The sequence below is a fragment of the Salmo salar genome, chromosome ssa14, assembly GCF_905237065.1.
Source record: "Salmo salar chromosome ssa14, Ssal_v3.1, whole genome shotgun sequence".
Classification (NCBI taxonomy): domain Eukaryota; kingdom Metazoa; phylum Chordata; class Actinopteri; order Salmoniformes; family Salmonidae; genus Salmo; species Salmo salar.
The window spans coordinates 81,822,073-82,110,430 of record NC_059455.1 but is presented as its reverse complement, the minus strand read 5'-3'; the positions used below and the strand labels follow the sequence as shown (position 1 = coordinate 82,110,430).

Sequence of the window (288,358 nt, the reverse complement as noted above, 5' to 3'; positions counted from 1 at the left end):
AAGAGGTTGTGTTGACTGTCACTGCAAAGACTAAGCTTTGCACAGTGTCTACCATGTTAATCTGACAGTCAGTTGGTTAAACCTGGGTTAAGGGGGGCTCATTCTAACTGTACCCAACACCCAGTGGCAGTCGGTGCTGTTTAAGATCATGGAGGAGGAATTTTTTTGTTTATGAGCATGTCCTTATTTTTATTAGAGCATATTGGATGACTGTCATTCATATTCCATTCACCCAGTTCAATGTAACATCAATAGGTTTAGGTTACTACATAATACTTTAATGTTCCCTATACCCATCATGAGGTTGTTACAACCTAGTCTACGAATTAAAGTTTACAACGTAGGTGCACACAGGTCGAGAGACAAATTGGAATAATCAAGGTGACACATTCGATACCGCCTTGCACACTCTTGCCTGCATCTAGCTGAACTAGGCTGTAATCATTAGTCCAAACAGTTGCAAAATAGTTTCTATTGGAGAAATGCAGATAGGTTTATCCCTGTTTCGTTCTGTTTGCTTCCATTTAAGAAATGTTTTTCACTGGAATCGGCAGAATGAATACACCCCTGATCACCTGCACACAAGTTGACTTTCATAGCAGTCACATATGAACAGCATCACTTTGCTCGTTGTATAATTCCTTCTCGCATCTACACGCTCTCCTCCTCTCACCTTTTCCCTTCAGTTGTGCACAACACTACAGCTGTCTGTGACCAGGCGAAAAAACCTTTCCAAGCCTTCATACCATAACCGCTACACACACCCTACATCGTTGTCACCATATTAGCTAATGTCATAGCCAACATAGTTACTATATCTAACGCATTAGTAAACCCGCTACAATCACGCAGTACAGTGTACAGCAAGCAGTTACACCGGCGTGCCCCAGTGGCAATACATTGATAAAACCGAAAGCTTACCTTGACTTGGAGGAGTTCCAGTGTTGGATAACCTTAGCCATCTAGCTAAAATAAATAGCATTCCTCTCTGTTTGAGCTGTAGGTTGAGTATGCTAAATTAGCTACAATAGCTGCAAGTAAGTGAAAAAAATTGAACGAAATATAGCTAGTTAGCTTTCTCTCTGCTGCTTCTTAATTTTTGAATAAATTAATTTGTTCAAAACTGTTCAACTATCGTCTTTCTCTCTCTTTTATGCACTGCAGTGCTAGCTATCTGTAGCTTATGCTTTCAGTGCTAGATTCATTCTATGAGCCTTTGATTGGGTAGACGTGTCAGTTCATGCTGCAATTACATGAATTACTGTGTAAGTCTATAGAAAGGGAGCCTCCTACATATTATATTAAAGTAAATGTACCCAGAAAAGGACGGAAAATAGCTGTCCTTCGGCTTACACCAAGGTGCTACCCCAGAGAGTGCTGTTGAGGCTACTGTAGACCTTTGTTTCAAAGCAGTGTATTTTAATCAGTTATTTGGTGATGTGAATATATTTAGTATAGTCTTATCTAAAAAGTATGTTTCACAACAAACAAACAAAAATCACTGAGTTAGGAGGGTCCTCCCCTTCCTCATCTGAGGACCCTCTGCTGCTGACACCTCTACCGGTACAAGAATAGGATGGGCACCTCTTTGGATTCATCCCAAATGGCCCTCTATTCCCTGTACACTGTATATGGAATAGAGTGCCATTGGGGACACACCGTTTGTTCATCTCCAGGGAAAGGAGAGCGGCCTTCTGAGAAAGCCAGATAATGGAACCGAGTATCCTTCTAGCTCAGAGCTTCCCTCTACACAGCCACAGTGAGGTAGCCTGGTCCCAGATCTGTTTGTGCTGGCGTGACATGTCCAAAGGAGTGGACAAGAAATCACAAACAGATCTGGGACCAGGCTTACCGTGAGGTGTCCACCACATCAAACTGAACCCTCTCTCTAGACCCATGTCTGTAGACCCAGACCCCCCCTCTAGCCTAGCACTGGGCCAAAGTCAACACCAACCGTCCCCTTGGTGCCGCAGTAAGGCAGTAATCCCACAGTATTATTAGAGGCACCTGGGGAGTCTGAAGACGAAACAGGAAGGAAGCTTTCGGAGGCATTTGTTTTTGCGGTTCCCTCTATAACATGCAAACGCTGGGCTCTTTCCATTACCTTTTTACTGGGATCAGGCCCGGCCCCAGTCGGAGAGGAGCGGGGACTAATACCCTATAATTGAATCTGCTGTCCATGCTGTTCCTTTGAGTGTTTATCAGGCCCCAGCCCAGCTCTCAGCGAAGGATAACTAGAGATAACCCTGGATCCACCCCTCAGTGTCTGCAGCAGGGATAGGCTAACTTTCCCTCCATTCTCTCAGAAGCTGTGAAGGGAGAAAGTGACTTGTTGTCCCAAATGGGACAAGTTTTTGAACAATATGACAGTATTATACTGATCAGTCCTTCTATAAACACATACACACTGTGTGGCTGCTGCCATTCTTCTTCGAGTGTGTGGCACGCACGTACACACACACATACACACTCACAGTGTAGCTGCTTGAAGTGTATACTGTAGGAGACACACACACACCCAGAAACAAACGGCTCAACAGAATGTAGTGGGGGGTAAAGTCATAAAACACAGTGACGTGGTGGGGGGGGCACCGCCCCTGGCGGTCTGGTTTGGGGCCGGTGAAACCCCATCTCTGACGCACATCTCTTCCTCCCCAAGGAGCTAGCCTCAGCTTTTGAAAGGGTGCCAATGTTTTCTTGGACCAACTTTTTTTTCTTCATATGTTTCAGATGGGGAAACACTTTTTCAGCACTTGTACCCTTTTTCTATGAGGGGAGGCTCACTAAAAGGGGGTTGTAGGCTTCAGTTTAGGTAAAGTGTTTTGGATTTGTGTGTCTAACAGTAAAAACCTTGATGGCCGTAGATTGATCTGTTAGTCTGCCCCTGGTTATGCTGAGAACTGCCATGTTTTTGTGGCAACTTAGAAATCTTCCCTCGTCATTAAAGAGACCCCAAAATTCAGAGTTTATAGCGGACGAGCCCCCTTGCCTTCACCCTATTAGGAAGCAGTGTTGAGCTAAAGCTTTTGTGGATTAAACTGGTTACTGGAAGTGGAAGATTGTCTGGCTTAAAGCACATGGCTCTGTCTGTGCCTTGCAAGGAATGTGCTGTTTGAGAAGGTTGTGAATGGGACAGTGTACACACACACAGCCAACTACACCACATAAGTATTGTTTCAAACATGGAGTAGCCTTTCTATGTCCCACCCTCAGCAGACCCTACTTCCCAAGGCTATGCTTAGGGACCCTTTGCGTCCCGTCTGGAACGTAATCAAAGAAAGAGAGATCGTTTTATATCAGGTGGTGCAGGTAATGCAGCTAGTAGTAGTTTCTGACTGGGACTGCTGTGCTTGTTCCGTCTTGGCAGAGCCCCGGTGCTGGTGGCGTTGGCACTGATCGAGAGTGGGATGAAGTATGAGGATGCCATCCAGTTCATCAGACAGTGAGTATCCCCCCTCTCTTCTTCCTTCCCTCCAGTTGTACAACTGACTAGATATCCCTCCCTCCCTCCCTCCTTTCCTTCCCATCTCTCTCTCTCTCCCTCCTTCTCTGTTGTACAACTGACTATGTACCTTCCTTCCATCCCTCCAGTTGTACAACTGACTAGGTATCCCCCTTTCCCTCTCTCTCTCTCTCTCTCTCTCTCTCCCTCTTTCAATTCTTCTCTTTTCTTTTGTTCTATCAAGCCATTGCTTGATCATCATCTACTGCAGTAATGTTATGCAACTTCCCACTGGGCACACACTGGTTGAATCAAAGTTGTTTCCATGTCATTTCAATTCAATTATGTTGAACCAGAGGTGGGACTAAGTCACTATTATTCGAGTCACAAGCAAGTTACAAGGTCCTATTGTTCTGGCAAAGAGAAAATAAAACAATCGCTTTCTGGTCGCTAATCTAGATATATTAGCCCGCCTTTGCTCGCCAGTGTTGATGCTTGGTCATTGGTCAACAGTCAAGACGCGCAACTTTTTGGTTCTGAGGCACAGATTATGTTTTTGAAACAAGAATTTAGTGCAATGCCATAGGCCTATGTTAGTGACCAGATCGAAGAAGCAAAGGTAGAAAATACAAATGGTAGGCTATATGTATTTTTCACATTCAGTTTCACCCCCCCCCCCAAAACCTTCTCACTGTGCTAGCTCACCCGACCTGTGTTGATTGACAGTTTACTTGTCCAATCAGTGTCCCGAGTGTGCGTTTCACTAGCCAATTAGGTTTTTTGCAAGTGCGATACTGTTTCTGGCTGCATGGAGTAGCTTAATCCACAGAGACTGTGCCACAAAATGAGCGACAAAACGTTACAAAACCTGGCCATAGAATTTCAAATGATCAGTCTCAAGTCAAAGTCGAGTCCCGAGTCTTAAGGCTCCAAGTCAAGTCTCAAGTTATTTTATTTTCTACCAAGTCGAGTCTCAAGTCCATGTCATGGGACTCAAATCCACACCTCTGCGTTAAACCAATGTGGAATAGACATTGAATTGACGTCTGTGCCCAGTGGGTTGTTGCTCTTGAGTAATATTACATTCATTGACATGGCCGTCAGACAAACTATTCTTTGACTATGATTAAATGACTTGTGTATCGGTATTTGTTTGATTAAATGGGCCTATTATGAGAGGATATCAACCTCTTCAGAATCAGAGTAGGTATTTTGATCTAGGGCTGAGCAATATGGCCTAAAAATCACATCTTGATTTATTTTCTTCTAATTTATGGGAGATTCATGATATATATCAATTCAGGGGGCTTCACTGGCATAGAAAACATATGTTTACATTGCCAAAGCAAGTGAAATGGATCAACAAAAGTGAAATCTTTTTGGGGGAATTTATCTTGATTTTCTCAAATTAAGCTTTGTTGCACAAATAAAGGTGGATACACTACATTTCCAACAGTCAGGGATAATATAAAATTATACCTAGGCTAAATATACTGAACAAAAATATAAAATGCAACAATTTCGCTCTTGCTCTCTTTTTATATAGAGTTGAAGTCTGAAGTTTACATACACTTAGGTTGAAGTCATTAAAACTCGTTTTTCAACCACTCCACAAATGTCTTGTTAACAAACTATAGTTTTGGCAAGTTGGTTAGGACATCTTCTTTGTGCATGACACAAGTAATTTTTCCAGCAATTGTTTACATTTACATTTACATTTAAGTCATTTAGCAGACGCTCTTATCCAGAGCGACTTACAAATTACAGACAGATTTTTTCACATATAATCCACTGTATCACAATTCCAGTGGGTCAGAAGTTTACATACACTAAGTTGACTGTGCCTTTAAACAGCTTGGAAAATTCCAGAAAATGTTGTCATGGCTTTAGAAGCTTCTAATGGGCTAATTGACATCATTTGAGTCGGAGGTGTACCTGTGGATGTATTTCAAGGCCTACCTTCAAACTCAGTGCCTCTTTGCTTGACATCATGGGAAAATTGAAATAAATCAGCCAAGACCTCAGAAAAAAATATTGTAGACCTCCACAAGTCTGGTTCATCCTTGGGAGCAATTTCCAAATGCCTGAAGGTACCACGTTCATCTGTACAAACAATAATACACAAGTATAAACACCATGGGACCTGTGGTTCATTGTCTCCTAGAGATGAACGTACTTTGGTGCGAAAAGTGCAACTCAATCCCAGAACAACAGCAAAGGACCTTGTGAAGATGCTGGAGGAAACGGGTACAAAAGTATCTATATCCACAGTAAAACTAGTCCTATATCGACATAACCTGAACGGCCTCTCAGCAAGGAAGGAGCCACTGCTCCAAAACTGTCATAAAAAAAGCCAGACTACGCTTTGCAACTGCACATGGGGACAAAGATCGTACTTTTTGGAGAAATGTCCTCTGGTCTGATGAAACAAAAATGGAATTGTTTGGCCATAATGACCATTATTATGTTTGGAGGAAAAAGGGGGAGGCTTGCAAGCCAAAGAACACCATCCCAACCGTGAAGCATGGGGGTGGCAGCATCATGTTGTGGGGGTGCTTTGCTGCAGGAGGGACTAGTGCACTTCACAAAATAGATCATTTTCCTTTCACATGATGCTATGTGGTTATATTGAAGCAACATTTCAAGACATCAGTCAGGAAGTTAAAGCTTGGTCGCAAATGGGTCTTCCAAATGGACAATGACCCCAAGCATACTTCCAAAGTTGTGGCAAAATGGCTTAAGGACAACAAAGTCAAGGTATTGGAGTGGCCATCACAAAGCCCTGACCTCAACCCTATAGAAAATATGTGGGCAGAACTGGAAAAGCGTGTGTGAGCAAGGAGGCCTACAAACCTGACTCAGTTACACCAGCTCTGTCGGGAGGAATGGGCCAAAATTCACCCAACATATTGTGGGAAGCTTGTGGAAGGCTATCCGAAACGTTTGACCCAAGTTAAACAATTTAAAGGCAATTCTACCAAATACAAATTGAGTGTATGTAAACTTCTGACCCACTGGGAATGTGATGAAAGAAATAAAAGCTGAAATAAATCACTCTCTACCATTATTCTGACATTTCACATTCTTATGATGATCCTAACTGACCTAAGAGAGAATTTTTACTAGAATTAAATCTCAGGAATTGTGAAAACTGAGTTTAAATGTATTTGGCTAAGGTGTATGTAAACTTCTGACTTCAACTGTATACTCAACAAAAATATAAACGCAACATGCAGCATTTTCAAAGATGTTACAGTTCATATAAGGAAATCAGTCAATTGAAATAATTTCACATGACTGGGAATATAGATATGCATCTGTTGGTCACAGATACTTAAAAATGTAGGGCCGTGGATCAGAAAATCTGTCACTATCTGGTTTGACCACCATTTGCCTCATGCAGTGTGACATCTGCTTCGCATAGAGATGATCAGGCTGTTGATAGTGGCCTGTGGAATGTTGTCCCACTCCTCTTCAAAGTTGCTGAATATTGGCGGAAACTGGCTTACACGTCGATCCAGAGCATCCTAAACATGTCTGGTGAATATGCAGGCCATGGAAGAGCTAGGACATTTTCAACTTCCAGGAATTGTGAACAGATCCTTATGGCATGGAGCCGTGCATTATCATGTTAAAACATGAGGTGATGAACATTCAATTATCTGGCAACAGCTCTGGTGGACATTCCTGTAGTCAGCATGCCAATTGCACGCTCCCTCAAAACTTGAGACATCTGTGGCATTGTGTTGTGTGACAAAACTGCACATTTTAGAGTGGCCTTCTATTGTCCCCAGTACAAGGTGCACCTGTGTAATGATCATGCTGTTTAATCAACATCTTGATATGCCACAACTGTCAGGTGGATGGATTATCTTGGCAAAGGAGAAATGCTCGATAACAGGGATGTAATCAAATTTTCACAACATTTTAGAGAAGTAAGATTTTTGTGCATATGACACATTTCTGGGATCTTTTAATTCAGCTCATGAAACATGGGACCAACACTTTACATGTTGCGTTTATATTTTTGTTTAGTGTATAAGCCTTCCACAACTATAATTAAATTATTTTACCAAAATAGTTTAACCTGCTTTTTGTTTAATAATCACTGATCTGGCTTTCAAGTCTGTCTATGAAAATGCAATTTTTCTTACACATTTTACCAGAACCATGCACATCCACTAATAATGACAAACTTCTGGTAGCAGGCATTATAGAAAATGAACACAGGTCACATAAACAATCTATCAAGCACAAGCCCACGTGCTAGTGAGTAGCCAGATAATCTTTTTATTTAAAGTCTAGCCAACTTGGATGTAGGTAGTAGAACTGTATAGACGGGTTGGTTGTTAGGCAACAAAACCAACGCGTGCGCAACTGTGGGGCAAAACAGACGGGTTGGCTTAGAATGTTGACAACATATAAACTATATTTTGTCTCCAATATTTATTGAAAACATAAATACATTTGCACAATGAGCACTTGTCTCTCACATACATTGTTACAGTTGTTGGTTAGCTGGCGAATTTCTGCCATATTAGCATAGACATGACATCAGTCAAAACACCTCAAAACAAGACATGGTATCAAGAACAAGATGAAACTAACTGAAATTAGCCACTTATGATTCCCCACATGGAAGTTTCTTGCCATTTGTTGCCAGCCATCTGACCATCCAAATCACAATTCATGGATTTCTACCACATTGAAGTGTGCACATTGTTTTTGTGATGTTGCCAGCTAACCCATGTATGAACACACCCTCCTGTCCATCACCAACTGTTTGAACAACAGCCTGCTCACTATGTTTAGATGTTGAACTCAAGTGGCCTACCTGGATAAGAAGATTTCTCAGAATGAGAACAGGTTGCCAATTCCTTATATAAATGTGTATTTTTTTTACAGGAAGCGCAGAGGGGCGATCAACAGCAAGCAGCTGACCTACCTGGAGAAGTACCGCCCCAAACAGAGACTGCGCTACAAAGACCCACACATCTTCAAGAACAAGTGCTGCATCATGTGACCCCCATTTCCACCCTCAGCCAATCAACTGCCTGCCACCTGATCGATCTGACCCAAATGGATAACAATGATGGACGAGTCCACAGCCAATGCACTTTGTGACTGAACTATGAGAACTATGAATCATGAAATGAGCTAAGCAGCTCCACCAAGGGAAGGGTGTGATGAGTCTCCCTGGTGCCTAAAGATGGCTCTTACTGAGGGGGCCGATGGATCAAGCCCTCCTTGAATCTGACTTTTTATCCAAGAGCCAGCCGGAGGTAGCTTGGAATGGATGGTGGATGTGGCACAGAACGTTGACACTCGCCACATTGAACTCCGTCATCACCATGGGGTTGTGCCTCGCTGCAAATTATTTGACTTGCAGTTGACTTTGTCATTGTACCTCCAACGCCCCCTTGCTACCAAATGGTGGTAACGCCTCAAATCATCGTCTGAAAGAGAGACAGCTTTCGCTGTATGAATATGAAACCAATGTGAATCATGGGGGGGGGATGTTTGTGCCTGGTTGCCCTTTCTCTCCCTGCCTACAGTAGGGGGACTGAGCTGTTTTCTGTTCACTCCTTGTTCCAAGGTTAATGCTATCCGGAATCCTTGGGACATCCTTAACCCTTACCTAACCCCAACTCCAACCATAACCCTTACCTAACCCCAACTCCAACCATAACCCTTACCTAACCCCAACCATAACCCTTACCTAACCCCAACTCCAACCATAACCCTTACCTAACCCCAACTCCAACCATAACCCTTACCTAACCCCAACCATAACCCTTACCTAACCCCAACTCCAACCATAACCCTTACCTAACCCCAACTCCAACCATAACCCTTACCTAACCCCAACTCCAACCATAACCCTTACCTAACTCCAACCATAACCCTTACCTAACCCCAACCATAACCCTTACCTAACCCCAACCCAACCATAACCCTTACCTAACCCCAACTCCAACCATAACCCTTACCTAACCCAACTCCAACCATAACCCTTACCTAACCCCAACCATAACCCTTACCTAACCCCAACTCCAACCATAACCCTTACCTAACCCCAACTCCAACCATAACCCTTACCTAACCCCAACCCAACCATAACCCTTACCTAACCCCAACTCCAACCATAACCCTTACCTAACCCCAACTCCAACCATAACCCTTACCTAACTCCAACCATAACCCTTACCTAACCCCAACCATAACCCTTACCTAACCCCAACCATAACCCTTACCTAACCCCAACTCCAACCATAACCCTTACCTAACCCCAACCATAACCCTTACCTAACTCCAACCATAACCCTTACCTAACCCCAACTCCAACCATAACCCTTACCTAACCATAACCCTTACCTAACCCCAACTACAACCATAACCCTTACCTAACCCCAACCATATCCCTTACCTAACCAACTCCAACCATAACCCTTACCTAACCCCAACCATAACCCTTACCTTACCTAACCCCAACCATAACCCTTACCCAACCATAACCCTTACCTAACCCCAACTCCAACCATAACCCTTACCTAACCCCAACCATAACCCTTACCTAACCCCAACCATAACCCTTACCTAACCCCAACTCCAACCATAACCCTTACCTAACCCCAACCATAACCCTTACCTAACCCCAACCATAACCCTTACCTAACCCCAACTCCAACCATAACCCTTACCTAACCCCAACTCCAACCATAACCCTTACCAAACCCCAACCATAACCCTTACCTAACTCCAACCATAACCCTTACCTAACCCCAACCATAACCCTTACCTAACCCCAACTCCAACCATAACCCTTACCTAACCCCAACCATAACCCTTACCTAACCCCAACCATAACCCTTACCTAACCCCAACCATAACCCTTACCTAACCCCAACTCCAACCATAACCCTTACCTAACCCCAACTCCAACCATAACCCTTACCTAACCCCAACCATAACCCTTACCAAACTCCAACCATAACCCTTACCTAACCCCAACCATAACCCTTACCTAACCCCAACCATAACCCTTACCTAACCCCAACCATAACCCTTACCTAACCCCAACCATAACCCTTACCTAACCCCAACCATAACCCTTACCTAACCCCAACCATAACCCTTACCTAACCCCAACCATAACCCTTACCTAACCCCAACCATAACCCTTACCAAACTCCAACCATAACCCTTACCAAACTCCAACCATAACCCTTACCTAACCCCAACCATAACCCTTACCTAACCCCAACCATAACCCTTACCTAACCCCAACTCCAACCATAACCCTTACCTAACTCCAACCATAACCCTTACCTAACCCCAACCATAACCCTTACCTAACCCCAACCATAACCCTTACCTAACCCCAACCATAACCCTTACCTAACCCCAACCATAACCCTTACCTAACCCCAACTCCAACCATAACCCTTACCTAACCCCAACCATAACCCTTACCTAACCCCAACCATAACCCTTACCTAACCCCAACTCCAACCATAACCCTTACCTAACCCTAACCCCAACTCCAACCATAACCCTTACCTAACCCCAACCATAACCCTTACCTAACCCCAACCATAACCCTTACCTAACCCCAACTACAACCATAACCCTTACCTAACCCCAACTACAACCATAACCCTTACCTAACCCCAACCCCATACTTAACCCTTACCTAACTCCAACCATAACCCTTACCTAACCCCAACCCCATCCTTAACCCTTACCTAACTCCAACCATAACCCTTAACATTTTAAATTTAAACTTGAATAGAGAGAAATAGTAATGGCGTCTTTTTGTAGCCACTAACTCTGCCGTGGTTCGTTGGACAAAGCCTATGGGGAAATTAATGCAGTTTTGTTGGGTTTTTGGATAAACGCCGAAAATAAAGTCTGTGGTAAACACCGGCTTAGAACACAACGTACAAGATCTCCTATGAGATAATCTTCATCAGCTAATGTCACTTTTTGTGAATTTTGAAGCATTTATGTAATCAAAAAGCGCATAAAGGCTTCATCTATAAAGGTCATGTTAACTGACTGATATTATCTCATAGAACAAAACAAATAAAATCTCCTAAGCCTGTGTTAACCCTGACCTTATTTGTGGCTTCTATCCCAAAACCCTATTCTTTCCCCATTTCATTTTCCACATAGGCTATGGCTGAACGAACCTAAGGTAGCTCATTTCCGTTTTTTAGGACTACAATCTGGCAAGCTCTATGGGGTGACGTCGGAGTTGGACGTCCCAAGGATACCGGATAGCAAAGACCCTTGTTCCAATGCCCTGATAATGTGTTTACTGTAATATATTTTTGTCATGATGCTACTTTCTAGCTTTAATATTCAGTGGTCTTGCAGATGAGAACAGGTGGGAAGGTTCTAGGAATAAGGTGGGGTGCACTTGGATGATAACCAACAGGTTTATTTGTACTGTACCTACACTATGTAATTGATGTTAGGACAGGTAGGACTATTCACTTACACTGGCTCATGTGGCAAATTGGTGTATGGGACGAAGTAGGGTGAAGTTGCCCCTAGACGCTGATCGTGGGTCAGTTTAGCATTTTCCCCACTAATGGTTAAGATTGAGGGTAAGCTGATCCTAGATCTGTACCTAAGGGACACACCACCCCAGAGCGTATGGGACATACACTGTGAGTGGAGCACACTTGGGTGGCTCTATGTTCATAACCTGTACTGAAACGTGGCCCTCTTTCTCTCTGCACCATGCTTTTTGTTACATGGAAGCTGTATGCTGAATCTACCCACATGGAGTAAAATGCTGTTGCTGAAGTTTAGGGTCACAGTGGCCTGTCGAGGGCACTTTGATTTAACCCACCCGCCCCCATCTGCATAGCTGGTTAGGCCTACGCAAAATGAATGCACATCATGAATTGTTGTTTTCTAGTTACTAGCCCAGTTTCTCTGATATCAGGTCAACTCTTGTACAGGTGTAGTTAGTTTACACCTCACCAGACAGACACACAGCCTTGTCTCTGTTCTCCGCATTGAAGTCGCCTTCTGTCAGCCTTTGAAGAAACCACCTTCAGTTGTATAGAAATAATAAAACATTTCAGTCATCCACTGTCCATTCCTGGTACTGTCTGGTGTGATGAGTAAGCTGAGTGGGAGTGTTGTGTGATGTATTGTGTAAGAGTGTGAATGAGGCCCGCCAGTAAAGGTCATCCACTGTGTTTTAGTGAATCACTACTTTCATTACTCCCTCTTGAAGCAATGCTACCACCGGCTGGACGCAGTGTGTGCATTTCAAACTGTTCTTGATGGACTCAATCCAAAATACTTTTATATTATTAATAAATCAGGGTATGAAAGTCATATTTGGATCTCTGAGCAGTAAAAATACCTGTTTTGCCAAGTAGATGGAAGGATACATTTTAATCATTTAGCAGACGCTCTTATCCAGAGCGACTTACAGTAGTGAATGCATACATTTCATTAAACATTTTTTATCCGTACTGGTCCCCCATGGGAATCGAACCCACAGCCCTGGCGTTGCAAACACCATGCTCTACCAACTGAGCCAAACGGGATAGAAAGATAGAAATGTGATTAGTTAAATATGTTGGGTAAGATTGGAAAACGGCCACATTGAGATTCAAACTTGCAACCTTGTGTCATAGCCTACGTTTAACGCCCTCCCTCCATTCACCTCCCTTTTCCAAAGACAGTACAGTATGCCTTTATTTAGCCTGCAAAAACATTTAAAAAATTGAGGCGCATGCTTCGTAAACTGGTGTGGACTAACAGTGAAATGCTTACTTATGGGCCCTAACCAACAATACAGACGGAAAGAAACGTTAAATGCGTATTAAGATACACATTGAGTAACGATAAGTTGGCTATATACAAAGGGTACAAGTACAGAGTCTGTGCATAGGTATGAGGTAATTGACGTAGATATGTGTATATATAACTAGGAGTAAAGTGACACATGGTAAACAGTAGCAGCAGTGTATGTAACAAAGTTAGCCCCAAAAGGGTCAATGCAGACAGTTTGCATAGCTATTTGTTAACTATTTAACTAACTACAGTACCAGTTAAAAGTTTGGACACCTACTCATTCAAGACTTTTTCTTAATTTTTTACTATTTTCTACATTGTAGAATAAAAAATATGAAATAACACATATGGAATCATGCAGAAACCCAGAAAAGTGTCAAACAAATCAAAATATATTTGAGATTCTTCAAAGTAGCCCCCCTTTTCCTTGATGATGGCTTTGCGCACGCTTGGCATTCTCTCAACCAGCTTCATGAGGTAGTAACCTGGAATGCATGTCAATTAACAGGTGTGCCTTGTTAAAAGTTCATTTGTAGAATTTATTTCCTTCTTAATGCGTTTGAGCCAATCAATTGTGTTGTGACAAGGTAGAGGTGGTATACAGAAGATAGCCCTATTTGAAGAAAAAAACAAGTCCATATTATGGCAAGAACAGCTCAAATAATCAAAGTGAAACGACAGTCCATCATTACTTTAAGACATGTAGGTCAGTCAATATGGAACATTTTAAGAACTTTGAAAGTTACTTCAAGTGCAGTTGCAAAAACCAAGTGCTATGATGAAACTGACTCTCATGAGGACCGCCACAGGAAAAGAAGACCCAGAGTTACCTCTGCTGCACTGGATAAGTTAATTAGTTACCAGCCTCAGAAATTTCAGCCCAAATAAATGCTTCAGAGTTCAAGTAAAAGCCACATCTCAACATCAGCTGTTCAGAGGAGACTGTGTGAATCAGGCATTCATGGTCGAATTGCTGCAAAGCAACCACTAGTAAAGGACACCAATAAGAAGACTTGCTCGGGCCAAGAAACAGCAATGGACATTAGACCGGTAGAAATCTGTCCTTTGGTCTGATGAGTCCAATTTTGAGATTTTTCGCTCCAACCACTGTGTCTTTGTGAGACGCAGAGTACAGTCGTGGCCAAAAGTTTTGAGAATGACACAAATATTAATTTTCACAAAGTCTGCTCCCTCAGTTTGTATGATGGCAATTTGCATATACTCCAGAATGTTATGAAGAGTGATCAGATGAATTGCAATTAATTGCAATGTCCCTCTTTGCCATGCAAATGAACTGAATCCCCCAAAAACATTTCCACTGCATTTCAGCCCTGCCACAAAAGGACCAGCTGACATCATGTCAGTGATTCTCTCATTAACACAGATGTGAGTGTTGATGAGGACAAGGCTGGAGATCACTCTGTCATGCTGACTGAATTCGAATAACAGACTGGAAGCTTCAAAAGGAGGGTGGTGCTTGGAATCATTGTTCTTCTTCTGTCATCCATGGTTACCTGCAAGGAAACACGTGCCGTCATCATTGCTTTGCACAAAAAGGGCTTCACAGGCAAGGATATTGCTGCCAGTAAGATTGCACCTAAATCAACCATTTATCGGATCATCAAGAACTTCAAGAAGAGCGGTTCAATTGTTGTGAAGAAGGCTTCAGGGCGCCCAAGAAAGTCCAGCAAGCGCCAGGACCGTCTCCTTAAGTTGATTCAGCTGCGGGATCGGGGCACCACCAGTACAGAGCTTGCTCAGGAATGGCAGCAGGCAGGTGTGAGTGCATCTGCACACACAGTGAGGTGAAGACTTTTAGAGGATGGCCTGGTGTCAAGGGCAGCAAAGAAGCCACTTCTCTCCAGGAAAACATCAGGGACAGACTGATATTTTGCAAAAGGTACAGGGATTGGACTGCTGAGGACTGGGGTAAAGTCATTTTCTCTGATGAATCCCCTTTCCGATTGTTTGGGGCATCTGGAAAAAAGCTTGTCCGGAGAAGACAAGGTGAGCGCTACCATCAGTCCTGTGTCATGCCAACAGTAAAGCATCCTGAGACCATTCATGCGTGGGGTTGCTTCTCAGCCAAGGGAGTGGGCTCAGTTTTGCCTAAGAACACAGCCATGAATAAAGAATGGTACCAGCACATCCTCCGAGAGCCACTTCTCCCAACCATACAGGAACAGTTTGGTGACGAATAATGTCTTTTCCAGCATGATGGAGCACCTTGCCATAAGGCAAAAGTGATAACTAAGTGGCCCGGGGAACAAAACATCAATATTTTGGGTCCATGGCCAGGAAACTCCTTAATCCCATTGAGAACTTGTGGTCAATCCTCAAGAGGCGGGTGGACAAACAAAAACCCACAAATTCTGACAAACTCCAAGCATTAATTATGCAAGAATGGTCTGCCATCAGTCAGGATGTGGCCCAGAAGTTAATTGACAGCATGGCAGGGCGGATTGCAGAGGTCTTGAAAAAGAAGGGTCAACACTGCAAATATTTACTCTTTGCATCAACTTCATGGCTTTTATTGACAATTACTTTGACACTTATGAAATGCTTGTTATTATACTTCAGTATTCCATAGTAACATCTGACACAAATATCCAGACACTGAGGCAGCAGACTTTGTGAAAATGAATATTTGTGTCATTCTCAAAACTTTTGGCCACGACTAGGTGAACGGATGATCTCTGCATGTGTGGTTTCCACCGTTAAGCATAGAGGAGGTGGTGTGGGGTGCTTTGCTGGTGACAGATTTATTTTGAATTCAAGGCACACTTGACCAGCATTGCTACCACAGCATTCTGCAGCGATACGCCATCCCATCTGGTTTACGCTTAGTGGGACTATCATTTGTTTTTCAACAGGACAATGACCCAACACACCTCCAGGCTGTGTAAGGGCTATTTGACCAAGTAGAGTGATGGAGTGCTGCATCAGATGACCTGGCCTCCACAATCACCTGACATCAACCCAATTGATATTATTTGGGATGAGTTGGACCAGAAAGCTAAGGATAAGCCTCCAACAAGTCCTTAGCATATGTGGGAACTCCTTCAAGAATGTTGGAAAAGCATTCCAGGTGAAGCTGGTTGAGGGAATGCCAAGAGTGTGCAAAGCTGTCAAGACAAAGGGTGGCTACTTTGAAGAATCTCAAATATAAAATAGATTTTGATTTAACACTTTTTTGGTTACTACATGATTACACGTTATTTCATAGTTTGTCTTTACTATTATTCAATGTAGAAAATAGTACAAATAAAGAAAAACCCTTGAATGAGTGGGTGTGTCCAAACTTTTGACTGGTTCTGTATTTAGCAGTCTTATGGCTTCAGGGTAGAAGGTGGTCCTGTTGGTTCCAGACTTGCTGCATCAGTACTGCTTGCGTGCAGTAGCGGACAGAACAGTCTATGACTTGGGTGGCTGGAGTCTGACCATTTTTAGGGCCTTCCTTTGACACCGCCTGGTATAGAGTTCCTGTTTGGTAGGGAGTGCGATTTCTTATAAAAGTGTCCGGGTTGGTGTCCCGCTCCTTGAAAGCGGCAGCCCTAGCCTTTCGCTCAGTGCTGATGTTGCCTGTAATCCATGGCTTCTGGTAGGGATATGTACGCACCGTACTGTGCGGACGACATCGTCGATGCACTTATTAATGAAGCCGGTGACTGATGTGTTAAACTCTTCAATGCCATCGCATGAGTCCCAGAACATATTCAAGTCTGTGCTAGCAAAACGGTCCAGTATGTAGCATCCGAGTCATCAGACCACTTCCCTATTGAGTGTGTCACTGGTACTTCCTGTTTGATTGTAAGCAGGAATCAGGAGGATAGAGTTATGGTCAGATTTGCCAAAATGGAAGGCGAGCTTTATATGAGTGTGTAGAGTAAAGGTTATCTTGAGGTTTTTTTTTCACCTTTAGTTGCACACATGACATCCTGTAAACTGCTCCCACAGACCTTTCACCCAATCAATCAATTCATCGCCAACTTCCTCTGGCTGTGTCGTCACTAGTTACCACAGCCACAAAGTCAAATCCAGCCTATTTCTACAATTTCTTAATCAGATTTTTATCCACACTGGTAACCGTATGCCTAACCCTCTTAAATTAAGTTTGTATTTTTACAATGGCCAATTGATTTTGTAAGTATGCTATCTAGTGGAAATTCATCAGTTATTTTACTCAATGTGGGCAATCAGAACGTGGAAAGATGAGACTTTAGCAACAGATATAAACAGAGGTCTTGAAAGCCCGTTACCTCAGGTCAACCCCCATAAGTCTACTACGAGGTCAACACACAAGTCCCCCCCAAAAAACTGTCTCACTTGTCTGTGTAGGGGCCCACACATTTCAGCCCTCCACGTCACCCCAATTCTCTTACTCAGCTGGCAGGTCCAGGGCCCCATGGTTCCTGTGCCGTTTCCCTTCCTAACCTTCCCCAGATAGTAGGGAGACTCTGGGCTAGCATGGGAAGACTACGTTGGGTTTAGATTCCCAGGCTGTGTCCCAAATGCCAACTTGATCCCCCCTATAGGCCCTGGTCAAATGTAGAACACTATATAGGTAATTAGGCCACAGCTACCCGTGGACCCAGCACTGACCCAGGACTCAGTGAGATCTAGGTGGGTGCTCTGCTCCTCATCCAGTAAAGGTTGCCTGTATCAATTAACCAGAGGACTGACTTTGTAACACTATCCTCCTTGTGACTCACTCACAGCAGGGAAAACCCCCTCAGCAGTACTCAATCTAATAGATAACATGTACTGCTGTTGAATGTACCCACTGTTAGGGAGACTGCATTGCTTGAGGGCCGGGTCTTCTCCACTTGACATGACCAAATCTACAGGTTCTCGTAAGTGTCCGCCTCTAAGGCACATTCTTTTGCAACGGAAAACAAAAAAAGTTGTGTTCATACTGTACCAGTTCAGATAGTACCTTCCAGTTTCAAAATGTTTATTCCCTTCTGAACACAACCCTGGGGGTGTGTTCACTCCTAGTCCTTCCTGACAGATACTGAACACTGAGCTGCAGCCTTTCAGGCCATTATTTACAGTAAGGGCTTTATTCAACCTGGATCGCTGAAGTGTTAATATAAATGAAGGTCATTTCCGATTGAGACGATATATGCAATCTCAGCTAAAGCAGGACGATTGCCTTTTAAATGTCATAATCACACTAACAGATTTAATAGAGCCCTAACTCACCCAGTTCTGAATCTATTAAACCAAATTGAATCTCAGAATACACCTCTAGCTACAGAGTTAGAGTCCATTCCTGGTCTCATTGATGCATCTACTTACATGGTTGTTTAATTATTCAATTGTACAAAAAAAAGGAGATGAATTATTCATTCTGGGTGCTTTCCTTGCCTGAGTTCTCTGTAAGGTAAGCAACTCAGCAAGCAGATTTAGAGAAAAGTAAGCCTCTTATCAACCCAACTGGACTTTCTCCATGGTCTCCACTTTCCATCTCAGTTTCAAACACAAGTTAACAAAACAAATGGGTCAGTGAAGTCTCTTAAACTAGAGGGAACTACACACTGGATGTAGTAAAAACAACATGGGCTTATTGAATACATTTTATAAACACAGTCATATGTCACCGTAACCCTTGTACAAAAAGTTTGATCAATGAGCCTGAAATAGCCACAACCAAACAACAAGCATAATCATTGTGAAACTGCCTCGTGATAAAAACATTAGAGATGACACTGAAATAACTCAATCCGGGGTGCCATTCAATGATGAAAATATGACCAACAGAAAACGTATTTAACAAAGTGTTTACAAGCAGCCCATGAGTCATTTGATGTGACCACCATCGGTTGTTAAAAAACCAAAAACCTCCGACCCATAGAAAACAACCTCAAACAAACATGTACTTTAGGGACATATACAATTATTTTTATTATCCATTTTGCTTACTTTCTACATTGTTGCATTTCTAGACACCGTCATCATGAAAGAACGCAGCTACAGTTTTTATCCAGACAGACGCAAGTAATGTTTGTTCTCTTCTCTCTCCCCCGGATCTCAATATAGAATTATTGTATGAAATGGAAGAAAACAAAGAAGAAAAGGGGGGAACCTAATATCTTTTCCTTTGTTATACTCAACATAAAAATGGTTGTTGGTTGGGTAGGCCAGGCCAGACAGAGGGTCCATCCCAGGGCACCGTTCAGGGCTGGGCCCCGGCAGCGGCTGGGACCTGAGTGGCCAGAGCACTGGGGGAGGAGATCACAGGAGAGCCCGCCACATTAGCCAGGGGCTGCGACGAGGACATGGAGGTGATGCCTGGAGAAGAGAAATTAAAAGATGAAGAAAACCGCATCAGAGGAAGTGGCTGGGGACTTCCTCCATTACAAAATATCACACAAGAATTGATTCTGTTTTTACTCAATAACCATCCTCCTCTGCAGACATATCATCAGACCCTGTGTGTGTTACCTGTCATCATACTGGAGGAGCTGACTGGGGTTGAACCAGTCGACAGCCCTGATGTAGAGCCCATTCTCGCCTGGTCTTTCACAATGGGGTCTGACAGAGAGACAAACTCCATGACAATCACACAAGCAAACATAACACGTCATTGAATACACAAATGGCGTGCAGAGATTCATGACAGTCCAATATATTCCAGTGTAGACTGGAAAAACTGACACGGAAACTATGGATAACAGGGAGGTAACGTTAAAGCTCACAGAACTAGGGCTGGTCCACGGTGAGTGGGTGTGAGAGAGATGGATAATGAGGTGCAGCTCACAGAACTAGGGCTGGTCCACGGTGAGTGGGTGTGAGAGAGATGGATAATGAGGTGCAGCTCACAGAACTAGGGCTGGTCCACAGTGAGTGGGTGTGAGAGAGATGGATAATGAGGTGCAACTCACAAAAGTAGGGCTGGTCCATGGCCTCCCGGGCTGTGAGGCGAGCGTGGTGGTCGTAGCGCAGCAGCTTGTCCAGGAAGTCCAGAGCCTCGGTGCTCACCAGGTGCTGGTTCTCACTGTGCACAAACCTCTCCCACCGTTTACGGGAATGTCTGGGTAACAAAAAGAGACGAAACAATCAGCAACAATACAACATGGACACAGCCTCTCCTCAAACCTCTCCCACCACTTGACAGAGCATAAATGGTCACACGGTAAGTGTTAGTGTGTTGCAGTTGGGTATGTGCTGAATCGCTGATCCACAAATCACCTTGCATCCCACAAAACTACTCATGTGATTCTATGCCTCGTCTTGCTCAAACTGACACCTTCAAACACGCTGACAGATAGACGCAACACTAACATGGAGATTTGAGATCAACCTACCTGCCCAGAATGTCGTTGAACCGTGGGTCTAGCTCGATGTTGTATTTATCAATGTAGTCATAAAGGTCTTCTGTGCCCAGGACTTTTGCGATTCGTACAAGCTGCAAAACAAACGAGACTGACATGCATTAAACACTGGGGGGCAGCACCTGCTGTCTGAACATCACACACATACATACATACACATATATATACATACACACATACATATATATACACATACATACATACATATATATACACACATATATACACACACACACACACACACACACACATACATATATATATACACACATATACACACACGAGGGGTTAGGATAAAGCAGTACACACATTAACATTGGACATGTGTGCATAGGACAATAAAGTAATATTCTGTCTTCTCTTTGGGGGTTAAGGCCAGGTTACTATTAAAACTGACATTTTAGTTAAAGAACTATACAGATACAATGTAATTGATTGATATATTTATTTATTTATTTATTTTTAATTTTTTTTCTACTGCATCATTGATTGTATGTTGTTTTACTCCATGTGTAACTCTGTGTTTTTGTATGTTGTCGAACTGCTTTGCTTTATCTTGGCCAGGTCGCAATTGTAAATGAGAACTTGTTCTCAACTTGCCTACCTGGTTAAATAAAGGTGAAATAAAAAATAAAAAAAAAAAAATAAATACAAAATATAGTTTGGTTGATTTGAAATGGTGGCTGAGCTCTCACCTGGTCGTAGTTGTCGTGTCCGTGGAAGAAAGGCTCCTTCCTGAAAATCATACTTGCCAGCATGCAGCCCAAGCTCCACATGTCTAAACTGTAGTCGTACATCTATACAGGAACACAGTCAACAGCATCAGGGCACAGTCAACGGCACCGGGGCAAATGTTCTAAAAACCCAGAGAACTGCCTGACCTGGTAGTCGACTAGCAGCTCTGGACCCTTGAAGTATCGGGACGCCACTCGTACGTTGTACTCCTGAGCAGGGTGGTAGAACTCTGCCAAACCCCAGTCTATAAGGCGAAGCTAGAAAACAACCAATCAACAGCTACATCACTAGAACCAAACAGCCAGGACTTTATAGTCACAGATAGATCAAACAAACACTCAGGAGATTGTCTGAAACTTAGCAGATATGCATGTGGGTGGAATACATGAATGTTGTTATTTGTGTATACAGAATCAGATGATCAATTAATTAGATTTCTACACTTTCAAGTCACAATGCAGGACAAAACCTTAAATAAAAATTATATTAGAAAAATAAACCAAAGACTCTCTGAAATGTGTCTTACCTCAGGAGGCAACATGAAATATCCTACTAACTGAATGAAAAAGGTAAAAAAAGAAAAAGATGGTGTATTGTCACACACACCAGATAGGTGCAGTGACGGGTTGTTTTACAGGGTCAGGCATAGTAGTACGGCACCTCTGGAGCAAATTAGGGTTAAGTGCCTTGATCAACGATTGGCTAAATGCCTTGTATGTTACAATTGGACCAATCACAGATGAGACCGGGTGCTTCGTGAACCAACTAAACAAGTCGCACACTGTGGGGCAATACTCCCCCCATACGTTGGTCTTTGGTGGAGTAAGTCAGCCAATCAGGGAAAGAAGGGAGGAAAAAGGGAGAAACAGGCCAGTACCTTTCTGTGTTCGTGGTCAATCATGACGTTGTGTGGCTTGACGTCTCTGTGCATGATGCCCATACTGTGACAGTAGTCCAGGGCCTGTGGGTGGGAACAGAGAGGAGAGATGAGAGCAGAAACAGCTGGCAACTGGCTCAGGTAAACTAGGAAACAGGTAGAAAGTTGTGCAACGGAAAACAAAAATGCCAGTGTTCAGGCGAATAACAGGTCCCTCTCACGTATTCCAGGCAATTAAGCGGGGACAATAGCCCCGTCAGTCATCTTTACGGCTGCATTCAGTCCTACTGACGTAAACATCATGGAAAATACTTGGCCAACACCTATTGAGTATCATCAGTGGTGATGGTGTAATGATTCATTTGCTTTCCCACTGTCAGCATATAGCCCTACACAGCACTTAAATTGATTTAATAAATCCATTTTAAATACAATAATCCTACTGGAAAGCACAGATGACACTATAGGCCAGTAATCTTCATCAACCCTTCTCCCAGAGAGCTGCAGGTTTTTGTCCCATAATCTGAGATCACTACTATTCTATAGGCTAACAACCATGGATTGGGATTCCTATCCTTAATTCCAGATCTCTGACAGCTACATCAGTGAGGCCAGGGAGAGAGCATCAGATATGTGAGAAGGCCAAGTCTGTGGGATAAGGACAGGAGCAGATGCTTTTCCGTGCTTGTGGGCTGGGGAGAGCTTTCCATGATCCAGCTTAGCACACCTTAGCTTGGCAGCAGGTATCAACAAGACTGCTACCACTGAGAAAGAGCTGTCATAGAGCAGCAAACCATGGTGAACCCTGTGACAGACCATAATACTGTAATCCACCACCAGCCATTTATAGATAGAAAGATGACAAAAGTACAGTATCTTCCCATTGTCCTCAGAGTCAAATTTGGTATATGGTTAATTTTTATTAAAATAAATATAAAATCAGCAGGTTTTCATCCATCCATACAGGCTACATAATAAAGTGATGAAGTCTCAGGTGTGAGAAGCAGCTGTGATATAAATACTCCTAGCTGAGCAGGGGTTGGGCTGGGAGTACAGAGAGGCACAATGTGTCAGGCCTGTCCACTCATAAATCCTCATGCTTTTAGCACATCTCCTACATATGGGTTGCCTCTTCCTCGCCTGCCCAGCTCAGAGATCCTGCTCGCCACAGTGAAGAGATGCCCTCAGCAGCGGCTCAGTTAATTTCGTCAAGAACTACAACGAAAAATACTTGTCAACCATCTATTTTTCCTGACAAAAACGAATGACTATAAGACACCCTGGGGAAAAAACAATTACTAAATTAACATTTAAAATTACTTTTCATTTTTGTTCACGAAAACATTGAGTCTCCTTTACAACTGTTTTGTCCAATCATAAGCATGCATGGCTTCTCAGAATATTTAATGCTATCCTCTCAATGGCTGATAACTTCTTTCAGATGCGCGGGCTGCTTGAGCAAAGCCGGCTCTTCCACACACACAGTTCCAGGGAGGTCATTCAATCACTCGCCTCTTTCGAACTGCCGCAAAGCCAGGACACTTTAATTGCAACTTCCCTCAATTAGAAACAATGTCTTTGATAATCTTTGCTTTCGTATAGGCAATTTTTGCTCTGATCACATGAGAAGATCTATTTTGCCACATGCGCCGTTATTCATCTGTTTTGCCACTCTCGAGGTCTGCAAATGAGAGTTGTAGTTCCTTTTATCCGACTGGAAAAACAAAATGCTATTTGCTGAATTTTAAGAGTACAGTAATACTTCTAGCATTGTTGGAAAGCTCAGATTCTACACTTTTCAGTGAAATCACAGTTATTTACCCCCCTCCAATTGTTTAGCATGTAGCCAAGGCTTTATAGCCTGTATGGTTATTATGGCTGGCATTGGTTACAATCTGCCACAATATCAATGTTGCCAGTTAAGGTATAAGAGGGGACAGTAGGCCTAGTTGGACAAGGCTATCTGATTGTGCCAATTATGAACGTTAAGGGCAAATATTAATTATTTAAATGGGAAGAAAATGCACTGTGACTAAAACTAGACAAATTGTCCAGCGTTTTAGTCGATTGATAACTAAAAACTAACGAAGGATAAAATTGCTAAAACGTGACCAAGACTAAAACAATCTAACACAGCTGCCAAAATGAACACTGTAGCAGCTAGGCTAAATCCCCTCCCCAGCGGGAGAGAGACTGACTAGATGCTCCCCACCCTAGTCCTCCCTAAAGCTCTATAACATGTCCTAAATACAGTACAGGAACCGTGCATCAGAATGCAGGCTAATCTCAGAGGTGAATGCAAGTTACTGGCCTATAACCTACCGATGTCAGGCCATAATGTCATTGATGCAGCCTGACTCCACTCTAACATAACAGTCCAGTACCAGGTGGATAATATGCTTGTGACATTTAATGTAAGTGGCAGGTGTCGTTTACATCCCTGTTAGTGAGCATTTCTCCTTTGCCAAGATAATCCATCCACCTGACAGGAAGCTGATTAAACAGCATGATCATTACACAGGTGCACCTTGTGCTGGGGACAATATAAGGCCACTAAAATGTGCAGTTGTGTCACAACACAGTGCCACAGTTTTGCCACGCAAAACACCAGTCTTAACATCAACAATGAAGAGGCGACTCTGGAATGCTGGCTTTCTAGGCAGAGTTCCTCTGTCCAGTGTCTGTTCTTTAGCCCATCTTAATCTTCTCTTTTTATTGGCCAGTCTTAGATATGGTTTTCTCATTGCAACTCTGCCTAGAAGGCCAGCATTCCGGAGTCGCCTCTTCACTGTTGAAACTGGTGTTTTGCACGTACTATTTAATGAAGCTGCCAGTTGAGGACTTGTGAGGTGTCTGTTTCTTTCTCAAACTAGACATTCTAATGTGCTTCTCCTCTTGCTTAGTTGTGCACTGGGGCCTCCCACTCTTTCTATTCTGGTTAGAGACAGTTTGTTCTGTTCTGTGAGTAGTACACTGCATTGTACGAGATCTTCAGTTTCTTGGCAATTTCTCACATGGAATAGCCTTCATTTCTCAGAACAAGAACACACTGACGAGTTTCAGAAGAAAGGTCTTTGTCTCTGTCCATTTTGAGCCTGTAATCGATTCCACAAATGCTGATGCTCCAGATACTAAACTAGTCTAAAGGCCAGTTTTATTGCTTCCTTAATCAGAACAACAGTTTTCAGCTGTACTAACATAATTGCAAAAGGGTTTTCTAATGATCCATTAGCCTTTTAAAATGGTAAACTTGGATTAGCTAACACAACGTGCCATTGGAACACAGGAGTGATGGTTGCTGATAATGTGCCTCTGTTCGCCTATGTAGATATTCCATTAAAAGTCACCCATTTCCAGCTACAATAGTCATTTACAACATTAAAAATGTCTACACTGTATTTCTGATCAATTTGATGTTATTTTAAAATGGACCAAAAAAATGTGCTTCTCTTTCAAAAACAAGGACATTCCTAAGCGACCAAACTTTGAACGGTAGTGTATATATAGACGCACTTTTAAATGGACAGCCATTCGCTGTCTACCCCCCCATAATTAGGTCTTACCTTTAAGATCTCGTACATGTAGAACCGTATGTCGTAGTCTGATAGCGTTTGATATAATTGCTACAAGAAACGAAAAAGAAAGAAAAACGGTTCACTAGAATGACATGTGCGGTTAAAGCGAAGGCTTCCATTCTGAATGGAAACAAATGATGCTACTTACCTTGAAGTCTGTGTTGTTAACGTGTTCAAAAACCAGGGCTGGAGTCCGGGACTGCAATCATAAGACAAAATGCATTTTTGAAATGTTCATAAACACAGACCAAATATGTTTAGTAAAACCATTACATAGCGGATGCATACCAGAGTCGTCTGGATTTTCAGCGAGAGTGGTGACAAATGTCATATGATATGTACGGAGCAGCATGATGGCATGTATTATTAGTAGGTGGAGAAACTGACCACTGGATCCTTGACGATGTCTAGAAGTGTGATAATGTTGGGGCCGCCTCGCAGGTTTTCTAGAATCTTGATTTCTCGCTTGATTTTCTTCTTCTTTACTGGCTGTTAGGCACAAGAGAAGAACATGCAGGAGATTGGAAGGAAAATAAAGTTTGACAGTGCTTCTGTGAAATACCATGCTGTGAGCAGTATCTAGAAAGCCTTACCCAGAATATGTACTTTATTGTTTATTTAATTGGGCAAGTCAGTTAAGAACAAATTCTTATTTACAACGACGGCTACCCCGGCCAAAACCTAACAATGCTGGGCCGATTATGTGCCGCCCTATGGGACTCCCAATCACGGCCGGCTGTGATACAGCCTGGAATCGAACCAGGGTCTGTAATGACACCTCTAGCACTGAGATGCAGTGCAATAGGCTGCTGTGCCACTCAGGAACCCATTGTACAGTCTATAGGCCAAATTATAAACAAAAGGCTAGCTGCCAGGCCCTTACTGAAGCCCATCCACAGCGTGAGTAACTTTGGGTCTGAGGTGCAGAGCCCGTAGTTTAGTGGTAATATGTCTCGCTCAACTGGAGACCGGGGCTCAATCCCAGTCTCCACCGTTCCTACTGTTATTCCCGCTTGCCTGTCTCCTACTGTTTCCAACTGTCTAAATAACATGAAAAGAAACTCAGCAAAAGAAACGTCCTCTCACTGGCAACTGCATTTATTTTCAGCAAACTTAACATGTGTAAATATTTGTATGAACATAACAAGATTCAACAACTGAGACAAACTGAACAAGTTCCACAGACATGTGACTAACAGAAATGGAGTAATGTGTCCCTGAACAAAGGGGGGGGGGGGGGGTCAAAATCAAAAGTAACAGTCAGTATCTGGTGTGTCCATCTCCTCCTCATGGACTGCACCAGATTTGACAGTTCTTGCTGTGAGATGTTACCCCACTCTTCCACCAAGGCACCTGCAAGTTCCCAGACATTTCTGGGGGGGGGGGGCTAGCCCTCACCCTCCAATCCAACAGGTCCCAGACGTGAGATCCGGGCTCTTCGCTGGCCATAGTAGAACACTGACATTCCTGTCTTTCAGGAAATTACGCAACGAACGAGCAGTATGGCTGGTGGCATTGTCATGCTGGAGGGTCATGTCAGGATGAGTCTGCAGGAAGGGTACCACATGAGGGAGGAGGATGTCTTCCCTGTAATGCACAGTGTTGAGATTGCCTGCAATGATAACCAGCTCAGTCCGATGATGCTGTGACACACCGCCCCAGACCATGAGAGACCCTCCACATCCATCCCGCTCCAGAGTACAGGCCTCGGTGTAACGCTCATTCCTTCGACGATAAATGCTAATCTGACCTTCACCCCCGGTGAGACAAAACTGCGACTCTTCAGTGAAGAGCACTTTTTGCCAGTCTTGTCTGGTCCAGTGACGGTTGGTTTGTGCCCATACGCGACGTTGTTGAGGCCTATAAGCCATCAGTCCAGCCTCTCTCAGCCTATTGCGGACATTCTGAGCACTGATGGAGGGATTGTGCGTTCCTGGTGTAACTCGGGCAGTTGTTGTTGCCATCCTGTACCTGTCCCGCAGGTGTGATGTTCGGATGTACCGATCCTGTGGACGTGTTGTTATACGTGGTCTGCCACTGCGAGGACAATCAGCTGTCTGTCCTGTCTCCCTGTAGTGCTGTCTTAGGCGTCTCACAGTATGGACATTGCAATTTATTGCCCTGGCTACATCTGCAGTCCCCATGCCTCCTTGCAGCATGCCCAAGGCACGTTCACGCAGATGAGCAGGGACCCTTGGCATCCTTCTTTTGGTGTTTTTCAGAGTCAATAGAAAGGCCTCTTCAGTGTCCTAAGTTTTCATAATTGTGACCTTAATTGCCTAACGTCTGTAGGCTGTTAATGTCTTAACGACCGTTCCACAGGTGCATGTTAATTGTTTATGGTTCATTGAACAAGCATGGGGAAACAGTGTTTAAACCCTTTACATTGAAGATCTGTTATTTGGATTTTTACAAATTATCTTTGAAAGACAGGGTCCTGAAAAAAGGAACGTTTCTATTTTTGCTGAGATATATATATATAGAAAGAAACACTGGGTCTCAGTAACTGTTCAATGGAGTGAAATAGAAGTCCAGAGCCAGTACCTTAAGTATTTTGACGACTACTTTTTCGTTGTTTGTGATGTTGATGGCTTCAAACACTTCGCTGTATTTGCCCCGGCCTAGCTTTCGCACCAGCTGGTAGTCATCTTGATTCCTGAGGGTCAGACAGAGAATAAAACAATGAGTAATATTCACAACAATGTTAAGACGGATAAGCCCACGATTCCACCAACAGAGTTAACACTGATACGGGATGATAAAGCTGGCAGATTCCAAGTTCTCAATTAGAACTGCAACACACCAGGGCCATGTTGTAGGTGGAATATTGCAGATAGAAATGTGATGAATAGAGCTGATGCGAGTCCTTACTCTACATAAGGCATGTTTGTTCTACTTCATATATTTATATGTGAACACTCCATTTCCACACTCTTGTGCCGTGCTCTGCTGAACATGGCCCAGATGAGGGAGCATGCCATAGCTAAATCTCATAGGGAGAATCTAAATTGCATACTCCTCACGTCCTTTCTCCTATCCCCTTTCTCAAAACCCATTGGATGAGAAAGCCAGAGGTCCCTTCCCTCTGACCTCCTCCAATAGGTTTTGAGAAGGAAGAGGATGCGAGTAGTACGTCAGTATGTCTGACACTGAATTGGGTAAGGGTGTGGTGCTGCCATGGACCAATCACATGGCTTGATGGCTAGCTCAGCTCACCCCCACTCCACAACGTGTGACTCGTAGTCCCAGTACTCCCGGGGTCTCTGTGTGTTCACGTCGGGGTAAACCCGGGATCGACTGGTGACTGGGCCAGACATGTTCAGGTGGACGCAAAGGCTGTCTCCTCAGGACCTGCGGGTCAGGGCAGAGAAGAAGACCATAGAAATGCATCAAACAGAGAGAGAAACACACACACGGATGGACTAGAGCTGTGAAGCCGCTGCGCTCCCATGATGCATTTCACTGGCTGCATCGACATGGCTAAAGGCATTTTTTTACTTAATTTTACCTTTATTTAACTGGGCAAGTCAGTTAAGAACAAATTGTTTTCAATGACGGCCCAGGAACTTCCTTGTTCAGGGGCAGAACGACAGATTTGTACCTTGTCAGCTCGGGGATTCGATCTTGCAACCTTTCGGTTACTAGTCCAATGCTCTAACCACTAGGCTACCTGCCGCCCCATTTGAAAGAAACACTGGGTCTCAGTAACTGTTCAATGGAGTGAAATAGAAGTCCAGAGCCAGTACCTGAAGTATTTTGACGACTACTTTGTCGTTGTTTGTGATGTTGATGGCTTCAAACACGTCGCTGTATTTTGAATCCTATGGCCTACTTTGAGTCCAGACACCTATATCAGCTATAGGTTGAGCTATAGTGTGGAGCAATATGAAACGGGTGTTTGTCATCACGGCCAATCGTAGAATCTTAGCCTATCCATTCCAAACGGTCACCATGTGGGCGCTTATTCAGGATTTTTTATTTAGCAGGATAACTTCATTAATATTTGTGCAAATTGGTTTTCTGCTACTGAATCAATGAACAGGGAAAAGCATGGCCTCTAGCTACATGTAAATAGGCAAAATAAAAGACCACACTACAAGTTTGGTTAATTCAAGACGTTTTTCCGCCAACTTTAGCATTTCACCAACTTTTCTTTATATATGAAAGGTATTGCCAGCGACAAAGCCTCTACTTTTATTTCCGCCAACCAACCAATGCGGTAAAGTTTGCCTACGGCTTAGTATGAAATGTTGCCGTAATGCTGTGGTGGCATTAGCAGCACTACTTTCTTAAGCCCTTGATGGTTGCTAAGCAGCACCCGTTACTACTATCCTCCTGGCAGTTCTAAACTTTGCGAGCCATGTCACTTCACCCATCTCTTTGCATAGCCCACCACATGCACGATTTTCTTAACCACAACTGGACAAATGCATAACGAATTACTGTGGGAATAAATAATAACCAAATTACTAAAATATTGGAATAAAGTAGACCAATGCAATGAAGGCATCAACTTGTTGCTTACTGAAACTCCCAGTCATCCAATTGTTATAGAACATTTAAAAACACTAGCCTACCCATGTGTGGTCAACTATTTCAGCACCGTTTCGCGCTGCTTTGAGAGAAGTGTGGGATCTTGATAAAATCAATTAATGTCCGATTTTCCTTCTCACTGAATCTACATATTGGTTAGTTTACAACTAGGCTCTGGAAATGTTAGTTATATTGACCTGAGTGGCGTCACCAGAGTGGCGCAGTGGTCTAAGGCACTGCATTGCAGTGCTAGCTGTGCCACTAGAGAACCTAGTTCGAGCCCAGCCTCTGTCACAGCCGGCCGCGACCGGGAGACCCATGGGGCGGCGCACAATTGGCCCAGTGTCGTCCAGGTTGCGCGAGGGTTTGGCCGGCAGGGATGTTCCTGTACCATCACGCACTAGCGACTCCTGTGGCGGGCCGAGCGCAACGCCAGGAGTACGGTGTTTCCTCCTACACATTGGTGCGGCTGGCTTCCGGGTTAAGCGTGCGTTCATTATTTATTTTTAGAGCCGCATGGGGCTACTGTGGTGAGTAATGAATCATACTTTTTCCAGTATTTGGGAGCACAGACTATTGGTCTTATATTAGGCATTTTGACTGTTGTATTAGTGAATTCCATTCCGTATGTAGGCTTGTTATAACCATTTGCGTTGCACAACCCCATCCCGCAGAGGCTATAGCCAGTAATAAATGAGACAAAACATTGATTGTCTTGGCTAGAACCTGTCCTGATTGAAATAGCCAAGGGGTCCCAAATGGTCAAGACTATCTATAGCCTATTCTTATGGCCAGGTCTGTTTTCCCTATCAGTCACTGCACGTGCTTCAACAATTTTGTTGAAAATGTATTTAGAGGCGTGTGAGCTAAGGTTTCTTTTTAAACGCAAATAGAGTACTACAACTATTCCACAAGACACCAGTACCCAACATTTGCCTAAATTGCAATGCCTACAAGTTGAAATATATATTTTTTTGTAAGATATGCTAAAGAACTTGAGAATTTAGATAATTTTGAATACACACATGGATTTCAATAAACATATGGATAAGACAGTTCTATTCTCTGATTTAGTTCCTATTGCAACTCAGACAAATGACAATGGATGACATAATGACTGAACTGAATGAAGGATTAATTAAAATGTTCAAATATGTTGCACGCATCATGCATGCCCTCCACTTTATTTGGCTAGTAGGTAAATAGACCTACAGTCGGGTATAATGACTATGGTTTCATTCCTCCAGAAGGGCATCTTCTGAGGCGTGCTTTTCCCAAGGCACTGCATGGAGATCACAAGCTCTTCAACTAGGCAGCAGCGTCGCGATGGAGAGAATAGCCTATACGGAGACTACCTAAGACCACTGCAACAGAGATATTGTAAAGTGTGGGAATAAGCTTATAACAGACTTAAGACTTAACCTTAACCTCTACATTGTTCATTTCACAGTACATATGTTCATGACACAACTCATGTAAATCATATCAAATTAACCCCTCCTACAGAATATGCTTTGGCAAGAATGAGAGATGAAATAAATAATCAAAATATTGAGTGGCAAAGACTCCAGTGGTCATACATATTTCATAGATTCAACAAACATTTATTATTCTGTTTAATTATTCCTGGTAGATACTACTGGTTATGATTGCAAACAGAGCCCAGAGAACGGAATGGTGCAATATTGAATAACTTATATTTTGATAAGGTGCATGAATGGCGATGTCCACGTCACCCAGAGATATGCCCATACTGTAGAGGTACACCTAGTGGACTGAAACTTCACTGTTGTAGGCATAACACAGCTAATGCCATCTAGACTTGGGCTGGCAAACAAATCCATGACATTAGCTACCTAAACATGAAGTCAACTCAACTGAGATTTATCCTGCATGTTTTCAAGTTAACTCATTGCAGTTTCATTCATTCATTCATATATTATACATACATACATACATACATACATACATACATACATATACTGCTCAAAAAAATAAAGGGAACACTTAAACAACACAATGTAACTCCAAGTCAATCACACTTCTGTGAAATCAAACTGTCCACTTAGGAAGCAACACTGATTGACAATACATTTCACATGCTGTTGTGCAAATGGATTAGACAACAGGTGGAAATTATAGGCAATTAGCAAGACACCCCCAATAAAGGAGTGGTTCTGCAGGTGGGGACCACAGACCACTTCTCAGTTCCTATGCTTCCTGGCTGATGTTTTGGTCACTTTTGAATGCTGGCAGTGCTTTCACTCTAGTGGAAGCATGAGACGGAGTCTACAACCCACACAAGTGGCTCAGGTAGTGCAGCTCATCCAGGATGGCACATCAATGCGAGCTGTGGCAAGAAGGTTTGCTGTGTCTGTCAGCGTAGTGTCCAGAGCATGGAGGCGCTACCAGGAGACAGGCCAGTACATCAGGAGACGTGGAGGAGGCCGTAGGAGGGCAACAACCCAGCAACAGGACCGCTACCTCCGCCTTTGTGCAAGGAGGAGCAGGAGAAGCACTGCCAGAGCCCTGCAAGATGACCTCCAGCAGGCCACAAATGTGCATGTGTCTGCTCAAACGGTCAGAAACAGACTCCATGAGGGTGGTATGAGGGCCCGACGTCCACAGGTGGGGGTTGTGCTTACAGCCCAACACCGTGCAGGACGTTTGGCATTTGCCAGAGAACACCAAGATTGGCAAATTCGCCACTGGCGCCCTGTGCTCTTCACAGATGAAAGCAGGTTCACACTGAGCACGTGACAGAGTCTGGAGACGCCGTGGAGAACGTTCTGCTGCCTGCAACATCCTCCAGCATGACCGGTTTGGCGGTGGGTCAGTCATGGTGTGGGGTGGCATTTCTTTGGGGGGCCGCACAGCCCTCCATGTGCTCGCCAGAGGTAGCCTGACTGCCATTAGGTACCGAGATGAGATCCTCAGACCCCTTGTGAGACCATATGCTGGTGCGGTTGGCCCTGGGTTCCTCCTAATGCAAGACAATGCTAGACCTCATGTGGCTGGAGTGTGTCAGCAGTTCCTGCAAGAGGAAGGCATTGATGCTATGGACTGGCCCGCCCGTTCCCCAGACCTGAATCCAATTGAGCACATCTTGGACATCATGTCTCGCTCCATCCACCAACGCCACGTTGCACCACAGACTGTCCAGGAGTTGGCGGATGCTTTAGTCCAGGTCTGGGAGGAGATCTCTCAGGAGACCATCCGCCACCTCATCAGGAGCATGCCCAGGCGTTGTAGGGAGGTCATACAGGCACGTGGAGGCCACACACACTACTGAGCGTCATTTTGACTTGTTTTAAGGACATTACATCAAAGTTGGATCAGCCTGTAGTGTGGTTTTCCACTTTCATTTTGAGTGTGACTCCAAATCCAGACCTCCATGGGTTGATAAATTGGATTTCCATTGATTATTTTTGTGTGATTTTGTTGTCAGCACATTCAACTATGTAAAGAAAATAGTATTTAATAAGATTATTTCTTTCATTCAGATCTAGGATGTGTTGTTTAAGTGTTCCCTTTATTTTTTTGAGCAGTATATATATAAAATAACTCACCCTGTCTTTCAAAGATATTTTGATTTTTACGAATTAACTTCACAGATCGTCATTGTAAAGGGTTTAAACACTGTTTCCCATGCTTGTTCAATGAACCATAAACAATTAATGAACATGCACCTGTGGAACGGTCGTTAAGAGACTAACAGCTTACAGACGGTAGGCAATTAAGGTCACAGTTCTGAAAACTTAGGACACTGAAGAGGCCTTTCTATTGACTCTGAAAAACACCAAAAGAAGGATGCCAAGGGTCCCTGCTCATCTGCGTGAACATGCCTTGGGCATGAGGACTGCAGATGTGGCCAGGGCAATAAATTGCAATGTCCATACTGTGAGACGCCTAAGACAGCACTACAGGGAGACAGGACAGACAGCTGATTGTCCTCGCAGTGGCAGACCACGTATAACAACACGTCCACAGGATCGGTACATCCGAACATCACACCTGCGGGACAGGTACAGGATGGCAACAACAACTGCCCGAGTTACACCAGGAACGCACAATCCCTCCATCAGTGCTCAGACTGTCCGCAACAGGCTGAGAGAGGCTGGATTGAGGGCTTGTAGGCCTGTTGTAAGGAAGATCTACACCAGACATCACCGGCAACAACGTCGCGTATGGGCACAAACCCACCGTCGCTGGACCAGACAGGACTGGCAAAAAGTGCTCTTCACTAAAGAGTCACAGTTTTGTCTCACCAGGGGTGATGGTCAGATTCGCGTTTATCGTTGAAGGAATGAGCGTTACACCGAGGCCTGTACTCTGGAGCGGGATCAATTTGGAGGGTCCGTCATGGTCTGGGGCGGTGTGTCACAGCATCATCGGACTGAGCTGGTTATCATTGCAGGCAATCTCAAAGCTGTGCGTTAAAGGGGAGACATCCTCCTCCCTCATGTGGTACCCTTCCTGCAGGCTCATCCTGACATGACCCTCCTGCATGACAATGCCACCAGCCATACTGCTTGTTCTGTGCGTGATTTCCTGAAAGACAGTAATGTCAGTGTTCTGCCATGACCAGCGAAGAGCCCGGATCTCAATCCCATTGAGCACGTCTGGGACCTGTTGGATCGGAGGGTGAGGGCTAGGGCCATTCCCCCCAGAAATGTCCAGAAACTTGCAGGTGCCTTGGTGGAAGAGTGGGGTAACATCTAACAACAAGATCTGGTGCAGTCCATGAGGAGATGCACTGCAGTACTTAATGCAGCTGGTGGCCACACCAGATACTGACTGTTACTTTTGACCCCCCCCCCCCCGTTTGTTCAGGGACACATTCAATTTCTGTTAGTCACATGTCTGTGGAACTTGTTCACGTTATGTCTCAGTTGTTGAATCAAATGTTCATACAAATATTTACACATGTTAAGTTTGCTGAAAATAAACAGTTGACAGTGAGAGGACATTTCTTTTTTTGCTGACACACAGTGTTACACGTGTTCAGGGAGGTACTCCTCACATGCCATTTGGTGTATGTTTATTTTGTTGGGGAGATGACACTGCCAAAACTCTGAAAGGTACTATTGTATGTATTTCAGTCATGTTTCACACAAGGATTTCCTTAGGATCCTAACGATACGCATGTTCAACCTTTTGGCAGGTATCTGGCTCCATACAAAAGCATGCATAGGTTGTGAAATATAAACACATGCTTTAAATAATATCAATCTATATTTTCAATGTATCATGATGAAGTTACTCAACATAAACAAGTTGTGTGGGAAAAATGTCCTTTATATTTGATTCTGTTATATTCCATATTATTCTTAGCCTACTATAAAATATGTATTGACTATGATCAGGGTAGCCTAAGTGTGTCTTGTCTGTTTAATGAACAAAATAACTACTGAGTTCCTGTGCATGGCACAGCCACGTAGCATATAGACTGCACTGACCAGTAACATAATTCAACTGAAAATATGCCATTATATTATTTTGAAAATACATTTAGTTTTATGTTTCTTAGGACCTGCCCATAACCATTTAATAATTATTTATTTGTGATGATATATACATACAATGGACTTATTAAAATAAACATCCACCAACATGGACCCACGTCTACTCTCACTCCTAAAGTTGCCAGCATGTGCACAGAAGATAAAAGGCTTATCTAAGCAATAATGTGGTACAAACGAGACAGTATGAATTGAGCGCTAAAAAATGGTTTACATTTTTTCAGGCAACATACGGTAAAGTCTGTCTGTAAAAGGTATATGGTAACTGTGTGCCACTTCCATTTTAAAAACAGCAACAGCAAGGGAGGGGAGGGGAGTATCAAATCAAATGTATTTATATAGCCCTTCTTACATCAGCTGATATCTCAAAGTGCTGTACAGAAACCCAGCCTAAAACCCCAAACAGCAAGCAATGCAGGTGTAGAAGCACCTGCCTAAGTATCACTGCCTAAGTTCAGAAAAACACGAGACAGCCACTCTGTCCTGTGTGAAGAATGAATTCTGTGCAGCAGACCTAATGGTATAATACCTGCAGCACACTATAAGAACTGTAGGATTGGGAATTGTCAGGGACCTCACAATACAATATTATCAGGACACTTAGGTGCCGTTACGATATGCATTGTGATTCGGTGTCGCGATTCGATTTTCCAAAGCATACTGCTCACTATAGGCCTATGTCAGCTGCAGAGAAACAACATTTGTTTTGATCAGTCATGTAAATAAAATGTATGAAAACAAGTTAGTTCACTATTTACAGAGAAGTTGACGGAGGTACAGCAGACAAGTGCAACCCAGAAATAAATACATTTATAATACCTTCAAATAATATTGCAATATTCAACTTCACAGATTCCCCCACCACTAAAGAACAGACCCTTCTGTCCTTTCCTTCAGTGAAAGTTATTGACCCTTATTTCACCCTGTAGGCCTATACAAGCTAAAGATGAAGCATCACAAACATAATTGATTAACACGACGATAATAAAGTTCAGTAGTAGTATGCTACAGAAATCATTTAAGGAAACGTAGGTTAGATCTTCATAATAACAATATATTATTCCTAACTGTTCCATTGTCATTACTGCAACAAAGGGAAACACTCAACAACAACAAAAAAAAAAATCACACAAACCCATATTGCCTCAACATGACAATGGCACATAGTATCACAATGGCTTCACATACCAAAACTTGAAACTAGACACATTCCACTCAAATCAAAACACCAAAGCCACTGCGCATAATAAAAATTTAACAAAGACTTGTGCATTGTATGAGGTGAACCAGAAACAACAGCTATTGTGTTTTGCAGCATAACTTTTTGGTTAGAATACTGTTCCAGAGACTCCAAGGCCCCCGTTTCCAACACACTACCTTAAAGTGAGCTGTCTTGTTAAACAGTACCATAGCTAAACTAACTTCAGATCACATGCTCCTCTCAAAGTTAGAGCCAGTCACAAGGCCTGTGCCAGCACGTAAGGCAGATCTTTGTTCCCCTGATAGATAAAGGTGAACATATAACAATAGGGAGTCGAATCTAAAATACCAGAGACATTCTACACACACCAAAAAAAAATGTAACTATGCAAAGGGATCTTGATCTCAGTATTTGGGACTGTCCCATATGAGACCTAGACTAGAACAAACATAGGCTACATTTGATTTTCGTTGAAAGACTCAAATTATTGCATAGGCCTAGAAAAGATAGCAGCTGGCTTTCAACAATAACAAGGGCAGAGAGAGGGGCATTAGCCTAATGATCATGGGAGACATGATCCCTGAGAGTACACCTAGCCTATATTGCACCTGATAAATATAGATGCCCAGGTAACATAGTTTCACCTTGAATGGTGGGTGGAGGAGCTACCATTACAAACCAAGATGTGATACACGGCCCAAAAAATGTGATGGGGCCTGGGACACAGACCTTTTAAAATGTGGCTACATGAGTCATACCAACATATTAGCTATTATTATTGTGAACTCTGGTTACACTTCCTTAATTTCCATATCAGAAGTTACTGTTTGTAGAGTGCTGGACCTAATTGAACACAGAAAGCAAACAAGAGGCAAAAGATAGCTACCTTGCTAGAATTCCCCTGTAATTAGCTGACTAAACTCAACTCCATCAGAAACTTCTTTCACCATGGATTTGAGTTTAGTCAGCTACCCTGTAATAGGCTACACATAGCCAGAGCTTGAGTCAGGCTTGTGATCATTCAAGAAATTGATGAGCTGTTAATCATATGGATTTAATTGCTTCTAGACAGAAACAAGTTGTATTATTTTAATTGAATATTAGTCAGACAAGAGACATAGCGCAAATTAGCTAGGTAGCTGGCTAGCTAGATAACTTGCCTTCCAACAAAATGTCCTCTTTAGCTTCACACGCAACATCAGAATGTCAGCTGTCAAAATGTAAACCCAACTATCTAGACGAGTTGGTCAAACACCTGTACAAGATACAACAAAGGTAATTCAATAGACCCCTAAAGATAGCTTTCCAACTAATCTTGGCTTGAATTATAGCTAACGTTAGCTCGCTAGCTATTGATATATTCATCAACTAACCGGCTAGCTAACGTTAAATATCTAGCTAACTAACAGTTAGCTGGATATTCACTAACGCTTTGCTAGTTCCAGTAGTATCTATAGTTTTACATTTTAAAAAAAATCTGTAAAAGGTTCAAACCCATTTAAGGCTAGCACTAGCTCCATCAACATTGGTAGTTATACTTGTTACGAAAAAGCACATTTAATTGATTATCACACGGTAATCAGGCCACAAGCATGGTGTTTTCCTAGCTAAATAAAGTGTGGCTCTGGGACTTATCGACGAGGCTAGCTAAAACCGGTGGTTCAGAATAGTAAAAAAAATGTCCACATTGAGATTTTATTAATGTTAAAGCTAGTGTGTGTATTAGCTACTTCAATATTCTTACGGGAGTATAATGTCATATTTCTATCCCGGTGCCTTGGTTACGCCTTGCCACACAACCATAGAAGATAGTTAGCTATAGTAGCTTGCTAACGTTAGCCGCTCACCAGCAAGCCGTGGCCGGGGGAAAACTCCCAGTAGTTCACAAACTATAGTACCGCATTCATTCCACGAGATGATAACATGCGCGCGATACAACAAGTGTTGAAAGCTACACTACAATCTAAACATTCTGATTTTTTCTACGCAAAAAGGGGCAATTAAACGGGGGTAAACTAGATTCAAATATACAGTATATTACCTCTCAGAGCTTCGGATTGAAAATATGGCGACGCCGAACACCGGCAACCAGTTTGCGATAAAGGAAGGCAGTTCCTCGAGACTTCCACTCCTCGGGGGTGGCGCTTGTCTGCATTTCATTTGATGGTCACTATTCGGGGTTTCCCAAACACGATCCTGGGGCCCCCCATGGGTGAACGTTTTGTTTTTGGCCCTAGCACTACACAGCTGATTCAAATAATTCAAAGCTTGATAATGAGTTACTTGAATCAGCTGTGTAGTGCTAGGGCAAAAAACTTAACGTGCACCCAGGGGGTGCCCCAGAACCGAGTTTGGGAAACCCTTGTAGACAAGTAGGCTAGTAGTATCCAAGCAGGTCAGAATAGAGCCAGGGACTAAGCAACATCACAACAAGCCCCACACTGACATTTTTGGCAGTGAACAAAATGTTACCACAAGGCTGTTAGCTTGCCAAGCAAAGTACTCGCTCATAAAGCTAATGCATGTCTTCAGATATCAGGCAAGGACACATCATCCAAGCATTGTTCATTGAACATCACTCTCTTTCTTGGTCAAATGGCCCTTACACAGCTTGGAGGTGTGTTGGGTCATTGTCCTGTTGAAAAACAAATGATAGTCTCACTAAGCGCAAACAAGATGGGGTGGCGTATCGCTGCAGAATGCTGTGGTGGCCATGCTGGTTAAGTGTGCCTTGAATTCTAAATAGATCACAGACAGTGTCACCAGCAAAGCACCCCCACACCATCACACCTCCTCCTCGATGCTTCACGGTGGTAACCACACATGTGGCAATCATCCATTCGCCTACTCTGCATCTCATAAAGACACAACGGTTGTAACCAAAAATGTACAATTTGGACCATCAAGACCGAAAGACAGATTTCCACCGGTCTAATGTCCATTGCTCGTGTTTCTTGGCCGAAGCAAGTCTTTTCATCTTATTTGTGTCCTTTAGTAGTGGTTTCTTTGCAGCAATTCACGCAGTCTCCTCTGAACAGTTGTTGAGATGTGTCTGTTACTTGAACTCTGTATTTATTTATCAGCATTTATTTGGGTTGCAATTTCTGAGGTGCAGTTAACTCTAATGAACTTATCCTCTGCATCAGAGGTAACTCTGGGTCTTCCTTTCCTGTGGCGGTCCTCAAGAGAGTCAGTTTCATCATAGCGCTTGATGGTTTTAGCAACTGCACTTGAAGTAACTTTCAAAGTTCTTGACATTTTCTGGATTGACTGACCTACATGTCTTAAAGTAATGATGGACTGTCATTTGTCTTTGTTTATTTGAGCTGTTCTTGCCATAATATGGACTTGGTCTTTTACCAAATAGGGATATCTTCTGTATACCACCCCTACCTTGTCACAACACAACTGATTGGCTGAAAAACATTTAGAAGAAAATAAATTCCACAAATTAACTTTTAACAAGGCACACCTGTTAATTGAAACACATTCCAAGTGACTACCTCATGAAGCTGGTTGAGAGAATTCCAAGAGTGTGCAAAGCTGTCATCAAGGCAAAGGTTGGCTACTTTGAAGAATCTCAAATATAACATATATTTTGGTTTGTTTTACACTTTTTTGGTTACTATATGATTCCATATGTGTTATTTCATAGTTTTGATGTCTTCACTATTATTCTACAATGTAGAAAATAGTACAAGTACAGAAAAAGTCTTGAATGAGTAGGTGTGTACAAACTTTTGACTGGTACTGTAAATCCAGTGCTGTTGCGTAACACAATTTCCCAAAAACAAAGTGTTCTCTGTTTGTACCATAAAGGGAACATGAGTACTTTTTAGATAATCTAAATAGATAGAAATTCCTAACTAGTCTGGAGATATCATATGTTATAGGTGTTACCTTCATAAATGGGTGTTGAACATGTCACTCAGCACAACCCAAAAGACAGGTAAGTCTCTGTACTGCTCATTAGAGTTGGTGAGTCCACAGATTATAGAGTCCAAAGATTATTCCCCATCACAATAAAGACAATGCATCATGATTCCGGTTAATTCTAGGCCTATGTGTGACACTTTAGATATTCAATACCATCCCCAGTTGAATAAATCCTGTCTGGTATGTGCTGGTGGAAGGGTCTAATTTTTCATGGTGATGAGAGCTCTGAAAATTGCGGCTGAATTATTATAGGCAATTTCTAAAGTTGGCACCGAACGATTTTATTCAATAGTATTTGAGAGGACACTGGAGACCCAAGAGTGTTGTGCTCTTGTCTTCTGTCATCACATTGTCTTCAAAACAGATTTTTACAGTAAAAGTCGAGTAAATCAATATGTTGTCTTGAAAAATAATATTGTGGTTTGCAATTAATATCAAGAATAACGTAATCCCCCCCCCACACACTTTTTTTGTGAGGTGAGACCTTAGTAGAGGCCAGTGTATAAGGTTCATACTCAAGGATTTGTATGTTGTTTAATAAACAATACATAAAAAATAGTGAAGGTCAATGAGTTCCGTATAATGTGTTTACAATCTCATGAACTTTCCCTAAGAGGGGTCACTGCCACTGTCATTGATATACAGTACTGTAGTCTTCTTATTTTCTTACTGTATGACGATCCCTAATTAAAAGTGAAGTTGGGTCCCAGTCCTTTCAGTGCTCGGGATGGAACCCTAGTAGTCCATTGCACTCATGGGCTTCCTCCTCCCTATGCACATGTAAATCTGACCTTACCAGCTTTCAAAGGCTTTCCAGGCCAATGTTTGCCTTGAAAAGACAGCTCCCATCGGCCTGATCAGGGGATCCATAATGTGAGAGAGAGAAAACGGCTAATCATCCTTTTACACTTAAAGAGAGAAATCCTTTTAGTGAGAGCAGACAGAGGACTCCTTTGATACCTGGGCCAGAGCAGGCCTAAATACCAAAGCAAGGGGACGTGTGAGATGTAACTGTACTACAGGGGGACTACTTTCTCCCATTATCAGTGCTCTACCTCTGTTCTGCTCTGGAGAGGAGCCTTCCTTTTTGCGTCGGCTCCCCCATAGAAAGCCAGGAAAGGTAAAACCCAGATGGTTAGACTTCCTGTCTTGTCTGAGGACGGCCAATTCATTTCCATTGGCATTTGTTCCGTCTGATAAAAAGCAAATAACCCAGCCGATCGGATGACGGCGGTGGACGAGATGCGAATGGGGGGGGGCTTACAGGGGCATTAGTCTTAGCTGCATGAGCTTGTGAAATTGACCATGTCCGCGCAGGTAGTGCTGGATTTCTTTCTCATCTTTTTCAGGTTATTTTGGATGCACATGGGGCAAACCTTACCGCAGTCTGGGGCTCAAATTTGCCTTTCATTCTCCAGAGAGCAATGTCAGTGTTGCCATTGTATTCAGACTGGGGAAATGAGTTCACACACAGCTTCTGTACTCTAATTACTCTTATTCTCTACTTGTGAAATTGCTATCTGCTGGAGACGGTTTTCATTCATTAATAGCTGGTTTTGTTGAAATAAGTTCCATAATATTTTCACACAACATTGGATTTGGCATACGTGTATTAAAGGCCTGCATATACTACACTCTTAGAAAAAAGGGTTCCAAAAGGGTTCTTGAAGGAGGAATAGAGTTCTACCAATAGCTGTTTTGATCAAAAGATGGGTTCTTTGTAAGTCAAAGGTTTCTACCTTGAAACTTTAACATCCCAATAACTGTTTTTGGAATTAAGGGTTGTTTGATGATTCTTTGGAAGGCAAGAAGGGTTCTACATAGAACCATATACAATATTTCCCAGCATGCTCTATTGCAGGGGGATTTCAGAATTGTTTGTTTTACTGTAATATATGTGTTTTTGCATGCACATTGGTTGGTTGATTCATTTTATGCTACACAAAGATACATACCATCTAAACTCATCCAATCTGATAGTAATTGGATTTATTGCACCCATTACTGAGATGGTTGTTCCAGTTTAGATGATTGAGGTAGTCTCAGAATTCCAGCTTCCCAACCCTGGCAGTCATTCTGACTGAAGGCAGGATGCAGATGATTAACAATTCCACTTGGTGGATAGCTGGATTCCAAATGGAATCACGCATCACTTTGCAACCCAGCATAATGTGACTTGCAGGCCTGATTTTGTATTTGTATTTATTAGGGATCCCCATTAGATGTTGCCAAGGCAGCACCTGCTCTTCCTGGGGTCCAAACACATTAAAGCACTTACATTACATATAAAACAAAAGATAAAACAGTATCATATAACATTATTACACCACTACATATCTACAATACAACATGTATAATACCACCATACAACACTATTACAATTTATGTGTATGAGTATGTCTGTACCTTTGTGTGTGTCTCTTCACAGTCCCTGCTGTTCCATAACGTGTATTTCTACAAAACTACAAAACTGATGTGGCCTGTAAACCAGGAGATTCCTAACACCAATGTGTTAGGGTATAACTAGGCCTTATGATACATGCAATGTATTGTCAGAAATAATTACATTTTAAAGGATTCTAGGAAGGATTCTAGAGGATTCTAGGAAGAACCTTTAGATGATAAAATGGTTCTCAGGGGAACCCTTCATTGAAGATTCTAGACAGAACCCTTCGTAGAGGGTTCTAGGTAGAACCATATACAGTCGTTTTTTAAAGAACCCTCATAGTGGTTCTAGATCCCTCTGCAAAGGGTTCTACCCAGCACCAAAAAGGATTCCCCTATGAGGATAAACCGAAGAACCCTGTGTGGTTCTACTTAGCACCTTTTTTTCTAAGAGTATATCCTTAGGTCAGTCAGGGCCTGAGGCCTTCTCCATAACTCTACATACAATAGTAACTATATACTGTAGGCTACCCTGAGACCACGAAGTCTGCATTGTAAGGCGAGATTCTACTTCCACGTCCACTGCACTTAAAAAGTGCACTCAGAAAAAAGGGTTCCAAAAGGGTTCTTCGGCTGTCCCATAGGAGAACCCTTTTTGGTTCCAAGTAAAACCCTTTTTGGTTCCAGATAGAACCCTTTTGGGTTCCATGTAGACCTCTCTGTGGAAAGGGTTCAACATAGAAACCAAAACGGTTCTACTTGGAACCAAAAGGTTTCTACCTGGAACCAAAAAGGGTTCTCCTATGGGGGCAGCTGAAGAACCCTTTTCGGTTCTAGATAGCACCTTTTTTTCTAAGAGTGTTGTATAAGCTACTGTACATAGCGAGTTTGAAGAGGAATACCACAGGATAAGATCTGCCTGTGCCAAGCTAAGACTGTTGTTAAGTTTGATACAATCTTGGTTAAGTCTATCAAGCCCATCTATAGAAACTAGGTCCTTGGGATTATGTTTGAATGAAACAGACCCTTGTAACCTTATTTCACCAACTTTTTGGACCAAAATCAGACTGTTCCTCCTGACCTTCACCTAGTCTGGGTTTGCCTTACTTAATTACTTACTTACTTACTTAAATTTCAGTCTAGGATCCCTATTTGGGACCAGGGAATTCCCCTTATCGAGATGCTGCCGCCCACTAGCCTAAAATGCAGGAAGTACACACATTTCTCAGGAGAAGCAGTGTGTGTAATCCTGGCCAGGTAGTCTGGTCTGGACAGAGGCTGTTCAAAGCTTCCCATCATCAGGGCTATGTCCCAAATGGCACCCTATTACCTATTAGTGCAATACTTTTGACCAGAGCTCTATGGGCCCTAAGCCCATTCTGTTTTCCACCTTAACCTTGCTTCTTGGCACAGGTTCCCAACACCCCCTCAGACAACCACTGTAGCGTAGAGGCTGAACTTTATAGAGACTGTAGTGCAACGTCTCCTTCAGATAAAAAAACACACACAGAAAAGAGAGGGAAATATGATGTTAGAAACACCCTCACATAACAAAAGGTTTCTGGGATATTTAGATGTGCCTTTGAGAGAATACATGTAGGTAGGAGACATATGAATCTGTACATTAAGCCACACAACTAATGAAACCTAATAGGCATGACACTGTTTTTTTCTTCTTTCACAGGTTTTCCACAATAAGCAGGCCACTCCTCCTTCCATCTCCAATGGGCTTTGGGAAAGGTATAAAAGCGCCACAACCATCTTCTGCGTCAGGACCAGTTGAAGTGCAATATTGAAGCCTGTACTGTACGATTCAGGATCCAGACTCTAACCTCAAGGCATGTTGACCAGGTAAGTGTATTATCGTTAATATGATTTTGTTTAAGGTTAAGTGTATGATGCAGAATGTGACATGTCATCATGGACCCTAAGGCTGCATTTACACAGATGGCCCAATTATTATATTTTCTCCAATTATTGGCAAAAGATTTGTTCTGATTGGTCAAAAGATCAATAATTGGGCAAAATATCAGAATTGGGCAGACTAAGTGCTGTTTTTTTAGTTTACATCTTTCATTTGAATGATTTTTACATAACCGGGGCGGGAGGTAGCCTAGTGGTTAGATGGTTGGGCCAGTAACCGAAAGGTTGCTAGATCGAATCCCCGAGCTGACAAAGTAAAAATGTGTCGTTCTGCCCCTGAACAAGGCAGTTAACCCACTGTTCCTAGGCCGTCATTGTAAATAAGAATTTGTTCTTAACTGACTTGCCAAGTTAAATTAAAAATAAATGTAAAAAATATATATATATTTTTTACACACTTTACCTCTTTTTGATACCACTATACCTTCACAATTTAGACTCTTTTTTGGGGTTCCAGGGTTTTTCAATAGAAAGTGGATTTAAAACGCCACATTAGGATGGATTAGGTATTTTACAATGGCCATGCCATACACTGATTAAAGAATCAGGTCTACCCTCAGGTCAATGGGAATAAGTTGTGGATAATATCAGAGATCCTTCGGTTGGCACCTTAACTAAAATATTCCTAAAGCAGCCTGTTGATTACAAGGATTTGGTGTGTGATTGGAAATTAGAATTCAGAATAACAGATGGTCAAAAAATCACTGAGACAGTCATAAAGTCAAAGAGCCTGAAACAGAGAAGGCAGCTGTGTCGAGGCCATTGCTTCTTTAACTAGTCTGCAATTAGCATTGGTTTTTAAAATCCAATTTTGAATTTCTGTTTCCAGGAATTTTCTCATCCTCTGCTCTCTGGCAGTTCTGCTAGTACAAGCTGACTTCGATACTAATAACAGTAAGTGTTGGCAATGATGATTGAATACAGAAAAACAGATGCTGAATCAAACAGCATGTACAATAACATTAGCATAAAGTAGTTATTAACTGTTATTAATGAGTTACTAACAGTAACTGTGAATGGTGGTTACAATGTGTGCTTATGTGTGTCTCTGTGTGACACTTTCAGATCATGCTGCCCAAGCCATGTCCACAGGTATTCTGAGAAATGTTCTGATTTTGCCTAACTCCCATGTTGACCTTTATGTGACTTTGAAAATCATTTTTATTCAGTCATTTGTATATTGAAATTGCACTGCACTTACCCAGCCTACTTGCTTGTAAATATCCATTGCTATTTTGATCTTGTTATTTTTTAAATGTGACTTTGTCTGTATGTATCGTGATTGCTGCAAAATGAATTGCCTCTTTAAGGACATTAAAGTTGTGTGAATCTGAATTCTATGAATAGACTATGTAAAGAAAGGCCCATTGCTACCTGATTCTGAACCACACTCCCTTTTCTCACAAACAGATAAGGACTCAACCTCGGAGGAAGCTCCAACTGGTAAGAGCATCAGAACCTCATTGGCTAACTCTTTACAACCAGTGCTCAATATGCCTGTAGTCTAATCCATAATCTGTGGTCTATGTGTTCTATATACCCATTCATAACGGTAATCAGTCTGTGGTCTATATACCCGTTCATAATGGTAATCTCTGCTTGTTCCACAGAGAGCATAAATGCCATCTCCTCGGATCAGCCTAACGGTGAGCACAGCAGGGGGGGGGGGGGGGGTGTATGATGTCCTACCTATGGGAGAGGGAAAGGTCTAGGCATGGGGCAAACTCTGGAAGGGAGAGTGCGAGTGCACACTTCAGGAAGAGAGTGGATTACTGGGACGAAGCCTCTGATCCTCTCTAAATAAAGGTGGGTCTTGTAGTTTTTACTAACCCAGGTCAGATGGTTGTTTGTCTGCTGATGTGACATGAGACTGGTTATTTGAAAGTCAAATAAATCAATTTTCTCAAGAAAGCGGGAGGAAGCTACAATAGTGGTGTAACTATGTTGACTCTTGAGTGTGTCTAGCATAAACAGGTAAACCATGCCCACTGAAAGTTAAAATTAGCTGAAAAAACGAAAATGTTCATCTTCAAATCTATGACAAAGATGTGATGTTAAATGACTAGTTCTATAACATACTGCCTGTCAACTTTGTAACAGCCTGTTCTTGCGAGAAATTTAGGTTCTGTTCTGTGCATGGACATTCTGGAGTGTTCCTGAGTCACTGTCACAGGAACAAATATATATATATTTTTTCCCACTGGAAGTGAGCTATGGGAAGGGCTAAACAGACCAACTAGCCCAAATCAAAAACTGACCTTTAACCCTTAACTTAACCAAACCCTTAAACCTGTCCATAACCCTAACAATAACCTGAACCAAATTTGAACAAATTCTGAGATTATATATCAGTTTGCACGTCAGAAAAGTCTGCAGAGCCCTTTCCATGACTCATTAGAAAAACAGGAGAGATCCTGGAACCTTTTGTCCTGCATCGCCATCTAGTGGTACTTCTTGTATCCTGCAACATTTCCTCATTATAGTGAAGCTTGATGGCAGTCAGTAACGCAATCCATAAATGTTGAATCCATAAATGAGACAATATAGCTGGTGATACTGTTTTTTATGATGCATTTTTTCTGCAATTTCTTTATAGATAAACCACAGTATTACAATGAGGGATTGCTGGTAGGGGCTTTTTTAATGATCTGTTGCAGTATAATTACAGTTTGTCAAAAAGCACAAGATTAAACACAATAAAATATGATGTCTTTAAAAGAAACAAAACATTATTCAGACAGAAAATGTATGCCTTGCTCTGTAACATGTCAAAACGTCTCATCTTAGATGTAAGCAGCACAAGTGAAGAGGTTAGACAAGATGATGAGTTTATGTCATTCTGTATTCACAATAAAACCATTGAAAGAATACTGGTATAATAACAATTATCAATTAAGAAATAAACATCATTGTGAGGATATCTAAAGTATCTGTTCATAATTTGTCTCCCTACAGCTCCTAAACCTAATGGCGTCACTGGACCTGGTAGGTATCCTTTTGTTATGTGTAGGAATATAACCCGTAGACCTATGGGTTCCATTTAGTCTCAAATGTATGCCTGGGGAGAAGAAAATAACATTACTATGAATGTGCTTTCATTCCTTATTGTAGGTGTTGCAGCAAACAGTGTTGAGGACCAGGAGGGTAAGAGACCATATTCAAACAGGGACGCACCATGCACACACACACACACACACACACACACACACACACACACACACACACACACACACACACACACACACACACACACACACACACACACACACATTTTTTTAATTGTTTATTTTAAGTCATTTAGCAGACGCTCTTATCCAGAGTGACTTACAGTTAGTGCATTCATCTTAAGATAGCTAGGTGGTCACAACCACTTATCACAGGCATAGTAAGTACACTTTTCCTCAATAAAGTAGTTATTAGCAAAGTCAGAGCTAGTAACGGGGAAAAGTCAAGTGTGAGTCTTAGTGTGTTGGGCATGAGGAGGGGGTGCGAGGGGGGGTGCTGTGGGATTATTTAAAATACTCTTCGAAGAGGAGTGAGAGGGCCAAAAGACCAGAGGTGGCAGACACACACACACACACACACACACACACACACACACGTTTGTTTTGCTATCCTTGTGGGGCTCAAACAATTGATTCCCATTCAAAATCGTAATCTACCTAACCCCTAACCCTAAACCAAACCCCTAAGCCTAAAATAGCCCTTTTCCATGTTTTACTATCCTTGTGGGGACGAGAAACACACTCACACACACACTTTTTCAACACAAATCATAAATACCTCACATGAATCATTCCAGATATTTTAAGTGGACAAAAATGATGAATATTGAACCAATCAAATGTGTCTAATGTTCCACAATTAAGTTTAACATTTCCTTATCTTTCAGAGGATGAAAGCTCAGATGAAGGTCTGAAAAAAAATTATGTTCCTCCTCCTCCTCCTCCTACGCCTCCTCCTCCTCCTCCTCCTACTCCTGCTCCACAACAAAACTCAGGAAAGTTAGTTGGGCCAGCAGGTGGGAACCGGAGAAAGGCCCCAGCCCCACAACAAAAGAGGAGATCACGACCCTCCCGCCGTCAGCAGTGAAATGCCAAAAAGACACACAGAGGCAAACATTTACTTTTAGTTAATTGCATAGAAGAAGAAACATATTGTATCCAATTACTGTATATGCCATAACATGAACGTGTACAGAACCGTACTCGCATGATGAAGCTGCTTTGATGTATCTTGAGCAGCAGAACAGTCAGCAAGACATGACATATTGTTTACTGTTACGTCTGTGGAAAAACTCAGTGGTATGTTCAATACAAACTCATGGGCATTTCTCTGTGAATAAAATGTAGGATTAAATGAACAATGTATTGTGATGACATAAAACCAGGCCTAATATCATAACTGACCTTGACATTAAGAGCCGCTGAAACTGCTCTAAATTCACCAACCTGTTTCAAAATAGCAAGGACCTCACTCCCATGAAAATACCTCAATTTCTAAAAGAGCGCACACATCGCACCAAATGTCGATCGCCGTTCGTTCGGCGTGGTGTGTTTTATGGACCACTTGCCGGTGGGCGTCTGACTGCCAACATTTTCGCGTGGTTTGCACTCGGTTTGCAAATTACAGCTGGCACTCTGTTCAGAGGTGCTAAGTACTCTCGGCTGGCAAACGCTACCGGTGTGTCAGTGCCTTTAGAGAGACTCTTGCTATTTTGATCATGAGCCAGTTGGTGGAAATATGGAGTTACAAACTAGCAATACAAACTGTTGTTAGCTAAAGTGAAAAGACTAGATATTCTTTACAGAAAAAGGCTAAAGAAACCCCATAATTTCTCTCAGAGTTGAGGAGGATACCTTTGACTGATGCTGCCTACCCAAAGACTGTTATACTGTCCTCAGTCAGCATATCTTTTAGTGGATAGCCTTTCAAAACAACCCTGCTCTCGAACACAAAACCAGTGTTTCAATCAAAAGTGTTTCTTTCTTTTTTGTTATTGTCATTTTTATACACACAGTATTCAACACATTATGTATGAAACATGTTTGATGAATATCAATTTCAAAACATGTTTAAGTGTAAACCTCTGTATCTTACATCATATCTTTCTAAATAAACTTCTTTGAGCAAAGTGATATTTCTGCCTGACTGTTTTCCATCCTTGAACCATGCCGGATTGTTAAAAATGAATAATAATAATAATAATAATAATAATAATAATAATGAATTGACAATACATTCCTAAATAACAAAAATGATTATTTTTTTTAAATGGTGCTTTGTTTAGAGTGAATGGCCTTGATTTGCTGGAATTTCAAAATGTATTATTCTGGTTAACTTGTAAAACCTAGATACCTTTGTTCTACTTTAAATCATTTCTAACTGTTTCAAGAAAGGTTATCTGGAATTGTAAATTAGACATGCAAATAAGAGGATGAAAGAAGACCTAAGTAAAAAGAAAATAATAGGTTATTAGTGTTATTACCATTTTCCATGTAACATCTTAGTATATACAGTAAGTAGTACTTTTGGTGTTTACAATGGGGCTGTGCACACTGCTCTCTGTTTCTGACCTGAAGCTCCCTGTGTTCTGAATACCAATCCTGGAGTCTTGGTGCCAACATGAGCCTTGTGCTTCTCTCCAGCGTAGTATTTCTCTAGCATGCACTTTTTTCAAGGTAACCACTAATGAATACATTTTACAATTTCGTATTTTATTAGGATCCCCATCAGGTACTGCTAAAGCAGCAACTACTCTTCCTGGGGTCCACACAAAACATAAAACATGACATAATGCATAACATGAATATACAAGTACAGAATAAGGACAGAACTACATACATGTTTAATAAGAATACACACTTTCATACATTTATGCCTTAGCATTCCATGCATCATGTACTCATTATAATGGCAATACTGCAGCCATTCATTTTCCCATATATTGCAATTCCTTTGCTCTGCTGTTACAATTGCTTTGTCTAAGCAGGTCCTATCCTAATCTCAGAGCACCAGCTGTTCTGTAAACACCAGAAAGAATCTCACAACATCAGGAACCATCCGTGTCCTTGGTTCTTCCGTTTGACGTCAATACTATGCATAAACATGTGATTCATAGATGCTACTGAATGCAAGTGCAACACACCAATGAAAATGGAAATGCAATAATCATGTGTTGTTTCACTGAAGTCTTTAACTCCTGATCCGTTCTGCTGGCGTGAACATAACCACATAAGTAAAAGTATGTGGACACCTGCTCATCGAACATCTCATTCCAAAATCATGGGTATTAATAATGAGTTGGTCCCCCCGTTGATGTTACAACAGCCACCATTCTTCTGGGAAGGCTTTCCACTAGATGTTAAAACATTGCTGCAGGGACTTGCTTCCGTTCAGCCTCAAGAGCATTAGTGAGGTCGGGCACTGATGTTGGGCAATTAGGCCTGGCTCGCAGTCGGCATTCCAATTAATCCTAAAGGTGTTCGATGGGGTTGAGGTCAGGGCTCTGTGCAGGCCAGTCAAGTTCTTCCACACTGATCTTGACAAACAATTTATGTACGGACCTCGCTTTGTGCACGGGGGCACTGTCATGCTGAAACAGGAAAGGGCCTTCCCAAAACTGTTGCAACAAAGTTGGAAGCACAGAATCGTCTAGAATGTAATTTTACGCTGAAGCATTAAGATTTCCCTTCACTGGAACTAAGGGGCCATGAAAAACAGCCCCAGACCATTATTTCTCCTCCACCAAACTGTACAGTTGGTACTATGCATTTGGGCAGGTAGCATTATCCTGGCATCCGCCAAACCCAGATTTGTCCATCGGACTGCCAGATGGTAAAGCGTGATTCATGACTCCAGAGAACACTTTCCACTGCTCCAGTGGCAGCGAGCTTTACATCACTTCAGCCGACACTTAGTATTGCGCATGGTGATCTTAGGCTTGTGTGCGGCTGTTTGGCCATGGAACCCATTTCCTGAAGCTCCCGACGAACAGTTCTTGTGCTGACGTTGCTTCCAGAGGCAGTTTGGAACTCGGTAGTGAGTGTTGCAACCGAAGACATATTTTTACGCGCTACGCGTTTCAGTACTTGGCGGTCACGTTCTGTGAGCTTGTGTGGCCTACCACTTCGCGGCTGAGCCGTTGTTGCTCCTAGACGTTTCCACTTCACAATAACAGCACTTACAGTTAACCGGGACAGCTCTAGTAGGGCAGAAATTTGACAAACTGACTTGTTGGAAGGTGGCATCCTATGACAGTGCCACAATGAAAGTCAATGAGCTCTTCAGTATGCCCATTCTACTGCCAATGTTTGTCTATGGAGATTGCATGGCTGTGTGCTCGATTTTATACACCAGTCAGCAATGGGTGTGGCTGAAATAGCCGAATCTACTAATTTGAAGGGGTGTCCACATACTTTTGTATACAGTTCATGTCGGAAGTTAACATACACTTAGGTTGGAGTCATTAAAATTAGTTTTTCAACCACTCCACAAATTTCTTGTTAAGAAACTATAGTTTTGACAAGTCGGTTAGGACATCTACTTTGTGCATGACACAAGTAATTTTTCCAACAATTGTTTACAGACAGATTATTTCACTTATAATTCACTGTATCACAATTCCAGTGGGTCAGAAGTTGACTGTGCCTTTAAACAGCTTGGAAAATTCCAGAAAATGATGTCATGGCTTTAGAAGCTTCTGATGGTCTAATTTACATCATTTCAGTCAATTGGAGGTGTACCTGTGGATGTATTTCAAGGCCTACCTTCAAATGCAGTGCCTCTTTGCTTGACATCATGGAAAAATCTAAACAAATCAGCCAAGACCTTAGAAAAAAAATTGTAGACCTCCACAAGTCTGGTTCATCCTTGGGAGCAATTTCCAAACACCTGAAGGTACCACGTTCATCTGTACAAACAATAGTACGCAAGTATAAACACCATGGGACCACGCAGCTGTCATAGCGCTCAGGAAGGAGACGCATTCTGTCTCCTAGAGATGAACATACTTTGGTGTGAAAAGTGCAAATCAATCCCAGAACAACAGCAAAGGACCTTGTGGAGATGCTGGAGGAAACAGGTACAAAAGTATCTATATCCACAGTAAAACGATTCCTATATTGACATAACCTGAAAGTCTGCTCCGCAAGGAAGAAGCAACTGCACATAGGGACAAAGATCGTACTTTTTGGAGAAATGTCCTCTGGTCTGATGAAACAAAAATATAACTGTTTGGCCATAATGACCATCGTTATGTTTGGAGGAAAAAGGGGGAGGCTTGCAAGCAGAAGAACACCATCCCAACCGTGAAGCACAGGGGTGGATGCATCATGTTGTGGGGGGGCTTTGCTGCAGGGGGGACTGGTGTACTTCACAAAATAAATGACATCATGAGGCAGGAAAATTATGTGGATATATTGAAGCAACATCTCAAGACATCAGTCAGGAAGTTAAAGCTTGGTCACAAATGGATCTTCCAAATGGACATTGACCCCAAGCATACTTCCAAAGTTGTGGCAAAATGGCTTAAGGACAACAAAGTCAAGGCATTGGAATGGCCATCACAAAGCACTGACCTCAAGCTTATAGAAAATGTGTGGGCAGAACTGAAAAAGTGGGTGCGAGCAAGGAGGCCTTCTAACCTGACTCAGTTACACCAGCTCTGTCAGGAGGAATGGGACAAAATTCACCCAACATATTGTGGGAAACTTATGGAAGGCTACCCGAAACTAATGACCCAAGTTAAACAATTTAAAGGCAATGCTACCAAATACTAATTGAGTGTATGTAAACTTCTGACCCACTGGGAATTTGATTAAATAAAAGCTGAAATAAATCATTCTCTCGACTATTCTTCTGACATTTCACATTCTTAAAATAAAGTGGTGATCCTAACTGACCTAAGACAGGGAATGTTTACTCGGATTAAATGTCAGGAATTGTGAAAAACGGAGTTTAAATGTATTTGGCTAAGGTGTATGTAGATTTCCATAAATCAAAGAGATTATTACACATATCAATTAACCATCACATTCAGGAGGATAAGGACAGAACATACGGTATGTCCGAATATACACTGAGTGTACAAAACATTAGGAACACCTTTCTTATATTGAGTTGCACCCCCTTTTGCCCTCAGAACAGCCTCAATACTTGGGGCATGGACTCTACAAGGTGTCAAAAGCGTTCCACAGGAATGCTGGCCCATGTTGACTCCAATGCTTCCCACAGTTGTGTCAAGTTGGCTGGATGTCCATTGCGTGGTGGACCATTCTTGATACACACGGGAAACTGTTGAGCATGGAAAACCCATCAGCGTTGCAGTTCTTGACACACTAAAACCAGTGCGCCTGGCACCTACTACCGTATCCCGTTCAAAGGCACTTACATAGTTTGTCTTGCCCATTCACCCTCTGAATGGCACACATACACAATCCATGTCTCATCTGTCTCAAGGCATACAACCTGACTCCTCCCCTTCATCTACACTGATTGAAGTGGATTTAACAAGTGACATCAATAAGGGATCATAGCTTTTACCTGGATTCACCTGGTCAGTCTGTCATGGAAAGAGCAGGTGTTCCTAATGTTTGTACACTCAGTGTACATCAGAATAACATTTCCCAAACTACCCTCTTAGTGTATACTTGACTTTAGTAACCCCATTACCTGTGTGAATGCACAGACAGAGGGTAACCCTGCTCAAGGTCCCTTTTAGTGTAAAGGGGTATTTCAGCAACATGAAATATTGTCCCACTTCCAATCCCCACACTAAACCATCAGAGTTATGAACCACCAATACAACAACAGCATTACCTGTTCCATTCCCCCATAATGGTAAGACCACTCAGTCTTACACTGAAGTGGATACCCACCAGGTTACTGGACACCCCTGCAGCCCGATACATTAAACTTCTGGGGCCTGCAAGAGCCCTTATCGGATGGATAAGCCCCTGGATCTGGCCCGGCCCCAGGCAGCAGTCCTCAGAGAGAGGCAACCAGGGTCTACTTTCTCTCTCAGCTGAATCCCACACCACCATGCAAGAAGGTTATAGAGCTCAACCCTCCAAGCCTATCCTATGAGGCATTAAGGCTACCTCCCCTCCCCATAATCCTCCACTCCATCGTCCCTCTTATATTTTCTGTGAGGGGTTTGACTTCTAGAGTGACACCCACACACCGGCAAGACAAAACAACACTCAGCCCAGTTCCTCTAGATTCTATCGACCTTTTATGGTTCACTGGTCTCCGGTGTCACCTTCCTTTGCTGGGTTCCCCCCCACTTCCCTGCGACCACAAAACGCCCTCTGTTGCAGGTATAACTCAGTGAAGCGAAAGCTCTATGTTAATCATGCTGTACTACCTCAGTTTGTTTCTTAGTTGTGTTTTAATGTTTCATGAACTGTTGTAAAGGTTTGCAATATTTGAAAGATGTTAATGACAAACCTAGCAGATACTGCCTAATGTCAATATAGGGAACAATTCAACGTACTTTTCATCTTTGAACGCATCTTTGCTATGACTTGGATAGACTGCATCCTGAAACGGATTTAAAGGTGAACTGACTAGCTAGCTAAAGTTACAGCAGCATCACTTAAACTCAGTACAGACTCTGAACACAAGCACTTTAAAGCAGTTTAAGGTCTGTCTCTCGTCTCTGATGTGCTGCGTCATTCAAAGGCCTCCCTCACAGACACTAGGTGCCAGAAAGACAAAGACGCTCGGTTGCTCACAGCAACAGTCTTTCACATCACTTACATGAAAAAGGATCAAGTGAACATGAACATGTTCTCTAAAATATCAGTCGCATGTCAAACTGACAACAGGACCATAGAATGATCTCCTGCATGTTGTATTGTCCAGGTTTTTGTAGGGACCCAATTCTGGACTGAATACAGAAAAGGATGTGGCTACTGTAAAGTTCTGCTAGGGCTACGTCCTGTCTATGAGCTTGTGCACAGTTCATCGGGTGGTGGCATCAGTGCTGCTCCCTGCTGCTCCTGAGAAGGATTGCAGACCAGTGAGATATTACCAGAGTGATTTTTTTCCACTCATGTTCGTAAAACGGCGTTTGTTGTGCTTACGTTTCACAAGACTAAACACAGTGAATCCAAATGAAACAAGGATGAAGAACTAAAATCATAATCACACACATAATAAATCAGATGTTCTATTTGTATTAGGCCTGTTTAAAAAAAAAGGCAAGTCAGTTAGGCAAGTCAGTTAAGAACTAATTCTTATTTACAATGACGGCCTACCAAAAGGCAAAAGGCCTCCTGCGGGGACGGGGGCCTGGGATTAAAAATAAAACATAAGATAAAAATATAGGACAAAACACACATCACAACAAGAGAGACAACACAACACTACATAAAGAGAGACCTAAGACAACAACATAGCAAGGCAGCAACCCATGACAACAAGGCATGGTAGCAACTCAACATAACATCAACAACAACTGTTTGATAGCCTTTAGAGACCAGGCCAAACACAAACTTCAGAAAAGTCTATCACTCACTGAGGACTTTAAAATAGAAATAGGCTAACCAGTTGCTCTCTGTGTGACTTCACTGTCAGTAAACACAGACACTGAGGTAAGTACAATTAGGCCTAGTGCTTGGGAGGAGAGGAGGGCATTAGTCAGAAAACCAGCACCTTATTTTCTCTCAGGCTGGAGGCATGCTTCAACCACCCAACACGGTTGCTATTGACACTCAACAACACAGATAGTGGTAAGATGTTGTAGTAGAGTAGTGGGCTCTCCACCATCACCTAGTCAGCTAAGTGTATTAGTTAGGCCTATAGAGAAAGATGTGGGATTCTTGTTAACCAATACTATATACAGTATATTAGGGGAACTGTAGCCTGTATATTCTGTCAATTATATACAGGGTTTGGGGGTTACCAAGTTCTGAGTAATCTCTCTCTCTCTCATTCTCTCTCTCTCTCTCTCTCTCTCTCTCTCTCTCTCTCTCTCTCTCTCTCTCTCTCTCTCTCTCTCATTAAGAGCAGTTTGCATGCATACCACCAGCTTCCAACAGTGATTAAAACAGTTGAAGAACCACAGAGCAATGGAAAGAGTTTGGCTGGTTACCTTGCTTGCACTTTCACTGAATGGCCTCCATCTTTTAACAGAGGTGTCTGTCTTCTAGATTTACAGTTCTCTTTTTTTGGATCCATCATTTAACCCCAGTTTCCTGAGACCTCACTTTGTCCTCTGTTTTCCGGGTTTTCTGTCCAGGCCTGTTGTGACTCCAGCTGTATAGAGCATGGCTCCTGAAGGGCATGGCAAGCAAGCAGTCAGCTAAAGGACCAAGCCGTTCCTTACGAAGCTGCACATTCACAGGTAAGTGGTCTGTTTCCAAAAAGGGATTAGCTATACATGACTTGAATTGAAAAGAGGGATTTGTACTTCCCACATATACGCACATGTATCATTTGTTCCTGATATCAGTCATGACCAAATGAAGAGCCATGAGGAATACATCATGATTTTCTATAAAAACAACTCCATCCTCCATAGGCCACAATGTTCTTTTTAAATGTGATGAAGAATACATATGGCCTTTCCCACTAGGCACAAACTGGCTGATTCAACGTTGTTCCATGTTTGACAAGTGAATAAAATGTAAATCAAAACTAGACGTGGAACTGACGTCTAAGTCTCCCAATATGGTATCATTGCTAATACAAACAAAGACCATGACGCATAAGTCAATACATTACGGTGAAGAAGGCGCAACCACACCTCTTCAACCTCAGGCGGCTGAAGAAATTCGGCATGGCCCCTAAGACCCTTACAAACTTCTACAGATGTACCATTGAGAGCATTCTGTCGTGCTGCATCACCGCCTGGTACGGAAACTTGTTTATAGACTCATTGAATGCTGGTCACCTCATATTCTGTTTCTGTTGTTTACTCACTGTGTATGTATGTACTGTATTCTTGACATATCTCATCCTAATGTACATACCATTTTCCTTCCATATCCTATCCTATCTATACACACCACATATTTATATTCTGTTTCTGTTGTTTACTCACTGTGTATGTATGTACTGTATTCTTGACATATCTCATCCTAATGTACATACCATTTTCCTTCCATATCCTATCCTATCTATACACACCACATATTTATATTCTGTTTCTGTTGTTTACTCACTGTGTATGTATGTACTGTATTCTTGACATATCTCATCCTAATGTACATACCATTTTCCTTCCATATCCTATCCTATCTATACACACCACATATTTATATTCTGGATTCTGAGACATGCTCACTCTAATACATCTACTTTTGTTAATTGGACTCTTGTTTTGATTTCTGTATTTGTATTGTATTGGCGAGACACACTGTTGCCGCTAGTAACATAAGCATTTCACTGCACCTGCTATAATACCTTCAAATCTGTGTACCCAACCAATAAACTTTGATTTGATTTGAAAAGATATGCATCAACAGTATTGACACATAAGTCAATACGATGCATTCAATGCAAAGAGATAAGCGTCAAGAGTGTTGACGCATAAATCAATACATTGCATTCATTGCAAAAAACTTGGCGATAAAGCTGCGATGGGTAAATTGATTTCCTTCTCTCCTTTGGCTGTGATGACATTACAATGTCATATTTGAAAATGTCATAAAACCTCCCTTTGGAAAAAAGGAGACAAAATCTGGACCGTTCCCCTGTATTTTTAATCAACCTTTACCTAACCATGAAGTTCCTTGACATAAGGAATTTATTTTCTGACAAAGACGTGGCCAACAGCAGCTTACAATAAATGTATTTCCTTAGCGTGGTCTTTTTTAAAGACGGTTGAGGAATTAAGTCTATTGCTTTTCACAATGTACACTACAGTATAGGGTAATTAATGCAGAAGGGATGGGTTGGGATTCAGCTAGAAAACAGGTGCTTGCTTCTGAATAAGTGTTAGGCCAAAAATAACAGGCCTCTCATTTTGTGTTACAGATCTAACATCCAGGTAAAATGAGAATATAACAGCCACCCTACCAAAAGCTCTCGTCAGAGCAATGAGGAGGTGTTCCCTGTTAATACTGAGTGGGTGTACAGGCAGGCATAGGTGTGCCAGCTCAAACACCACTGACTGAAGCCTTCACTTTCAAAGCATTGATATGGCTGGTCAGATGTACTGCTACTGTACATCCGTTATGATACAATATACTACCCAACTCTGAATAAAGGTAGAAGGAGAGAGATAATACCATTTTAATTTCAGTCAATTCAGTAATAACACTGGACAGATAGATTTGGAATCTTCTCAATTGGCTGCACACCCAGGACCAGAAACAGTGTTCTAGAACGTGCCATGAGAGTGATACGGTTGGAGCAAGATACATCAGTATACTAGAAATGACGACAGCAGGCAGGGGGAAAGACCAAGCACTGATCTCTAACTCTCTAACTCTCTATCCCTAAAACCTTGGACTTGACTCTGTATTAACTAATGGGTCGGTAGGTTTCAGTTAGCAGGTTGTTAAAAACTTGCACGGTCATGCCTCACACTTGATAGTCCACAGCCATGTTGGGAAGGAAGTGAACTATTTTTTAATACTGTAGTGTTGAGGCCAACTAGTGAACCACTGAAAATGGCAAATATGGCAAAAGATGTGATTTGAGACCATTGACACTGAAACCCAATTTAATCCATTATACCACACTATCTTCATTGTTCAATCACAAGACTCATCATTACACAACAGTATACCTCCTCAACAGATCAGCTTTCAGGAATTATTTTCTATCAAAAACTGCACAGTAAACAGAGACGTTTCATTAGGGGTCAGCATTTGGCACTGAAATCTCCCATATTTACATTAAAGCCTTTTTCCGAGAGATTTCAATAGATTGAAATCTGATACGATGCAGTTAGTTTTGATAATGCCAAGCAAGCAACCAGGTCAGCAAAAACCTGAGTTCACTCAGGTTCATCCACTGAAATGTTGTGTACCTAAAAAGAACAAGGAAAGACTATCAAGGTGTTCTGGAAATCTACCGGGGGTTAGACATCAGAGTCAGGAAGAAGCTAAAACGAAAGAGAAAGATATCAAATGCTTATCTGTTGCACAGGCTGACTGATTGTTGCTCTTTTTAATGGTCTAAAGCTTAGTCCTACTGCTATTATAGGGTGGGAAGCCCCTTCTGAAGTTAGCATCTGTACCAAACTTATGAATGGTACCGAGTCATTTCAATTAGCCCTTACCATCTGACTAAATCAAATGAAAGGTTGGGTACACAGTTTAGCTGATGTTATAGCGGGTGCAGCGAAATGCTTATGTTACTAGCTCCTAACATGGTCTGCAGTTTAGTCCCGCTAGTCGAGGGTGGAAAGCCCCTTAGTTCTATGTAAACTATGGGGGGCTGATGGTGGCCCTCTACCACCACAATACTAAAATGACGACCCAATGAAGTTAGCAACAGGGAGTTAATAGGAGTAGAAGCTAGCTAATGATCTTCTATTCTGTTATACTAACCAGCTATTGGCTTTCGTCAGTGATCACCTATTCACCTTCTTACCATACAAGTGGTTAGTATTAGCATCAGATTAACATCTGAAACAGTCAATCCCCAATCCTCAAAACAGTTTAATCTGACCTATAAGAAACAGAGCAGACAAAGACCCACTATAATCCTGCCAGTGGGGTATCTTGCATGTGAAAATGTCTTAATGAATGTTTTCATCAGGTTAGTAGAAGAGTTATTTGACAAGCATGCAAGAAGAGTTTGGGTTGGAACTACAAAACAAAAATTCTCCTTTCTCTTCAACACTGGTTTTAAAAGTTTCCTCAGAGTGGGAGTGTAAGTCTGTGATTCAACTCGTGAGGAGTGAAATGATAAGGGTGGTAATGTAGCAGCTGTTTTTCCGTAGAGATGATAATAAAGTTATTATTTTTATTTTTTGTAAAATGTAATTTAATCTTTAATAGACAATACAAAACATACACATACAAACAACAACATCGAACAAACATCAGTTACATCACACCTGCCCAGACCAACCAGCATGCCCACCCCAATCTATATATAGCCTAGTGGTTAGAGCGGTGGGCCAGTAACCGAAAGGTTGCTGGCTCAAATCCCTGAGCTAACAAGGTAAAAATCTGTCATTCTGCCCCTGAGCACGGCAGTTAACCCACTGTTCCCCCGGGCGGCAAAGACATGGATATCGATTAAGGCAGCCCCCCACACCTCTCTGATTCAGAGGGGTTGGGTTAAATGTGGAAGACATATTTCAGTTGGACAACTGACTAGGTATACCCCTTTCCCTTATCTCCAGCTCCCACGTCCCTTTCTGCCACATGGCCTGAAATGGAACCATTTTGTTTCTCTCCATAGCCCACGTACTTTCAATATTTCAATAATAAATCAGTTGAATATCCCATGTGTTAATGATGGCGGATTGATTTCCAAGTTTTTAGTATACGTTGTTTCAAGATGAGTGATGAGAAGAGCATCATCCAACCCATTGGGTATCTCACTACACTTCCATATGTCATGTCTTGAAATATGCAGACAAACTGATTAAAAGTAAGTTAACATTGTAAAACCAACTTTCTAGCTCCGCCCACAACTTCCGGACATTATAGCGTTCCCAGAGAGTATGGATTATTGAGTCATCAATAGTTTTACACTTAAGACATGACTCTGACGATGTGCTGTAGAATTTGTGCATTTTGTCTCTTGTATAATAAACATTAGTTTATACTGGATTAAGCGTACATTGTCGTTAAATGTAATTTTGTTAGTTATGCTCCAGCTTTCCCTCCATCTTTGCCAACATCAGTTCTCCCGAAGTCTTGGTTCCAGTAGTTTATATTTTTTTCTAAGAGATTGTCAATTGGATATGCTCTCTGCAAGGTTTTGTACACTGCTCAAAAAAATAAAGGGAACACTTAAACAACACAATGTAACTCCAAGTCAATCACACTTCTGTGAAATCAAACTGTCCACTTAGGAAGCAACACTGATTGACAATACATTTCACATGCTGTTGTGCAAATGGAATAGACAACAGGTGTAAATTATAGGCAATTAGCAAGACACCCCCAATAAAGGAGTGGTTCTGCAGGTGGGGACCACAGACCACTTCTCAGTTCCTATGCTTCCTGGCTGATGTTTTGGTCACATTTGAATGCTGGCGGTGCTTTCACTCTAGTGGTAGCATGAGACGGAGTCTACAACCCACACAAGTGGCTCAGGTAGTGCAGCTCATCCAGGATGGCACATCAATGCGAGCTGTGGCAAGAAGGTTTGCTGTGTCTGTCAGCGTACTGTCCAGAGCATGGAGGCGCTACCAGGAGACAGGCCAGTACATCAGGAGACGTGGAGGAGGCCGTAGGAGGGCAACAACCCAGCAGCAGGACCGCTACCACCGCCTTTGTGCAAGGAGGAGCAGGAGAAGCACTGCCAGAGCCCTGCAAAATGACCTCCAGCAGGCCACAAATGTGCATGTGTCTGCTCAAACGGTCAGAAACAGACTCCATGAGGGTGGTATGAGGGCCCGACGCCCACAGGTGGGGGTTGTGCTTACAGCCCAACACCATGCAGGACGTTTGGCATTTGCCAGAGAACACCAAGATTGGCAAATTCGCCACTGGCGCCCTGTGCTCTTCACAGATGAAAGCAGGTTCACACTGAGCACGTGACAGACGTGACAGAGTCTGGAGACGCCGTGGAGAACGTTCTACTGCCTGCAACATCTTCCAGCATGACCGGTTTGGCGGTGGGTCACTCATGGTGTGGGGTGGCATTTCTTAGTGGGGCCGCACAGCCCTCCATGTGCTCGCCAGAGGTAGCCTGACTGCCATTAGGTACCGAGATGAGATCCTCAGACCCCTTGTGAGACCATATGCTGGTGGGGTTGGCCCTGGGTTCCTCCTAATGCAAGACAATGCTAGACCTCATGTGGCTGGAGTGTGTCAGCAGTTCTTGCAAGAGGAAGGCATTGATGCTATGGACTGGCCCGCCCGTTCCCCAGACCTGAATCCAATTGAGCACATCTGGGACATCATGTCTCGCTCCATCCACCAATGCCACGTTGCACCACAGACTGTCCAGGAGTTGGCAGATGCTTTAGTCCAGGTCTAGGAGGAGATCCCTCAGGAGACCATCCGCCACCTCATCAGGAGCATGCCCAGGCGTTGTAGGGAGGTCATACAGGCACGTGGAGGCCACACACACAACTGAGCCTCATTTTGACTTGTTTTAAGGACATTACATCAAAGTTGGATCAGCCTGTAGTGTGGTTTTCCACTTTAATTTTGAGTGTGACTCCAAATCCAGACCTCCATGGGTTGATAAATTGGATTACCATTGATTATTTTTGTGTGATTTTGTTGTCAGCACATTCAACTATGTAAAGAAAAAAGTATTTAATAAGATTATTTCTTTCATTCAGATCTAGGATGTGTTGTTTAAGTGTTCCCTTTATTTTTTTGAGCAGTATATATCTTCCCTATCAAATTAACATCCTTTTCTGACTCAAATAAGATTCCCTCAAGGTTGCTCTGATGTCGAAAACATTTCTAATCCAAATTTTGTGATATGGAACTTTTATGTTGCATGTATTTGATACTATCTACATTGGTCAGTCCAAAATTACCTTTTTAATTCTGTCATGGAAATGAATGTATTTCCTGTTACCATGTCATTTACAATTGCAATGCCTTTAGTTTTCCATGTGGTCCAATTTATCAGTGAATTGTGAAAAGCTATCCAAGGAATGTTCCATAGGGTTGTGTTTTTAGGAAGTCACATTGGTTCTTGTAGAATGCGTTTCATTTTCTTCCAAGTTGTTACTGTGTTTTTAACTATGAAGTTGTTAATGTTCTTAGCTTTATCCTTTGAAAATAGACATGTAAAAAATATTCTGAGGATGAGCATCCACATCTTCAATATGTTCTTATTGTTCTTCTTTAATGCATTTAAAGATGCACTATGCAGAAATCGCTCCACCATTTCCTGGTTGCTATAATTCTAATAGTTTTCCTAATTTCAGTTTATGTGACTAACAAGCAAGTGTAATGTAGAAAATCACTGGACCATCTAAACCGCTGTGAAATATCTTTTCCATATCCAAAAATTTTGAATTTTCATCTGTTTGAAGCTGGTGTACAAAACTGAAAGGTAAAAGAGCAAAAACTAATGGGAAGCAGAGAAATAGCGCACATAAAACAGATATACCCCTTCATAGTCTTGCTTCCAATGAGAATGACAGCTCTATAACACACATTTCTATGTGAATTTGATCAGGTCGCCCAAAAAGTTACATATTGCAGCTTTAACTATATGTCGCAAGTAAAAGCCTTGGGTAGCGAGTTGATACAATTCCAAGTCTGGAAGGTTAAAACCACCCTTAGGAAGATGTAAAACTTTCCTTTTTATTCTATGAATTTTATTTGGCCATATAAAGTATTTTATGACAGAGTATACTATGTGTCTTCAGTGGGGTAATTGGTATTACCAAAAATAAATACAAAAACTTCTAAAGAGGTTTATAAAGTTTACAACAGGGAGTTTATATGATTGGAAGCTAGCTAATGATCTTCTATTCTGTTACAGTAACTATCTATTGGCTTTTCGTCAGTGATCACCTATTCGCCTAATTACCATACAAACGTTAACATTAGCATCAGATTAGCATCTGAAACAGTCAATCCCCAATCCTCAAGAGAGTTAAATCTGACCTATAAGAAAAAGTCCAGACCCACTATAATCCTGCCAGTGGGGTATCTTGCATCTGAAAATGTCTTAATGAATGTTTTCATCAGGTTAGTAGAAGAGTTATTTGACAAGCATGCAAGAAGAGTTTGGGTTGGAACTACAAAACAAAAATTCTCCTTTCTCTTCAACACTGGTTTAAAAAGTTTCCTCAGAGTGGGAGTGTAAGTCTGTGATGCAACTTGTGAGGAGTGAAATGATAAGGGTGGTAATGTAGCAACTTTCTTTTCCATAGAGATGATACTAAAGTTATCCATTGTGGTCCAGGTTTATCTTAATGTCAAAGTCTCAAAACGTAACATGCTAAATCCTAATCATCACTAATGAAGTCACTGAAAGTTGAGTGGGTGGGACAAAGTCCTAGACTATCACAGAGGGGCCAAAACACTGCTAGAAAACTTAATTCAAAAGGTACAAAGCTTTAAACATGTTACAACATTCTTAAAAATGGTAACATCAAGGCACACTATATGCCTTGATGTTTGCTTCACTGTTTCAACCATTATGAACCTTGTGAGCAGGTTCTCTACTGCCTAATGTAAAACAAAGAAAGACTGAAGGTCTCTCAACAATCTCCTCCTCTCCGGCTGGCATTCAGCTCTGACAAGGATGTAAAGATTTTAGGGACAGATTTGATGAAGCTTACATTTTTTTGACATGTTCAACATCCTGTGTCGGTGATCATTCCATAACCTTCATAAATAGCATTGTAGAACCCATTCTTCTACTGCCATTGGCTCTCAGTTCACACCATAAAAACATCACAACATACCTACTTTATATCTGGCTACATCATACCCTTACCACTAGATAACTTCTAGGCAGGTAGTCTACGAGTAGCCTGCTACGCCAAGACAAAAGCGCAGAGTAATCACGTGGTTAAATTCCAAGAACATTTCCTGCCTAACCACATATCTGTGTTTTGTTCCCCAGAAGAACACACCTACCACAGCTCACTTGAAAAACACACTTAAAAGCTCATGGGCAAACAAAAGAAATAAAACAACAAAACGATCTACACACCTAAGTGATATGTGTGGGTACTTTGAGAGGGGGGCGGGGTGAGTGTATGCTATGAGTATGTGTGAGGGGCTGAATGTTTAGGGGAGATATATGGGGGATTGAGTGTATGCTATGAGTATGTGTGAGGGGCTGAATGTTTAGGGGAGATATATGGGGGATTGAGTGTATGCTATGAGTATGTGTGAGGGGCTGAATGTTTAGGGGAGATATATGGGGGATTGAGTGTATGCTATGAGTATGTGTGAGGGGCTGAATGTTTAGGGGAGATATATGGGGGATTGAGTGTATGCTATGAGTATGTGTGAGGGGCTGAATGTTTAGGGGAGATATATGGGGGATTGAGTGTATGCTATGAGTATGTGTGAGGGGCTGAATGTTTAGGGGAGATATATGGGGGATTGAGTGTATGCTATGAGTATGTGTGAGGGGCTGAATGTTTAGGGGAGATATATGGGGGATTGAGTGTATGCTATGAGTATGTGTGAGGGGCTGAATGTTTAGGGGAGATATATGGGGGATTGAGTGTATGCTATGAGTATGTGTGAGGGGCTGAATGTTTAGGGGAGAGATATGGGGGATTGATTCAGATCAGAGGGGACTTAATACATAACACTGTTTGGAAACACAAACAAAGTTGTCAGAGCCTCACTCTCAACCTTATTTTAAAGGAGTGCAATGATGTTCCTCTGCAACCCCCCTGTCTCTCTCTGTGTCTCTCTGTGTGTCTCACAGGCTCTGCCCCCTAGGAGCGGAGGGAGTGGTGAAAGTATAAAACCCCTTGTGTTCCCTCCAGTCAGACTCTAGACCTACTGGAAACTATAGAGACACCTGAGTGTTGCCCCACTGGCTAAACTATCCCATCACAATGTTGTCACGGTAAGTGAATACTAACACAAGGATGGGTAGCTTTGGGTATTTATTTGGAACTTACATGTGTGTACGGGTACTTATACAATTACTCAATCTATTTGGACATATATCTGTATTCTTGGGAGAAGTTTTATTTGTCACTACATGTAGAATGAAACCTGAGAAGTTTACATCTGCTGGGGGTATTTCAATGATGGCAAGAGGGGATAGTTGAATGAATTGTTTTTGTGTGGATCACAATGTGTTGGAAATATATGTGTAGTTCTTTTTCTTATTTAAGATTTCCTTGTTCATTTCTAAACACCAATAACAATAGCATCAAAACCCAATAATGATTGTGGTACGAGATAAAATGATGGGACTCTAGACAGTCTTTAAAAAGCTTTTGAGAAGTCAGAATTTGAGAAAGTCTAAATGTTTAATAAACACCCTGTGTTTGACTTTTCATTATATTACAAAGATAAAGTACATAATATAACAACTTTTCATTGATTAACTTTTAATTGGTTTTAGTGATCATTAATTATCCATAAGATATGTTGAACATAAGAATGGCCATAAGATACCTTTCCCTCCTGCAAGGTACATATATTCACATTTATTATAATGCTATGAGCAGGGGAAACACATTTCCTGCAACCTTCCATTCTCAAATAGTCCTTTTAAAATGTTCCACTGCCACTAAAAACCCTAAGATGGCTTCTAGGAGAACACAGACTATCTGTTTGACTAAATTATTGTTTAAAAAGTGAAGTGATCAGTTATATCTCTGTGTTCTTATTCTTACAGACTGTTGATTGTTCCTTTGATCTTTGCTTTGGCTGGTCTTGCTATCTCAGCCCCCGTTAATGGTAAGAAAACATTCAAGTAAACATTCTTATAAATCGTATAAATGTGGGTGAATTTAGAATTCTTCCAACAGTAACTACAGTTTAATAATAATGACAATTTTATAGTTAGGTAGTTGTGTTTTTATTTAAGTTCAATTTCATTCATCATTGTGACAAAACAATGGGTTACGCATTTCATGCTTCACCTTTCCAGTTATCCGGTTTAAGCTACTCTAAGCTACACTGCAAACATAAAGTGAGCAAATATACAAACCCAAATGACCATTACATAATGTTTAAGTGAGGAGGCATTTCCAATGTATACAGCGACCTCCATCCATCTGATTGAATCACAATGGGAGTCCTCTGCATGTCCACAATGGCAGTGTAATCAGAACCCTGGTCTCTCTGTGGAGACACAAAAGAGGTCTGTTCTCCTTTGCCTGATGTGGGGTAGAGAGAGGAGTAGGGTGGGCCTCATATGACCCATTCACATGGAGCTAGTTCCCCAAACCACTAATCATGCTCCCCTAACGCTATCTAATGCACATTTATTTGACAGATGGAACCGAGGCAGACAATGATGGTAATGTGTAATTTGTGTTTTATCATGGCATTCATAATTACCACAACAGTTAGAAAAGTACATGCTAATCAGCTTTGCTAATTAGAAGTGTTTTTGTATTCAGTCTGAACTAGTGTTTTTGTTGGTGTAATGACACCATTCCTTGTGCTGTGTGTTTCAGAGAGAGCTGCCCTCTTGCTAGTGCACCTTAAAGGTAAGCACACTGACAACCCCTCCAGTCAAAGCCTACACATATAGGTTATATATGGATCGCTTCCGATATGTGCTTTGTCGTTTTATTTCATTTTCATTTGAAAACACTGGACTGAAACCTCAACAGTGCTAAAAATCAAACCATTTGACTGTTGCATAATTGGATACATTAAGATACTGAGTTTTCCAGTTTGTTATTGGCTTAGCTGGGTGATCATTGGCAAGGGGTGCTATGATACTTTTTTTGTCTCAGGTGACAAAGATGGCGGAGGCCTCACAGGCAGCCCGGATGGAGTCTCCGCAGGTTTGTACTGACGCCAATGTATCTCCTACCTAATACCTTCTTAACCACGCAAGGTATGTACCATTTTATACCGACGGAAACTAATAAGAAATCCTCTGTTGTTCACAGGGACCACAGATGGGACTGATTCCAGTAAAGAGCTAGCAGGAGGTACGAGGGTCTGGGGATCTTTCCATCAAGGAAGAAGTTAATGTCATCTTGAGTGAATGATGTAGAACCAACTCAACTAGACTTTCAAGGAAACCAACTCTGTAGATTAGAGAACAAGAATGAATATGCTGATTCCCTAAGAAAGAAAAACATTTCCCCTCACAGTACCAGTGAACAAACATGAGAGAAGGAACACTGAGCTGTTGATTATGGTTTGTTTTTAGGTGCAGTGGATTCCTCACCTGATACAACAGACACCCCAGGTCAGTGTGTGTGTGTGTGTGTGTGTGTGTGTGTGTGTGTGTGTGTGTGTGTGTGTGTGTGTGTGTGTGTGTGTGTGTGTGTGTGTGTGTGTGTGTGTGTGTGTGTGCGTGTGCGTGTGCGTGTGCGTGTGTGTGCGTGTGTGTGTGTCTGTTGACAACACATGTTGAGCCGCTCAGACTATAATGTAAGAAACACACACCTAATCATTCATTAGCCACAATTATCAAAATTATAGCAAATAATTAGTGAGCAGACAAAATGGGCCTGCTATAAGATTATAAAAAAAACACTTAACTATCCCCTATAGAGGATCTGCAATGGTGGATACTCAAATATACTGTATAAATACAGTATAACAACAGCAGCACCCCCCGGAACGTAGCTAAACAAATGCTTTCTAGACCAGACAGTAAATGTCTCAGAGTCTGACTATGTGCTGTGGGGCCATGCTGAAGGTTTGCACAATTGACAGAATAAACCAAAGGGGTCTCAAATCCAAGCCAAACGTATATCAAGGCTCGCCAAAAACCACGTTTCCCAGTTCCCCAAACCTCCACATGCCATAACACATTGTTTACTTACTGTCATTCTATAACACCCACTATAAACTACATCAGATGTCTTAGAGGAATACATTATCTGAAAGACAGTAAGCCCAATCAAAACCAGTTACCAAGGAAACATGTAATGGTAATATTAATCTTACCCAGACATATTTTAGTACTGAAGAGTCCATGGCTAAAACGTCTAATGCCAAACGTCTAATTCCAACTCACCTGATGTTTGTTCTTCATTTATCAGATGCAAGTAGCAGTGATACATTCCCAGACACAAACAGTGAGAAACCAATTCATTTTAAATTCAATGAAAAACACTCTATACTAGGGATTTCACAGGGAGCATCATACTCACCCTTCCTTGTCCTACAGACAGAGATACCAGCGTGGAAACTACAGGCAATCCTGATGACTCTGATGCCCCAGGTGAGACCTAGGAGCAAAATACACAAAGATCAATGATAAGGGTTAAGGGCAAAGGTCGAAATCATTCGATAACAATGCAGGATGTACAGATGCAGTCTTCTACTGTGTGTCACAGCACTGCGTGCCACACATTCGCCTGGGTCAAAATCTGTGAGAGAAAGTCAGACACACCCTAAAATTATTTCCATGGTGATGATGAGAATGCACGGCATTTGTTATTTCCCCAGGCGGCACTGGCCTGTGCTGTGCTGTCATGTGCAATGTCTTTTTACAATAACTACTGCATCTGTCTGTCTACTTTCAAGTGCGAATTCGACAAACCTGGGGGAAGACATACTGCAGCCATACATCTATTGTCAAGCATAAATCAAATAAATCATTTTAGTGGCAGTTAACATCAGCAGCAAATAGATGGCCAAACTATTGTATGGTTATGTAATCATGTTCAATACAAGGTAAGAAATGAGACAGTATTTTCATACCTTCCAATAACATTGTCATTATGTTAAGATGCAGCTGAAGCAGCAGGCAGCCAAGATACAACGGACGCAGCCGGTGAGTGAAACAATACGTCTTGAGAGATGTTCTTGCTACCCAATGTCAAAGTTGTCTCATTCTTTTGGACACAACAGTTACTTTAGTCAAAACAAAGATACAAAGTGAAAGGCAAGTTCTTCTAGACTAGAGTTATCATACCTAGTAATATAATAAAGTACAAAATGATAGTTCATCTGATACATAGTAATATAATGATACAGAAATCATTGGCGAAAATCTGATATCAACTTTGGAGGGGACAATTACATGAAATTTTCTCAAGAGCAATTCCTGAGGGGGACACCAAAAGTAGTGCTGTAACACATAGCCTACGTTTAATATGGTAAATGTATATTGAGGAACCAAAGAAATAAGGTGTTTGCCGTACTCCTAACTACCGGTACCCAAAACTACACAACTAATCACAACAGCAATACCATTGCCTTTAACAAATCTTAGTTCAGTTACCAGTTTAAGTTGAGAGTGGGGGTATCCATGGCATTTTCCAATTATGTTCCTATTTTACAAGTAAAAAAAAATTGAGAACCTTTCATAATGTTGCCAAACACTCAACAAATTTACCTGAGACTCCCTGTCTCTGTCAGTCTGTCCCTGCATATCTGTCCCCAACTCTGCTGTCTGTGTGCCATCTGTTGCCTGCTCTGCCTAATGACATCATTGTGAAACATTTCCATTAGAATTTCATTTCTTTCTTATGAACATTTTATCAACTAGTCTTTGAGATATTAGGCTACTAGGGTTCTTACTATGCATTTTGGTGTACTGAAAAATACTCTGATGTCCGTCTTTTATTTTTCTGCCATTTTTCTACCTGGCTGGCTGGCTGGCTACACACACAGTGTGTAGGTTATTTACAGTAGGAGATGGGCTTCTATCATCTTCTATCATTCTATTTGGGCTTCGATCTAAAAGGTAGCTAGCAAATGTGAAACGGATTAAAATGACAAGAGTTGAAAGCTGTATGAGTTCACCATTTACACAACATATGCTGCAACCTTTTGTAATTTTAATAGTTTGTTTCATATTGGCTGGCTTCCAACAATAGCTGAATTTGCAAAGCTAGCGAGCACCAATTCCGTTTCAGTGGTGTTTGCTATAATCTTTGCTACCCGGGTTAAATAAAGGTGAAATAAAATAAATAAAAGTTCACTTGCGACAATTTAGCTTTTGCAACGAGACCATTAAATATATTTAAGACAATGGTAGAAGAGAGTGTAGTTCTGTTCAGTTTGGATTTCAGTTTATCGCTAACCTTATCACAGGGACTTTGAAGCACTAACTTACATCATCTGGATGCTGATTCCATCTTTGACGACGCCACATAAATGGAATAGGTACGAGCTAGCTTAATAGTTAATATTTGCGCGCTAGCTCTGCATATTCAGCTAGTGTGTGTGCGCGATTGACTGGATTAACCTCACGTCAGTTACGTGCATTGAGTGCCTTTCAGACAGTAGATACGACCTCTACGTTACCTAGCAAACTAAGGAACTGGCAGTGGATCAAACCATTGTGAGGCAAAGGGTGGGGGGTTGCAATCTTTTGAAACTTAAAAACGAGCTTTTAAGTGTCTATAATCAGCACAATTGCTTTCATTGCGTATTATTAATATTATTTCAATTACATAGTTATGTTTCAGTGATATATTGGGGCGGACAAATCATATTTTCCCCGGGATTTCCGCCCCTGACAGAAATACTGTTACATTACCAACAGCTTGAGCGGAGTTGCCAACAACCGGAAGCATCCGGTTTCCAGGGATACAGCTGTCTTCAACCTAGCTTCCTTTTCCGCAGAAAAGTGGATGTGGGATCTCCACTCAGGCGTTTCTTTACTCCTTCTACATTAGCTTACATTATTAGCCGAGCCCACATGGCTACGTTAATGGAGGGATGTAGGGTAGAGCTGATGATGACTGGCAGTACATGATCAAATATGATCTGTTTTTCAGATGCCTCTGAGGCAGTAGCAGAGACCGTAGACAATTATGATATACCAGGTGAGGGCACATCTTGCAGCACATAAAGCAATGGCAGTCTTCACAACCACTGAGCCTAAATCTTCAAGTCCTTCATCACTTTTAATGATCATTTTGACTTGACATACATCAATCAATAGATAGACAGATCAACAATAAGTATTGGAATTGAGATACACCCAGTTATTGGAATCGGGATACTGACCCAGTTATTGGAATCGGGATACTGACCCAGTACTCTTTAGTACAGGTCAAAAATAGTGCACTGTATAAGGAATAGGGTGCCATTTGGGACGTACCCTAAAACATTTAACTAATTCTAGACTAGGGCCACAATAACACTCACCCATTACAAAACGTCCATAAATTGTTTGAATTTTGACTCATTTAGTCTGTCTTCACAGATGGTGCTGATGACAGGGAGAAGGTGTCAACAGAGGTGTCATCAGAGGATTTGGGTAAGACCCATTCTCTCTGACTTACTTGCACAATAACCAAACTCTAACTTCACAGATCATCGGAACATACTAACATTATCATTGTAATAAACATTATCATTGTATCAAGCATTATCATTATAATAAACATAATCAGTGTAACAAACATTGCTGTAAACATCAACAGGCCGACTTATAATAGATCTATGTTGTTAATTAATAAATATAGTACATTTATGTTGCTAATTCAATTATGATTTCAGACTCAGCAGGTGTGGATAAGTCTCCAGAAAGTGACTCCACAGAATCTCCAGGAAGTGACTCCACAGAGTCTCCAGGAAGTGACTCCACAGAGTCTCCAGGGAGTGACTCCACAGAGTCTCCAGGAAGTGACTCCACAGGTAAAATGTGTTTAAAGCAGACATTGTGACAGTCCTGACACACACAATACACTGATCCCCCATTCAAAGCATTGATAAGTAGACAATACAGTATCCTGTCTAATGAAAATATGATTAGGTACTCATAATAAAACACACAACCAACTTTTTGTTTCTTTTCAAGATGAAGTGCTAACAGACGTGCAAGCTGACTCTGCTGGTAAGTATGAAGAACAACATCAAGGTTTTTATTGTAATGTTGTACTAGACAGGTTCATTGGCAATTCAAAGACATCAAATAATAGGTTACGGCAGTTTGATGACATAAATCATGTGTTATTGTAGATGTGACCAGTGATGACATGGATGAGGCCACAGAGACGGGCAAAGATGATGACAAGAGTGACGACAAGAGTGATACAGGTGTGTTTAGTTGACATTTCTGAACTTGACATTGATTGTCTGGGAAACTGTAATTTTGAGCTGTTCTAACCTTCAGTTGGTCATTAATCTGTTTTTGTCTTCATTCTCATCTGCATCCTCTTGATGTAGATGAGAAGGATGCCGCAGGTGAAGAAAAAACGTTAGATAATGACTCTGCAGGGGAGTCTGCTCATTGAAGGTTACGAACCCTATTCATTACCAGGATGTCTAAACATTCTGTTACTTGTCTGCAGATGCTGCCACAGACAAAGATGACAGTGATGAGGATAAGGACACTGAACTAGATGGTAAGGCCCGTGCAGAAGACACACAGACAGAGGAAGCGGCAGACAGCGACAGCAAACAAGGCGCTGCAGACTCAGACTCTGACACAGACGATGACAGGCCGGAGAAAGACGTCAAGAACGACTCAGATGACAGCAAGGACACCACCGAAGAAGACGACAAACCAGACAAAGATGATAAGAAAAACAGAGACAGCGCAGACAACAGCAATGATGACAGTGATGAGGTGATCCAGGTCCCCAGGGAGGAACCAGAGCAGCAGGAAATGAACCTGGAGGAGGGAGGAGTGATTGGCAGCCAGGAGGAGACTGTAGCCGCAGACATGGAGGAGGGGAGTGATGTGGGGGACCAGAAGCCCGGCCCTGAAGACAGCATCGAGGAGGGAAGCCCTGTAGGGAGGCAAGATTTTGAGCCTCCACAGGATTCGGAGGAGGAGGAGGCGGAGCTGGAGGCAAAGGAGGAGGAGGAGCTGGAGAAGGAGGCAAAGAAGGAGGAGGAGTTGGAGGAGGCGGAGGCAAAGAAAGAGGAGGAGGAGCTGGAGGAGGCGGAGGAGGAGAGGAAACTAAAAACAACAGAGTCCAAAAGTCAGGAGGACAGTAAGGAGGACAGTAAGGATGAAAGTGAGGAGGACAGTAAGGAGGACAGTAAGGATGAAAGTCAGGAGGACAGTAAGGAGGACAGTAAGGATGAAAGTGAGGCTGAACGAGACTCCAACAGTAAAAAGGACATTGGGACCATCGATGCCCCTGAACCACAAGAGGATGACAGTGAAGAGGACACTGATGATAGCATGATGAAAGAGCCCAAAGGTGAGGTTACCACTACAAAACCATAGAAATGAAGCTAATAATTAGGCCAGGTCATGCGGTCAGGAAAAACAGCTAATAATGAAAAGGTACATATGTGATTCCATGTAAAAGATGGTGTAGTATTGTTAGTGACAATGGTATTATATTGTGGTAACTGAAACACTTCTTTCTGATATAGATTCTGACGATGGTGAGTCTGAGAAAGATGATAAGGACAAGAATGATATGGACAAAGAAGATATGGACAAGGATGATATGGACAAGGATGATATGGACAAGGATGCCTCTGGTAAGTCTCTCTATCTTGTGTGTCACTTGATCACCTTGCCTGTTTTTCAGCTGACCCATGCAGTAGTGAATGAAAGCGATGTCAAGTAATTTATGTCAAACGGTCCATCATTTTCTTTTCATAGACTCAGAGGATGACCAATCTGAATCGGATGCAGAGCCAGGCGCAGATTCACACACAGGTTTATTTCCTCTGATCCTGAATAATATCACCAGGGCTTTCAAATGGCTTGTTCTTTAGCTGTTGTAACTAACATTCAAATGAATTATTGTGGTTCAACATAATATATATTCAACGGTTCTTTAGATGAGGATGAGACCAACGAGGATTAACATTTTGGAAAAAATGCATGTGAAATAAAAAACATTGGCCATACGTATGTATTCTAAATAATGTATGTATTCCATACATATGTACGTATTCCAAATAATGTACATATTCCATACAAATGTATGTATTCCAAATACATTTACAAATGTATATCACGCATTAAAATACATTACAAAATGCATAAAAAATACATTATTTGGCCATTTATTTTATTTCACACATATATCCTAAAATGCATCAAATTTTTGGGGGGAAATCATTAGTTTTTCTCATATGTATGTAATAATAATTGAAATAGTAAAAACAAAGCTGATTCGTGTTTTTTTTCTCAGATGTCGATGAGATAGATAGGGAAGAAACAATGACTCCAGATTCAGAAGGTAAGGCCCAAAACTGACTTACTTCTTGGGGTAGTTACCAATGAAAGGACCAAGCATTCTAAGGCTTCCTCACCAGGGGAAGAAACAGTGCATTTATGTTCACCAGTCAACTCAGTCAACGAGCCACAAAGTAAACACATCTTTTGTCCTTGTGACATTTCTGATCAGATGTCTGTTTGTTTGAACAGAGATAATGAAGTCTGGTGAGATGGACTCGGTTGTCGAGGCAACTGAAGGTAAGAGAGGAGACAGGACTGCCCTGCCTGATGCCTCCCACAGCTCACATCAATAGACACTATGCAGACACAAACATGAACACGCCCGTACGCACACACAAACACGCACACACACAGGAATCCAGGGCACTTTGTTGTAGCTAGACCAGTTAATTAAACAACTCTAATGAAGTCACCAGAGGTTTGGTGTGGAGGACTGGCTGTGTTTGTGCTAGATTGCTTTAAATGGCCCCTTTCTTCTTCTTCCATAAGCCTATTCCCCCCCCCCACACACACACACACACACACGCACACGCACACACACACACTTATCCAAAGCACATGATGAGGTGGGAATGACAAGTATGAAGAAGTGACAGAGCAACACATAGACAAAAGAAAGTTATTGGAATAAATGTGTTTCTTTCTTTTCTCTCTCAGCCGTTCCAGCTGACATTCTGGACCAACCAGACCAACAGGATGACATGACACAGGGCGCCTCGCAGGGTAATGTCAGCAGAACACTGCAACACACCAAACCACATCAGCACTTTAATATATAATAATATATGCAGTTTAACAGACGCTTGTATCCATTTTATGGGCGTCCCTTTTACATTTCCATTACAGACTTATTTGACCCGTCTGTCACTCTGACATACGTTTATTGTACGGTAAGATGCAGTCAGATGCTGTTATATTCACTTCTATGTACTGTATATTCAATTTGATTTACAGCCGCTGATGCTGCTGCCACCGCCCCGGCAGCCCAGTCTTAGCCCTGTGGGTTGAGCACACAGCACGCTGTGGATGGAATCAGACATTTTGATAGGTACCTAAAGCCATACCCATTGATTTGTACTTACTAATGAGAGGAGAGGTATCCTGTACATTGAAAAAATATATATAATCATTTCACATTCCGTCTTCTTTCATTGCAGACCCATCATGGTGAATCTCACAGAAAACTGACAACAAGCAATATCAACAAAAACTTTAGTCAAATGTTGCTCTTAAGTTCCTTAACCCTCTTTTGCCACTCAAAATGGTGAAGGTGTGTGCAGTGTCTATGAGGATAAAATTAAATTATTCTACTTTTTTTGGTGTACATTACATTTTTACCCACTTTTTGACTGTATTGTTGTTTGGGTAGTTGGATATTGGATAAAATGGTCACTGTCATATTAACTAGAATATTGATCAAATGGTCACTATGTTCTCTTACAATGCCCTTGAGAAAACCAGAAGTCTGTTTTTTAATTCAGTCATTGTAGGTTTGGTATGTTTCTGCAGGGTTCCTACTGTTATCCTCCTGCTTTCATATGATGCATTGCTGTCTCAGTCCTTGACAGAAAGCTCAATTGGCACTTTGTCCTTCTAACTGATAACAGCTGCTACATTTGAAAAATAACTCAGACTCACTCACAGCTCAACATTCGTTTTTTAAATTATGAAAAACATTAGGTCATTTATACAAAATGAAGTGTACATAAGTTTTATGGCGCAACAATGTCTTTGATAAGGTATACAAAACAAATCTAGAGAAAGTACTAAAAAAGTGTGATCTACATTGGTCGGAAAGATTGTAAAATAACAATTGTATAGACATAATGAAAATGTCATTTGAATATGTACACGGGGGGGAAATCTAATAAAGACTGATTTGTCAGCAAGTTTTTGGGGATAATAGCTGTATGTGTGTGTTTTTGTGAATCAGTTGATGAAACGAGAAGCCGGTAAGAAGCCTACTCATGGACTCCCAGGACTTTCAAATCAAATTGCATTTGTCACATGCTTCGTAAAGAACAGATGAAATGCTTACTTTACAATAATATCAACTATAAATAATATGATAACATATCAAATGTACAAAATACAATATAATAATAATCAATAGAGTTATGAGAATTTGACACACATGTCAAGGTCAATAGCCATGTTTTGAAGTTGCAAAGTCCTACATCTGGGGTCTGTGATAACATAGCACACTTGTAACCAACACAGTAATAAAAGGGACCACGCCAATGAGGACATGAAGAAGAAGCGTGAAGTAGCCTGGTAGCGATCCCTGTTTAGCTACAGGTAAGGCAGGGCCAGCGGACACACATTTCTGCTAAACTGTATCTTGAGACATTCGATCAACTGTTTATTATGCCTTCGAGTAGTGTTCAACACTCCTATTCCTGACAAAGCTTTCATTCTGGATGGATAGTGCCACGCCCTACTTTCCTTTCAAACAAGTCAGTGTCACTGTGGCGTTTGTCTTCTAAGAAAGCAGCATGTCATTGGCATTGCTTATTTACGCATTCCTTGACCTTGTCCTAAGAAATCTTTCTACGAGCAAGAGCAGGCAATCCAGCGCACAAAAAAATCTATGCATTCTGTTTTAAAATGCCATACACACTGAGTATACCAAACATTAGGAACACCTTCCTCATTTTGAGTCCCCCCCCCAATGTTGACTCCAATGTTCCCACAGTTGTGTCAAGTTGGCTGGATGTCCTTTGGGTGGTGGACCATTCTTGATACACACAGGAAACTGTTGAGTGTGAAAAACCCAGCAGCGTTGCAGTTCTTGACACAAACTGTTGCGACTGGCACCTACTACCATACCCCGTTGGAAGGCACTTAAATCTTTTGTCATGCCCATTCACCCTCTGAATAGCACACATACACAATCCATGTCTCAATTGTCTCAAGGCTTAAAAATCCTTCTTTAACCTGTCACCTCCCCTTCATCTACACTGATTGAAGTGACATCAATAAGGGATCATAGCTTTCATCTGGATTCTGGTCAGCTTATGTCATGGAAAGAGCAGGTGTCCTTAATGTTTTGTATACTCAGTGTAAATGACCAATAACATTGAACTGGTAAGGCTTTTGTACAGTTAACAGGTGTCCAACATTAAAAGGAAATAAATAAAACAATTCTCCAGCACCACCCCAAGATCAACATCTGTGATGCGTTTCTATGTTTTGTAGTAAAAAAGATTGAGGAAGATAAGTGTTTCCAATTCCACTTATCTTCCTCCATCTTTTTTACTACAAAACATAGAAACGCGCCATTTTCACATACAGTATGTTGTGGTGGTGTTGGAGATGATGAATATGAAGTAGAAAAATGTAGAAATGTCCCTTTAAGATAAAACTACACAGAAAGCCATCTGAGACATTACTATTTGCTGTTGAATACATATTTCTTTTTACACATGAACACATTGTGACAAGGTATGACAACACGATGGTGGTAGGCCTGATCACTGACAACGATGAGACAGCCTACAGGGAGGAGGTCAGAAACCTGGCAGTGTGGTGCAAGGACAACAACCTCTCCGTTAACGTTAGCAGGAGGAGCTGATCATGGACTACAGGAAATGGAGGACTGAGCACACCTCCATCCACATCGACGGGGCTGTAGTGGAGCAGGTCGAGAGCTTCATGTCCCTCAGTTTCCACATCACTAAGGAACTATCATGGTCCACACACATCAACACTTTCGTGAAGAGGGCAAGACAACGCCTCTTCCCCCTCAGGAGGCTGAAAATATTTGGCAGGAGCCCTCAAATCCTAAAAATGTTCTACAGCTGCACCATTGAGAGCATCTTGACTGGCTGCATCACCGCTTGGTATGGAAACTGCTCTGCATCCGACCGCAAGGTGCTACACAGGGTAGTGCGTACGGCCCAGTACATCACTGGAGCCACACTCCCTGCCATCCAGGACATCTATACCAGGAGGTGTCAAAGACTCCATCCACCCAAGTCATAGACCTTTCTCTCTGATACCCCACGGCAAGCGGTACCGATACACCAAGTCTGGAACCCTCAGGACCTGAACAGCTTCTACACCAAGCCATAAGACTGCTAAATTAGTTAAATAGTTCACCAATAGCTACCTGGACTATCTGCATTGACCCTTTTTGCTCTAACTCCTTTGACTCATCACATACACTGCTGCTACTGTTTATTATATTTCCTGTTGCCTAGTCACTTTATTCCTAGTTATATGTACATATCTATCTGTAACGATGTGCACTGAGAGCTGGGAAGCAAGTTCAGGGAAGCAAGTGTTTTAATAAATAAACACAACGCAATACAAAAACAAGAAACACTAACAGCACACAGACATGACACAGAAACAGAAACAATGACGCCTGGGGAAGGAACCAAAGGGAGTGACATATAAAGGACAGGTAATCAGGGACGTGATGGAGTCCAGGTGAGTCTGATGATGCACAGGTGCGCGTAACGATGGTGACAGGGGTTAAGGTTACGTGACACTATCTCAATTACCTCATACCCCTGCACATCGATTCAGTACTGGTAACATGTGTATATAGCCAAGTTATTACCTCGTACCACTGCACATCGATTCAGTACTGGTAACATGTGTATATAGCCAAGTTATTACCTCGTACACCTGCACATCGATTCAGTACTGGTAACATGTGTATGTAGCCAAGTTATTACCTCGTACCACTGCACATCGATTCGGTACTGGTAACATGTGTATATAGCCAAGTTATTACCTCGTACCCCTGCACATCGATTCGGTACTGGTAACATGTGTATATAGCCAAGTTATTACCTCGTACCCCTGCACATCGATTCAGTACTGGTAACATGTGTATATAGCCAAGTTATGACCTCGTACCCCTGCACATCGATTCAGTACTGGTAACATGTGTATATAGCCAAGTTATCACCTCGTACCCCTGCACATCGATTCAGTACTGGTAACATGTGTATATAGCCAAGTTATTACCTCGTACCCCTGCACATCGATTCAGTACTGGTAACATGTGTATGTAGCCAAGTTATTACCTCGTACCCCTGCACATCGATTCAGTACTGGTAACATGTGTATGTAGCCAAGTTATTACCTCGTACCCCTGCACATCGATTCAGTACTGGTACCCCGTGTATATATCCAAGTTATTACCTCGTACCCCTGCACATCGATTCAGTACTGGTACCCCGTGTATATAGCCAAGTTATTACCTCGTACCCCTGCACATCGACTCAGTACTGGTACCCCGTGTATATAGCCAATATATTACCTCGTACCCCTGTACATCGACTCAATACTGGTACCCCGTGTATATAGCCAAGTTATTACCTCGTACCCCTGCACATCGATTCAGTAATGGTAACATGTGTATATAGCCAAGTTATTACCTCGTACCCCTGCACATCGATTCAGTACTGGTAACATGTGTATGTAGCCAAGTTATTACCTCGTACCCCTGCACATCGACTCAGTACTGGTACCCCGTGTATATAGCCAAGTCATTACCTCGTACCCCTGCACATCGACTCAGTACTGGTACCCCGTATATATAGCCAAGTTATTACCTCGTACCCTGCACATAGACTCAGTACTGGTACCCTGTGTATATAGCCAAGTTATTACCTCGTACCCCTGCACATCGATTCAGTACTGGTAACATGTGTATATAGCCAAGTTATCACCTCGTACCCCTGCACATCGATTCAGTACTGGTAACATGTGTATATAGCCAAGTTATTACCTCGTACCCCTGCACATCGATTCAGTACTGGTAACATGTGTATGTAGCCAAGTTATTACCTCGTACCCCTGCACATCGATTCAGTACTGGTAACATGTGTATGTAGCCAAGTTATTACCTCGTACCCCTGCACATCGATTCAGTACTGGTACCCCGTGTATATATCCAAGTTATTACCTCGTACCCCTGCACATCGATTCAGTACTGGTACCCCGTGTATATAGCCAAGTTATTACCTCGTACCCCTGCACATTGACTCAGTACTGGTACCCCGTGTATATAGCCAAGTTATTACCTCGTACCCCTGCACATCGACTCAGTACTGGTACCCCGTGTATATAGCCAATATATTACCTCGTACCCCTGTACATCGACTCAGTACTGGTACCCCGTGTATATAGCCAAGTTATTACCTCGTACCCCTGCACATCGATTCAGTAATGGTAACATGTGTATATAGCCAAGTTATTACCTCGTACCCCTGCACATCGATTCAGTACTGGTAACATGTGTATGTAGCCAAGTTATTACCTCGTACCCCTGCACATCGATTCAGTACTGGTAACATGTGTATGTAGCCAAGTTATTACCTCGTACCCCTGCACATCGATTCAGTACTGGTAACATGTGTATGTAGCCAAGTTATTACCTCGTACCCCTGCACATCGATTCGGTACTGGTAACATGTGTATATAGCCAAGTTATTACCTCGTACCCCTGCACATCGACTCAGTACTGGTACCCCGTGTATATAGCCAAGTTATTACCTCGTACCCCTGCACATCGACTCAGTACTGGTACCCCGTATATATAGCCAAGTTATTACCTCGTACCCCTGCACATAGACTCAGTACTGGTACCCCGTGTATATAGCCAAGTTATTACCTCGTACCCCTGCACATCGATTCAGTACTGGTAACATGTGTATATAGCCAAGTTATTACCTCGTACCCCTGCACATCGATTCAGTACTGGTAACATGTGTATGTAGCCAAGTTATTACCTCGTACCCCTGCACATCGATTCGGTACTGGTAACATGTGTATGTAGCCAAGTTATTACCTCGTACCCCTGCACATCGATTCGGTACTGGTAACATGTGTATGTAGCCAAGTTATTACCTCGTACCCCTGCACATCGATTCGGTACTGGTAACATGTGTATGTAGCCAAGTTATTACCTCGTACCCCTGCACATCGATTCGGTACTGGTAACATGTGTATGTAGCCAAGTTATTACCTCGTACCCCTGCACATCGATTCAGTACTGGTAACATGTGTATGTAGCCAAGTTATTACCTCGTACCCCTGCACATCGATTCAGTACTGGTACCCCGTGTATATAGCCAAGTTATTACCTCGTACCCCTGCACATCGATTCGGTACTGGTACCCCGTGTATATAGCCAAGTTATTACCTCGTACCCCTGCACATCGACTCGGTACTGGTACCCCGTGTATATAGCCAAGTTATTACCTCGTACCCCTGCACATCGACTCTGTACTGGTACCCCGTGTATATAGCCAAGATATTACCTCGTACCCCTGCACATCGACTCAGTACTGGTACCCCGTGTATATAGCCAAGTTATTACCTCGTACCCCTGCACATCGACTCAGTACTGGTACCCCGTGTATATAGCCAAGATATTACCTCGTACCCCTGCACATCGACTCAGTACTGGTACCCCGTGTATATAGCCAAGTTATTACCTCGTACCCCTGCACATCGACTCAGTACTGGTACCCCGTGTATATAGCTAAGTTATTACCTCGTACCCCTGCACATCGATTCAGTACTGGTAACATGTGTATATTGCCAAGTTATTACCTCGTACCCCTGCACATCGACTCGGTACTGGTACCCCGTGTATACAGCCAAGTTATTACCTCGTACCCCTGCACATCGACTCAGTACTGGTACCCCGTGTATATAGCCAAGATATTACCTCGTACCCCTGCACATCGACTCAGTACTGGTACCCCGTGTATATAGCCAAGATATTTCCTCGTACCCCTGCACATCGATTCAGTACTGGTAACATGTGTATATAGCCAAGTTATTACCTCGTACACCTGCACATCGATTCAGTACTGGTAACATGTGTATGTAGCCAAGTTATTACCTCGTACCAGTGCACATCGATTCGGTACTGGTAACATGTGTATATAGCCAAGTTATTACCTCGTACCCCTGCACATCGATTCGGTACTGGTAACATGTGTATATAGCCAAGTTATTACCTCGTACCCCTGCACATCGATTCAGTACTGGTAACATGTGTATATAGCCAAGTTATGACCTCGTACCCCTGCACATCGACTCAGTACTGGTACCCCGTGTATATAGCCAATATATTACCTCGTACCCCTGTACATCGACTCAATACTGGTACCCCGTGTATATAGCCAAGTTATTACCTCGCACCCCTGCACATCGATTCAGTAATGGTAACATGTGTATATAGCCAAGTTATTACCTCGTACCCCTGCACATCGATTCAGTACTGGTAACATGTGTATGTAGCCAAGTTATTACCTCGTACCCCTGCACATCGACTCGGTACTGGTACCCCGTGTATATAGCCAAGTCATTACCTCGTACCCCTGCACATCGACTCAGTACTGGTACCCCGTGTATATAGCCAAGTTATTACCTCGTACCCCTGCACATCGACTCAGTACTGGTACCCTGTGTATATAGCCAAGTTATTACCTCGTACCCCTGCACATCGATTCAGTACTGGTAACATGTGTATATAGCCAAGTTATCACCTCGTACCCCTGCACATCGATTCAGTACTGGTAACATGTGTATGTAGCCAAGTTATTACCTCGTACCCCTGCACATCGATTCAGTACTGGTAACACGTGTATGTAGCCAAGTTATTACCTCGTACCCCTGCACATCGATTCAGTACTGGTAACATGTGTATGTAGCCAAGTTATTACCTCGTACCCCTGCACATCGATTCGGTACTGGTACCCCGTGTATATAGCCAAGTTATTACCTCGTACCCCTGCACATCGATTCAGTACTGGTACCCCGTGTATATAGCCAAGTTATTACCTCGTACCCCTGCACATCGACTCGGTACTGGTACCCCGTGTATATAGCCAAGTTATTACCTCGTACCCCTGCACATCGACTCAGTACTGGTACCCCGTGTATATAGCCAATATATTACCTCGTACCCCTGTACATCGACTCAATACTGGTACCCCGTGTATATAGCCAAGTTATTACCTCGTACCCCTGCACATCGATTCAGTAATGGTAACATGTGTATATAGCCAAGTTATTACCTCGTACCCCTGCACATCGACTCAGTACTGGTAACATGTGTATGTAGCCAAGTTATTACCTCGTACCCCTGCACATCGATTCAGTACTGGTAACATGTGTATGTAGCCAAGTTATTACCTCGTACCCCTGCACATCGATTCAGTACTGGTAACATGTGTATGTAGCCAAGTTATTACCTCGTACCCCTGCACATCGATTCGGTACTGGTAACATGTGTATATAGCCAAGTTATTACCTCGTACCCCTGCACATCGATTCGGTACTGGTACCCCGTGTATATAGCCAAGTTATTACCTCGTACCCCTGCACATCGACTCGGTACTGGTACCCCGTGTATATAGCCAAGTTATTACCTCGTACCCCTGCACATCGATTCAGTACTGGTAACATGTGTATATAGCCAAGTTATTACCTCGTACCCCTGCACATCGACTCGGTACTGGTACCCCGTGTATATAGCCAAGTTATTACCTCGTACCCCTGCACATCGATTCAGTGCTGGTACCATGTGTATATAGCCAAGTTATTACCTCGTACCCCTGCACATCGATTCAGTGCTGGTAACATGTGTATGTAGCCAAGTTATTACCTCGTACCCCTGCACATCGATTCGGTACTGGTACCCTGTGTATATAGCCAAGTTATTACCTCGTACCCCTGCACATCGATTCAGTGCTGGTAACCTGTGTATATAGCCAAGTTATTACCTCGTACACCTGCACATGGATTCGGTACTGGTACCCTGTGTATATAGCCAAGATATTACCTCGTACCCCTGCACATCGACTCGGTACTGGTACCCCGTGTATATAGCCAAGATATTACCTCGTACCCCTGCACATCGATTCGGTACTGGTAACATGTGTATATAGCCAAGTTATTACCTCGTACCCCTGCACATCGATTCGGTACTGGTACCCTGTGTATATAGCCAAGTTATTACCTCGTACCCCTGCACATCGATTCAGTGCTGGTAACATGTGTATATAGCCAAGTTATTACCTCGTACCCCTGCACATCGATTCGGTACTGGTACCCTGTGTATATAGCCAAGTTATTACCTCGTACCCCTGCACATCGATTCAGTGCTGGTAACATGTGTATATAGCCAAGTTATTACCTCGTACCCCTGCACATCGATTCAGTGCTGGTAACATGTGTATGTAGCCAAGTTATTACCTCGTACCCCTGCACATCGATTCGGTACTGGTACCCTGTGTATATAGCCAAGTTATTACCTCGTACCCCTGCACATCGATTCAGTGCTGGTAACATGTGTATATAGCCAAGTTATTACCTCGTACACCTGCACATCGATTCGGTACTGGTACCCTGTGTATATAGCCAAGATATTACCTCGTACCCCTGCACATCGATTCGGTACTGGTACCCTGTGTATATAGCCAAGATATTACCTCGTACCCCTGCACATCGATTCGGTACTGGTAACATGTGTATATAGCCAAGTTATTACCTCGTACCCCTGCACATCGATTCGGTACTGGTACCCTGTGTATATAGCCAAGTTATTACCTCGTACCCCTGCACATCGATTCAGTACTGGTACCCCGTGTATATAGCCAAGTTATTACCTCGTACCCCTGCACATCGATTCGGTACTGGTACCCTGTGTATATAGCCAAGTTATTACCTCGTACCCCTGCACATCGATTCGGTACTGGTACCCTGTGTATATAGCCAAGTTATTACCTCGTACCCCTGCACATCGATTCGGTACTGGTACCCTGTGTATATAGCCAAGTTATTACCTCGTACCCCTGCACATCGATTCGGTACTGGTACCCTGTGTATATAGCCAAGTTATTACCTCGTACCCCTGCACATCGACTCAGTACTGGTACCCCGTGTATATAGCCAAGTTATTACCTCGTACCCATGCACATCGATTCGGTACTGGTACCCCGTGTATATAGCCAAGTTATTACCTCGTACCCCTGCACATCGATTCGGTACTGGTACCCTGTGTATATAGCCAAGTTATTACCTCGTACCCCTGCACATCGATTCGGTACTGGTACCGTGTGTATATAGCCAAGTTATTACCTCGTAGCCCTGCACATCGATTCGGTACTGGTACCCTGTGTATATAGCCAAGTTATTACCTCGTACCCCTGCACATCGATTCGGTACTGGTACCCTGTGTATATAGCCAAGTTATTACCTCGTACCCCTGCACATCGATTCGGTACTGGTACCCTGTGTATATAGCCAAGTTATTACCTCGTACCCCTGCACATCGATTCGGTACTGGTACCCTGTGTATATAGCCAAGTTATTACCTCGTACCCCTGCACATCGACTCATTACTGGTACCCCGTGTATATAGCCAAGATATTACCTCGTACCCCTGCACATCGACTCAGTACTGGTACCCCGTGTATATAGCCAAGTTATTACCTCGTACCCCTGCACATCGACTCAGTACTGGTACCCCGTGTATATAGCTAAGTTATTACCTCGTACCCCTGCACATCGATTCAGTACTGGTAACATGTGTATATAGCCAAGTTATTACCTCGTACCCCTGCACATCGACTCGGTACTGGTACCCCGTGTATATAGCCAAGTTATTACCTCGTACCCCTGCACATCGACTCAGTACTGGTACCCCGTGTATATAGCCAAGATATTACCTCGTACCCCTGCACATCGACTCAGTACTGGTACCCCGTGTATATAGCCAAGTTATTACCTCGTACCCCTGCACATCGACTCAGTACTGGTACCCCGTGTATATAGCCAAGTTATTACCTCGTACCCCTGCACATCGACTCAGTACTGGTACCCCGTGTATATAGCTAAGTTATTACCTCGTACCCCTGCACATCGACTCAGTACTGGTACCCCGTGTATATAGCCAAGTTATTACCTCGTACCCCTGCACATCGATTCAGTGCTGGTAACATGTGTATGTAGCCAAGTTATTACCTCGTACCCCTGCACATCGATTCGGTACTGGTACCCCGTGTATATAGCCAAGTTATTACCTCGTACCCCTGCACATCGACTCAGTACTGGTACCCCGTGTATATAGCCAAGTTATTACCTCGTACCCCTGCACATCGATTCAGTGCTGGTAACATGTGTATGTAGCCAAGTTATTACCTCGTACCCCTGCACATCGATTCGGTACTGGTACCCTGTGTATATAGCCAAGTTATTACCTCGTACCCCTGCACATCGATTCAGTGCTGGTAACATGTGTATATAGCCAAGTTATTACCTCGTACCCCTGTACATCGATTCAGTGCTGGTAACATGTGTATGTAGCCAAGTTATTACCTCGTACCCCTGCACATCGATTCGGTACTGGTACCCTGTGTATATAGCCAAGTTATTACCTCGTACCCCTGCACATCGATTCAGTGCTGGTAACATGTGTATATAGCCAAGTTATTACCTCGTACACCTGCACATCGATTCGGTACTGGTACCCTGTGTATATAGCCAAGATATTACCTCGTACCCCTGCACATCGATTCGGTACTGGTACCCTGTGTATATAGCCAAGATATTACCTCGTACCCCTGCACATCGATTCGGTACTGGTAACATGTGTATATAGCCAAGTTATTACCTCGTACCCCTGCACATCGATTCGGTACTGGTACCCTGTGTATATAGCCAAGTTATTACCTCGTACCCCCTGCACATCGATTCAGTACTGGTACCCCGTGTATATAGCCAAGTTATTACCTCGTACCCCTGCACATCGATTCGGTACTGGTACCCTGTGTATATAGCCAAGTTATTACCTCGTACCCCTGCACATCGATTCGGTACTGGTACCCTGTGTATATAGCCAAGTTATTACCTCGTACCCCTGCACATCGATTCGGTACTGGTACCCTGTGTATATAGCCAAGTTATTACCTCGTACCCCTGCACATCGATTCGGTACTGGTACCCTGTGTATATAGCCAAGTTATTACCTCGTACCCCTGCACGTCGATTCGGTACTGGTACCCTGTGTATATAGCCAAGTTATTACCTCGTACCCCTGCACATCGATTCGGTACTGGTACCCTGTGTATATAGCCAAGTTATTACCTCGTACCCCTGCACATCGATTCGGTACTGGTACCCTGTGTATATAGCCAAGTTATTATCTCGTACCCCTGCACATCAATTCGGTACTTGTACCCTGTGTATATAGCCAAGTTATTACCTCGTACCCCTGCACATCGATTCGGTACTGGTACCCTGTGTATATAGCCAAGTTATTACCTCGTACCCCTGCACATCGATTCGGTACTGGTACCCTGTGTATATAGCCAAGTTATTACCTCGTACCCCTGCACATCGATTCGGTACTGGTACCCTGTGTATATAGCCAAGTTATTACCTCGTACCCCTGCACATCGATTCGGTACTGGTACCCTGTGTATATAGCCAAGTTATTACCTCGTACCCCTGCACATCGATTCGGTACTGGTACCCTGTGTATATAGCCAAGTTATTACCTCGTACCCCTGCACATCGATTCAGTGCTGGTAACATGTGTATGTAGCCAAGTTATTACCTCGTACCCCTGCACATCGATTCGGTACTGGTACCCTGTGTATATAGCCAAGTTATTACCTCGTACCCCTGCACATCGATTCGGTACTGGTACCCTGTGTATATAGCCAAGTTATTACCTCGTACCCCTGCACATCGATTCAGTACTGGTACCCTGTGTATATAGCCTTGATATTACCTCGTACCCCTGCACATCGATTCAGTACTGGTACCCTGTGTATATAGCCAAGTTATTACCTCGTACCCCTGCACATCGATTCGGTACTGGTACCCTGTGTATATAGCCAAGTTATTACCTCGTACCCCTGCACATCGATTCGGTACTGGTACCCTGTGTATATAGCCAAGTTATTACCTCGTACCCCTGCACATCGATTCGGTACTGGTACCCTGTGTATATAGCCATGTTATTACCTCGTACCCCTGCACATCGATTCGGTACTGGTACCCTGTGTATATAGCCAAGTTATTACCTCGTACCCCTGCACATCGATTCGGTACTGGTACCCTGTGTATATAGCCAAGTTATTACCTCGTACCCCTGCACATCGATTCAGTGCTGGTAACATGTGTATGTAGCCAAGTTATTACCTCGTACCCCTGCACATCGATTCGGTACTGGTACCCTGTGTATATAGCCAAGTTATTACCTCGTACCCCTGCACATCGATTCAGTACTGGTACCCTGTGTATATAGCCAAGTTATTACCTCGTACCCCTGCACATCGATTCAGTACTGGTACCCTGTGTATATAGCCAAGATATTACCTCGTACCCCTGCACATCGATTCAGTACTGGTACCCTGTGTATATAGCCAAGTTATTGTTACTCATTGTGTATTTATACGTTGTGTTATTATTTTTCTACGATTGATCTTTATTTCTCTACATTGTTGGGAAGGGCCCAACAGTAAGCATTTCACTGCTAGTCTACACCTGTTGTTTACGAAGCGTGTGACAAATAAAATGATTTGATATCTATACACTGATTGTGTGCTCTCTCTGACCCCCCTGTGAAGGATGGTTGAATGGGCTCAACCCTGACCCTTCATTCATCATACTCTCCCTAAAGTAGGTTTCTATATGTCTCCTCTGAACATTTAATGACAAATTCCCAAACTTAAGGCCATAACAATTTATGATTATGAGTCTCTCTTTAGCACAGTGCAACCAGGAAGAGCTTGACATCAAATTACACTTTCCAACAGCAGTTTGCAGCAGTTTGTGTCCCATTGGACCCCAGCATATTTCAAACAGATTTCATACAGAAATGGAATATCCCTTAACTGGGGTCAACCAGACATAGAGCGACATAGAGACATAGAGACATACCTGTAGAGACATAGAGACAGTGAGACAGAGAGAGACAGAGAGAGACAGAGAGACAGAGAGAGAGACAGAGAGAGAGACAGAGAGACATAGAGACAGAGAGACATAGAGACAGAGAGACAAATAGAGAGAGAGAGAGAGAGAGAGACAGAGAGACATAGAGAGAGAGACAGAGAGACAGAGAGACATAGAGACAGAGAGGAGGAGGATATTATGTTCTCAAGATTTGGGTTTTGAAGTCATCCAGTGGACTAGATCGCTTGACCCAACCCCAAAAGAGCTGTTTAGAAGGGCTCAAGTTCCCACGTGGCTCCTCCAAAGGGCCCCTGAAGCCTGGAGGCCTTCTCACGTTACAAATAAACCAAACCGGTGGTCCAGACCGGACGCAGCCTGCATGGAGACGGAGGAAGAGGAGGAGAAAGAGGAGGAGATGGGAGGTGAACCAAAGACAAAAGTCTCCAAACAGCTCAGAACAAAGAGTCTGTGCCCTGCCAGAAGACGAAATGGGGGAGGCCACTGAAGCTTGACCCCCCCCCCCACAACCCCCTTCAACCTACATTAGTAGCTAACCTCCCCCCATGCTACTTTCCCAAAGAGTCGAGCGGGCGGAAGAGCCCCAGAAACCTGCAGTAATGTTATACCGGTACTTTAATTTGAGGTGTAAGAGGTTTTAAACACCTGCTACCTGATGGAAGGTATGATATCGGTGAGAAAAGTGCTACATTTTACCTGTAAAGTAGGTATGATATCGGTGAGAAAAGTGCTACCTTTTACCTGTAAAGTGGTATCTCCAGTAAATGGCTTACTTGCCTTACAAATCTGTCCGTGGGTAGGGTGCATTCAGAAGTAAAGGTGATCGCATTTTAGGCACTGGAAGTCCCTCTCAACAGAGAATGTCTTCAACAGTGTCTACTTCAGGAAACAATAGAAGCAGTATACAGTAATGTTATTTAGATAGTTGGGGCCTGTATTCAACCCTGAGGGCCTATCCTGAATTACTTTGACAAACCTTTTTCTCTGTCATTTAATAGGTGATAAAACAAAGGTGATTAAAGGGGGAGGGGGGATTGAGACCATATATTATGATCCAATGTTCACTCTATCCATAAGAACAATGTTAGAGAGCCTGCAGCCTAGAGAGGTTACAGTCAGATTGAGATGTTTGTGGTTTGTTCCATTTGTCCATAGTCGTTCTTTGTTTTCATTTAGACATATTTTTTGTTTGAGGTTCTTTTATTAATCTCTTTTATTACCTTCTGATGTTTTTTTAATCTCCTTTATGTTAATGCTTTACTGCACTTTAAATAAAGTTTGATTTGATTAGAATTTGATTGCTCCCATAGAGATTAATTACAAGCTGATATATGACCACTCCCCTGCCAGTCATTTGAGAAATATCTCATAATACCACAAAGAATGACTCCTTCAGGAGGATCAGAGATGGCTCGTGACCACCAGGACAAAAAGCACTAACAGGATTTGAGATCAACTTGAGATGGCATGGTAACATGAGAAGGATGAAGTGTGTGTGTGAGTGTGTGTGAGTGTGTGTGCGCGTGCGTGTGTGTGTGTCTGTAAGCAATAATGTGTGTCTGTGTATGGGTAGTTAACTGAAAATTAGCTATAAACAAGTGTTTAACTTTATTCACTATTAAGTAAAATGACCCAAATGCCTTCTAGGTTAAAATGTTAAATGCACTGTAGGACTACTACAAATGTACTGTTGTAGAATGCAAACTTAGGCTAGATGTTTCAAGGATGCTTTGCCAAATGAATAATCTGTCTCTGATATTTCACAGCCTACAATAAATTGTTTTTTCTTTTCTTCTCCATTGCTCATACTTCACTACAAAGTCATTACACTGAAGATGAATATTCACTGTTGGTACAATCCAGTTTGTGCATGTGTATCACTCACTTGCTCTACCAACGAGCTTCAGTTAACCCAACCTCAATCCAGTCTAGAACCCATAGCTTCTGTCTGCCATATCCACTGGACCTGAGTCTGAGTGGTCTGAGTGGTAAGACATCAGTTACCCCCAGTAAAGACAGACTACATCTGCACTGGTTCCCCTTTGAGGATGACGCTGGATCGATCCATCAGCCAGTCAGGCCTCTAATCTCGTCCGTCACCCAAGCTTGGCTCCAAGGCCACTATGGTTTCAACCCACAACAGCAACCCATTGTCCCAGCTCAAGGAGTCTAGCAGTCACATGAGCTGGTGAGGGGGGGACATGGATCTAGCTAAGAGGAATCTTGGCAAAAGGCTGACAGGGTCTATCACACTATAATAAGGCAGCCTTTCTATATGTCCTCCTCATCAACCCTGTTATTTTGATATCCAAAAGGCGGACACACTGTGAGTACCAGTCCCAAACCTTGTAAAGGAAATTAGGCCATGGTGCTGGTTCTGTTCAGTTGTTGTTGCTTGGCTACTGAACAACTAGAACATAAGGACTGGCTACTAGAACACAAGCACAATAACCTTTCTGGATTTTACACGTGCACTACATTGAAAATGTCTCAAATTAACTTCAAATAGCCAAAGTAGCGGTTGATGCTAAATAATCAAATCAAGTAACAGGGCAATTTACTTAAAAACATAGGTCCAACATAAAAAAGAGATAAATCAATGCAAAAATGTATATATATATATATATATATACAGTGTGTGTGTGTGTGTGTGTGTGTGTGTGTGTGTGTGTGTGTGTGTGTGTGTACGGTTTAAGTTTCTCTGTGCGACTAAAGTCTATAGAGTTAACAAAGTTATTGGGTTGATCATGGGAACAGGCAGTCTTATATTTCAGTGGACAACAATGAGAGTCTGTTTTAATGGCAGAGGTAATTACTTTTGTTATGAAAGATATCCTTTTCCAGTTCATCAGGGAGAATTTATTAAACCAATAAGTCTCTGAGCTTCCAGATATTAATGACAGTGTAAAACAGTCCGTCGGCTTGCCCTGACCTGGGATGGGACTGATGCGAATTGGCAAGCTCAGCAGGAATGCAATCACCCGGCACTGGAGAAGGGGGCTCAACTAACATTGTCTCTCCGGACAGCATGGGGTTTAATGTAGTATTCTAGTTGGCAAACATAGGAGGGACTAAACAGCGGTTTAATAGCTAATATACAGGTAACTACCAAAATAACGGAAACGCTTGTAAATGAGGGATACAAAGTATATTGAAAGCAGGAGCTTCCTCACAGGTGTGGTTCCTAAGTTAATTAAGCAATTAACATCCCATCATGCTTAGGGTCATGTATAAAAATGTTGGGCAGGCCATTACTTTGGCAATTTTTGGGGGCTACCATGGCTATGCCCCCATAGAATGACAATGCCCCCATCCACCGGGCACGAGTGGTCACTGAATGGTTTGATGAGCATGAAAATGATGTAAACCATAAGCCATGGCCATCTCAGTCACCAGATCTCAACCCAATTGAACAATTATGGAAGATTCTGGAGCGGTGCCTGAGACAGCGTTTTCCACCACCATCAACAAAACACCAAATGATGGAATTTATTGTGGAAGAATGGTGTTGCATCCCTCCAATAGAGTTCCAGACATAGAATCTATGCCAAGGTGCATTGAAGCTGTTCTGGCACGTGGTGGCCCAACGCCCTATATAGACACTTTATGTTGGTGTTTCCTTTATTTTGGCAGTTACCTATAGAAAAAAAAGATGAGTAAGAAAAGGTAAGTTGTTTTTCATGACAGTATCCAGTAACACCATGGAAAACTTGGCTCAAAGGGCTTCAAGTTGTCTTTATGTGGGCTGGAAGTACACTATTTCCTGGAAAAAAAGTCTCATAGCAAGTTGGACTCCTCTGTTCATATCTAAGGCCTTCTTAGGCCTTAAAACATAACTAATGGGAAGGGAGCATAAAGCCTTACTCAACATCGACTAGTCTAACCCATTATCCCAGAGGTGTGGTTCGGGAAGGGGAGAGGTGCGCCACAGAAAAACCCTTTGGAGTCTCTTTGTGTCTGTCTGCCTCTCCCTCGGTGGCTCTGGAGAACCAGTCTCTACAGATCAGTATCACAATCTCCCTGTCAGGCCCATCTTCAACAGGGGGGCCACTAGAACCAAAACACTATTCACAATCCACAACCCATAACCCCATCCTCAGAAACGCTGCTGCTGTGCTTTTCATGTCTCCTGTCTGTCAGCGAACAGGAAATGAGGGCAGAATGCAGAAGGCCACTCTGTTTCATTTCATAAGAAGGGTGGCTGTGCCCTCCACTGGCAGAGCAGCTCAACTGTTGATCTCAGAGCTGAGAGGTTAGACTAGAGGTGACAGCTCATGTCAGGGGGATTCAGGGAAGGCAAGGAGGTAGAGCAATCCGACCTGTTTTCTCTCCCCACTAGGCTTACTCTTCACCACTGTCCACATCTATCTATTTGTCTCACTCTCAGCAAGAGCCATCAGTAAGAGACTGCCTGACTCAGGACTTGTTTGAAATGATTGAATATTCATACTGGAATTACCCATTTTAGAAATTCCTTTTTTGTTGTTGTATCTTTATAATGTTAATGTGTTTTGTAGTATTTTCACCTGTAGAGAAATAAACCTAGCTAGGGAGTAGCTGAGCTCAATTGGTAGGGGCTGGGGTTATAACACAAGTCCTGCCCCTTCCTAAGATGGGGGGATGAGAGGGTATAAAACATATAGCGGTGCCCAGTCATGCAGAAGGAAGTCTAAAGCCCTGGGTGCTACATGCTGTATATGTCTACTCCTGAGTTCCCCACATAGACCTTTAGAAAAAAACATGTGGTCACGGTGAGTAAACAATGAAGAGCTGCAAATGTTGTGTGTAATGAATGCTGAAGCAGGGAATTTTAGTCATGAAATGTTGCATCTTGGTCCAGGCGTATTGTTTTGTTTTGATCAAAGCGAGAGATTTTCGTCAGGCCTCGATTCTGATTATTGTTATGTAATTGGTGATGTAATTGATCCATGTATGATGATTCTCAGGGTTAGTATCCACACAATGAAAAATGTGCCAGTAATGCACTGACATTTCATATGACTAAGAAAATTGTTTTTCAAGAGCTTGAGAATGATTTTTTGTCATCTAAATAAATGTTTGCTGTTGATATTGATGTTGAAGAATAGATACTATCTGATAAAATAGTTGACAGTTTTAGTCTTGGCATACGTTGAATGATTCCCATTGGCTTTATTTGGCACTCTTTCTTGATTCTTCCTCTTGATGTAACACAATTGATATGATGGTGACATTATATTATATATTTATGCACTGAGGACATAAAATATGATATGGATGAGAAGAATATGGACTTAATGTATGTTTATGACAGACATCAATCCACAATGAAATTTCACTTTCATCTGCAAAACTGTATCTCAACTTGAATCATACACTTGAGATTGGACTAGGGATATAATTTAACCTTGTTATAAAACATTCGATATTAACCTATGTTTCCATCCATCTTTTGATACACATCTTCTTTATCTGCAGAAATCTTTTAATTGCTTCTGTAGTTGTCTTTTTGGCAACAACAATTTCAACTGCTCCTGTGGAAGGTATGGAAGTAGCTCATTGAATCAAAGTTCTATTCATTGGGATATTTGAACAGGTAAACAACTCAATGCCTTCTTTCTTTAGAGAAAGAGCCGGAGGAGATAGAGGTAGAGGACGGTGAAGAGGAACTCTCAGAAGAGGAGGAGGGTATGAGATGGGAGGGAGGGAGGTTTGGGGAAGGATGAGGGAGTTGGGATGGGGGTGGTTAGAGTCATGTGTCAGGATACCATAGGACTAGCTAGTGCTGGTACGACGAAGAGAATGGGCCTAGCCTAAATGTGACATAGTAAGCTATTAACAAACAAAAAATAATGCCCCCCCAAGGTTAACAGAGGTCAAAACAAAAATCAATGCAGTCTTTTCTGATTATAAAATTAGGTAAAGAATACATTGAGTGAGAGCGTAGAAATGTCTAATATAACAAAATAAATTCTATGTAACTAATAAAAAAGGACTAACTCTCTTTAAAGAAATGATAAAGTAATTTTTGAAGTGCACTCAGACCTATAAAGTTAATACCAATTTCCTCCACTCAAGCAGAAGGATATACACTCTTAGAAAAAAAGCTGCTATCTAGAACCTAAAAGGGTTCTTTGGCTGTCCCCATAAAATAACCCTTTGAATAACCCTTTTTGGTTCCAGGTAGAACCCTTTTGGAACCCTTTTTTCTATAAGTGTAACATTTCAGGACCAATTTTTGTATAATTTTTCGGGCACCTTTCCATTTGTTTCAATAGAGGGAACAACGACTTCTAAATATGTGTGGAGCACAGACTTCTGGGAAGTATAGAATATGAGCATATATTTATGAAATGTCTCAACTTACTTTTCTTTTCAGATGATGATGACTCCAAGAGTCAGGAAAAGAATATGGGTGAGAAGTTAACAACTTGCCACCAATGAATAGAACATCTCTAACCTTTGTGCATAAACCAACGCCTACTTGTGTGACTAAAGTCCCATTTTGAGAGTAAACTTATGTAAATGGTTCAACTAAGAGCATAAATTTGTTTTTCCTGTTTGAATGTTTTGCATAATATTACCATAACACGTTTCAAAGACAAATGGGCCTCATTAATTCCAAATACAAACAAAATATAAAATAGTGAAATAGTGGAAATGTGAATATGATAAAGCTACAAAACAGGACATAAGAGTACATTTAAAGTAAAATCTCACATATTGTTGGTAATAAACTATCATTAATCACAAGTACGTGCATGTGCGCATGCCTGTAAACCTAAAATCCTCTCTAATAGGGTGTAATACCAGAATAAAGGGTTTTTAATGATAAAGACAATCATACAGAATCTCAAATAGAAGTATGTTCCTTTTCCCTTCTCTTCCCTGAAGGAATTGGAGCACAGCAAGCTACCACAGTATCTAAAGGCCTGGGTAAGACACATCTAATCCTCTCTTAGCTCAGGGGATAGGGCTTGTGTTAAAAACAGAATAGCTCTTAGTTCAGTGAGTTCAACTCTGAGAAGTTCTTAGTGCAAAGTGGGGAAGTTGTCTTGAGTATAGACTTTAATCTGGTAAATGCTGCAGATATTTGGCAGATTTGTCTATTAGATAGCCTACCAGGAAAGATAATGACATGATATTCACCATTCTTGAAATCAGACCATTTGAGACATTTCTGTTGAGGCTTTCTTCCATAAAAGTGAGTTAAACTCACTGCAGAAGTCTGCAATATGTTTGATTCTTACAATACAGGATACATATTTGTAAAGGACTGTATTGAAAGGTTTTCAATGGACTGTTAAATAAGCTTGTCTTGACTTAAAGGCTGGTTTCCTTCTAGGTTTAAGCGCTCAGCCTGGCACCTCGTTCCAGGGTGAAGCTCCGAATGGTAAGGGAGGACTTTCTTTATAACAGTCAATCCAAATACAATTTGTACATTTGAAAAATATTTTATAGGAACCCATTCATTTCCTTTACTGGTTTGGTAAGCGTATGGGCTGTAAATTGGTTGTGTAATTGGTTATAAATGGGTATTGTGTCTAGGCTGATCTTGTAAATGTATTAAGGACATTTCACATCAGAATTAAGTCAAATCAGAATGACTCTCAACATAAAATCCCTCACGAATTTGTGTACCCCTTCTTCCTGCAGGACATAAACTCAATGGGGATAGTGCCATGCAAGCTGGGCCTGGCCGTGAGTCAGGCTCCATAATATGTGGCACTTTTTTATTATTTATTTCAACAAAAACTGTCTTACAATTTTACATATATATTTTCCTACGTGATAACGAGAAAATGTTGTTTGCTTTGTTACAGCATCAAGCAGTACCTCAATATCAGAAGGAAGTAATGGTTAAACATGAATTATAAATCAGATTTGTGTTAGAAGAATTAGGCCATAACGTTGCATTTCCATATTAATTATGCATAATATAGATCTGGCACATGGACTGAGTTAAAGGGCAGTTCCGCCACTTTTACATTTTCATTATCTCCACCACAAAACTAGTGTCTACCTAAGTGAAAACAACGCCTTTCTATGATCTGTGGTTAAAAAGATAAGAAGAAAGATTCTAAAAAATGCTTCTCTGTGACATCAAAGGGTAGGATTAAAAGTTTGAAAAACTGCAATGAGTTTCTAGCCAGAGGGAGGGTATTTTCTTGCTCCTCACGTCACCGTCAATCTCATAGTGTTTGAAAATCACTGATTTTGATGATATCAAAGGCTAGAACTTTTTAATTATATATTTTTTTACAAAGTGCAGAAATGCACCGTTTTCACATATGTAGACACTGGTATTGTGCTGGAGAAAATGAAATGAGGTTGAAAAGTGGGGGAATTGCCTTTTAACACAGGAAGACCAATTCTGATATTTGTGTAACATTTGAATTGAATTTGATTTATTTGGGTAAGACACAGAGAACAAAATGTACAATGTGGACCTAAAGGATAACACTTAAAAGGGGCGGCAGGTAGCCTAGTGGTTAGAGTGTTGGACCAGTAACCAAAAGGTTGCTGGATCAAATCCCCGGGGTGACAAGGTAAAGTCTTTTGCAAGTCAGGGAACACTGACACGGTAAAATATGCCCCTCAACATTCCTTCCAGATTTTACTTGCCTAATTAAATTAAGGTTAAAAATATATATATATATTAATTAAAACACTTGTTTCCAAAGTGGTCCTTGATGGTGATAACACATATAATGAAGGCAAAACAACTATATAACATTCATTTATATTGACATCCTAAAAAGAGGCACTATACGTTTTGACCAATCACATCAACTCTTTTGACCATATTTGGGCAAAATATTAGAATTGGGGTGCCTGTGTAAACGCAGCCATGGTGGAATACATTTGTGGAATGAATGGCCTGATGTGTTCCTATCTGCTTCAGGTAATGGTGGTGGTGGAGGAGGAGGGGGAGGAGGAGGTGGTGCTGGTGGAGGAGGTGGAGGAGATTCACATACTTCACCCTCTGACCCCAGCTCCCATGGTAAAGTCTTGTTCTGTCATCTACTCCATGTTGTTACCACTTTATTCTGCACTGTCATGTTAAGTGATACAAGTTTTGTTTAAACAATCAGTTTTTACTTATTTCTTAACATTCCCTGTCTTTCAGATGCTTCTTTGTCAGGACATGCAGGTTCCTCTTCAGATACCAGTATTGCAGGTCAAATGACTTATTATAAATGTTTAAATATTAATCAAGTCATATAATATTTGAAGTGATATCTCTATTGAATCTATCTAATAAACAGTGGTAAGTCTTTATCTACTGTAATTTGATGAAAAGTGTTTTGCTTTCAATGCAGGTCCCAGTTTGGATCCGAGTCAAGCAGGTAACGCTACACCCGCTCTCTCCACAAGCATTGAAGTAGACAAAAAAAACACCTGGATGTTTTACAAGCTCTGTCTGGATGGCGGTGGCTTGTCTCTATTGGGGAGGTTGAACTATTGATCTCTTGGCAGGTGCAGGGGTTCATGGCAGTTCAGTGTCACACGTGCAAGCCCCAGGTAATCGCTCTGCCTTGCCTTGGTTCAATTCCATAACAATAGTCCAATAATGCATGACATAAAACCTGGATGAATTGTATTAACAGTAAATCAACATGAATATCTTTGCTGAAGCTGAATTTCAACATAATTATTTTAGGAAAAGTGGTTGTCCACCCAGGAACAGGGGTTGTCCACCCAGGAACAGGGGTTGTCCACCCAGGAACAGGGGTTGTCCACTCAGATACAATCTCTCACGGTAAGTCATCTTGGTCTACATTTGAAGAGTTTATTTCCAAAATGCTATATGCACACATTTTTCACATTTGTGTTTTTTCATCAGAAATGATTGCTTATGGGTATATACAAGTGTGTGTAAAATATGTCTGTTCTCATATTTTACATTTAGAGATTTTAGATGTGTATCAAAATGTGTTTTTTTGCAAAATGATTATATCCGTTGTTTAGCTGGAATGGAATGTTTGTATGCTGTTTACTGTGGTTGTCTCACCTAGCTATCTTTAGATCAATGCTCTGGATAAGACCATCTGCTAAATGACTCAAATGTAAAATGCTAATGCTTTACATACATATCTCATATTACTGTACATTTCTTTATAAAAAATGTCTTTATTTGTTACATTTGACTGTGCAAAACCTAGCAGTACTACTTACTTCTCTGAGAGAATTTTGAATAAAAGCATCATTTGTTGTTGATGTTGTTGAACAACCCCACACCCTGATTAGACAAAAAACACACCCATGTCTTTCATCATTTCTTTAAACAATAAAAGCTAATTTCTCAACATTTAAAAAAATGAAAATGGATAAATAGCATTTTGGAATGAAACTCTTAATTTGTTTGTATAAGCATATCTCAATGTCCCTTGCAGTGATTAACTTGGTCTTATGTTCAATGTGTTTACCTTATAGGCTCAATGGGACAAGCAGGAGGGAGCTCCACTCTCATCATTATCCACGAGACTCATCCACAGCCTGCAGGTATCATTCACTACATAAAGCCACAGAAAGTTCTGGTGACAGACCTGTGACAAACAATCATATGCAGTTATGAGTTATAACGACCAATTATATAATATCACTCAGTCATGTGTAGCAAACCGATAACTAACAATCAAGTGAATGTGTGGGTTTGGATAAGGACCATTGATGACACATAGTCAGGTAAACTTAGTCTTTAATATTTGATTTTAGTGTCAGCCCATCAACAAATGGCTGCAGTCAAATGGCCAAAACGCCCTCTATTGGTCTCATGGGTGTGTCATTAATATTTTTCATAATTTCATAAATAATAAATATAATTTTGGAAAACCCGCCCGAAAATCCAGTGTTTCTATGTCAAACAGTTGTGTTATATTTCAGTCATCTGTGATGTATATAAAGTCTAATATTGGGATGCAAACTCAAAATGTAATACATTTCACCTCTATATCTGACATGGTAGAGGAGTCTTCTTTTTTTAAGACCATAACCATGTGTGTGAGGTGTATACTTCTCAGGAGGCTGCTGAGGGGAGGACGGCTCATAATAATGTCTGGGATAGAGTGAATGGAATGGTATGAAACACATAGAAACCATGTGTTTGATGTGTTCAATATAATTCCATTGATTCCATCCCAGCCATTACTATTAGCCCGTCCTCCACAATTAAGTTGCCACCGGCCGCCTGTGGTATACCTTGTTTCAAAGTAGATTTGTTTAAGACTACCAAGAAACGCTGTTTGACCCTGATTTACCCCACTGCAGTAAATGGTTATTAATAATTTACATTTCCAAGACACTCTGTATATTATGTACAGTATGTAAAGTACATCACAAATATGATCCACAGCTAGCATGCTTACAATGTTTAAATCAAGGCAGCATTGTATTGTTATTACAGGTGGCAGCATTGTATTGTTACTACAGGTGGCCGCATTGTATTGTTACTACAGGTGGAAGCATTGTATTGTTATTACAGGTGGCAGCATTGTATTGTTACTACAGGTGGCAGCATTGTATTGTTACTACAGGTGGCAGCATTGTATTGTTACTACAGGTGGCAGCATTGTATTGTTATTACAGGTGGCAGCATTGTATTGTTATTACAGGTGGCAGCATTGTATTGTTATTACAGGTGGCAGCATTGTATTGTTATTAAAGGTGGCAGCATTGTATTGTTATTACAGGTGGCAGCATTGTATTGTTATTACAGGTGGCAGCATTGTATTGTTACTACAGGTGGCAGCATTGTATTGTTACTACAGGTGGCAGCATTGTATTGTTATTACAGGTGGCAGCATTGTATTGTTATTACAGGTGGCAGCATTGTATTGTTATTACAGGTGGCAGCATTGTATTGTTATTACAGGTGGCAGCATTGTATTGTTATTACAGGTGGCAGCATTGTATTGTTATTACAGGTGGCAGCATTGTATTGTTATTAAAGGTGGCAGCATTGTATTGTTATTACAGGTGGCAGCATTGTATTGTTATTACAGGTGGCAGCATTGTATTGTTATTACAGGTGGCAACATTGTATTGTTATGTATTTTTATTACAGGTGGCAACATTGTATTGTTATGTATTGTTATTACAGGTGGCAACATTGTATTGTTATGTATTTTTATTACAGGTGGCAACATTGTATTGTTATGTATTTTTATTACAGGTGGCAACATTGTATTGTTATGTATTGTTATTACAGGTGGCAACATTGTATTGTTATGTATTTTTATTACAGGTGGCAGCATTGTATTTTTATTACAGGTGGCAACAATGTATTGTTATGTATTTTTATTACAGGTGGCAACAATGTATTGTTATGTATTTTTATTACAGGTGGCAACATTGTATTGTTATGTATTTTTATTACAGGTGGCAACATTGTATTGTTATTACAGGTGGCAGCATTATATTGTTATTAAAGGTGGCAGCATTGTATTGTTACTACAGGTGGCAGCATTGTATTGTTACTACAGGTGGCAGCATTGTATTGTTACTACAGGTGGCAGCATTGTATTGTTATTAAAGGTGGCAGCATTGTATTGTTATTAAAGGTGGCAGCATTGTATTGTTATTAAAGGTGGCAACATTGTATTGTTATTACAGGTGGCAGCATTGTATTGTTATTACAGTTGGCAACATTGTATTGTTATTACAGGTGGCCGCATTGTATTGTTATTACAGGTGGCAGCATTGTATTGTTATTACAGGTGGCAGCATTGTATTGTTATTACAGGTGGCAGCATTGTATTGTTATGTATTTTTATTACAGGTGGCAACATTGTATTGTTATGTATTTTTATTACAGGTGGCAACATTGTATTGTTATGTATTTTTATTACAGGTGGCAGCATTGTATTTTTATTACAGGTGGCAACAATGTATTGTTATGTATTTTTATTACAGGTGGCAACAATGTATTGTTATGTATTTTTATTACAGGTGGCAACAATGTATTGTTATGTATTGTTATTACAGGTGGCAACATTGTATTGTTATGTATTGTTATTACAGGTGGCAACATTGTATTGTTATGTATTGTTATTACAGGTGGCAACATTGTATTGTTATGTATTTTTATTACAGGTGGCAACATTGTATTGTTATTACAGGTGGCAGCATTGTATTGTTATTACAGGTGGCAGCATTGTATTGTTATTACAGGTGGCAGCATTGTATTGTTATTACAGGTGGCAGCATTGTATTGTTATGTATTTTTATTACAGGTGGCAACATTGTATTGTTATGTATTTTTATTACAGGTGGCAACATTGTATTGTTATGTATTGTTATTACAGGTGGCAACATTGTATTTTTATTACAGGTGGCAGCATTGTATTGTTATTACAGGTGGCAGCATTGTATTGTTATGTATTTTTATTACAGGTGGCAACATTGTATTGTTATGTATTTTTATTACAGGTGGCAACATTGTATTGTTATGTATTTTTATTACAGGTGGCAACATTGTATTGTTATGTATTTTTATTACAGGTGGCAACATTGTATTTTTATTAGAGCATTGTATTTTTATTACAGGTGGCAACATTGTATTGTTATGTATTGTTATTACAGGTGGCAGCATTGTATTGTTATAGGAGCATGTATTGTTATTACAGGTGGCAACATTGTATTGTTATGTATTTTTATTACAGGTGGCAACATTGTATTGTTATGTATTTTTATTACAGGTGGCAACATTGTATTGTTATGTATTGTTATTACAGGTGGCAACATTGTATTGTTATGTATTTTTATTACAGGTGGCAACATTGTATTGTTATGTATTTTTATTACAGGTGGCAACATTGTATTGTTATGTATTTTTATTACAGGTGGCAACATTGTATTTTTATTACAGGTGGCAACATATTAAAATGATAAACTTGGATTAGCTAACACAACGTGCCTTTGGAACACAGGAGTGATGGTTGCTGATAATGGGCTTCTGTACGCCTATGTAGATATTCCATTCAAATCAGCCATTTCCAGCTACAATAGTCATTTACAACATTAACAATGTCTGCACTGTACTTCTGATAACGGTAGTGTAGGTCAAATTAAGATCCTACATATGTATGTATTACTTTTACAGGTACAGGTATACTGGTAGTTTTCTTGCATTAATACTTGCACTTGTTTTTCTTTCTAGCACTGACTTTCCTAGCACTGACTTTCTTAGCACTGACTTTCTTAGCACTGACTTTCATAGAACTGACTTTCCTAGCACTGACTTTCCTAGCACTGACTTTACTAGCACTGACTTTCTAGCACTGACTTTCTTAGCACTGACTTTCATAGAACTGACTTTCTAGCACTGACTTTCCTAGCACTGACTTTCTTAGCACTGACTTTCATAGAACTGACTTTCATAGAACTGACTTTCCTAGCACTGACTTTACCAGCACTGACTTTACTAGAACTGACTTTCCTAGCACTGACTTTCTAGCACACTTTACTAGCACTGACTTTCTAGCACTGACTTTTCTAGCATTAACTTAACAAGCACTGACTTTCTAGCACTGACATTACAAGCACTGACATTACCATCACCGACTTTCCTAGCACTGACTTTCCTAGAACTGACTTTACCAGCACTGACTTTACCAGCACTGACATTACCAGCACTGACCTTTTTAGCACTGACTTTACTAGTACTGACATTACCAGCACCGACTTTCCTAGCACTGACTTTTTTAGCACTGACTTTACTAGCACTGACATTACCAGCACTGACCTTTTTAGCACTGACTTTACTAGCACTGACATTACCAGCACTGACTTTCCTAGCACTGACTTTCCTAGCACTAACTTTACCAGCACTGGCTTTCTAGCACTGACTTTCTAGCACTGACTTTCTAACACTGACTTTCTAGCACTGACTTTTTCAGCACTGACTTTACTAGCACTGACATTACCAGCACTGACTTTCCTAGCACTGACTTTCCTAGCACTGACTTTACCAGCACTGGCTTTCTAGCACTGACTTTCTAACACTGACTTTCTAGCACTGACTTTACTAGCACTGACTTTCTAGGACTGACTTTCTAGCACTGACTTTACCAGCACTGACTTTCCTAGCACTGACTTTACCAGCACTGACTTTCCTAGCACTGACTTTCCTAGCACTGACTTTCTAACACTGACTTTACCAGCACTGACTTTCCTAGCACTGACTTTCTAGCACTGACTTTCTAGCACTGACTTTCCTAGCACTGATTTTACTAGCACTGACATTACCAGCACTGACTTTCCTAGCACTGACTTTCTAGCACTGACTTTCTAGCACTGACTTTCCTAGCACTGACTTTACTAGCACTGACATTACCAGCACTGACTTTCCTAGCACTGACTTTCTAGCACTGACTTTCTAGCACTGACTTTACCAGCACTGACTTTACTAGCACTGACATTCTACCACTGACTTTCTAGCACTGACTTTACCAGCACTGACTTTACTAGCACTGACATTCTACCACTGACTTTACTACCGCTGACTTTATTAGCACTGACATTCTACCACTGACTTTCTAGCGCTGACTTTCCTAACGCTGACTTTCTAGCACTGACTTTCTAGCGCTAACTTTACTAGCGCTGACTTTACTAGCACTGACTTTACGAGCACTGACTTTACTAACGCTGGATTTCCTAGCGCTGACTATCTAGCGCTAACTTTACTAGCGCTGACTTTCCTAGAGCTGACTAACCTAGTGCTGACTTTCTAGTGCTGGCTTTCTAGCATTGACATTCTAGCACTGACTTTACTAGCACTGACTTTCTAGCACTGACTTTCTAGCACTGACTTTCCTAGAACTGACTTCCTAGCACTGACTTTCTAGCACTGACTTTACTAGCACTGACTTTACTAGCACTGACTTTACTAGCACTGACTTTCTAGCACTGACTTTCTAGCACTGACTTTACTAGCACTGACTTTCCTAGAACTGACTTTACTAGCACTGACTTTACAAGCACTGACTTTCCTAGAACTGACTTTACTAGCACTGACTTTACTAGCACTGACTTTCTAGCACTGACTTTACTAGCACTGACTTTACTAGCACTGACTTTCTAGCACTGACTTTCTAGCACTGACTTTACTAGCACTGACTTTCCTAGAACTGACTTTACTAGCGCTGACTTTCCTAGAGCTGACTATCCTAGTGCTGACTTTCTAGTGCTGACTTTCTAGCATTGACATTCTAGCACTGACTTTACTAGCACTGACTTTCTAGTACTGACTTTCTAGCACTGACTTTCCTAGAACTGACTTCCTAGCACTGACTTTCTAGCACTGACTTTACTAGCACTGACTTTCCTAGAACTGACTTTACTAGCACTGACTTTCTAGCACTGACTTTCTAGCACTGACTTTACTAGCACTGACTTTACTAGCACTGACTTCCTAGCACTGACTTTCTAGCACTGACTTTACTAGCACTGACTTTACTAGCACTGACTTTTCTAGCACTGCCTTTCTAGCACTGACTTTACTAGCACTGACTTTCTAGCACTGACTTTCTAGCACTGACTTTACTAGCGCTGACTTCCTAGCACTGACTTCACTAGCACTGACTTTACTAGCACTGACTTTACTAGCACTGACTTTCTAGTACTGACTTTCTAGCACTGACTTTACCAGCACTGACTTTCTAGCACTGACTTTACTAGCACCGACTTTACTAGCACTGACTTTCTAGCACTGACTTTCCTAGAACTGACTTTACTAGCACTGACTTTCTAGTACTGACTTTTCTAGCACTGACTTTCTTAGCACTGACTTTCTAGCACTGACTTTCTAGCACTGACTTTCCTAGAACTGACTTTACTAGCACTGACTTTCTTAGCACTGACTTTCTAGCACTGACTTTCTAGCACTGACTTTTCTAGCACTGACTTTCTAGCACTGACTTTTCTAGCACTGACTTTCTTAACACTGACTTTCTAGCACTGACTTTCTAGCACTGACTTTCTAGCACTGACTTTCTTAGCACTGACTTTCTAGCACTGACTTTCTAGCACTGACTTTTCTAGCACTGACTTTCTTAGCACTGACTTTCTAGCACTGACTTTCTAGCACTGACTTTCCTAGAACTGACTTTACTAGCACTGACTTTCTTAGCACTGACTTTCTAGCACTGACTTTCTAGCACTGACTTTTCTAGCACTGACTTTTCTAGCACTGACTTTCTAGCACTGACTTTCTTAGCACTAACTTTCTAGCACTGACTTTCTAGCACTGACTTTCCTAGCACTGCCTTTACGAGCACTGACTTTTTAGCACTGACATTCTAGCACTGACTTTACTATCACTGACTTTCTAGCACTGACTTTACTAGCACTGACTTTGTTGATAGCTGCTGTACTGAGGAAAAGTTGTGCTTACTATGACTGTGTTATCATATGTGGTTGTCTTACCTAGCTACCTTAAGATGAATGCACTAATTGTAAATCGCTCTGGATAAGAGGGTCTGCTAAATGACTAAAATGTAAATGTAAATATGATTGTAAAATACATGTATTGTATGTGTTTCAGCAAGTGAGACTGAAATAGAGTCGCCTGAGTATGACACACCTGAGTCACCTGAGTTTAATGGTAAATATTTCAGATAAGCAATTTTTCTATTTATTTTAGCCACATCATGTACCTGTGAACTGTGAAGAACACCATTATCTTACACTCCTTGGTATAACCCTACAAAGAACAGAAGTGTCATGGTATTTATTGGATCTCAATGTTGTTTCCAAGGTAATGGTCACAAGCTGCTGATTGGAGGAGCAGTAGCTATACCTGTAGTCACTGACCTCTTCATCGAGGACACAACTCACATGGATCCCACAGGTAACATCTTGCTGAAAATCCAATAAAGTTGAAGTCATGGGCTTGTTTGTTTAATGATAGGGCAAATGAGTAGACGATAGAATGCCTTGATATTTTTTAATAGGTTCAACATTTCAGGTGCTATGGATCCACTTGGTGCAAGTTCTCACCTGGACAATACAGGTGAGTGTCCAGGTGAGGGTGCTATGATTCATGCTTGGCTCCTGTCTGGTATATTTACTTGCTTCTCCATCATTTCTTCACTTAATTCCGTATTGACATTCAGGTATTATCGACCAATCCAGCCATGACTTCCTCATTGGTTTAATGGGTGAGTGTTTGTAAGAACTTATCTTTGATGTTTCTTTTTAGGTAAATCAAGTTTGTTCTTGATTAACTGTATGTCTTTCCAGGTGGTGTGGGAGATCCGTATGCTTCTGACATCCATATCGACATCTCAGGTGGGTTTGTCATCATAACCCTTCTGTGTCTGCTTTCTGTTGGGTCTTTTCTGACTATAAAGAATCTCTGTTTTTCTTTGTTGAATCAAAAATATCTAACCAACACTGTTCTGTTGATAGATCACACTGGAATGACTTCTCAATTAGACTCAATAGGTATGTTTCTTCATCCAAGCCTCCCTTAGTCACTTCACTTGTTCCCTTGAAAGAAATGTTACAAAGCAACACCTTCGGGAGAGTTACTCTGTGGGAGAGTCCCTCTAATTTATATCAGATTTAAGCTATATTTAAACTGGCACAGATAATGTTATACTACACCTCTAAAGCATAATTTTATTTAAGTACCTCTCTGTCCGAGGGGTTAAAACAGCAAGCCACAAACTCCACTCTGAGGAGTTTATATTCCATATTGTGCTAGTTATCTGTGCTGCTGCAGAGTAAATCACTGTTACAGTTATTCCTGCTTTTGTAATAATTTACTCAAGGAAAACGGGTTTTTAAATCAGGTTTGATATATATATATATCACTGGCTGTCTGGCGCTCTCTGCTCTCTCTCTCTCTCTCTCTCTCTCTCTCTCTCTCTCTCTCTCTCTCTCTCTCTCTCTCTCTCTCTCTCTCGCTCTCTCTCTTTCTACTCTCTTTGCTCTCTCTCTCCTCTCATCCAGCTGTGGGTTCGGGTCCAGAACCGGCGTTGTCGTCCAGTAGCAGCCCGGGTCCAGACGTTCCACCAGGTACCTACTAGCACGCCTTCCACCTTCTGCCAGGTCCTGTAAATCACCTCACCCCTCCCTCTTGTGTCGTCCCTCATCCTCGCAGGCTCAGTTCACTACCTGACCGCGGGGAGAGCTCCTCTCAGGCTCAGTTCTCTACCTTACCTCGGAGAGAGCTCCTCTCAGGCTCAGTTCTCTACCTTACCTCGGAGAGAGCTCCTCTCAGGCTCAGTTCTCTACCTCACCTCGGAGAGAGCTCCTCTCAGGCTCAGTTCTCTACCTCACCTCGGAGAGAGCTCCTCTCAGGCTCAGTTCTCTAACTCGGAGAGAGCTCCTCTCAGGCTCAGTAACTCGGAGAGAGCTCCTCTCAGGCTCAGTTCTCTAACTCGGAGAGAGCTCCTCTCAGGCTCAGTTTTCTACCTCACCTCGGAGAGAGCTCCTCTCAGGCTTAGTTCTCTAACTCGGAGAGAGCTCCTCGCAGGCTTGTAATAATGACAGAGATTTCAGTGTCCCGGAGAATTTACGCCCCAATATTTTTTTTTACTCCAAGATTATCATTGGGTCCATGTGTTCCTGTCTGTGCAGACAGCGTGTTATTTGTGTAGCTGTGCTTGTGAACTTTGTAGATCTTGACATTGTTTTTTCGCGGCTTCACTGCAGACTTTATGTCTTGGTGGAGTAGCACTGCCATCACTGATGAATGGGGTCAGGCATTGCCTTTTAAAGACTCTATTAGGAGGGATGCAGTGCAACAAGAGATGAGGGTTCTCATGATTCACATAATCCAATAATTTATCTTCTTTCTTTCTCTGTGTGTCTGACGTTCTTCCTCCACGTCTTGGAGATCACATAGGGCTAATAAGTGATTTTACAGGTAGGCATTGTGAGCCACAACTACTCATTATCTAATAAATAGATTATGATTCCCAGTTGAACATGTAAACAGTAGTTATGGGTGAAAGCAAATAGGTTCTATCAACTAGTTTGTATCTCTGTCCTACTTGTGCTCTCTTTTTATTTGCAGGCCTTACTGACTACTCAGGACATGACCATCCATATCTGAGCTCAGGTTTCCATGGATCATACCACTCAGCAGGTGATCATGCTGGTCTATCCGATACCACAGGTAAATACACTGAAATAAATCATTATCTCTGTAAGAGGATAGGGACCAAGATGGCATGGAAAGCTTCATCTCAGTTTTTCTCTCCAGACCACCCAGTAGCAGTGATGTCACATACGGATTATTCATCATCGCACGTTGACCACCCAGGTAGGATCACACTCAGGACTAAACATAACAGACCCCTGTTAAAGGTAATCTTCTGTAGCTCAGTTTATAGAGCATGGTGCTTGCAATGCCAGGATAGTGGGTTTGATTCCCGGGACTGCCCATATGTGAAATGTATGCACGCATGACTGTAAGTCGCTTTGGATAAAAGTGTCTGTTAAATGGCATATATATATTTTGAATGAAATACATTATACTATGAAGGTATTTCAGAGAGTGGTATTGATGTGTCCAGCTCAGACAGAGGAATATAAAGGATGATTAAGATAATGTCAGCATAAATGAACATGTATGTTGCAGGGAATGGTCGTCAAAGCCAGGTTACAGACACACATGGAGGTGATCATGCGGTCAATGATGTGCATCATGATGTAACAGGTATGTCTACCCTAAAGGTACATGTAGGCCAAGGCCAGCCTGGGTGCCAGTCTGTTTCTGCTCTCCTGCCAACTCCTAATGGAATTGTCATGCCAAACAATTAAACGTTTCGCTTCCAACGACAATAGAGTAGGCAAAGGCAGCAGATCTGGGACCAGGCTAGGACTAGGCTATAACCAGGGGTAGAGTATTTGCACTTGATGGAGCAAAACAAATGCCACATGCATTATTTGAGAAGCATTGAGGATATATGCTTGATATACTGAATTCATGTGGTCATTTATCCCAATACGCCTAATGCAAAAGCCTGCCAATACAATGGTGTATATGACAGTGTTTTTCTTTTCAGATCCATCTGGGCAGCAGATTGTGTCTACAGACGTAGGCCTACTAGATGCTGGTAACTCAATGTTTGAATTCTCCATTATTTACAAACCTATTTCAGTGCATTTGTTATTCATAAACACATTTTTCTGTCTGCTTAATTGCCTGCTATATGTGCAAAATAATAGATTGGAGCTCAGTTGTGTAAAGTACTTAAGTAAAAATACTTTAAAGTACTACTTAAGTAGTTTTTGGGGGGTATCTGTACTTAACTTTACTATTTACATTTCTGACAACTTTTACTTTTACTCCATTACATTCCTAATGAAAATATTGTACATTTTACTCCATACATTTTTCTTGACACCCAAAAGTACTTGCTATATTTCGAATGCTTAGCATGACAGGAAAATTCATGCCCTTATCAAGAGAACATCCCTGGCCATCCCTGCTGCCTCTGATCTGGCAGACTCGCTAAGCACAAATGCTTTTGTAAATTAAGTTGGAGTGTATCCCTGCCTATCCGTAAATTTGTGCCATCTGGTTTGCTTAATATGTGAAATGATTTATACTTTTACTTTTGATACATAAGTATATTTTAGCAATTACATTCACTTTTGATACTTAAGCATATTTAAAACCAAATAATTTTAGACTTCTACTCAAGTAGTATTTTGCTGGATGACTTTCACTTTTACTTGAGTCAATTTCTATATATCTTTACTTTTACTCAAGTATGACAATTGGGTACTTTTTCCACCACTGTTGGACCTGTTCTGGTCTTATGTTATGTCTTGAGCAACAATTGTCTCATAGAACTATAACTTTTGTGGAAAATAAGTGTCATGATGGAAAATAGGCTTCACCAAGGCCAGTGCTGGCTAAATAAATACCTCCATTAAAAACGGTCCAGGGATGAAAATTCCCAGGACGTCTATCTGTCAGAGTAAAGTGTTCTATGCTTATTTTCACACAGGAAAAATATACTTTTTAAAAAAGTATTTCCAAAATGTTATCCATCACCACTCACCAGTCAACTTTTCTTCGTCCCTTATTTCCTGCAGGTGAGCACAGCGTCGTCTCTCATCACGACGACATGGGAGGTGAGTCCTACAAAAATACAATCAATGATAGGCCTACATTTAATTTGCCGAGTTAAACATTTCTGAAGGCATCACTTTTTACAATGTTGTTGTAATAGTGTTGCAACAATGTTTCATCATGAGAGCTCACGCTGTAATTTCGCGGGTTGAGTTCTAATTTCGTGGTTCTTCAGCTATAACAGACGGGGTCGCTGTTCAGCATCATGATGATGTTCACACCGTCAGCCCTCAAGCAGATACCACAGGTAAGCCACCACCTTGAAATCCTACAGTGAGCTTTCAGGAAATTGGTTGAATTTGGAATGGTTGTATGAGCAGGGCTGTCTGACATGGCCACACAACTTCCCTCTACAGGTAGAACACCCTGTTGACTTTGACTTTGTTTGCTTATTCTTTGTATACTATACATGTTAAAAGATGCACTATGCAGGTCCCTGGATAAATAAAGGTTATTTACTTTTTTTTTTTATGCATAAATCGCTCCGCCATTTCGTGTCGCCCAAAAAGTTACATATTGCAGCTTTAAGTTACTGATAATGGAGAAAATAAATGAATAGTTTACCTTCACAAGTAGAGTCTGAAATATTCTGTGCACAGGTACAATGATACAGGTGTCAATGTGTGAACAGGTGCGGCAGAAGAACTTGTAACCAGCTCACATACACAGATAGATATCACTGGTAAGGATTTGAAGTGTACATTTCTGTTTACTATATATTGTAAGCATTTACAAGATCAAACAAGAACATCCCATTACTACACTGGGTGACATCTAATAAAACATATTTAGTAGGCTAGTCAAACAAATGGATACTCAATCAAGTTAATCTAACAGCCATATAGTAACTCACGTGTTTCTCCCTCTCCCTAGCCCTTGGGGCGAACGTGTACAGCTCCAGCGCACCAGGGACGCCCGGTAGGCTACGCACTTGTCTGATGATCAAGCATTCATTCTCTCACCTGCATATTTTTAGAGCTGACACACTGCTTGCCGCTGCTTCGCTAGTTACGCCAACATAAATGTAACACTCAGTGCAGAGCCGGCTGAGCTGGGGCCAGCCTGAGGAGGGGAAGGCAGTAAGGAGAAATAAAGCTGTCACTAACACAGAGAATATTGTGGGAAACAGCATTCAACCACACATTTTCTTCGATTTTCTCTGGAACAGTGTTCTGGAGTAGCTTAGAAAAGTCTAGAATAGGTACACAATCCAAGTATTATATATATACAGTACCAGTCAAAAGTTTGGACACACCTACTCATTCAAGGGTTTTTCTTTATTTTTACTATTTTCTACATTGTAGAATAATAGTGAAGACATCAAAACTATGAAATAACACATATGGAATCATGTAGTAACCAAAAAAGTAGATTTGAGATTCTTTAAAGTAGCCACCCTTTGCCTTGATGACAGCTTTGCACACTCTTGGCATTCTCTCAACCAGCGTCATGGGGTAGTCACCTGGAATGCATTTAAATTAACAGATGTGCCTTGTTAAAAGTACATTTGTGGAATTTCTTTCCTTCTTAATGCATTTGAGCTAATCAGTTGTGAAGGTCAGTCAATCCAGAACATTTCAAGAGCTTTGAAAGTTTCTTCAAGTGCAGTCATCAATCACTATGATGAAACTGGCTCTCATGAGGACCTCCACAGGAAAGGAAGACCCAGAGTTACCTCTGCTGCAGAGGACAAGTTCATTAGAGTTACCAGTCTCAGAAATTGCAGCCCAAATAAATGCTTCATAGAGTTCAAATAACAGACACATCTCAACATCAACTGTTCAGAGACTGCGTGAATCAGGCATTCATGGTCGAATTGCTGCAAAGAAACCACTACTAAAGAACACCAATAAGAAGAAGAGACTTGCTTGGGCCAAGAAACATGAGCAATGGACATTAGACCGGTGGAAATCTGTCCTTTGGTCTGATGAATCCAAATTTGACATTTTTGGTTCCAACCGCCGTGTCTTTGTGAGACGCAGAGTAGGTGAACGGATGATCTCCGCATGTGTGGTTCCCACTGTGAAGCATGGTGGAGGAGGTGTGATGGTGTGGGGGTGCTTTGCTGGTGACACCATCTGTGATTTATTTAGAATTCAAGGCACACTTAACCAGCATGGCTACCACAGCATTCTGCAGCGATATGCCATCCCATCTGGTTTGCGCTTAGTGGGACAATCATTTGTTTTTTAACAGGACAATGACCCAACACACCTCCAGGCTGTGTAAGGGCTATTTGACCAAGAAGGAGAGTGATGAAGTGCTGCATCAGATGACCTGGCCTCCACAATCACCTGACCTCAACACAATTGAGATGGTTTGGGATGAATTGGACTGCAGAGTGAAGGAAAATCAGCCAACAAGTTCTCGGCATATGTGGGAACTTCTACAAGACTGTTGGAAATGCATTCCAGATGAAGCTGGTTGAGAGAATGCCAAGAGTGTGCAAAGCTTCCATCAAGGTGTGGCTACTTTGTAGAATCTCAAATAAAAAATATATTTTGATTTGTTTAATTCCTGTTGGGGCTAGGCGGCAGTATTTGCACTGCCGGATAAAAAACGTATCCGATTTAATCTGGTTACTACTCCTGCCCAGTAACTAGAATATGCATATAATTAGTCGATTTGGATAGAAAACACTCTAAAGTTTCTAAAACTGTTTGAATGGTGTCTGTGAGTATAACAGAACTCATATGGCAGGCCAAAACCTGAGAAGATTCCATGCAGGAAGTGGAAATCTGATTTGCGGAATCACCTTCAACACTTTGCCTATGAAACACACCGTGAGTTAGGATTCATTTAGCACTTCCTAAGGCTTCCACTAGATGTCAACAGTCTTTACAAAGTGGTTTGAGTCTTCTCCGGTAAAAACTGACCGAACGAGAGGCCTGGAAAGTTGGTCATAGGGGGAGGGCCATTACTACTATGACGCGGGCGCCCGTGGGTACCCTCTCGTTCCGAAACGTTTAGTAAGACAATGCAATCGTCCGCCTTGAATATTATTGAAGCTCTGATTGAAAAAAGGCCCTAAAGATTTATGTTATACAACGTTTGACATGTTTGAACGAACGTAAATATATATTTTTTGCACATTTGTGATGACAAGTCCTGCGCGCCTCGTACATTATGAGTAGCCTTGGGAACGCGCTAACAAGAAGGAGCTATTGGGACATAAATTATTAACTTTTTCGAACAAAACTACATTTGTTGTGGACCTGGGATTCCTGGAAGTGCCTTCTGATGAAGATAATCAAAGGTAAGGGAATATTTACAATAGTATATTTGATTTTAGATGACTCCAAGATGGCGCTAACCTGTATCGCCTAGCCTATTTTTCTGAGCATAGCACCTCGTTTATTGCAAAGTGTGATTTCCCAGTAAAGTTATTTTTAAATCTGGCAATGCGATTGCATTCACGAAATGTTAATCTATAATTCTTTGAATGACAATATTATAATTTACCAATGTTTTCGAATAGTAATTTTGTAAATTGTAGCGCTGATTCACCTGAAGCATTTGAGGGAAAATATTTTCTGAACGTCACGCGCCGATGTAAAATGCTGTTTTTATATATAAATATGAACTTTATCGAACACAAAATGCATGTATTGTGTAACATGATGTCCTAGGAGTGTCATCTGATGAAGATTGTCAAAGGTTAGTGCTGCATTTAGCTGTGTTTTGGGTATTTGTGATGCATGCTAGTTGCTTTGAAAATGGCAGTGTGATTATTTTTGGCAGGGTACTCTCCTGACATAATCTAATGTTTTGCTTTTGCTGTAAAGCCTTTTTGAAATCGGACAACGTGGTTCGATTCAGGAGAGGTGTATCTATAAAATGGTGTAAAATAGTCATATGTTTGAGAAATTGAAGTTATAGCATTTATGAGGTATTTGTATTTCGCGCGACGCGATTCCACTGGCTGTTGACTAGGGTGGGACGCAAATGTCCCAGGTTCCCAGACAGTTTAACACTTTTTTGGTTACTACATGATTCCATATGTGTTATTTGATAGTTGTGATGTCTTCACTATACTACAGCCTAATTCTAAATGGATTAAATTGTTATTTTTTCCTCATCAATCTACACATAATACCCCATAATGACAAAGAAAAAAAAGAAGAAAAAAATTGAAAATGTATAAAAAATACTAAACTGAAATATCACATTTACATAAGTATTCAGACCCTTTACTCAGTACTATGTTGAAGCACTTTTGGCAGCGTTTACAGCCTCGATTCTTCTTGGGTATGACGCTACAAGCTTGACACACCTGTATTTGGGGAGTTTCTCCCATTCTTCTCTGCAGATCCTGTCAAGCTCTGTCAGGTTGGATGGGGAGTGTTGCTGCACAGCTTTTTTCAGGTCTCTCCAGAGATGTTTGATCGGGTTCATGTCCGGGCTCTGGCTGGGCCACCCAAGGACATTCAAAGAAGCCACTCCTACCTTGTTTTGGCTGTGTACTTAGGGTCGTTGTCCTGTTGGAAGGTGAACCTTCGCCCCAGTCTGAGGTCCTGAGCGCTCTAAAGCAGGTTTTCATCAAGGATCTCCTTGTACTTTGCTCCGATCATCTTTCCCTGGATCCTGACTAGTCTCCCAGTCCCTGCCACTGAAATGGTGCCAGGTTTCCTCCAGATGTGACACTTGGCATTAAGGCCAAAGAGTTCAATCTTGGTTTCATCAGACCAGAGAATCTTGTTTTTCATGGTCTGAGTTCTTTAGGTGCCTTTTGGCAAACTCCAAGTGGGCTGTCATGTGCCTTTTACTGAGAAGTGGCTTCCGTCTGGCCACTCTACCAAAAAAGCCTGATTGGTGGAGTGCTGCAGATATGGTTGTCCTACTGGAAGGTTCTCCCATCTCCACAGAGGAACTCTGGAGCTCTGTCAGAGTGACCATCGAGTTTTTGGTCACCTCCCTGACCAAGGCCCTTCTCCCCCGATTGTTCAGTTTGGCCGGGCGGCCAGCTCTAGGAAGAGTCATGGTGGTTCCACACTTCTTCCATTTAACAATGATGGAGGCTACTGTGTTCTTGGGGACCTTCAATGCTGCCGAAATGTTTTGGTACCCTTCCCCAGATCTGTGCCTCGTCACAATCCTGTCTCTGAGCTCTACGGACAATTCCTTTGACGTCATGGCTTGGTTTTTGCTCTGACATGAACTGACAACTGTGGGACCTTATATAGACAAGTGTGTGCCTTTCCAAAGCATGTCCAACCAATTTAATTTATGACAGGTGGACTACAATCAAGTTGTAGAAACATCTCAACGATGATCAATGGAAACAGGATGCACCTGAGCTCCATTTTTGAGTCTCATAGCAAAGGTTCTGAATACTTATGTAATAAGAAATTTCTGTTTTTTATTTTTTTATACATTTGCAAAAAAATCTAAACCTGTTTCCACTTCGTCATTATGGGGTATTGTGTGTAGACTGATGAGGATTTTTATTTAATTTTAATCCATTTTAGAATAAGGCTTTAACGTAACAAAATAAATATATATAGTATAACAGTGTAATATCCCCTCTTATTTGAAACAAGGTTAGATGAGGTGGCTGTGACCAGTGGACTCATAGACTCTACAGTTTCATTTTAACCAATGACATAATACTCACATGATTCACTCACACACATACGTCCAGGCGAGGAAGGTGACAAGTATACATTTTTCAATTTCAGATTCTGTGCTTGGATTTGGACATGACACTACAGGTAAAATTCCATTTACAACAACAAATCAGAAGTGCTAGATTTCTAAACCAAACAAGGCCCTTCACGCAACACACTTGTAACATCATATACTCTGTCTCTCAGTTGTTGCAGATGCACACAGTGTCTTCATTCAGACCAATTCCCCAGGTAAGTCTGCACACACACACACACACACACACACACCAATCTTATGACCTTAACATTTCAGAAAAAATAGATACACTTCCTCACAACACACACACAACACACACTAGCCTCCAAAAATATAATGTGAATGTATGCAATACCATATGTATGTAATACCATGTAATACCAATGTCTGTAATACAGACGCCAAAGTTGGCAGGGGTGAGTGAGGTTCCCTTACCACTCATTACTCATCAGAGATAGAGTACTATATAGAGAATAGTGTCCCATAGTTCCTGGTAAAAAGCATTGCACAATATAGGGAATAGGGTACCATTTGGGACACATCCTTACTATACACTGCCAGTCACTAAATAACAAAACGAAACGCCTTAAGTCGTCACCATGTTGAATCTATCTTTTGTATCGTAGTCACAGCTGATGCACAAGGATCCACTCTACAGGCTTCCAGTAAGTCGGTACAGTATATTCATTTACACAACCCCTTGACCTTGCACAAGAATCTGTTGCTCCTAAAGGCTTGATGAAATGAAAAGTAGTGGTAATAATCCTTTGATCTTGGAGAGATAGCCTGGAGCAGGGGTGTCAAACTCACTTCCTGGAGGGCTATGTGTCTCCTATTTTTTGTCATTTTCTTTCAATTTGTATCCAATTAGACCTAGAGAGGGGAGTTCCTAACCAATAAATGACCTTAATCAATTAATGATGTACAAGAGAGGATTGGAAACTTGCAGAAACTCAGCCCATCAAAAATTGAGTTTGACACCCCTGCCATAGATTAATCAACCAATCAATAAAATGTATTTACAGCCCAACAGTTGCCATAAAGTGCTTTACAGATCTTTACAGTTAACCAGTCTAAGTAGTGATAGACATGTAATGGTGTGAAATGCATTGACATTGATGTCAGACAGCCCTGGTTGTCCCGTTCACGGTGGTCTCCCCCTGCTCTGTTCGTAGGGTCTGTGTTCATGCAATGTCTTTGTCCAAACAGGTCATCCTGGTGTAACAGAACAGACACAGCATGCTGGTAAGCTTCATAAGAGTTCAGGTTTAAACTCTGTTACATGGCTGGTTTATACAGGCAGCCCAATTCTGATATTTTTCTGATATTCTTTTTAACCAATCAAATCAGCTCTTTTGCCCATAATTAGGCTAAAGATCAGAAAAGGGTCTGCCTTTGTAAACACAGCCTTATACAGATGTCTCAGTAATGTTGATATCTAGCTATCTATCAATTTGACTACAAATTCTGCGTTTACACAGGCATCCCAATTCCAATCTTTTGCCCTATTATTGGCAAAAGAGCTGATCTGATTGGTCAAAAGACCAATTAGTGAAAATAAAGATCAGAATTGGGCTGATTGTGTAAATGCAGCAAAAGTAATTGAAATAGCGAAATGGATCCATGTGACAAATTTAGCAGTTTTAGTAAAGGTGATATTTCGTTGTGTAGGCTAAATGGGTAGTACGGCCTATCAGGCTCTGTTTACAGAGTCACCCTAAGAACCCAAAGCAGATTTTCTTTCTATATCCAATCTTTTTTTCTGACTGTCCACACTCAGTTTTATATGTGACCCATATCAGATTTGCACATTCACACTGATGTAGCCTCTGAAGTAGCACACAGATGCCATGTTCATTTCCTGTCACTGTTCCTTAAAATTTGGGAGGGGTCGTCATGGTAACGTATGGAGGTCACGTATGGAGGATAGGTTTTTGGATCAGGATTCAGATCCATATATGGAGGTAGTATAAATCAGAATTCAAAAGATCAGATTCCATGTGTTGTTTTGCTGTTTACACATTAGAGAAAAGATCAGATACGTATCAGATATGCAAATAATTGGCAAAAGATCTGAATTGGGCTGCCTGTGTAAACGCAGCCTAACTTGTTATTTAGCACAGGATTGCACAGCTTTCAGATATTACAATGCTGTGTCATTATGACAGCATATATTGAACCACTCAGTGAACAGATGCTCAAGGGCTCTTTTCTTTCCTCGGTTTTGCTTGCTCTTTCCAGTTTCCGCAGCTGAACAGTACAACCCATCTGGTCAGGGTCCTGAAGGTAGGTTTCTCAGCTCCCTATAACTTCTCTCCCGTGTATCTCTCTTCTTTTAAAAACATTATTAAATGACAAAAGCCTTGTTTTATTTACATGATGTACTCCCCTGTCGAAACACATACAATATCTTATAACTAATCATTTTTATTACACTGTATTAACTACAGTATAAGATGGCAAGGTTTCTGACTGCAAGGTTTCAGGTGATAATACAGTGCTGTTAAACTGTACCTTTGAAAGAGAGACAAAGGTAAGCTCTTGATTGGTACTACAAGTATAAAAATTGTGAGCAAGTAAAAATGAAGGACACTAAAGTAGTATTACTGCCTCTGAGGTAGGACTCAATGCTACAGTATACTGCTAATATACTCAATATGTTGTAATTCTACAATATATTGCATGACTTTTTTAACATTAAAGGGATAGTTCACACAAGTTATGGATTTCTGTCTCGTCCATAGACTGCTCACAGGGTAAGGAAACCAAAATGTAATTTAGTAATTTGGATGAACTATCGCTTCCGTCAGCTCTTAGATAGATGAATTACAGATATGTGTGTCAGAGACTAAAATACATCTTCACTTCTGAAGGTGCAGAAAATGTGGAACTGGAGGATACCTGCTGACTTCCATATGAAGCCTCGTGTCAAGTTTCTACGCTACAGATTTCAGTGTACGGACCAGTCTGCATGGCAGAGAAACAGTGATCCAGCCCACTAGCAAATCTAGTTGTTTGTGTCTATGTTTGTTTGTTTGAACTTTGTCTATTTAAACTTAAAGATGACACTGTAAGTAAACTTTTTGCGCACTTGTTAATAGTCGTTTTGTTTAATTCGTTGCATATATGACAAAAAGACGAGGGTATTAAGGAAAACCCTCTGAATATGGCTCATACAAAAGTGTCATCCGTATGAATATCATTGTACAAAAGCTCAAACAATATACTGAATCTTTATGAAGCTTTGTTATTTTGTAATTTCCACAAGTACTGTATTTCCCAGTTTAGAAAATGTGAGAAATATTCATTTTGTGTCAGAAATTGTACATTGCGAAATGTATATCAAAGTAATCTCTACATTAAAAGGAACATCTATTTTGAACATCAAACTCATTTTTCTCCAGATTTTTCACATACGGAAGTGGGGAGCAATGTTTATGCAATCCATGTGCCTGTTCAACTGATTAATCAGCCATTATTTACAACTAAAATATAACCTTAAATGCAGTAACGTATTATGGATATACAAATAATTTATTTCAAAACATCCATGTTTATTTAAAACATACCATACACAAAATATTGTTCTCATGCGTAATTTGGGTTTCTCAGGCTGTGCCATTGTGTTATGGTGGAACTGGTAAAAGTGCTTAACAATGTACAATTCAGCACATCAATATAGTCCAATACTTCCCCTTTCTTAAAAGGACTTAATTCCAAAAAAAACTGTTTGAACAAACTCAAAACAACCTCTGGGGGAAGTATGCGTAAATTCACAAAGTTCCTCACACTTGAACCAAGATTCAATGATTCATTTGTTTTCCTAAACAAGGATTTGACTATAAAATATGAACGCTCGAGGGAAACAGGCTTCCAGAAAAGAAATGAATACATTTGATTGATTCGACATTGGAGGATATACAGTGCATTCGGAAAGTATTCAGACCCCTTTACTTTATGTTAAAGGGTTCCCGAGTGACGCAGCGGTCTAAGGCACTGCATCGATTCCAGGCTGTATCACAACCGGCCATGATTGAGAGTCCCATAGGGCGGCACACGATTGGCGCAGCATCATTCGGTTTTGGCCAGGGTGTAGGCCGTCATTGTAAAAAAAATAAAAAACTTTAAAAGCCTTAACCTAAAATGGATGAAATAAAAACATTTCCTCATCAATCTACAAACAATACCCCATAATGACAAAGTGAAAACAGGTTTTTGGATATTTTATTTATAAAAAACAATATATATAATAACTTTATTTACATAAGTATTCAGACCCTTTGCTATGAGACTCAAAATTTAGCGCTCGGTGCATCTTGTTTCCCTTGATGATCCTTGAGATGTTTCTACAACTTGATTGGAGTCCACCTGTGGTAAATTAATTTGATATTGAAAGGCACACACCTGTCTATATAAGGTCCCACAGTTGACAGTGCATGTCAGGGCAAAAACCAAGCCATGAGGTTGAAGGAATTGTCCGTAGACCTCCGAGACAGGATTGTGTCGTGGGACGGTACCAAAAAAATGTCTGCAGCATTGAAGGTCCCCAAGAACAAAGTGACCTCCATCATTCTTAAATGGAAGCGGTTTGGAATCACCAAGACTCTTCCTACAGCTGGCCGCCCGGCCAAACTGAGCAATTGGGGGTGAAGGGCCTTGGTAAGGGAAGTGACCAAGAACCCGATGGTCACTCTGACAGAGCTCCAGAGTTCCTCTGTGGCAATGGGAGAACCTTCCAGAAGGACAACCATCTCTGCAGCACTCCACCAAATCAGGTCTTTATGGTAGAGTGGCCAGACGGAAGCCACTCCTCAGTAAAAGGCACATGACTTTGGTTTGGCAAAAGGCACCTAAAGACTCTCAGACCATGAGAAACAAGATTCTCTGGTCAGATGAAACCAAGATTGAACTCTTTGGCCTGAATGCCAAGCGTCACATCTGGAGGAAACCTGGCACCATCCCTACGGTGAAGCATGGTGGTGGCAGCATCATGCTGTGGGGCTGTTTTTTAGCAGTAGGGACTGGGAGACTAGTCAGGATTGAGGGAAGGATGAACAGGGCAAAGTATAGAGAGATCCTTGATGAAAACCTGCTCCAGAGCGCTCAGGACCTCAGACTGGGGTGAAGGTTCACCTTCCAACAGGACACAACTCTAAGCACACAGCCAAGACAGTGCAGGAGTTGCTTCAGAACAAGTCTCAATGTCCTTGAGTGGCCCAGCCAGAGCCCGGACTTGAACCCGATCAAAGATCTCTGGAGACCTGAACATAGCTGTGCAGCGACGCTCCCCATCCAACCTGACAGAGCTTGGGAGGATCTGCAGAGAAGAATAGGAGAAACTCCCCAAATACAGGTGTGCCAAACTTGTTGAATCATACCCAAGAAGACTTGAGGCTGTAATCACTGCCAAAGGTGCTTCAACAAAGTACTGAGTTAAGGGTCTGAATACTTATGTAAATGTGATATTTCAGTTTTGTATTTTAATACATTTACAAACATTTCTAAAATATTGTTTTTGCTTTGTCATTATGGGGTATTGTCTGTAGATTGATGAGGAAAAAAACAAATGTTATCCATTTTAGAACATGGCAGCAACATAACAAAATGTGGAAAACGTCAAGGGATCTGAATACTTGCCGAATGCACTGTACATGGAATCCTGCTTTAAATTCAAATAATTTCTATCCCAAAAAGCAATCCACATAATGGGATGTGCTGGCTGGTATAGAAGGATTAACCCAGGATATTATGTCAATCTGTTGTCATATACAGAAAGCATCTTAAAAGCAGTCTATTGTACAATTGTACAAAGGCCAGTCTTAAGTCAGTGGATTCGGTTTCAAGAAATCTAAACCAAATCAGTTCGATTTCAAGACATGAATGCTTACTGTGAACAAAGGCAGATGGGTTATCTAGTAGAAAACTCTATGCCATTCAGATGTCTGACGTGTAATATTTTATTGACAGTTGGTCATCTAGTCTTTAAGAAAAAATGCTTAAAGAAAAAAATATGAATTGCAATTCAATACTCAATGTTTCATTATATTACTTAAAAAATCAATATGATTTTGTCATCCAGACTATGTGAACATTGACACTTCTGAGGGCTAGAGTAAGTAGTATTTGGTGTTTTGGAGAACTCTGTCTAAAATAAATTAATGTATGGTTCTTTAAACAACAAGTAATAAAATGGAACAATCTTAGATACGAGAGTATAACTATAAGGTGCTGAAATACCAACAGCATTCCATTATGAATTATGCAAGGGAAAATGTCAAAGAAAACACTTCCTGCATCTAATGTGAATAAAACAACATATTGGTGCAGCACAAAGATTCAAACACTTAAAAAATTATGATTAAGGTACTATCCTTATATCAACAGGTGAAAGCGCAAGAACCTAAACATTAAAAAAAGAAACAGAAAAACCGTTTTTTTTCTTCTAGAAACAGTCAAGCCACATCCCTTGGATAGTGAGTCTAAAAGAACCGAGTTGACAAGAAAGAAATGATTCAGGTGGAGTCGTGGACCACACACGCACACACCGTTGAAATGTATTAGATCTTTACCCTTGGTATAACAAAATTATTTTGCATACTTCCACTTTTAATAATTAAAGGAGCTTGGTGATCAATGCTTAAAACTTGACCTAGTAATGATTATGATTGAGCTTTATTTATGTCCGCCAGTAAGATCACAGATAATTCAACCCAGGAAGTCCTTTCCATGGGCTGAATAAACCATGCCAGTAGCGTAAGTCGAACATTTGGTTTGATTCATCTAAGCAAAATTCTTTCAATAAGTAGTTTAAGCCTTAAAATGAATGAAAATCAATAGCTCAGAGAATAATGAACACCATAATAATACATCTTTTAACAGGTTGATTTTTCATCATCTGCACATTAACATAATGACAAAAAAACAAAAACACACTGCAATACATCACTTGATAAAAAAAAACGCTTTAGGATAGTTCGGGCTTGTCTGGTGCTGCTGTGTGGTAGTCGGTAGTGAGGAGCGAGATGGTAGGGTCCTCTTCAGGGTCCTGGTCCTGGGTGAAATACGAGTCCCCCTCCAGCTCCAGCAGAATGGGGAGGTCCGCTCCGCCATTCTCATTGGTCAGTGGGTCAGTCAGTAGCATTGGCTGGGAGGTGTACTGGACCAGCTGCTTCCCTGCTTTAATCAACATAGAAAAACATGAAACTATGATCTATGAAGACAGCGAGATCTTTTTATTTTCTTTAACTTTAACTAGATATCTATGGAGTTTCCATAGCCCCTTTACACTTCTTTAGCGTACACTGCATGAAGTATTACATTGAAAGTGTTAATGTTTTTTCAATATGACATTTTAAAGGTTGATTCAAGTGTGTTCATTTCCGCAGTATGTAGTATGTATTATGTAGTATGATGACTAGTATGTATTATGGAGTATGTATTATGTAGTATGATGAGTAGTATGTATTATGGAGTATGATGAGTAGTATGTATTATGTAGTATGATGAGTAGTATGTATTATGTAGTATGATGAGTAGTATGTATTATGTAGTATGATGAGTAGTATGCGTGGAGTATGATGGTTTTTAGGCGATCCGACTAAATTCACATAGAAATTTGTTATACATCTGTCATTCTCATTGAAAGCAAGTCAGAAAAGCAGTAGATCCATTTGCATGCTTCCCGTTATTAAGTTTAGTTTTTCACATGCTAAGCTGTAAAACAGAAGAAAATACAATGTTTTGGTTTATTGAAAAAATACAGTATTTGAACAGTGGTTAATTGGTCCAAAGTTGTGTCACAAACTTAAATTAGGCAAACGGTTTAGAATTTGGTCACACTTTATTTGGATAACATACTATCAACAAACTATCTGTTGATAAGCAACTGCTTGCTAAGGTTACGGTTAGGGTTAGAATAAGAGTTAGGGTAACAGTTAAGGTTAGGAGAGTTGAAATGTTATAGATAGTCTGGAGAGCATCTATGGATGGACTATACAAATAAAGTATTACCTACAATTTTAAACAACTAGGAAATGTTGGAGTGTTTTCTACATATTGCAAGAAGTGACAGAGGCCTCATTATCATATTTCGCAGCATACTTTGTTGCAGGTAGATCATTTTGAATTGTTTGTTTCAATATCTTTGTTTTGTACATTGGTTGTTATTGATCTTATGGTATGCAAAGATAAATAACATACAGATTGGGTTAGTGGTTGGATTTATTGCAAGCGTTACTGAGATTGTGTAAACGGGAACAACTATCTAAGTAGTCCTTTCAAATTACACCTTCCAGCCTAGCAATAACTTTGACAGCCGGTTGGGGTTCATGTAAAAGTTCAGATTGTTGGTGTCCTCCTTCAGGCTGGATTCCATAAGGAATTAGATGTCATGGTAATCGGTGGTAACCTTATCATTCATTCAAATAGCACAGTGGGAAATATGCAAATTAGGCTTTAGTCTCTACAGTGTTAAAAAGGTAGTAAAGTACTAAAGGGAAAATGTAGTCAGATGATTGAAATTCAAAACATAGAAAAGTGTAAAATAGCATGGGAGCCAATTAAAAACACAGAAAGGTGTAAAATGGCATGGGAGCCAATTAAAAACACAGAAAGGTGTAAAATGGCATGGGTGCCAATTAAAACACAGAAAAGTGTAAAATGGCATGGGAGCCAATTAAAAACACAGAAAAGTGTGAAACCACAGTAGTTTTGACTAAATGGGGTGGGACTATATAAACCCCAAAATGGTGTTGAATTTGACTCCATGGGAGTTGAATTAACTCTTGCAATTTTACTGTGTAGTAGCAGTAGTAGTAGTAGTAGTATCAGTACACGGTCACATAAAAGCACAATTCATATTTACAAAATAATGCATAGTCAGCATGATATACAGTATATTAGGAGTTTTTACCTGTGTAGTTGTCACTTCTCTCAGCCCCTTTGGGTGGATCTGATGAAAGCAAGTCCTGGATCTATAAAAACAGAGGAGCCTACAGTGTGAGACACTGACTTATTTTATGAACAATACAAAAGGAAGTAAATAGCTAAAGTCACAATCCCCTTTCCCTGCTACGGCAGCAGGTCTATATCCATACCCCTTCAACCCCGTCTCCCAAAGACTACCCTCTGGCAAATGGTCCAGGTCAATCACGACCAAAACCTCCTGCCACTTGAACAGGTTCTTCCCCCGTGCCGTGGCCCTCACCAACCAGCCACCTTGTCCACGATGATCTTTTCCTTCATGTTTACTATTCATCCATGGACTATGCACCCTGCACTTTCATAGAACTGCACATTGCTCTTTGCACAGAGAATTTACACAATCCAGATTGTATGTACACAATGAACATCAAGCTATCACGCACCTGCCCTTTGTACCAAGCACATCCCGCATCGGCCTTTTGATATATATTGAGATATATATATATATATACACACATACACACACACACACATTTCCCCTACGCTGTACATTTTTTTTATCTATACATGCACAACTCATAATGTAGTCTGTAGTTTTTAGCTTGGTGTTCATTGTGTACATAGAATGTGGATTGTGTAAATTCTGTCTCTAGAATCTGTCTAACTTACACAGTCAAGGCTCTCCAGGTCGAATTCAGAACCAGGCAGGGAAGAACTGAAGAACTGAAAGACAAGTAGTTGAAGAAAATGTTATTGTCCCCTGGGGTTTTTCAGCAGAATCATATCAATAATAACATTCACAAGGAATAAGACAATATACATTGAGTGTACAAAACATTAAGAACACCTTCCTAATATTGAGTTACACCCCCCCTCCTCCTTTTGCCCTCAGAACATCCTTCATTCGTCGGGACATGGACTCTACAAAGTGTCGAAAGCGTTCCGCAGGGATGCTGGCCCATGTTGACGCCAATGCTTCCCATATTTGTGTAAAGTTGGCTGGATGTCCTTTGGGTGGTGCACCATTCTTCATACACCTATACTATTATACCCCGTTCATAGGCACTTAAATCTTTTGTCTTGCCCTTTCACCCTCTGAATGGCACACATGTACAATCCATGTCTCAAGGCTTAAAAATCCTTCTTTAACCAGTCTCTTACTGCATCTAATTGCTGTAAATGAGAATGTGTTCTCAGTCAACTTACGTGGTAAAATAAGGGTAAAATATATATATATAGTTTTTATAAAATCTACAACGATTGTGTATTTAACAAGTGACATCAATAAGGGATCATAGCTTTCACCTGGTCAGTCTGTGTCACAGAAACATCCTGATGTTATGTAAAACCAGTGTGCACAAACATAACATGAACCATAAACTCTGTAGTCACGGTCACCTCACACCAAGTTGACCAAAAAAGCCACAGTCCCTTTAAAACACACCCTGTCACCTAGAAATGCAGTGACAAACCTCACTGCACATTCTTATTTGACCAGTCACAGTGTCCCACACAGTAAATGCCTCAGCATACGGTTGTTGGGACAGAAAAACTTAGCCTGAACTTACTTCAAAGAGGGGTGAGGACTCGAAATTGATGGACTGCGCGTTTAGGATAGTCTGGAGGTTTTCCAGGCCATTGTCGATGCTGTCCAAATGGTCACTCAGCTCACTCCTACACCAAAAAACAAAACATGGTTCATACTTATACGTTTCTGAAAATCTCCCTGACTAAACACGCATTAAAGCAAATTAGCGGTTTAAAAGAAATGGTAGTAAAATCACCCAACACAACTCATTTGATATGAGCAACAGAAGCCATTGGAACAGCGCTGAGCGGGCCACACAATCACCGAGTTGTGAGCCTGATCCCCAGAACATGGAATAGTCTGCCTTTCCCCTACAGTTCACTGGGCCTGCCACATTAAAACCCACTTACCTAAATGGAGGGTAGCATTTGGGGTTGTGCAGATAGATTAACATTTGGACAAAACATGCTGAATCAGATGTTTTTTCAAGCCTGTGTGTTCAAAACACTATCAATGATCAATAATGATGTTCTCAGTTGGTGCCAAATACTGAGAACTATCAAATATTGAGACACACTATCAGTTTGTAGACCAAGAGTACAGGTCGTCACATCCAGGGATAGGGTAAATGATACGCAATAATGACTGATCTAATATATTTGCTCAGTATAGACATCACTTCGTTCATTTTTCTAATTACACACAGGCTTGACAGATTGCCAGCAGCAACAAGCCCAGAAAACAATGTCAGGTACAGGCAGCAGCATCAATCAAGAGTTCTGGGGGGAGGACAACATAACAGGGTTTGTGGGCCAACTGAAATGCTAACCCTGGGTGAGGTCTGAGGTGTAGAGTCGAGGAGGGGCTGGGGAAGAGGCGAGAGACCTCTGACATCTGTGTTGAACTGAAAAGATAGAAGCACAACAGCTGGAGAGAGAGGAGATCATAGCACTACTACACACTGCACCCCATAGGTTGACTACAGCCCAGGAAGGGGGATCACATTGGCTACTCGGCTTCTCATTGGCTGAAAATAAGAATAAGGGCAGAGAGGAAGAGGCAAAGCAAGCGGTTCCCACTCTCGCCAAAATCTGTCCAAAATAAGCCCGATGTGTTTCCATGGGCTTATTTTGGACCTAAGTTTGTCGACGACTCCCATTGTTAGGGCGGAGACATGAGCATCTCATCATTATATACTGATCTCTGATAAGGGGCATTGGGACCACAGGAAAAGGGACGTTGAATGGCTGCTGGTTTAAAATGATATCCTGCTGAAAAAAATATTAAGCCACAACATACAGTGCCTTCAGAAAGTATTTACACCCCTTTACTTTTTCTAAATGTTGTTGTTACAGCCTGAATTTAAAATGAATTAAAATGTAGATTTTGTGTCACTGATCTACACACAATACCCCATCATGTCAAAGTGGAATTTTGTTTTCAGAATATTTTCAAAATGTATACAAAATAAAAAGCTGAAATGTTTTAAGTCAATAAGTATTTGTTATGGCAAGCCTAAATAAGTTCAGGAGTAAAAATGTGCTTAAGAAATCACACAATAAGTTGCATGGACTCATTATGTGCTCAATAATAGAGGTTAAAATGATTTTTTAATGACTACCTCATCTCTCTACCCCACACACAATTATCTGTAAGGTCCCTCATTTGAGCAGTGCATTTCAAACACAGACTCAACCACAAAGACCAGATATTTTTTCTCAAATCCTCATAAAGAGTGATAGATGTGTAAAAACACTGAATATCCCTTTAAGCATGGTGAAGTTATTAATTAGGCTTTGGATAGTGTATCAACACACCCAGTCACTACAAAGATACAGGTGTCCTTCCTAATTCACTTGATGGCGAGGAAGGAAACTGCTCAGGGATTCCATGAGGCCAGTGGTGATTTTAAAACAGTTACAGAGTTTGTTGGTTGTGATAAGAAAACTGAGGATGGATCAACAACATTGTAGTTACTAACCTAAATGAAAATAAGAAAACCTGTACAGAAAACAAATATTCCAAAACATGCATCCTGTTTGCCAACAAGGCACTTTAATAATGCAAAAATGTGTGGTAAAGAAATTAACTTTATGTACTGAATGCAAAGCGTTATGTTTGGGAAAAACCCAACATAACATCACTGATTACCACTCCTCATATTTTCAAGCATTGTGGTGCCTGCATCATGGTATGGGTATGCTTGTCATTGGCAAGGATTAGGGAGGTTTTTTGGGGATAAAAAGAAACGGAATACAACTAAGCACAGGCAAATCCTAGATGAAAACCTGGTTCAGTCTGCCTTCCAACAGACACTGGGAGACAAATTCACTTTCAGCAGGACAATAACCTTAAACACAAGACCAAATATACACTGGAGTTTCAAAACAACATTGAATGTTCCAGAGTGGCCGAGTTACAGTTTTGACAAAAATTGGCTTGAAAATCTATTATTTTATATATTTTTTTACCTTTATTTAACTAGTCAAGTCAGTTAAGAACAAATTCTTATTTTCAATGACGGGCTAGGAACAGTGGCAAGACTTAGAAATATATTTCTAGCAATGATCAACAATCAACTTGACAGTGCTTGAAGAATTAAAACAAATTATAACAGGAAAAATATTGTATAATCCAGGTATGGAAAGCTCTTAGACACTTGCCTAAACATACTTACAGCTTTCAATCGCTGCCAAAGGTGATTCTAACATGTTTTTTCACAGGGGGGGGGGATATCTATGTAATCAAGCTATATTAGTGTTTTATTTTTCATTAATCTTGAATAAATGTTTGAATTTTTCTTCCACTTTGACAAGAGTATTTTGAGTAGATCGTTGACCAAAATTGACAATGAAATCTATTTTAATCCCCCTTTGTAACACAACAAAATGTGGAAAAAGTAAATGGGTGTGAATACTTTCTGAAGGCACTGTATGTAATGTACAGTCTAGGTTCCATTAGAGAGTACGATTTCTAGAAAATAAATAACAATTTTAACTCTTCTCAACAGTGACACAGAAGTCAATGACTGAGACAACATCAAGAAAGGAAAAAGCTACAAAAAATTGAAAACTGCATTTCTCGGTCTGATGTATTGTATGCCCATAAATCTATACATCTGAAGTACAGTAGATTAAGATTTACAGTATGCATTAGTTTGATTAAATGGCAAGTAACTTATTATGTACAGTTAGTAGCAACAGCCAGGATCCTAAAACTAAAAAGCCAAGATGAAATGCAACAAATCAACAGAACTATGTCTAAAATGCCATCCAATCCATGTTTTGTTTAAAATAATTTGCCTAGTCTTTGAAGTGTATACTTAGCAAAACCAGACGAAGGCAATAGGGTTGTGTATGTAGAGCTTGTTGAATGATGGTGCGTATTAAACTAGCATAAAGCGCTAACAGCTGCCTAAACTGTTCATCAGGGGAGGAGCTGCTTTGAATCCCTAGCACATCCTCTTGATGCAATGTGACGTGATAGACACAGAGATGGTTGAGCATGGGGAGAAGCATAGGACAGTAGCCTGGCTGCAGACGTCCACTGGCATGCGACGTCTGATTATCAAGGCAACGAAATGCTAGCGTGATGCAAGTGGATCTTAAGCTATGGAAAAACAGCAATGACGAATAGTGAAAAGCAGCGGGTGGCCTTCCTATCGTTCCTATCGGCCTTGGTGTGTTTTAGCCAATTAGATTGACAAGGAATCCTTTAAGGGGAAGTGAACAAATGAACACAAGTGTAGAAGGGGAGAATTAGGCTCATATCTGTTGGCCTGTGCTAGGTGGGAAGGGCTGAGGGACAGACTGGCAGTGGGACCTGATCACGGTGACATTATCTAGGAATCACTCACTTGTCTAGACAGGCGAGGCTGAGACACTTCTGCTCCGTAGGGGTCGTTGGGGCGGGGGACGCGTTAGGCTCGTTGCTCTCCTGCAGGATGGAGTTGATGAAGGTGATGGGGGACAGGGGCGTGTCTACCTGGACTCCTGCCCCACCGATCACAGCCTCGGCCGGACAGACCTCCTCCAACACGGGACTGGACGGCTCCTCCTTTATGTGGACCAATGGGCTCGTGCTGAAGACAGGAAGAGAAATGGGGCAATTTTGTTTATTCTTGGATAGTTGGTATGGGGTCAGGAGTTGTTGCTGAATCCTGACTTGACCAGGAAAAACTTTAGGCCTTAGTTCAGGGTTTCCCAACTGGCAGGCCGTGGGTGATTTTATTTGCCCATCAAATCAGCTCCAAGTGATTTTAATTTTGGAAATTGGTTCCAAAGTGCATAATAGAGAGGTATGAAAAAAGTATACAAATGTAAGCAAGGTTTGAAATGATTATGTTTTAGTCAAATGATATACTGCTCAAAAAAATAAAGGGAACACTTAAACAACACATCCTAGATCTGAATGAAAGAAATAATCTTATTAAATACTTTTTTCTTTACATAGTTGAATGTGCTGACAACAAAATCACACAAAAATAATCAATGGAAATCCAATTTATCAACCCATGGAGGTCTGGATTTGGAGTCACACTCAAAATGAAAGTGGAAAACCACACTACAGGCTGATCCAACTTTGATGTAATGTCCTTAAAACAAGTCAAAATGAGGCTCAGTAGTGTGTGTGGCCTCCACGTGCCTGTGTGACCTCCCTACAATGCCTGGGCATGTTCCTGATGAGGTGGCGGATGGTCTCCTGAGGGATCTCCTCCCAGACCTGGACTAAAGCATCCGCCAACTCCTGGACAGTCTGTGGTGCAACGTGGCGTTGGTGGATGGAGCGAGACATGATGTCCGATGTGCTCAATTGGATTCAGGTCTGGGGAACGGGCAGGCCAGTCCATAGCATCAATGCCTTCCTCTTGCAGGAACTGCTGACACACTCCAGCCACATGAGGTCTAGCATTGTCTTGCATTAGGAGGAACCCAGGGCCAACCGCACCAGCATATGGTCTCACAAGGGGTCTGAGGATCTCATCTCGGTACCTAATGGCAGTCAGGCTACCTCTGGCGAGCACATGGAGGGCTGTGCGGCCCCCCCAAAGAAATGCCACCCCACACCATGACTGACCCACCGCCAAACCGGTCATGCTGGAGGATGTTGCAGGCAGCAGAACGTTCTCCACGGCGTCTCCAGACTCGGTCACGTGCTCAGTGTGAACCTGCTTTCATCTGTGAAGAGCACAGGGCGCCAGTGGCGAATTTGCCAATTTTGGTGTTCTCTGGCAAATGCCAAACGTCCTGCACGGTGTTGGGCTGTAAGCACAACCCACACCTGTGGACGTCGGGCCCTCATACCACCCTCATGGAGTCTGTTTCTGACCGTTTGAGCAGACACATGCACATTTGTGGCCTGCTGGAGGTCATTTTGCAGGGCTCTGGCAGTGCTTCTCCTGCTCCTCCTTGCACAAAGGCGGAGGTAGCGGTCGTGCTGCTGGGTTGTTGCCCTCCTACGGCCTCCTCCACGTCTCTTGATGTACTGGCCTGTCTCCTGGTAGCGCCTCCATGCTCTGGACACTATGCTGACAGACACAGCAAACCTTCTTGCCACAGCTCGCATTGATGTGCCATCCTGGATGAGCTGCACTACCTGAGCCACTTGTGTGGGTTGTAGACTCCGTCTCATGCTACCACTAGAGTGAAAGCACCGCCAGCATTCAAAAGTGACCAAAACATCAGCCAGGAAGCATAGGAACTGAGAAGTGGTCTGTGGCCCCACCTGCAGAACCACTCCATTATTGGGGGTGTCTTGCTAATTGCCTATAATTTCCACCTGTTGTCTATTCCATTTCCACAACAGCATGTGAAATGTATTGTCAATCAGTGTTGCTTCCTAAGTGGACAGTTTGATTTCACAGAAGTGTGATTGACTTGGAGTTACATTGTGTTGTTTAAGTGTTCCCTTTATTTTTTTGAGCAGTGTATATCCGTTTGGGCTTCTTGCGGTCAATTTGAAGTCTGTTTCTGCTCCCTGACCATCCCCCCAAGAAAACAATCTAGTTGATGATCCCTGCCTTAGTTGTTAGAGGATTTCTTGGTCAGGTCATGTGATCAGGAAAGAAAAGTAGATTTAAAAAAACCAACAAAAAAAACACATTTAACAGATGGTTGATGAAATGAGGCAAGCTCACTAACCTTTCCTCTATCCACTCATTAGTGACCTCCACAGGGCTGGCCTGTGCCAGGTCGGTGACGTCAGAGATTATGGGGCCATTGTTAAGAGACGGCTCTGCCGTGAAGAGACCGGTACTGGTGAATGGTGCACCCGAGGCCTGGGAAGATGACACACATTCACATACATAGTACAGCTGTACTGACATCCTAACAAGATCAGTTGAATTTTTTTTAAATACTTTTTTGTACCCCTTTTTCTCCCCAATTGTGTGATATCGAAATTGGTCATTAGTCTTGTCCCATCGCTGCAACTCCCCTACGGACTCGTGAGAGACGAAGGTCGAGAGCCAATCGTCCTCCAAAACACGATCCTGCCAAGCCGCACTGCTTCTTGACACACTGCAGTATCTGGAAGCCAGCAGCACCAATGTGTCAGAGGAAACACCGTACAGCTGGCGACCGAAGTCAGTGTGCATACGCCCGGCCCACCACAAGGAGTCGCTAGATCGCGATGGGTCAAGGACATCCCGGCCGGACAAAACTTCCCCTAACCCGGACGATGGGCCAATTGTGAGCCGCCTCATGAGTCTCCCGGTCTCGGCCGGCTGCGTCACAGCCTGGGATCGAACCCGGGTCTGTAGTGACGCCATAGACCACTGTGCCACTCGGGAGGCCCACTAACAAGATCAGATGCGTAACACAAGCTCAATAACAATACACCTTTCTTAGCCGCGCTCCAGCGACCACACCTCTGAATGCACTAGCTTAAAAGACCAATAAACTTAAAGTGACTTACAGTAAGTCCTCATGTCTGAGATATGAATTAGCCATCTGTGATTGATGAAGTCTTTTCTGGAGATTGTCACAATTTTGTGTACTTACGTCACTAGCCTACATCAAAACATGCCTTACAAATCAAGTTGTCCATATCATAACTCAATTGTAAAGTACAGCTGTAAGCAATAGCATCAACTGTGAATTCACTCAGCCCGAGTTCCACTTCTACCACAGGGAGGTGCCAAGCTCGGCTAGGTTCCCGGTGATGCTGAACTCACGGAGATAGCAGGCGAGCCCTGCAGCGAGGCCTGAAGATGTTCCAGAGAGTACTGCCTGCTGAACTTGGGCAAGGAGTGGGCGGAGCTGCTGTCATTCAGCATCAGGGGACTTTAGTAGTTCCATAGAGAGGAGACACAAAACAAGAGTCAAACACTCACAACCCTTTACTGGTTCACTATTTGACTGAATGTGCGGTAGCTAAGTTAAATGACTTGCATCTTTCTCTTCATCCCCAGGACTCTGTTGGACTGCACTAGGGTCACTAGGAACTGGATCAGCTGTGGGAGACAGACACAGTTAGCAGTAGAGCTGGGTGATATTGGCAAATTTCACGATAAATTGACTGAATTATCACGATAACAATAAATAGAACTATAGATTTCTAACATGCCACTTTTGTATATTGCCATACCCTTAGAACGTCTACTAATACTTTGAATGCTTTAACTAGCAATTGAACCGTTAGCAATTGCCTATATTATCAGACTTATTTCATTTAAAAATTCAAATTTCTCTCGTATACATTTCTCTAGCTACTTATCATGATTATGGATATCAGTTAAACGTCCTCGATAAATGGTTGGTTCAGTCTGTGGCAACGTTCGGTTTATCGTCCCAGCTCTAGTTAGGAGATGATTGGTTGATTTATTAGACAATTTAAATTCTACATATACACCCAGACACCAATGCAATGACAGTACAGGGTTTATTCTGGATCAAAAAGGGGCTTAGGTGGTGGGTGCGGCGATGGGCGCGGCGATGGGCAGTTTGCCGGCGGAATGTTTTGGGCTCCCCCATCCTGGCAGTGTAGAGAATTTTTGGGCATTTCTTAAGCCAACTTTCTGCAATTCTACACATTTCTCCATGGGGCTGAGAGACATTTTTGGAGTTTTAAAGCTAATTTTCTGCAACTCCATGCATTTTGGCATGGCTAATGCTGTGAATTTTTTGTTGCTCAAACACAATATCAAATTCATTGTTTAAAAAAATTCAAAATTCTCCTTGACTGTCTAGATTATATTATCAAAGAATACAGTACAAGTCAAAAGTTTGGACATACCTACTCATTCAAGGGTTTTTCTTTATTTAGACTATTTTCCACATTGTAGAATAATAGTGAAGACAACAAACCTATGAAATAACACATATGGAATCATGTAGTAAGCAAAAAAAAGTGTTAAACAAATCAAAATATATTTTATATAATTTGAGATTCTTCAAAGTAGCCACCCTTTGCCTTGATGACATTTTTGCACACTCTTGGCATTCTCTCAACCAGCTTCATGAGGTAGTCACCTGGAATGCATTTCAATTAACAGGTGTGCCTTGTTAAAAGTTCATTTGTGGAATTTCTTTCCTTCTTAATGCATTTCAGCCAATCAGTTGTGATGTGACAAGGTAGGGTTGGTATACAGAAGACAGCCCTATTTGGTAAAAGACCAAGAAATTGGTTATATTTTAACATCTGCGTAGCCAGGAGCTAAAATAAAACTTGGTTCTATTTGTGACGCTTGACGCGCTGCATGTCCTGCCTCTCCCATCTCCTCATTGGTTTTTAGGAGCATATACCCACGTGGGTGAATGAAAGATGAACTGAGGTCCACACCCCAGTTGGTGGTGGTAACGCACCTTAAAGTTGGTTGCAAACCACCATATAAAGTCAAAAGAAGAAGAAGCCTGAAGGAGGAGAGATAATTAGAAATGAACTCGGTTTACCGTTTTATCTGTGGATTAATTGTCAGATTAGAGGACCTTGTGAATCAGGTCAAACAACAACCCAATGATTATATCCCAGGACAAATTAGCTACAGTAGCAACAGCAAGCTAGCTGGCTAAATTGCAATACATGTTTAATGCTTTTCGACCTGTCCCCAAATGAATACAGTTGGTTCAGAGTTCGTTTTGATATTTCAATCTGTGTGCCCTGATTGCATCTGGTGTGGGTGGACAATACCAACATGCACGTGCAAGCGGTGTGGTCAGCATGTTAGAGTTACCAGCCTCAGAAATTGCAGCCCAAATAAAAGCAGACACATCTCAACATCAATTGTTCAGAAGAGACTGCGTGAATCAGGCCTTCATGGTCAAATTGCTGCAAAGAAACCACTACTAAAGAACACCAATATGAAGAAGAGACTTGCTTGGGCCAAGAAACACGAGCAATGAACATTAGACCGGTGGAAATCTGTCCTTTGGTCTGATGAGTCCAAATTTGAGATTTTGGGTCCTAACCACCTATCTTTGTGAGACGCAGAGTAGGTGAACAGATGATCTCCGCATGTATGGTTCCCACCCTGAAGCATGGAGGAGGAGGTGGTGTGATGGTGCTTTGATGGTGACACGGTCTGTGATTTATTTAGAATTCAAGGCACACTTAACTAGCACGGCTACCACTGCATTCTGCAGCGATACGCCATCCCATCTTGTTTGTGCTTAGTGAGACGATCATTTGTTTTTCAACATGACAATGACCCAACACACCTCCAGGCTGTGTAAGGACTATTGACCAAGGAGAGTGATGGAGTGCTGCATCAGATGATCTGGCCTCCACAATCACCCGACCTCAAACCAACTGAGATGGTTTGGACCGCAGATTAAAAGGAAAAGCAGCCAACAACTGCTCAGTATAAAAAAATGTATAGAATAAAAAGGAAAGTTTTACATCTTCCTAAGTCTGAGGGTGGTTTTAACCTTCCAGATTTGGAATTGTATAAACTCGATACCCAAGGCTTTTACTTGTGACATATAGTTAAACGCACTAAAAAGGAACAATGGGTACCTATAGAGGATGTGGATGCTCATCCTCAAAATATTTTTACATGTCTATTTTCAAAGGATAAAGCTAAGAACATTAACAACTTCATAGTTACGAACACAGTAACATCTTGGAAGAAAATGAAACGTATTCTACAAGAACCAATGTAACTTCCTAAAAACACAACCCTATGGAACATTCCTTGGATAGCTTTTCACAATTCACTGATAAATTGGACCACATGGAAAACTAAAGGCATTGCAATTGTAAATTACATGGTAACAGGAAATACATTCATTTCCATGACAGAATTAAAAGGTCATTTTGGACTGACCAATGTAGATAGTAACAAATATATGCAACATAAAAGTTCCATATCACAAAATTTGGATTAGAAATGTTTTCGACATCAGAGCAACCTTGAGGGAATCTTATTTGAGTCAGAAAAGGATGTTAATTTGATAGGGAAGACATACAAAACCTTGCAGAGAACATATCCAACTGACAATCTCTTAGAAAAAAATATAAACTACTGGAACCAAGACTTCGGGAGAACTGATGTTGGCAAAGATGGAGGGAAAGTTGGAGCATAACTAACAAAATTACATTTAACGACAATGTACGCTTAATCCAGTATAAACTAATGTTTATTATACAAGAGACAAAATGCACAAATTCTACAGCACAACGTCAGAGTCATGTCTTAAGTGTAAAACTATGAATGACTCAATAATCCATACTCTCTGGGAACGCTATAATGTCCGGAAGTTGTGGGCGGAGCTAGAAAGTTGACTGTCAGAAGTATTACAATGTAAACTTCCTTTCAATCTGTCTGTCTGCATATTTCAAGACATGACATATAGGGATGTCGTGAGATACTCGATTCTCTTGTCGTCACTCATCCTGAAAAAACGTACACTAAAAACTTGGAAATCAATCCGGCATCATTGACACAATGGAAAAATCGAATGATTTATTATTTAAAATATTGAAAGTGCGTGGGCTACGGAGAGAAACAAAATGGTGCAGTTTCAGTCCATGTTGCGGAGAGTGATGCTGGCGCTGGAGACGGGGTGCTAGTGGGTCTGTGAGGTGCGATGTAGTTGATGTTTCTACAATGTTTTCATTGGTATATGTATGTTTATAAAATATAAAAATAAATAAAAAAGGAAATAAACATTTAGGCGGCCCGAGGATTTCAATGGCAGAAAAATCCCTGCAGTACACACATTCAGAATCATTGACGATGACAAACAAATCTAGGACACAATCCAAGTGTTATAATATATATATTATACAGTGCATCCGGGAAAGTATTCAGACCCTTGACTTTTTCCACATTTTGTTACATTACAGCCTTATTGTAAAATTGATTTAAAAAAATTATAATCAAGCCATAAACAAATCCCCATAAGGACAAAGTGAAAACAGGTTTAGAAATTTCTGCTAATTGATTCAATATAAAAAAACTGAAATACCTTATTTACATAAATATTCAGACCCTTTGCTATGAGCCTCGAAATTGAGCTCAGGTGCATCCTGTTTCCATTGATCATCCTTGAGATGTTTCTACAACTTGATTGGAGTCCACCTGTGGTAAATTCTATTGATTGGACATGATTTAGAAAGGTGCACACCTGCCTATATAAGGTCCCACAGTTGACAGTGCATGTCAGAGCAAAAACCAAGCCATGAGGTCGAAGAGATTGTAGGTAGAGCTCCGAGACAGGATTGTGTCAAGGCACGGATCTGGGGAAGGGTACCAAAAAATATCTGCAGCATTGAAGGTCCCCATCATTGTCAAATGGAAGACGTTTGTAACCACCAAGACTCTCCCTAGAGCTGGCTACCTGGCCAAACTGAGCAATCGGGGGAGAAGGGCCTTGATCAGGGAGGTAACCAAGAACCGATGGTCACTCTGACAGAGCACCAGAGTTCCTCTGTGGAGATGGGAGAACCTTCCAGAAGAACAACCATCTCTGCAGCACTCCACCAATCAGGCCTTTATGGTACCATGGCCAGACGGAAGCCACTCCTCAGTAAAAGGCACATGACAGCCCACTTGGAGTTTGCCGAAAGGCACCTAAAGACTGAGACCATGGTCTGATGAATCTGGTCTGATGAAACCAAGATTGAACTCCTTGGTCTGAATGCCCAGAGTCTGGAGGAAACCTGGCACCATCCCTACAGTGAAGCATGCTGGTGGCAGCATCATGCTGTGGGGATGTTTTTCAGCTGCAGGACTGGGAGACTTGTCAGGATCTAGGTAAAGATGAACGGAGCAAAGTACAAAGAGATCCTTGATGAAAACCTGCTCCAGAGCGCTCAGGACCTCAGACTGAGGCGAAGGTTCACCTTCCAACAGGACAATGACCTGCACACAGCCAAGACAATGCAGGAGTGGCTTCGGCACAAGTCTATGAATGTCCTTGAGTGGCCCAGCCAGAGTCCGGATTTGAACATCTCTGGAGAGACCTGAAAATAGCTGTGCAGCGACACTCCCCATCCAACCTGACAGAGCTTGTGAGGATCTGCAGAGAAGAGGAGAAATTCCACAAATACAGGTGTGCCAAGCTTGTAGCATAATACCCAAGACGACTCGCATACATGTTACGTATGGGTGGAATCAAACCCACTACCCTAGCGTTACAAGCACCATGCTTTACCAACTGAGCTACAAAGGACCACGTGTTATCACATGAATTACTATGTTACCATAGCATAGAAGAGCCAAGCCCATGTTCTGCGTGGTCAGAGCAGTGGCAGGTACCGTGACTGTCTTTTACCTTGTTGACGACTTTCTGTTGCTGGGCGTGTTTCTGTCTGAGGCTGGCCACCTCCCTCCACAGAGCTTCATTCTCACTGGAAAGACAAAGGGGATACTCGTTTACATATCAGTTAATCATTATTTTAAATTGAATGCCACAAATGGCAAATGTATTTCACATTTTAGTCATTTAGCAGACACTCTTATCCAGAGCGACTTGCAGTAGTGAGTGCATACACTTTCATACTTTTTTCGTTCTAGTCCAGCATGGGAATCGAACCCACAAGCGCCATGCTCTACCAACTGAGCCACAAAGGACCGCATATACAACTGATGCCCAATTAGGCCAACTAATCATTTGCCTTCCATTCCCAAACCCATGGCATCCTCTCTGGGTAATGTCATGGACGCTTGCTACAATGACATCAGTCCTTGACATTGTGATGTTTCTTCATACATCATTTGAATAGCCTAATAACCAGCTGCAACGCATGTTTTCAAATAAATCAAAGAATGACTAACCAATCTCAGAACAGCACGTCATCCCTAACTGACCTAAAACTCCACAGTACATGTAGCCAAGATGGGGGAAGGGCAAAGGGCAGGAGGGCAAGGGCTTAGACCCTAATCTTTAAGAGCCCCCCATACTGTGGCATGCCTAACGAGGCACAGCAGATTTTTTACTGTACTGGTAAAGATTTGAGGAATAGTTGAGGCAGTTTATTTTGTTAAGTTAATGGCTATTGAAAGATCTTAGCGCGCTGTGTTTATTCAGCTTTTTTAGTGCAGTCTATAAAGACCATGCCCCTCCACCTGGCTCTTAAAGCCTGGCTCCCCAGACTATGGTTAAGCTGCTTTGTGGGTGTGCTCATGGGCCTGATTCATCCATTGTCCATACACATGGCTCACATTAAATGACTTGCCCTGGACTCAGACAAAACCTAGCCTGGACCCAGATATGTTTGTGCTGTCCTGTAATCTCTTATGGTCTCTGTCCCACGTGAGTTGGCAAGACAGAGCAAACAATTATGGAACCAGGCTAGACAACACCTTGATGAATTATGTCAGATTGATTCTTCTGGCTCCATGACAAGATGAAGATTTCAGAATTACCTTCAGTTTCCAAGTACATAGAAATGTACCTGGAATGACCTGGTGCTGCCACAATAATCAGAATAGAAATGTATATATTTCAGTGTTTGATTAGCATTTTAGTCTTATGTCTTGACTGAGTTGGCTCTAAAAAAGTGCAAATTAAACTATAGATATAGTATCTTAATTTGATTACTCAGCCGCAGGAAATTCAAATGAGCCTTGTGATTTACATAACTTCACTGAAAACCCGCAGTTCTCCCTCGATCAAATGTTAAAGCACCGGACAAAATACATGTCCTACAACTGTAGATCCTACTACACTCAAAAATGTATCTACACTGCTGCCATACATGAACAACTGTCGTTTTATATAGATTAAAGGGTAGGTAGCATAAACGTAAACACATTCAACATGTGGATTTGCATTAGAATAAGCATCAAAAGTACTGGTTTAAATAACTTACAAGCAAATGCATTGAATTTATTGTTAAAATTCAGCTTGCAAGGTTGCTAGCCAACTTGCCTGCTAATGTTAGCCCTACTAGCCTGCTAACGTTACGTTAGTACTGCTTGAGTCCACCAGTTGCTATCAACACCTAGGTTATATCTACATTAAAGTAAACCAAAGTTTAGGAAATACATAACACCAGCTAATCAGTTATCAAATAATGTTACTGGCATAAGCAGTTCTCTAAGCCAATCCGCTCGCTTCAATCAACAAGTTTTTTGCATTAATTTGCATGGTTTCTTCTTAGTGAATGTACACTACCGTTCAAAAGTTTGGGGTCACTTAGAAATGTCCTTGTTTTTGAAAGAAAAGCTATTTTTTTGTCCATTAAAATAACATCAAATTTATCAGAAATACAGTGCAGACATTGTTAATGTTGTAAATGACTATTGTAGCTGGAAATGGCAGATTTTTGATGGAGTATCTACATAGGCGTGCAGAGGCACATTATCAGCAACCATCACTCCTGTGTTCCAATGGCACGTTGTGTTAGCTAATCCAAGTTTACCATTTTAAGGCCAGCATCCTGGAGTCGCCTCTTAACTGTTGATGTTGAGACTGGTGTTTTGAGGGTACTATTTAATGAAGTTGCCAGTTGCGGACTTGTGAGGCGTCCGTTTCTCAAACTAGACACTAATGTACTTGCCCTCTTGCTCAGTTGTGCACCAGGGCCTCCCACTCTTTCTATTCTGGTTAGAGGCAGTTTGCGCTGTTCTGTGAAGGGAGTAGTACACAGCGTTGTACGAGATCTTCAGTTTCTTGGCAATTTCTTGCCTTCATTTCTCAGAACAAGAATAGACTGACAAGTTTCAGAAGAAAGGTCTTTGTTTCTGTCCATTTTAAGCCTGTAATCGAACCAACAAATGCTGATGCTGCAGATACTCAACTAGTCTAAAGAAAGCCAGTTTTATTACTTCTTTAATCAGGACAACAGTTTTCAGCTGTGCTAACATAATTGCAATACGGTTTTCTAATGATCAATTAGCCTTTTAAAATGGTAAACTTGGATTAGCTAACACAACGTGCCATTGGAACACAGGAGTGATGGTTGCTGATAATGTGCCTCTGTATGCCTATGTAGATATTCCATAAAAAATCTGCCGTTTCCAACTAAAATAGTCATTTACAACATTAACAATGTCTACACTGTATTTCTGATCAATTTGATGTTATTTTAATGGACAAAAAAATTGCTTTCCTTTCAAAAACATGGACATTTCTAAGTGACCCCAAACTTTTGAACGGTAGAGCTGGTGAGCTACTATGTACACTAATACTTGGTTTGGAATGCAATTACACGCTAACATGGCTAGTAGCTAATGTTAGCCAGCTGGAACTAGCTAGGTAGCACCGGTTCGCCATATGACGTTGAGAAATAGTGCATTGTGGGTAGTTCCGAAGATATCCGGTAATAAGTTAATAAATATGTAAAAACACTAAAACTTAACTATGTTTGTAGTTATAGGTAACCAGATCGTGACGACAACTAAGTTGCTAAGTCTTTGACCACACTGTTACTTTGGTGAGTGAAAGCATGCTTCCTACCCTTTAATAAACACAAGATAGATATATTGGTCTCCACTACGACACACAAGTGTATCCCGTAGGCATCACCTAAACCATAGCCTAATGTAACCTATCAAAATATTTTCCTTTTAGAAATGTATTATTTTTGTATTCATTCATAATCAAATCCTTCTGCTGCATGATTTGCGACGAAACTGGTCAAATTAAGAAAAGAACTGGTCAAATTAAGATCTCACACCTGTATTCTAGACCTGAAAAATCTAAATCAATCAACATGTAGGCCTGGCTTTCGAGGACAAAATGAAACATTCATTTGCTGATTATCATAGCTTCAGCCTTACAACCTGGCATTGTTATGGAGTAATGCATGTTAACCTTAAGAACTTCCAGTACACAGATGTGGTTTTAAAACAGAGACTGAACGAGGTTTGAAGGAGGTGTGTACTGGGGGTGTCATCTGAGTGCTACAGGGCCTTCAAACTTCCGACATGGAAAAGAGAGGTGCTCCATCTGTGTTTATAGACTATCAGTGGTCCTTGCTGCCTTGTAAACTCACCCTGCCCTGTATCAGGTTGTGCCAGAAAAGCCCACTGTCTGTGCTGACCTCCCTGTGGGGCAGATGAACAGGGTTTATAGAGGCAGGTGTGGATGCCTCCAAGTGGGGATCACTCCCCCCCCGGAAACACCACTCTGACCAAGAGTTAGAGGGATTATTTAACATGTGAAAGTCATCCGATAATCAGAAACATAACTATAACTTTTCAGACTGTCAGATTTGTCTGAGTGTCAGAGGGGAGGTGCGCAGGTGTGAAAATAACAAGGAATATGGTAAGAGAGAAGAATCCATTTCTATAAGTAAGAGAGATTCTTGTCTCGTTTTATTGAGAGCCACCCACCTCGGGTGATGGACATTCATCGTTTGAGTGATACATCTTTATCTGAAGGTATGAATTGAACAGGCAAGTTGGATAAAATAGATTGGATAAATAATCCCATCTTCTTGCACTCTCCTATTCTAAGAGGACATGGTGAGAGACATGGAGAGAGACTGTCATGCTGTGCCGATGGACAAGATGAATAAGGTCATAATGAAAACTGCCCTGCGTATTGCATCATGGTACCATGAAGAAAAAGTCTGGTTTGTAAACATATGTTTGGGACAGGAGAGAAAGCCCTCAGTGGCAATGAAGAGTCCAAGGGTCCAGCTGGAGAATCCAAGTGTGTCTGTGTGTGTGTGGAGGAAGGATTGTATCAATTATGTGGGGCCTGACATGCACCCTGACGACCTAAAGGCAGCTGGTGAGCAGCCTAGCCACATCATCCCAGCTGCATGACAGGAGCCACTCGGTTTTAGAATGGTGACTAAGCATCCTGAAACATGAAACACCATTATATTGTCCCAGAGTGAGGCGCACTGACACAACCCAATGGGTTATTCTATAACTGTTACAAACTGGGAACTTAACTTTGCACCACATTTCATCAACACATCTATAATGAGTAGACACACTAACTAACCAGACTGGGGAACAATGACAACTCAATGAGTTATCCCCACATCATTACTGCTACAAACATGGAACTCAGTCTGAACCACAATTGATCTAGTCTGGTCCCAGATTGGTTTGTGCATTTGCCTACTCCATTGTCAAGTCAAACATGGCAATTCCATAATGAGTTAGCAAGAGGCTAGAGCAGAAACAGACTGACACCCAGGCTACAACTTATCAAGTCATCCAGAAAAGGTAGACATAGAAGTAACCCTGAACCTATCCTAACCACAGCCAGATAAAAACTAGAAACAGAAGGTCCAACTCTCCACAGCTGCAGTTCTACCACCATTAAAAACTCGACTTTATATCACTAGATGTGCGCCCTTAATCTGGGTTTTACTAAATAGCGTGAAAGTGTTCATTTAGGACAGCTCTGTGGATTCAAACAGCACACTGACTCCTGCATGTATATTTCAGCCTCTGACAGGCCTCTAGGAATTCTGTTTCTAGCAGCCTAATCACTAGCTTAAAATAAACTGGTTGACACCGCCTTAATGCAGCATGCTAGGCTACGGCAGCCCTATGGGGACACAATATACATGCTCGCTAATTTAGCAAAACAGCAGCAAAGCGTGAGCGAATCTTATTGTGTGGAACAGAGGCTAAGCTGGGGTAGGAACGTTTTTGGCTTGTTCAAGGGGCAGTCAATTCTGAAAATGTTCTACAATTTTGCATCTACAGTGCCTTCGAAAAGTATTCAGACCCCTTGACTTTTTCCACATTGTTACGTCACAGCCTTATTCTAAAATTGATAAAATGAAAATCCTCATGAATCTACACACAATACCCCATAATGACAAAGTGAAAAAGAGGTTCAGAATTTTTTTCAAACGTATAAAAAATAAAAAACAAATACCTTATTTACTTAAGTATTCAGAAACTTTGTTAACAGTTAACTTACAGTGCAATCGGAAAGTATTCTGAATACCTTTTCCACATTTAGTTATGTTACAGGCTTGTTCTAAAATGTATTAAATAAATAAAAACGTCATCAATCTACACACAATACCCCATAATGACAAAGTGAAAAGTTTTTTTTAAATGTTTGCAAATGTATTAAAAAACAGAAATACCTTGACATAAGTATTCAGACCCTTTGCTGTGAGACTCTAAATTAAGCTCAGGTGCATCCTGCTTCCATTGATCATCCTTGAAATGTTTCTACAACTTGATAGGAGTCCACCTGTGGTAAATTCAATTGATTGGACATGATTTGGAAAGCCACACACCTGTCTATGTAAGGTCCCACAGTTGACAGTGCATGTCAGAGCAAAAACCAAGCCATGTGTCCGTAGAGCTCAGAGACTAGATTGTGTCGAGGCACAGATCTGGGGAAGGGTACTAAAAACGTTCTGCAGCATTGAAGGTCCCCAAGAACGCAGTGGCCTCCATCATTGTTGAATGGAAGAAGTTTGGAACCACCAAGACTCTTCCTAGAGCTGGCCGCCCGGCCAAACTGAGCAACCGGGGGAGAAGGGCGTTGGTCAGGGAGGTGACCAAGAACCCAAAGTTCCCTCTGACAGCGCTCCAGAGTTCCTCTGTGGAGATGGGAGAACCTTCCAGAAGGACAACCATCTCTGCAGCACTCCACCAATCAGGCCTTTATGGTACAGTGGCCAGACGGAAGCCACTCCTCAGTAAAAGGCACATGACAGCCCGCTTGGAGTTTGCCGAAAGGCACCTAAAGACTGAGACCACGAGAAACAAGATTCCCTGGTCTGATGAAACCAAGATTGAACTCTTTGATCTGAATGCCCAGAGTCTGGAGGAAACCTGGCACCATCCCTACGGTGAAGCATGCTGGTGGCAGCATCATGCTGTGGGGATGTTTTCAGCTGCAGGGACTAGTCAGGATCGAGGGAAAGATGACCGGAGAAAGGGACAGAGAGATCCTTGATGAAAACCTGCTCCAGAGCGCTCAGGACCTCAATCTGGCTCGAGGATTCACCTTCTAACAAGACAATGACACTAAGAACACACCCAACACAACGCAGGAGTGGCTTCAGGACAAGTGTCAATGTCCTTGATTGGCCCAGCCAGAGCCGGCCTTGAACCCGATCTCTGGAGGGACCTGAAAATAGCTGTGCAGCAACGCTCCCCATCCATCCTGACAGAGCTTGAGAGGATCTGCAGAGAAGAATGGGAGAAACTCCCCAAATAAAGGTGTGGCAAGCTTGTAGTGTCATACCCAAGATGACTCAAGGCTGTAATCGCTGCCAAAAGGTGCTTCAACAAAGTACTGAGTAAAGGGTCTGAGTACTTAAGTAAATGTGTTTTGTTTTTTTGAATAAATTGGCAAACAAAAAATCTAAAAACCTGTTTTGTTTTGTCATTATGGGGTATTGTTACAACCTTACTCAAATGTAACAAAATGTGGAAAAAGTCAAGGGGTCTGAATACTTTCCGAATGCACTGTATGTGGATTTGGGGGTTATACTTTGAACTATACTTGTCAGACCTTTTGTTGATTTTGTTCATTTCAATTTATTAGTTAAGCCGAGTCAACCGTCCAATACGCATGAGAATGAGTCACAATATGAATCAGAATGCGCCTCAACGTTTCACTTACTGCTTCATGGCGATGATTTGGGAGTCTATGGTCTCCTGCTTGCCCTTTATGTGCTGCACGTTGGTCAGGATTTTCGAGACATCGTCTGAGCTCATCTTAAGCTCATCATGTTTAACATTGGACACCTGAGGGGGAGGGAGAACATGACGAAATGGTTAACGCAAACTGTTAAAGCAAAGAAAACTGTTAAAGGGAGGCGGGAAAGAGATGAAAACAAGCCTTCAGTGTAGGCCTTGGCCCCGACTTGAACCCTGAGGGATAGATAATGGAAACACAATGAAAGTGTATGATTCTGTATTCAGTTTTTAGCCTGAACTGGTCAGTTGGCCCGAGGCAGACTATATCAAGGTGCAGATGGAAACAGCAGTAAATCATTGGACTGAGCAGAGCAGAAAGTGACTGCATTAAAGGGTCCGGCAATGTCAGATTACGAGCTCCCTGGCCTGCTTTCTCTAATCCACCCATCCCCAGATGGCAGGCTCCACAGAGACCACTAGATTAGCTCAATCTGTCCCAGGAGTGGAGGGGAGCAGAGAGAAAAATCAGGCCAAGCAGGCCATGCACTGGGAGCATATGCTGTCGGTCTGACATGCTGTCTGTCTGAGGAGCATCCCTATAGGTTTCTCTATGAGGAGTTTTACTGAGGCTTTCCATGTGTGTTTTCTAAAGGGAGTTGGCTACATAGTTCTGACTATAAATGTAACATCTTTGTAATTCTTTCTTAACTAATATTGTTTGGGCTATGTAAAGCCTATTTAAAAAGACTGTTCGGAGTCAAGTATGAAGAAGGGCATGATACATGAATCAGAAATATCATGATGATCATCTTTATCATTTTGCACTTACATTGGTAACTTTCCGTTTGATATTTTCCAGCAGATGCTCTTGTTGGCGGAGAAAGTAGGGATGCTGGAATTCAGTGTCGTCCTTCTCAGGCTTCACCAGGCCGCCCTGCTCAATGTGAACTACTTTGCGGAAGCCGTCTGTAGAAAGAAAAAAACATCACAGTTTTGACTAAGACGTACTATTCCATTTCTAGAGATACGTGGAATTTACATAGGCAATCATATCCTCCTAGCCTTTTCAGTCTTAATAAATAACAGGCAAATGGATTACATAACCAAAAGATACAAAAAAAGCTAAAGGATTTCAGTCAAAAAAGAAATATGTGGTTACATCTACCACAACTACTGAGAAATAGCCTCTAATAAAAATAATTCCTTGGTTGAGTCTATTTAAAGGCTCATTACAATATAAGCAAATAATTTGCAGAATGTACCGCACACCCAAAACCGATAAGTGAAGGTTCTGGGGATAAAATGCTAAACTGAAGAAACATAAAAAGTCAAAGCAAATCAAACGAAGCTACTATAAAGATTTCATTGCTATGCCTAACGTATTGAATACATGGATGACAACTCACACATATTGAGCTGGCGCACAAAGCTGGCCATGTTATTGTGTTTAAAATACTTGGGAAGCACCTCCTTGGAGAATCGGCACTGATCAAACACATGGAAGCTGTTGCCATTCTGTAAAGGAAGAACAATAACAGTTAAAGAAATAGTGGCACAACCCCAGTTTACCTTAGCTAGGCCCTATGTACGGAGAATGTACTACAAATCAGGTTAAGCTGCCTTGGGTGGCTTACAACAAAGCTAAACAACATTGGGTCTGATAAAGTCTAACTAAACTCTGTGACTATGGCGAGTCTCTGGCAATGTTTACAGGTTGAATCATTATGAAATACCACATTGGCAATGTAGACAAAAAGAACCCTCTGTAACCTATAAAGGCAGAGAATTCCAATACCTGTATTGACATCCTAATTAGTAGGTCAACATGTAGTTGATTTATTTGAACATAACCTGAATATTCTGGGGACATTCACACAATCTGGGAGGGCATCATGATGCAATGAGGGCTGAACTAGTGGAAAAGTGAAATGGTCCAGTGTAGAAGAATAGAAGAGTTCTGCCTGAATGTAAGTTTGTTATTTAGTTATCTATTCATTTTTGGGAAATGGATGCTGAGAGAAGTCAGCTGCTTGGATCAGAGGCCATGAACATATAGGAGGAGGCCTTTGGATAGACATGAGAGGCTGCGTCAACACACAGGGTTTTCTCCTACCCAGTAGGCTAGTTAGAGATAACATCCCTAAAAAGGGTTGCAAAGGGAGGTTATATTACTGGAAACATTCTAAGTTTACCGGTAAACTACCAGCATTGGGGTAGCTTTCAAGTTTTGGGGGGGAATTTTATTAAAATGGCCTTTTTGGATACTTCAGATTATCACAGGCGTCTAATTGTCCCTGGCCCTGTGTGGCCTTATCAAATGTAAAATATGCAATAACCAAATAACATGATTTTAAAACTGAATGACAAAGCTGTAAAATATGATCCTAAATATAAACAACCAACTTAGTGAATACCATTAGTGTTTAATATGAGGCTTTTAGCATGAAATATCCTTGTTTATATACATTTATTTTTTTACACACTTATTTGACTATGTCAAGATGTCTTTGTTGTTCATGTTTTGGCGCCAAAGTCAATAGTTGGAAGAGCGGTAGAGTTAATTGAAAATAATGTCATTGTTGATTAGATGCTTTTTCATTCATTATTATATTTTCTGTTGAACCGTATGGTCTATCCCAGCGTTTCCCAAACTAGGGTGAAGTGGGGTCGTCTGATTTGAAAATGGGATCGCGAGAGAAACTACGGGAAAAATATATAATAATTGAACCAGGGTGACATCAGTAACCTCCGGAAGCCGCTAGATGCAGTTATAATAAACAAAGCAGTTTCTGTTTTCCTCCTACAGACGTGGTTATGTCTTTTGAACGGTTTAAGCTACTAAATAATATGACCCCATCACAGAGGGTTGGAACCATGCAGTTTATTACCTAAATGAAATAATTTATGATGAACTTCACAGGGTGGTGAAAGTGCACTGTGTTCTTGACGCTCATTTCCAATGAATATGGAAGGTCTGATTCTGGTGGCATGATGATCTATGCTTTACTGCTGTTTGACAAATACAAATATTTGCATTAATAATCTCATAATGTAGACTAGACTACCCACAGAGTATGTGCAAACTGTTGGTTAGAGTGCATGTGCCAAGACCAGAGCAGGCACATTTTGCTACTTAACGCAACAGTTTGTGACAAAACTATAGGTGGAGTTGAAAATGTGATGGAAACACATTGAACTTTCCATTTTATTCCATACATGAAAATGTATGTAAAAAGGTACATTTTGTGTGCACTGTCATCACACACTGATTTTTATCTGCAACAAGTCAGTTTGGTGGAAACGCACCACTGGTGGGAAACTAAGCCTATTTTCTATTTGTTTTATTAATATGTTAGTATGACAGTGGAAATATGCATTCTCCCACCAGACATGCGTTTCCATCAAATTGAGTTGTTGCGGATAAAAGGCGGTGCGTGATGACCTAGTGCACATAAAAATACCTTACAGCGCATTCAGAAAATATTCCCAATATCTTTTCCACATTTAGTTACGTTACAGGCTTGTTCTAAAATGTATTTATTTAATAAAAAACGTCCTCAATCTACACACACACACACACACACACAATACCCCATAATGACAAAGCGAAAACAGGATTTCTGAAATGTTTGCGAATGTATTAAAAAACAGAAATACCTTGACATAAGTATTCAGACCCTTTGCTATGAGACTCTAAATTAAGCACAGGTGCATCCTGCTTCCATTGATCATCCTTGAGATGTTTCTATAACTTGATTGGAGTCCACCTGTGGTAAATTAAATTGATTGGAGATTAATTGGAAAGCCACACACCTGTCTATATAAGGTCCCACAGTTGACAGTGCATGACCGAGCAAAAACCAAGCAATGAGGTCGAAGGAATTGTCCATAGAGCGCCGAGACAGAATTGTGTCGAGGCACAGGTCAGGGGAAGGGTGCCAAAATATGTCTGCAGCATTGAAGGTCCACAAGAACAGTGGCCTCCATCATTCTTAAATGGAAGAAGATTGGAACCACCAAGACTCTTCCTAGAACTGTCCGACCGGCCAAACTGAGCAATCGGAGGAGAAGGGCCTCGGTCAAGGTGACCAAGAACCCAATGGTCACTCTGACAGAGCTCCAGAGTTCCTCTGTGGAGATGGGAGAACCTTCCAGAAGGACAACCATCTCTGTAGCACTCTATTAATCAGGATTTTATGTTAGTGGCCAGAGGGAAGGCACTCCTCAGTAAAAGGCACATGACAGCCCACTTGGAGTTTGCCAAAAGGCACGTAAAGACTCTCAGACCATGAGAAACAAGATTCTCTGGTCTGATGAAACCAAGATTGAATTATTTGGCCTGAATGCCAAGCGTCACATCTGGAAGAAACCTGGCACCATCCCTACGGTGAAGCATGATGGTGGCAGCATCATCATGCTATGGGGATGTTTTTCAGCGGCAGGACTCGGAGACTAGCCAGGATCGAGGGAAAGATTAACGGAGCAAAGTACAGAGATATCCTTGATGAATACCAGCTTCAGAGCACTCAGCAGGACCTCAGACTGGGACGAAGGTTCACCTTCCAACAGGACAATAACCCTAAGCACACATCCAAGACAACGCAGGAGTGACTTCGGGACATGTCTCTGAATGTCCTTGAGTGGCCCAGCAAGAGCTCGGACTTGAACCCAATTGAACATCTCCGGAGAGACCTGAAAATAGATGTGAAGCGACGCTCCCAAATCCAACCTGACAGAGCTTGAGAGGATCTGCAGAGAAGAATAGGAGAAACTCCCCAAATACAGGTGTGCCAAACTTGTTGAATCATACCCAAGAAGACTCCAGGCTGTAATCACTGCCAAAGGTGATTCAACAAAGTAGTGGGTAAAAGGGTCTGAATAGTTATGTAAATGTAATATCAGTTTATTTTGACTAAATTTGCCAACATTTCTAAACATATTTTTGCTTTGTCATTATGGGTTATTGTGTGTAGATTTAAATAAGGAAGAAGTGGAAGAAGTCAAGGTGTCTGAATACTTTTCCAATGCACTGTGTGTACAGAATAAAAATATAAACTTTAATGCGTTTCCAACACCTTTTAAAAATGGATGGTTTGCCCACAAAGAATGGTTACATTATATTGCAAATATGCCCACTTTAGTATTAGCACATGCACTCTAGCCAACAGCTGGCAGACACAGTGCATGTATAGTCTACATGATGAGATTATGTCAAACGGCAGCCAAGCCTAGATGATCATGTCACCAGAATACAACCCTCAATGTTTATTGGAAAGGGGCATCAAGCTCATCACCTTGCACTTTCACCATCCTGTGAAGTTCATCATTTAATCTGTAGCCTAATAAACTGCATGCTTTCCCGACGAGTCATAGTGGGAGGACCACACATGTCATTGCGTGACTCCAAGTTTACGTCGATATGATGGATATTATCAGCCCATAAGAGTTTTCACTGACATTTCTCACATAATACATTTTTCCGACAAAAAGATTCCACCTTCTCTAGCGTATTTTGTTTTGTCGCCAGTGGCAAAGTTTCCAACAGGCCTTCGTCCAAAAATAATATCTGACATGTACTTTACTAGCATAAAGGTTGGATGGAAACCTAGTTAATTATGCTATTTTTCTACACAGAAGATCATGCAAAATTATTGCCTGATAACGTCCTAATACATTTGATGCATTTCCGTCACTTCAAACCATAGCTACTTCCTTCAGATTGAAATACTGTCAAAAGTACTGTCAGACTGATTTGCAATTATGTCCAAGTCCCAATTAAAAAAGTAAATTGATTACATCGCTTTTATTTTACATTGTGGGGTAGCGAATAATAAAAACAATATATTATATATATATATTGTTTTTATTATTCGCTATATATATATATATATATATATATATATATATATATATATATATATATATATATATATATATATATATATATATATATATAGTTGCTAGCAATGTCTGGAAAAAGGCTGTCAAATTGCCACAGACAATACAACGGCGGCATGATACACATATTCACATCCATTTCTCAAATTGGTTATAGAGCCACACCCCCCTTTCTCACAACCATGCCAGCTAGTTTCAATGGACGTGTGGGTTTTGCATGGCTGTTTCACACACACATAGACTGCTAGTTACTGTGTCCAGAGTTCCCCAAATTAGCTGGCTGGAGACAGGGCTTGCTAACATAGCTAGCCAGCTAACGATAATTGACACCCAGCAACAGCTGAAGCTTGGAATGATCAAAGCACCCGCCACGAAGCTCCCCCGGCAATTGCTGCCCAGACAAAAACGTGTCACCTTCACATTTTACCAAATTAATTTGGCAAGTTACCTAGCTAGCTGGTTAATAACATCTTTCTGACTCAGTCCAACCAACTCGTATAATCTGTTTAGCAAGCTGGCTAACTAGCTAGTTGGCTAACTGATGTGGTTTATCATATAGTTAGCTAGTTATAGTTAACGGTGTCTGTGTTAAATTATGTCACGCTAGTTAGCTAACATATTGAATGACATTTAGCTAGCAAATATCTAGAAAGTGAACCAAGTCGATATACAAAGTAAGATGTCCAGCAGCTAGGTAGTAGGTTAGTTAGCATTAGTAACGTTCGCTAACTCACTGGGCTCCAGCAGATTAGAGGATCGGTGTCAGGATCCTCAACAAGAGTCCAAAGTTTTGTGAGAAATGCAGGTACGTTATTCCCACTGACCACGACCCCAACAGACCCACCAACGTGAAACTCCATTATCAACGAAAATGACAAGAATTGCTTGAAAAGTTGATAAACTCCCAAAATAGCCAACAACAAGGGATGAGAACTCCAGAGAAAAGCTAATCCAAAACACAGCGCAATCTTTGCTGTAACAACTATGCAATTTATTTTGGAAATTATCCTTATCTTAACACAAACAAAAATATTTCGAAGACTTTTAGCTAATTGAGAAACTATTACAAGTGGAAGTATCCATCAAATCGACAAATCTAAACAACTGCGTAGAGAAAGGCCATTGCACAGGCGCATGGTGGTCGCCATTTTGTGACCTCATCAAGGAGGAAAACAATTATCCGCCAAAGACAACCAAAGTGTCATGAATTAAATGACAAAATAGTACTAATGTTGATTATATAATAATATAACACAAGATGAAATTAAATATATGAAATACACAAAAATGTACCTTTAAACTTTGACCTCCAATTTTTTCAGACCCTATACATTTGCAGCATATTTACGGTAATTCATTTGAGCTATAACATTATGTAATTATCTACTATGAAATAATTACAGACGCATGTTTTTAATCGCTTTCGAAAATTGCTGTTTTAAAACGCTCTCAACTTTCAACTTTGACCTCTTGCGGAATCCCACATGGTCGGCTGTTGATGTACAAGAAGCATGCCTACTGTAACTCTAGAATCACAGAAAAACACCACCATGAGTAAAGCTAAAGTAAAGAGTGCGAAGAAAAGAGTTGCTGAAGAGGACAATGACCAGGTAAGAAAAGTATTTCTGAAATGTATATTCGGTATTAAAAGGGTAACGTTAAAGGGTAATGCATTGCTAACCAGCTAGCTAACGTTAGTTATGTAGGGAAATGTGGATGGGCATTCTCAAACCCCACAGGTTTTCTAACTACTTTTTTTTTGTCAATCACCCCCAGATGTATTAGATAATAAAATAAGTACAATGTTTTTGTATAAACAGTAACTAATGGTTTGTCTCACCTAGCAAACATGCTTGCTGCACAGTCAGTATAGTCCATGATGAGCTGACTGTCTTAATGCTATTTCCCTAGAGTTGGAAATTGTGTGTTAGCAGTGTAGTAATTGGAGCGTTTGTGTGTTAACTCTTTCTTCCATCACATTCATTTTTCCAATAGGGATTTTATGCCTGATATGTTAGGATATCAAATAAAATGTTTTGTCCGTGCAGACTAACAGTGAAATTCTTACTTAAGGGCTGTTCCCAACAATGCAGAGGGGGGGAGAAACACAAGGAATAACGATAACTTGGTTATATACACGGGGTACCAATACCCCGTCGATGTGCAGCGGTACGAGGTAGTTGAGGTAGATATGTACATATAGGAAGGGATAAATTGACTAGGCGACAGGATAGATAATAAACAGTAACAGCAGCATATGTGATGAGTTAGTTAATGAATCGGTACCCGGACAATTTTACTATCTATTTATCAGTCTTATGGCTTGGGTAGAAGCTGTTCAGAGTCCAGTTTTTCCCAGACTTGTTGCATCAGTACCGCTTTCCATGCGTTAGCAGAGAGAACAGTCTGTGACTTGGGTGGCTGGAGTCTGAACATTTTTAGGGACTTCCTCTGACACTGCCTGGTATAGAGATCCTGGATGGCAGGGAGCTTGGCCCCAGTGATGTACTGGGCTGTACACACTACCCTTTGTAGCACCTTACGGTCGGATGCCAAGCCGTTGCCATACCAAGTCGTTGCCATGCCAAGTCAAGATGCTCTCAATGATGCAACTGTATAACTTTTTTGAGGATCTGAGGGCCCACGCTAAAACTTTTCGGCCACCTGAGGGGGAAGAGGCGTTGTCGTACCTTCTTCTTGACTGTTGGTGTGTATGTGGACACAGAGAAACTTTAAGCTCTCAACCTGCTCCACTACAGCCCCGTGGATGGGGGTGTGCCCGGCCCTCCATTTCCTGTAGTCCATGATCAGTTCCTTTTGTCTTGTTGAGGGAGAGGTTGTTGTCCTTGTACCACACTGCCAGGTCACTGACCACCTCCCTGTAGGCTGTCTCGTCGTCGGTGATCAAGCCTACCACCGCTGTGTAGTCGGAAAACTTAATTATGGTGTTTGAATCCTGTGTGACCATGCAGTCGTGGGTAAACCGAGAGTACAGGAAGGGACTAGGCACGCACTACTGAGATGTTGTTGCTTACCCTCACCTCCCGGGGGTGGCCTATCAGGACGTCCAGGATCCATTTGCAGAGGGAGGTGTTTAATCCCAGGGTCCTTAGCTTAGTAATGAGCTTGGGTGGCACTATGGTGTTGAACGCTTAACTGTAGTCAATGAACAGCTTTCTCACATAGGTGTTTGTTTTGTCCAGATAGTAAAGGGCAGTGTGGATTGCAATAGAGATTGCGTCACCTGTCGCTCTGTTGCGGTAGTACGCGAATTGGAGTGGTTCCACAGGGACTATGGTGGTCTGCTTGAAACATGTAGTTATTACAGACTGGGCCAGGAAAAGGATGAAAATGTCTGTGAAGAAGGTTGCCAGTTGGTCAGCGCATGCTCTTGAGTAGGCAACCTGGTAATCTGTCTGGCCCTGCGGTCTTTTGAATGTTCACCTGTTTAAAAGGTCTTACTCACATCGGTTACGGAGAGTGTGATTACACAGTCATCCGGAACAGCTCTCATGCATGGTTCAGTGTTGCTAGTCTCAACGTGAGCATAAAAGGTATTTAGCTCGTCTGGTAGGCTCACGTCACTGGACAACTAGCGGCTGGGTTTCCCTTCGTAATCTGTGTTAATAGCCACATCCGACGAGCGTTAGACCCGGTGTAGTAGGATTTGATCTTGGTACTTTACTGATGGGTTGCTTGTTTGACGGTTCATTGGAGGGTGTGGCGCAAGGCCAAAAATTTACTTTTGGGTCCACTAGCCACTGGCAGGTAGATTAAAAAATATACCAGCCACACAGATTTCTTACCAGCCAAAATATTTGCTTCTTTAAAAAAAAATGTGATGAGTTGGCTTTGTAATGTTTCTTGAACAATAAATGTATTACTAGTAAAATGTAATGTGGTATATTGTTTTAGTCTTTTAACCAAAATATCACAGATGAGGCATGTTCACCACAGGAGGCTGCTTAGGGGAGAATGGCTCATAATATGGTCTGGAATGGAGCAAATGGACTTGCATCAAACAGCTGAACCATGTATTAGATACAATTCCACTTATTCCTGCACCAGTCAATACCACAAGCCCGTTCTCCCCAATTAAGGTGCCACCAACCTCCTGTGCTGTTCACCTACCACTTTTAATAGCACTACGACTGTGTAGCTTCTTCTCTTGGTGTAGCCAGCCTATTTTTCTCTTGTAAAATGTACTTTAAGACATTAGGAAATGTAGTTGGCTACATTATTTCTATAATAGACTTAAACATTAGAAATGATAGCGTTGCACTTATGTTGTCATCTGATGAAAATGAAGCTATTTTCTTCCGAATGTGTTGCGCTAATGTATCTTCTGTGAAGGAAAACTATAGTTGCACGTCCCTGATCACTATATTGAAGCAAAAAAAGACTGTTGTACTTTCAATATAAAACGCCACCCCTGTCAATACACAGCTGGACACATCTGCTCCCGCTTTCTCCAGTTGTGCTTTTTAAAAACAAACACTTGACTAGCTCAACTGTGCTGGTGTACTAAGTAGGTATATTCTTCATAACCCTTTAATGCGTACAATCACATATTTGTCATCATTGTTGAGTGGTCCATGCAGCATACGATCTCATGTGATTGGAACAGTACCAACACAACGTACAAAGCAACAAATGTGTTTAAACACCATTGTTGTCTGAACAGCATCTAAATGTTTTTTTGCACTGATGGAAAACAAAGGTCTTAAACTTTATTCCTCAATTTTACCTTTTATTGTAAAAGATACATGCGAACTTCAACATCCACAGCCAAACTCATTCCATAAACCAGTCTAAATAACAGGTTGCGTTGACAAAAAACAAACTTAAGTTAGCAACTTAACAGCTAGACTAGTTTACAATATACCATATCTCTGGTGAGCACAAGAGACTAATATAATGTTGTTTAGAGAATAAATGCGTGTCAGATAAGCTAACAGCAGATAAATTCTTTATGATGGCTGCCATGCTTGTTTACGTTTGACAAGCGAAAACTCCCTAATCCCAGAATGCCATTCACTATAATGCCGCATTCAAAACAACTGGGAACTCAGAAATTTCATTGATTTCAAAACCACTGGGAACTCCGGCTAGGGGAAAATAGATTTGAACGGTCGTCCAACTCAGAATTCCAACTCTGGGCCTCTTTCTAGAGCTCTGACTTTCCGATCACTGATGTCATGATTTTTACCTTGTATTTTTCAGTGTTCCCAGTTATTTTGAACGCGGCATAAGACGCAAATAAACAAAGTCAGATGGCTGCGCCTATTGCCCGGAAAATATAAACTTAATTTGGCCACTTTTCAGCATATTACAAATCTCCATGAGCTTGTTAGTGTCAACAACAACTGGAGCACATGACTTGACAAGTTGTTAACAGTTTTTGACCAATCACAAAGCAAATAAAATGTTATCACCTCAAAGATCATCACTCAAATACAAGCCTTGCCAGGTTGCCAGATTTTGTTGAAACCATATTTTTTTGGTGTGTGTGTGGGAGGGTCATTTCCTTTTGGGGGTGTTTTCAGGTGCATGGGGGGGTTTATGATGGTTGAAATATTACTATGATGGGGGATTTATCAAATGGGGGTGGCAAACACAGGAGAAGTTTATAATCTAAATAAAACCTCTGGAAAGGAGGTCTGAGCTAGCAACCCAGAGTAACCATAGTTACGTTTCTGTCAGGACTGACAGAAACGTAACTCTTGACACACAGATAGCCATTGAGTATAGAGATAATGTCCGATTTCCAAAGTAAACGAGGAGATAAATATTTAGTCATTCTGATGAAGAATCTGTGTATGAGAGTGAGTCTGATCAATCAGATAGTGATGAGGAATATCTGTCCCCAAACCTTCTGGACTGTGAGGAAAATGTTGCCCACCCCAACCTTGAAGTCAATGAACATCCCTCACCTCCCCAAGATGCTGGTGCTTCTGTCAATCTTGTGGGCTGTGAGGAAGAAGAGGTTAAAGTTGAGGAGGATGGTCCCCGCTGCTGGACATCCTGTCACTTCACACCATCAGAGATAGACTTCAATGACACCATGTCTGGCATACAAAGCACCCTGCCAAGAGTCAGAATGTTTTAAACTGTTCATTGATGAGGAATTGGTGGAGAGTGTGGTGCACGAAACCAACAGGTACGCCCATTTTTATATTACAGAAAGACCCAAGGCTCTCTTTAAATTTATCAACATTCTGAATGCTTTTAGCCCACTAAATATTCATATTTGTTTGCAGGTATTCTCATGAACTGAAAGAGAAGACTGCCCCTGGCGTAAAAGGGAAGCTCTCAAAATGGGTGAACACTACCATCAGTGAAATGTATACCTTCCTGGTCACGGTGCTGCTGATGGGGCTAGCGAAGAAGGGCTCTGTGAGGGACTACTGACCCCATGCTGCAGACCCCCTTTTTTCCCCCAACCCTTTACTCCCAGGACCACTTCCTTGTCTTGCTGAGAGCGCTCCACTTTGAACAATGCCACTGCCAACAAAATTAGGAATGTCCTGGGCAGCTTCACTGGGGCATTTGGAAGAGTGTTCCTCACAAGGACTTGTGCATTGATGAGTCTCTCATGGTTTGGAAAGGAAGGCTTGCATTCTGCCAATACATCCCATCAAAGTGCCACAGATTTGGAGGCAAGTTGTTTGTTTTGTGACTGTCTGACAGGATATGTATTGGACCTGATCATCTACACCGGCGCCACCACAGATGAGGCATTTTGGTATATCTGGATCAGTGTTGATCACCATGCTGCAGCCCCTCAAAGGGGCACACTGTATTTGTGGACAACTGGTACAGTAGCCCTACCCTTTTGAGTGAGAACACAGGGGCCTGTGGCACAGTGACATCCAACAGGAAGGGGATGCCAATATTCAAAAATAAAATGAGTGAGGGGAGTTTCAAACAAACAGGGAGATAATGGCACGACAAACACGATGTCTGTGTTCTGTCCACTGTGCACACCTCTAATACGTTGGACACAAGAAAATGACTGTCACCTGAGAGGAAAATGAAGCCAGACTGTCTTGGAGTACAACAAGAACTTGGGAACAGTTGACAAAGTGGACATGCAAAACTGTGTGCCAGAAAAGCCCCTTATTAAATGGTACAAGAAGCAATTAAAAAATGTTAATAGCTCTCCTCCACGGCCACGTTGTCCCCCGGCAGGTCACAGGACAGGTGATTTCCTACCTGCAGTACAGGATAAACCTGATGCAGCAGCTCCTTGAGGACCACCACACTCCTCGTCCTTCTGCTGGGGGCTGGCCTGCCTCTGACAATCCTCTACTCCTCACTGGACGCTACTTTCCAAGTGATGTCCCTCAGACCGCCCTGCAAGGAAAAAGCATGAGGCATTGCAAGATCTGTCTACACTCTACCTGACAACAGAAAAGGATGTTGACCAAGAACATCTGTGAGCTGTGTGATACAGCCTGGTGTGCAGGTCCTTGCTTTGGCAAGGACCATTTGATTGATTTGACCACACCCTTAAGCACTACTAAGTGGAAAGTAGGCTGATTAGTGGCTGATACAATTGTTGCTTTATGTTGATATTTAATAAAAAAAAATATAGATATAAAATCTCCTATTACTCAAAAAAATAAAGGGAACACTTAAACAACACATCCTAGATCTGAATGAAAGAAATAATCTTATTAAATACTTTTTTCTTTACATAGTTGAATGTGCTGACAACAAAATCACACAAAAATAATCTATGGAAATCCAATTTATCAACCCATGGAGGTCTGGATTTGGAGTCACACTCAAAATTAAAGTGGAAAACCACACTACAGGCTGATCCAACTTTGATGTAATGTCCTTAAAACAAGTCAAAATGAGGCTCAGTAGTGTGTGTGGCCTCCACGTGCCTGTATGACCTCCCTACAACGCCTGGGCATGCTCCTGATGAGGTGACGGATGGTCTCCTGAGGGATCTCCTCCCAGACCTGGACTAAAGCATCCGCCAACTCCTGGACAGTCTGTGGTGCAACGTGGTGTTGGTGGATGGAGCGAGATATGATGTGCTCAATTGGATTCAGGTCTGGGGAACGGGCAGGCCAGTCCATAGCATCAATGCCTTCCTCTTGCAAGAACTGCTGACACACTCCAGCCACATGAGGTCTAGCATTGTCTTGCATTAGGAGGAACCCAGGGCCAACCGCACCAGCATATGGTCTCACAAGGGGTCTGAGGATCTCATCTCGGTACCTAATGGCAGTCAGGCTACCTCTGGCGAGCACATGGAGGGCTGTGCGGCCCCCCCAAAGAAATGCCACCCCACACCATGACTGACCCACCGCCAAACCGGTCATGCTGGAGGATGTTGCAGGCAGCAGAACGTTTTCCACGGCGTCTCCAGACTCTGTCACGTCTGTCACATGTGCTCAGTGTGAACCTGCTTTCATCTGTGAAGAGCACAGGGCGCCAGTGGCGAATTTGCCAATCTTGGTGTTCTCTGGCAAATGCCAAACGTCCTGCACGGTGTTGGGCTGTAAGCACAACCCCCACCTGTGGACGTCGGGCCCTCATGGAGTCTGTTTTGGACCGTTTGAGCAGACACATGCACATTTGTGGCCTGCTGGAGGTCATTTTGCAGGGCTCTGGCAGTGCTCCTCCTGCTCCTCCTTGCACAAAGGCGGAGGTAGCGGTCCTGCTGCTGGGTTGTTGCCCTCCTACGGCCTCCTCCACGTCTCCTGATGTACTGGCCTGTCTCCTGGTAGCGCCTCCATGCTCTGGACACTACGCTGACAGAAACAGCAAACCTTCTTGCAACAGCTCGCATTGATGTGCCATCCTGGATGAGCTGCACTACCTGAGCCACTTGTGTGGGTTGTAGACTCCGTCTCATGCTACCACTAGAGTGAAAGCACCGCCAGCATTCAAAAGTGACCAAAACATCAGCCAGGAAGCATAGGAACTGAGAAGTGGTCTGTGGTCTCCACCTGCAGAACCACACCTTTATTGGGGGTGTCTTGCTTATTGCCTATAATTTCCATCTGTTGTCTATTCCATTTGCACAACAGCATGTGACATTTATTGTCAATCACTGTTGCTTCCTAAGTGGACAGTTTGATTTCACAGAAGTGTGATTGACTTGGCGTTACATTGTGTTGTTTAAGTGTTCCCTTTATTTTTTGGAGCAGTGTGTGTGAGATATATATATATATATATATATTAGTCAAATGTATTGCAATTTATGACTTGATGTGTTTGGGGGGGGGGGGATGTTCCAAAAATATGTAACATGTTTGTTTACCTGAAATGAAATGCTTTGTTTGACTCCTGGGTTCTATTTTTTTTTTTAAGTAAAACAGAACAAGAAAAGTATGTAATCAACTTTTGTTATTCCTTGATTCATAACGCTTTCTCGCAATTTAAAAAAAATCATTTGGCCAAATGGTTGTTGGCTAGGAAAATTATGATTTGATTATTTACATTGAGTCATTTTCACTAGCCAACAACCTTTAGGCTAGTCTAGACAACTTTAGACTTGAGCACAATTTGAGTTGTTACATTACATTGACTTTCCTAGGAATATACTGTATAGTTAGTAATACTTGAAGTTTATACAAATGTAACCACGTTTTGGAAGGAGAGCGATAACTGATCCACCCAAATAACTCAGCCCGTAGATGGCGCCAAAGCATAAACCCAGATAATCCTGTCTTACATTTACATTACATTTAAGTCATTTAGCAGACGCTCTTATCCAGAGCGACTTACAAATTGCTGCATAGTTTACGAAAAACCTTTCTATCTACAACCTCGCTTCACTCATGCCACGGTCTCTGCACACAATATAGCTGATTACACGCACGCACCATTCAATCTGATCGCCCGTACAAACTAACTCACTTTGTTACTTACATGACTGTCCACCACCCTGTTCTCATTATCCTCCGCCTCGACCAGGCTAAAACCTATCCAAGTCATAACACTCACCGTATTTGATGAGAAATATCTTCCTCGCTTGGTGACGAGGCAGGCATCTGTAGGCTACATGTCCAGTGGTGATAATACGTTTACATGGTGATGTAGCATCGTTTTTCCAGGGTAGAATAAATAAATAAAATCAATAAAAAAATGTAAAGGCAAAAACGATTTTGTATGCCAGCCTTTCCCGGCCTTAGCCATGGTCGTCATGTAATACATGCTCATACCCCGCTATCACTTTGTATGCCACTATTGTATCAAATACACCGAATTTAGCGGCTCAGGTTTCCCGCCCTCAAACATGCTAATACCAAAGCCTCTTTCAGATAATACATGTAATATAGATTATTATAATAATAATTATTCAATTATCAAGGGGTGTAGGGAATAGCGGCAAAATGCAACAATCAAATTCAGATCAACAGCATAGAATTCTGGTACTGCGTGCCAAAACTCACGCTGCAAGGGTCGTTATTAATATTTATAAACTGGGTGGTTCGAGCCTGGATGCTGATTTGGCTGATAGCCGTGCTATATCAGACCGTCTACCATGGGTGTGACAACTTATTTTTACTACTCTAATTATGTTGGTAAACCATTTTATAATAGCAATAAGGCACATCTGGGGTTTGTGACATATGGCCAGGTAAGATGCAATCCAAGAGTGTGCATAGCCTGAGACGCCCAGCCCTGAGAGGGTGGAGAGGAGGATCTGATGGTTCACGGTGTTGAAGGCAGCGGATAGATCTAGGAGGATGAGAACAGAGGAGAGCGTCAGCTTTGGCTGTGCTGCGAGCCTCTGACACAGGAGCAGTCTCTGTTGAGTGACCCGTCTTGAAGCCTGACTGGTTAGAGTCAAGAAGATTGTTCTGAGAGAGATAACAAGGAAGTTGATCAGAGACAGCACGCTGAAGTGTTTTGGAAAGCACAAGGGATAGGAGTCTATAGTTGTTGACATCCGATGAGTCGAGTGTTGGTTTCTTGAGGAGGGGAGCAACTCTGGCCATTTTGAAGTCAGAGGGGACGCAGCCAGTGGTTGGGGATGAGGGAAGTGAGGAATGGGAGAAGCTCTCCAGAGATGGTCTGGAGGTGGGGATGGGGTCGAGCGGGCAGGTTGTCAGTCGGCCAGACCTCACTAGTCGCAGGATGTCATCTGGAGAGAAAGGTGAGGAGGTCAAGGCATAGGGTAGTTGTGTGAGTAAGACCAGTGGACTCAATAGGCTGAGTGAATGAGTAGCGGATGTCATCATCCCGGCCGGCTAGGGAATGCCTAGCCGGCCGGGAGGTTAGGGAATCCGTAGGCCTAATGGACAAAAATGAATGACCACTTTATTTCCATTGGACAAACTATATACACAAAAGCAAATACCACCGAATTGGGCAACACTGCAAGTCGTAGGATACAGAAAGGGAGGAGAGTCGAGTCAACGAGGCAGAATCAGGAGACAGGACGAAGAAGGATTTAGCAGAAGGGAGAGATGGTAGAAGAGGAGAGAGTAATGGGAGAGAGAACATTGCGATGGTGTTTGATGAGAAGGCGGTCTGGGTTGGTGCTGAGTGGTTGGGGTTGGAGGGAAAGGGAGACAGAAAAGGTAACAAAGTAGTAATCAGAGACCTGAATTTGGGTTGCAGTGAGATTAGTAGCTGAGCAGCCGCTAGTAAAGATTAGGTCAAGCGTGTTGCCTGCCTTGTGAGTTGGAAGGGATTGGGGAAAGTGTGAGGTCAAGAGGCAAGGAGGGGAAAGGGAGTTGGAAAGACTTCGGGAGGTTGAAGTCGCCAAGTACAAAAAGAGGTGAACCATCGTCAGGAAATGAGCTTGTCAAGCTTATTGAGGAACTCTCCAAGGGCACCTGGTAGTCGATAGATGACGACAATGTTAAGCTTGAGTGGAAAGTGACAGTGACAGCATGGAATTCAAATGAAGAGATGGACAGGTGAGAGAGGAAAAAAAATCTCAATTTAGGAGAAATTAGTAGACCTGTGCCACCACCGTGACGACCAGATGCTCTCGGACAGAGAGAACCTAGTCAAATGAAGAAAGAGCAGCTGGAGTAGCAGTGTTCTCCGGTGTGATCCATATCTCCATCAGAGCCAAAAAGGGAAGGGACGGAAGGGCTGAGATGAACTCAGCGTTCTTGACCGCAGATCCAAACGCTGCCGGAGACCCGGAATTCCATATGGGTTGTTGAACAGTGTCAGAAGTCAATCTCTCTTGTTTTCACACAGCAAAGACCTTGAAGTCGTCAGCCACTAAGTCTTGGTAAAATACTCCAAACCAGAAGGTGGCAGTAGCGTTGTTTGGCAATGAATGTCCGTGTGTGTTGCTTCATGGTCTAGTCAATGTTAGCTGTGCTATTGTTGTAGAAATCCATTGTTGATACCAGCTAGATGGCCACAGCTTTATAACTAGGTAGCAAGATTAAAATGTAAATCACTTTCCATTATCGCGTACAGCCCCTCTACCTTTTGAGCTAGCTGGCTAACGTTAGCTAAATGGTTAGCATGATTCGTTAGCTAGATAGCTGTTGTGCTAGCTAGGTAAAGTAAAGACACTGCATTGATTCTCGGCAGGCAGCTGCTTCATGAAAACGAATCCATTGTGATGTAATTATGTTACTAGCTACACTGGCCAGATGGCTAGCGTGGCAAAGGATTTAGTGTGACTGCCTTGTTCAGTTGGCAGGCTAGCTAACAAATAAGCTAGTGCACCTTATCAAACCTAACAAAAAATATCCTTCAAGCACACAATTCCTTAGCTAGATGTAAAACATATAAAGACTTGCTCTAGAAAAAAGGGTATTATGCAGCTTTATTGTTTGTTAGAACAATTCTGATAAAAAGGGGGTGAATTAGAACAGGAAAAGTGACTTTTAATAAATTATTTTTTACAATTGTCACTCCTGTCAGCTCCCCCACGTGGAGGTTCATGCTCTCTGATTGGCTCAAAGTCAATTTGTCGGCCACTGCCGAGCATTGTGATACTTCAAGTAGAAACGGCAGGTTTGTCAGTACACAGCAGGTACGTCTTTTGTTCTAACAAGAGAAGGAACGGCTCCTACTTATCGGCAGTAAGATTCTCGGTGTGTTTCATGCTTTCCTAGAATGTGCTATTTTAAAGGGTATATGTGAGCAATAACTTGTATACTGACATTGTTGGTCATAGGGTAAAATCCCTATGGGGAAAATGTATGAGATGGAGAGAAGAACGAAAGTGACACACAAACGCTCCATTTTCTGCACTGCTATTACACATTTTCCAACTCTAGGGACATTGACCTTCCAAAAAAATCACTGAGACATCTTCATCCCAAGTGAGCCTGATTTAATGAACTCAAATGGCACAGAGAATTTGGGGCGGTCTCTCTATAAAAGTTGCTGGCCTCACACCAATACACTCAGATAACAGCCAGCCAACCCTTGTCAGTGTTGATATCCTATGTCGGGTCGTGTTAAATAACAAAGAAACTGATTTTGTTTCTGCAACCTCCCAGAATCTCTATCTGACATTCCAAAATGGAGACCGCTGTCTTTGCAAATGATTTTCTAACCAGTAGTATAGCAATTATTCTCAGATTCGGGGTGGCCTTTGAATAGTGTTAGCTCAAACAGTGCATATTACCTAAACTTTTGCCCTTGCTCTTTTGATTTCAATGTGATATCGATATGATTAACAAAATAGTGTTGCGTTTAACTTTCAGTGTTGGCAACTGACTTGAAACAAAATGCAACATTCCAAAATGTAGCTGCTGCGGTCTTCTACAAGTCCTCTAACCAGTGATATACATATTATTCCCAGATTCTGTGTGGTTTTTCAGTAGTGTTAGTTTGAACTGGACGTGCAACATGACTATTGATTGCAACGTGTTATCGGTATGAGTGATGGATAAATAAATATTGCCACTTGTCAAACCAACAGGGTTTTTGGTGCATATGTAGTTTATAAGGTGAAAATAATAATACAAGTAATATGATTAGCATTGTGGCACATGAATGTGTTGGTATTACATTTTATGTTTGTTTTCAATTTATCACAAACTGTTTCTGCATATTGATTTGGACACTTCAAAACAATATTTGGACATTGGACTATTTATCAAAAGTTGTCAACTGGAAGCAGCGATGGCATTATCAGCTTACGTTTATCGAATAAATAATGACATTTCAACATTCATTTCTAATATTATTCTAATTAATCAGGGAAAAACTGCTGATTGAGTCCAAAAATGTGCTGTGATTGATTTTAATTGGATGATATACCAGAAATTGTGAACTGGTTTGTCCTGTCCACCATTGTCAATGACAATGTTTTATTTTAGGTTAGGTAGCTAGCTATCTAGATTCTTTATGCATTCAGTCTCATTTTAAGTGCTTACTCATTCATGTTTGTCCATCTATGCAAATCTACATGTCTCTGGTCTTTCTTTCTCTCCGCTATTTCAGCTTCCCATATTTGACAAAGATGTCATTGAGAAGGCTGGGGAAGGAGGAGATGCGGACCTCTCAGATAGCGAGGAGAGTGTGTTCTCAGGACTGGAGGACTCTGGGAGTGACATCGATGATGAAGAAGAGGATGATGGGGATGATGAAGAGGAGGAGGAGGAGGAGGATGATGATGTTGGTGTCATACTAGATGAAAATCTGAAGAATAGCAGTGGTGCTGAAACATCTGCTGAACCAGCTGAGCCTAAGGTGAATATGGGAGTATTTATTTTACGGAAATTATATAGTAGGGTCCTGAGTGTTTCCTGACCACGTGACCTTGCCAGGAGAAACTCTAAGCTCTAGTTAAAGGCAGTTTATTTAGTGCAAACGTTTTGACCCAAAGGTCTTGACTTTGTCAGACCTTGAGTAGTCAGCAGTGTGGGAATCTATTTTATTTTGTGACTACTTTTTGTACCTTGGCAGCACCTGACTTAACAAGATCACACATTTATTTGTGTTCTTGCAAAATGCATCTATAAATTCTTCATCATAGCAGTAAATAGCTATGAAGTCATTGCAGTGTTGGTGGATAGGTGAAGTGTGTTGTGTGATTACTAGATGGGTAGAATCAGAAAGCTGGCTTGCAAATTGAGTGCTCAGAGCACACTGGACATTTTGGCTGAAGTTGGGGATTTCTGAGTGTTCTGATTTCTCAAAGGTAAGGAAGAAGCACAACTTTTACGAGCTAAAGTATGCTACTTTCCTAAATAAATGGTAACTTTCCGTTACTTTAGTTTTCATATTATCAAGGAATGATAAAGCGACTGACAAACATTTCCCAACAGGTATACATAAATTTCTTTGTCAAACAGCGTGTTTCTGATAAATCCATGTGGACATCAAATGCTACAAATACATTCAGGTAATTTTGACCCACAGTCAAAAGCAACCTTGGATTACTACGGAAACAAACAGTTGAAGTCAGAAGTTTACACCTTAGCCAAATACATTTAAACTCAGTGTTTCACAATTCCTGACATTTATTTAATCCTTGTAAAAATTCCCTGTCTTAGGTCAGTTAGGATCACCACTTTATTTTAAGAATGTGAAATGTCGGAATGATAGTCGACAGAATGATTTAGTTAAGCTTTTATTTCTTTCATCACATTCCCACTGGGTCAGAAGTTTACATACACTCAATTAGTACTTGGTAGCATTGCCTTTAAATTGTTTAACTTGGGTCAAACGTTTGCGGTAGCCTTCCACAAGCTTCCCACAATAATTTGGGTGAATTTTGGCCCATTCCTCCTGACAGAGCTGGTGTAACTGAGTCAGGTTTGTAGGCCTCCTTGCTCGCACATGCTTTTTCAGATCTGCCCAATAATACTCTATAGGATTGAAGTCAGGGTTTTGTGACGGCCACTCCGATACCTTGACTTTGTTGTCCTTAAGCCATTTTGCCACAACTTTTGAAGTATGCATGGGGTCGTTGTCCTTTTGGAAGACCGATTTGCGACCAAGCTTTAACTTCCTGACTGATGTCTTGAGATGTTGCTTCAATATATCCACATAATTTTCCCGCCTCATGATGACATCTATTTGTGAAGTGCACCAGTCCCTCCTGCAGCAAAGCACCCCCACAACATGATGCTGCCACCCCCGTGCTTCAAGGTTGGGATGGTGTTCTTCGGCTTGCAAGCTTCCCCCTTTTCCTCCAAACATAACGATGGTCATTATGGCCAAATAGTTATATTTTTGTTTCATCAGACCAGAGCACATTTCTCCAAAAAGTACGATCTTTGTCCCCATGTGCAGTTGCAAACCGTAGTCTGGCTTTTTTTTATGGCGGTTTTGGAGCAGTGGCTTCTTCCTTGCTGAGCTGCCTTTCAGGTTATGTCGATATAGGACTTATTTTACTGTGGATATAGATACTTTTGTACGTGTTTCCTCCAGCATCTTCACAAGGTCCTTTGCCGTTGTTCTGGGATTGATTTGCACTTTTCGCACCAAAGTACGTTCATCTCTAGAAGACAGAACGCTTCTCCTTCCTGAGCGGTATGATGGTTGCGTGGTCCCGTGGTGTTTATACTTGCGTACTATTGTTGTACAGATGAACGTGGTACCTTCAGGCGTTTGGAAATTGCTCCCAAGGATGAACCAGACTTGTGGAGGTCTACATTTTTTTTCTGAGTTCTTGGCTGATTTCTTTAGATTTTCCCATGATGTCAAGCAAAGATGCACTGAGTTTGAAGGTAGGCCTTGAAATACATCCACAGGTACACCTCCAATTGACTCAAATGATGTCAATTAGCCTAACAGAAGCTTATAAAACCATGACATAATTTTCTGGAATTTTCCCAAGCTGTTTAAACGCACAGTCAACTTAGTGTATGTGAACTTCTGACCAAGTGAAATAATTTGTCGGTGAACAATTGTTGGAAAAATTACTTGTCATGCACAAAGTATATATCCTAACCAACTTGCCAAAACTATAGTTTGTTAACAAGAAATGTGTGGAGTGGTTGAAAAACACTTAGGTTGGAGTTATTAAAACTCGTATGTAAACTTCCGACTTCAACTGTAGTATCCAGTGAAAGGCACCCGCTTGCGGAGGTTGTGAGACTTCTGGCTGACCGGGAGCAGGATCACGCTTACGACAATGAAGACAGTTCAGAGAGTGACTTGATGATCATATTTCAGACTTCTGAGCAAAGGGACACTGAAGTTGCACCCTTTCAGGCTCTCTCTGTTACCTCATCACCTCACAAAAATGCCGCTGGTGGTTAAAGGGCTGGGGTCAAAGGCCATGGTAGCATTAAAGGCTTACAGAGTAAGCAAGGTGATGCAACACCATATGTTGGCAAAAAGGGCACAGTGTGGGGGAAACGTCCTCCATCAGCTGAGCAAATGTGTGCAGCAGCAGAGAAATGTCTGTCAAGTCTTAATCAACTAGGCATTACAAAGGCAGCAGAGTGCAAAGCAGTTGAATAATTGTTTAATTTATTTCTGTCCTCAGAGACGATTTACACGATTGTGCTTGAAACTAACAGAGAAGCTAAGCGACTAATTGGTGGATGGAATAAGAGCCATCCCAAAATCTATATGATTAATTGGAGGAGGTGGATTCCATAGCACTAGCACAAGCAACCACAAGCAGTCATTGGTCTTTTGATCACGTCATGATTGAAACAAAATGAGTCTCAAACTGCAATCTGGTCAGAAGCTGATGGCAGACCTGTGTTCACTGCAACTATGTCCAGAAAAAGATTCCAACACATTATGAAATGCATGAGGTTTGATGACATAGCAATGAGTCTTGAACGAATAACAGCAGACAAGCTTGCCCTGTTCAGAGATATCTGGAGCATGTTTGTAGCCCAGCTACAGATCTCTGTGGATAAGCAGCTCGCTGGTTTCCGAGGTAGATGCCTTTTCCGACAAAGCATCCCATCAAAGCCTGACAAATACGGGACTAAGATAGATCTGGTGGAACTGCGACACAGCGACCAGCTACCCTCTGAGAGGAGAGGTGCACCTTGGCAAACCACCTGGAGTGACACGAAGTGGTTCTAAGATCTCAAGTTGTCATAGGGCTTGTGGCTCCTTGGCACAAAAGTGGGAGAAATATCACCACAGATAACTTCTTTACATCTGTACCATTAGCTGAAAAGCTTCTCAAAGATGGACTAACATATGTCGGCACTGTTAGATCCATTATACCACACATTCCAGAGGTGATGAAGGCTTACCATGGCAGACAGATCTACAGTTCACTGTTTGGCTTCCGTGGGCTGCTTACCCTGGTGTCATGCAAAACATCATCAAGAGGAGAGCTCAAACGCCAACACTCAACACCAATCACAGCGTCCTATCAGGTAGCCAATGTGCCCCAAGCACGGTGTTACTCAGATTGTGTGCCATCCTTGCCTGTCCTGCATGCCTGTAGAGCAAGGTTATTCTGTGATACACATGTTAGGATTAGGGTTAATAAATGTATTAGCAATCTGCATTAAGTCATTCGAAGGATAGTTACATCTACAGTGGCAAGAAAAAGTATGTGAATCCTTTGGAATTACCTGGACTTCTGCATAAATTAGTCATAACATTTCACAACAATAGACAAACACAGTCTGCTTCAACTAATAAAACACAAACAATTATACGTTTTCATGTTTTTATTGAACACACTGTGTAAACATTCACAGTGCAGGGTGGGAAAAGTATGTGAACCCTTGGTTTTAATAACTGGTTGAGCCTACTTTGGCAGCAATAACCTCAACCAAATGTTTTCTGTAGTTGCAGATCAGACCTGCACAACGGTCAGGAGGAATTTTGGACCATTCCTCTTTACAAAACTGTTTCAATTTGGGATGTCTTGTGTGAACTGCTCTCTCAAGGTCATGCCACAGCATCTCAATCGGGTTGAGGTCAGGACACTGACTGGGCCACTCCAGAAGGCATATTTTCTTCTGTTGAAGCCATTCTGTTGATTTAGTTCAAAAACTAGCCTTCCCTGTAGCTCAGTTGGTAGAGCATGGTGTTTGCAACACCAGGGTTGTGGGTTCGATTCCCACGGGGGGCCAGCACAGGGAAAAAAAAAAATGTATGTACTGTAAGTACTGTAAGTGTACTGTAAGTCGCTCTGGATAAGAGCGTTTGCTAAATGACTAAAAATGTAAAAAATGTGCATGACACAAGTAATTTTTGTAACAATTGTTTACAGACAGGTTATTTCACATATAATTCACATAATATTCACTGTATCACAATTCCAGTGGGTCAGAAGTGTCATGACGTTGGCCTCTTTGAGTACAGGGAGGACAGTTGACCCCCTCCCCCTTGCACCATCCCCCAACCTACCCCCCCCCCCCCCCCACCCAGGCCCTGTGTGAAGGGGTGGTAAAATTCCAGAGGAGAATCTCTTGCCACATGGCCCATAGAGAGACACAGGAAATTCTTCCAACTCACAGAATTGGGGAACCGAACGACATTTATGTTCTGGAGAAGGTATGGAAGACTGGTGAATAATCCAGCTACGAACTGGTCCGCTTGGTACAATTTTGTGATACTCAGAAGAGACAATATAGCCATATTACCATAAAACTGTTTATATAATAGCCTCAGCTTTGGGACTTGCATCCAAATGGTTGTATAAAATGTATTAATAAGGATAAAGCTATTTGTGATACATTGAGATGCTGTGTACTGATGTTAATGTGATAGAATGTATTTATGTTCAAAGATTAAATCAGTCATCGGCACGCCCCCAGGGACACAGACAGGACAAGGCGTCATGTGACAAGCCTGTTCTACGTTCACATATAAAACCCCACCTAGAAGTTATTTCTTTAGACCAGGCCTCCACTCCATTGCGAGTTGGCCAATAGGTTTGACCATCCAATTCCTCTACTGAAAGTGAACTATACCACGTGGTTAACTTTTAGACTATCGATACCGACAGAATAAGAACAAGTCTTTGATATTAATTATTAGTCTGCAGCTAAGTAAATTATATCATTGAACGCGAAGACCAACGAAACATCCATTCTATGACGACATTAATGAATGTCAGAGAGAGAGAGAGAGAGAGAGAGAGAGAGAGAGGGAGAGAGACTGACTCTGACTCTGTGCCTCCTCAGCTGACCTTTTATGACCCATTGTTTAACAAGACACCAGCCATGCCTGTTTAGGGCACATTACTCTACCAATTCTTTGTGACGATAATTACTGTTTGTATGCTTTCTGTGAATTACTTAGTTTAGTAAATAAATGATTTTAAGACAATTGATGTATGGATGACTCTTAGTAAAGGCTGGGTTCGTGCAGATACAACAATTTACGACGTTTGGAATGAGACTGGACGCGAGGTAAAATACACCATTTAAACCAGAAGATAATCGGCCTATAATATAGGAAAGTTTATATTAGGAAAATTATAACTTTGTAATCTGAATATTTTCCTTGGTGCCCCGATCTCCTAGTTAATTACAATTAAAAGATCAATCCGTTTAATCGCGTGATAATAATTACAGGGAATTAATTGATAAACATGTCTTCAGTTTAATGGTGACCCAAAGACACGACAGAAGTTTACATACACTAAGTTGACTGTGGCTTCAAACACCTTGGAAAATTCCAGAAAATGATGTCATGGCTTTAGAAGCTTCTGATAGGCTAATTGACATCATTTGAGTCAATTGGAGGTGTACCTGTGGATGTATTTCAAGGCCTACCTTCAAACTCAGTGCCTCTTTGCTTGACATCATGGGAAAATCAAAAGAAATCAGCCAAGACCTCAGGAAAATAATTGTAGACCACCACAAGTCTGGTTCATCCTTGGGAGCAATTCCCAAATGCCTGAAGGTACTACGTTCATCTGTACAAACAATAGTACGCAAGTATTAACACCATGGGACTACTCAGCTGTCGTACCGCTCAGGAAGGAGACGCGTTCTGTCTCCTAGAGATGAACGTACTTTGGTGTGAAAAGTGCAAATCAATCCCAGAACAACAGCTAAGGACCTTGTGAAGATGCTGGAGGAAACGGGTACAAAAGTATCTATATCCACAGTAAAACGAGTCCTATATCGACATAACCTGAAAGACCGCTCGGCAAGGAAGAAGCCACTGCTCCATAACTGCCATTAAAAAAAAAGCCAGACTACGGTTTGCAACTGCACATGGGGACAAAGCTTGTACTTTTTGGAGAAATGTCCTCTGGTCTGGTGATACAAAAATAGAACTGTTTGGCCATAATGATCATCGTTATGTTTGGAGAAAAAAGGGGGAGGCTTGCAAGCCGAAGAACACCATCCCAACTGTGAAGTGTGGGGGTTGTCGGGGTGCTTTGCTGCCGGAGGGACTTGTGCACGTCACAAAATAGATGGCATCATGAGGTAGGAAAATTATGTGGATATATTGAAGCAACATCTCATGACATCAGTCAGGAAGTTAAAGCATGGTCGCAAATGGGTCTTCCAAATGGACAAGGACCCCAAGCATACTTCCAAACTTTTGGCCAAATGGCTTAAGGACAACAAAGTCAAGGTATTGGAGTGGCCATCACAAAGCCCTGACCTCAATCCCATAAAGTTTGTGGGCAGAAATGAAAAAGCATGTGCGAGCAAGGAGGCCTACAAACCGGACTCAGTTACACCAACTCTGTCAGGAGGAATGGGCCAAAATTCACCCAATTTATTGTGGGAAGCTTGTGGAACGCTACCCAAAACGTTTGACCCAAGTTAAACAATTTAAAGCCAATGCTACCAAATACTAATTCAGTGCATGTAAACTTCTGACCCATTGGGAATGTAATGAAAAATAATTAAAGCTGAAATAAATCATTCTCTCTACTATTAGTCTGACATTTCACATTCTTAAAATAAAGTGGTGATCCTAACTGACCTAAAACAGGGAATTTTTACTAGGATTAAATGTCAGGAATTGTGAAAAACTAGAGTTTAGACATTTAAGGTGTATGTAAACTTCTGACTTCAACTGTGACTTTATTCATTCACATGGTGGGGTAGCAAAAAATGTTTGATTAAAAAAAAATGGGGTCGCTGGGCAAAAACGTTTGGGAACCCCTGTTGTAGGCAAAATGTCATCTTAATAAAGATAACTTTTGTTCTTGCAGTAAGATAATTTTTTTCAAAGGCATTTTCACCGCTTGTCATTATAACCAACTCGCATGTGTTTGTCTACAACTCCAGATGAGTTATACACTGGATGACATAACAATCAGCTTGTGTGGATTTCATACTGGTTTACTCTTTACTACCCCCTAGTGCAAGTTGTATATACTACGTGCTTTTGAAACAAACAGGCAAATGTATTTTCTATCGGTCCCACTGTCTTCTCTTGCCAGTCTACTGTAAAGCCTACATCTGCCTTTAAAACAAAACATTTATGTAACCTTTATTTAACCAGGCAAGTCAATTTAAGAGCAAATTCTTAGTTACAATGACAACCTGTCAAAAGTCCTCTTGTGGGGATGGGCTGGGATTATCTACCCATACACCAGGAGGGTTCCTTCTCACTCCATCTTCAGAAAGTCCAGACTCCTCTGTCAGAAGTGGTTTGTAATAAGGATGGAGCCACTGTGACTATGGGAGGAGAACAGGATGGGGTTAATAGGTAGGTCCAGGTGTCTGGGACTGGTGGAATAGTTGCTATATCAGTTAATTCTTCTTTCTGGTGTACTCAAAATTCCCTAGCTGTCATGCAAGGTGGGTGGGAATGACTTAATTTTATTACGTCAGTTTATCCTCCGGTCAGCTTCATTGTCTCTCAATGTAGAATTGAGACTGGTCGCACATGTAAGATTCTTTATTTGTATCGCTGCCATGCAGATTCCTGCATCACTCAACCCAAAGACTGATCTTGGTTTTATTTTGTCAAGTGTGCAGTCCTTCAAGTAAATGTGACCATGCCAAAATACGGAGACACAAACTTCTTGGGAGAGGAGGACAAGAAAAGGTTCAACTTTTTTTTTCTTTTTCTAAATTGTGTGTTTATATTATTGCAAAGGCACACTGGAACAAATGTGAAACCTTGAAACCATTGTCTGGAACTGCTGTGGTCTGGTAATGGAGGGGGGGGCATTGTTCCCCACTCCAGCTTTTTAATCCATCCAGGCCCTGACTGAGAACCTGTGGTTTTCTTTTCTTTTTTTCCACTCTTCCCCCTGTTCCTGGACTCTTGTGATTTAAGGATCTGGGCCTTCAGCACACCAGGCAGAAGTTAATGTGGCTGCTGGAGGCTTTATGGTCCCTGGGAGAGTCCCCTGGTGCAGCGGTCGGACGCAGCCAGCTCACTCTGATCCGGCCAGCTCTGCTGTCGGCCGGCCGCTTGGTCCGCGCTCTCGGCGTGTGAGTGGGTGTGAGATGGAGATGAAATGGGGTTAGGGTGGAGGAAGGGGGAGATTAAGACTAGGGGGGGCTCATCTTACAGTAACCAGGAAGGATTTGCTCCTCATGCACCCACGCAGGAGCTCTGGTCTGCAGATGCGTCTGGTCCACTTCCACCAAGGGTGACACACACGTCTCCTCCAGCCGTTAAATGTTTGGAGAGGCGGAGGGTTGTGAGGGCAGGGATCAAATTGAGGGTACACTGGGCGGAATGGTATCCCCTTGTTAACAAAAAGGACACGCACATCCCCATCACTTGATTTTGTCCATGAATACACTTACCACTCCTCTCTGCTAACACAACTCCCACCCCTGTTATCTTTTGACAATTTGCCCTGGGCTCTGTGTGAGGGTTGTGTACCAGAGAAGTTCACTCCAGGATGACCCCTCTCTCTGGTTGGAGGTGCTGCAGCAGGCAAAGCCAGGTACTGGGAGCCTAGGTGGGCTTATCGTTTGGGTTTTGCTCCCAATTAAGTGGAAGTGTGAACGGCCCAGCGAATGGCTTCTGACGGATTCATTCAGGCTTCACCCTATAACTCAGATTTTAGTTTCACAGTGATTTCAGAGGAAACAGTGCGGTAATGGGGAACCTGGGGCCCGCCTGCGTCCGCCTCGGAGCGGAACCCATTGCTGGGAGCCAACAGACGTTAAAAACAAGTTGTTGGCCAATGTGTGGAGGCTGACAGAGTGTGTCTGAACGCCTGTGTGTTGGCGTAGATGTGGGTGTGTGAATGTGCTCAGAACAGAAGGCCCTCAGGAGATTTGAGCCGGAGATTATGAATTTGACCGATTTTTATCAATAACGCTATGGTAAACTGACACATTGTGGGTGTCAAGATGTCACTACTTGGAGAATTTGTGGCATTATTTATGGGGCAACGGAATGGTCCTTGCCTTTTGGCTTCTTCTCCTGACTGACCCCGTGCAGTGCCTTCCTGTCCTCAGCCTCTCTCCTGACTGACCCCGTGCAGTGCCTTCCCGTCCTCAGCTGCTCTCTCCCACACTTCATCCTCGTCAGCGGTTGTGGTCAAATGGGCTCCGGACCAGGCTCAGCTGGAAGTCCAGTCCACTGCTGGTTTTCAAGCTGCGTGATCCACTCTGCGAGCCTTTCTCTTTTGGCTGTTCCGTCGTACATCATCTGGACATGTAATCTGTCGTGGGCTCTTGCTCTCTCTCCCTTCTGTCGCTCTCTTTTTCTCTCCATCTCTCACTGTCTCTCCCTCCACTCCTGCCCCACAACACTCCCCATCCCTGTTATAGTAAACAGATTGGCCAGGTCATCCCTCCCCCACAGACCTTTAGTGTAGTGAGGAAGCTTTACTCTTCCGTCTAGTCTTTTTTAAATGATTTTTACGTTTTGACTTGTGTTGTGGAGTAAACAAGCTTCCATTTTGGCTTTCCTAAACTGCCACCTCTGCAAACCTCACTTTACCTTGTTTGTTCAGTTCAGGGGGAGGCTACAGCAGAGAACTCTGGTCTGACTGGAGTCTCCTGGGCGGCGAAAGTCATTCAGTATTAAAACTGGGCCCAGGCAGCTCTGTCTTGATGGGGATTTAACTAGGCATCAGGGAGGAAGTGTTTCACTTAGAGCTGCATGCCAAAAGATACCGGGACACACAGGAGGCATAAATCATAGCAGGTTACTCACCTGCCCGTCTCTGCCTCTAGGGGGATGAGCATGCAGCCTCAAAGAACTTCTCTTCCTCCCTCTATCCATCCCTGCCTCCCTTGTTTCCCTCTATCCCCTGGTTCCCGTAAAGAGAGCTTTTGACGGCTCTGCCTCTGTGACTGATGGCTCACAGTAAAGCACGTCCAGTGGTGGGTCCTTGCAGCCTTTTATCCTAACCGTCCTTCCACTCACACAGGATGTGCCGTTCTGGTGCCTGCTCCTCTGTGGAGTGTGTGTGTGTGTGTTATGCAGAGGAAGCTGTGTACTGAATGCAATAAATAAATGGGAATCCTAAAAGAAACTGTCACTGTGCCATATAGGACATAAAACGATCAATCGTCCCTTCAAGTCGGCGACGAGTTTTATTTCCTAAACAGCTTTTATTTTACTTAAAGGTCAAAGTTGATTGGCTGTCACACATCAGTTTTATAACCCCTTAGATAATTAGAAAGATGTTATTTTAGCATCCGCAAGGTTCTTTACCTTTTTTTGTCGACCATTAAAAATTGACCAGAACTTGAACACATGCAGATCAACATGTTGTGAACAGTGTTCTCTAATATACATTCCTTGGTGTCTTGTTTTCATATTAGCAGCAAGGCGAAAAAACTGCATCAAAGGAGAAGAGGAAGTTGAAGAAAGGGAAGGGAGGTGCCATCGATGGCAGAGGAGAGAAGGGACTGACCACCACCTTCCAGAAATTGGCCACTGCCCAGCAGGGGGACGAGTATGAACATGACACCTCCGATGAAGAGGTAAGGTTTAACGTCAGTTGACTCGATACCCAATCATAGAAATGCTGCTGAGACAAACCTAAATTTGTTTTGTTCCAGTGGGCATCCTTTTTATTTGACTAGTCATTTGACTAGCACTTCTTGTAGATTTATTTGGATGCCTAACAAATTGTGGATTTAGCATGGAAATAAGATTTGCACTCATCAAGGACATGATGTGCTGTTCCTTACCTACCCAGTCCAGAGTTAGTTAGGAGGTTGGAGTAATGTGCTGTATCAGAACCCTCATATGTATTAATTGTTTGTATGACTATTTGGTCCATGAAATGTGAACAGCTACATATCCACCAGTCAGAATACACACACATTTTCTATTGGACTATTCATGGGTTGCACGTTGCATCACAATATTGTTTTGAACTTTTGTTTTAGGACTGATGTCCAACTGAACATTCTACTAAATGCATCCTCATTGGGGGCTGATGAATTGGTCTAAAGTTTTATTACTGTGGCTTCTAAAGAAGGCAAATAATTAGTAGGAAAACCTTTTGTCATAATTTTGATGTTGCTAGATTGACTTTAGATGCAGTATAACGTTAGCTAGCTAAGATTGAGGGGTGACTTCCAGATTTTAGCTGGCTAATGTTAGCATTGCTAGCTATTTTTGAGTAACTTTTCTTACCATTGCCATTTATCTAAGGTACATTTCACAACGTGATGATGGAAAAGTTGTTTCCTACTAAATATGTGCCAACTTTAGCAATGACATCGTATTCCCAAGCCCCTATAGTGTAATTTAGATGAGTCAATCGCCCCCATTCTACTTTTGAGCATTGATATGGCTGTGGCGCTTTGATAACAATGGCAAAGACGCGACCAAGTGACGGATTTGCAACCCATGAATACTCCAGAAATAAGCAGCCCTCTGTTTGAGGCTCTAACAGAATGCAAAAGAACTAGGGGTAAATGTATTGAATGAATGGGTTTAGCACATTGTAGTGAAACATGCACACTAACCACCATACATTGTTGTAGCTACAGTACAAGGGTACACTCCTGCTATAGTGTTTCCCTATTATACTGCTGTTCTGTTCCCTGCAGTCTGGTGAACATGTTCTCCAGTCTGTAGACAGTCAGAGACACTAAACAGATTGGCTTTCACTCGCTCCTCATAAATGGGTTGAAATAGCAGACAGACACGGTGCTTTTATGGTGTTGCTTTTCAAGTCCGCTCAGAAGCAGCGAATGATGTAGTCGTGTGCTTCATGCCACCGTAACTGAGCAGGAGATCTGCAGGACGGAGAGGTCGTTTTTGGGGGGGTTATTGGCATGTTGGACTATTAAAGCATTGTTTTTGTACTCTGCTATTTAATTTACAGGGTCCATTGAGATGTGTTGAACCCTGCTGCCGTGTGGTTTAGATATTTTGCCAGGCCATACAACTTAGAAACCATCAGCCATCCAAAACTGATTTTGGCAATTGGCTCTGGGATGAGAAATATGTTGTAGCTAGTGAAGGGCCGTATTGTTCTTGGGAAGGGATTTGCTTTTAAAAGAGAGGGAGGTGGGTTAAATGCCCTGTGAAATAATATAGTACACAACTGGAATCATAACTGCTTACTTTATTTAGTTTCTAAAGAGACTTCAGCAGAACTTTGAAGAGCTAAGGGAGTTTAAGAGACCAGTGGCTTGTTTAAACGGAAGAGTTTTAGATTCAAGTCACTTCCTCCATAGTGTTGGGCATCCATGTGTGAGAGCAGGGGCCCACTGGTGTCTATGGTGGTTCTATGACTCGGGTCAGAGAGAGGTAGAACTAGATATTATCACGGTACTTAGGTGCCGATACGATATATTCCAAACATATTTCTCACCATACGTCTGCTGCAAAGGGACAAGAAAGACTCATGTGAAAACAAGTTTTGATCAGTCGTTGAAATAAGTGCTGAAAACTAACTAGCTCACTATTTAAACAGAAGATTGAGAATAAACTATAAAGGAAAAATACTGGAGTTTTGGTGCAGGTACAGCCGACTACTATTACTAAAGTAATATTGCGATATATCGTCAAAAATAATATCCTGATATGTATCTGTATCAATTTTATAAACTCAGCCAAAAAAGAAATGTCCACTCACTGTCAACTGCGTTTATTTTCAGCAAACTTAACATGTGTAAATATTTGTATGAACATAACAAGATTCAACAACTGAGACAAAGTGAACAAGTTCCACAGACATGTGACTAACAGAAATTGAATAATGTGTCCCTGAACAAAGGGGGGGGGGGGGGTGTCAAAGGTAACAGTCAGTATCTGGTGTGGCCACCAGCTGCATTAAGTACTGCAGTGCATCTCCTCCTCATGGACTGTACCAGATTTGCCAGTTCTTGCTGTGAGATGTTACCCCACTCTTGCACCAAGGCACCTGCAAGTTCCCGGACATTTCTGGGGGGAGTGGCCCTAGCCCTCACCCTACGATCCAACAGGTCCTAGACGTGCTCAATGGGATTGAGATCCGGGCTCTTTGCTGGCCATGACAGAACACTGACATTCCTGTCTTGCAGGAAATCACGCACAGAACAAGCAGTATGGCTGGTGGCATTGTCATGCAGGAGGGTCATGTCAGGATGAGCCTGCAGGAAGGGTACCACATGAGGGAGGAGGATGTCTCCCCTGTAACGCACAGCTTTGAGATTGCCTGCAATGATAACCAGCTCAGTCCGATGATGCTGTGACACACCGCCCCAGACCATGACGGACCCTCCACCTCCAAATTGATCCCGCTCCAGAGTACAGGCCTCGGTGTAACGCTCATTCCTTTGACGATAAACGTGAATCTGACCATCACCCCCGGTGAGACAAAACTGCGACTCGTCAGTGAAGAGCACTTTTTTTCCAGTCCTGTCTGGTCCAGCGACGGTGGGTTTGTGCCCATAGGCGACGTTGTTGCCTGTGATGTCTGGTGTAGATCTGCCTTACAACAGGCCTACAAGCCCTCAGTCCAGCCTCTCTCAGCCTATTGCGGACAGTCTGAGCACTGATGGAGGGATTGTGCGTTCCTGGTGTAACTCAGGCAGTTGTTGTTGCCATCCTGTACCTGACACAAACAACAACACAGAGTTACACATGGAATAAACAAACATACAGTCAATAATACAATAGAGAAAGTCTATACAGTGTGTGCAAATTAGGTAGGATAAGCGGGGTGAGGCAATAAATAGGCCATAGTGGCGAAATTATGACAGTATGGCAAATTAAACACTGGGGTGATAGATGTGCAGAAAATGAGTGTGCAAGTAGCGGTACTGGGGTGCAAAGGAGCAAAATAAATCAAATAAATAACAATATGGTGATGAGGTAGTTGGATGGGCTATTTACAGATTGGCTATGTACAGGTGCAGTGATCTGTGAGCTGCTCTGACAGCTGGTGCTTAAAGCTAGTGAGGGAGATATGAGTCAACAGCTTCAGTGATTTTTGCAGTTCGTTCCTGTCATTGGCAGCAGAGAACTGGAAGGAAAGGCGGCCGAAGGAGGAATTGGCTTTGGGGGTGACCAGTGAAATGTACCTGCTGGAGCGCGTGCTGCGGTTGGGTGCTGCTATGGTGACCAATGAGATGAGATAAGGCTGGGCTTTACCTAGCAATGACCTATAGATGACCAGTGAGTTTGGCGATGGATATGAAGCGAGGGCCAGCCAGCGAGAGCATACAGGTCGCAGTGGTGGGTAGTATATGGGGCTTTGGTGACAAAAGGATAGCACTGTGATAGACTGCATCCAATTTTCCGAGTAGAGTGTTGGAGGCTATTTTGTAAATGAACTCACCGAAGTCAAGGATTGGTAGGATAGTCAGTTTTACTAGGGTATGTATTGCAGCATGAGTGAAGGATGCTGTGAAATAGTAAGCCGATTCTAGATTTAATTTTGGATTGGAGATGCTTAAAACTTCTTATGGACCAAATCCCGTTAACGGGATCGATTTGACAACATCCGGTGACATGGCAGAGCGCCAAATTCAAATTAAATTATTCAAAATATTTAACTTTCATACAATCACAAGTGCAATACACCAAATTAAAGCTTTACTTCTTGTTAATCCAGCCACCATATCAGATTCCAAAAAGGCTTTACGGCGAAAGCAAACCATGCTATTATCTGAGGACAGCACCCTATCAAACAAACACAGACAATCGTATTTCAACCCGCTAGGCGCGACACAAAACTCAGAAATAACGATATAATTCATGCCTTACCTTTGACGAGCTTCTTCTGTTGGCACTCCAATATGTCCCATAAACATCACAAATGGTCCTTTTGTTCGATTAATTCCGTCGTTATATATCAAAAATGTCAATTTATTTGGCACGTTTGATCCAGAAAACACCGGTTGCAACTCGCGCAACATGACTACAAAATATCTCATAAGTTACTTGTAATCTTTGTCCAAACATTTCGAACATCTTTCCTAATACAACTTTAGGTATTTTTTAACGTAAATAATCGCAAAAATTTAAGACGGGATAAACTGCGTTCAATACAGGACGAAAGCAAAGTGGAGCGTGCCTTCAGGTTGTGCGCCTCTAACAAACAGTACACTTTACTCAACCCTCGTTCTGAACGGCAATACTTCTTCATTACACAAAGGAAAAACCTCAACCAATTTCTAAAGACTGTTGACATCCAGTGGAAGCGATAGGAACTACAAGCAAGTGCCTTTAGAAATCTAGATCTCCATAGAAAACCATTGAAAAGAGTGTGACCCCAAATTATTTTTTCCCTGGTTGGTTTGTCCTCGGGGTTTCGCCTGCCAAATAAGTTCTGTTATTCTCAGACATCATTCAAACTGTTTTAGAAACTTCAGAGTGCTTTCTATCCAAATCTACTAATATGCATATCCTAGCTTCTGGGCCTGAGTAGCAGGCAGTTTACTTTGGGCACGCTTTTCATCTGGACGTGAAAATACCGCCCCCTAGCCTAGTACTGGGCGGAGCGCGGATAGTGGTGACTATTTAAGTCTGAAGGCCTGGAGATAAAAGCTGTTTCTCAGTCTTTCGGAAGGAGTGTTTACAGTCTAACCAGACACCTAGGTATTTGAAGTTGTCCACATATTCTAAGTCAGAACCGTCCAGAGTAGTGATGGTGGGTAAGTGTGGTCAGTGATCGGTTGAAGAGCATGCATTTAGTTTTGCTTGCATTTAAGAGCAGTTGGAGGCCACGGAAGGAGAGTTGTATGGCATTAAAGCTCGTCTGGAGGTTAGTTAACACAGTGTCCAAAGAATGGCCAGAAGTATACAGAATTGTGTCGTCTGCGTAGAGGTGGATCAGAGACTCACCAGCAGCAAGAGCGGCATCATTGATGTATACAGAGAAAAGAGGTGGCCCGAGGATTGAACCCTGTGGCACCCCCATAGAGACAGCTAGAGGTCCGGACAACAGGCCCTCCGATTTGACACAGTGAACTGTATCAGAGAAGTAGTTGGTGAACCAGGTTAGGCAATCGTTTGAGAAACCAAGGTTGTTGAGTCTGCCGATAAGGCTATGGTGATTGACAGAGTCAATCCTTGGCCAGGTCGATGAATACAGCTGCAGAGTATTGTTTGTTATTGATGGCAGTTATGATATCGTTTAGTACCTTGAGCGTGGCTGAGGTGCGCACCCATGACCAGCTCGGAAACCAGATTGCATAGCGGAGAAGGTACGTTGGGATTCGATATGGTCGGTGATCTGTTTAACTTGGCTTTCGAAGACCTTAGAAAGGCAGGGTAGGATAGATATAGGTCTGTAGCAGTTTGGGTCTAGAGTGTCTCCCCCTTTGAAGAGGGAGATGACCGCGGCAGCTTTCCAATCTTTGGGGATCTCAGACGATACGGAAGAGATTGAACAAGCTAGTAATAAGGGTTGCAACAATTTCGGTGGATAATGTTAGGAAGAGAGGGTCCAGATTGTCTAGCCCTGCTGATTTGTAGGATTCCAGATTTTGCAACTCTTTCAGAACATCAGCTATCTGGATTTGGGTGAAGGATAAATGGGGAGGCTTGGGCAAGTTGCAGTGAGGGCTGCAGGCCTGTTGACCGGGGTCGGGGTAGGCAGGTGGAAAGCATGGCCAGCCGTAGAAAAATGCTTATTGAAATTCTCAATTATTGCAGATTGATCGGTGGTGAGTGTTTCCTAGCCTCAGTGCAATGGGCAGCTGGGAGGATGTGCTCTTATTCTCCATGGACTTTACAGTGTCCCAGAACTTTTTGGAGTTAGTGCTACAGGATTGCCATTTCTGTTAGAAAAAGCTAGCCTTAGCTAGCTACAGAAGTCAACAAATGAGAGCGCCTGGAGAATGGCAGTGGAGCTAGGCACTGCAGGACCTGGATTAACCTCCACATCACCAGAGGAACAGAGGAGGAGTAGGCTAAGGGTATGGCTAAAGGCTAAAAGATCTGGTCGTCTAGTACGTTCAGAACAGAGAGTAAAAGGAGCAGATTTCTGGGCATGGTAGAATAGATTCAAGGCATAATATACAGACAAGGGTATGGTAGGATGTGAATACAGTGGGGGTAAACCTGTGCATAGAGTGACAATGAAAGAGATAGTCTCTAGAAATATCATTTAAACCAGGTGATGTCACCGCATGTGTGGGAGGTGGAACTAAGTTGTTAACTAAGGCGTATTGAGCAGGGCTGGAGGCTCTACAGTGAAATAAGGCAATAATTACTAACCAAAATAGCAATAGACAAGGCATATTGACGTTAGGGAGAGGCATGTGTAGCCAAGTGATCATAGGAGTCCAGTGAGTGGCTTCAGGCAGCTAGCGGGCCGGGGCTAGCAAGCTAGCAGAAGGGCCTTTGAGGGACGTCGCGACGGAAGAAAGTCTGTTGTGGCCCCCTCGTGCTGTTACGTCGGCAGACGGATCAGCAGGGCTCCGTGTGGTAAACCAGGCCAATTGGTAAAATAGGTATAGTGGCCAAAGAATTTGTCCGATGGGCCTCTTAAGCTAACAGTCCGATGTGCTCCAGACAGCTAGCGGGCCGCGGCTAGCGGATGGGCATTCAGGGGACGTCGCGACGGAGGAGCCAGTTGAGAGACGAATCACATCGGGTGTCCCGTTGTGATGGGTTGATGGGGGTCCAGGCCAGTCGGCAAAATAGGTATTGAAGCCCAAGGAGTGGCTGATGGACCTCTATGGCTAGCCGGGAGATTGGCCTTGCAGATGGGTCTAGCAAAGCTAGCTCCTGGCTAATTGGTTCTTGCTTCGGGACAGAGACGCTAGCCAGGAGTGGCCACTCGGCTATCAGCTAGTGAACTGCGATGATCCAGGTGGGGGGGAAGGAAAAAGGTTGAGTGTCCTAGTGTTTAGTGTCCTAAGTTTTCATAACTGTGACCTTAATTGCCTACCATCTGTAAGCTGTTAGTGTCTTAACGACCGTTCCACAGGTGCATGTTCATGAATTGTTTATGGTTCATTGAACAAGCATGGGAAACAGTGTTTAAACACTTTACAATGAAGATCTGTGAAGTTATTTGGATTTTTATGAATTATCTTTGAAAGACAGGGTCCTGAAAAAGAGATGTTTCTTTTTTTTGCTGAGTTTATATACACTGCTCAAAAAAATAAAGGGAACACTTAAACAACACAATGTAACTCCAAGTCAATCACACTTCTGTGAAATCAAACTGTCCACTTAGGAAGCAACACTGATTGACAATACATTTCACATGCTGTTGTGCAAATGGAATAGACAACAGGTGGAAATTATAGGCAATTAGCGAGACACCCCCAATAAAGGAGTGTTTCGGCAGGTGGTGACCACAGACCACTTCTCAGTTCTTATGCTTCCTGGCTGATGTTTTGGTCACTTTTGAATGCTGGCGGTGCTTTCACTCTAGTGGTAGCATGAGACGGAGTCTACAACCCACACAAGTGGCTCAGGTAGTACAGCTCATCCAGGATGGCACACCAATGCGAGCTGTGGCAAGAAGGTTTGCTGTGTCTGTCAGCGTAGTGTCCAGAGCATGGAGGTGCTACCAGGAGACAGGCCAGTACATCAGGAGACGTGGAGGAGGCCGTAGGAGGGCAACAACCCAGCAGCAGGACCGCTACCTCCGCCTTTGTGCAAGGAGGAGCACTGCCAGAGCCCTGCAAAATGACCTCCAGTAGGCCACAAATGTGCATGTGTCTGCTCAAACGGTCAGAAACAGACTCCTTGAGGGTGGTATGAGGGCCCGACGTCCACAGGTTGGTTTTGCTTACAGCCCAACACCGTGTAGGACGTTTGGCATTTGCCAGAAAACACCAAGATTGGCAAATTCGCCACTGGCGCCCTGTGCTCTTCACAGATGAAGCAGGTTCACACTGAGCATGTGACAGACGTGACAGAGTCTGGAGACGCCGTGGAGAACGTTCTGCTGCCTGCAACATCCTCCAGCATGACCGGTTTGGCGGTGGGTCAGTCATGGTGTGGGGTGGCATTTCTTTGGGGGGCCGCACAGCCCTCCATGTGCTCGCCAGAGGTAGCCTGACTGCCATTAGGTACCGAGATGAGATCCTCAGACCCCTTGTGAGACCATATGCTGGTGCGATTGGCCCTGGGTTCCTCCTAATGCAAGACAATGTTAAACCTCATGTGGCTGGAGTGTGTCAGCAATTCCTGCAAGAGGAAGGCATTGATGCTACGGACTGGCCCGCCCGTTCCCCAGACCTGAATCCAATTGAGCACATCTGGGACATCATGTCTCGCTCCATCCACCAACGCCACGTTGCACCACAGACTGTCCAGGAGTTGGCGGATGCTTTAGTCCAGGTCTGGGAGGAGATCCCTCAGGAGACCATCCGCCACCTCATCAGGAACATGCCCAGGCATTGTAGGGAGGTCATACAGGCACGTGGAGGCCACACACACTACTGAGCCTCATTTTGACTTGTTTTAAGGACATTACATCAAAGTTGGATCAGCCTGTAGTGTGGTTTTCCACTTTCATTTTGAGTGTGACTCCAAATCCAGACCTCCATGGGTTGATAAATTGGATTTCCATTGATTATTTTTGTGTGATTTTGTTGTCAGCACATTCAACTATGTAAAGAAAAAAGTATTTAATAAGATTATTTCATTCATTCAGATCTAGGATGTGTTATTTTAGTGTTCCCTTTATTTTTTTGAGCAGTATATTTTGTCCCATCACTACAGCAGTAGTTCTCAACATATTTTTGAACTGTGGCACTCCTTGATTGGGAAAAAAAAAACTCTGCGGCACACCAGCAATGTCCCTATTAATTTTTGTGTTAATGACCTCTGATACATACTGCAAATCTATCTGTGACCAACATTTTTTAAATAGTTCAAATAAACCCTAATGAATCTATTTTCATAGTTCCTTACTCATGATGATTTATTTGTGTTCCCCTTTTAAGAGTGTCCTGTGAATCTGCACTAGACAGAAAAATAAATGTAGCTCTGGTGAAATAGGTCTTGATGTTTGAATGATTTGGGCTGTAGACGGTGAAAAAGGTATTTTATGTTTGAACGATTTGGGCTATAGTCAAGCGGTTTTCTGCATTCTAAAGGTGCAACCACAGACACAAAGACATGCTCCATTTGTTTCTAATAAGGCAGAGGCTGTGGTACAGCTAAGCCTAACAAGACTTGCCTGTGCTAATGGTTCTCACAGCAAGGTAAAATTGGACAAATGATTTTGCTTGTGATGTCCCAACTCCAATGATGCAAATGTAACGACAGCCTGAGCGCATTAGACTTGAAACAACGATACATGTTACGTGGGCCTCAGGAGGCGGCAGAGCGAGCACGCCCCCATCCATATCGCCGGGGCCGCAGTGGAGAGGGCAAAAAGCTTCAACTTCTTTGACGAGTACGTCACTGACAACCTGAAATGTTCCATTATTCCATCCAGGAGACAGAAGAAATTTGGCTTGGCCGCTAAGACCCTCGCAAACTACAGATGCACCATTCAGAGTATCCTGTCGGGCTGTATCACCGCCTGGGATGGCAATTGCACCGTCCACAACCACAGGGCCCTCCAGGACATCTACAGCACCCGGTGTCACAGGAAGGCCAAGAAGATCATCAAGGACCTCAGCCACCCGAGCCACAGCCTGTTCACCCTGCTACCATCTAGAAGGTGGAGACAGTACAGGTGCATCAAAGCTGGGACTGAAAGACTGAGAAACAGCTTCTATCTCCAGGCCTTCAGACTGTTTAATAGTCACCATTAGCCAGGCTCCGCCCAGTACCCTGCCCTGACCTTAGTCACTGTTACCATTCTGTACTCTACCCTGCACCTTAGAGACTGCTGCCCTATGTACATAGTCATTGAACACTGGTCACTTTAATAATGTTTACATACTTCATATGTGTATATACTGTATTCTAGTCAAGGCTCACATTATAACTACTGTTATATGCACAATTTTTGTTAATATATTGTCTATACACGCCATCATATACATATACACTGAGTGTACAAAACATTATGAACACCTTCCTAATATTGAGTTGCACCCCCTTTTGCCCTCAGTCTCAATTCATTGAGCATTAACTCCACAACGTGTCAAAAGCGTTCCACAGGGATGCTGGCCCATGTTGACTCCAATGCTTCCCACAGTTGTGTCAAGTTGGCTGGATGTCCTTTGAGTGCTGGAACATTCTTGATATACACATGAAACTGATGAGCATGAAAAACCCAGCAGCGTTGCACTTCTTGACACAAACCGGTGTGCCTGGCTCCTACTAATACCCTGTTCAAAGGGACTTCAAATATTTTGTCTTGCCCATTCACCCTCTGAATGGCACAAATACACAATCTGTCTCAAGGCTTAAAAATCATTATTTAATTATTTAATCCCGTCTCCTTCCCTTCATCTACAATGATTGAAGTGGATTTAACAAGTGACATCAATAAGCGATCATAGCGTTCACCTGGTCATTCTGTCATGGAAAGAGCAGGTGTTCTAAATGTTTTGTACGCTCCGTGCATATTTATGTTCTGGACTCTGACATTGCTCGTTCTTAACTCCTTTTATACATTTTTTTTTCTAGGTTTGCACTGTTGGTGCAAGAACCATAGGCATTTCAACATAGGCTATTATCAGAGGGGCACTGGTGCTTCAAGTTCATATTCCATTCGCATTCCACAGGTCACATTTAAAACTGAGTGGTCAAAAGACTTACCATGATTAGGAACATTTCCTCTGCACAACTGTGTTCCTCAAGGCACTCTGGGTGAAAACCAGTGCACTAAAGAATAGGATAGGTAAGAGGAAAGGGAGGTGTGGGGAGGAGGGTGAAACGAGGGATGTCTAGTAGAGAGACTGATGGGGAGAGGGATGGAACGAACGGAAGAGGAAGGTAAGAAGAGGTGTTCCAGAGAGCATCTCACACTGAGGGAGAGGCAGAAACCCATCCCACCCTCTTCCAAGGGGCTTCTTCCTGATCCTCACCTACTCAGTCTAACAGTCAGAACACACCTCTATGGAGAGATGGAGTTAGTATTTTCTCTCTTTGTCCTCTTATTTCATTGCAACAGATGTTGTGTATATTTTTTTCAAGTATTAACTTGCCCCTTATTTAAGGATTTACTGTCTTTAACCCTTGTTAGATTTTAGGGTTTACGGACCGTCCGATGAGAGAACCAAGGATGTGGAAAATCTCATCAGTGGTTCCTTGTCATTGCAATCCTTCCCACAGCAGCGTCCTATGACTAGCTTGCCCTAGCCTATCTAACCCTTGAGCCTTTGTCTGGTCTGCGCTAGCCTGTGTGGTCACGGTGTTGCTGCTGTCCCGCATGAGTGGAACCACGGTGGTCCTGGCCCATTTGGCCTGTGTTAAATTAGCCCCCTGCCTGGGGACAGCAGATAGGGTTCCCTCTTAGGCCTCCCAAAGCCTCCTCGCCGTCCCTTCGCAGGCAGCCCTCTGACGGAGCACAAGTTGTCTACAAATAAAACGGCAGACGGCCAAAAATCTCACTCGTTTATTTATTTTTCAACCCCCTCTCCTCTTCTTACCTTCCTCCTTTGTAATAAAGGGCTATTTCCTGTTTTGCGGAGTGAAGGGGGAATACGTGAGACTGCTGCAGTGCCTGTCCGAGGCCTCCTCACCGGCAGGAAGGGGCTTTTTCCCCCGCAATGGCTTTTCCATGTGCTCTGTGAGATGAATGAAGACACATTGTGGAATAGAGGGAGGGGAGAGAGCGAGAACCCTGGCTCCCAACTGCGCCTGCTGCTTCCTGCCTCTGCGCAGCTACTGCTCAACGGGACCTGTGCGCAGCTACTGCTCAACGGGACCTGTGCGCAGAATTCAATTCAGTAGCACACTAGACTGGGAAGTCGTACCGATGTGAGTAAGACCTTTTAAACAGGTTAACATTCACAAGGCCACAGGGCCAGACTAATTACCAGGATGCTTACTCGGAGCATGCGCTGACCAGCAGGAGAGTGTCTTCACTAACATTTTCAAACTTTCCCTGACCCAGTCTGTAATACCTACATATTTCATGCAGACCACCCTAGTCACTGTCCCCAAGAACGCAAAGGTAACCTGTCTAAATGACTATCGCCCTGTAACACTCACATCTGTAGCCATGAAATGCTTTGAAAGGCTGATCATGGCTCACATCAACTCCATCCCAGACACCCACTCCAATTTGCATACCGCCCCAACAGATCCACAGATGACGCAATCTCTATTGCACTCCACACTGCCCTTTCCCACCTGGCCAAGAAGAACACCTACATGAGAATGCTGTTCATTGACTGTAGCTCAGTGTTCAACACCATAGTGCCCTCAAAGCTCATCATTAAGCTAAGGACTGTAGATTTGAACACCTCCCTCTGCAACTGGATCCTGGACTTCCTGACTGGCCGCCCCCAGGTGGTGAGGTTAGGCAACAACCCATCTGCCAAACTGACCCTCAACAAGGGGGTCCCTCAGGGGTGCATGCTTAGTCCACTCCTGTACTCCCTGTTCACTCAGGACTGTGTGGCCGTGCACAACTCCAACACCATAATTTAGTTTGCTGACAACACAACAGTGGTTGGCCTGATCACTGTCGATGATGAGACAACCTATAGGGAGGTCAGTGAACTGGCAGTGTGGTGCCAAGAAAATAACCTCTCCCTCAACGTCAGCAAGACAAAGGAGCGAATCGTGGACTACAGGAAATGGAGGGACTAGCACGCCCCCATCCACATCGACGTGGCTGTAGTGGAGTGGGTCGAGAGCTTCAAGTTCCTCAATCCATATCACTAAGGAATTACAGTGCGTTCGGAAAGTATTCAGACCCCTTGACTTTTTTGTTTTATTTATTTTTACCTTTTTTTTCCCCCCTCCCCAATTTCAATCTTGTCTCATCGCTGCAACTCCCCGGTAGCCTAGTGGTTAGAGCATTGGGCCAGTAATCAAAAGGTTGCTGGATCAAATCCCCGATCTGACAAGGTTAAAAATCTTTCGTTCTGACCCTGAGAAAGGCAGTTAACCCACTTCCCCGGGCGCCAAAGACGTGGATGTCGATTATGGCAGCCCCCCTCACCTCTCTGATTCAGAGGGGTTGGGTTAAATACGGAAGACGCATTTCAGTTGAATGCTTTCAGTTGTACAACTGATTAGGTATCCCCCTTTCCCAACTGGCTCGGGAGGCAGAGGTTGAGTCATGCGTCCTTCAAAACATGACCAGCCATGACACCAACCCACTTAACCCGGAAGCCAGCCACACCAATGTGTTGGAGGAAACACCGTTCAACTGACGACCGAGGTCAACCTGCAGGCGCTAGAGCGCAATGAGCGAAGTAAAGCCCCCCCCGGCCAAACCCTCCCCTAACCTGGACGACCCTGGGCCAATTGTGCGCCACCCTATGGGACTCCCGATCACAGCTGGTTGTGATACAGCACGGGACCGTTCCCGGGTCTGTAGTGACACCTCTAGCACTGCGTTGCAGTGCCTAAGACTGCTGCGCCACTCGGGAGGCCCAGCCTTATTCTAAAATTAATTGAAATTAAATAATTTCCTCATCAATCTACGCACAATACCCCATAATGACAAAGCGAATGTATTAAAAATAAACAACTAACTTATTTACATAAGTATTCAGACTCCTTGCTATGAGACTCGAAATTGAGCTCGGGTGCATCCTGTTGCCATTGATCATCCTTGAGATGTTTCTACAACTTGAGTTGGAGTCCACCTGGGGTAAATTCAATTGATTGGACATGATTTGGAAAGGCACACACCTGTTTACATATTGTCCCACAGTTGACAGTGCATGTCAGAAAAAACCGAGCCACGAGGTCGAAGGAATTGTCCGTAGAGCTCCGAGTCATGATTGTCAATGCATAGATCTGGGGAAGGATACCAAGAAATGTCTGCAGCATTGAAGGTCCCCAGGAACACAGTGCCCTCCATCATTCTTAAATGTAAGTTTGGAACCACCAACACTCTTCCTAGAGCTGGCCGCCCAGCCAAACTGAGCAATCGAGGGAGAATGGCCTTGGTCAGGGAGGTGACCAAGAACCCGATGATCAAGCTGACAGAGCTCCAGAGTTCATCTGTGGAGATGGAAGAACCTTCCAAAAGGAAAACCATCTCGGCAGCATCCCACCAATCAGGCCCAGTACATCACTGGGGCCGAGCTCCCTGCCATCCAGGACCTCTATACCAGGCGGTGTCAGAAGAAGGCCCTAAAAGCTTTCAGACTCCAGCCACCCAAGTCACAGACTGTTGTCTCTGCTACCACACGGCAAGCGGTAGCGATGCAGCAAGTCTGGAACCAACAGGACCCTGAACAGCTTCTACACCAAACCATAGGACTGCTAAATATACACTGCTCAAAAAAATAAAGGGAACACTTAAACAACACATCCTAGATCTGAATGAAATAAATAATCTTATTAAATACTTTTTTCTTTACATAGTTGAATATGCTGACAACAAAATCACACAAAAATAATCAATGGAAATCCAATTTATCAACCCATGGAGGTCTGGATTTGGAGTCACACTCAAATTAAAGTGGAAAACCACACTACAGGCTGATCCAACTTTGATGTAATGTCCTTAAAACAAGTCAAAATGAGGCTCAGTTGTGTGTGTGTGTGTGTGTGTGTGTGTGTGTGTGGCCTCCACGTGCCCGTATGACCTCCCTACAACGCCTGGGCATGCTCCTGATGAGGTGGCGGATGGTCTCCTGAGGGATCTCCTCCCAGACCTGGACTAAAGCATCCGCCAACTCCTGGACAGTCTGTGGTGCAACGTGGCGTTGGTGGATGGAGCGAGACATGATGTCCCAGATGTGCTCAATTGGATTCAGGTCTGGGGAACGGGCGGGCCAGTCCATAGCATCAATGCCTTCCTCTTGCAGGAACTGCTGACACACTCCAGCCACATGAGGTCTAGCATTGTCTTGCATTAGGAGGAACCCAGGGCCAACCGCACCAGCATATGGTCTCACAAGGGGTCTGAGGATCTCATCTCGGTACCTAATGGCAGTCAAGCTACCTCTGGCGAGCACATGGAGGGCTGTGCGGCCCCCCAAAGAAATGCCACCCCACACCATGACTGACCCACCGCCAAACCGGTCATGCTGGAGGATGTTGCAGGCAGCAGAACGTTCTCCACGGCGTCTCCAGACTCTGTCACGTGCTCAGTGTGAACCTGCTTTCATCTGTGAAGAGCACAGGGCGCCAGTGGCGAATTTGCCAATCTTGGTGTTCTCTGGCAAATGCCAAACGTCCTGCACGGTGTTGGGCTGTAAGCACAACCCCCACCTGTGGATGTCGGGCCCTCATACCACCCTCATGGAGTCTGTTTCTGACCGTTTGAGCAGACACATGCACATTTGTGGCCTGCTGGAGGTCATTTTGCAGGGCTCTGGCAGTGCTTCTTCTGCTCCTCCTTGCACAAAGGCGGAGGTAGCGGTCCTGCTGCTGGATTGTTGCCCTCCTACGGCCTCCTCCACGTCTCCTGATGTACTGGCCTGTCTCCTGGTAGCGCCTCCATGCTCTGGACAGTACGCTGACAGACACAGCAAACCTTCTTGCCACAGCTCGCATTGATGTGCCATCCTGGATGAGCTGCACTACCTGAGTCACTTGTGTGGGTTGTAGACTCCGTCTCATGCTACCACTAGAGTGAAAGCACCGCCAGCATTCAAAAGTGACCAAAACATCAGCCAGGAAGCATAGGAACTGAGAAGTGGTCTGTGGTCACCACCTGCAGAACCACTCCATTATTGGGGGTGTCTTGCTAATTGCCTATAATTTCCACCTGTTGTCTATTCCATTTGCACAACAGCATGTGACATTTATTGTCAATCAGTGTTGTTTCCTAAGTGGACAGTTTGATTTCACAAAAGTGTGATTGACTTGGAGTTACATTGTTGTTTAAGTGTTCCCTTTATTTTTTTGAGCAGTGTAGTTAGTCCAGGTAGTTAAATAGTTAACCAATAGCTATCTGAGTTGACCCTCTTTGCACAAACTCTTTTGACTCATCACATATGCTGCTGCTACTGTTTATCTATCATGTTGCCTAGTCACTTTATCCCTACCTACAGTTGAAGTCAGAAGTTTACATACGCCTTAGCCAAATGCATTTAAACTCAGTTTTTCACGATTCCTGACATTTAAACCCAGTAAAAATTCCCCGTCTTAGGTCCATTTGGATCATGACTTTATTTTAAGAATGTGAAATATCATAATATTAGTTGAGAGTTTGATTTATTTCAGATTTTATTTTTTATCACATTCCCAGTGGGTCAGAAGTTTACATGCACTCAATTAGTATTTGGTAGCATTGCCTTTAAATTGTTTAACTTGGGTCAAATGTTTCGGGTAGCCTTCCACAAGCTTCCCACAATAAGTTGGGTGAATTTTGGCCCTTTGCTCCTGACAGAGCTGGTGTAACTGAGTCAGGTTTGTAGGCCTCCTTGCTCGCACACGCTTTTTCACTTCTGCCCACAAATACTCTATAGGATTGAGGTCAGGGCTTTGTGACGGCCACTCCAATACCTTGACTTTGTTGTCCTTAAGCCATTTGGCCAAAAGTTTGGAAGTATGCTTGGGGTCATTGTCCATTTGGAAGACCCATTTGCGACCAAGCTTTAACTTCCTGACTGATGTCTTGAGATGTTGCTTCAATATATCCACATAATTTTCCCGCCTCATGATGCCATCTATTTTCTGAAGTGCACCAGTCCCTCCTGCAGCAAAGCACCCCCACAACATGATGCTGCCACCCCCGTGCATCATGGTTGGGATGGTGTTCTTCGTCTTGCAAGCATCCCCCCTTTTCCTCCAAACATAATTATGGTCATTATGGCCAAACAGTTCTATTTGTGTTTCGTCAGACCAGAGGACATTTCTCCAAAAAGTACAATCTTTGTTCCCATGTGCAGTTGCAAACCGTAGTCTGGCTTTTTTATGGCGGTTTTGGAGCAGTGGCTTCTTCCTTGCTGAGCGGCCTTTCAGGTTATGTCGATATAGGACTCGTTTTACTGTGGGTATAGATACATGTGTACCTGTTTCCTCCAGCATCTTCACAAGGTCCTTTGCTGTTGTTCTGTGATTGATTTGCACTTTTCGCACTAAGGTACGTTCATCTCTAGGAAACAGAACGCGTCTCCTTCCTGAGCGGTATGACGGCTGCATGGTCCCATGGTGTTTACACTTGTGTACTATTGTTTGTCCAGATGAACGTGGCACCTTCAGGCGTTTTGGAAATTGCTCCCAAGGATGAACCAGACTTGTTGAGGTCTACAATTATTTTTCTGAGGTCTTGGCTGATTTCTTTTGATTTTTCCCATGATGTCAAGCAAAGAGGCACTGAGTTTGAAGGTAGGCTTTGAAATACATCCACATGTACACCTCCAATTGACTCAAATGATGTCAATTAGCCAATCAGAAGCTTCTAAAGCCATGACATCATTTTCTGGAATTTTCCAAGCTGTTTGAAGCACAGTCAATTTAGTTTATGTAAACTTCTGACCCACTGGAATTGTCATACAGTGAGTTATAATTGAAATAATCTGTCTGTAAACAATTGTTGGAAAAATTACTTGTCATGCACAAAGTAGATGTCCTAACCGACTTGCCAAAACTATAGTTTGTTAACAAGAAATTTGTGGATTGGTTGAAAAAGGAGTTTTAATGACTCCAACCTAAGTGTATGTAAACTTCAACTGTATATGTACATACAGTATCTACCTCAATTACCTCATACCCCTGCACATCGACTCGGTACTGGTACCCCGTGTATGTAGCCAAGTTATTGTTACTCATTGTATTTAGTCCTTGTGTTATACTTTTTAAAAATGATTTCTCTAGTTTTCTCTCTGCGTTGTTGGGAAGTAAGTAACTATTTCACTGTTACTTTACACCTGTTTACAAACCATGTGACAAATAAAATTAGATTTGAGATATGGTTTGTGTGTTTGTGTGCTAGGGATCAAGAGCTTGGGGGGGGGAATGCTCAGTTGGGAGATTGGCAATCAGAACAGTGTTGTCAGGGCTGCCAAAGCTCTTAACAGGCTGTGAGAGCGAGCATGTGTGCCCCCAGGGCTGTGGCTTTGCTCACAGCATAGCCTCCTGGTTGGCTGTTCTTGTGACGCTCGTCCCAGGAGGAGAAGCTGGAATGCTTTTGGAGGACGATGCGTTCACCCATGATTTTGACGGGCCACAGACAACCCTAATATGTCTGGATGCTGCTCTAGCAGAGACTTGGACAGCTGTCTTGAAGCAGGCATACATGATGTAGCCCCCACCCCTGAACTCTTCATCCCAGATCCTGTCTACTTAGTCTGGGTAGTCCTGCCAAGCCCCTACGATGCAAACACAACTTTAGGTCCTGATCCAGCGTGGTGGGGCCTCTCTTGTGGTGCTAGCAGTAGACCGATGAAATCACTATTTTTTTTGTGTCTCTGAGTAAAGCTGTATTTTTTTGTGAGACTACAGCACAAGGGTAGATTACATCAAAGTTAATTTAGGAGTCAGTGAAAAGTGTCAGCCCTAGAGTAAAACATCCTTGTTCTTTTGTTGTCCACTGTAGGCACATGAAACTTGGTAGGCTTACTCGTTTGGTGCACTTTGACATGGCATAATATCCATTTTAGTGTGCATTACTGACCAAAAGGTTTGTTGGACATCGTTGACTTGATGGAGATTTTGTCTTTAAGTCGACGTGTACGGGTCATGTTGAGGACCATATCTGGCAATCACATTGAGCAGTTCAGTGGTTGGCGAACTCCAGAGCAGATAGCAATGGCCCATTGAAGTGAGGGGTGGGCTTAGGACAGGGGAGAGGGAGATGCATACTTGGCAGCCATTTTAAACTCTCCACCTGACAACCTTGGATGACCCTGGAATGCTGTGCTGCTTGACTTACCAGCAGGTCCAGAGGAACAGAACACAGTTCAGCCCGTCTTTTGAGTGCACCCTTGGGTGTAGAACCAACATTCATGCCAAGACGAGAGTTTCCAGAGAGTGAATTCATATCAACACGCACACCACACCACCACATTGCCTCTCTTGAGCTGTGCTGGGAATCTAATAAAACACACTACTCCATCATCATCATTGATGAAAATGACTTCCTCACTCGTACACACCATTTCCTCTCCATTTTCGGTCAAATCAAGCCTTTTTTCACGACCTCAAGATCCAAGTTCCTTCAATAGCTTGCCTATATCTAACATCTAGGAAAGGTTAGGGTTACGTTCCTCTGACTTCCCCGGCATGTGCTGTGAGACGGCCTGCCTTTTTATTCTCCTACCATCCTAAATCCCTCCAGTTATTCCAGCCTAATCAATGACGGGCGTTTCAGACGTGGACTGGCTTTAATTGTGTGATCCTATCTGCTTCATGAAGGCTGTTCCTCTGTCAGAACTCTCAGTTGCTCGGGAGCAAGCAACTTATAGGAGGTGGCTTATTTTCATTTCATTACCAACCATAACACATCAGGCTCGCGACGATGTGACCTGTTGGGTGTCCCGTCTTAACCATGCGCTAAGAGACCAGACTCATATCCCCCCTCCTCCTCATCTTCCTCCCACCTCATTCTTCCTCATCCAACCTCCCATCCTCCTCCTTCCTCCTGCTCTCGGAAATCTGATGAAACCAGATTTTGAAAAGGGGGATTGAAATAGAGGCACTCATGTCTGGAAGTTGTTTTTTCCCGTAAAATGTTGGTAATCCCATAGTTTAATTTTGTGATTGGGATGTTTCCAGGTGGTGGTTTCTAATGCCTTCCAGATGGTATCCATGCCGATTCCAGTCGAAGTTGTGATGGCAGTAAAAATATTTTTTAAAGCTGGGATTTTCACAGTTGGGCAGGACTGGGATTGGCGGCTCTCTGACTGAATGAGGGAGACCAGACCACAGCGTCCTCCTCTGTTTCTGTTAGCACCTCTGATTGACAGCAGACAGAGAGAGGATGGTTCTATTTCCAGTGTTGAAATCCTGGCCCAGCTAGAGAGGACAGGACACGGTGTGATCTGGACCCAGTGTCCCTTTTGGCAGAGGAGGTCAAACTTTCCTTTGTCTCCCTCCACTCTTCTCCCTCTCTGTCACTCTTGTCTGTCTCCATCTCTCCTCCCTCTCTCTTTATCAGTCCCTTGCTGTTTTTCTTTCCTCCCTCCCCTGTCTTCAGTGTTCAGCCACGATGCACTGATTGAGCCAGAGTCTCGTCAGGAACAGCGTGTTACCCGAAGCAGTCAAAAGTAATGTTTTCAGGTTCCTCCTGAGTGTAGTAGCTTTGGTAAAATGTAACAAAAACCTGCCTGTGTGGATTAGGGAAAAGAGAGCTGGATATCAACTCTGATTTCAGGAGAGGCCCAGAGGCATGTTTAGCTATCGGTGCGTTTGCTGGCTGTTCCCTAGCTAAACTGAGGCCATGGGCAATGGCCTCCAGCCTCCCAGGTCCCTCTTCTCTATGATTGAGTTTAAAGCCATCACCAAGGGAGTTCCATTGTTTCCTCTGGTCATGTAGCTGCTTTCCAGCCATGAAATCGAATCAATTAGGGGAACGTGGACCAGGGGGTCTATTTCAACACAACCCTAAACCAGGAAGCAACCATAGGAGTAGGCCTGAACTCACCCCCTCTCGCTGCCAAAGGTGCTTCAACAAAGTACTGGGTAAGGGTCTGAATTCTTATGTAAATGTGATATTTCTATTTTTATAAATTTATTAAAATTTCTGGTTTTGCTTTGTCGTTGTGTGTAGATTGATGGAAAAAAAACGATTTAATACATTTTAGAAAAAGGCTAATTTAACAAAATTTGAAAAAGTCAAGGGGTCTGAATACTTATGAATGCACTGTATACACACGTGCACACCCACACTCTATTTATTAGGTACACCCATCCAGTACTAGATCGGACTCTCTTTGGCCTCCAGAACAGCCTGAATTCTTTGGGGAATGGATTCTATTAGTTTAACATTCCACAAGGATGTTGGTTCGTGCTGACGCTATGGCACCACACAGTTGTTGCAGAATGGACGATGGTACACCAACGCCGCTAGCCTTTACCATTGACATCAGGCAGGATGAATCCATGGACTCATTATGCTTATGCCAAATCCTGACTGCCATCAGCATGTTGCAACAGAAACCGGGATTCATCAGACCAGGCAATGTTTTTCCGCTCAATTGTCCAGTGTTGGTGATCTCGTGCCCACTGGATTCGCTTCTTCTTGTTTTTAGCTGATAGGAGTGGAACCTGGTGTGGTCACCTGCTGCAGTAGCCCATCCGTGATAGACGAGTTGAGTGTTCCGAGATGCCATTCTGCACATCACTGTTGTACTGCACCGTTATTTGTTGGTTTGTAGCCCACCTGTTAGCTCACACCATTCTCTGTCAACCTCTCTCATCAACGAGCCGTTCTGGCTCAAAGGACTGCCGCTGACTGGATGTTTTTTAGTTTGTTGCACCATTCTTGGTAAATCTGTGCGCCTGGCACCGACGATCATACCACACTCAGTCACATGTTTTGCCCATTCTAACATTCAATTGAACAATAACCGAAAGCCTCAATGCCTGTTTGTCTGCTTTATGTAGCAAGCCACGGCCACATGACTCACTGTCTGTAGGAGCAACCCCTCATAATGAACGGGGTCTAAATTAGATATAGACCTTCCATGCACTGGGAGAGGGGGTGAGTTCAGGCCTACTCCTATGGTTGCTTCCTGGTTTAGGGTTGTGTTGAAATAGACCCCCTGGTCCACGTTCCCCTAATTGATTCGATTTCATGGCTGGAAAGCAGCTACATGACCAGAGGAAACAATGGAACTCCCTTGGTGATGGCTTTAAACTCAATCATAGAGAAGAGGGACCTGGGAGGCTGGAGGCCATTGCCCATGGCCTCAGTTTAGCTAGGGAACAGCCAGACTCCAATCAAGTTGTAGAAACATCTCAAGGATGGTCAATGGAAACAGGATGCACCGGAGTTCAATTTCGTGTCTCATAGCAAAGGGTCTGACTAATTATGTAAATAAGGTATTTCTGGTTTTGCAAAAATACTAAACTGTTCGCTTTGTCAGCATGGAGTATTGTGTGTCGATTGATGAGTAAAAAATGAATTAAATATTGAATCCATTTTAGAATAAGGCTGTAACAAAATGTGGAAAAAGTCAAGAGGTCTGAATATTTCCTGAAGCACTGTATATGTGTATATTGATGATATAAAGGCAACAATTTGCTAAGATTTCAGAGTTACAGTTCATACAAGGAAATCAGTCAATTGAAATAAATTAATTTGGCCCTAATCTATTGATTTCACATGACTGGGATTACAGATGGGCATCTGTTGGTCACAGTTACTTAAAAAGAGAAGGGGTGTTGATCAGATCCAGTCAGTATCTGGTGTGACCACCATTTGCCTCATGCAGCACAACACATCTCCTTCATACATGTCAATCCAGAGCATCTCAGACATGCTCAATGGGAAAGGGGTATATCTAGTCAGTTGTCCAACTGAATGTATTCAACTTAAATGTGTCTTCCACATTTAACCCAACCCCAATGGGTGACATGTCTGAGTATGCAGGCCATGAAAGAACTGGGACATTTTTAGCTGCCAGGAATTCAGCACAGGTCCTTGAGACATGGGGTTGTGCATTATCATGCTGAAACATGAGATGATGGCAGCGGATGAATGGCACAACAATGGGTCTCCAGGATCTCGTCACGGTATCTCTGCATTCAAATTGCCATCGATAAAATGCAATTGTGTTATTTTCCATAGCTTAGGCCTGCCCATACCATAACCCTGCCCATACCATAATCCCACCGCCACCATGGGGCACTCTGTTCACAACGTTGACAACCACTCACCCACACAACGTCATACATGCTGGTCTGCCCGTTACAGTTGAAACCGGGATCCATCACTTCTCCAGCGTGCCAGTAGCCATCGAAGGTGAGTGTTTGCCCACCGAAGTCTATTACGACGCCGAACTGCAGTCAGGTCAAGACCCTGGTGAGGACGACGAGCACATAGATGAGCTTCCCTGAGATGGTTTCTGACAGTTTGTGCAGAAATTCTTTGGTTGTGCAAACCCACAGTTTCATCAGCTGTCTGGGTGGCTGGTCTCAGACGATCCCGCAGGTGAAGAAGCCGGATGTGGAGGTTCTGGGCTGACATGGTTCCAAGTGGTCCGCGGTTTTGAGTTCGGTTGGACGGACTGCCAACTTCTCAAAAAAAAACTATGTTGAAGGTGGCTTATGATGGAGAAATTAACATTAAATTATCTGGCAACAACTCTGGTGGACATTCCTGCATCCAGCATGCCAACTGCACGTTCCCTCAACTTAAGGCATCTGTGGCATTGTGTTGTGTGATACGACTGCACATTTTAGAGTGGCCTTTTATTGTGCCCAGCACAAGGTGCACCTGTGTAATGATCCAGCTGTTTAATCAGCTTGTTGATATGCCATACTTGTCAGGTGGATGGATTATCTTGGCAAAGGAGAAATGCTCAGTAACAGGGATGTAAACAAGTGTGTGCACAACGTTTTAGAGAAATAAGCTTCTTTGTGCGTATGGAACATTTCTGGAATAATATTTTATTTCAGCTCATGAAGCAGGGGACCAACACTACATGGTGTGTGTGTGTGTGTGTGTGTGTGTGTGTGTGTGTGTTCAGGAGACCAGTGCCAATAACTTGGGTGTGAGTGCTGCCTTTTTAGATGGGGATAGCAGAGATCCCATACATGTGAGACTGGAGAACATGTTTCATGTATGGAGAGGATGTTTCAATGCTGTGGTCTCGTCATGTTGTGGTTAAACAGGTGGCCCCATGCCCTGTACGGTCTTCCTCTAGTCTACAGTATTTAACTCTGTTTCTCTCCCCCACCCCTGTTCATTCAATTCATTTGACTCCAACCTCCCTTCCCAAATATTAAGTATTTTTATATTTTTACAAGCAGTAAATCCATGTTGCTTCAAGAGTTATGATCATACACCGCAAGCCAGGTACATCAGCATCAGTTGGAGAATGGGGCCTTGCTTTCGACGGCTGGAATGAAATAACCATTGCCAGCCCTCAGCGGCCACTAAAACTTCCTTTATGGAAATCAATGTAGCCATCAAGAATAGCGGCGATGGTGGAAGTGCCATTGGTTGGTTGCGCCTTAACCCAAAGACATCATCAACCCTACTTTTCCAATATATGCGTCTGATTTTAACTCAAAACGACTGCTTATTCGCTCACAATAGATGATTGTGTTTTTCCTCTCTTTATTAGAGGAACAGCCAGACCTGACGTTTGAATAGGGTATAGGGTCTTTTGTTTCGCTTTTTTCCCCTTAGCCATTTGGATTCCATTTTCGTTGAAGAGGGATGATTAATATATTTTGTGCTTCGATAGACATGGGCTTGGTTTTTATGAAATATATCTGCTGCTCCACTATTAAAAACAATGGTTTTGTTCTAGAACCCTTTCTTAAAGATTTATTCAATTAAATCTAATTGAACGTGGGTGGTGTTCTGTTACCAGCATTAGACGTTAGGCGATTCCATAAGGAGCCATAAGGCCCCTCTCCCACCCACTTATTCTCCCACTCCCGTACACTGTTGCCTTCCAGATGAATGTCATGATGCTAAACGTATTTCTCAAGATATGAAACCTACTGTTCCCAAGTAGTCATTTTTCAATCTAACCATTTTAGAATTTCTACCTGGGGAAAGAGACCTACAGTATGAGAGATTTCCACTTGTGACCACAATTTTTTTTTACAATAACATTGTCATCCTCTCTGTAGCGTTCTTGGAAACAGTTCAGAGTCTAGACCTTCCCCCGGCCACCTGGTCTCATTTTACCCTCCCACAATAGTTCAGTTCCATACTGGCTGGGTATGTGTTAAGTCCATCCACTTATTCAGTGTGGTCATCTGTATGCAGCCCGGACTTACGGTCGGTGGTGACATGTATGACACGGACCCTGAAACACTGTCTTGATTGATGGAGTCACCGTAGCAGGTTACCTAGAAGATGCATTCTGTCTCCTCCAACAGTCTGATATTGATCAGTGTGCTGTGCTGCTCTGGGCCCCGGGCCAATAAAAGGGCCGTGAGAGGCCTCAGAGGACCAGGTATACCATTTTGCGTTGGCCCAGGATAAACTACTTACCAAACGGTTCCTGTCCTAGGGACACAAAGGTTTGCATTCAGGCTCTGCAGCACTGCTGAAATCAATATGGTGATAAATTTACTAGGTATCTGTAAATTTTATGTGGAATCTTGGCCTGTCACTGCGCTGTCAGCAGGAAATCTCTTTTTAATAGTCTATTTAAGGAGAAGCAGGGTTGTGTTTTTCTAAGTCGGTGGGGGAATGTTGATACAGAGCTGCTTGTATGGGTGGGGGGTGATCTTAAGAAGTGGCTGGGCGAATCGCGTGCTGCTCTGACAGAGCAAACAGGACCCCCAGCCGCAGCATGCCGGACCCTTGCAGGTGCATGGAGGTGGGGGGTGTTTTTAAGAGGGGAGGGAGGATGGTTGCGGGGGGGGAGTGTGGGGCTGCCAAAGCAGCCACCTGTCGTTCCGTAGTTTTTAGGACTTCCTTCTCATCCGGTATTCAGCACGGCTCCCAGTTGGCCCAGTGTGTGTCCTGTTGCCAGAAGGCCTGATTGAAACCAACTGCCAACGGGGGCTGCCATGTGTTTTGATTGGAAGGAGGGGTTCGGAGATGGGGGTGGGATTGCGAGGCGAAACCCTGGGGAGGGAAGCGGGGGACGAGGGTTTTAGTGAAGAGGGGTGGTGGTGAGTGTTGGCGGGGATGGGGGGCAACCAGAATGCTTGAAGCTCCCACCTTCGGCACAGCTAAGAGATGAGATGTCTAGACTGCTTCATTTCTCCTTCACACCAGGTCGGGCCCGGTTCCCCCACTCTCTTTCCCATGTCAGAGCTGCAGAGTTTCTACGGAGACTGGCGTTGTAAAAATCCTTTTACGGCTCTGGGTCTACTAGGAAGAAAATGAGGAAGAGAGGAGTGTGGCAGAAAATCTGTCCTCACCTAGACTCCCTTCTGTCTTTATACTCTCTACCTCTTTCCTCTCGTTAAAAGTCCTCAATCTATGTACTCTGGCAATTGCCCGAAAATATGCGTTTTCCCATTAAAACCTATGAATTTTTCTGTGGCTTGTAGAAGGTTTTTGTGGTGCCGTGGGGAAAGAAATTAACGGAATTGACATCACTGGGATGTTGGGAGTTTACAGTTAGTTGCGAAATCTGCTGCGTTCTCTAAGGCACAAGCAAGGGATTTCCTCGTTCTCTTTACCCGATGGCTTTCTCTTTTGTCATAATACCTGTGGGCTGTAGTGGTGGGGAGGGGAAGGAAAGCTTCAGGGCATCATTGGATATTTAATTTTCAATAAATAAAGATTTTCTCTGAATGATGTACCGGATGCTTTTGCCCAGGTGGAAAACCCATTTTGGAAAAACCTGGACGTGCTCAGTCGGAATGCAAAGTTTCCACAGGCTGTACTCACTCCCAAGGTTAAGCCGCATGTACGAGGATCCTTCAGAAATATTTATTTATTTATTTATTTATCAGGTTAGCGTGGCGTGTGGACCTCGCTGCACCGTGGCTCGACAGCTGTGGCGAGCAGACGTTACACTCCGCCTCACTGAATGAGGGCCTGACTTCGTCGCGACCTCTCAGAAATTGTGGATTTGCTATTTTGCGAAATAACAAACTATTTATTTATGTATTTATTATGGGCCCTGGTTCCTACAGTACAGCCATACAACATAAGACGTTAGGAATTCAAAAGTGTGAAGAGGCAGTTCGTGGGGGAGGAACCCCTGGTTTCCTGGTCTCCAGATGCATTGTCAGCTCCGTCAGACGAGGCCCTCTTCTAAGGGTCTTCTGCGTCGCAACGTTATGGTTTCTGCATCCCACATCCACCATCCATCCCCCTGTGTTTAGCCCCAGCCCTGTGTAGGGTGATCCACCCTCCCCTGGCCCCCCTCACGGTCATCCTCTCATTGGGCTTGACTGGAGAGGAGCACTTCTACAGACCAGACATGAGTTTCCATTGGCTGGCTGGCGTCTGCTAACCGCTAACCATTCCATATGCCTGAATGGGACCCATAGGGACTGAAGAGACAGACCGACCTGATTCACTGTCCCCACAGCCATACTGAGATGGTACTCTCTGGTGTTAATCTGTATGGTGGGTTTCACGTCACTTGTTGTGTGATGGTCGAGACAGCAAAGCAAGACATTACCTCTGTACTCTCGCTCTTTGCAAGACACCGAGGAACAGACAGTATTTTTACATGGAAGTGTAATAGGTAAAAACCATGTTCGTTTAACCTTGAAATAGTCAAATACTGCTGCCCAGCCATTTGCATTCATGTCCCAGTGTTGATCTCACAATCTGGGTTGGAGTGAATTCCAGATTTCCCCATACTAAGGAACATTGGCATCCTCTTAATTCAAATTTCAGCTTTTTAACGCAAATCCCGTATTCTTCTTGAAAGATGAGTTTTTCTATGACCAAGTCACTGATCTGACAAAGTAATTTGTTCCTTATCAACAGAACACTTGAGTCCATGGTTATAGTGTACTGTTTAAACATTACATTGCAAATATTTTAGTTTCCATTAGAACTAGAGGTTAGTGGGTTTGTCCAGGTTGTCGTGAATGAAAGGAACAAGAGCAGCTAACCTCGCTCCCAGCGGTTGTGAACATTTCCACATTTGGTTTCCACCGCTGCCTGTGACAGGGCTGATGGGTGAGTGTGATAGCAAGGGCCAACCATGAGACCGGGCCCCAGCGGGAGGCAGCCCTGGTGGGGGGAAAGAGAGGAGGGAGCGGGGGTGGCCTGGAGGTCAGGGAGTAATGGACACAGTTCTCTCTGGCCGAGAGAAAGGAACGGTGTTTGGGGGACAGGGTGAGGAATTCCAGAGGTGTGCAGGCTTCCTTTGCCTGCCAGACAGGTTGGTCGGGTCTGGGCTGGGGGACAGTGTTGGGGCTGCGGGGACAGTGTGGTGGCTGGGAAGAGAATAGTCTGGGCCGGGGGACAGCGTGGGGGCTTGGGGGAGAATGGTCTGGGCCGGGGGACAGCGTGGAGGTTGGGGGTAGAAGGGTCTGGGCCGGGGGACAGCGTGGAGGCTGGGGGTAGAATGGTCTGGGCCGGGGGACAGCGTGGAGGCTGGGGGGTGAATGGTCTGGGCCGGGGGACAGCATGGAGGTTGGGGGTAGAATGGTCTGGGCTGAGGGACAGACTGCGGCAGGCAGCCAGGAGCCCTGTACCTGCAGATCCAATCATCCCCCGCTGAGCCTTGCAGCTGCCCCTTAAAAGGTCCCAACCGACGAGGGCCTGCCACACACCCAAACTCAGCCGCGACCAACGCTGCCCAAACTCATCCCTGGAACCCTCCCCCTCAGTGTGTTTAGTAGTAAGCGACGCCCTCTACAGACGGCCCTCTACAGACGGCCCTCTACAGACGGCCCTCTACAGACGGCCCTCTACAGACGGCCCTCTACAGACGGCCCTCTACAGACGGCCCTCTACAGACGGCCCTCTACAGACGGCCTCAGCTGTACTCTTCAAAGCACTGAAGAGAATACTGCATATATCATCTGGCTGATTCTGGGAAAAAAACAAGTTTTGTAATTTGAGTTGTTGAGGCCTTTACTGGCCAGCTTTTTTTTGTCACAGTTGACTGAGTTCAATAGTTGCAATATGAGATTTCTTGTGAATATGGAAGAAACTAGATGCGTTCTCAAATCGACAGTCCCTTTTTTAGTTACATCTCTAGTAAATGAAGGGTTTGAGTGAACAGCTGTGTGCGTGAGTAATGAGGTGTGGTAAAGATGGTAATCTAGCTGGACAGCGCAAGATGATCAACTTGTGGTTTGTTCCTTATCACACCTCACTGTGTTTTTATAGCTGTTTGTACACCTGATTTGGTCTTTCATACTGTACAAGTCTGTATCATCATCAAAAATCTCGGAAATAAAACGAAGAAATATATTTATCAGCAGACTGAAAAACACATTGAAATTTAAGTACTTTCTTTTTCACTGGGAATTGCAAAATAACAATAAAATAAAGGAATCTTACCTGTTTGAAATAAACGCAATTAATTCATAAGCATATTTATTTAGACATGAATTTGAACAGATTCTTACAAATATTGTACAGAACATCAAATTACATAAGACCGAATGCTGAGGATTTATCTTCAGGAGAAAGGCAGTTGTCCGTCGGGGTAGAAACTCACTGACCACAAAAAAACAGTTACATTTGAAGTGAAAGCTGTGTTATATATTTGGTTTGTGGAACAGTTCGCTCACTTTCCAGCAAGTAGCCTGATCCAGTCAACTATGAGTTCCAGTTTTGCCTGCCCTTGTCCATTACAACCCTCCTTACCACACCCCTTTTAGTTCCACCGTGGCTCATCTGAGTCCTTACCGACTGTCTAGGAGTCTGTCATGCAGAGAGGGTTGTGGTTCTAAAGTTTCAGGTTTATCAGTCTGCATATGCAGACGTGCTCAGGTAAAGAAAAGATGAGAGCAATGTTATTTTTTTCTTCTCTTCAAGTCTTTTGAGAGATCATGGAATGGAGAAGTGTTGAATGTTTTTTAGAGGGATGATTATTCTCGATCTCCTCTTTGAGTCCGGGCATGCTTCCATTGTCCAAGAAGTTCCAGTCTCTTTCGATCCAAAAATGATTACCTCGTCAGAAACTACACTTAGCATCTCAGTTCTGATTTTTTTTTTTTATGGGGGGGCTTAAAATTAAATACAGATTTTGATTTATGTACACCTTTAAGAACGTCACGTTTCTGGTCCACAGTTCTGGTTCATATGCTGTGCTCATCAAGTCAGTTTCTTCCCTCTGTCGTCCTCCAGATATTAACTTCTTAGAGCAGTTTTCCTGTCTCTGTCTTTGCTCTGAAAGAAAGAAAAAAACCAGTTAACATTTTCTAGTAGGCTATTAATAGTAAAAAATGCTAAACACTTTGTGAAAATACATTTCCAAGACGGATTCTATCCCAATCTTAACTATTTTACAATGCACCTTATTGATGAGGTAGCGTAAGTAAAGGAAAATAATATTGTTTGTCTTAGCCTGTCAGACTGGCCTAGTTCAATTCTTCTAACCCACTGGTCCAGCCTGCAGTGGAGGCTGCCTGTAGGCCTTTGTGGACTGGGGAGGTATGATGTGGACTGGTCTGGGGCTTGTGGGCTGTAGCATGGCCATGGGGGAGGCTCATGTTTTCTCCTCTCACCATACACTGAGTGGCAGAAGTAGCATTAGGACACCTGGCTCACATTGTGCTCCCTACGGATTAACCCAGAGACTGGGAGACCAGGCCATGGAATGCCATTTCCACGGCTACGTCTGACGTAGGCAGGCCCAGGCGCTCTGTCAAAACACTCGTCTCCAATTGATGAGGTCAGACAGTCTCTTTTGAAAACGGGCCAGGAACTTTTTATTTTCTTTGGTTTATTGTTTTTGTTCAGTGCCACTTTAAAGTCACATTCGTCGGCTCCAGGGATCACTTACCCCCGACTAATAGGATTTTTGTTTAACATTTGTTTTTCATATCCTGTATAACACATTGTAAAGATGTATAGGGCTAATTCCGCAGCAGCTGAAACCAAATATGAAGCCTTTTTTGATTGAACTCACACCTTTTTTATTTTCTTTTTAAAGCTTCCACCACTTGCTTATACAGCATCTAATTACATGGGAACGCTTTGTTGTTTTTATAAACATATCACAACATATTACATTTCCACAGAGCCGATCTGTTTTTATTCTGTCCTCAGGCTTCATTCTTTAGGCAAATATTTGGTTTGGTTTCGGCCGGACAGGTAATGTTGGCAGATTACAATGGAGGCACTTTGTGTGTGTGTGTGTGTGTGTGTGTGCGTGCGTGCGCGCAGGGGTGCGTGGATTTTCAGACGTAACTTGAGCCCTAACGGACGATTCATCTGTTTGGGTTATTGAATGCAGCCCGCTTTCCGTCTGGTCATCCTAACTATTCTGAGCGTGAGTTCTTTACACCCTGTTTTGTCTGTAGACAAAAGTTGGACACGATATTACATATTCTAGAATAACTTGTTAAACAGGTGTTTGTAGGTGTGAAGTGAAAAATGTGTCGTTTTTTAATCACATGGTTAAGGCTTATTTTACAGTTGGACAATAGTATTTAAGATTAAAATGAAATATTAAGTTACAACAATATTTCAACTAAGTGTTATTTTTAATTCTAGCTTGCTGCTCAGCCTACTGTTAGTTCACACTGGGTCATTTCATAATGTGTTACATGTTCACACTGAGACTCCCGTTGCAGGGAAAAGCTTTAGGAACTTCCGTATGGCTGTAACGAAGGAACTCGGGATAATTACAGAAAATATCAGCCATGTGGCTGCTAGGCTAGTGCACAGCTTTGGGACTGGCCTCTGAGGCTGTCTATACTCAATTAGTCATCTGTTGGGTTAACCCCAGCACCAGTACACAGAGGAAGCTCACCAAGCTCTTTCCCCTGCTCTCCTCCAAACTGCTGCTGCACACGTACTGTCCATTTGAATAGGGGTTGTCTGCTCCTGTGTGTCCTGTTATGCAATCCCCCTGCCATCCTTCATAACCCCTGTCTTCACCTGCTACAGCTATTAGGGAGAAAGAATGCTCCCTTCCTAATGGACTGTGCTGAGCAGCCCCCAACGAAAGAGGGGGGTGGGGGGGTAAATGTTTGTCCTGCTCTGTCTTACGTCATTATAATGGGGCTTTAGTTGAAGTGCACTTCTACACAATTGATTTGCTGTCAATAGAAATGTAAACCGTTTCATGATGGGGTGTGTGTGGGGGGGTGTATATATATGTGTGTGTGTGTGTGGGGGGTGTATGTGCATGAGATGTCTAGCTTGACTATGTTACATGGAAAATGATTTATTCCACTCCAAGCAAGGTAGAGCTGTGCCAGATGGATACAATTTTGGAATGGAAAATGTGATAAGATCACACACTTACCAACACCTACACACATCTGTAAGCAAATCATTTCTGTGTGTGTCCACATCAATTGGCCTCTGACTTCAGTGGCAGGAAAAAGCATGAAATACAATAAAGAGAATTCAGAGTGAAATGACGGTCTCTCTCTGATGATGTAAAATGTTTGGTCTGACTACTGATCCAATGAGTAGTAGGCTAGAAAAGAGCACCATCGGAGCACTTTGATTGGTTGATTTGAGTCCAACACAAGTACTGAACTGGTGATATCATAACAGTATGCTAATTGATCAATGAAGCATTGTATCATCTTTCCTACACTTCCAAATGCTTGTGAATATTCTAGATCGCACAACAACTCTCCTGTTGTTCTTTTCAATCATCCTGTTCTCAATTTGTTCTCTCTCTGAATTGGAAACATTTTGACGTGTGTTCTACAGTACCTCAATGTGTTTCCTCTTTATTTTCCTCTTTCTTTAGCAACAATAAAGCTATGAGTCTTGGCCGAGCAATGCTTTTCACGGAGTAATGAGAGCTAAGAATGGGTAAAGAGAGCAGTGCGGTTTGGAGTGGGTCGCTTCACCTCTTAAAGCCTCGACTACAAAGCCGAAGCCCAATCTGTTTCGAATATCGGCCCAGCTCAGGCCTCCTATAGACAGGCCTTTAATTCAGGAGAAAAAACCTTAAACAGCCATTATCTCATTTGCTGGTTTATTCTGCCTTGCTAAAATCAATGAAATGGATGAATAGGATTGCTTCCAGTCGGGCGAATGTCCATTAGTCTCTTTTTATTGTTATTAATTGTATGACTCCTGCATCTCTGTTTCCTTCATGGTCTTTTAAAGAGCCCCTTTGTAGCAGTGAATACGTCTACGAAACATTACTAATAGGCTTTTACTTGAATTGGTTTTTGATTTGATGCATTATTCGCTCCTTGGTGATGCTATAACAAGGTTGATCCAGATACTGTTCATGGTGGGCTTGTGCTATTACACTTGAAAGTTGAGCATAGCTTTCTGTTAGATCTGTCCAGAGGTCAGGAGTTGTGCCTCTCCAGGACATGTTCATACATTAATGATGGCAGTGTAACACGTCTACTGTGCAGCTCTGTGGTCTGCGATTGAAGATCTCTAGTGATGGTGTGTGTTGTCTAGAATGGGAGTCATATCGTATTCATGATTTATTTAGGAAGCCAGAGGTCTGAGATGCAGCGAGGCAGGTTGTGTGTGTGTGTGTGTGTGTGTGTGTGGTTGACAGTGTTATTAATTGGAGCCCTAGGAAGAGCCTTAGGTCAACACAGGATGCGTGTGTAAATGGCTCACTGACAGATTGGGGAATAAGGCAGATGTTCCCAGAATGCTTCCGATCAGAGCACGGAGACGTAGGTAGCTGATTTTACGTCTCGGTATTGGAGTCGCGGTGCGTCTCGGTATTGGAGTCGCGGTGCGTCTCGGTATTGGAGTCGCGGTGCGTCTCGGTATTGGAGTCGCGGTGCGTCTCGGTATTGGAGCCGCGGTGCGTCTCGGTATTGGAGCCGCGGTGCGTCTCGGTATTGGAGCCGCGGTGCGTCTCGGTATTGGAGTCGCGGTGCGTCTCGGTATTGGAGTCGCGGTGCGTCTCGGTATTGGAGTCGCGGTGCGTCTCGGTATTGGAGTCGCGGTGCGTCTCGGTATTGGAGCCGCGGTGCGTCTCGGTATTGGAGCCGCGGTGCGTCTCGGTATTGGAGTCGCGGTGCGTCTCGGTATTGTGTTTGCTCGACTAGGAGTTAAAAGGAGTAAGTCCAGTATCAGAGTTTAGAGTTTAATCACTTAAAACGCCTTCCGTTCTATATACATTGTTTACTCCAGGATTTTCCTTTCCTCTGTGCTTTTTTTTCAATGAAATACATTTTGGACAGTCTTCATGTTTTCTGAGTGTATAATACATATTGTGGTGGTGAAATATAGTACCTAACCGAAAATGTCCCAGTGTCATGGTTGACTCTTAATTGTTAAGAGCATGTGGTATATTCCAAGTTGGAAAACTGCTTTGCTCTTGTGAGTTGAAATGACAGTTTCCCCCACTCTGTTTTTTGGTTTTGTGTTGTATTTCTCATGGCTGGAGCGTGATTTACGCTTTTATTTTTAATGCGGCGTGGTGTTGGCTTTATGAGCCAGAGTCTGCCCAGGCGTATGCTGAGGAAGAGCAGAGGAAGAGGAGAGAGCGAGAGAGGGATAGATGACGTGTTTGTATTTGGTGTGACACTTCCTTGTTTAGGCTATTTTCTGTTGGCCCACAATTCAGTTGGTCCATAACTTCTCAGACCAAATAGACAATGGGAAGTGCTACTGAATACAGGAAGCAAATTGAGACCTCTGAGAGTTTGGGATTTGGGTCTTACTACTGAGAGGTTTAGTTGAAGCTGGACAACTGGGCATCCTTATCTGTCACTGTGTCTGAGCACTGAGCTCTCTCTTACCCTCCAGTACAGCAGAGTGCATAGGATTCCCTTTATTCATCTCACAAGAACAGATGATCCTAAATACATAAGGGAATAATAGATGTAGTTTTCTTGTCTAAGGGTAGCGTAAGTTTGAAGCTTTTCAATCTTTTATTTCAAATCACTTAGGCTATAAGAATCATATAGGAAGGAGCCATCCAGCATGCTACTTCCTAAACAAAACGCCTTCTAATTGGATAATGCTTTACTTTAGTGCAAGGTTTCTGAATCTCTGTCGTGGGGCCCACCCTGGGTGCACGTTTTTGGTTTTTGTCCTAGCACTACACAGCTGATTCCAATAACCAACTCATCATCAAGCTTTCATTATTGGAATCAGCTGTGTAGTGCTAGGACAAAAACCAAAACGTGCACCCAGGGGGGGCCCCACGACCGACTTTGGGAAACCCTGCTTTAGTGGTTGGAGTTGTGGTGTTTTGTATCCTACTTGTGGCACAATGGCATATGCATGGTGTGGACGGATGGGACAGACTAACTCACCATTTTCCTTTGGTTGCTAAGGCAGAATGTGCAGATCTGTTTAGGCTGGGAGTTCTCTGCGTCGTGGGCCGGGGATCCATGCTGATGTAAATAGTGGGCAGAGGAGGTCGCTCCAGCATGGCATGGCTGCCCGTCCCCGCATGTCTCCCCAACCAGCAGCACGTTGCCCAGGTGGGAGATGTAGCTGGACGCCAGCCGCAGTGTCTCGATCTTGGACAGCTTCCTGTCGGCTGGCTCGGTGGGGATGAGGGTCCGCAGGGCGGTGAAGGCCGTGTTCACGCTGTTGGTGCGGTCCCGTTCCCGCGCGTTGGCTGCGTTGCGCTGCCGCGGCAGCCCAGTCGTCGGAGAGATGGAGCCGTCCTGCGAGAGCAACATCTGAGGCGGGAGCTGACCCCCTCCCAGGCGCCCTGCTCCAGCACTGCCCGGCTTCCGTTTGCGGCCCCCGACTTTGATGTCATAGCCTCTGGCGTCCAGCCTGAAGGAGTGGTCGTCTGAGCCCGAGCTTCCATCCTCCTCGTCCTCGGACAACATGGAGATGTCTGAGTATAGGTACCGGTTGGGCGCCGGCCGCACCATGGCGAAGGACATGGTCACTGTGCTCTGGAGTTCCAACAGTCAACTAGCTCTATCTCTACTCGGGGCTTTGTTTACTACTGTGCCACCTGGACATGCATGGATAGTTCAATGATCACACAGGAAAAAAGTAACAAGTGTTACCTCAGTATCTCTCTCTAAATCCTTTGACTCCGATGCACTCCAGTCCAGTATGGCGTGGCTCCTCTGTCATTAAAGTCCCATGTGGAGTTTTAACTTTCCTTTCTCTAGGTGAGAAACCAAATGGAGGAATGTCAGGTCCCACTGCGTTTCTCAGATCCTCTCAGGATACGGTTTGTCTCTCTCTCGTTCTCTCTTTCTTGCTTGCTCCTCTCAGATCCACGTCTGCGTGGCTCCCTCAGCTCGGCTCCACGTCTGTCCCTTGCACTTTCTCTCTCTCTTTTACACTCTCTCTCTCTGTGCTCAGATCCACATGTGGTTTCTGTCTGAGAGGTTGGGTATGGTTAGGCTTTATAGCCAGTGGGAGTGTCTGGTGCTACCCCTCCCTCCCTCCTTCCCTTCTTCTCTCCCTCTCTCCCTCCTTCCCTTCTTCTCTCCCTCTCTCCCTCCTTCACTCCGTATGCAAATGTCCCAGCTGGCTTGGGGAGGGAGGGAGTCCAGCACATTGTGGATCTACTATCTGCTACTATCTGCTTCCTTATTTAACCCGACCCGGGAAAAGCCATGTAAAGAAGCTTCCGGAAACCATTGTGTGAAAGAAGGAGTCTTTTGTTGAATACCGGCTGCTCTGGGCACTCTCTATTACTGATTAATTGTGTGTAAACTGGACGCACACAAACACTACGGGCGGTCCATAAAACTCCTGCAAAGTTAAAGACCGATTTAAATGTCAGCGATTCAGAATGGGGAACCTCGTTTCTCATCTTTTTATTTTTCCAAATTTGTGGCATAACCCCTAACTTAACCCCAATGCAGTCAAGCTGGGAGGTGAAGGCTCTTACTTAGCTAGAAAATGTAGCATCATCCCACTCTTTCTCATCAGTGATTCCCACCCAATGACAGAGTGCGATTCTTCAGAGATTTACTTGGGGAGTTTAGGACTAACCCTCACAACAAGACTGATGCTGTCATGGTGTCTACATTGGTTCCATCACTCTGGGGAGTGAGTTGTCTTTCACTTTTGTGTTCCTCCTTTAACCCAGACTGGAGCCATTTAGTCATGCTGCTAGAACCAAAAAGAAACTAAATGTGGTCCAGAGGGACTATACGTCAGGTAGCTTAGCACACCTGTTTGTCACTGAATCATCCTGTGGCAGAAAGACAAATGGAAGAACCGTTCTCAAGACTCTGTTAGGTTTGTAGATCCAGTGTATGACAGATGTTGGCCTTACTGTTTGTGTTATTGGACGTTGACGCATCGACGGCGCTTGATGTTTCCACATTACGGAAAGCAACTTGAACTCCCTTAAGTCAATTCTTAATGCTCAGGAAGCCCCAGAGATTGTTTCTGTTGACGGTGATATATGTTCTCTTTTCCTGACACCAGATGGGCATTAAACAGATTGTTCTTCTAGCATGAAGATTGTCAATTACTCAGTGCTGTACGTAACGTTTACATACAGACTGGGACAGCGTGTAAGGGTTGACAGGGTAGTTCTCATATGGTTAGAAAATGTTTGTTACCAAACATTAACTTTGGATGTGCTCTATATTTTCTAACTCTTTCCCAGGGGTATCATCAAAGTGCTTTTAATTGGTTGATAGAATATTCAACAAATTTTACTGGCCAGGTACAATTACCTATGAAGTCCTTCAAGTGACAAACCAAATGTTCTAATCTCGACTGAAAATTCAAAAATGTTTGACCAGTCCTCTATTCCACTCTTTATACGTATAATTCATCATCTTCATACCGGTTCGTCAGATCATTAATGATGTGGTCGTCTGTTGGTCCCTCCCTGGTTTGAACCGATCGAGCCTGTAATGTTAGCCTCTTCCTAATGATGTGACTTGGAGTCTAACAGGTCCATAGAGTACAGGCCTTTTCCAGGAAGGATGGCGGCATGGAGCTCCTGTCCATTTCTCTTGTCATCTTCTCCATTAGTTAGAATTTGGACTGGAGTACCGTCCCATACTGGTTGGTCTCCTACTAAGCGTACAATATAGCCCACCAGTAAATAACCATCCATTTTAAATATTACTTTTTATAAATGTGATTAGGTTAAGATGACACAAAATAGCCTTGTTATCATTTTGGCTAATACTATAGTTAATTGTTTTGTCAATGTCACTGGTAAGTGAACTTGTCTTAACAAGGTTGGGAAATGAAATGGCATATTTAAAGCTTGCACATTCTTATCCACTTATGAATTCTTTCAGAGATCTTGTCTATTTTAATAGATGCAAGGAAAAGTCCTTGATTCTTTATTAAAAACAAAATGGGATGTTTGGATTTGTTTTATTTGCAGCATTAAATCATTAGTGAGCTTCTAAATGCAATGGTAGTGAAATAATGTTTTCCTCAAGTCAAAACATGTCCTCCGATTATCTTCTTCCAAATATACTTTTCCTCTTATTCTTTCTCGGTCGAAGCAATTGGATTAAAATTTTGAGTTGTCTGATTTCTTTTTTATTTCCTTGTGAAATCAATTTTGAAATAGGATGGATTTAACAGTTGGTGTTTTTATAATGCTCTAAGCAGACCAAGTATACATTGGTCGTCATCGGCTGAAATGCACTCATTAGTTTTATTCCATATAGATATATGTAAGTCAATGACACTTGAGGTATTTGTATTGCCTTATTTGTCCCTTCTCACTCCATGCAAAGGATTTTATTGACAGCGACATGTTGGACAGTGGTTTCCCAAACAAGCAAGGCTGTAAATCGCCTCAGTTTTGTACACACATTTTTCAGTGCTAAATGTTTGATTATTTTTACAGTAAAAAGAGATGGATACCATTTATTCAGAATGCTGAATGCATCTTTTAATCCTCTTGATGGATTCAGTGTTTGGAAATGGCAGGAGATGAACTAGGCTGCATCAGGTCAAATGCATCTGGTCTGACTACAGTCAACTGCACTATGTGATTCATGACTAACTAAGTTCAGAAGTTTCTCTTTTGAAATACAATCCATGATCTCTTCTTAGGGTTGAGCTAATGCCCACCTTTCCTCGCTATTACAGACGGCAGGCCATTTCTCTGGCAGCAGTTAATTAACAATGGAAGGAATCGGCTCATAACATGACAGTATTCATTAAGAGGTTCCTCTTCTTCAGATGTCTCGTTTTGTTACCTCATAAATGCTGACATGGAGAGTAACAGATGACGATGCTTGTTATCTTCCTGTCAGAGCGGCCAGCCCACTCCTTCCTCCCACCTTATAGGGGAAATGCATCCAGTCTGCCATCTGACAGTCATTAGCTCCTTATAACTTCCACGGTGCAACATCTAATCCAGTTCCCCATCTGTGGAAAGCACTTTCTCCCTCCTCTATCCAGACACCAGCTCCCTTGCGTGGGTTTGTCTCAGGCCAGAGTCCTGTTAAGTCTGATACGACTCTCACTGTCCCCCGTGCTTGACCACAAATGGCCAATCAGAGAGGAGGCTTAGACTAGTCCAGGCTGCCCGGTGCGATGCTCTCACTCTTTGTCGCTCTCTCCTGCTCCCTTGCTCTCTCCCTTGCTCCCGCTCTCTGTTATAAATATAATAATAAATAGCAATAATGAATAATACATAGCAATAATAATAAGATAGAATAATATATAATAGACGGCAGACAATAATGATAGCGATAATAAGATAGCGAGATAATGTAATAAGATATGAATAATATAATAAGATAAGTAATAAATAATATAAGAAATGATAGATAACAAGATGAACGAACAGTCAATAATGATAAGATAAATGATAATATGTGTAGATAAATAAGGAATAATAAGATAGTAAACGGATAATATGTTAATCGAGATAATGTTGATGCAGATAATAATAAGGTAAGATAATAAGGACAATAATAATGTGTGTGTAATAATAATGGTAATAAAATAATAAGATAATATAATAATAGACAATAAATAATAATAATAAGAGTAACAATAATAAGTTGTAATAATAAGATAATAATAAATAAGATAATATGATAGATAATATAAAGAATAATGTGTAATAGATAATAATAATAAGATATGAATAAGAGTAATAATAGAGATAATAAAATACGATAACGGACAATAATAATAGATAGATGGAAGGTAATAATAATAGATAGCAGTACAATAATAAGATAGCGGATAACGAATGACTAATAGATAATAAGATAGCGACCAATAATAATAGCAATCGGGATGAATAAGATGCGAAAATTAGTACAGATAGTAATAAAAGAAATAATAATGGGTATATGTAATGAGATAAATAATGATAGCTAATAATAAAAATAATAGGCTCTCTCTCTCGCTCTCTCTCGCCCGCGCTCTCTCTCTCTCCGCGCTCTCTCTCTCCCCCGCTCTCTCTCTCCGCGCTCTCTCTCTCTCGCCCTCTCTCTCCCCGCGCTCTCTCTCTCCCGCGCTCTCTCTCTCTCCCCGCGCTCTCTCTCTCTCCCCCTCGCTCTCTCTCTCTCCCGCGCTCTCTCTCTCCCCGCTCTCTCTTTTCCCGCGCTCTCTCTCTCTCCCGCGCTCTCTCTCTCCCGCGCTCTCTCTCTCGCTCTCTCTCCCGCGCTCTCTCTCTCCCGCGCTCTTTTGTCTCTCAATACTCGATAATACTAATAATGGAATAATAATAGATAAGATAGTATCGTAAGATAATAATAATAAGAACGATAATAATAATGATAGAATATAATAGCATAATAGATAATAATGGATGTAATAGTAAGATAGCAGTAATAATGAAAAGATAATAATAAAATATGATAATAATATAATAAGTGCATAGTAACGATAGTAAATTGAAGACAATAATAATAAAGAATAATATGGAAAATGATATGAAGGAATAATAAGAATAAAGAAGATTAAAATCGAAATCTGATGTATGTGAATAAAGATAATAAGTAGCGGCATGTATGTAGTAATAGCGAAGTAAGACATATGGCGAATAATGTAGTGGTAAGCGGGCGGATAATAGATAAGCGGCGCAGATAATAACCGTAAGTTATGAGACGGGCAATATAATAAGATAGAGGGAGATATGGCAGACAATAATAGAATGCAGACAGATAATGAATATGAACGACAGATAATAAGAAAGAGCAATAATAATAAAATGCGGACAGATAGATATGCGATAATAAAAGAGCAACAACAATAATAAGAACGGATAAAGAAGACCGGGCAACAATATGTAAGCGATAATGTGGTAATAATAATAATAGGAACGGACAATGGCGGATAATAATGTGAATAATATATAATAAGGAGTATGTGAATTGGAAGATAATAATAAAATAAGAATACGAATAATGAATGCGACAATAATGTGAGACGAATATGAATATAATAGGGGAATAATATAATGAATATATAGATAATAATAAGAAAGGAGAGCATAATAGATATCGGGCAGCAGATATGTACGGCAATAATGAGATTAATAATAATAGATACGGGTAAATATAATATGTGATAAATGTGGCAATATGCGAATATGTGAATAGGATATAATAATATATGATAACGCAATAATATCGATAATAATATGGATAATTATATGTGAATATATATATATATGATAATAATAATATATATTTACTGTGTTCTAATATAGAGTATGAATATCTCGAATATACTCGAATATGTCGACTCTCTCGAAGCCCTCTCTCTCTCTCTCGCTCTCTCGCTCTCTCGCTCTCCCTCTCCCATTTCTCAGCTCAGGAGCTGAGAAATGCCCCGGCTCAGTACTGCTTCTAATGCAACCCAGACGACATAGCGGCGAGAGCAGCTGCGCTTATAAAACAAAGTACAGAGTGGGACGGTAGAGAACCTGTTAGGCTCACAACAAACCATGACTTAAATTAATTTATTCAATGGGGAGGAGGTAAGTTTAATTCCCCCCACCCCCAAAAAAAGAGCAAAAAATGCAATTAGCTTGGAGCTTTTGTTCTTGAGTTGGAAATTGCTCACTCCGGCTTTTCCGTCGTTAAAGTGTTCCTTTCTTACCCTTTTCCCTTTTTTTATGGCGTGTTTTCTCTCGGGTACATTTACAATGCATTAAGCATATAAACAGGCTGGAAATACAAAAGGAACCGGAGCAATACTGCTCAGTTCTGTCGGTACAGGGGTCTAATAATAAGAGGGAGAGCTGGAGAAGGGGACCACATTTGGTCCTGATCATCTGGGTGTGTTTTGTCCAGTCACCCATGGAACACTGACAGTCTTGGTCAGTTATTTTTAATCTAAAACCTGAGGCTTCGGCTGGTTTTGAGACCCACAACCTTTTTAATGTTTTTAGATCTCAGAAATGAATTTTCTCACAGGAAGTAAATTCATTCAATTAATTAATTTATCTGCAAAATGTATTGTGGAGCTCTCAAGAGCAGTAGTGGTGGTGCGTGGGTAAAATCACAAGGGAAGCCAATCCAGGGGGGGAAAAACCCATAATACAACCTATGTTGTTTGCGTTGTTTGTTCTGTAACCTGTTCATTCATATGCCTTGACGCCATTATATATAGGCCAAAGGTCGAGACAATAAGAAGACACAGTGGCAGAATAAATTCAGCCACACCTTTGTTTCATCACAAAACCGGAGAGCAACATCTGTCCGGTGAAGTCCACAAAGCATATTGCATGTAACAAACAGTTACATGACCTACAGCATGGTCAAGCAAGGTAATGTTTCTGACATTTTTGGACTACTAAACAACTATTGATTTAGAACCACAGAGTTACCTCAAGTCACAAAGAAAACAGGAGCTGCCTCTACTATTCCAGCACCATTTCAACTTCATCATCTAATCACCTCTGCTTAGTCTAATACAGTGACAACTAAAAGATACCAAAAAACGATTTAGTCCAATCAACGTTAGCTATATATGATGTGGCTGTCCATGGTACGTGTGTGTCACTCTACTTGTAGAGAAACGCCAATGCCATCCTCCTCTTTTTGTTGCCTAAACGGTATATGACTCTGTCATTCAGCTAGTTAACATTAGCATACTACATCTAGCTTCATGTTTAACTTCCGTCCTTTCCGGACAGGGGCACAATGTATGAATCTATGGTTGGATCAGAATCGCTGTTATAATCATTGGTCAGTAGAATTAAGTAAAACCACAAGTCTAAATCACTATCTCCATCCATGGCTAATTTAGGAAAGGGATGATTTTAGCTAGCTAGCCACCGGATGACAGCAACCCAACAAGATGCAACAATTATTATTTTTTTACTTCCAATAATGACGATTGGCATGTGATGTGATTGTTTTGAAGCCAGGTTCGCTTCCCTTAACTTTTTTTCAGGTGGGCCAGGACCATTCGCAGCAGAGCTCACTCAGTTTAGTTCAACGCTGATTGGCTATTTAATTTTTTTAATTATCAAGAGGGGCCAAATGCTCGCTGGCTTTCCTTGCATTCAATGCTACGGGGGCAAGAATGCCGTACTCGTTCTGACCAGACAGCATGAGATTGATACCCTGCACATACTGAGACAGAGGGTATTGTTTTATTGCTTTCTCTGGTGAGATCCATTCAGCAGCCTCTTGCAAATTGAAAGACATTTATGAAACACAATTTCTTGGTAAATGTTTTAGGTAAGCCTAGCTTCCCTTGGCATCCATGAATACATGCTGCTGCTCAAGTGTTAATTGAAACAAACACGCAAAGCTCAGCCAAATGGCTGTCATGGATTAGTCATTAAAAACTCCCTATCGTCTTTTGGGAGATTTTTATTTTTTTTCTCAGTGATTCCTGTAGCCTCACTGTTCTTCTGTCCAAACTGCAGCATAATATCTCTTACCAGAAGGATATTGCTTGCTGCAAGCACCAGACCCTTAAATGGACATGAAGTAGTAGTAATGTGAAAATCTTTTCGGTGCCTGTGTTGATTTTCACATATTATTCATGCAGGCTTCTTGGGTTTTGGATATTATTCCATGGTCACTTTCCAATTTCATTTTTCCACCAGGCTGTTAGTGGTGGCTGTAAGAGGCAACTAATGGGCTGCGTGCTGCTGCCACTCATGGAAGCCACACACGTGCTTGCTCTCACACACGCGCGCTTTCTCACTCGGCGCTCACACAACACACGCTATATAATACACAGACACACACACTATAGCATGTGTTAGCACACATTCTTTCAGCAGGCGCATCATCCTGTTTTGGATTGGCTGAGTGGAAAATGTAGGGGTGGCTGGATTCCTATAGTGGGGTAAAGATTACTGGGATTATAAATGATCCCATTAGAGGGAAATGCAAACCTACATTTGTGGAGAGAGGGAGGAGGCTGAGGCGTCTGCACATGGCACGTCACTCACATGCCTGTGCCCAGTAAGTATATCCATACAGTGAGGAGTAAGCTTCAGAAAGCGTCCGTCTAAAGCAGCCTGGCTCCAACTGCTACTCACTTAAGTCTACTTTTAATGGAGCTTTTCCATTGCTTTCTAGTCCAGTTGTAGGCTTCATCTGTGTCCGGGCCCAAAACCAGTCATGTCTCCACGTAGCCTAAACCCGCTTGAAGCAATGCATTTCCATAGACAGCTGTTGACGTCAAGGGGAACTGCCCAAACCAAACCAGTCTGGCAGTGCCCGTATAATTAGGCCCACTTCACTTCAGCAAACGTTTTCTAACACTTTTCAGACTTAGAAGCTCTGCACTCTGCTTATTCCTATTTACTACAGTATAATTTCCCACAATAAATCATTGAAAGTAGCACCCACAGATTAATTTCACTTGTTCTTGTGAATAAGATGTCTGAACCGTGCCAAGCAAGCAAAGCAATTTTGGAAGTTCAAACCCCCTCACTAGTTACGCTCTAATGCGTCCATTCCCTACTCAAAGCTCATACAGGGCTTTCTTTATATTACAGAGCTCATACACGGGCTTTCTTTATATTACAGAGCTCATACAGGGCTTTCTTTATATTGCAGAGCTCATACAGGGCTTTCTTTATATTACAGAGCTCATACAGGGCTTTCTTTATATTACAGAGACTGCAGGCAGTAAAAACTAGCTTGTGGGACTGTGAAAGCTCATACAGGGCTTTCTTTATATTACAGACACTGCAGGCAGTAAAAACTAGCTTGTGGGACTGTGAAAGCTCATACAGGGCTTTCTTTATATTACAGAGACTGCAGGCAGTAAAAACTAGCTTGTGGGACTGTGAAAGCTCATACAGGGCTTTCTTTATATTACAGAGACTGCAGTCAGTAAAAACTAGCTTGTGGGACTGTGAAAGCTCATACAGGGCTTTCTTTATATTACAGAGACTGCAGTCAGTAAAAACTAGCTTGTGGGACTGTGCAGCCTAGCCTACTGGCTGTTATTCACAGTAGGCAATAGAAATGAAAATGCAACATGGTGATGACAGCCTCAGATGTTGGTTGTTAAGCATATTAATGACAGAACACACAGGCAGATGAGGAGACAGCAACATGTGGAGATGGTATTCAAGGCCAGTCCAGTTTATCCCCAACTCTTGGATAATATGGTAACAAACATGGTGGGGACGGACGGTCGGTCGGAAACCTAAGGTCCACGATGTCCCTCTTTTTCTTTTCTTTTTTTTGACACGTGTTTAAAATAAAAAGGGGACATTTGTGACCATTTGGGGTCGAAGAAAAAAATCATCCTGTCTAATGTCTCAATTGTCTGTCATGGAAAAGAAAATGGGCTGAAATTTGGTTGGTTTTCCATCAGGCCAGCTAGTGTTGCAGAGCAGGGGGTGTTGCAGAGAGCAGGGGGTGTTGCAGAGAGCAGGGGGTGTTGCAGAGAGCAGGGGGTGTTGCAGAGAGCAGGGGGTGTTGCAGAGAGCGGGGGGTGTTGCAGAGAGCAGGGGGTGTTGCAAGCGGGGGGTGTTGCAGAGAGCAGGGGGTGTTGCAGAGAGCAGGGGTGTTGCAGAGAGCGGGGGTGTTGCAGAAGCGGGGGTTTGCAGAGCGGGGGTTTGCGAGCGGGGGTGTTGCAGAGGCGGGGGTTGCGGGGGGGTTGCGAGGGGGAGGGGGGGAAGCGGGGGGTGGCGGGGGCGCAGCGGGGGCGTGGCGGAGGCGGGGGCCGTGGCGGAGAGCGGGGGGGCGGGGGCCGTGGCGGAGAGCGGGGGCTGTGGCAGAGCAGGGGCTGTGATGGAGATGGGGACAGGCAAATAGCACTTATTTTCTTATTTTCAGAAACATTTACTTTTATTATCTCTTATTGTTGTTGAATTGTGGAAGGATCATTTTGTTGGACAGTGTTGCCCATGTGTATTCTGTAGATACGACTACTCAAACCTGAAACTATGGGCATGACATGAACAAGATCGCCTCACAGATTTGATCAGTTTTAGGGCCGATATAGTGTAACTACAGACTAGACTTGGCATTCATAATACTTGCTTTATAAATTATTGTTTTTTTGTTTCTTTTTTCTAAAACCAAGACACTTCTGTCTAGTAGGATAATCTGGATGTGATTAATGCTGTTGACCTGCTATCCTCTATGGATATCTGTTGTTTTTTGAACATGCTCTGTCTTTTACAGTAACTGGTTGTCTGTCACTTTACAACAGTGAGACAGCAGCTCTGTTCCCAGGAGGGTCTCCCCTTCTCCTGTTCCCACAGGAGGGTCTCCCCTTCTCCTGTTCCCACAGGAGGGTCTCCCCTTCTCCTGTTCCCACAGGAGGGTCTCCCCTTCTCCTGTTCCCCAGGAGGGTCTCCCCTTCTCCTGTTCCCAGGAGGGTCTCCCCTTCTCCTGTTCCCAGGAGGGTCTCCCCTTCTCCTGTTCCCCAGGAGGGTCTCCCCTTCTCCTGTTCCCAGGAGGGTCTCCCCTTCTCCTGTTCCCCCAGGAGGGTCTCCCCTTCTCCTGTTCCCCCAGGAGGGTCTCCCCTTCTCCTGTTCCCACAGGAGGGTCTCCCCTTCTCCTGTTCCCCCAGGAGGGTCTCCCCTTCTCCTGTTCCCCCAGGAGGGTCTCCCCTTCTCCTGTTCCCCAGGAGGGTCTCCCCTTCTCCTGTTCCCACAGGAGGGTCTCCCCTTCTCCTGTTCCCAGGAGGGTCTCCCCTTCTCCTGTTCCCAGGAGGGTCTCCCCTTCTCCTGTTCCCAGGAGGGTCTCCCCTTCTCCTGTTCCCACAGGAGGGTCTCCCCCTTCTCCTGTTCCCAGGAGGGTCTCCCCTTCTCCTGTTCCCAGGAGGGTCTCCCCTTCTCCTGTTCCCCCAGGAGGGTCTCCCCTTCTCCTGTTCCCACAGGAGGGTCTCCCCTTCTCCTGTTCCCAGGAGGGTCTCCCCTTCTCCTGTTCCCAGGAGGGTCTCCCCTTCTCCTGTTCCCACAGGAGGGTCTCCCCTTCTCCTGTTCCCACAGGAGGGTCCCCCCTTCTCCTGTTCCCACAGGAGGGTCCCCCCTTCTCCTGTTCCCACAGGAGGGTCTCCCCTTCTCCTGTTCCCACAGGAGGGTCCCCCCTTCTCCTGTTCCCACAGGAGGGTCCCCCCTTCTCCTGTTCCCACAGGAGGGTCCCCCCTTCTCCTGTTCCCACAGGAGGGTCCCCCCTTCTCCTGTTCCCACAGGAGGGTCCCCCCTTCTCCTGTTCCCACAGGAGGGTCCCCCCTTCTCCTGTTCCCACAGGAGGGTCTCCCCTTCTCCTGTTCCCCCAGGAGGGTCTCCCCTTCTCCTGTTCCCAGGAGGGTCTCCCCTTCTCCTGTTCCCCCAGGAGGGTCTCCCCTTCTCCTGTTCCCACAGGAGGGTCTCCCCTTCTCCTGTTCCCACAGGAGGGTCCCCCCTTCTCCTGTTCCCCCAGGAGGGTCTCTCCTTCTCCTGTTCCCACAGGAGGGTCCCTCCTTCTCCTGTTCCCACAGGAGGGTCTCTCCTTCTCCTTAGCCTCAGACAGACAGGGACACTGACAGATGTGTGTGTGATGTTTGCAGTGGGCAGACGCATCCATAAACGTCTGAAATATCAAACACACTTTGCTAATTGACCTCTGTGGTTGTACTGGGACCAAGGAACCCGGACCGCAAAATCTGCAGCACCAACCGGCACATCCGCCCACCACCTTCCACCCCCCGTCAGCTCAGCTGGTGAATGCATTAGCTAGCTAGGGGTCTGGTCCCGATTCCTCTTGTCTTTCATATGGGCCCCTGCACCACGCCTGCCCCTTTTTTAAAACGTGTTCATTCAGGAAAGCTGCTTAGTTTGACAAACTGTCATGGGATAATTTAGTTTTCAGCACATCAATCATACCAGGGTTATCATTATGTCCCCCTGTCGTGTTTGGGGAACCATGACGTCACCTGGTCCAGAACCATGACGTCAGGTCCAGTTGTTTTTCCCAGCGCAGAGAGATTGACTGGAGAAACAGGTTCTATTGTAGTTGAAGTCAGCATAACTATTTGGTCGCTGAACCAGTACTGCTATAATTGACAACTGTTTTCTGAGTGTATTTACGAGACTAATAGATCCACTGTCTGAGTTATTTTTGGGGTGGTTATTATTGCTAATAAGTTCTGAATAGCATCACTGTGTTGTACAGTGACTTTGAGGCGGGTCTGAAATCACTTAGTGATTTATCATGTGGACAGATGCATCAAACAGACCGTTACAGTGAAGCAGCAGTGGGCGGCCATGTCCAGACGTTTACTCCTGTGTGTCTCTGAGACAGACCAGACAGACGGACAGCATTCCGGAGGGCTTTGACCATGGCAGAGGAAACAACTCAGAGTAAAGCAGAGCTTATGGCTAAACCTGCTGTGGCTACACTGCTACCTCCTCTCAGGGGGAGACTTGGGAGGGTGTAAAGGGGTGAGGGATGGGACGTCCACCTTCCCCACCCACCCTGGGAGAATCCCTAGCGTTTTCACCAGGGACCAGCAGAACCAGCTCTCATGTGGTACGATTTCTTAAATCCAGGCTCCTCCACTCTATTATACTGAGCAGTAGGGGTGTAATGGTTCACCAAGCGGTTCACCACGTCTCGGTGCGTTTTGCGGTTTTGGGGTCATGTTTTGGTACAGCGGGGAAATTAATTGCCAACAGTTACTGTAGTTCATTTTTGTTTATTTAAGAAAATGTAAAGTGTTGGTTTTCCTGATTCCATATGATCATGAGTCATATAATACCTGATGAGAAATACCAACACTTTGTTTACTTAAATGACTCAACAACAACACTAAAATAAAGTGCAGTATGTGTGTGAAATCAATATGCAACCATGGCTTAGATGGTGTATAGGCCTACACTGTATGTTCTTACAAAGTCAAAAATATGCGTACTTGTGTGACTCATAAAGGGGGCATGTCTGTAGCACCCTACTTTCCATTTCCACTCCAGGGTAATGTGATGGGCTGTCAATGTTAAGTAGCTTTCTGTAGCCCTGGAGGTCCCTCCGTCTGTTATAAGCGCATCACAGGGTGCATTGGCCAATTCATTGACAACTTTGGCTTTAACTTGCGTATATAGAGCGGGTACTACCTGTGCGAGAGGGGGCAAAGTTCGTAACGTGGCTCGAGCACTTCCACGAGGTGCTGAAACCCCCTATTTTTCTCAACCACTATAAACAAACCTGTCGCTCTTGTCATGTCTTTGGCCTGGTCAGAATCAGCTCTGAAGGGCTGCTTGAATGCAGATGGGAGACCGCTGTGGTGTTTTTTTGTTTCCATCTCGCTCTGATGGTAGGAATACTGGGGTGATGTCGGTGTAAATGTGTCAACATGTTTGAGGTGTTGGCAGCTGCATAGGCTATTCTCCTGGAGCATTGGCCACGTACTCTTTCTGTTCTTCGCTGTTGGAATCGACTGGGAAGACCAAGATGTTCTCAAACTGGAAATTTAAAACGGTGATGTTGAATCCTCCTGGTTTATCGATCCCACCACTCACCATCTTACAGAACTAGTTCCCGGCTGTGTCTCTAAAGGACATTGTGAAATGCATAAAGATGTCCACAGCCATGTAATTACCACAAATGGCTTGTTTGTAAAGTTGGCCGTATTGTACATCGCTCTCTTATTCTTTTGTTGTATCGGCATTAGTACAGTATACATGATCCCAATTCTAGCTCCAAGACAGACACTTACATTTAAAAAAAAAAATAATAATGAAAAAGATTGCGCACCATAGTTTAAGAACTCTATGGCTAGGGCTAAAAACAATGACGTCGTATAAGAATTCCTCCATCTTTATGCACTATCACCATTTCAGCATTTCATGTTGATTACAACATGTGTACAGGTTCGAGTTGTTTTAATGTAATAGCCTGAAATGTTTTCAGCTCAGATTCACTCGAGGCATACAACACATCATAGGCATAGCCTATAGGCCTAGTGTGTTGTTCACAATATGGACTGAACCGAAGTCCGCGTACTGAACGGTTCTGTAGAATATGTGTACCGTTTCCCCTCTAGTGAGCAGGCCCAGCTACAGCCTTTAGGATCTAAAGGGAAAAATGGGCTTTACTTAGGTGGGTTGTTGGGAAGAGGTGATGTCAAGCGGGAACTATTGTGCCTAGCCAGAGTTTGTTTACCAGTTCGTCTCTCCATTACCCACAGTTCAGTCACTTTATTTTTAGGGAGCTAGTTTCGAGAATTTGCAACAACCTCAAAATTGTTACCTTCCAGGATTTAGACTTGCCGGAGAGCCGGGAATGCTGCACTTCGGGGAATGTTCCTTCTGGTCCAAAAACAACTTCCAGACTAGTGGTTGAGTGATTGGCAGCCTGGCGAGGGAGGGAAGGAGGGTGGGTTGCTAAAGAGGTGTGTTGGTTTGGGTAATCTCTTCAGTGTCGTTATGTGGCTCTGTTGCACACAGAGACGTTATCCCTCTGACCTCCGTCTCATAGGTGGACATACTGTAGACCTTTTGGTCTTCAGTAGACTTGGATAGACCTTTGGTCTTCAGTAGACTTGGATAGACCTTTGGTCTTCAGTAGTAAGTAGGCAGAGTTCCAGAATTCTCATTTCCCCTAAAATCCTGGTCAGAGGATTCCTGGAATTGGGGGAATAAGCGTGAAATTAGGAATCCCAACCAGGACTTCCTGAAAACCTGGACATTTTGCAACCTGAGCTACACTGAACAGTAGACGTTCAATTACGGTCTTCAGACTGAGAGATATTTATAATGGACAGTCAGACATGTGTTCATGGTTTGCAGATTCCACTGAGTCATTGGGTATGGGACTGATTCATTCCCTATGACACACAGTGGAGTGGAGGGAGGACTGACTGGACTGAGCCTTCCGTCATCCCTGTGACCTGAGACTATCATTCCTTCTTTCCTGGAGATCAAAGTCACTCTGACACTAGTGTCCATCTCAGACTGAGAGTGTCTTTCCATCTCAGACTGAGAGCGTAAAGGAAATGACTGGAGGTCGACCGATTAATCGGCATGGCCTATTTTAATTAGGGCCGATTTCAAGTTTTCATAACAATCGGTTATCTGCTTTTTGGGATGCCGATTACATTGCAATCCATGAGGAAACTGAGTAGCTACGCGAGTGCAGTGTCAAAAGGACCTTGTGGCTGCAAGGAGAAAATGTAAGTTGCTAGCTAGCATTAAACTTATCTTATATAAAAAAACAATCAGTCTTCACATAATCACTAGTTAACTACACATGGTTGATTGATATTACTAGGTTAACTAGCTATCCTGCGTTGCATATAATCAATGCGGTGCATGTTAATTTATCATTGAATCACAGCCTACTTCAACTTCGCCAAACGGGTGATGATTTAACAAAAGCGCATTCACGAAAAAAGCACAATCGTTGCACAAATATACCTAACCATAAACATGAATGCCTTTCTTTAAAATCAATACACAAGTATATATTTTTAAACCTGCATATTTAGTTAAAATAAATGCATGTTAGCAGGTAATATTAACTAGGGAAATTGTGTCACTTCTCTTGCAGAGTGCAAGCAGAGTCAAGGTATATGCAAAAGTTTGGGCTGCCTGGCTCATTGCGAACTGTGTTTCTTCCGAACAAAGACCGTAATTAATTTGCCAGAATTTTACGTAATTATGACATAACATTGAAGGTTGTACAATGTAACAGCAATATTTAGACTTATGGATGCCACCCGTTCGACAAAATACGGAATGGTTCCGTATTTCACTGAAAGAATAAACGTTTTGTTTTCGAAATGATAGTTTCTGGATTTTACCATATTAATGACCAAAGGCTCGTATTTCTGTGTGTTTATTATAATTAAGTCTATGATTTGATAGAGCAGTCTGACTGTGCGGTGGTAGGCAGCAGCAGCAGGCTTGTAAGCATTCATTCAAACGGCACCTTACTGCGTTTGCGAGCAGCTCTTAGCCATGCTTGAAGCACAGCGCTGTTTATGACTTCAAGCCTATCAACTCCCGAGATTAAGCTGGCCACACTATAGTGCCTATAAGAACATCCAATAGTCAAAGGTATAAGAAATACAAATGGTATGGAGAGAAATAGTCGATGCGTCATAATTCCTATAATAACTACAACCTAAAACTTCTTAACTGGGAATATTGAAGAAAAGGGAATATTGAACCACCAGCTTTCATATGTTCTGATCAAGGAACTTAAACGTTGGCTTTTTTACATTGCACATATTGCACTTTTACTTTCTTCTCCAACACTGTTTTTGCATTATTTTAACTAAATTGAACATGTTTCATTATTTATTTGAAACTAAATAGATTGTATTTATGTATTATATTAATTTAAAAATAAAAGGGTTCATTCAGTATTATTGTAATTGTCATGATTACAAAAATATATATATATATATATATATATATATATATATATATATATATATATATATATATATACAGTTAAAGTTTACATACACTTAGGTTGGAGTCATTAAACTTGTTTTTCAACTACTCCACAAATTTCTTGTTAACGAACTATAGTTTTGGCAAGCCGGTTAGGATGTCTACTTTGTGCATGACAAAAGTAAATTTTCCAACAATTGTTTACAGATTATTTCACTTATAATTCACTGTATCACAATTCCAGTGGGTCAGGAGGTTACATATACTAAGTTGACTGTGCCTTTAAACAGCTTGGAAAATTCCAGAAAATGATGTCATGGTTTTACAAGCTTCTGTTAGGCTAACTGACTTCATTTGAGTCAATTGGAGGTGTACCTGTCGATGGTATTTCAAGGCCTACCTTCAAACTCTGCCTCTTTGCTTGACATCATGGGAAAATCAAAAGAAATAAGCCAAGACCTAAAAAAAAAAGTCTGGTTCATCCTCGGGAGCAATTTCCAAATGCCTGAAGGTACCACATTCATCTGAACAAACATTAGTACGCAAGTATAAATGCCATGGGACCACGCAGCCGCTCAGGAAGGAGACGCGTTCTGTCTCCTGGAGATGAACGTACTTTGGTGCGAAAAAGTACAAATCAATCCCAGAACAACAGCAAAGGACCTTATGAAGATGCAGGTACAAAAGTATCTATATTCACAGTAAAACGTGTCCTATATCGACATAACCTGAAAGGGCGCTCAGCAAGGAAAAAGCCACTGCTCCAAAACCGCCATAAAAAAGCCAGACTACGGTTGGCTGTCCTCTAGCGCTCTACTCGTCTGGCTGTCCTCTAGCGCTCTACTCGTCTGGCTGTCCTCTAGCGCTCTACTCGTCTGGCTGTCCTCTAGCGCTCTACTCGTCTGGCTGTCCTCTAGCGCTCTACTCGTCTGGCTGTCCTCTAGCGCTCTACTCGTCTGGCTGTCCTCTAGCGCTCTACTCGTCTGGCTGTCCTCTAGCGCTCTACTCGTCTGGCTGTCCTCTAGCGCTCTACTCGTCTGGCTGTCCTCTAGCGCTCTACTCGTCTGGCTGTCCTCTAGCGCTCTACTCGTCTGGCTGTCCTCTAGCGCTCTACTCGCCACAAGGTAGCTGCTTTTAATGATGACACTTGGTTTTGGCCCACATTGTGATAACACTATAAACTCAAAACAAAATGTATATCTTTTTTTTTTAGTTTTTGAAGGGCCTTTCAGCTTCACTGTGGAAAGCACTAGCAGGCTGTACGAGAACAGGCTTATTTGAGCACTTTGATGCATTTGGGATCAATGAGGCAGTCTGGTACCCTGCTCAGGTTATAGTCCATTTAAATACAGTAAGGGGTTGTGAGTGAGCATTTATGGAGGGGTTTTCTGTTTATTCTTTTTGCCTAGTGGAATAGTGGGTACATTAGTGGTAACATTTCTCTCTGCCTAGTGGAATAGTGGGTACATTTGTGGTAACATTTCTCTCTGCCTAGTGGAATAATGGGTACATTAGTGATGTCCTTTCTGTCTGACTAGGGGAAAGGAACCCTGGGATTTAGTCAAGAATGCACAGAAAAGTCTCCTCATCCGCTGACATTAATCTAAATCAGACACACACACGCTCACACGCCTCTTCTGCTTCTCTAGTGTTAATCCTAAATCAATCACCATGCGCACGCTCACACACCTCTCCTTCTCTAGTGTTAATCCTAAATCAATCACCATGCACGCGCACACACCTCTCCTTCTCTAGTGTTAATCCTAAATCAATCACCATGCATGCTCACACACCTCTCTTTCTCTAGTGTTAATTTAAATCAGTAATCTCCCACACTTTGTTTTTGCCCAACTGGAAAATGGTGATGGTAAGAATGAGCCCTCCATTAAGTTGTCAAAAGGGATACAAACCAAATGTGTTCTTGTTTATCAGCTCGACAGACTGGGAGGAAGCCTGGGTGCTGTTATATAAATGGTCTTTATGTCTGTCCCATCATGTGTTGGTCCTAATACAGAGTGTTTTCTTTGTTCGGTTGCCCCCTTTCTCATTCTTCTCATCTTGAAGCAATAGGGCAGGGTTTCCCAAACTCGATCCTGGGGCCCCCCCTGGGTGCATGTTTTGTTTTTGTCCTAGCACTACACAGCTGATTCAAATAATCAAAGATTGATGATATGTTGGTTATTTGAATCAGCTGTGTCGTGCTAGGACAAAAAACGTTGGGTGGGTGGGTGCGTGGGGGGCAGGACAGCGTTTGGGAAACCCTGCAAAAGGTTATTGGATGTCACCTTGTCTAAACCACCTAGACTGATAAAATAGTAACGTTATGTGCTCACCTTCTTAATGTTTCTTCAATTAGGCCAGGGGTACTAAAGCACTATTAGGCCAGGGGTACTAAAGCACTATTAGGCCAGGGGTACTAAAGCACTATTAGGCCAGGGGTACTAAAGCACTATTAGGCCAGGGGTACTAAAGCACTATTAGGCCAGGGTTACTAAAGCACTATTAGGCCAGGGGTACTAAAGCACTATTAGGCCAGGGGTACTAAAGCACTATTAGGCCAGGGGTACTAAAGCACTATTAGGCCAGGGGTACTAAAGCACTATTAGGCCAGGGGTACTAAAGCACTATTAGGCCAGGGGTACTAAAGCACTATTAGGCCAGGGGTACTAAAGCACTATTAGGCCAGGGGTACTAAAGCACTATTAGGCCAGGGGTACTAAAGCACTATTAGGCCAGGGGTACTAAAGCACTATTAGGCCAGGGGTACTAAAGCACTATTAGGCCAGGGGTACTAAAGCACTATTTGGCCAGGGGTACTAAAGCACTATTTGGCCAGGGGTACTAAAGCACTATTTGGCCAGGGGTACTAAAGCACTATTTGGCCAGGGGTACTAAAGCACTATTTGGCCAGGGGTACTAAAGCACTATTTGGCCAGGGGTACTAAAGCACTATTAGGCCAGGGGTACTAAAGCACTATTTGAGAAGGTCCGGTCATACACATTTCCTAGGTGGCATAGGTCCGGATGGGTATTGTCATTGATCGGCGTAGTAACAAACCCCCACCTCACAACCCCAAACTGTTTTATAATGTTGCAGTTTTAAAGCAAATTTCCTGCAATTTTGACAGGTCTTAAGTGTGTTAATATGATACCAGGGATTGAGGCCCGGCTGTTCCAAAAAAAATCTTATTTGATCCGGACCTGGCTGCATTAGGCTATTCCATCAATATTGGAATATTCTTAGTTATCGGCTAGTTCCTGCAGTGATATTACTTTGCTTTCAGTTTGTTGCGTTTTGTCCATCCTCTGTGTTCACATCTGTGTTGACATGTAGCCTACTATCAATCAATGCCCTACAAATGCACACTGACTACGCTAGGCTATATCACCTCTAGGATAAAAAGGGAAGGGAAATAATTTATCATATTCTCACATGCGACTCTTGGTTGCCTAATTATTAGTCTTCTTGGCCATAAAAAATGACAAAGTAATATATTTTTTTGCAAAGAAAAATGAAGTCATCCTCTTCCCCAAATTCCATGCTGCAATCCTCCTGTTATTCCTGCAGCCAAGGCATTCCAGCCACTGTGAGGAGGAAGAGGTCAGCGGAGCGGAAAAAGTGAGGCGCGCTCCCTCCTTCCTGGTAGCTGGAGAGAGCGAGAGCGAGACCTGTGCTTTTTCCTCCACCAACCGCAGCTGGTCTGCTCTCTCAGCATTACCATCTATTTTAACCCCTCCTACCTCCTGGCCTAACCAAAACTGTAGTCTGGGGGCCCTAACCAAAACTGTAGTCTGGGGGCCCTAACCAAAACTGGAGGTTGGTGGCCTTAACCAAAGCTGTAGGCTGGGGACTAGTGCTGAGCAATTAGTGCTTTTCGAGGTCGATTCGGTTTCGGTTAGGTTATAACGGGTGGGTCAAATCCTGGATGCTGATTTGGTTAAAAGTGCATTCCAGACTGTTTATATTCCACAAGTTACCACCAGCTAAATCTATGATGGTCAGTCAATCCGGAAAATGTTAAGAACTTTCAAAGTGCAGTCGCTAAAACCATCAAGCACTATACGGAAACTGGCTCTCATGACAGGGTCCCTGTGCAAAGCTCTTATAGAGTCAAAAGGTGGCTACTTTGAAGAATCTCGTGTGCGGTGTGCGTGTGTGTGTGTGCGTGTGTGCGTGCGTGTGCGTGCGTGCGTGCGTGCGTGCGTGCACACACAGTGGCAAGAAAAGGTATGTGATCCCTTTCGAATTACCTGGATGTCTGCATAAATTTGTCTGATCTTCATCTAAGTCACAATAATAGACAGACAGTGTGCTTAAACTAATAACACACAAATTATTGTATTTTTCTTGTCTATTGAATATATCATTTAAACATTCACAGTGTAGGTTGAAAAAAGAATGTGAACCCCTAGGCTAATGACTTCTCCAAAAGCGAATTGGAGTCAGGAGTCAGCTAACCGGGAGTACAATCATTGAGACGAGATTGGAGATGTTGGTTAGAGCTGCCTCGCCCTTAAACACTCACAAAATTTGACTTTGCTATTCACAAGAAGCATTGCCTGATGTGAACCATGCCTCGAACAAAAGAGATCTCAGAAGACCCAAGATTAAGAATTGTTGACTTGCATAAAGCTGGAAAGGGTTACAAAAGTTTCTCTAAAAGCCTTGATGTTCATCAGTTCACGGTAAGACAAATTGTCTGTAAATGGAGAAAGTTCAGCACTGTTGCTACTCTCCCTAGGAGTGGCCGTCCTGCAAAGATGACTGCAAGAGCACAGCGCAGAATGCTCAATGAGGTTAAGAAGAATCCTAGAGTGTCAGCTAAAGACTTACATAAATCTCTGGAACATGCTAACATCTCTGTTGGCGAGTCTACGGTACGTAAAACACTAAACAAGAATGGTGTTCATGGGAGGACACCACAGAAGAAGCCACTGCTGTCCAAAAAAAACATTGCTGCATGTCTGAAGTTTGCAAAAGAGCACCTGGATCTTCCACAGCGCTACTGGCAAAATATTCTGTGGACAGACGAAACTACAGCTGAGTTGTTTGGAAGGAACACACAACACTATGTGTATAGAACAAAAGGCACAGCACACCAACATCAAAACCTCACTCCAACTGTAAAGTATGGTGGAGGGAGCATCATGTTTTGGGGCTGCTTTGCTGCCACAGGGCCTGGACAGCTTGCCATCATCGACGGGAAAATGAATTCCCAAGTTTATCAAGACATTGTGCAGGAGAATGTAAGGCTATCTGTCTGCCAATTGAAGCTCAACAGAAGTTGGGTGATGCAACAGGACAACAACCCAAAACACAGAACTAAATCAACAGAATGGCTTCAACAGAAGAAAATACGCCTTCTGGAGTGGCCCAGTCAGAGTCCTGACCACAACCCGATTGAGATACTGTGGCATGACCTCGAGAGCAGTTCACACCAGACATCCGTAGAATATTGCTGAACTGTAAGAACATTAAAACGTATACTTGTTTGTGTGTTATTAGTTTAAGCAGACTGTTTTAGAACACCCTCTCATTCAAGGGTTTTTCTTTATTTTTACTATTTTCTACATTGTAGAATAATAATTTAGACAAATTATGAAATAACACATATGGTATCATGTAGTAACCAAAAAAGTGTTAAACTAATCAAAATATATTTGAGATTCTTCAAATAGCCACCGTTTGCCTTGATGACAGCTTTGCACACTCTTGGCATTCTCTCAACCAGCTTCTTGAGGTAGTCACCTGCAATGCATTTCAATTAACAAGTGTACGTTGTTAAAAATTAATTTGTGGAAAATATGAAGTGGTACTCAGTAATGTGTTGTTTGCCCCAAACATAACACCTTGTATTCAGGACATAACTAATTTTATTCTGTACCTTCCTTCCTTTTCACTCTGTCATTTAGGTTAGTATTGCTGTTGCTCCATCCTCAGTTTTCTCCTATCACAGCCATTAAACTCAGACAGTTTTAAAGTCACCATTCGGCAACTAAGTTAGGAAGGACGCCTGTATCTTTGTAGTGACTCTTTATTGTTACACCATCCAAAGTATAATTAACTTCACCATGCTCAGTGATATTCAATGTCTGTTTTTTCTTTTACCCAAATGCCAATAGGTGCCCTTTGCGATGCATTGGAAAACCTTCCTGGTCTTTGTGGTTGAATCTGTGTTTGAAGTTCACTGCTTGACTGAGGGGACCGTACATATAATTGTATGTGTGGGGTAAAGAGCTGAGGTAGTCATAAAAAAAAGTCCATGCAACTTATTATGTGACTTGTTAAGCACATTTTTACTCCTGAACGTTAGGCTTGTCATAGAAAAGGAGTTGAGTACTTATTGACTCAAGACATTTCAGCTTCTCATTTTTTATTTATACCTCTATGCTTACTGAACACTGTACTTGTACACAGCCAATCTGTAAATACCACACCCAACTATCTCATCCCCATATTATTACTTTCCCTCTTACTCTTTTGCACCCCAGTATCTCTACTTGTACATCTATCACTCCAGTGTTAATGCTAAATTGTAATTATTTCGCCTCTATGGCCTATTTATTGCCTACCTCCCTTAATCTTCTACATTTGCACACACTGTACATAGATGTTTCTATTGTGTTATTGACTGTACGTTTGTTTATGTGTAACTCTGTTGTTTTTGTCGCACTGCTTTGCTTTATCTTGGCCAGGTCGCAGTTGTAAATGAGAACTTGTTCTCAACTGGTCTACCTGGTGAAATAAAAACACCTCTGTCCGAGCCGGAAAGAACAGGCACGATGGAGTATGGTCATTGTAGTTAATTACTCATTTATTCACCTCCCTCCCTCCCTCAGTCTTATTGATCATTTTAGTTGAGAGTTCTGAAGTTTTGGGACCTCGTAGAGTTGGTTGGCTTGTCTATGGCAGGCTGAACGCCACCTCATGCCAGCTACGCGCCCTGGCGGACGAGCATCCTGGTTGGCATAATCAGAGGTGTGGATGAAGGCACGCCTAGAATGCTATTCTAATTGGACCTGCTCTCCCATTGGCATGTGTTTGCCATGGTTTTCTTCCACTCCTGAGGTCGGTTCCAAACCAAATGCCATACAACACAGATGCATGGCAGTTCTGCATTCTTCAAACGTATTGCTCTCATTGAAAACAATTGGCTTAGCAGATTTATTTGGTGCATAATTTTGTCTGGTTTTCAAGCACTCTAAATACTTACTGGGAGCTGTACCAAGTACCATAGAATTCATGATTCAGTTATGATCGCCTCTTTGGTCCTATCTAATTTCATGGTGTCATCACCCGTCCTCATGTTGTCTCTCCCCATAGGCCTGTGAGAAGTGATTTCTTTACACTTTAAGAGAAAGAGGTGGCTAAGCATTCTCAATTCTAACATGATAGATGACTTGATAATAGTGATGACAGGACTGTACAGTGATCAAGCTGGTTGACTTATCACAGTGTAGTGTTACTCAATGGCCAGCCAGTTAGACCCACGGTGTGGCCCCAGTGTTGAGGAGGGAGGGGGTCACACACACACACACACACACTGGGAGTGAAGGGGGTCAGAGGGGGCTTTTTTAAGAGTGGGTCCTGCTGAAAACGAGAGGTGTCACGTTGCACTCCGCCCGCTGTAAGATCTGTGAGAACGCAGTGGTGTCTGTTTGATGTTGCCATCTCGTTAAGACACTGGATTGGGTGTGCTGGCTGGGACACACTAGCTGAAACATTGTAAAGAAAGAACCTACCTGAGAGGGCCAAAGTTTTAATAAATATTAGACCACCAACACCCTCCATTTAAACCACCACCTCAGTCTGTACTGGATAACACCCTCAGCCGAACCTGTTGATCTGGGATGAATACGTTTGAACATGGTTACTTGGACAGGAGGGGGACCTGATCCTATATCAGCACTCCTACTGTGAGAGGCTTTATAAATACAGGCCCTGGTCCTCCTATCTCCTCCCTTCCCTCCCTTCCCACTCTGTCCCTCCACCAAAACACCATTTTGTGCATTGAGGTCCATTCACAGCAGGCCTCTCTATCCAATCTAATGACATTTTCCATGGAAGTCTCCTCACCCTGACAGAACCCAGCCTGGCTGACTGACACTTAATAAAGCTCTGTGTTTGGCTGGCCGATTGAAAGCAGGTGGTGCACCGCAGTCTCTACTCTCTCTGTACGGAGTCAAGTCTTGTGTTTCCCTATCTGTGCTGTCCCGGTCGAGAGACACGCACACATACGCGTGCACATACAGACGAGAGATATCACACACACACACACACACACACACACACACACACACACACACAGACTGTCCAGTTATGAGTGTGTTGGACTAGACAGTCGCAGCCCTCTCGGGCCCACAGCATTGACCAGTCCAGCAGTCACTCCCTGACACTCAGACCTGACATCCCAGCTTAACAGCAGTCAGCCAGGCGACAACAAACAGCCTATTGTAAGTGCTGAAAAAACATTGGGTAAAGCCAGCTAATACACTCCGGGTCAAGATAAGTATAGTGCTACTGTACATTCTCCTTCCCATTCAGGAGGAATGGACAGAGTGATCTTGGCATCATGACTGTGTGATGGTAGAGTATGAGTTAGCAGTCTTTGTTCTTCTGTTTTTGGCCGTGCAGCATTTCCGGTGAAAGTAAATGTCAGGGCATTCATACTTCTTGGGCTTCGCGAGCAGCACAGAGCTCTTGAGCAGAGCTGTTGTCAAAGAAGTGACTGTGTTTATACTGGACCTCCCACCCCATCCTACCGTCAACCAATCATGTCAATGCGGAGCTATGCAGAGCCCTCCGCGTTGTTACAAAATTTCAGAGGCGCACGGCGATGTGGTACGGAGGTCAATACGGCCTCCACAAGCCTCCAGAGGCTCAGCAATTGCGTCACACCCTCCATTCGGAGCCTCCGACCACATTTTCGGATCAACCATAAATTGGCTTTAACTCCCGCTGGCTCTTGTCAACTCTGGGATTCGACGCTATTGTTCTTAGTCTATTTGAAATATATTATTTTGGGCTGAATCCTATTGGGTTGTCATATGGGCCTGCTAGTTTCTGTTATACAGTTCTTGTGTGTATTGGAGTCATCCTTACCGTAGTAAAACAATAAACGGTTGCGTTTGAAAGTTCAGATTAAGAAAACAGGAGTCAACATTCTGGCGACACATCGGAACAATAATCCATAAATCACTATTCTAACCCATCTCGTTGAATCTCATTTGCTTCGCTCGCTTCCTCCCTCGGTGCATTGGAAGGAGGTGAGAGCCCACTCTCCGGTGAAACTCGATCCTGCGGACCGAAACTATCGCTTGCCCAGAAGTCGTCTGTGTGATTCTGGAGCTCGTGAAATGGAACATTTGTCTGTCGTTGGCCCTGTTCCGCTCTCTCTCCTCCAGTTCTCCAGGCCCCAGTGAAGCAGAAAGGCAGTGGTGTGAGAGGCAGGCCAGGGGGGCTGGGGCTGGCCATCGGGCCAGGTGGGTGTCATCATCCAGGCTGAGCAACACAAGGCTGCCCTGGTGGGGTGCTGGCTGGTCCTTCTCTTCTGAGTGGTTCTCCTCTGTGTAGTAGTTTACTGTAGCTTTAAGTGATGGGCCTGGGCCTAGTACAGTGTAGCTTGTTGTGAAGGGCCTGGGCCTAGTACAGTGTAGCTTGTTGTGAGTGTACTGCAAGTCCAAGTTCAGATGCTTTGTCTTGCCATAGAATAGGCTGAATGAATGTGCAGACCAGGCTACATCAATGTGAGAGATGCAGTTAGCTGCATACGTCTTTGGGTGTGGTTATTGGACCTGCAGATCTATAGGTATGGAAGGGGATAGTAGGTTAGGTTAAAGGTTACGTGAAGGGCTAAGGTTAGGTGTAGGGTTAGCAAACCACCGTACAGAACCATTGGCAATCTGCCGGCTAGATCGCTGCCTACATGTTTTGTTCTTGCAGTAGCATGTAGTTCTCTCCATAGGCTGATAGCTCACTAGAGATTTGGTCAACAAACAGACACGACCTCCTCCACCTCACTCAGAGGTAGTTCTATAGAGCAGGGCCAATGCCCATTCAGTGTGTGTGTAATGAGTGGGGGCTTTGAGGATGGGCACTGTGTGTGTGGGAGGGGTCTACCCAGCTGGCTGTGACTGTGAGAATAAGCGTGACTCGGCTGCCCACTCCCTTCTAATTGGATATGGTAGGGGTGTTTTTATTGAAATCACTCACAGGTGCAGGCCCCACTTTAAAGTGGCTCACTACTTCTGAGAGCTTTCAGCTGTCGTGTGTGTGTGTGTACGCACCCACCCATGTGAGTCGGCGTGTGAATAAGTGTGTGTGTATGCACCCACCTACCCACCCACCCGTGTGTGTGTGTGTTATTTCTCAGACAAAGACATTTTATTTTTCAGACTGTACCCATTTGGTTTAATAAGTCCTATCATCTAAGAACAGGTTTGTAGTCCTACCGCCAGTTTGTGAACGGGATGTAGAATGAGCCGAGGTATTTTTACCAGGCCAGGCCTGCACCTGTACCCCCCCCCATCCAGGCCTCATCCAGCCAAAGGTATACATAAATGGAGGAAAATGGGACAAGTATGATGAGGGTGAGAGTGTTTCCAGGCCAGAACAACTGTACTCTATAATCTGCTATTTTTTTAAGTGATATGAAGGACTTGAACATCCCTGAGCAAGCAATCTAACGGGAAGACAAACACCTTGTCCTCAGGTGTTGTTAAACAAGGTTATTGAACATGTCTTTCTCTTCCTCCCTCCTTTCTGTCCTAGGACATTCGTAACACGGTGGGCAACGTTCCCATGGAGTGGTACCAGGACTACCCTCACATCGGCTATAACCTGGACGGGAAGAAGATCTTTAAGCCCATCAGGAACAAAGACGAGCTGGATGAGTTCCTGGACAAGATGGAGAACCCAGACTACTGGTGAGATGACAAGGAGCAGATTACCTCTCTCTCTCGAACACCCTTTCTCTAACGCACACTCGCTCTTCTTTCTCTGTGCTTTTTGTTCTGGGAGAAGAGTATCTGTGAACCTGTGTTCACATCTGGCCTCTCTCTCTCCCTCCATCTCCCCCTCCACCAGGCGTACGGTTCATGACAAGACGACGGCCTCAGACATTCGTCTGACAGACGAGCAGGTGGACCTGGTACACCGCCTCCAGAAGGGTCAATTTGGCGACGTCAACTTCAACGAGTACGAGGTAAAGACCTTATGACTGCCCTCTCACTGCCTGTACCAGGGTCCTATTCATTAGGGCCAAACGTAGCAAAACGTTTTGCAACAGAATAGTAAAACAAGTGTTTCTTATTGGACCAATTCTGCTATTCCCTCTCTGTTTCAGTCTATTTTTTTAGTTTTTTTGTGCCTAGTGAATACGACCCAGTTTTGACTGTGTTGACGGCTGGCAGCTCTGTTTTGTTAAATGACTGAGCAGATAATGGCTAAAGCATAGCAGCCATTAGAGCAAACTAAACCTCAGTTCATTAGTCCATCCACTTATGTTCCCCACATAACCCAAACCTCGTCTGCACTCAACTCGTCACTTAGAACAAGTCAGCCGAAAGCAGACCTGGGTTCAAATACAATCGGAAATCATTTCAGATTCTTTAGCTGTGATTTGATTGAGTTGCGTGTTGCAATAGAACCAATAGAAATGTCCCACAATTGCAAACCCCGCCCAACTAGCACTGCAAGCAGACTGGAGCAAAAGCTCAAAGTATTTGCAAGATTTCATATAGTAGTTGAACCCACGTCTGGAGAGGAGCGAGTTCTCCTGCAGTTAACAGGGTTTGTGGGAGAGGTTTTGAATGAATAGTGTTGAATTGAGAAGTCACTGCTGTAGCGTCTAGAATCTAGATGGTGTCATGGCTATCATGGAATCTCGTTAATGCCGGAGTTATTACAGAAACATATAAACTCATTAGTCAGGGGCAAAAACAAGTGTTTTTAAACTTTTAACACCAGGACTGTAAAATAAGAAAATACCAGGCTAACTCTGTAATGTCATCATCAGCTACCTGTCTTGGACTTTGGTGGTCCAATGATTCCAGTCCACAGTAATTGGGCTGTCTATTAAACTATGGCTTCCCAGACGTTTGTTTCACAAGGGTCTGTCTTCAACCCTAGCAGACTTTGTTTACTTCAGACTTCAGGATGTGTCCCAATTGTATTTAGCTCATTCGGATATATATTTTTTATTATTGTGTGTCTTGTTTTGTATTGCTAGATATTACTGCACTGTTGGCGCTACATAACATAAGTGTTTCGCTGCACCTGCGATAACATCTGCAAACTGTGTACGCGACCAATAAACTATCTCTTTTCCTCTCTCATAAACACTGTGTTTATCTTTTAGCCGTCAGTGGACTTCTTCACTAACGAGGTCATGATCCATCCGGTGACTAACAGGCCCCAGGACAAGCGCAGCTTCATCCCCTCGCTCATAGAGAAGGAGAAGGTAGGTCTCGTTCTTTCTTACACACTCTCTGTCTACCTCTCTCTAACTCTATTTTTCTCTCGTTCTCTCTCTCCCCATTCTAAATTCCTCTCTGTTCCTCTCTGTTCACTCAACAGCTTCATGTTTTATGCTGTTAATATATATTTACAATAAATCTATAGCAGGCGTTACCACCAGTTTGAATCCTAACTGCTCACATGTGTGGCGTTAGAATGTAATGATCCCCGCATAGTTTTTCAAGTGGAAGCGGAGGTGAAATTGTGTTATAATGGGGGTTCTGAAATTGGAGGCTTAGAGACGTTAGAGACCCCCCAAACCCTCAACAATAAAAAGATAGAAACCGTAGCTTTATTAGCCCAGCAATACTTTCTATTAATGTTGGTTTGGTTTTATTCCACTCATTAATCAAGTTAGTCTTTTATATTTTACGAAGCAGAGCATATTCTCCCCCATTTTAATACTGTTTGATAGAATTTTTGTATGTTCGTTTTAGACATGTTTACCACACACACACACACACACACACACACACACACAAAGTTTCACCACTACTGTTGGCCTGTCTCTCTCTCTCCCAGGTTTCGAAGATGGTCCATGCCATAAAGATGGGTTGGATCAAGCCCCGTAAGCCCAAAGAGACCACCCCTCAGTACTACGACCTGTGGGCCAAGGAGGACCTCAACGCCATCCTGGGGCGCCACAAGATGCACGTCCCCGCCCCCAAGATGAGGCTGCCCGGACACGAGGAGTCCTACAACCCTCCGCCTGAGTACCTTCTCACAGAGGAAGAGGTAAATGCTTAATTCATCCCAAAGTTCTTCATGTGAGTAACATGATGTTCATAGTCTTTGTAATAGTATAAGTCGTGATCAATAAACATCACAATACGGTGCAGAGCGTTCGATTTGACAAATATCTGCCATTTTCAAGGGATTGGTAAGTAGATGTTAGAACTATTTGATTTAAATATCATCACTTCTTGAAAATCAGTCAGAACTACACATTTCAGATTATTCCACATTTAGCTCTGTCAGAGTTATACAGCAAGTAACTGCATGCTTTTCATGATCAGTAAACATCAATTGATCATGTATTTTCAGATACGTGAGGGTAGCCTATCCATTTGGAATTAGCTTGCTAGTAACATGTAGCTAGATGGTGTCATTTAGCTTGCTTCATTAGAGATCAGGCTTTTTGAAAGTGCTTGACATCGGCAAGTCCTCGTCCTGGTGAAGTTGTCAGTCAGACATTAGGTGTACTTATCACTATGTTTAGCCAACTGTACAAAGTTTCTACCGGTAGCTTGTAAAGTAAACATTATCAGCAAATGTACCCTTCTGCTGCTTGACAGGCAGAGCCCACAAAGCATGGCAAATGAACCTAAACCACTCAGGAATAGTTCACTTTTATTAGATATCACTCATATCCAATATTGAGATGTATCGTGAGGCTACCCTGACGTATCTGAAATGACATGATCAATTGATTTTAACTGATCATGAAAAGCATGCAGTTACTTGCTGTATAACTGATATACACTACCTTTCAAACGTTTGGGGTCACTTAGAAATGTCCTTTAAAATAATTAGTGTCTAGTTTGAGAAACAGACGCCTCACAAGTCCTCAACTGGCAACTTCATTCAATAGTACCCGCAAAACACCAGTCTCAACATCAACAGTTAAGAGGCGACTCCGGGATGCTGGCCTTCTAGGCAGAGTTGCAAAGAAAAAGCCATATCTCAGACTGGCCAATAAAAAGAAAAGATTAAGATGGGCAAAAGAACAGACACTGGACAGAGGAAGTCTGCCTAGAAGGCTAGCATCCCAGAGTCGCCTCTTCACTGTTGATGTTGAGACTGGTGTTTTGCGGGCACTGTTTAATGAAGTTGCCAGTTGAGGACTTGTGAAGCATCTGTTTCTCAAATTAGACATTCTAATGTACTTGTCCTCTTGCTCAGTTGTGCACCGGGGCCTCCTGCTCCTCTTTCTATTCTGGTTAGAGCCAGTTTGCGCTGTTCTGTGAAGGGAGTAGTACACAGCGTTGTACGAGATCTTCAGTTTCTTTGGCAATTTCTCACATGGAACAGCCTTCATTTCTCAGAACAAGCATAGACTGACGAGTTTCAGAAGAAAGTTCTTTGTTTCTGGCCATTTTGAGCCTGTCATCGAACACACAGATGCTGATGCTCCAGATACTAAACTAGTCTAAAGAAGGCCTGTTTTATTGCTTCTTTAATCAGGACAACAGTTTTCAGCTGTACTAACATAATTGCAAAAGGGTTTTCTAATGATCAATTACACTTTTAAAATGGTTAACTTGGATTAGCCATCCAGGACCTCTACACCAGAGGAAGGCCCTAAAAATTGTCAAAGACCCCAGCCACCCCAGTCATAGACTGTTCCCTCTACTACCGCATGGCAAGCGGTACCAGAGTGCCAAGTCTAGGACAAAAAGGCTTCTCAACAGTTTTTACCCCCAAGCCATAAGACTCCTGAACATGTAATCAAATGGCTACCTGGACTATTTATATTGTGTGCCCCCCCAACCCCTCTTTTACGCTGCTGCTACTCTCTGTTTATCATATATGCATAGTCACTTTAACTATACATTCATGTACATACTACCTCAATTGGCCCGACCAACCAGTGCTCCCACACATTGGCTAACCGGGCTATCTGCACTGTGTCCCACCACCCATCACCCGCCAACCCCTCTTTTACGCTACTGCTACTCTCTGTTTATCATATATGCATAGTCACTTTAACCATATCTACATGTACATACTACCTCAATCAGCCTGACTAACCGGTGTCTGTATGTAGCCTCGCTACTTTTATAGCCTCGCTACTGTATATAGCCTCGCTACTGTATATAGCCTGTCTTTTTACTGTTTTATTTCTTTACTTACCTATTGTTCACTAACACCTTTTTTTGCAGTATTGGTTAGAGCCTGTAAGTAAGCATTTCACTGTAAGGTCTACAACTGTTGTATTCGGCGCACTTGACAAATAAACTTTGATTTGAAACGTGCCATTGAAACACAGGAGTGATGGTTGCTGATAATGGGCCTCTGTACGCCTATGTAGATATTCCATAAAAAAATCTGCAGTTTCCAGCTACAATAGTCATTTACAACATTAACAAAGTCTACACTGTATTTCTGATCAATTTGATGTTATTTTAATGGACAGAATTAGCTTTTCTTTCAAAAACAAAGACATTTCTGAGTGACCCCAAACGTGACCCCAAACAGTAGTGTACATCATACAGTTGCCTGCATACATAAGTCCCACTCTTGAAATACCTTAACTTTGTCTATAGTAAATTGGCTTGGACCAAATACTGTAGGTATAGTACCTCAACTCTGTAGCATAGATCAACTTTAACATTTTGTTAATCCCTCATTAGCTACAGTAGGAAGACCAATCATTCATAACTAATCAGCCAGTCATTTGTATACAGACCAGTCGTTAGTATACAGACCAATCATTAACCAGTATACAGACCAGTCATCAGTATACAGTTAGACTAACCATTTGGTTCTTCCTCCTCCTGTCAGAGACTGGTGTGGGAGCAGCAGGATGCAGAAGACAGGAAGCTCCCGTTCCTCCCCCAGAAACACTCCTGTCTGAGGGCCGTGCCCGCCTTCTCCCGTTTCATCCACGAGCGCTTCGAACGCTGCCTTGACCTTTACCTGTGCCCCCGCCAGCGCAAGATGAGGGTGAGACTACAGACCCCGCCTAAATGTCTAGCTAAATAGTTCATAGTTAACCAGTTGCCGGAATCATTTTTATAATAGAGGGACTTTGTTGGTGTGCATTCTGAAATATTTGTTTTGAAGATACTCATAAGTGAAGCTATGTGGCTCATTTAGAAGGACCCCTATATTGTCAGATCAATTAGGTGATTCTCCACTCGTGACTCAACTCTATTCATCTCAATTGGTCTCCACAGGTGAATGTGAATCCAGAAGATCTGATCCCCAAGCTGCCCAAACCCAAGGACCTGCAGCCCTTCCCCACCACTATGTCTCTGGTAGGTCAACCACTGAATCTGAATTTCTGTGTGTGATTATTGGATTGGAAATGTACCTCATGGGCTGATGGGCCTGAAAATGTATGTTAAGTGGGCACCAATCATGACCTTAATGATGTGTCCTCTCAACAGGTGTACCGTGGCCACACCAGTCTGGTGCGCTGCGTCAGTGCATCTCCCACCGGCCAGTGGCTGGTCTCAGGTATGTAACAACTCACTATTCATCAATGTGGTGTAGTAACGTCTCTGACTCTGTTTGGCTGGCTCTTCAGTTCGCAATTTTCTCAGCCAGGAGCGAACTGTCTCCCTGGCACTCCTTTTCTTCATTTTGCCTGTTTGAGTCCGTAGCGAACTGTCTTGCTCTTTCTGAGTCAGTAGCTAACTGACTGCTTACATCATCCCCCAAAACTTGAGCCATGATGTCATTGTTCTCCAGGCAGTGCTGAGATGTGTAGCGTAAGATAGGTGACCCATACTGGGGCTGTCTGGCGCATCAGAGAGGGGGAGAGAGGCTGGAAAGAATCCATGGTTTACAGACCAGGAGATGAGCACAGATGCATTTAGGCTCTGCAGCTAGGCGGCCATACTTACTGGAACACGTCTAGGATGATAAATCAATCACAGATCTCCTAGTGTGTCTCCTTTCCCTTCATCCATCCAAGACGCAAATTGTCTTTGTGTCTTTTATAGGTTCTGGCTGCCTGTCTTTTCTCCACAGCCACAGTCAGGCAGAGAACTATAGGCTACGACTTTACTTAGGTTGTTAATGTTGGTGCTATGTAGAAAATCATCCCTAGTGGTTTGGATTTCTGTGACGAAGGGTAGCAGGCAAAACAGAAGCAGTGTAATTATGCACATCGCATTGACTAAAGATTCTTAGCAGGAAAATGATGTGTACCATTGAAAGCGGTAACTTGATATACATAGAAGTGAATTGAATAAGATGGAGGTGAGGTTAAGGAAGGAGCGTCTGTGGATTGCTCACTCAGTGTTGTATAGTTTCCATCAGTTTAATATGGTCTGGGCCTGGGGCACGCTGTCAGATATGAAGTAAAGGCTTTGCTCATATAAAACTAAGGTGGCTGTGTCTTTCCACAGGCATGCGGTATTACTGTATGTCTGGGAAAGTCTTTATTTCACACAGGCCTATCGTAGTCTGAATAGGTTGGATTATTGCTAGTATTTTAGACACTGTACAGTATGAAAAGAGCACAGCAGATTTGTCATTTGTGCGGAAAGAAATGAATAATGTAAAATGGTCACGTAAATTTTTATAACTTTTAATAACAATGTAACTTTTTTAAGTAGTGTTTGTTCCCTGGCCTTACTCTACGACGACAGGCATGGGAATCCTGTTCCCCAAGCCATGGAGATACTGTCCTGTTATTCATACTGTATGATATGTAGTTTCGTTTAAACACTGAAAGGCGGGTCAATAGCCTACAGATAGAACTCTAAAATGATGGCAGTTACACCTGATTTGATTCATTTTCCATTCACAGCTGTAACAGGCCCTTGGGGAGGAAGGGAGGTGACGTGGGCTAGTCAGAGAAAGATAGTGAGTGAGCGAGGCTGCGAGGCAGCAATTTAGTGTCAATATCTGTTAAGTCGTCCATAACAAAGGATTTCATAAAGGCCCATATGCAAAACCACTACAGTCAGTGCCACTCTTTTGTCTTGCTGTAAAATATATTAAACCAGTCGTAAAGCCCTCTTTCCCACAGTAAAAATGGCAGTTGACAACCTCCTAGGAATTGCAGCTGCCGCTCCCTACCACCCTCACCCCCCCACCACTTTGCTTTCCTGTTGTGTTAGGGTTCACAGATAATTCATTCCATATCAGTGTGTGGTGACTTTTAATAATGACTTTGACCCGCCGTGTCTGTAGATGGAGGACTGTCTGTCTGGGCACGTCCAAACCTGTAAAACATGATGAGGACCGACCCGACTCAGAGCATTCTCTCAGCACTGGAATTAGTTTTATAGCCTTGATAATGCTGCTTATTTTTCATTTTGTAGCATAGCGACAGTTATAGACTACATCCCAAATGGCACCCATAGGGCTCTGGTCAAAAGTAGTGCACTACGTAGGGAATAGGGTGCCATTTGGGACACAGGTAGTACATTGTACTGAGCATCCTGGGTTGCACTGGGACTTGACTCTGTACGGTATATTCACACTCCCAGTAGTAAACAAACTGGGGTTCTGGTGTTCCCGGCTCCACATTCCCAGTGGCAGCTCCTCCAACTCTAGCCTCCCTGACAGGCAGCGTTCCCTCTGAAATCTGACTAGGGCTGAACCCTCAACCTTCAACCCTTCCCTGGTGGGGAGGACTGGGAAGGTTGGAATTCCTCCCTCCACACACCGGCCAGGATTGGAATGTCACCAGTTTTTTCTGGAAGTACAGAACAGGGATGTTTCTTAGAGATGTAGCCCACTGGGTCAGACCTGGGACATCACAAACACGCTAAGCTTAGGTGAACTCCACTAACTTCTCTCTCTCTCTCTCGTTCTCTCTCTCGCTCTCTCTCTCGCTCTCGTTCTCTCTCTCGTTCTTTCTTTCTTTGTCTCGCTCGCTCCACAACAGGAAACACAGCCCTGTAAACCAGAGAGCAACAACACTACCAAGAGGCTACCTACCATTAACTGAGGGACATGTTTTTGTGACAGCTGGTTGTCTGTGTCATTCGGTGCTTCCACAGATGGTCACCATTGTGTTGGGTTCCACTTCTACTACTGCCATTACAGGGTTAATACTTAGGCCATAACCTGCAATCATCAGTTGGATATTGAATTGCCGGTCGGTTTTTGTTTGGCGCTAGAAAGAGGAGAGGAGTGTAATGTTGTTACTACCTGGGCTTTCAAACCAAGGTGTTTTAGAAAGAGGAGTGTAACTACCTGGGCTTTCAAACCAAGGTGTTTTAGAAAGAGGAGTGTAACTACCTGGGCTTTCAAACCAAGGTGTTTTAGAAAGAGGAGTGTAACTACCTGGGCTTTCAAACCAAGGTGTTTTAGAAAGAGGAGTGTAACTACCTGGGCTTTCAAACCAAGGTGTTTTAGAAAGAGGAGTGTTACTACCTGGGCTTTCAAACCAAGGTGTTTTAGAAAGAGGAGTGTTACTACCTGGGCTTTCAAACCAAGGTGTTTTAGAAAGAGGAGTGTAACTACCTGGGCTTTCAAACCAAGGTGTTTTAGAAAGAGGAGTGTAATGTTGTTACTACCTGGGCTTTCAAACCAAGGTGTTTTAGAAAGAGGAGTGTAATGTTGTTACTACCTGGGCTTTCAAACCAAGGTGTTTTAGAAAGAGGAGTGTAACTACCTGGGCTTTCAAACCAAGGTGTTTTAGAAAGAGGAGTGTAACTACCTGGGCTTTCAAACCAAGGTGTTTTAGAAAGAGGAGTGTAACTACCTGGGCTTTCAAACCAAGGTGTTTTAGAAAGAGGAGTGTAAGTGTTACTACCTGGGCTTTCAAACCAAGGTGTTTTAGAAAGTCCCCAGTCCATCAAAGTACCTCCCCCTGGAGCCTCAGTTGATCGTGCTGACCAATAGCGCTCCTCCCATCTGTTGACTTCCATTGTGGTTTGCCCTCGACCACTGAGCCTTGAACTGTGCTCTGAGGTTACAAACCACGCGCCCGTTTTAGTTTTATTCTCTACATTTGCTAAATGCTCTCATCCTGTCCAGTGACACAGCCTTGTATTTATGTCAGATTGACATAAATTGCATTTATGGAGCGTTCAGGTATAGAAGTTAAAATAAAACAATTTTACTACTACCTCTCACTCTTACGGCGGAGCGGTTGAGCGTCCGGGGTGGTGTTATTGAAGGTGGTTGGTTTGCGCGGAGTCTGAGTTCCCAGATGTCCGTATTCTGTGCCAGCAGTAAGGAGCGGTTGGCTCCTGTGGTTCTGATTAGGACCTGAATCTTTCTCAAACCAACCTTTACAGGAAAGGGAAGACCAACGGACGCTGAAGTTCTTTCATGCCAAAGTATTGTCCAAAAGAAATGTTGAGGAATCTCACTGCGCCATGGCTCCTAATAGAGCTGTGATGGCAAACCAAACTGCAAAATCAGACCAATACAGGAAGTTACTAGAAATATAAGCTCTCCATGTCTGTAACATATAGATGGAGCCAGTGGAGGTGTAGTGGCAGAGAAAAAGCCTGTCAAATGCAAATGATCTTTTGGCAGTGCTAGTCTGTGATACTGCATGCGCTCCCAGAAGGCATTAGTGAGTTAGTGTGTGCAGAGAGGCCCGTGATGTGTCATTGGCTGTGTCCCACGAGGCCCTATGGACTCTGGTCCAAAGTAGTTCACTATATAGGGAATAGGGTGCCATTTGGGGATGCACACATTGTGTGAGCGGCAGTTGGAGAGGCAGAGATGGCGTCTGTTTTCACTCAGCTGATGAGCAGTGGGCTGGCCAGGAAATCTGTCCCGACCCGCCATGTCTGGCTACTTATGACGTGTATTATACACACTCACACAGATAACTTTTAATGTATGTGAACCACACACAAGGTATTGATAATGTAGTGAAGAGGTCTATATTCTATTTTTGAGATATAAAGATATGCTACATTACCTTTAGGTTTTATCTGCACTTTCCCACTGTTACTGTATATCACATTATTATTCATAAACACAGCCTCCCCATCAACTAACCCCTAAACCCCTGTCTAGTAGTGACAAGAACCAGGCCTGCTCCCCTCCTCCGCTCCCCTCTCCGCTCCCCTCCTCCGCTCCCTCCTCCGCTCCCTCCTCCGCTCCCCTCCTCCGCTCCCCTCCTCCGCTCCTCCGCTCCTCCTCCGCTCCTCTCTTCTCGCCTCGTCCTTCCGCCTCCTTCTCTCGCTCCCCCTCGCTTCCTCCCTCCTCCCTTCCTCCGCTCTCCCTCCTCCTCTCTGTCCTCCTCTCTCTTCCTCCTCCTCACTCCCTCCTCCTCTACTCTCTCCTCCTCCCTTACTCTCCTCCTCCTCTACTCTACTCTCCTCCTCCTCCTCTCTCCCCCCTCTACTCTCCTCCTCTACTCTCCTCCTACTCTACTCTCCTCCTCTAATCTCCTCTACTCTACTCTACTCTCCTCCTCCTCTACTACTCTCCTCCTCCTCTACTCTCCTCCTCCTCTACTCTACTCTCCTCCTCCTCTACTACTCTCCTCCTCCTCTACTACTCTCCTCCTCCTCTACTACTCTCCTCCTCCTCTACTCTCCTCCTCCTCTACTACTCTCCTCCTCCTCTACTCTCCTCCTCCTCTACTCTACTCTCCTCCTCCTCCTACTCTACTCTCCTCCTCCTCTACTCTACTCTCCTCCTCCTCTACTACTCTCCTCCTCCTCTACTCTCCTCCTCCTCTACTCCTCCTCCTCCTCTACTACTCTCCTCCTCCTCTACTACTCTCCTCCTCCTCTACTACCTCTCCTCCTCCTCCTCTACTCCTCCTCCTCTCTCCTCTACTCTCCTCCTCCTCTCTACTCTCTCCTCCTCCTCTACTCTCCTCCTCCTCTACTCTACTCTCCTCCTCCTCTACTACTCTCCTCCTCCTCTACTACTCTCCTCCTCCTCTAATCTACTCTCCTCCTCCTCTACTACTCTCCTCCTCCTCTACTACTCTCCTCCTCCTCTACTACTCTCCTCCTCCTCTACTACTCTCCTCCTCCTCTACTACTCTCTTCCTCCTCTACTACTCTCCTCCTCCTCTACTCCTCTCCTCCTCCTCTCCTACTCTCCTCTACTCTCCTACTCTACTCTACTCTACTCTCCTCCTCCTCTACTACTCTCTTCCTCCTCTACTCTCCCCCTCCTCTACTCTACTCTCCCCCTCCTCTACTCTACTCTCTCCTCCTCTCTACTCTACTCTCCCCCTCCTCTACTCTACTCTCCTCCTCCTCTACTCTACTCTCCTCCTCCTCTACTCTACTCTCCTCCTCCTCTACTCTACTCTCCTCCTCCTCTACTCTACTCTCCTCCTCCTCTACTCTACTCTCCTCCTCCTCTACTACTCTCCTCCTCTACTCTACTCTCTTCCTCCTCTACTCTACTCTCTTCCTCCTCTACTACTCTCTTCCTCCTCTACTACTCTCCTCCTCCTCTACTACTCTCCTCCTCACTCTCTCTCCTCCTCCTCTCTCTACTCCTCCTCTACTCCTCCTCCTCCTCTCTCCTCCTCTACTCTACTCTCCTCCTCTACTCTACTCTCCTCCTCCTCTACTACTCTCCTCCTCCTCTACTACTCTCCTCCTCCACTCTACTCTCCTCCTCCTCTACTACTCTCCTCCTCCTCTACTACTCTCCTCCTCCTCTACTACTCTCCTCCTCCTCCTCTACTACTCTCCTCCTCCTCTACTACTCTCCTCTCTCCTCCTCCTCTACTCTACTCTCTTCCTCCTCTACTACTCTCCTCCTCCTCTACTACTCTCCTCCTCCTCTACTCTCCTCCTCCTCTACTACTCTCCTCCTCCTCCTCTACTCTCCTCCTCCTCCTCCTCTACTCTCTCCTCCTCCTCTACTACTCCTCCTCCTCCTCCTCCTACTCTCCTCCTCCTCCTCTACTCTCCTCCTCCTCCTCTACTACTCTCCTCCTCCTCTACTACTCTCCTCCTCCTCTACTACTCTCTCTCCTCCTCTACTCTCCTCCTCCTCTCTACTCTCTCCTCCTCTCTACTCTCCTCCTCCTCTACTCCTCTCCTCCTCCTACTCTCCTCCTCCTCCTCTACTCTCCTCCTCCTCTACTACTCCTCCTCCTCTCTACTCTCCTCCTCTCTCTACTACTCTCCTCCTACTCTCTCTCCTCCTCTACTCTCTACTCTCCTCCTCCTCTCTACTCTCCTCCTCCTCCTCCTACTCTACTCTCCTCCTCCTCTCTCTACTCTACTCTCCTCCTCCTCTCTACTCTCCTCCTCCTCCTCTACTCCTCCTCCTCCTCTCCTCCTCTACTCTCCTCTCTCCTCCTCCTCCTCCTCTCTCCTCCTCTCCTCCTCCTCTACTCTCCTCTTCCTCCTCTTCTACTCTCCTCTTCCTCCTCTTCTACTCTCCTCTTCCTCCTCTTCTACTCTCCTCTTCCTCCTCTTCTACTCTCCTCTTCCTCCTCTTCTACTCTCCTCTTCCTCCTCTTCTACTCTCCTCTTCCTCCTCTTCTACTCTCCTCTTCCTCCTCTTCTACTCTCCTCTTCCTCCTCTTCTACTCTCCTCTTCCTCCTCTTCTACTCTCCTCTTCCTCCTCCTCTACTCTCCTCTTCCTCCTCTTCTACTCTCCTCTTCCTCCTCTTCTACTCTCCTCTTCCTCCTCTTCTACTCTCCTCTTCCTCCTCTTCTACTCTCCTCTTCCTCCTCCTCTACTCTCCTTCTCCTCTACTCTTCCTCCTATTCTACTCTCCTCTTCCTCCTCCTCTACTCTCCTTCTCCTCTACTCTCCTCTTCTCTTCTACTCTCCTCTCCTCTCTTCTACTCTCCTCTTCTCTTCTACTCTCCTCCTCTGTTCTACTCCCCTCTCATATAGGTTAGTCAGCCTGCTAGCTCAGAGCATTCCCAGTTTATTTATGAGCCACTTTAAGACTTTCACGCTGTCGTAATTCAACGACGTGCGGTGTCCAGAGACCACACCCGCTGGGGCTGAGCTGACCAGCTTACTGACTGGCGTAAGTGTGACTGTGATGCATGTACGAGCACACGCACAGTCACACACACTTACGCTTGCGCACGCTCGCATACACATTCTCTCACACAATCACACACACACATTGCTGTTAAGGGCCCCATGTTAACCCTGTAGTCTGACCTTTGACCCTCTCTCTCCCTCCAGGCTCAGACGATTTCACGGTGCGCTTCTGGGAGGTGAACACGGGCGCTGCATGAAGACGCTGGAGGTGGGCGGAGCTGTGAAGAGCGTGGCGTGGAACCCAAACCCGGCCGTCTGCCTGGTGGCTGTGTGCTTGTAAGTCTCCTCCTCCAACAGTCTCTTTCCTCCTAATGGGTGCTCTCTTAAATCCCCCCCTGTTCAGAGGTATCTTCATCACTGAACATACTGTATGTGTTGACGGACAGAATGGGGTTAACCAATAACCACTGTAACCAGTTTAGAATTAAGCAAAAAGACACGAGGGGTTGTGGTATATGGCCAATATACCACGTCTTAAGGCTGTTCTCAGGCACGACGCAAAGCCACACTATAAACTCTCAAATTCAATCTGCTTCATTGGCATGAACAACATTGTGTCAATATTGCCAAGGCAACAATGTATGCAATATACATTGTAATGCAATGATAAACAATAACAAATAATAATATAAAATGTTAGTAAATAACAATACAAAATTAAATACATAAATAACTACAATATAGTAGAAATGTAATAAATATAAACAGCTAAACATGGAAAATGAAACTATAATGAAATAACGGTCATCTTCACCATTACATCAGTACTACAACTACCATCATCATTACTACTACTACTACTACCATCACCATTACATCAGTATTACAACTACCATCATCATTACTACTACTACTACTACCATCACCATTACATCAGTATTACAACTACCATCATCATTACTACTACTACTACTACCATCACCATTACATCAGTATTACAACTACCATCATCATTACTACTACTACTACTACCATCACCATTACATCAGTATTACAACTACCATCATCATTACTACTACTACTACTACCATCACCATTACATCAGTACTACAACTACCATCATCATTACTACTACTACTACAATTACATCAGTACTACAACTACCATCATCATTACTACTACTACTACTACCATCACCATTACATCAGTATTACAACTACCATCATCATTACTACTACTACTACTACCATCACCATTACATCAGTACTACAACTACCATCATCATTACTACTACTACTACAATTACATCAGTACTACAACTACCATCATCATTACTACTACTACTACTACCATCACCATTACATCAGTACTACAACTACCATCATCATTACTACTACTACTACAATTACATCAGTACTACAACTACCATCATCATTACTACCACTACTACTACCACCACCACCATTACATCAGTACTACAACTACCATCATCATTACTACTACTACTACAATTACATCAGTACTACAACTACCATCATCATTACTACCACTACTACTACCACCACCACCATTACATCAGTACTACAACTACCATCATCATTACTACTACTACCATTACATCAGTACTACAACTACAACTACCATCATCATCATCATCATTACTACTACTACTACCACTACCATTACATCAGTACTACAACTACCATCATCATTACTACTACTACTACCACTACCATTACATCAGTACTACAACTACCATCATCATTACTACTACTACCATCATCATCATTACTACTACTACTACTACTACCACCACCACCATTACATCGGTACTACAACTACCATCATCATTACTACTACCACCATCATCATCATTACTACTACTACTACCACCACCATTACATCAGTACTACAACTACCATCATCATTACTACTACCACCACCATTACATCATTACTACTACTACTACTACTACTACTACTACCACCACATTACATCAGTACTACAACTATGTTGTCTAGACCACAAGCCTTCTTTGATTTAATAGATTAGAGCTTTTCATGTAGTTATTGTTGGGTTATTGGGTCTAATGGATTTAGTTATTGTTGGGTTATTGGGTCTAATGGATGTAGTTATTGTTGGGTTATTGGGTCTAATGGATTTAGTTATTGTTGGGTTATTGGGTCTAATGGATGTAGTTATTGTTGGGTTATTGGGTCTAATGGATGTAGTTATTGTTGGGTTATTGGGTCTAATGGATGTAGTTATTGTTGGGTTATTGGGTCTAATGGATGTAGTTATTGTTGGGTTATTGGGTCTAATGGATGTAGTTATTGTTGGGTTATTGGGTCTAATGGATGTAGTTATTGTTGGGTTATTGGGTCTAATGGATGTAGTTATTGTTGGATTATTGGGTCTAATGGATGTAGTTATTGTTGGGTTATTGGGTCTAATGGATGTAGTTATTGTTGGGTTATTGGGTCTAATGGATGTAGTTATTGTTGGGTTATTGGGTCTAATGGATGTAGTTATTGTTGGGTTATTGGTCTAATGGATGTAGTTATTGTTGGGTTATTGGGTCTAATGGATTTAGTTATTGTTGGGTTATTGGGTCTAATGGATGTAGTTATTGTTGGGTTATTGGGTCTAATGGATGTAGTTATTGTTGGGTTATTGGGTCTAATGGATGTAGTTATTGTTGGGTTATTGGGTCTAATGGATGTAGTTATTATTGGGTCTAATGGATGTAGTTATTGTTGGGTTATGGGTCTAATGGATTTAGTTATTGTTGGGTTATTGGGTCTAATGGATGTAGTTATTGTTGGGTTATTGGGTCTAATGGATGTAGTTATTGTTGGGTTATTGGGTCTAATGGATGTAGTTATTGTTGGGTTATTGGGTCTAATGGATGTAGTTATTGTTGGGTTATTGGGTCTAATGGATGTAGTTATTGTTGGGTTATTGGGTCTAATGGATGTAGTTATTGTTGGGTTATTGGGTCTAATGGATGTAGTTATTGTTGGGTTATTGGGTCTAATGGATGTAGTTATTGTTGGGTTATTGGGTCTAATGGATGTAGTTATTGTTGGGTTATTGGTCTAATGGATTTTGGTTGTTTTTAATGACTGATTCAAGGATGTTCAATTTTTCTTTAATTTCTAATTGGTTCTGTTCTGTTGTCTCTCTCTCTCTCTCTCGCTGTGTCACACTCTCTCTCTCTCTCTCTCGCTGTGTCGTGCTCTCTCTCTCGCTGTGTCGCGTCTCTCTCTCTCGCTGTGTCGCTCTCTCTCTCTCGCTGTGTCGCTCTCTCTCTCTCGCTGTGTCGCCTCTCTCTCTCTCGCTGTGTCGCTCTCTCTCTCTCGCTGTGTCGCTCTCTCTCTCTCTCGCTGTGTCGCTCTCTCTCTCGCTGTGTCGCTCTCTCTCTCGCTGTGTCGCTCTCTCTCTCTCGCTGTGTCGCTCTCTCTCTCGCTGTGTCTCTCGCTGTGTCGCTCTCTCTCTCTCTCTCGCTGTGTCGCTCTCTCTCTCTCTCGCTGTGTCGCTCTCTCTCTCTCTCTCGCGTCGCTGTGTCGCTCTCTCTCTCTCGCTGTGTCGCTCGCTCTCTCTCTCTCGCTGTGTCGCTCTCTCTCTGTGTCGCTCTCTCTCGCTGTGTCGCTCTCTCTCTCTCTCGCTGTGTCGCTCTCTCTCGCTGTGTCGCTCTCTCTCTCTCTCTCGCTGTGTCGCTCTCTCTCTCTCTCTCGCTGTGTCGCTCTCTCTCTCTCTCTCTCTCTCTCTCTCTCTCGCTGTGTCGCTCTCTCTCTCTCGCTGTCTCTCTCTCTCTCGCTGTGTCGCTCTCTCTCTCTCTCGCTGTGTCGCTCTCTCTCTCTCTGCTGTCGCTCTCTCTCTCTCTCGCTGTGTCGCTCTCTCTCTCTTGCTCTCTCTCTCTCGCTGTGTCGCTCTCTCTCTCTCTCGCTGTGTCTCTCTCTCTCTCTCTCTCGCTGTGTCGCTCTCTCTCTCTCTCGTCTCACGTCGCTCTCTCTCTCTCTCTCTCGCTGTGTCGCTCTCTCTCTCTCTCGCTGTGTCGCCCTCTCTCTCTCTCTCGCTGTGTCGCTCTCTCTCTCTCTCGCTGTGTCGCTCTCTCTCTCTCGCTGTCTCTCTCTCTCTCTCTCTCGCTGTGTCGCTCTCTCTCTCTCTCTCTCGCTGTGTCGCTCTCTCTCTCTCCGTTGTGTCGCTCTCTCGCTCTCTCTCTCTCGCTGTGTCGCTCTCTCTCTCTCTCGCTGTGTCGCTCTCTCTCTCTCGCTGTGTCGCTCTCTCTCTCTCTCGCTGTGTCGCTCTCTCTCTCTCTCTCTCGTGTCGCTCTCTCTCTCTCTCTCTCGCTCTCTCTCTCTCTCGCTTGTCGCTCTCTCTCTCTCTCTCGCTTGTCGCTCTCTCTCTCTCTCTCGCTTGTGTCGCTCTCTCTCTCTCGCTGTCGCCTCCCCCCCTCGCGTGTCGCTTCTCTCTCTCTCTCGCTGTGTCGCTCTCTCTCTCTCGCTGGTCGCCTCTCTCTCTCTCTCGCTGTCGCTCTCTCTCGTCTCTCTCGCTGTCGCTCTCTCTCTCTCTGCTGTCGCTCTCTCTCTCTCGCTGTGTCGGTCTCTCTCTCTCTCGCTGTGTGCTCTCTCTCTCTCGCTGTGTCGCTCTCTCTCTCTCTCTCGCTGTGTCGCTCTCTCTCTCTCTCTCTCTCTCGCTGTGTGCTCTCTCTCTCTCCGCTGTGTCTCTCTCTCTCTCGCTGTGCCTCTCTCTCTCGCTGTCTCTCTCTCCTCGCTGTGTCGCCTCTCTCTCTGGCTCTCTCTCTCGCTGTGTGCTTCTCTCTCTCTCTCTCGCCGTGTCGTCTCTCTCTCTCTCTTCGTGTCGCTCTCTCTTCTCTCCCTCGCTGTGTCGCTCTCTCTCTCTCTGCTGTCTCTCTCTCTCGCTGTGTCTCTCTCTCTCTCTCGCTGTGTCGCTCTCTCTCTCTCTCGCTGTGTCGCTCTCTCTCTCTCTCGCTTCGTCTCGCTCTCTCTCCTCTCGCTGTCTCTCTCTCTCTCGTCGCTCTCTCTCTCTCTCGCTGTGTCGCTCTTCCGTCTCTCTCTCTCTCTCGCTGTGTCGCTCTCTCTGCTCTCTCTCTCTCGCTGTGTCGCTCTCTCTCTCTCTCTGCTGTCTCCTCTCTCGCTGTGTCGCTCTCTCTCTCTCTGCGTCGCTGTCTCTCTCTCTCTCTGTGTCGCTCTCTCTCTCTCTCTGCTCGTCTCTCTCTCTCGCTGTGTCTCTCTCTCTCTGCTCTCTCTCTCTCGCCTCTCTCTCTCTCTCGCTGTGTCGCTCTCTCTCTCTCTCGCTGTGTCGCTCTCTCTCTCTCTCTGCTGTCGCTCTCTCTCTCTCGCTGTGTCGCTCTCTCTCTCTCGCTGTGTCGCTCTCTCTCTCTCTCTCGCTGTGTCGCCCTCTCTCTCTCTCGCTGTGTCGCTCTCTCTCTCTCTCTCTCGCTGTGTCGCTCTCTCTCTCTCTCTCGCTGGTCGCTCTCTCTCTCTCTCGCTCGTGTCGCTCTCTCTCTCTCTCTCTCTGGTCGCTCTCTCTCTCTCTCTCGCTGTGTCGCTCTCTCTCTCTCTCTCTCGCTGTGTCGCTCTCTCTCTCTCTCGCTGTGTCGCTCTCTCTCTCTCTCGCTGTGTCGCTCTCTCTCTCTCTCTCGCTGTGTCGCTCTCTCTCTCTCTCTCGCTGTCGTCTCTCTCTCTCGCTGTGTCGCTCTCTCTCTCTCTCTGTGCTCTCTCTCTCTCTCTCTCTCTCGCTGTGTCGCGCTCTTCTCTCTCTCTCGCTGTGTCGCTCTCTCTCTCGCTGTGTCGCTCTCTCTCTCTGCTCGCTCTCTCTCTCTCGCTGTGTCGCTCTCTCTCTCTCGCTGTGTCGCTCTCTCTCTCTCGCTGTCGTCGCTCTCTCTCTCTCTCTGTGTCGCTCTCTCTCTCTCTTCGCTGTCTCTCTCTCTCTCTCGCTGTGTCGCTCTCTCTCTCTCGCTGTGTCGCTCTCTCTCTCTCTCGCTGTGTTCGCTCTCTCTCTCGTGTGTCTCTCTCTCTCTCTCTCTCGCTGTGTCGTCTCTCTCTCTCTCGCTGTGTCGCCTCTCTCTCTCTCGCTGTGTCTCTCTCTCTCTCTCGCTGTGTCGCTCTCTCTCTCTCCGGTCGCTCTCTCTCTCTCGTCTCTCTCTCTCTCGCTGTGTCGCTCTCTCTCTCTCTCGCTGTGTCGCGCTCTCTCTCTCTCTCGCTGTGTCGCTCTCTCTCTCTCTCTTCTGTCGCTCTCTCTCTCTCTCTCTCGCTGTGTCGCTCTCTCTCTCTCTCTCGCTGTGTCGCGCTCTCTCTCTCTCTCTCGCTGTGTCGCGCGTTCTCTCTCTCTCTCTCTCGTGTCGCTCTCTCTCTCTCTCTCGCTGTGTCGCTCTCTCTCCTCCCTGCCATCGCCCTCTCTCTCTCTCTCGCTGTGTCGCTCTCTCTCTCTCTCTCGCTGTGTCGCTTCTCTCTCTCTCTCTGCTGTGTCGCTCTCTCTCTCTCTCTCGCTGTGTCGCTCTCTCTCTCTCTCCTGCTCGCTGTCTCTCTCTCTCTCTCTCGCTGTGTCGCCTTCTCTCTCTCTCGCCTGTGTCGCTCTCTCTCTCTCTCTCTCGCTGTGTCGCGCCTCTCTCTCTCTCTCGCTGTGTCGCGTCTCTCTCTCTCTCTCGCTGTGTCGCTCCTCTCTCTCTCTCTCGCTGTGCGCTCCTCTCTCTCTCTCTCGCTGTGTCGCTCTCTCTCTCTCTCGCTGTGTCGCTCTCTCTCTCTCTCTCTCTCTCGCTGTCTCTCGCTGTGTCGCTCTCTCTCTCTCTCTCTCGCTGTCTGCTCTCTCTCTCTCGCGCTGTGTCGCTCTCTCTCTCTCGCTGTGTCGCCTCTCTCTCTCTCTCGCTGTGTCGCTCTCTCTCTCTCTCTCTGCTCGCTCTCTCTCTCTCTCTCGCTCTCTCTCTCTCTCTCTCGCTGTCTCTCTCTCTCTCTCTCTCCCTCTCTCGCTGTGTCGCTTCTCTCTCTCGCTGTGTCGCTCTCTCTCTCTCTCGGCTCGCTCTCTCTCTCTCTCGCTGTGTCGCTCTCTCTCTCGCTGTGTCGCTCTCTCTCTCTCTCTCGCTGTGTCGCTCTCTCTCTCTCGCTTGTGTCGCTCTCTCTCTCTCTCTGCTCTCTCTCTCGCTGTGTCTCTCTCTCTCTCTCGCTGTGTCGCTCTCTCTCTCTCTCTCTCTCGTTGTGTCGCTCCTCTCTCTCTCTCGCTGTGTCGCTCTCTCTCTCTCTCGCTGTGTCGCTCTCTCTCTCTCTCGCTGTGTCGCTCTCTCTCTCTCTCTCTCTCGCTGTCGTCTCTCTCTCGCTGTGTCGCTCTCTCTCTCTCTCGCTGTGTCGCTCTCTCTCTCTCGCTGTGTCGCGCTCTCTCTCTCTCGCTGTGTCGCTCTCTCTCTCTCTCGCTGTGTCGCTCTCTCTCTCTCTGCTGTGTCGTCTCTCTCTCTCTCTCGCTTGTGTCGCTCTCTCTCTCTCGCTGTGTCGCCTCTCTCTCTCTCTCGCTGTGTCGCTCTCTCTCTCTCGCGCTGTCGCCTCTCTCTCTCTCTCTCGCTGTGTCGCTCTCTCTCGCTCTCTCGTGTCGCCTCTCTCTCTCTCTCTCTCGCTGTCGCTCTCTCTCTCTCTCGCTGTGTCGTCCTCTCTCTCTCGCTTGTGTCGCTCTCTCTCTCTCTCGCTCTCTCTCGCTGTGTCGCTCTCTCTCTCTCTCTCTCTCTCTGCTCGCTCTCTCTCTCTCGCTGTGTCTCTCTCTCTCTCTCGCTGTGTCGCTCTCTCTCTCTCTCGCTGTGTCGCTCTCTCTCTCTCTCGCTGTGTCGTCTCTCTCTCTCTCTCGCTGTGCCTCTCTCTCTCTCGCTGTGTCGCTCTCTCTCTCTGCTGTGTCGCTCTCTCTCTCTCGCTGTGTCGCTCTCTCTCTCTCGCTGTGTCGCTCTCTCTCTCTCTCGCTGTGTCGCTCTCTCTCTCTCTCGCTGTGTCGCTCTCTCTCTCTCTCGCTGTGTCGCTCTCTCTCTCTCTCTCGCTGTGTCGCTCTCTCTCTCTCTCTCGCTGTGTCGCTCTCTCTCTCTCTCTCTCACAGGTCGCTCTCTCTCTCTCTCGCTGTGTCGCTCTCTCTCTCTCTCTCTCGTGTCGCTCTCTCTCTCTCTCGCTGTGTCGCTCTCTCTCTCTCTCGTGTGCTCTCTCTCTCTCGCTGTGTCGCTCTCTCTCTCTCTCGCTGTGTCGCTCTCTCTCTCTCTCGCTGTGTCGCTCTCTCTCTCTCTCTGTGTCGCTCTCTCTCTCTCTCTCGCTTGTGTCGCTCTCTCTCTCTCTCTCGCTGTGTCGCTCTCTCTCTCTCTCTCGCTGTGTCGCTCTCTCTCTCTCTCGCTGTGTCGCGCTCTCTCTCTCTCTCGCTGTGTCGCGCTCTCTCTCTCGCTGTGTCGCTCTCTCTCTCTCTCGCTGTGTCGCTCTCTCTCTCTCGCTGTGTCGCTCTCTCTCTCTCTCGCTGTGTCGCTCTCTCTCTCTCGCTTGTGTCGCTCTCTCTCTCTCTCTCGCTGTGTCGCTCTCTCTCTCTCTCGCTGTGTCGCTCTCTCTCTCTCTTCGCTCTCTCGCTGTGCTCGCGCTCTCTCTCTCTCTCTCGCTGTGTCGCTCTCTCTCTCTCTCGCTGTGTCGCTCTCTCTCTCGCTGTGTCGCTCTCTCTCTCGCTGTGTCGCTCTCTCTCTCTCGCTGTGTCGCTCTCTCTCTCTCGCTGTGTCGCTCTCTCTCTCTCGCTGTGTCGCTCTCTCTCTCTCTCGCTGTGTCGCTCTCTCTCTCTCTCGCTGTGTCGCGCTCTCTCTCTCTCTCGCTGTGTCGCTCTCTCTCTCTCTTCTCTCTCTCTCGCTGTGTCGCTCTCTCTCTCTCTCGCTGTGTCGCTCTCTCTCTCTCTCGCTGTGTCGCTCTCTCTCTCTCTCTCTCGCTGTGTCGTCTCTCTCTCTCTCTCGCTGTGTCTCTCTCTCTCTCTCGCTGTGTCGCTCTCTCTCTCTCTCTCGCTGTCGCCTCTCTCTCTCTCTCTCGCTGTGTCGGCCTCTCTCTCTCTCTCTCTCGCTGTGTCGCTCTCTCTCTCTCTCTCGCTGTGTCGCTCTCTCTCTCTCTCTCTCGCTGTGTCGCTTCTCTCTCTCTCTCGCTGTGTCGCTCTCTCTCTCTCTCTCTCGCTGTGTCGCTCTCTCTCTCTCTCTCTCGCTGTGTCGCGCTCTCTCTCTCTCTCGCTGTGTCGCTCTCTCTCTCTCTCTCGCTGTGTCGCGCTCTCTCTCTCTCTCGCTGTGCGCTCTCTCTCTCTCTCTCGCTGTGTCGCTCTCTCTCTCTCTCTCGCTGTGTCGCTCTCTCTCTCTCTCTCGCTGTGTCGCTCTCTCTCTCTCTCTCTCGCTGTGTCGCTCTCTCTCTCTCTCTCGCTGTGTCGCCCTCTCTCTCTCTCTCTCGCTGTGTCGCTCTCTCTCTCTCTCTCGCTGTGTCGCTCTCTCTCTCTCTCTCGCTGTTCGCGCTCTCTCTCTCTCTCTCTCGCTGTGTCGCTCTCTCTCTCTCTCTCGCTGTGTCGCTCTCTCTCTCTCTCTCGCTGTGTCGCTCTCTCTCTCTCTCTCGCTGTGTCGCTCTCTCTCTCTCTCGCTTGTGTCGCTTCTCTCTCTCTCTCTCGCTGTGTCGCTCTCTCTCTCTCTCTCGCTGTGTCGCTCTCTCTCTCTCTCTCTCGCTGTGTCGCGCTCTCTCTCTCTCTCGCTGTGTCGCTCTCTCTCTCTCTCTCGCTGTGTCGCGCTCTCTCTCTCTCTCTCGCTGTGTCGCTCTCTCTCTCTCTCTCTCTCGCTGTGTCGCGCTCTCTCTCTCTCTCTCGCTGTGTCGCTCTCTCTCTCTCTCTCTCGCTGTGTCGCTCTCTCTCTCTCTCTCTCGCTGTGTCGCTCTCTCTCTCTCTCTCGCTGTGTCGCTCTCTCTCTCTCTCTCGCTGTGTCGCTCTCTCTCTCTCTCTCGCTGTGTCGCTCTCTCTCTCTCTCTCGCTCTCTCTCTCTCGCTTGTCTCTCTCTCTCTCTCGCTGTGTCGCTCTCTCTCTCTCGCTGTGTCGCTCTCTCTCTCTCTCCTGTGTCGCTCTCTCTCTCTCTCTCTCGCTGTGTCGCTCTCTCTCTCTCTCTCTCTGCTGTCGCTCTCTCTCTCTCTCTGTGTCGCTCTCTCTCTCTCGCTGTGTCGCCTCTCTCTCTCTCGCTGTGTCGCTCTCTCTCTCTCTCTCGCTGTGTCGCTCTCTCTCTCTCTCTCTCGCTGTGTCGCTCTCTCTCTCTCTCTGCTGTGTCGCTCTCTCTCTCTCTCTCGCTGTGTCGCTCTCTCTCTCTCTCTCTCGCTGTGTCGCTCTCTCTCTCTCTCGCTGTGTCGCTCTCTCTCTCTCCTCGCTGTCGCTCTCTCTCTCTCTCTCGCTGTGTCGCTCTCTCTCTCTCTCTCGCTGTGTCGCTCTCTCTCTCTCTCTCGCTGTGTCGCGCTCTCTCTCTCTCTCTCGCTGTGTCGCTCTCTCTCTCTCTCGCTGTGTCGCTCTCTCTCTCTCTCGCTGTCGCTCTCTCTCTCTCTCTCGCTGTCGTCTCTCTCTCTCTCTCGCTGTGTCGCTCTCTCTCTCTCTCTCTCGCTGTGTCGCTCTCTCTCTCGCTGTGTCGCTCTCTCTCTCTCTCTCTCGCTGTGTCGCTCTCTCTCTCTCTCTCGCTGTGTCGCTTTCTCTCTCTCGCTGTGTCGCTCTCTCTCTCTCTCGCTTGTCGCTCTCTCTCTCTCTCGCTGTGTCGCTCTCTCTCTCTCTCTCGCTGTGTCGCTCTCTCTCTCTCTCTCGCTGTGTCGCCTCTCTCTCTCTCTCGCTGTGTGTCGCTCTCTCTCTCTCTCTCTCGCTGTGTCGCTCTCTCTCTCTCTCGCTGTCGCTCTCTCTCTCTCTCTCTCGCTGTGTCGCTCTCTCTCTCTCTCTGTGTCGCTCTCTCTCTCTCGCTGTGTCGCTCTCTCTCTCTCTCGCTGTGTCGCTCTCTCTCTCTCTCTCGCTGTGTCGCTCTCTCTCTCTCTCTCGCTGTGTCGCTCTCTCTCTCTCTCTCGCTGTGTCGCTCTCTCTCTCTCTCTCTGTGTCGCTCTCTCTCTCTCTCGCTGTGTCGCTCTCTCTCTCTCTCGCTGTGTCGCTCTCTCTCTCTCTCTCTGTCGCTCTCTCTCTCTCTCGCTGTGTCGCTCTCTCTCTCTGCTGTCGCTCTCTCTCTCTCGCTCGCTCTCTCTCTCGCTGTGTCGCTCTCTCTCTCTCTCTCTCTCTCTCGCTGTGTCTCGCTCTCTCTCTCTCTCGCTGTGTCGCTCTCTCTCTCTCTCGCTGTGTCGCTCTCTCTCTCTCTCTCTCTCTGCTCTCTCTCTCTCGCTCTCTCTCTCTCTCGCTGTGTCGCTCTCTCTCTCTCTCGCTGTGTCGCTCTCTCTCTCTCTCGCTGTGTCGCTCTCTCTCTCTCTCGCTGTGTCGCTCTCTCTCTCTCGCTGTGTCGCTCTCTCTCTCTCGCTGTGTCGCTCTCTCTCTCTGTCGCTCTCTCTCTCTCGCTGTGTCGCTCTCTCTCTCTCTCGCTGTGTCGCTCTCTCTCTCTCTCTCGCTGTGTCGCTCTCTCTCTCTCTCGCTGTGTCGCTCTCTCTCTCTCTCGCTGTGTCGCTCTCTCTCTCTCGCTGTGTCGCTCTCTCTCTCGCTGTGTCTCTCTCTCTCTCGCTCTCTCTCTCTCTCGCTGTGTCGCTCTCTCTCTCTCGCTGTGTCGCTCTCTCTCTCGCTGTGTCGCTCTCTCTTGCTGTGTGTCTGTCTCACTCTCTCTCAAGGGCTTTATTGGCATGGGAAACATATGTTAACATTGCCAAAGCAAGTGAAATAGATAATAAACAATAAAAATGTACTGTAAACATTACACTCACAGAAGTTCCAAAAGAATAAAGACATTACAAATGTCATTATGTCTATATACAGTGTTGTAACAATGTGCAAATGGTTAAACTACATAAAGGGGAAAATAAATAAGCATAAATATGGGTTGTATTTACAATGGTGTTTGTTCTTCACTGGTGGCCCTTTTCTTGTGGCAACAGGTCACAAGTCGGGCTGCTGTGATGGCACACTGTGGTATTTCACCCAACAGATATGGGAGTTTATCAAAATTTGGTTTGTTTTCGAATTCTTTGTGGATCTGTGTAATCTGAGGGAAATATGTGTCTCTAATATGGTCATACATTGGGCAGGAGGTTAGGAAGTGCAGCTCAGTTTCCACCTCATTTTGTGGGCAGTGTGCACATAGCCTGTCTTCTCTTGAGAGCCAGGTCTGCCTACGGCGGCATTTCTCAATAGCAAGGCTATGCTCACTGAGTCTGTACATAGTCAAAGCTTCCTTATGTTTGGGTCAGTCACAGTGGTCAGGTATTCTACCACTGTGTACTCTCTGTTTAGGGCCAAATAGCATTCTAGTTTGCTCTGTTTTTTTGTTAATTCTTTCCAATGTGTCAAGTAATGATCTTTTTGTTTTCTCATGATTAGGTTGGGTCTAATTGTGTTGCTGTCTCTCTCTCTCTCTCTGTCTTTCGCTCTCTCCCCCTGTCTGTCTTCCTCAGTGAGAGTACAGTGCTGCTGTTGAACCCATCTCTGGGAGACAGGCTGGTGGTGAGCTCCACAGACCAGCTGATCACCTCCTACGAGCCCCCAGAGGAGGACAAGGAGCAGGCCGTTACCTGGGCTCTGTCTGAAGGCCCGGAGCACAACAAGGGACACCGCCTCACCCTCACCCACCCCAAGGTAAGACCCACTACCTCTCCCTCTGAGTAACCCTCACCCACCCCAAGGTAAGACACACTACCTCTCCCTCTGAGTAACCCTCACCCACCCCAAGGTAAGACCCACTACCTCTCCCTCTGAGTAACCCTCACCCACCCCAAGGTAAGACCCACTACCTCTCCCTCTGAGTAACCCTCACCCACCCCAAGGTAAGACACACTACCTCTCCCTCTGAGTAACCCTCACCCTCCCCAAGGTAAGACCCACTACCTCTCCCTCTGAGTAACCCTCACCCACCCCAAGGTAAGACCCACTACCTCTCCCTCTGAGTAACCCTCACCCTCCCCAAGGTAAGACACACTACCTCTCCCTCTGAGTAACCCTCACTCCTCTTAGGTAAGGGTCATCCCAACTCCTGCATCAGTGGTCAGTCCAGCATCTATAGCTCCATGAATTTGAAGGTGGTTACATTTCTCCAGCCCTATCCCTCAGCTGGTTACATTTCTCCAGCCCTATCCCTCAGCTGGTTGCCAGAAAAGTGGAGGGTGGATGCTTTGTTCTTGTTTGAATCCCAGATTGCCCCTTTAACTTTTTAAGGTATAGGGGGCAGTATTTTCATTTTTGGATGAAAAGTGTGCCCAGAGTAAACTGCCTAATACTCCGGCCCATTGTCAAATATTTGCGTATTATTAGTAGATTTGGATAGAAAACACTCTGAAGTTTCTAAAACTGTTTGAATGATGTCTGTGAGTATAACAGAACTCATATTCCAGGCAAAAATCTGAGAAAAATCCAACCAGGAAGTGGGAAATCTGAGAATTGTAGTTCTTCTTTTCAATCCCTATCGAAACTACAGTGTCTGTGGGGTCACGTTGCACTTCCTAAGGCTTCCATTGGCTGTCAACAGCCTTTAGAAACGTGTTTCATCCTTCTCCTGTTACTGGGCAGAAAATAGGATCTCAGTCAATGAGTGGACTGCCTGGGACCAGTGAGTTGTTTACTGCGCGGACACGTTTGGCGCGACGCTCCTTCTTTTTCCTCTGTAATGAATACGCTATTGTCCGGTTGGAATATTATCAACGTTTTATGTTAAAAAGACCCTAAGGATTGATTGTAAACAACGTTTGACATGGTTCTACGAACGGTAATGGAACTATTTGACTTTGTGTCTGGATTTACGCTCGCGCGTTATGCCTTTGGATAGTGATCTGAACGCACAAACAAAACGGAAGTATTTGGACATAAATATGGAGTATTTCGAACAAAAAAACATTTCTTGTGGAAGTAGGAGTCCTGGGAGTGCATTCTGACAAAGATCAGCAAAGGTAAGAGAATATTTATAATACTAATTCTGAGTTTAGTTGACCCCAGAACTTGGCGGGTATCTGTATAGCTTGCTTTGATGGTTGAGCTATGTACTCAGAATATTGAAAAATGTGCTTTCTCCGTAAAGCTTTTTTAAAATCTGACACAGCGGTTGCATTAAGGAGAAGTACATCTATAATTCTTTCAATAACTGTTGTAAATTTTATCAGCGTTTATGATGAGTATTTTTGTAAATTGATGTGCTCATTCACAGGATGTTTTGGTGGGAATACATTTTCTGAACGTCACGCGCCAATGTAAAATGGGGTTTTTGGATATAAATATGAACTTTATCGAGCAAAACATGCATGTATTGTGTAACATGAAGTCCTATGAGTGCCATCTGATGAAGATCATCAAAGGTTAGTGAATATTTTAGCTGTATTTTTAGTTTTTGTGATGAATGTCCTTGCTTGGAAAATGGCTGTGTGGTTTTTGTTGTGAAGTTTATGTCCTAACGTAATCTAATTTTTTGCTTTCGCCTTTAAAGCCTTTTTGAAATCGGACAATGTGGTTAGATTAACGATAAGTTTATCTTTAAGATGGTGTAAAATAGTTGATTGTTTGAGGAAATTAAATTTAGATTTTGGCTGTTTTGTATTTCGTGCCATGCTATTTCACTGGCTGTTGACGCTAGCGTCCCACCTAGCCCATAGAAGTTAAGGTCACAGGTAACTCAGAATGGTAGGGATATAATGACGAAGACAAACACTCAGATGGAGATACTAAGAACCCTATGATGACATTCAGACATATTTTTTTGTCTTTACCCCAGAAAACCTTTTTAGTCCAACAGCTGTAGTTTGGAGGCTTTTAAGGAAACACCAGAGTAGATTGTGGTTAGCCTTTTTCCTCAAGTAAATGGAAAGAAACATATAAGAGAAGAGCTTTCTAGTTTTTCCAATTTAAAATAGAGTGGAAAGAAAAGCTTTGAGAAAGCTGACACAGATGCACAAGGCATTTGGAAAGACTGCAACAGTAATACTAGCTACCACCCATATTTTCACGTTTCTGTACTTTGCCTTAGCTATAGTCCTAGGTGTTTTATAACAAATATGTATTAAAACTATAATGTATGACTGTAGTAATGATAATAGTACTGTATAGTAATAACAGTAATATAAATGTCGTTTTGAATTGTGATAATATAATTCATATTGAATCATACTTAAATCCTCCGCTCTTCCTTTCTCTCCTCTGTCTCCCTTACCCTCCCTCCCCTTTGTCCCTCCCTTCCACCCTCGCACCCTCCCTCCCTCCGTCCTCCAGGCAGTAAAGCAGGTAGTTTGGCACGGTAAGGGTGACTACCTGTCCAGCGTCATGCCTGACAACAACAGCAACCTGCAGGTGCTGATCCACCAGGTGAGCAAGCGGCGGACTCAGAACCCCTTCCGCAAGAACAAGGGCCTGGTGCAGTGCGTCTCCTTCCACCCGCTGCGGCCCTACTTCTTCGTGGCCACGCAGCGCTACGTGCGCGTCTACAACCTCATCAAGCAAGAACTGACCAAGAAGCTGATGACAAACTGCAAGTGGATCTCCAGCATGGCCATTCACCCTGGAGGTTAGTGCTCTGTCACAGGTCCCCTTCAGAGAGGAGAGAATGTCGTACTGTAACGTCTGTGGAGATGGCTAAATGCACCTCCAATAAGCTGGGATTTGATGATCATTCTCAAGAGGAGGAAGGTGGTGATATATGAGTGAAATACATGTTTTCTGTACTAACACTACTCCTGGCCAGGTGATAACCTGATCTGTGGCAGCTATGACTGCAGACTGGCCTGGTTTGATCTGGACCTCTCCACCAAACCGTACAAGATGCTGCGGTGAGGCACCTCCTATACATTCTCATGTATTCATTTGTAGTTATTGATTGCCATTGAATACTAGATGTTGACCACGTGACATGATAGTAATTCATAAGGCCTGAGTTTTATTGGTTCTGAAGTCCTGTGTCTGTTTTGGCGACCCAGGCACCACAAGAAGGCCTTGAGGGGCGTGGCTTATCACAGAAACTACCCCCTATTCGCCTCTGGTGCTGATGACGGCAGCGTGATCGTCTGCCACGGCATGGTCTACAAGTAAGTCACCTCACCCAATCACACCTACTGTAACAATACAATATATACACCTCTCTTCTTCACTGTCTGTTTTTCACCATCTCTCCTTTCTCTCTCTCTCTCTCTCTCTCTCTCTCTCTCTCTCTCTCACTGAAGATGTCATGTTGTTTTTCCCCCTGCGTTCCTTCTCCAACTCGTCGAAATGTTGATGCGTGTCCTACAAACCATATTTCCTGTGTTGTACATTTTATTTCGGCTGTATAACCATCAAGAGGTTTTAAATGAAGAAAAATAATACTGTAGAATATTGTCTGTGTTCAGTCTTCTGCACTGTCATAACTCTATCAATCAATCTCTCGTTCTCTCTTTCCTTCTTTCTTTCCAGTGACCTGCTCCAGAATCCTCTCATTGTTCCAGTCAAGGTACTAAAGGGTCACCAGATCACCCACGATCTGGGGGTCCTAGACGTGACCTTCCACCCCACCCAGCCGTGGGTCTTCTCCTCGGGGGCTGACGCCACCATCCGCCTCTTCACCTAAACCACCTCGGTCACATCTCAAATCACACCCTATTCCCTATCTAGTGCACTACTTTTGACCAGAGCAGTTTGACAAAAGCAGTGCACTACAGTATATAGGGATACCTTTTATCTCAAATGACATGCTATTCCCTATATAGTGCACTACTTTTGACCAGAGCAGTTTCACCAAAGTGGTGCACTATATAGGGAATATAGATACCTTGGTTACATTTCAAATGGCACCCTATTCCCTGTATAGTGCACTACTTTTGACCAGAGCCCACATATCTGAGCAATATGTGTACTGTATTTAAGACCCTTCCCAGTCTCCTCCCATGTCCTCTGACAGCTATCCCTGACGGAAGAATCAAATCAAGTGTCTGACGTCATGTATATTATCCTCATGTTTAGTACTTTTTCCAAGCTAAGAGAACACCAACCACACAGCCATAATCTCTTTCTCTCCTCAGTGAAACTGAGACAGTAAAAATGTGTTTGGTTTCAAACGGCACCTCAAATCTGGACTGGGCAGGAAAGCCCATTTCCGTCTACGTTGCTGTTCTGTGCAGCTGATCTCATAGCAGCGCATAACAGTCAAACCACTAATGCTTGGACACTTCAGACAGCCCCCGTGACAAAATATACTGTATGTTCAGAGATTGAGCTTGCCAATAGAAACAATAGAACAAAGATGTTGTGAGCCCCCAGAAGAGCCCTGTCAGCCCCTGTCCTAGATATGTGTAAATATATCAGTCTCTTTGTGTATGCAACCAAAGTCCAGTTGAGGTTCTGCAGGACTCGTTTCGATCACAAACACTATGTATGGCGATGTATGATCCCTTGTTTTTTAATTGGAAAATCTTCTGACTCCTTTTCTCGACGACTTTGTCGGCCTGCTACAAGTATTTCATTTTAATTAAAACTGGTGTTCCCTGAAGCGTTTGAAGCGTGTGTGTTTTGTTTGGGTCTCGCTCTTCTCTTTTGCGTCGGTGGCCGGCGGGTCAAGAAGGGTGAACTCAAAACCTCTGAAATATATGCAACCAGGGACGTGGAAGTGGGTTTCCTTTTCCTTTGCTACTCAGCTCAGCCCCAGACGAGATTCTTCAGAAAGCGGTGGATTATATATCATTCCCTGTCAAAACGAGGCAAGGCCGTATTGTACTACACTGTACACCTGTGGCTCCCTCCCTCTCTCACGTCGCTGTATCATTGCCTTTGTCCCAGATGGCAATGTAGTGCACTACATTTGGGCAGGACTAGTGCACTATATAGGGAATAGTGTGACGAAGACAGTCTGTCTGTCAGTCTCTAGCTATGGTCTAAATCTGAAAATATTGTGAATGAAATTGATTCTGGCAAACAAATGTACTGAATTTGAGGTCTATAGAATTTGTCATTTTGAGGTTTTCTTGAAAGCAATGTTATTCAATGTAGATCACAACAGCGACCATGAGGGACCTAAGAAATATACAGTGGAGCTGACTGATACGCATGGTCTAAATATTACTATATGTATGTTAGAGCATAGAAATGTGTACCTCAACTGTCAATCGTCTCAACTGTTGAAATGTTTTGTTTATTATAATGTATGGCCATGAATCAAATGCCAGGTAATGAATAAATCAGCTAGCGTTTCTAGCCGCTAAAACTACATTTCCTCTTTATAGCTGATCAGTTGGTTGTGAATATCCTCTCTTCCTGGTATGTAGGTCAGATTTCCTGGATTGATTTGGCCAAGATCCTGTAAAGACGTTAATGATGTCATTGGCCGATTAGATGCTAATAGTGAAAGAGTTGATTGATCCATATGGCTACTTTAGCTCTGACTGATGGCAGTTTGGTTCATCACAAACACCATGTAGAATGACTCAGCTGGTCTTGAAATCAACTTTCAATTGGGTCAATGTAAATAAATAAAAGCCAACTACTTTAAACCACAAAAACTGTTTGACAGGTCTAAAAAAGGTTGTTTTTCTAGTGTTCAGAGGAAGTTCCTCCATTCCCTTTGTCAAGGAAAGCATACTAGCGCTAAAGTGATGGAAAACTGAAGCTGCTGCCACGAAAGCCCTTTGGGCGGGTAGTAATGTTAGTTTCCCCCTGAAGCTTCTTATTGGTGAAGGGACCCAAACATTAAAACGCTACATTTAAGGAGCCATACAAATAAGTATGGAAGTGCTTTGATATTGCATACATGCATGAGAGCAGTGAAAAACTCCATGGCTCATAAAGTACATTGCACTGTCTCTCCTCCACCATTTAATGTTTCCACTCTTGAATTTCATCTTTAAGAAGAAAGAAAAAAAGCAAAGCAGGAAACTGTTGGGCTTGGTTCGCTTTACCACATTTATCAATTAACACTGGCAGTAGCCAGAGAAACCAGTCAATTGATTGCAGCTGTCCCTGTTTTGAAGTCCCGTTTTTCCCAGCTCTCCCAAGCTGCACCGGGAGGGAGGAAATGGACATGCATAAAATCATTTTTAATCAACGCAAAGGGATTGGTCCCATACATGATATTTGACAAAAACCATTAGATTGGCAGCAGGCCAGGCAGGCTCAGTCAGAGCAGATGAGTTTTTGTGTTGTAATAAATTAGCTGACTGGGTTGCCAGTAGCCGGGGAGACGTCACACCAGGCAGAACTAGACTGAGACAGGGCTTGGCCTACACACGCTCTTGGTCAAAACTGAAAATGGCACAAGACAAATTCCTCTCCTCTGTCTGCAGCTCTGAGATGACATCATAAAGTCTTAAAAAGACTTGCTGACCTTTTAATGACTTCCTCCTCTCTGCTCCTTTGACTGACCGCCGCCACACTGCTTTGAGCCCTTCCCAGGGGCCCCACTGCCACAGAGCTTTGAGCCCTGCCTGCATGTGGGCCCCACCAAGGGCCTCCATTGTAAATGTGTTGTTGCCACGGCCCATTACTATAACATGTGTATAGGTTTTGTGTTGCATGTGGGTTCCTGAGTACAGTAAGTTAAAGGCCTTGTGTGTTTCTGTGTGTAGTTCTTGCATTACGGTTCTATTCTGTTTCTGAAGATGACTTCAGACAGTGGCACTGAAACAGTCTGAAAAGCACAGGCTCTTTGGACAGGCTTTGGATGTCTGTTACTGTGTCTCGCCCACAACACTGAGCTGCGAGTGTGTGTGTGTGTACCTGCGGTTTTCCTGTCAGTGAAACCCAATAACACTCCCATTGCATCACTCTGAATAGTTTTTAAAGAAATTGATGCAGTCCTGGCAGACGGTGAGTGTTTCCATCGCTTTTTCTTTCCTTATTTTCTCCCCCCATTCGTTTTTTTTTTTCACCCTTAGGGAGCGTGGTCAAAACAAACAGCAAATATGCGGTCTGTGTAGAGAAACTGGGCTTGGAGAAGGCCACATTCCAGGATAAGTGGAAAAAATTTGAGCCCCATTCTCTCCTGCCTGTGTGTTGGAGCTCCTAGAGACCTTGCTTCCACAACGTTCATTTGGGAATCTAGTGGCTCTGGGTGCTGGTTTCACCAATGGGCTCTCTGGGTTTTCTGTGATTGTCAGCAGCGTTGGACGAGGTGTGGGTACTCCACTGCTGTCTACCTTTCAGACTAACTACGGAACACTGGTGGTGGCCCATTATTACAGTGTCTTAATGAGCTAGCTATGCAATTCTCGCCTGCATTATGAAGAGGTTTACACTGAACAGGCAAGATTTGTACTGTCTGTAATGATGTTGATGAACAATGTGGTTATTTCTGGTTATTATGGTGTTTTTAGTGGCTTCATCCTCTCGGAGGTAGCCAGCGACGATTAGGGATGCACGTACCAGGATGAGAAATATGAGCGTAACACACAGAAAAGAAAGTGAAAAGGATGGGGGGGGTTTGAATCCAGATATACTGCATATTGCCACAGATGGGCGGTTTTAAAGAGGCTTTGCTTTTCAAACATTGAGTCACTCCAAACGGTAGCAGCCAAACACATTATTGACATAGCGAGGGCACATTAATACTTTCCTCGCATTTGATGTTTGTGGTCCTATTTTTTCCTTCGCTTTTCTACTTAATCGCAGCTATAGTAAGGGATGAGGTTTTCCTTCTGGAATCTTTAGGATTGGAACTATGAGCCACTTTTGGTTTTGAATGGTTTTTGGTGAGCCTCTCCCCCTCTATTGGAGCTCTGCAATGACATACACCAGGGTTTATCTCGCACCACATTCAGCTTGGCCCTATTGGTATGAACAATACAGGGCCCTGTTGATGCTTTTACATACAGTACCCACTCACCTCAATAAAATAAGTATTTCGCTGGCAGCTACTGAGTTCTGTTAACGGACACATTTGATCACAGATTTTGTCCTAAAATGAACCTCATCTGTCATGTGCCTCAGGACCAGGAATAGACACCCTCATGCAGAGCTTCCATAGAGAATATGGGACACACACAAGTTGACCTCTTCTTTCCCCATAGAATTGGGGACACAGAGAGAGACCGTGAGAGGCACCCAGAGCTCTGAGGGCCAGGCCAGCGTAGTACAGGGCCGGGCCGGGCCAGTGTACTGAGGGCCGGGCCAGCGTAGTACAGGGCCGGGCCAGCGTACTGAGGGCCGGGCCAGCGTACTGAGGGCCGGGCCAGCGTACTGAGGGCCGGGCCAGCGTACTGAGGGCCGGGCCAGCGTAGTACAGGGCCGGGCCGGCGTAGTACAGGGCCGGGCCGGCGTAGTACAGGGCCGGGCCGGCGTAGTACAGGGCCGGGCCGGGCCAGCGTAGTACAGGGCCGGGCCGGGCCAGCGTAGTACAGGGCCGGGCCGGGCCGGCGTAGTACAGGGCCGGGCCAGTGTACTGAGGGCCGGGCCGGGACAGCGTAGTACAGGGCCGGGCCGCGCGTAGTACAGGGCCGGGCCAGTGTACTGAGGGCCGGGCCGGGACAGCGTAGTACAGGGCCGGGCCAGCGTGTACTGAGGGCCGGGCCGGGACAGCGTAGTACAGGGCCGGGCCAGTGTACTGAGGGCCGGGCCGGGACAGCGTAGTACAGGGCCGGGCCAGCGTAGTGCAGGGCCGGGCCAGTGTACTGAGGGCCGGGCCGGGCCAGCGTAGTACAGGGCCGGGCCAGCGTAGTACAGGGCCGGGCCAGTGTACTGAGGGCCGGGCCGGGACAGCGTAGTACAGGGCCGGGCCAGCGTAGTGCAGGGCCGGGCCAGCGTAGTGCAGGGCCGGGCCAGCGTAGTGCAGGGCCGGGCCAGCGTAGTACAGGGCCGGGCCAGTGTACTGAGGGCCGGGCGGGACAGCGTAGTACAGGGCCGGGACAGCGTAGTGCAGGGCCGGGCCAAGGTGTTCTCTCTCACAGATCCTCAATCTTGTTTCGTCTGTCTGTCCTTTCCCTCGCTGACAATGGAGCCCTTCTTCCACTTTGAAGACTTTGGCAGATGTCGTGCTAAAAACATTCCTATGCTATTTTCTTTCTCTCTTCTTAGGGCGGAGGGGTTACTTAAAAGCATGCGAGGAACCAAAGCCCCCGCACAAGCAGTTTAAACTGGGTATCTTCAGCGAGAGAGAAAGTGGACAGATTTGATACTCTTTGACCCCAATTTGCAGCACCTGCAAAATTCAATTCTTGGGGAGTTTACAGTCTTTTAATTGGAGGGGAAAACAGCACTGTGAACTCTTGGCAGTTGGCTTAATTCAGATCTGTTACAAATTACCCCTAAATAGAGTGAACCTTTTTTTTTTTTCCTGCTGCCTGCACATGTCCTTACTACAGCCCGAGCCCAATGACATCATGGTGCTCCAGCCGTGCAGACGGTGGTGGAAGTAAACCACAGTGAAATTCAGTTGCCTGAGCTAATTTAAAGAAAAGTAAAAGGCCACTCTCTGGTTACTTTAAGCACCACATTTGATATGGAGGAGGGTTGGCTTTGAAGGGGAGGCCAGGCCTAGGCTGAAGCAGCAGTCTCCTGGCCTCCGCGTGCGAGTAACGAGGGCTGGCGGCACCCAGCAGCAGTCTTTTATTATCTGGACACAGAGGACTTCTTCCAGGGTGGAGAGGGAGAGCGCAGCGGAGGTGTGGTGGACAGAGAGAGAGAGAAAGAGGGAAAAGAAGGGAGGCAGCTTGGGAGACATTCACACCTACGCTGGCATCCGCCGGGCTGGTTTCGTGTGTCTGTGTGTGTGTGTGTAACTCAACAGGGTTCCAGATTGTTTTTATGCGTTTCCTATATGGTAGCAAATGTGGTATCAAAGGGCCTTACCTGCAATGTACTGTATAATAAGTGTATTTTGTTCATATTTTTTTATTTTACTTTTTCCAAATTGTCTCCCTCCCTTGCCCAAATGATGTTACTGTCACTAGATCCCATGGGGTTGTTTTAAAACCTTGATTATAGCTACAATACATAGTGAAAGGATGACACTTTGGCCTAGATTAAATCCATACCGCTGAAGATCTGTGCTATAGAGCTATTGAAATGTAAAAGTCATTTCAGCATTTACCATGAATGCTTCCTCCGCCAACGCAGGAACATTGCCTTTCAGTTTAAATCGTGCTGTAGCACTGATCTTCAGCGGTACGGATTGAATCTAGCCCTTTTCAGTATTAGCATGATAGTCACAGATTGATAGTACATGTGAACTCTTGCGGCGTAGCTAGATAGATTAAAACAAGAGTACAGTTCTACCTCTTTCATCATACCTTAAGGCAGGAACAGGGAGGGCTGTTAGTCTGGATTGTGGCTTTAGGGGAGTATTAGCAGTCAGCTGGAGTATTAACCAAACGACAACGATAAAAATACCTCGGTACCCACTACTGGGCACGCTAGCCCTATGGCGGCCGTGATTCTTCCGTAAATTGACATCGGCATCTCTCTCAAAACAGGATGTGGAAAGCTAGGCTAGCTATAGAGCTCATGGCAGATGACCAGTTTTCACCAGGCAGGCAGCTCTTATGTGGCTCTGTGTGCAACAGCAGCCTGCTGCCTGGTTGGCTCACAGTCATGTCCCAGGCTGCATCCTGATTCTTCACCCTTCTCTCATCTCTTATATTTCAAAGCATTGGATTAGTGTAATCATTGGCTGGAAGGGGTTTCCATTGTTAAATCCACAAGAGAAGTACACAAGTGCATATGTTGGGAAAAGGGTGGAGAATCGGGACGTAGCCTCAGATTACATCCCAAATGGCGCCCTATTCCCTATATAGTGCACTACTTTTGACCAGGGCCATTAGGGACAAATTCCCAGTCATGTTGTCCCTGGACCTGCAGCTGGTTAGGGGATCAGCCTTCCCTTCCCGCTGTGTCTCTCCAGCCCTCCAGGGGCAGTGTGCACCATCACTCACTCTCTGTCGTAGACACAGCACGTTTAAATACTTGTGTATACAGTGTGTGTGGCCCTAGGCTGCAACCACAGCTTGTTTGAGATCCTGACCAAGGGCCTGATTCACAAAACCTTCTTAAGAAGAAATTGCTTCTTAACTGACCTTTTTTCTCGTGCTGTTTGTTTCTCCTTAAGCAAAACGATTCTTGAAAATAAAGTTAGTGGAAATGTTGTTAATTCCAAGATAGCTAAACCCTTGTCTTAAACTCAGGGCAGTGAGAGAAGAAGCTCATGAAAGCAATTGAACATGTTTAATTCACTCACAAACGTATTATGATTATTTTAAACCCAAGTACATGTTTCAGAACAGTAATCTCAGTAAGAAATATGCTATCATGATTGCCACTGCTAGCTAGACAGCTTGCTAAATTGGTTGCCTAGCAACAAACATCTTAAGAATATTTGTAAGAAGAGATTTGAGAAGTTAGTAAGAAAATCATTAGATCTTGAAATATTGTTGGAATTGCACTTACAAAATATCTTATGAGCTTCTTCAGTTTTTGCAGAAGAAGTGTTTTGTGAATCTGGGCCCAGGACCTTGACTGTTTGAGGTAGATTTTAAGACGAGAAGAAGAACGTCTCTTGGTTCTTAAACCTCTTGTTGTGTTTGCTTCATGTTAATTGATTCTGTGTTCCCGGTCCAAAATGACCTCCCCATTATATATGATTATAAATCCATAATAATACATATATTATCACCTAATGTTGTGTTTAGATCTTTTTATCAACTTAAGTTCTTGTGAACATTCCCAGTTTTGAACTTCTATTTGCTATTTATTGACCTGAGCTCATACAACTTATTTTTGAGTAAAAAAAGCATAATGTATGGATTCTTTTGACTATAACAAATACTCAGATGAAACATATTGTGCTATTTATCACAGACTACTTTCTGTCAAAGTTTTACAAGGACTCTCACCAGTGTCATGGTCAAAGATATGATCAAGAGCCTCACATACAGTATATTGTTTGGTCATTGTGCTGCCACAGAATGAATTGTGAGCAAGGTCTCAAAAAAGCTTGATATACTAGAGCTACAAGAAAAGTTCTATATATTATTGAAACAATGTTGCGATTGTTTGTGAGAATGCCAACAAGTGTGGTTCCCGTGGGGGAAAGATTATATTGGGGAAAGGTTCCCGTGTGTGTGTGCTCAAACACACATGCATGTGGGGGTCTGGGAGAGTCTCCATCTGATGAATGGGCATGTGCCTGAACTCAATTTTATACACTAATTGTAATCTCACCCATTAATTATCTAATGACAGATCATTTTTGAACGGGAACACCACAGGTGTACAAAAGTTAAATAAAACACCCAAAATGTAATGAAAATCATCAATGTGTTTTGTGTGTTCAGATGCCCTGTGTGGACAAAATCATGGAACCTTATGACAATCAGATTAAATGAACTACATTTTTCAGAGCGAAAACTTGTAATCGGTCCAATTCGACCGGAACACAGCAGGAGGGTTAATAAGGTTCAAAAGCCGACTCAGCATTGAGATGGGCTAAATCAACACAAAATATCTGATAGAACATTATTTTGAAAACCAAGCTCAAAGGGACCTAATGACTAATACAGAGAAAGACTGATCATCATTTTAATGTCCAAGTAGGGCTATATTCAACTGTACAGGTTTTAATCCCTGTCAATTCTCCTCTGTCTTACTCTCTCTTCCTTCCATCCCTCCATTCATTGCCTCCTCTCCTTGAGTTTGAACGAGAACCTCTGATTTACCCCCGCCCCTCATCCCCAAGCCTTCCTGCCCTGGGCCTAATCCCCACCCCAGCTGTGGGGACCCCACAGGGCTGTAAATCAGAGCCCCTAAATCCTTACCTGGGCAGCCCCCTGAAAGTGCTCTCCCCTTAGGCAGGATTCAGGAAGGTTGGGGGTGGGGGATGGAGCCTGGGGGCAACATGATCCCTGAGATAGCCCTTTGAGTGAATCACACCGTCAGAGAGAGAGATACAGTAGTTCCCCTGTCCTTAGTCTTAAATACACAGTGCATCTTTCATACACAGGACAGCAGACAGACTTTCTCTGTCTGAACTCTCTCAAGGTGTCTTCTTTGTGGGGATGTTTACTCTGCCTCCCCCAGTGTTAGGTGGATGTGTGATGCCATCTAACTGCACTCTCTCTGAACTGGGCTAGCCGGTCCAAGTCCCCGCAGGCTAAGTGAGCTCCCTATTGCTCCGCGGGTCGTGATTCTTAATGTGCTGTCTGGAGGGGCTTACAGGACGAGGACAGGAAGCAGATTAATGACTGCCCTGCTCTGTTTGTTTGTTTGTATAGTGCTCCCTCCAGTCCGTTGCACGTCCTTGGACCAGGGCCCAGGGTTGGTGCACGGGGAGGGGGGAGAGACGACGAAAGTCTGGACCTGGGTGTCAATCACAGGTGGTTCCTGTGGGGCCTGTAGCAGATCACTGCAAATGAAGCATGTGTTTGTTGGACCGCAGCTCATTCACTGGTATAAAAAAGCGAATGGGAGCATTGAACAGGACAATTCCAGTGTTTAGCTGGCTATCGCGTGCCATACGGAAACACAGTACAGAACTGATCAGGGTCAGCTTTACACGGACTCCCTCTTTGTGTACCCAGCGTGTGTCCGTAATGGCATCCTATCCCTTATACAGTGCACTATGTAGGGAATAGGGTGCCATTTGTGACGCCGTTTTAGCTGGGCTCTATTTTGGTGAGGCACGTTCATGGAGGATCAGGTCTACCGGTACTCATCTGTTGTACATTAGCCCTCTGTAGAGTGAACACTGTTTAATTCCAGACTGCAGGTAATTACAGGGGAGGCTGAGGGAGGGACGGCCTGTTTCACCCAGGCATGATGGGGCTGGGGGGATAACCCCCTCATAAGCATACACACACACCTCTGATTTTAGTGGTTCTCTGGTTTCCACACACACAATACCACACCAACTGTTGGGTCAAATGAAATCAGTGACGTTTTGACCAAGTACCACTTCCCCACATCTGTGAGTGAGTCCCTCCCGGTCGTGTGTGTGTGTGTCACCCACATCTGTGAGTGAGTTCCTCCCGGTCGTGTGTGTGTGTGTGTGTGTCACCCACATCTGTGAGTGAGCCCCGGTCGTGACCCCACACAGCTTTAGAGGACTCGGGCTGATCCCTCTAATAAAGGGGGACGGGTTAACAGGGTAATGATGGGGTACTCATACAGCCAATAACCCCTCACTTATTCATTACTAGACTTCTCTCTCCAATTACCTACGGGGCTCTTGAAAAAGCACTCTAAAGAGATTGTGTTACTGTATTTGTCATAAGATGATGTTTCTTCAGTATGATTGAGTTATGTTTTTACTGTCTGATAATGTTGAATGTTTATCAACAGAAACAACAGCAGGGGTTTGGATGATATAAAAGATGCTGTAGAAACAGACTGAGAGTATGTATGTCCGCCACTACTAGTAGTACTAATAGGAGAGCATAGTGTTACCATGGTCCACCACTACTAGTAGTACTAATAGGAGAGCATAGTATTACCATGGTCCACCACTACTAGTAGTACTAATAGGAGAGCATAGTATTACCATGGTACACCACTACTAGTACTATTAATAGGAGAGTATTACCATGGTATACCACTACTAGTAGTACTAATAGGAGAGTATTACCATGGTCCACCACTACTAGTAGTACTAATAGGAGAGCATAGTATTACCACGGTCCACCACTACTAGTAGTACTAATAGGAGAGCATAGTATTACCATGGTCCACCACTACTAGTAGTACAATAGGAGAGAAGATTACCATGGTCCACCACTACTAGTAGTACTAATAGGAGAGCATAGTGTTACCATGGTCCACCACTACTAGTAGTACTAATAGGAGAGCATAGTGTTACCATGGTACACCACTACTAGTAGTACTAATAGGAGAGTATTACCATGGTACACCACTACTAGTAGTACTAATAGGAGAGCATAGTATTACCATGGTCCACCACTACTAGTAGTACTAATAGGAGAGCATAGTATTACCATGGTCCACCACTACTAGTAGTACTAATAGGAGAGCATAGTGTTACCATGGTCCACCACTATTAGTAGTACTAATAGGAGAGCATAGTGTTACCATGATACACCATTACTAGTAGTACTATTAGGAGAGAATAGTATTACCATGGTCCACCACTACTAGTAGTATTAACGTCTTTGGGATAGGGGGCAGTATTTTCACGGCCGGATAAAAAACGTACCCGATTTAATCTGGTTACTACTCCTGCCCAGAAACTAGAATATGCATATAATTAGTAGATTTGGATAGAAAACACTAACGTTTCTAAAACTGTTTGAATGGTGTCTGTGAGTATAACAGAACTCATATGGCAGGCCAAAACCTGAGAAGATTCCATATAGGAAGTGCCCTGTCTGACAATTTGTTGTCCTTCTGTGGCATCTCTATCGAAATTACAGCATATGTGCTGTTACGTGACACTTTCTTAGGCTTCCATTGGCTCTCTAAAGCCACCAGAAAGTGGAATGGGGTGTCTGCTGTCTCTGGGCAAAGTATAGGAGCAGAGTTAGCCTGGGGACAGTGAGACTGGAGATGCGCAGTCACGAGAACTCGCCATTTTTTTATTTCTCTCTTTGAATGAATACAACATTGCCCGGTTGGAATATTATCGCTATTTTACGAGAAAAATAGCATAAAAATTGATTTTAAACAGCGTTTGACATGCTTCTAAGAACGGTAAAGTAATATTTAGAATTTTTTTCTCACGAATTTTGCTCGCTCGTTACCCTTCGGATAGTGACCTGAACGCACGAACAAAACGGAGGTATTTGGATACAACTATGGATTATTTGGAACCAAAACAACATTTGTTGTTGAAGTAGAAGTCCTGGGAGTGCATTCTGACGAAGAACAGCAAAGGTAATCCAATTTTTTCGAATAGTAATTCTGAGTTTAGGCTGCCCGACGTTGGCGGGTCTGAATAGCTAGCCTTGATGGCCGAGCTATGTACTCAGAATATTGCAAAATGTGATGTCGCCGAAAAGCTATTTTAAAATCGGACATAGCGATTGCATAAAGGAGTTCTGTATCTATAATTCTTAAAATACTTATGTATTTTGTCAACATTTATCATGAGTAATTTAGTAAATTCACCGGAAGTTTTCGGTGGGTATGCTAGTTCTGAACATCACATGCTAATGTAAAAAGCTGGTTTTTGATATAAATATGAACTTGATTGAACAAAACATGCATGTATTGTATAACATAATGTCCTAGGAGTGTCATCTGATGAAGATCATCAAAGGTTAGTGCTGCATTTAGCTGTGGTTTGGGTTTTTGTGACATATATGCTTGCTTTGAAAATGGCTGTGTGACTATTTTTGGCTGGGTACTCTCCTGACATAATCTAATGTTTTGCTTTCGCTGTAAAGCCTTTTTATGAAATCGGACAATGTGGTTAGATTAACGAGAGTCTTATCTTTAAAATGGTGTAAAATAGTTGATTGTTTGAGAAAATTGAATTGTGGTATTTTAGTTGGTTTTGTATTTCGCGCCGTGCGATGCCATTGGCTGTTGGCTAGGGGTTCCGCTGGCGGAATGGGGTTCCGCTAGCGGAACGTCTGTCCTCAACAGGTTAATAGGAGAGAATAGTATTACCATGGTACACCACTACTAGTAGTACTAATAGGAGAGTATTACCATGGTACACCATTACTAGTAGTACTAATAGGAGAGTATTACCATGGTACACCAATACTAGTAGTACTAATAGGAGAGCATCGTATTACCATGGTCCACCAATACTAGTAGTACTAATAGGAGAGTAATACCATGGAACACCACTACTAGTAGTACTAATAGGAGAGCATCGTATTACCATGGTCCACCAATACTAGTAGTACTAATAGGAGAGTATTACCATGGTACACCACTACTGGTAGTACTAATAGGAGAGTATTACCATGGTACACCACTACTAGTAGTACTAATAGCAGACTATTACCATGATACACCACTTCTAGTAGTACTAATAGGAGAGTATTACCATGGTACACCAATACTAGTAGTACTAATAGGAGAGTAATACCATGGAACACCACTACTAGTAGTACTAATAGGAGAGTATTACCATGGTACACCACTACTGGTAGTACTAATAGGAGAGTATTACCATGGTACACCACTACTAGTAGTACTAATAGCAGAGTATTACCATGATACACCACTTCTAGTAGTACTAATAGGAGAGTATTACCATGATACACCACTTCTAGTAGTACTAATAGGAGAGTATTACCATGGTACACCACTACTAGTAGTACTAATAGGAGAGTATTACCATGGCATGCCACTACTAGTAGTACTAATAGGAGATCATAGTAACACCATGGTATACCACTACTAGTAGTACTAATAGGAGAGTATTACCATGGTACACCACTACTAGTAGTACTAATAGGAGAGTATTACCATGGCAAGCCACTACTAGTAGTACTAATAGGAGAGTATTACCATGGTACATCACTACTAGTAGGAGAGTATTACCATGGCATGCCACTACTAGTAGTACTAATAGGAGATCAT

At 43.3% G+C, this 288,358-nt stretch overlaps 8 protein-coding genes across 24 annotated transcripts in view; 5 read left to right on the top strand and 3 right to left on the bottom strand.

The window, feature by feature from the left end:
* LOC106570418 (protein tyrosine phosphatase type IVA 3) overlaps window positions 1-9,175 on the top strand; it is an 81,827-nt gene extending 72,652 nt beyond the window's left edge. For all 3 annotated transcript variants that reach the window (XM_014142720.2, XM_014142722.2, XM_014142721.2), the window contains 2 exons: window positions 3,368-3,442; window positions 8,348-9,175. In XM_014142720.2, coding sequence (XP_013998195.1) covers window positions 3,368-3,442; window positions 8,348-8,465 — 193 coding nt within the window. In that variant the 3' untranslated portion in view covers window positions 8,466-9,175. The remainder of the gene's footprint in view (window positions 1-3,367; window positions 3,443-8,347) is intronic.
* A 9,655-nt stretch (window positions 9,176-18,830) lies between these two features.
* On the bottom strand, window positions 18,831-39,267 carry zgc:86598 (Casein kinase II subunit alpha). Of its 3 annotated transcripts, none has more exons than XM_014142712.2 (13): window positions 39,086-39,267; window positions 29,005-29,139; window positions 28,333-28,444; window positions 26,176-26,277; window positions 25,937-25,987; window positions 25,777-25,836; window positions 22,214-22,297; window positions 21,483-21,593; window positions 21,297-21,398; window positions 20,575-20,675; window positions 20,152-20,300; window positions 19,712-19,801; window positions 18,831-19,558 (listed from the first exon to the last, which is right to left on the bottom strand). In XM_014142712.2, the coding sequence occupies exons 2-13, from the start codon at window positions 29,103-29,105 to the stop codon at window positions 19,443-19,445; spliced, it is 1,179 nt and encodes a 392-aa protein (XP_013998187.1). In that variant the 5' UTR covers window positions 29,106-29,139; window positions 39,086-39,267; the 3' UTR covers window positions 18,831-19,442. The 3 variants fall into 3 exon arrangements, with proteins under 3 accessions (XP_013998187.1, XP_013998188.1, NP_001134812.1); XM_014142713.2 differs by lacking the exon at window positions 39,086-39,267 and adding an exon at window positions 31,534-31,685; NM_001141340.2 differs by lacking the exons at window positions 19,712-19,801; window positions 39,086-39,267 and having other exon boundaries at window positions 19,150-19,416; window positions 20,194-20,300; window positions 29,005-29,141.
* si:ch211-133n4.6 (formin-like protein 2) lies at window positions 38,123-50,426 on the top strand. The gene is made up of 9 exons (XM_014142725.2): window positions 38,123-38,319; window positions 45,050-45,216; window positions 46,118-46,182; window positions 46,354-46,380; window positions 46,699-46,731; window positions 46,899-46,934; window positions 48,244-48,273; window positions 48,400-48,432; window positions 49,181-50,426. Exons 2-9 carry the CDS (start codon window positions 45,206-45,208, stop codon window positions 49,378-49,380), a joined length of 435 nt encoding a protein of 144 aa, XP_013998200.1. The 5' UTR covers window positions 38,123-38,319; window positions 45,050-45,205; the 3' UTR covers window positions 49,381-50,426.
* A 6,996-nt stretch (window positions 50,427-57,422) lies between these two features.
* On the top strand, window positions 57,423-78,034 carry LOC106570420 (otolith matrix protein OMM-64). 5 transcript variants are annotated; one of them, XM_014142727.2, is made up of 24 exons: window positions 57,423-57,637; window positions 66,796-66,939; window positions 67,723-67,784; window positions 68,326-68,349; window positions 68,510-68,542; window positions 68,795-68,845; window positions 68,954-68,995; window positions 69,220-69,258; window positions 70,061-70,096; window positions 70,189-70,242; window positions 70,753-70,797; window positions 72,752-72,799; window positions 73,183-73,236; window positions 73,479-73,616; window positions 73,780-73,815; window positions 73,941-74,018; window positions 74,273-75,133; window positions 75,312-75,422; window positions 75,547-75,603; window positions 76,085-76,132; window positions 76,321-76,368; window positions 76,789-76,854; window positions 77,086-77,179; window positions 77,289-78,034. In XM_014142727.2, exons 2-23 carry the CDS (start codon window positions 66,929-66,931, stop codon window positions 77,124-77,126), a joined length of 1,983 nt encoding a protein of 660 aa, XP_013998202.2. In that variant the 5' UTR covers window positions 57,423-57,637; window positions 66,796-66,928; the 3' UTR covers window positions 77,127-77,179; window positions 77,289-78,034. The 5 variants fall into 5 exon arrangements, with proteins under 5 accessions (XP_013998202.2, XP_013998205.2, XP_013998204.2 ...); XM_014142728.2 differs by having other exon boundaries at window positions 57,516-57,637; window positions 70,759-70,797; XM_045694881.1 differs by having other exon boundaries at window positions 57,519-57,637; window positions 75,327-75,422.
* Window positions 78,035-95,758: 17,724 nt separating this feature from the next.
* si:ch211-80h18.1 (aspartate, glycine, lysine and serine-rich protein) lies at window positions 95,759-121,902 on the top strand. Of its 6 annotated transcripts, none has more exons than XM_045694876.1 (35): window positions 95,759-95,837; window positions 96,544-96,608; window positions 96,691-96,753; window positions 97,445-97,480; window positions 97,960-98,001; window positions 98,411-98,458; window positions 98,722-98,766; window positions 99,971-100,069; window positions 100,196-100,246; window positions 100,389-100,415; window positions 100,552-100,590; window positions 100,730-100,828; window positions 101,503-101,571; window positions 108,611-108,670; window positions 108,824-108,916; window positions 109,034-109,090; window positions 109,182-109,226; window positions 109,309-109,356; window positions 109,477-109,512; window positions 110,023-110,088; window positions 110,912-110,941; window positions 111,092-111,193; window positions 111,281-111,340; window positions 111,659-111,736; window positions 112,086-112,136; window positions 113,125-113,163; window positions 113,337-113,408; window positions 113,793-113,843; window positions 114,035-114,079; window positions 118,840-118,872; window positions 118,975-119,019; window positions 119,431-119,469; window positions 120,014-120,049; window positions 121,046-121,090; window positions 121,678-121,902. In XM_045694876.1, the coding sequence occupies exons 1-35, from the start codon at window positions 95,827-95,829 to the stop codon at window positions 121,710-121,712; spliced, it is 1,860 nt and encodes a 619-aa protein (XP_045550832.1). In that variant the 5' UTR covers window positions 95,759-95,826; the 3' UTR covers window positions 121,713-121,902. The 6 variants fall into 6 exon arrangements, with proteins under 6 accessions (XP_045550832.1, XP_045550833.1, XP_045550831.1 ...); XM_045694877.1 differs by having other exon boundaries at window positions 100,546-100,590; window positions 109,034-109,078; XM_045694875.1 differs by having other exon boundaries at window positions 100,546-100,590.
* Window positions 121,903-124,745: 2,843 nt separating this feature from the next.
* LOC106570424 (heat shock factor protein 1) lies at window positions 124,746-156,287 on the bottom strand. Of its 4 annotated transcripts, none has more exons than XM_014142744.2 (14): window positions 155,853-156,287; window positions 150,627-150,735; window positions 150,050-150,186; window positions 149,204-149,328; window positions 141,971-142,046; window positions 136,646-136,707; window positions 136,429-136,537; window positions 135,395-135,531; window positions 133,111-133,335; window positions 130,084-130,158; window positions 129,295-129,400; window positions 128,396-128,449; window positions 127,716-127,776; window positions 124,746-125,977 (listed from the first exon to the last, which is right to left on the bottom strand). In XM_014142744.2, the coding sequence occupies exons 1-14, from the start codon at window positions 155,976-155,978 to the stop codon at window positions 125,769-125,771; spliced, it is 1,611 nt and encodes a 536-aa protein (XP_013998219.2). In that variant the 5' UTR covers window positions 155,979-156,287; the 3' UTR covers window positions 124,746-125,768. The 4 variants fall into 4 exon arrangements, with proteins under 4 accessions (XP_013998219.2, XP_013998218.2, XP_045550830.1 ...); XM_014142743.2 differs by having other exon boundaries at window positions 124,746-125,980; window positions 155,853-156,286; XM_045694874.1 differs by lacking the exon at window positions 130,084-130,158.
* Window positions 156,288-156,566: 279 nt separating this feature from the next.
* bop1 (BOP1 ribosomal biogenesis factor) lies at window positions 156,567-275,381 on the top strand. Its single transcript, XM_014142741.2, is given in 17 exon segments — window positions 156,567-156,728; window positions 169,519-169,767; window positions 180,672-180,833; window positions 244,441-244,595; window positions 244,756-244,873; window positions 246,029-246,130; window positions 246,709-246,921; window positions 249,691-249,852; window positions 250,086-250,166; window positions 250,299-250,368; window positions 257,966-258,001; window positions 258,004-258,097; window positions 270,343-270,523; window positions 273,137-273,428; window positions 273,606-273,690; window positions 273,838-273,945; window positions 274,310-275,381. Coding segments are annotated over 17 exon segments (2,361 nt in total). The 5' UTR covers window positions 156,567-156,629; the 3' UTR covers window positions 274,464-275,381.
* LOC106570425 (basic helix-loop-helix transcription factor scleraxis-like) lies at window positions 210,384-217,262 on the bottom strand. Its single transcript, XM_014142746.2, has 2 exons — window positions 216,241-217,262; window positions 210,384-211,198 (listed from the first exon to the last, which is right to left on the bottom strand). Exons 1-2 carry the CDS (start codon window positions 216,826-216,828, stop codon window positions 211,160-211,162), a joined length of 627 nt encoding a protein of 208 aa, XP_013998221.1. The 5' UTR covers window positions 216,829-217,262; the 3' UTR covers window positions 210,384-211,159.
* Window positions 275,382-288,358: the final 12,977 nt, after the last annotated feature.

Coding starts and splice junctions, on each gene's coding strand:
- zgc:86598 (XM_014142712.2), bottom strand. CDS start 29,105: ATGTCTGGCCCAGTCACCAGTCGATCCCGGGTTTACCCCGACGTGAAC. Junction 25,837..25,936: donor TTAACAACACAGACTTCAAG/GTAAGTAGCATC, acceptor CGTTTCTTGTAG/CAATTATATCAAACGCTATC. Junction 20,676..21,296: donor GACACGACAACTACGACCAG/GTGAGAGCTCAG, acceptor TTTGTTTTGCAG/CTTGTACGAATCGCAAAAGT.
- si:ch211-133n4.6 (XM_014142725.2), top strand. Junction 46,183..46,353: donor TGACTTCGATACTAATAACA/GTAAGTGTTGGC, acceptor TGACACTTTCAG/ATCATGCTGCCCAAGCCATG. Junction 48,433..49,180: donor CAGTGTTGAGGACCAGGAGG/GTAAGAGACCAT, acceptor CTTATCTTTCAG/AGGATGAAAGCTCAGATGAA.
- LOC106570420 (XM_014142727.2), top strand. Junction 68,350..68,509: donor AACCGAGGCAGACAATGATG/GTAATGTGTAAT, acceptor TGTGTGTTTCAG/AGAGAGCTGCCCTCTTGCTA. Junction 76,369..76,788: donor GGTTGTCGAGGCAACTGAAG/GTAAGAGAGGAG, acceptor TTTCTCTCTCAG/CCGTTCCAGCTGACATTCTG.
- si:ch211-80h18.1 (XM_045694875.1), top strand. Junction 98,459..98,721: donor CCAGGGTGAAGCTCCGAATG/GTAAGGGAGGAC, acceptor TTCTTCCTGCAG/GACATAAACTCAATGGGGAT. Junction 101,572..108,610: donor GACTCATCCACAGCCTGCAG/GTATCATTCACT, acceptor TATGTGTTTCAG/CAAGTGAGACTGAAATAGAG.
- LOC106570424 (XM_014142743.2), bottom strand. CDS start 155,978: ATGGAGTTTCACGTTGGTGGGTCTGTTGGGGTCGTGGTCAGTGGGAAT. Junction 130,159..133,110: donor AGCCTCGCCTGTCTAGACAA/GTGAGTGATTCC, acceptor CTATCTTTTCAG/TTCAACACAGATGTCAGAGG. Junction 128,450..129,294: donor AGTCCTCACCCCTCTTTGAA/GTAAGTTCAGGC, acceptor CTTGTCTTTCAG/TTCTTCAGTTCTTCCCTGCC.
- LOC106570425 (XM_014142746.2), bottom strand. CDS start 216,828: ATGTCCTTCGCCATGGTGCGGCCGGCGCCCAACCGGTACCTATACTCA. Junction 211,199..216,240: donor TTAGCAACCAAAGGAAAATG/GTGAGTTAGTCT, acceptor TCTTTCTTTCAG/AGCAAAGACAGAGACAGGAA.